Source organism: Leucoraja erinacea, chromosome 15 (genome assembly GCF_028641065.1).
Source record: "Leucoraja erinacea ecotype New England chromosome 15, Leri_hhj_1, whole genome shotgun sequence".
NCBI classification, from domain to species: domain Eukaryota; kingdom Metazoa; phylum Chordata; class Chondrichthyes; order Rajiformes; family Rajidae; genus Leucoraja; species Leucoraja erinaceus.
The window spans coordinates 42,251,950-42,540,307 of NC_073391.1; the positions used below are offsets into that span (position 1 = coordinate 42,251,950).

The 288,358-nt window shown below is 43.3% G+C and overlaps 3 protein-coding genes across 6 annotated transcripts in view; 1 reads left to right on the forward strand and 2 right to left on the reverse strand.

The window, feature by feature from the left end:
* Positions 1-26,988: 26,988 nt before the first annotated feature.
* Positions 26,989-82,897, reverse strand: atad1b (ATPase family AAA domain containing 1b). 3 transcript variants are annotated; one of them, XM_055647260.1, is made up of 10 exons: positions 82,827-82,897; positions 55,651-55,829; positions 45,730-45,828; positions 43,016-43,136; positions 39,345-39,545; positions 34,975-35,081; positions 32,942-33,031; positions 30,083-30,133; positions 28,553-28,689; positions 26,989-27,760 (listed from the first exon to the last, which is right to left on the reverse strand). In XM_055647260.1, the coding sequence occupies exons 2-10, from the start codon at positions 55,822-55,824 to the stop codon at positions 27,643-27,645; spliced, it is 1,098 nt and encodes a 365-aa protein (XP_055503235.1). In that variant the 5' UTR covers positions 55,825-55,829; positions 82,827-82,897; the 3' UTR covers positions 26,989-27,642. The 3 variants fall into 3 exon arrangements, with proteins under 3 accessions (XP_055503235.1, XP_055503233.1, XP_055503234.1); XM_055647258.1 differs by lacking the exon at positions 82,827-82,897 and adding an exon at positions 67,203-67,362; XM_055647259.1 differs by lacking the exon at positions 82,827-82,897 and adding an exon at positions 66,812-66,895.
* Positions 82,898-88,671: 5,774 nt separating this feature from the next.
* ptenb (phosphatase and tensin homolog B) lies at positions 88,672-197,695 on the forward strand. The gene is made up of 9 exons (XM_055647261.1): positions 88,672-89,222; positions 140,817-140,901; positions 159,672-159,716; positions 175,104-175,147; positions 175,749-175,987; positions 180,986-181,127; positions 183,455-183,621; positions 191,951-192,166; positions 194,033-197,695. The coding sequence occupies exons 1-9, from the start codon at positions 89,144-89,146 to the stop codon at positions 194,219-194,221; spliced, it is 1,206 nt and encodes a 401-aa protein (XP_055503236.1). The 5' UTR covers positions 88,672-89,143; the 3' UTR covers positions 194,222-197,695.
* Positions 197,696-252,470: 54,775 nt separating this feature from the next.
* rnls (renalase, FAD-dependent amine oxidase) overlaps positions 252,471-288,358 on the reverse strand; it is a 93,834-nt gene continuing 57,946 nt past the window's right edge. The window contains exons 5-7 of one of the 2 annotated variants that reach the window (XM_055647263.1): positions 257,446-257,619; positions 254,932-255,047; positions 252,471-252,723 (exon numbers count right to left, since the gene is read on the reverse strand). In XM_055647263.1, the coding sequence (XP_055503238.1) occupies positions 252,571-252,723; positions 254,932-255,047; positions 257,446-257,619 (443 nt within the window). In that variant the 3' untranslated portion in view covers positions 252,471-252,570. Of the gene's footprint in view, positions 252,724-254,871; positions 255,048-257,445; positions 257,620-288,358 lie in introns of both variants that reach the window. The other variant, XM_055647262.1, reaches the window with a different exon arrangement.

Below are 288,358 nucleotides of genomic sequence, written 5' to 3' on the forward strand. Positions count from 1 at the left end.
CAGGTCGAGACCCTTCTTCAGACTGATTTCCGAGGGGTGGGGGAGGGAAAAAGAAAGGAAGAGGCGGATACAGTAGGCTTGTTGGGAGAGCTGGGAAGGGGAGGGGAAAGAGGGGGGAAAGTAAGGACTATGTGAAATTGGAGAAGTCAATGTTCATCCCGCTGGGGTGTAAACTACCCAAGCGAAATACGAGGTGCTGCTCCTCCAATTTGCGGTGGGACTCACTCTGGCAATGGAGGGAGGCCCAGGGCTGAAAGGTTGGATACAGAATGGGAGGGGGAGTTGAAGCGCTGAGCCACCGGGAGATCAGGTTGGTTATTGCGAACTGAGCGGAGGTGTTGGGCGAAGCGATCGCCAAGCCTGCGCTTGGTCTCACCGATGTAGTGCAGCTGACACCTGGAATGAAGACTGCTTGGATCCTCGGATTGAGTCGAGGGGGGAGGTAAAGTGACAAGTGTAGCATTTCCTGCGGTTGCAAGGGAAAGTACCCGGGGAGGGGGTGGTTTGGGTGGGAAGGGACAAATTGACCAGGGAGTTACGGAGGGAACAGTCTCTGCGGAAAGCAGAAAGGGGAGGAGATGGGAAGATGTGGCCAGTGGTGGGGTCCCGTTGGAAAACCTATGATTTTTTCCAGCATCTGATTCAGATTCAATTTAATTGTCATTGTAATTGTCTGCAGTTCTTTCTTAAAGATTAAGTAATTCTGTTGCTGGTTTGTACTTCACGGAATTAGCTCAAATGCTAGCAAAGTATTGTATCACATGGTATATATTTAGCAAAATCTTGTTTTAAAGATTCTAATAGTTTACTAGGTCCTTCGTAATTGTGTATAATCTATGAATATATATTTCACTAAATAGTTTGCCTGGGTATTCATAATTGTCCATAATGTTCATAGGTTCTAGGAGCAGAATTAGGCCATTCGGCCCATCAAGTCTACTCCATCATTCCATCATTTAATCTATCTTTCTCTCTCAACCCTATTCTTCTGCCTTCTCTACATAAACGCTGACACCCGTACTAATCAAGAGTCTGTCAATGTCCGCCTTATAACTATCCATTGACTTGGCCTCTACAGCCTTCTGTGGCAATGAATTCCACAGATTCACCACCCACTGACTAAATAAATTTCATCATCTTCTCCTTTCTAAAGTTTAGTTTAGTTTAGAGTTACAGCAGAAACAGGCTCTTTGACCCATCGAGTCCGCACCGACCAATGATCCCCGCACACTCCACTTGCACGAGGGAATATTTACAAGTGTCGTACACCAAGCCAATGAACCTACAAACCTGAACGTCTTTGGAGTGTGGGAGGAAACCGAAGATCTCGTGGAAACCCACGCGGTCACGGGGAGAACGTACAAACTCCGTACAGACAGCAGCCGTAGTCGGGATCGAACCCAATCTCCGACGCTGCAAGCGCTGTAACACGGCAACTGTACCACTGCGCCACCGTGTTGCCCGCATGTTCCTTTATTCTGGGGTTATGGCCTCTGGTTCTAGACTCTCCCACTAGTGGAAAGATCCTCTCTATATCCACTCTATCCAGGCCTTTCACTATCCAGTAAATTTAATCCAGACCCGCCCCCCCTCATTCTTCTAAACTCCAGCGAGTACAGGCCCTGTGCCGTCAAACGCTCACCATATGTGAACCCACTCATGCCTGGGATCATTCTCGTAAACCTTCTCTGGACCCTCTCCAGTGCCAGCACATCCTTCCTCGGGTATGGGGGCTAAAACAGCTCACAATACTCCACACGCGGTCTGACCAGTGCCTTATAAAGCCTCAGCATTACAGCATTGTCTGCAAGTATACACAATTACAAGGACCGAGCAAACTATATCAGTAAAATCTATGTCAAGTGCAAGGTATTTCTCGGAGCAGAATTAGGCCATTTGGTCCTTCAAGTCTACTCCCACCATTCAATCATGGCTGACTTATCTAACCCTCTCAACCCCACCGTCCTGCCTTCTCATCACCCCTGATGCCCATATTATTCAAGAATCTGGAATCATCGTCCTTCTTTCACTTAGAAACATAGAAAGTAGGTGCAGGAGTTGGCCATTTGACCCTTCGAACCAGCACTGCCAATCAATATGATCATGGCTGATCATACAAAATCAGTACCCCGTTCTTGCATTCCGTTAGCCCTAAGAGCTATATTTAACTCTCTCTTGAAAACATCCAGTGAATTGGCCAATTGGCAGAGAATTCCACAGATTCACAACTCTCTGGGTGAAAACGTTTTTCCTCATCTCAGTGCTAAATGGTCTACCCCTTATTACTAAACTGTGTGACCCCTGGTTCTGGACTCCCTCCAACATGGGGAACATTTTTCCGGCATCTAGTCTGCCCAACCCCTTAAGAATTTTATATGTTTCTATAAGATCCCCTCTCATTCTTCAAAATTCCAGTGAACACAAGCCCAGTCGACCCATTCTTTCATCACATGTTAGTCCCGCCATCCCGGGAATTAGGCTGGTGAACCTATGTTGCACCCCCTCAATAGCAAGACTGTCCCTGACCTTCTCCTCTAATTGCACTATCACAGGCAAGTGTGATAATGTCTTCTTTTTAGCCAGATCAAGGCGTGAAATGGAAAGGGTTTGGGGCAATTTCAGGAAGGAAGGATAAACTTCATTAGGTGTAACTTCCATCAGTCGGCGTCTCATTTAGTTCAGTTTAATTTATTGCCACATGTACCGAGGTACAGTGAGAAGCTTTTTTGTTGCGTGCTAACCAGCCATCAAAAAGTCAATACATGGTTACAACCGAGCCATCCACAGAGTGCAGGTACACGACTTTTAGCAAGGTAAAAACCAGCAAAGTCCGATCAAGGATAGTCCGAGGGTCACCAATGAGGTTCGGGACTTTGGAGCAAAGTGGGAATTAAATGGGGCCGAGTTTTCAATTTAAAGTCATAATATTTAATATGAATAATGGCTACAGCAATATGCAAAATGGTGAATGCAGCAGAAAGCATATTTAACATAGAGAAAACTGCTTAAGCTTTAATCAACTGTATTCATTAGTGCCTTTCTAGTAAATTACCAGAAGTATATATTTATTTTCAGCAATGAGTTGGCTTCTACACTGTGCCTTGAACAATACGTGCCTTTAATGCGATTCCTGTATGTGGAATTGCTCAATCTCTATATTAATATAATCTTGTACCGTTCCGTGATTAAATGTTCAATAATCAATGTTGCCCGCATCTTGTTATATTGCTTCGTACAATCTGAACGCTCAGACTCTTTTACACAGGGTGGGTGAATCCAAAACCTGACGGCATGGGTTTAAGGCGAGCCACTGGTGTTTATTGTCACGTGTACCGAGGTACAGTGAAAAGCTTTTGTTGCGTGCTGGCCAATCAGCAGAAAGACAATACATGATTACAATCGATCCATTTACAGTGTATAGATACATGACCGGGGAATAATGTTTAGTGCAAGTTAAAGCCAGTAAAGTCCGATCAGAGATAGTCCGAGGGTCACCAGTGAGGTAGTTAGTAGTTCAGGACCGCTCTCCAGTTGTGGTGGGATGATTCAGTTGCCTGATAGCAGCTGGGAAGAAACTGTCCCTGAATCTGGAGGTGTGCGTTTTCACACTTAGAAACATAGAAACATAGAAATTAGGTGCAGGAGTAGGCCATTCGGCCCTTCGAGCCTGCACCGCCATTCAATATGAACATGGCTGATCATCCAACTCAGTATCCCGTACCTGCCTTCTCTCCATACCCCCTGATCCCCTTAGCCACAAGGGCCACATCTAACACCCTCTTAAATATAGCCAATGAACTGGCCTCAACTACCTTCTGTATCTTCTGCCTGATGGGGGAGGGTAAGGTTTAAAAGGAACCTGGGGGGCAGCTTTTTCACTCGGAGGGTGGTGGGTCGAAGGAACGAGCTGCCAGAGGAGGTGGTTGAGGCAGGTACAATAACAGCATTCAAAAGAAACTTGTCCAGGGCCGTGGACAGGGAAAGTAGAAACAAGGAACTGCAGGTGCGGGTTTACACAAAAAGACACAAAGTGCTGGAGTAACTTGTTTCCTGGACGTTCGAGTTGCCGAACCAGTCCGTGATGCGACCAGTCAACGTGCTCCCTACTGTACACCTGTAGAAGTTCACTTACAAGCCTGTCGCAGTCTGTGGCAGTTCTACTGACTTCACGTCTTTGCCAGTGTAAGGGACTATTTGGCTTCATTTCCCTCCTGCACCTCCCCCCCCCCCCCATTCCCCCCCCCCCACATTCCACCCCCACCCCCCCCCCCACCCCTTCACTCCTGTTACTGTAAGTGAACAAGTCCAGTCTTAGAGTAGAATCAAGGAATTGCAGATGTTGGTTTATGCCAAAGATAAACACAAAGTGCTGGAGTAACTAAAGGGGGTTAGGCAGCATCTCCGGAGAAAAAGGATGGGTGAAGTTTCGGGTGGGGACCCTCCTTCAGACTAGAGAAGGGTTGCGACACCCACCCATTATCTCCAGAGATGTTGCCTGACCCGCTGAGTTACCCGGAGTGTGTGTAGCACAGTGCTGGTGTACGAGGTGATCGCTGGTCGGCGCGGACACGGTGGGCCGAAGGGCCTGTCTCCGCGCGGCATCTCTGAACAAAACGCAGACAATTCAGTTCAAAATGTAAAACACCCTTTGAGGAGGTAAAGTCATGCATACGGAACATGCCTCAATTGTCAGAAATTAAGGAAAAACAATGTTACATTATTGGAAAGAGACAGGGGGAAGGAGAAGAGATGTCAGGCAGTAAAGTGTAGAATGCATGAGAGGTCACACAAAAGCAGCAGCTGATGTTTGATGTGTCACCAGTTTCACATTCATCCGTTTGTTTCCAAGAACCAATTTTATTGAACCTGCGTGATTCTCTTCCCAGAAAGATACTGATTGCATAATATTATGTGCGAACCAAATGTCAAAGCCTGGGTCCAGCACGTTAAAAATGTTTGCTATATGAGGCAAGAATCAGGGTCGGAATAGATTGGAGGTTTGTGGCATGAGTCGCTGAATCATTTTTGTGGCCGTCACCTTCGAGGGCTGGTGAAGTCTCTGAGATCATAGAGTCATACAGCGTGAAAACAGGCCCTTCGGCCCAACTCGACCATGCCAAACAAGACCCCCCCCCCCCCCCCCCCTTCCCCCATCTAGGCTAGTTCCGTTTGCCAAACATTTGGCCCCACCACCACCACCACCCCTGGAAACTCGTTCCAGGCACTCATGGCTAGACGCATAGAGTCTCGTGTCCACTGTAGGGGAATTGAGGTGAAGGGGGAAACGGATTAACAGGAGCCTGAGGGGTAACGTTTTCACACTAAGGGCGGTGGGTCTATGGAACGAGCTGCCAGAGGAGATAGTTGAGGCAGCGTTTAAGAACCAGATACATGGATAGAACATGTTTAGAGAGATATGGGCCAAATACAGGCAGGTGGGACTAATGGAGATGGGGCATGTTGGCCGGTTTGGGCAAGTTGGGCCGAAGGGCCTGTTTCTATGCTGTACGATTCTGTGACTCACCAACCCCCCCCCCCCCCCCCCCCCCCCCCCCCCCCCCATTTAAACAATGTGCCCCCATTGTTTAAACATTGCCCTCTCACCTTATAGCTATGTCTTGTAGTCTTTGACATTTCCACCCTGGAAGAAAGGTTCAGACTGTCTACCATATCTACGCCCCTCATAATTTTAAATGCTTCTCTCAGGCTTCCCCTTAGCCTCTGAAGCGCCAGAGAAAACATTGCAAGTTTGTCCAATCTCTCCTCATTGCTAACGCCCTCTCGACCCGCGTTCTCCACAGATGCTGCCTGATCTGCTGAGTTACTCCGGCACTTTGTGTCCTTGTTTGTATTAACCAGCTCATGCTGTTCCGCTTGGGCAGTCTGCACCAAAGATCCTATAGCAGAGCTATAAGATCTTTGGTCTGCACCTCAGCGGCTTGAACATTGACCTCCAATTTCTGGTAGCCCTTGCTGTCTCCTCCCCTTCTCAGCTCTCCCTCAACCCTCTGGCTCCTCCTCTTCCTTTCTTCTTCCCGCCCCCCCCCTCCCCATCCTACATCAGTCTGAAGAAGGGTTTCGACCCGAAACGTTGTCTATTTCCTTTGCTCCATAGATGCTGCCTGTCCCGCTGAGTTACTCCAGCATTTTTGTGTCTATCTTCGGTTTAAACCACCATTTGCAGTTCCTTTTCCACAGTCCCATATTACTGCTCATCACACTCCATCTGCTATTTTTTTCCCAGTCACGTAACTAAGTCATATCCATTTACAGATACACTATGGCCCAGTGGTAGAGTTGCTGCCTCACAGCACCAGAGACCCAGGATCGATCCTGACAACGGGTTCTGTCTGTACAGAGTTTGTACGTTTAGTTTTGTTTAGTGGTACAGCGTGGCATCACGCCCTTCAGCCCACCGAGTCCACGTCGACCAGCGATCTCTGCACACCAGCACTTTCCTACACACACCAGGGACAATGTTACATTCATATGAAGACACTGAACCTGCAAACCTGAACGTCTTTGGAGTGTGGGAGGAGACCGGAGCACCCTAAGAAAACCCACGTGGTCACGGGGAGAACGTGCAAACTCCGCACAGACAGCACCCGTGGTCAGGATCGAACCGAGGTCACCGGCGCAGTGAGGTTGCATCACAACCGCTGCGCCCTGTTTTAGGGATAATAGCACAAAACACAAATGTGAAAAATGGAGTGCAGCTCAATTTCTGTGATTTAAGGTGGCAACGAACCTGCCAATGAGACAAGCCAGGACAGTGAAGGGAGAGGTTTAGTTTAGTTTAGAGATACAGTGTAGAAACAGGCCCATCAGCCCACTGTGTCTCCGCCAACGAGCGATCGCTGGAACACTGCGTCTTTCCCACACGCGTTGTGGCACGATGCTGCTGTGGTAGAGTTGCTGCCTTACAGCGCCAGAGACCCGGGTTCGGTCCTGACCACGGGTGCGGTCTGTAGCGAGTTTGTACGTTCCGCCCGTGACCTGCGTGGGTTTACTCCGGTTGCGACGTTTTCCACCCACACTCCATAGACGTACCGGATTGTTGGCTAATTGGCTTTGGTAAAATTGTAAATTGCCCCGAGTGTTTGTAGGATAGTGTTAGTGTGCGGGGATCGCCGGTCGGCACGGACTCCGTGGGCCGAAGGGCCTGTTTCCGCGCTGTATCTCTAAACTAAACTAAACTAAACCAGGGTCAATTTACAGAAGCCAATTAACCAACAAACCTGCGCATCTTTGGAGTGTGGGAGGAAACCGGAGCACCAGGAGAAAACCCACACGGTCACAGGGAGAACGTGCAAACTCCGTACAGACAGGATCGAACCTGGATCTCTGGCGCTGTAAGGCAGCAACTCTACCTGGTTTAGAGATAATCACACAAAACACAAAGGTGAAAAATGGGATGTAGCTTAGTTTCTGTAATTTAAAATGGCAACTAGCTTGGTAAATGGAAAGATGGCACAAGCATAACAAAGACACACTCTGTACAAGGGAAATCAATAAAAGCATTTAACATTGGTGAGCCGTAGAAGATAAATTGAAAGCAGGTTCACCAGGCCAATTCCCGGGATGGCGGGACAGACATATGATGAAAGAATGGGTCGACTGGGCTTATATTCACTGGAATTTAGAAGGATGAGAGGGTATTTTTTGAAAAATAAAATTCTTAACGGAAGGTGCAGGAAAAATGTTCCCCATGTTGGGGAGTCCAGAACCAGGGGTCACAGTTTAAGAATAAGGGGTCGGCCATTTAGCACTGAGATGAGGAAAAACCTGCTCACCCAGAGAGTTGTGAATCTGTGGAATTCTCTGCCACAGAAGGCAGTGAAGGCCAATTCACTGGATGTTTTCAAGAGAGAGTTGGATTTAGCTCTTCGGGGATATGGGGCGAAAGCAGGAAGAGGGTACTGATCTTGGATGGTCAGCCGTGATTATATTGAATGGCCGTGCTGGCTTGAAGGACCGAATGACCTACTCCTGCACCCATTTTCTATGTTTCTATGCATTTTTCTTATGACAAATGTCAGAAGAATGACAATAGGATTACTGATAGCACAGGGCGGAAACAAGAAATACAAGTTTCAAAAACAATTATCGTAACAACTCAGTATCTTTACAGTTGGATTCAAATGCCAAAAAAAATATGGACCTGAATTATGTTTATCCGAGTGCTGACGTACATATTGGCAACTACACAATAACTACACCCATTGATTTTTAAACTGATTTTGATTTGATAATGTTCTAGAGCTAATTATACATTGAAGTGATTTTTAAACTGACCTATGATTTCTTATTTGATTTGAGATTGAAACAGGCCTTCGAGTCCATCCTCGATAGCAGTTGGGCCTTACACACCAGCAGCAGTTCTACTGAGGCCAATTAGCTAAGCCCGTCTTTGGGATTGAAGTCAATGATGGTAGGGAGAACGTGCAAACTCTGACCTATGCAATCAGTTAATATAGAAAAGTAGAGAAAATAGTTCGATACTGCAGCTGTTGAGTTAAAGTTTACGCTTTTGACAGTCAGTTTCTTGGATCTTCAGTTTCCTCCCACACCCCAAAGACACACAGGTTTGTAGGTAAATTTTGGTAATGTTCATGGAATTTTCTTGAGGGTGTTGAGTAGCCCTATACAATTGCAGAAGAAGTTGTACAAGTGACAGTGAAAGCATTATTGAACCACTGGATCTCAGACCCTTGCAATCTCTCACCCCTAGGTAATAAGCCTCTTGTTATTTTGCCTGTGATTCTGACATCTATTGATTCTCTCTCCTACTGTGCCACCAAGGAAGAGAAATACACGGCCTCTCGGCTTCACTTCCTAAAGTTGTAAGCCTAGCAGCAGCACCACGGCACAGCGATAGAGTTGCTGCCTTATAGCGCCAGAGATCCGTGGACCACCTTGACCACCGGTGCCGCCTGCACCTTTGTACGTACTCCCCGTGACCAGCGTTGGGTTTTCTCCGGAAGCTCCGGTTTCTTCTCACATTCCAAAGGCCTACAGGTTAATTGGCTTCTGTAAAATTGTAAATTGTCCCCAGTGTGTGTAGGGCAGTGTTAGTGCGCAGGGATCGCTGGTTGGCTCGGACTCGGTGGGCCGAAGGGCCTGTTCCACTGCTGGTTCGCTAAACTAAGCTAAACTAGTGGAATACTTTATGTTACAACGGTCACTTGGACTCTCTGTGCATTCTCCTCATGATTTTACACACCTGAAACAGATTTTAAAATAAATGCTCACTTTCCCATTAAGGCTTTGATTTAACTTTCTGCTGGGGAAACATGACCTAACACTGCCTCCTTCTGGCCATCTCTGCACAAGATGGCATTGGTGCAATAGCTTGTATATATTTTAGGCTAATATGCAATTTCTTAATGTATCTTTGTAATTCTTTGTACTGTTTGATGTGTATATGGATCTGTGTCTGAAATAAAGCTTTAATAATAATAAACTAATAATAATAATAATAATAATAATAATAATAATAATTTCATTCATTAATCATTCATTCATTCATTCACTCGTTCGTTCAATCATCCATTCACTCATTCATTCATTCATTCATTCATGCATCCATGCATTCATTCATTCATGCATGCATCCATTCATTCATTCAATCATTCATTCAATCATTCATTCAATCATCATTCAATCATCCATTCATTCAATCATTCATTCATTCAATCATTCATCATTCACTCATTCATTCATTCAGTAACTTGCTTCTACTATTTGAATGGCCTAAATCCACCTGTTCTACTTCTATTTTTAGTCTAGAGATACAGCGCGGAGACTAGCCCCTCGGCCCACCGCATCCACGCCGACCGGCGATCCCCGCATATTAAAGGCCCTGTCCCACAATGCGAGTTTACCCAAGAGCTCTCCCGAGTTTAAAAAAAAATCAAACTCGTGGTAAGTACATAGAATGTACGTAGCGGGTACGTCAGAGCTCGTATATGTCTCGTAGCGGCTCGTAACGCTAACGGCAGGTACTCGGGAAACGCGGTAACTCGTGAAGTTTTTTCAACGGTGTGAAAAATTTCCAAGAGTAAAAAAATACTCGTGATGAAGTGCCACGAGTTTGATTTTTTTTTTTAAACTCAGGAGAGCTCTTGGGTGAACTCACATCGTGGGACAGGGACACCGTCCAACACACACTAGGGACAATTTTTACATTTACCAAGCCAATTAACCTACAAACCTGTACGCCTTTGGAGTGTGGGAGGAAACCGAAGATCTCGGAGAAAGCCCACGCGGTCACGGGGAGAATGTAAAATTCCCTGCAGACGGCAGCCGTAGTCAGGATCGCACCCAGGTCTCCGACGCTGCAAGCACTGTAAGGCAGCAACTCTACCGCTGCACCACCACAGAGCATTGGTACTCTCTTGCCCAGAGCTAGGGAATCAAGAACCAGCGGACATAGGTTTAAGTTGAGGGGGGAAAGATTTAATAGGAACCTGAGGGGTAACGTTTTCACACAAAGGGTGGTGGGTGTATGGAACGAGCTACATAGCAGGTGGTTAAGGCAAGTACTATCATAATGCTTAAGAGACATTTGGACATGGATAGGATAGGTTTAGAAGGATACAGTCCAAACACAGGCAGGTTGGACTAGTGTAGATGGGGCATGTTGTTCAACATGGGCAAGTTGGGCCAAAGGGCAATGGCCAAGACAGCACACCAACGCCTCCACTTCCTTAGAAGACTTAGGAAGGAACTGCAGATGCTGGTTTAAACTGAAAGACCCAAAATGCTGGAGTAACTCAGCGGCTCAGGCAGCATCTCTGGAGAAAAAGGATGGGTGACACCCTTCTACAGACCCAAAGAAGGGCCTCGACCCGAAACGTCACTCATTCCTTCTATCCAGAGATAGTGCCTATCCCGCTGAGTTACTCCAACAATTAGGAAGTTCGGCATGCCCCCAACAAAAGGATGGGCGTCGTTTTAGGTCGAGACCCTCTTTACACTGAAGAAGGGTCTGAAGAAGAGTCTCGACCCGAAACATCACCCATCCTATTCCTCCAGAGATGCTGCCTGACCTGCTGAGTTACCCAAGCATTTTGTGTCTAACTTGGAAGGCTTTTCCAGGTTTAGTTTGTGACAAAACTAGAGATGGTACAGTGCATAAGAAGGAACTGCAGATGCTGGAAAATCGAAGGTAGACAAAATTGCGGGAGAAACTCAGCGGGTGCAGCAGCATCTATGGAGCGAAGGAAATAGGCAACGTTTCGTGCCGAAACGTTGCCTATTTCCTTCGCTCCACAGATGCTGCCGCACCCGCTGAGTTTCTCCAGCAATTTTGTCTACCTTATAGTTTAGTTGAGCCCAGATTGCCACCTAATGGACATCTACAAAATAGCAGTGGCCACATTTAAGATTAGATTAATGATAGACACAAAATGCTGGAGTAACTCAGTGAGACACAGAGCATCTCTGGAGAGAAGGACTGGATGACGTTTCGGGTCGAGACCCTTCTTCAGGCTTAAGAATAGATTGCTTGATGTTACAGGTGGCTCTCGGTAACATGGTAGAGCAAATTATTATGAATGAAAGTTGTGAGCGGGAACCAACCTACTTGGCATTGCCAGCTATTGCGCATCAGCATTTGGTGTATGTGGCATGGACGGTGGCACAGCTAGTAGAACCGGTGCCTCACAGCGCAGGGGACCCGGGTTCGGCCCTGACCTCGGGTGCTGTCTGTGCGGAGTTTGCACGTTCTCCCCTGTGACCGGCTTCTACCCACATCCCAAAGATGTGCGGGTTTGTAGTTTTAATTGCCCCCCTCAGTAAATTGCCCCCCTCGTGTGTAGGGAGTGGATGAGAAAGTGGGACAACATAGAACTAGTGTGAAGGGGGGTGATCGATGGTCGGCGTGGACTCGGTGGGCCGAGGGACCCGTTTCCATGCTGTATCTCCAAACTATTGATGCAGATCAGGAACAATCTTTGTTAAATATGGCCATTGTTATTAATGAAGACCATTGATTGGGATGATAGTCACAAGGTGCTGGAGTAACTCAGCGGGTCGGGCAGCATCTCTGGGGAGAAATAGGATGGGTGCAGTTTTGAGTCGAGACCCTTCTTCGGACTGAAAGGAGAGGGTTTGGGAGGAAAGAGCTGGAGGCGAGGAAAGACCAGGACCAATCAAGGCGGGGTGAGTTACGTTCATGTTTGGAGCTGTGAATTAAGGGACTGTCCCACTTGGGCGTGGTTTGCATGTCATTTACGCGAGATGATTTACGAGTCATGACGCACGACGCGCGTGTCGTGATGCGCACGTGATGCGCGCATGATGCGCTTTACGCGCGCATGGCGACGCCTGGTCGTGTGCGGTGCCACAGGATTTTGGGATGTTCAAATTCTTCGCTCGCCATCTGCGTGACGTGCAAATGGCGCCCAAGTGGGACGGGCCCTTTAATTTCCTTCTTTTGTCACCATAGATTCAGGGACAGTTTCTTTTAGAAAGTTTAAGAAACATTTAGACAGGGGCGTGGATTGGACAGGCTTGGGGGGGATATAGGTCAAACGCAGGCAGGTGGGGCCAGTGTAAATGGGCCACGTTGGTCAGTGTGAACAAGTGGGGCCGAAGGACCTGTTTCCATGTTGTATGACTCTATGAGACTGCCCGGTCCATCACGGGTTCTCACCTCCCCATCATCGAAGGCACTGCCTCAAACAGGCAGCTAGCACCATCAAAGACCCACACCACCCTGGCCATGTTCTCACGTCACTCCTGCCATTGCTTAGAAGGTATAGGAGACCGTAAATTGTAAAACGCAGCTTCAGGAACAACTTAGACACAAAAAGCTGGAGTAACTCAGCGGGACAGGAATGGGTGATGTTTTTCAGGTCAAGAACCTTCTACCCTACAGTTCGGTTCAGTTTTGTTTATTGTCACATGTACCGAGGTACAGCGAAAAGCTTTTGTTGCGTGCTAACCAGTCAGCAGAAAGACAACACATGATTACAATCAAGTCATTCACGGTGTATGGATGTATGACAAGGGAGGGTTAAGAGTGTGAGTTGGTAGATCTGCCTCTGTGGCGAGCATGCAAACAGTCGCCTGGGTTGGGCAACATCTTGGATTAAACACTGTAAACTCCAAATAAACTGAACCAGAAGCTGCTTTGATTGCACTCGGGACTTGGGGGCATTGTTTTTGTCTTTGCACTGTATGGTTTGTTTTTATATTATTTAAACTCTTTTTGTTCTATATCATGGTGTCCACTGAGTACTATTTACATATCCCTCATTTTACTACAAGTAAAAACTTTCCATTTCAGGACATGTGACAATAAAACGCTCTTGAGAAACACTCATCACATCCGCACAAAAAAATCACTGGCTGCCCACTGCCCTCCCTGAAGGACATCTTCAGCTCTCGCTGCCTTGGCAGGGCAGCCAACATCCTGAAGGACCCTTCCCACCCTGGACACAACCTGTTCCACCTGCTGCCCTCTGGCAGACGGTACAGGTCTTTCAAAACTCGCACAAACAGACTCAGAGACAGCTTCTACCCCATAGCCATACGTGAACTTAACAATGCAAAATAAGAAATAACACTCACATTCAACTGAATGGTTCTACCTCAGCTGCTATTGTTATTTATCTGTAATTTTTTAATTTTTTTATATGTATATATTTTTACCTTTTCTTATATATTTAAAATTGCTCTTGTGAATCGCACCGTGGGATTGACTTTTAAATTTCGTTGTGCCATGTGCAATGACAATAAAGAGATTCATTCAAATCATTCATTTGTTCATTCGTTCATTCGTTCATTTGTTCATTCATACATTCATACATTCATTCATTCATTCATTCATTCATTCATTGACTAACGCAGCAGCACGATGGCGCTGTGGTAGAGTTGCAATGTTACTGCGCCACAGACACAGGTTCGATCCTGACTACGGGTGCTGCGGGTACGGGCTTTGTACGTTCTCCCTGTGACCGCATGCGTTTTCTCAGGGTGTTCCGGTTTTCTTCCCGCGCTCCAAAACGTGAGTGCTTGTAGGTTAATTGGCTTTGGTAAAAATTGTAAATGGTCCCTAGTGTCCAGGATAGCGCTAGTGTACGGGGACAATCGCAGGTCGGCGCAGACTCGGTGGGCCAAAGGCCTTTTTCTGCACTGTTTCGCCAAAGTCTAAAGTAAAGACTTTGTGTTTAAGAAGGAACTGCAGATGCTGGAAAATCGAAGGTGCACAAAAATGCTGGAGAAACTCAGCGGGTGCAGCAGCATCTATGGAGCGAAGGAAATAGGCAACGTTTCGTGTCGAAACGTTGCCTATTTCCTTCGCTCCATAGATGCTGTTGCACCCGCTGAGTTTCTCCAGCATTTTTGTGTACCTTCTAAAGTAAAGACTCTTGACATCAGCCTAAAAAGTTAACTCCGTCTTTCTCAGCACCAACGCTACCTGCCCCCATGTTAAATCCTGCATCGCATGGAACAGGGTTGCCTAATCTATCTGGATCTAACTTCCTAAACACTGTAACCAGAAAAAAACATCATTATTTGAGTTTAGTTTACTATTGTTCATAAGTTTATAACTTCTCGGCACAGGTTTAGGCCATTCGGCCCATCAAGTCATTCCGCCATTCAATCATGGCTGATCTAACTTTCCCTCTCAACCCCATTCTCCTGCCTTTTCCTCATAACTCCTAACACCCCTTATTAATCAAGAATCTGTCAATTTCGGCAAAAACGGGAAAGCAGACTATTATCTAAATGGTGGCCGATTGGGAAAGGGGGAGATGCAGCGAGACCTGGGTGTCATGGTACACCAGTCATTGAAGGTAGGCATGCAAGTGCAGCAGGCGGTAAAGAAAGCGAATGGTATGTTAGCTTTCATTGCAAAAGGATTTGAGTATAGGAGCAGGGAGGTTCTACTGCAGTTGTACAGGGTCTTGGTGAGACCACACCTGGAGTATTGCGTACAGTTTTGGTCTCCAAATCTGAGGAAGGACATTATTGCCATAGAGGGAGTGCAGAGAAGGTTCACCAGACTGATTCCTGGGATGTCAGGACTGTCTTATGAAGAAAGACTGGATAGACTTGGTTTATACTCTCTAGAATTTAGGAGATTGAGAGGGGATCTTATAGAAACTTACAAAATTCTTAAGGGGTTGGACAGGCTAGATGCAGGAAGATTGTTCCCAATGTTGGGGAAGTCCAGGACAAGGGGTCACAGCTTAAGGATAAGGGGGAAATCCTTTAAAACCGAGATGAGAAGAACTTTTTTCACACAGAGAGTGGTGAATCTCTGGAACTCTCTGCCACAGAGGGTAGTTGAGGCCAGTTCATTGGCTATATTTAAGAGGGAGTTAGATGTGGCCCTTGTGGCCAAGGGGATCAGGGGGTATGGGGAGAAGGCAGGTACGGGATACTGAGTTGGATGATCAGCCATGTTCATATTGAATGGCGGTGCAGGCTCGAAGGGCCGAATGGCCTACTCCTGCACCTAATTTCTATGTTTCTATGTTTCTATGTCATTTCAGCCTTAAAAATATCCAACTTGGTGATTTTTTTTGGCGACTGCCGGCGTCATATCAGTGTCGCCAAAAGATTTTAAACATTTCAAAATCCAGCGGCGACAAAAAAAATGTTACGCCACTTGAAAAAACACCGCACGACAATACGCCTCGAATGTTTTGGCGACCTGATATGTCAATCAATGATGCCGGCAGTCGCCGAAAAAATCACCAAGTGGGCAGGCCCTTTAGCCTCCAAAGCCAGCTGTGGTAATCAATTCCACCCTCTGACTCTAGAGATTCCTCTTCATCTCCTTTCTAAAGTTACGTCCTTATATTCTGAGGCTATACCCTCTGGTCCTAGACTCCCCCACTAGTGGAAACATCCTCTCGGCCCTTCGAGCCTACATCTACATCCACTCTATCCAGACCTTTCACTATTTGGTAAGCTTCAATGAAAGTTTCAATCCCTCCTCATCGTTCTAAACTCCAGTGAGTACAGGCCCAGTGCCTTCAAACCCTTACCATATGTTAAGTCATACCTAGTGTGTAGGATAGTGCAAATGTACATGGTGATCGCTGGTCGGTACAGACTCGATGGGCCAAAGGGCCTGTTTCCGCGCGGTATCTCTAAAGTGTAAACTCAGTGAGTCAGGCAGCATCTGTGGAGGGAATGGACGGGCGATATTTTGGGCCAGGACCTTACTACACACCCCAAATAGGGTCCCGACCAAAATATGTCACCTATCCATTTCCATCCACAGATGCTGCCAGACCCGTTGAGTTCCTCCAGCACTTAGTTTAGTTTGGTTCAGAGATACAGCGTGGAAACAGACCCTGGAAGACCCAGGGGAAAACCCACACGGCCACGGGGAGGACGTACAAACTCCATACAGACAGCACCCATAGTGAGGATCGTACCCGGGCCTCTGGCGCTGTGAGGCAGCAACTCTACTGCTGCGCCACCGTGCCACACCTTGTTTTGGTCAGCTGCAGTTTTCCGTGCCTGTGTTATAACCATATAACCATATAACAATTACAGCACGGAAACAGGCCATCTCGGCCCTACAAGTCCGTGCCGAACAATTTTTTTTTCCCCTTAGTCCCACCTGCCTGGACTCATACCATAACCCTCCATTCCCTTCCCATCCATATGCCTATCCAATTTATTTTTAAATGGTACCAATGAACCTGCCTCCACCACTTCCACTGGAAGCTCATTCCCCACCGCTACCACTCTCTGAGTAAAGAAGTTCCCCCTCATATTACCCCTAAACTTCTGTCCCTTAATTCTGAAGTCATGTCCTCTTGTTTGAATCTTCCCTATTCTCAAAGGGAAAAGCTTGTCCACATCAACTGTGTTAACCGCATCTTTTACAGATGTGCAGGAAGGAAATGCAGATGCTGGTTTAAACCGAAGGTAGAAACAAAAAGCTGGAGGAACTCAGCGGGTCAGGAGAAAAGGAATAGGTGACCCGAAACACTACCTATTCTTTTACAGGTGACCTAGCTAAGATCACAACCCTGCCTCAACTAAAACAGCCCATGTGGTTATGTTATTTTGCTAATCATGAGTTCAATTTCAGAATTAAAACCTATCGCGAACATCCCTAAAAGTAATTGAATCCTGTGCAGAAATGATCTGATCTTCTGATAAATCCATCATCATATTTATGTGGTGTTGAAGAAAGGGGCTGCTACATTTTACTGCGTGTGATTATTTGGAGTATTGTGTGCAGGTCTGTTCATCCCATTATAGGAAGGATATGGAGGCTTTGGAAAGATGCAGAAGAGGTTTACCAGAATGATGCCTGGTTTAGTGGGCCGTAGCTACAGGGAGAGAGAAGTTTGACAGACTTGGATTGTTTTCCCTGGAACGCCAGAGGTTGTGGGAGAACTGATAGTTTAGTTTAGTTTAGTTTAGTTTAGTTTAGTTTAGTTTAGTCTAGAGACACAGTGCGTAAACAGCCTCTTTGGCCCACCGGGTCAATGCCGACCAGCAAAACCCCTGCACACTTAAGGCTATGTCCCACTTTCTCGAATTACTCACGAATTCTCCCGCGTTTTCCCCTTGAATCAAACTCGGAGAATGTCCGTAGCCAGTCCGTAGGAGGCCGTTGATATTTCGTAGCGGCGCGTAATGCCAGCCGTAGGTACTCGGGGCATCAGGTAAGTCGGGACGTTTTTTCAGCACGTTGGAAAATGTCCACTAGTAAAAAAAAATAGTCCCGAGTACCTACGGCTGGCTATTAACGTAATTCTCCGAGTTTGAATCAAGGGGAAAACTTGGGAGAATTCTTGAGTAACTCGGGGAAAGTGGGACAAGCCCTTTACACTATCCTACACACACTAAGCCAATCAGTTGAGGCAGTTACAATAACAACATTAAAACCTATTTTTAATTTGGACAATTTCACAATTTTTTTTAGCCGATTAATCTCCAAACCTGTACGTCTCTGGAGTGTGGGAGGAAACCGGAGAATGTCCGGAATTGGAGAAGTCCTATGCAGGTGATGGGGAGAACGTACAGACTCTGTACTGACAAGCACCCGTAGTCAGGATCGAACCAGGGCCACTGGTGCTGTAAGGCAGCAACTCCACCGTTTAGATAGAAGTATATAAAATTACGAGTGGCATGGATGGGGTAGACAGTCAGAATCTTTTTTTACCAGGATGGAAAAACAAAATAATAATAATAATATTAATAATAATAATATCTTTTATTGTCATTGCACATCAGTGCAACGAGATTTAGTATGCCGCTTCCAACCGATGTAAAATAGAAGTCAAATCAATAAATAAGCTGTGTGACGTGACCATCCGAGGGAGACAGTCCAGGGGGGGTGGGGGGCTACTCAGCAGGGCCGGTTCAGAGCTGCTATAGCTCTGGGAATAAAGCTGTTTCTGAGTCTGGAGGTTCGGGCGTAGAAACATAGAAACATAGAAATTAGGTGCAGGAGTAGCCATTCGGCCCTTCAAGCCTGCACCGCCATTCAATATGATCATGGCTGATCATCCAACTCAGTATCCCGTACCTGCCTTCTCTCCATACCCCCTGATCCCCTTAGCCACAAGGGCCACATCTAACTCCCTCTTAAATATAGCCAATGAACTGGCCTCAACTACCCTCTGTGGCAGAGAGTTCCAGAGATTCACCACTCTCTGCGTGAAAAAAGTTCTTCTCATCTCGGTTTTAAAGGATTTCCCCTTTATCCTTAAGCTGTGACCCCTTGTCCTGGACTTCCCTAACATCGGGAACAATCTTCCTGCATCTAGCCTGTCCAACCCCTTAAGAATTTTGTAAGTTCCTATAAGATCCCCTCTCAATCTTCTAAATTCTAGAGAGTATAAACCAAGTCTATCCAGTCTTTCTTCATAAGACAGTCCTGACATCCCAGGAATCAGTCTGGTGAACCGTCTCTGCACTCCCTCTATGGCAATAATAGAAAGCCTTGTAACGTCTGCCGGAGGGAAGTAGTTCAAACAATCCGTTACAAGGGTGTGAGGAGTCTTGTTGGATGCTACAGGGCATAGAGGGCATAGCTTTAAGGAGACGTGTGGGGCACGTATTTACACAGCATGGTGAGTGCATGTAATATGCGGCTGGGCTAGTGGTTGAAGATACATTCGTGGTATCTAATAGACATTTGTTTAGGCATATGTATATGCAATGGAGGGCAATGACTATGTGCGGGTAGATTTAGTGATGGTCTTGGCATCATGTTTGGCATAGACATTGAGGGTTGAGGGGCCCGTTCTCGTGCTATATTATTCTATGTGATCCACGCAGATTGTGGAATATGATGAGAAATGGGCAGCATAAAAATGGCTGAATTTGGCAACCATTGAATGGCACGACCGGTCCTAAAATGGGTGTTACGCAGCCACCGATAGAGGCTTGTACGTGCTTCAGGCTAAGTGGCGTAGGGGTAGAGTTATTGTCTTACAGTGCCAGAGACTCGCATTCAATCTTGACTACGTGTGCTGTCTGCGCGGAGTTTGCACATGCACCCTATGACGGCGTGGGTTTTCTCCGGGTGCTCCGGTTTCTTCCCGCATTCTGAAGACGTGCAGGTTTGCAGGTTAATTGGCTTCTGTATATCTTCCCCAGTGTGTAGGATAGAACTAGTGAACGGAGATTGCTGGTTGGTACGGACTCAATGGGCCGAAGGGTCTGTTTCCACACTGTATCTTTAAACCAAACTAATTGTCAAATTGGCAATAATTGCAGGGCAAGAGACAAATTGGAATAACGCAGAGGAAGCAGATCACCACGATGAGGATGTGAGGCCAAACGCAACTTGGAACAGCAGCACCTCATATTTCGCTTGAGCAGCTTACAACCCAAGCAGTATGATTATTGATTTCTGTTTCTTATTGATTTCTCCAACTTCAAGTAACTCTTGCTAACCCGCACTCTCCATCCCTCCCCTACCTTAGTTCTCCAACTAATTTCACTGTCCTCCTGATTAATTTTACTGTTTGTATGCCTCGTTGTCACCTTCCCTTCAGCCGACAATGAACCATTCTCCATTTCCTTGATCATCGTCTGCTTTGATCTGTCATTTTCACACCTTGTCCTTCCATATCTCTAGTTTCCCTCTTCCCCCGACTCTCAGTCTGAAACATAGAAACATAGAAAATAGGTGCAGGAGTACGCCATTCGGCCCTTCGAGCCTGCACCACCATTCAATATGATCATGGCTGATCATCCAACTCAGTATCCCGTACCTGCCTTCTCTCCATACCCCCTGATCCCTTTAGCCACAAGGGCCACATCTTACTCCCTCTTAAATATAGCCAATGAACTGGCCTCAACTGCCTTCTGTGGCAGAGAGTTCCAGAGATTCACCGCTCTCTGTGTGAAAAATTTTTTTTCTCATCTCGGTCCTAAAAGGATTTCCCCCTTATCCTTAAGCTGTGACCCCTTGTCCTGGTCTTCCCCAACATCGGAAACAATCTTCCTGCATCTAGCCTGTCCAACCCCTTAAGAATTTTGTAAGTTTCTATAAGATCCCCCCCTCAATCTCCTAAATTCCAGCGAAGTGTCTCAACCCGAAATGTCACCCATTCATTTTCTCCAGAGAATGCTGCCTGTCCCTCTGAGTTACTCCGGCATTTTGTGTCTACCACAATGAAGATTTGACTCCAGCTCTGCTGAATAGAACCTCAACAAAGCAACCAATTACACATTTGACTCATGTAGAGTAGATAAGATTTCTTCCCTCCCCACCGGCTCACTCCACTACAATGTCTGAAGCAGGTTCCCAAACAGAGATGTCACCTCTGCATGTTTTCCAGTGATGCTACCTGACTCCAGCATTTTGTGTGTTTTTTTCACAATCAAGAGATTGATTGAATGATACAGCATGAAAACAGGCCATTCGTCCCACCGAGTCCACACCGACCATCAATCACCCGTTCATACCGGTTCAATGTATGTGTTCCATCAACCAGAACATCAAGAGAAAACACATGCATGTCACAGGGAGAACGTGCAAACTCCACACAAACAGCACCCGAGGTCAGAATCAAACCCGGTTCTCTGACGGTGTGAGGCAGCAGTTCGATCAGCTGCACCACCATTTAAAAAGCAATATAGAATATCTCTTCTGTAGTTAGGTAATTAGGAATAGTAGAATTAGGCCATTCGGCCCATCAAGTCTACTCCGCCATTCAATCATGGCTGATCTATCTCTTTCTCCCAACCTCATTCTCCTGCCTTCTCCCCATAACCTCTTGCCACCTGTACTAACCAAGAATCTATCTATCTCTGTTGTGCTATTTTAAGAGATAATCAAATAATTGCAGCCTTGTAATAAAAAAGGGACTGCAGATGCTGGTTTATACCAAAGATAGACACAAAATGCCGGAATAACCAGCGGGTCAGACAGTATCTCTGGAGAAAAATGGGAGCTGACGTTTCGGGTACAGGCACTTCCTCGGACTGATTGGAGCATTGTTGAATTTTTTTCCCCCTGAATGCCGCCTGGATTAGAGGGTTTCAGCTACAGGCAAAGGTTGAGTAGACTTGGATTGTTTTCTCTGGAATGTCGGAAGCCGAGGGGAATCTTGATAGCAGTGTATAAAACCACGAGTATATAAAACCATGAGTATACAAAATCGGCAGGCAGAACTTGTTTTTTCCCCCAGGGTGGAAATGTCCAACAATAGAGGGCATATACTCTAGGAGGAGCATGGAGAAGTTTAATGTAGATGTGCAGGACAGGTTTTCTTTCCACACAGAGAGTGGTGGAGGCCTGCACCACATTGCCAGGGGTGGAGGTGGTGGCAGATACGATAGTGGCCTTTACAAGGCTTTTATATAGGCACGTGGAAGTGCGGGGAATAGAGGGATATGGATCAGGTACTTGTATTGTATTGTATTGTATTCAAATTTATTGTCATTGTCTCAATTAGAGACAACAAAATGAATTCCCCTTTACAGTCAGTATCATAAAAATAAATAAATAATAAATATTAAAACATATTAAAAAAAAAAAATAGAATTTAAAAAAAAGCACAAACACAGAAAGTCCACGACACAACATAACACAGTGGCACCAAGGTGAGGAAGGCACCATAGTCCAGCCAGCCTCCCCTCCGATCTTCCCAGATGTTCATCCGTGGTCGGGGCCTTCCGAGCACCCGCAGTCGCCGCCCCGGGCGGCCTGATGTTCAGGCCCTCACGCCGGGCTAGTGGAACGCCGACGCCGATCCCCGACGGTGAACATCCTCCTCCACAGCGGCCCGGACCTCCTGATCAGCTCCCGAGTCTGCAGGTCGAGCTGGGCAGAGTCGCAGGTCCCCGCGTTGTTAGTCAGCGCCGCCCGCGTTGGGAGCTCCGCAAACCGCAGCTCCATGATGTTGGTGCAGCAGGTCCAGCACTCCGGGCTCCAGACGGCGACCCCCGTTAAGGCATCGCCAGCCCCGCGATGTTCCAGCGCTGTCCCGCCGCTGCTGGAGCTCCGGTCGGTCGATACAGGCAGAGGAGATCAGTTTAACTTGGCATCATGTTCGGCACAGACATTGCGGGCCTGAAGGGTTTGTTCCTGTGCTGTACTATTCTGTGTTTATCCTTCTGATCTGCCCATTTAGATTTTATTTTTCCATCATGATCTCATTTACCCAACTAAAATAAATATTTAAATACGCACTAGAAGTAGTGGTTGCAACCACTTAAATAGAAGCATTGAAACATACAGAATAGTGGAAGGCCTGGATAGAATGGATGTGGAGAGGATGTTTCCACTAGTGGAAGAGTCTAGGACAAGAGTTCATAGCATCAGAATTAGAGGACCATCTTTTAGGAAGACGAGGAGAAATTTATTTTGCCAGAATGTGGTGAATCTGTGGAATTCGTTGCCACAGAAGGTTATGGAGGCTGTCAGTGGATAAAGCAGAGATAGATGATTCTTGATTAGTACAAGTGTCAGAGGTTATGGGGAGAAGGCAGAAGAATGGGGTTAGGAGGGAGAGATAGGTCAGCCATGATTGATTGGCCTAGTAGTTTTGATGGGCCAAATGGCCTAATTCAACTCCAATGAACCCAATGGAGGCTATCTACTGAAACAGTAATTTCATTAAGATTCTCAATGTAAAGGAGGCCACAATGGGAGCACCAATAGAGATGAGAGCGAAGCAGGTGAAAAGGTCTGAAGAAGGGTCTTGACCCGAAAAGTCACCCATTCCTTCTCTCCCGAGATGCTGCCTGTCCTGCTAAGTTACTCCAGCTTTTTGTGTCTGTCTTCTGAAGGGGGCGAGGCATCCTTTACATCAGCGAGACCAAACGTAGACTAGGTGGCCGTTTCACCAAATAACTGTGCTTGGTCCGCCAAGGTCTGCTGGATCTCCCATTTTAACTCGTCTTCCCGTTCCCATGCTGACCTTTCTGTTCCTGGGCTTCCTCCATCGCCAGAATGAAGCCACATGCAAACTGGAGGAACAGTATTTCATACTCCTTGGGTAGCTCACAGCCCTGCGGTATGAACATTGAATTCTCCCTTTTCAGGTAAAGGGCCTGTCCCACTTGGCCTCATTTACGCGACTTCCAAAAATGTTGTTGTCACGTTGTGACGCACGGGTAGCGCGGGACGGGCGCATGGAGAGGCGTGGAAGAGTATGGAGTTGCGCGTGGCATCGCGGTTAGTTAAGGATGTTTCAAAAGTTAACATTCAGGTATGGATTGCAGATTTTATATCGTAAAACACTAGTAACCAAATTAGTTTTTTTATTAACCATATAACCATATAACAATTACAGCACGGAAACAGGCCATCTCGGCCCTACAAGTCCATGCCGAACAAATTTTTTTTTTTTTTTCCCTTAGTCCCACCTGCCAATAAATAAATTAAATAACCACCAACAATTTTACTAACACCATTTAAAAAAAAATTTGCAAACTAAATCTTAAGCTGGGTTCAAAACCTCAAACTGCTATAATGGAATACAATTTTGTGTTTGTTGGGAGTAATTCAGAAAGTTTAAAAGTAAATGAATTTTTCCGGCGAACAATAATTTTATCAATGTTTCACTTAACAAATGATGTCAATAGGTTGACTAATTCTACTTGCAGAGCAGGCAAAATATTTGAAGCCACATGATGACGGTCACGCGTCAGTCACTTTACGCCTGTTGCGTAAATGACGGCCAAGTGGGACAGGCCCTTAATTAACCAACACAAACCCTGTCTCTTTGCCCCCATCCTGTCCCTTTCCATTGAAATCCCCTCCTCTGGTTTCAAATTTCACACCTCCTCTCTATGTAACAACCTTTTGTCTTCTTCCCATTTCTGGCCTTTTCAAACTTTCTCCCCACTGCAATCATTCTAAAGGCGGCTCCCGACCTGAAAAGTCACCTATCCATATTCTCCAGAGATTGCTGCTAGATCCGCTGGGTTACTCCAGAATTTTGTCAATTATTCTTAAGTGAGTTATAGAACCGAGAACAGTACAGCACAGAAACAGACCCTCCGTTCTCAATGTATGTGCCGAACATGATGCCTAGTTAAAACAGATCTCATCTTCCCGTACATGACCCATGCCCCTCTATCCCTACACTTCTGTGTGCTTCTCTAAAAGCCTTTCAAACACTACTCATCTCTTTAAAGATTTCAAAGTAGATCAAACTTTACCCTTCATACACACACCATTATATTTTTAGACCTTAGAGATGCAGCGTAGAAACTTGCCCATTCGCCCGAGTCCACACCGACCAGCGATCACTCCGTACACTAGCACTATCCCACACTTGGGACAATTTACAGAAGCAAATTAACCTATAACCTTTGTAGGTTACCCACTTAACCTTTAATATGAACCCAAAGGGCAACTTTTTCCACACAGAGTAAGATGGTTATGTGGAACGAGCTGCCAGAGGAGGTAGTTGAGGTAGGTACTATAACATCGTTTAAAAGACATTTAGACAGGTACATGGTTAGGAAGGATTTAGAGGGATATGGGCAAAACGCTGGCAGGTGGGACGAGCATAGATGGGCATCTTGATCGGCATGGACAAGTTGGACTGAAGGGCCCGTTTCCGTGCTGTAAGTCTTTGATCACATGGATTTTATTAAAATAACTAAATTAGGCAAGTGAAAGCGAAAGATCAGATCTCAATAGCGATTTGGCAAAATTCTCTGGTATCAATAACACTGAAATCGGAGAAAATTCCACATCTGTAAATGTAGCTTTAATTTTACATTGATTAGTAAAGGTACTGACAGCAATCTTTAAACATAACAATCAGATCAGTTTTGTGCTGACAGATATCCCTCAGTTGGAACTATTATGATTCGACTTCTCCATTCTACCATATTGTTTTTTTAGGATCCCACCCTTCCGCCCGAAATACACAGTAACCAAAAGAAATAAATATTTAGACAGTGCGTTGACTACCCACATGTTAAAATAAGTTCTTGCAAACATCACAAGAGGATGGTGCTAGTGTACGGGGTGATCGCTGGTCGGCGTGGACTCGGTGGGCCGAAGGGCATATTTCCACTCTGTATCTCTAAAGTCTAAAAATATAATGGTGTGCATATGGAGGGGAAAGTTTGGCTTGATCTGCTTTCAAACCTTGAACCCATGCCCTCTCTCCACCAGCCATCCCGATCAAATCAACCCATCGATTAGTCAAATTATAGAAACATAGAAAATAGGTGCAGGTGGAGGCTATTCGGCCCTTCGAGCCAGCACCGCCATTCATTGTGATCATGGCTGATCGTCCCCTATCAATAACCCGTGCCTGCCTTCTCCCCATATCCCTTGACTCCACTAGCCCCTAGAGCTCTATCTAACTCTCTCTAAAATCCATCCAGTGACTTGGCCTCCACTGGCCTCTGTGGCAGGGAATTCCATAAATTTACTCTCTGGGTGAAAAAGTTTTTTCTCACCTCAGTCTAAATAAATAACCTCCCCTTTATTCTAACTGTGGCCCCGGGTTCTGGACTCGCCCAACATTGCGAACATTTTTCCTGCATCTAGCTTGTCCAGTCCTTTTATAATTTTGTAATGTATTGTATTGTATTCGTATTGTATTGTATTCAAATTTATTGTCATTGTCTCAATTTGAGACAACGAAATGAATTTCCCTTACAGGCAGTATCATAAAAAATCACACAAAAAATCATAAAAAAATTAAAATAATAATAAATAAATAATAAAACATATTAAAAATAAAATTGAAATTGAATTAAAAAAAAAATCCATAATTTTATATGTTTCTATAAGATTCCCCCTCATCCTTCTAAACGCCAGTGAATATGCACACAATGTTTTTAATTAATTTAGTTTAGTTTAGAGATACAGAGTGCAAACAGGCTCTTAGGCCCACCAGAACCCGTGCCAACCAGCGATCACCCGTAGGATAACACTAGTTCTATCCTACATACCAGGGTCAATTTTTTTCCACGGATACCGGCTAACGTACACGTCTTTGGAGTGTGGGAGGAAACCGGAGCACCCAGATAAAACCCACCCGGTCAAAGGGAGAACGTACAAAGTCCGTGCGGACAGCACCAGTGGTCTGGATCGAATCCGGGTCTCTGGTGCAGTGAGGCAGCACGTCTACCGCTGCACCACTGTGTCGCCCCCATCTAGGCAGTGTGTTAGCTGCCCACTTATTAAAAGACGTTTTTGTAGGCGTCACTCTCATTCCTACAATTCCAAACCCATGCCCTGATTCCACCAGTCAACCAACCCCAATCATGAGTCATCAACCAGCCAAATTATGGACATTAATTTATTATTTGTAAATCTTCCGTTCCCTTTCATTTAAATTCTGTCATTCTTTTCCCGCTAGCAGAGGAACGGTTTATAATTTTGAGCCATTCTTTGTAAAAAATAAAAATGAGCACCGACTCGTAATAGTTAGTTTGATAAGACATAAAAAATTAAATGCACATATATTTTTTAAATTATTTTAAATTATTAACCAACATAGTAATCTGTACAATACTTTGCAGGTATCCATTCCAAAAAAAAAAACAAATAACAGAAAAAACTCATTTGGACTTTCAATATTTATTTACCTTGAACTGGAAAATAAAAAAAAAACATTTAAAAAGCATAACCTGCTTGGTTTCACGATTAAATTAACAAACTCGACCATGGTTCAACCAAAAGTCAGAAACTGCTTTGAATAGCTTCTTCACATTATTTCATTCCATGTTCAGGGCCCTGTAATTAATCTAATTCATCATTAATTGATGCAGATTGCAGAGTGTGAGCCAATTGGTGCTTTCACTTCATGTTAAAGATGCACTGACATTTCCTCTGGAGTTTGCATCATTCAAGCAGCACTTTTCCCATTTTACATTGTGAACAGTGATACTAAATGCAGTCACAAATCGAACCAGCTACAGAAAATCCGATTATATCTATCAACACAATCCAGTGAATAAGAATTACACAAATAGTCTGGTGTAAGTTTTTCTGTGAATATGAACCAGAGGGGTTGCTGGGTTCGGTTTAGATAATGGGTGGGTGGTGTTACGTTCACAGAAATTTGATTTTTTTTTTTTGAGGGGGGAAGAATCCCTCTTCTTCTTTCTCCGGTTGCAGCTCTTGCCGTGAGCAGAGTCAGAGCCGTCGTTTAGCAAAGTCACTAAGCAAAGGTACAACTCAACTTGACCTCCAAACTGTACACGTACACTGGACCCTCAGTCTACGCTGAGGTGCATCAAACCATTGGAAACGGTGGCTTCCTTAGACCTCCGCATCTTGTCTATTGCCTTCTGTAGATCCTGTTGTTTGATGGGACGGATCCTCTCCTTGGCGCTGTTAAAACAAGCAGAATGTGAAGTTGAATGAAGGGGTGCAAAAATCTGCCTTGATCACGTTCAAAATATTACATGCGGGGATATTGACAAAACAACAAATTTAGTGCGTGGAAAGGAACTGCACATGCTGGTTTATACCGAAGATAGACACTTTGGAGTGTGGGAGTGCTGTGGTGCAACCCAGTAGGTTGGGCAGCATCTTTGGAGAAAAAAAGATGGGTGATGTTTTGGGTTGGGACACTTCTTCAGACCAGTGGGGAGTGGGGAGAGGGGAGAAGATTGAAGAGAATAGAGAGAGAGAAAGAAAGGGGGAGGGGGATTAAGTTTTCATTTTTGCACAGAGGGTGATGGATGCCTGGAACCCACTGCCAGGGTGGTGGTGGAAGCAGATACGATTGTGGCGTGGAAAGGCCTTTTAGGCTAACATGGTAATGCAGGGAATAGGGGAACATGGATCACGTGCAGGCAGATGAGATTGGTTTAGCTTGCATCGTGTTTGGTACATTGTGGCCTGATCTTAGATACAGGGTCTGTGGAAGGGTCCCGACCCGATAGAGAATCGAGGAATATGTGGAGAAAGCAGGAACGGGGTACTGATTCTGGATGAACAGCCATCATCATATTGAATGGCGGTGCTGGCTCGAAGGGCCGAATGGCCTACTCCTGCACCTACTTTCTCTGTTTCTATGAAACATCACCCATACTTTTTCACCAGAGATGCTGCCGGACGTGTGGAGTTATTCCCACATTTTGTGTCTATCTTAGAAAAAAAACTCTGAATCTTACAAACCTTTGCTCCTCCTCAGAACCATTGACGTAATCTCGGACACAGAACATGGCAGCATCTCTGCACAGCTCTTTCAGGTCACTTCCCGAAAAGCCATGAGTTTCCTTGGCAATTTCAGTCAAGTTCACGTAATTGTCAACCTAATAAGAAACAAAATAATATATTTTAGTTCTAGAAACTCGCTACCAGAGGAGGTAGTTGTGGCAGGTCGCACAACAACATTTAAAAGACATTTGGACAGGTATATAAATAATTTAGTTTAGTTTGGAGATACAGCGCGGAAACTGGCCCTTCGGCCCACTGAGTCCGTGCCGACCAGCCATCCACGCACACTCACACTCTCCTATACACACACTAGGGACAATTTACAATTTAACCAAGCCAATTAACCTACAAGCCTGCACATCTTTGGAGTGTGGGAGGAAACCAGAGCTCCCGGAGAAAACCCACGCAGGTCACGGGGAGAACGTACAAACTGTGTGCAGACAACACAGGTAGTCAGGATGGAAACCCTGGACCATGCAAGATGACAACCGAGCCGTCCACAGTGTAGAGATACAGGATAAAGGAAATTACATATAGTGCAAAGTAAAGTCCAATTAAAGATAGTCTGATGGTCTTCAATGGGGTAAATGGTAGCTCAGGATAGGAATGGTCTAGAAGGAAACGGGTAAAATGTGTACAGGTGGGACTAGCGTAGATGGGGAATCTTGGCCAGCAACATATATATATATATATGAACAGATACACGTCAACATGCATACAACACGTACAAACATGTCAACATGCTACAACACGCAAACATATTAATATGCATACAACGTGTAAACATGTCAACCTACATACATGTTAACCCATCAACATGCATATAATACATGGACTTGTCAACACACATAACGCATCGCACATGTAACATGTCAACACACACAATATGTGAACATGTCAATATACATATAACATGTTTAATGACTCCAGAAAGTTTCTCAGATTTCTGTTTACTAGCATCAACATCAGGTACCCATGCTAATTCCAGATACAACAATAACAAAGTCTTTGCAATAGTTAGGTAGACAAAAATGCTGGAGAAACTCAGCGGGTGCAGCAGCATCTATGGAGCGAAGGAAATAGGCAACGCTTCGGGCCGAAACGTTGCCCATTTCCTTCCCTCCATAGATGCTGCTGCACCCGCTGAGATTCTCCAGCATTTTTGTGTACCTTCAATTTTCCAGCATCTGCAGTTCCTTCTTAAACCCTTTGCAATAGTTAAATGGGTTCATTTGTATTTATGTCAAATACTGGTGCCATATTATTAAAAAAATCCAAATCCTACTGTTTGCTTTTAATAAAGGGAGAACTACAACTGTAACAAAAGTAGAACATTTATAAGCAATGTTATGTGGCCTTGGAATGCATAGATTATTAAAATCAAACTGATATATTACTACAGAAGCAAATACTCAAGCCAAGTATGGAAAATATTTGGCAATCCAAGCAATAACATAATTCAATTGGCTTTTATTTCAAGCCACAAACCTTTTCATTTAGTAGAATTAGAGCCAGAATTAGTTCCCGCTGCTTGATGTTCTGTGAAACAAAGGGGAAAAAAAATCAGTTTAATAACATGTAACAGTACTACAGAAAAAACGCCAATTCGTGTAATACTTTCTGCCAAAACCCATCATGTTGGAATATACCATCATATTCATCTAGCATAGAAATTCTGAGACAATAGTGGTTACGGAAATTGACGAGCAATCTAAACATCCACATTCAATGGTCTGAAGACATCAGTTCAAACTCTACTTAGACACAAAAAGCTGGAGTAACTCAGCGGGGACAGGCAGCATCTCTTGAGATGTCACCCATTCCTTCTCTCCAGAGATGCTGCCTGACACCGCTGAGCTACTCCAGCTTTTTCTGTCTATCTTTGGTTTAAACCATCATCTGCAGTTCCTTCCTACACAGTTCAAACTCAGCCACAGCAACCGAAGAACTTAAAAAAGATTGCCTGTGATGTTGCCCATGAATCAAGGTTGGTGTAAAAAAATGTCAATTAGGAAAGGAAATCGGCCATCCTTGCATGTATGTGCCCAGACCCACAGCAGTCCAGTGGATTCTTGAATGGAAATGACCAAGCAGGTCGTTGTAGAGCAATTAAGCCAATAAATGCAGCATTCTCAGCAATGTTCACGTCACATGAAAGAACCGCATGTTTTACAACGCCCTCACCTAATATTTTTTGTTCTTAAATACATCCAAATGATATTTTCTTTACAACATTGTAAAACCACGGTGGCGCAGCGGTAGAGTTGCTGCCTTTCAGCACCAGAGACACAGGTTTTATCCTGACTACGGGTGCTTGTCTGCACAGAGTTTGTACGTTCACCCCGTGACCTCGTGGGTTTTCTCCAGGTGCTCTGGTGTCCCCCCCCCCCACACTCGAAAGATGTGCAGGTTTGTAGGTTAATTGGTTTCTATAAATTGTAAATTGTCCCTAGTGTGTAACATGTGCTAGTGTACGGGGTGATCGCTGGTAACTGTGGACTCGGTGGGCCGCAGGGCCCTTTTCCATACGGTATCTCTCAGGTCTAAACATCTAACATGGTCTTTTGCCCTATTTGCATTATTATTATTTAAGGTGCATTTATTTCCTTCTTCTAACTTCCTAAATATAATCCTTCTATTTTTTCCTACACTAACTACATCAACTAACTATGCTACTGCTAGTCTGCCCATGCCTTCATAAGATAGTGATAGGTGCAGAATTAGGCCATTCAGCCCATCAAGTCTACTCCGCCATTCAATCATGGCTGATCTATCTCTGTCCCAACTCCATTCTCCTGCCTTCTCCCCATATCCTCTGACACCCATACTAATCAAGAATCTACCTATCTCTACCTTAAATATATCCACTGACTTGGCCTCCACAGCCTTCTGTGGCAAAGAATTCCACAGATTCACCGCCCTAAGAATCTTTTACTAACCTCATCATAATCTGTACTTAGAACGATCCGTCCTATATATTTCTGTAAGGTTTAAAATTGCAAACTAGGTGATAGATCAGCCACGATTGAATGGCAGAGTAGACTTAATGGGCCGAATGGCCTAATTCCGCTCCTAGAACTTATAAACTTATCTCCTTGGCATCATGTTCTGCCCAGACATTTTGGGCCTAAGGGTCGGTTCTTGTGCTGTACTGCTCTATCTTCTAAGGTCATAATCACAAGTATTAAGCAATGATAATTTAGAAGGATGAGAGAGAACCTTAAAGAAACATATAAAATTCTTACGGGATTGGACAGGCTAGATGCAGGAAAAATGTTCCCTATGTTGGGGGAGCCCAGAACCAGGGGTCACAGTTTAAGAATAAAGGGTACGCCATTTTGGACTGAGATAAGGAAAAACATTTTAAGCCATAGAGTTGTGAATCTGTGGAATTCTCTGCCACAGAAGGCAGTGGAGGCCTGGGTGTGCTTGTACATCCGTCACTGAAAGTAAGCACGCAGGAACAGCAGGCAGTGAAGAAAGCTAATGGCCTGTTGGCCTTCATTGCAAGAGGATTTGAGTTGAGGAGCAAGGAGGTCCTACTGCATTTGAACAAGGCCCTGGTGAGATTGTACCTGGAGTATAGTGGGCAGCTTTGGTCACCTAATTTGAGGAAGGACATTATTGCTATTGAGGGAGTGCACCATAGGTTCACCAGGTTAATTCCCGGGATGGCGGGACTGACATATGATTAAAGAATGGGTCGACTGGGCTTGTATTCACTGGAATTTAGGATGAAAGGGGATCTTTAGAAACATAAACAATTCTTAAAGGATTGGACAGGCTTGATGCAGGAAAAATGGTCCCCGTGTTGGGAGAGTCCAGAACCAGGGGTCACAGTTTAACAAATAAGGGGTAGGCCATTTAGGACTGAGACGAGGAAAAACTTTTTCACCCAGAGTTGTGAATCTGTGGAATTCTCTGCCACAGAAGGCTGTCGAGGCCAATTCACTGGATGTTTTCAAGTGCAAGTTTAATTTAGCTCTTAAAGCTAAAGGAATCAAGGGATTATGGGGAAAAAGCAGGAACGGGGCACTGATTTTGGATGATCAGCCATGATCATATTGGATGGTGGTGCTGGCTTGAAGGGCCGAATGGCCTTCTCCTGCACTTATTTTCTATGTTTCTAATTCACTGGATGTATTCAAGAGAGAATTAGATATAGCTCTTGGGGCAAACGGAATCAAGGGATATGGGGAGAAAGCAGGAACAGGGTACTGATACTGAATGATCAGCCATGATCATATGCAATGGCGGTGCTGGCTCGAAGGGCTGAATGGCCTACTCCTGCAGCTATTTTTCTACGTTTCGATAATCTTAAAGCATTATTCCCACATCAATACTTACAGGCTGGTTTATATGAAATCTTGTTGGCATCCTTCGCAAAATGGCAGTGTCTAGATCTTGTGGTCGGTTGGTGGCTCCCATCACGATTACCTGGGTGCAGGGCATCAGTACAACACAAATTGTATTAAAAGAAGTGATATCCTTGGAACAGCGTCATCGACAATTTCATTATTTTGTTTCATTATTTCTCTCATCAATTAACTCCAAATTATAGTAAAATACTTTTAATTCTTCAGCAAAATAAAAGCATAATAGCTAATCATAAATACTGATCATGGCTGTAGCAAACTTAGGATCCCACACATTCAAATTAAATCGGGCGGCACGGCGGCACACCGGGTTCGATCCCGACTACGGGCGCTGTCTGTACAGAGTTTGCACGTTCTCCCCGTGACCTGCATGAGTTTTCTCCAAGATCTTTGGTTTCCTCCCACACTCCAAAGACGTAGAGGTTTGTAGGTTAATTGGCTTGGCGTAATTGTAAATTGTCCCTGGTGTGTGAAGGATAATGTTAATGTGCGGGGATTGCTGGTCGGTGCGGACTCAGTGGGCCAAAAGGCCTGTTTCCGCGTTGTATCTCTAAACTAAACTAAAAGAGAAACATGTCCACACACAGTGTAGTCTACATAAACTATCATGGAGAAACAAGCTTTTCATTGCTAAATTAAACTATTTCTGCACTCGGTATCTTTCCCTTTGCTTTGTCTATTGTTCTTGAGTTGAACCTATTGTATGTACATATTGTATATTTGAACTGTGTTGTACAGTATGTTTGGACACTATTTAAGAAGCAGTTAGACAGGTGCATGGATAGGACAGATTTGGAAGGATATGAACCAAACGTGGGTAGGTGGGACTAGTGTAGCTGGGACGTTGGCCAGTGTGGGCAACTTGGGCTGAAGGGCCTGTTTCCACACTGTATCACTCTATGACTCTAGTCTGCAAAACAAAGCTTTTCACTCTGCACACATGACAATTACAAATCTAAACCGAAAGATAACGGGATGGTTAAAAATACTCACGGGTATCTTTGATGGATAGACACAAAGTGCTGGAGTGACTCAGCTGGTCAAGCAGCATCTCTGGAAAAAAAGGATGGGTAACGTTTTGGGTCGAGACCCTTCTTCTGAAAAAGTCTGAAGTAGGGTCTCAAACCCAAAGCGTCACCCATCCTTTTTCTACAAAAATGCTGCCTGACCCGCAGTTACTCCAGCACTTTGTGTTTATGTTTGGTGCAAACCAGCATCTGCAGTTCCTTGTTTCTACTATCTTTGATGGATGATTTATTCACGCAAGGGGAAGATTCATAAGGCAAGGTTCTTGTGGGGCTAAAGACTTATCAATAATGGAACTAGTGGTGGGGTTATCAAGACCACAGGGTGACTTTAAACTAAGACGACAAGCTTTAGTTTAAATTTTAAAAATCTTTGAGATGTGGAGGCAAGCATAGAATTGTGGGAACTGTGGATCTGAGAACAAGATAGGCTATCTTATAGGATTGGGCAGGACAAGACGTGCAGGTTTGTAGATTAATTAGCCTTTGTAAAATGCCTGTAGTGTGTAGGGAGTAGTTGAGAAAGTGGGATAACTTAGAACTAGTGTGATTTGGATGATCAACGATCGACATAGACTCAGTGGTCCAAAGGAACTTGTTTCCATGTTGTGTCTCTAAACTAAACACAAAGGTAATAGTTTAGTTTAGTTTAATTGAATTTAGATACATCGCGAAAACAGGCCCTTCGGCCCACCTAGTATGCACCGACTAGTGAATCCTGTACACTAGCACCATCCTACACACCGAGGACAATTTTCTATCTTTACCAAAGCCAATTAACCTACAAACCTGTACGTCTTTGGAGCATGGGAGGAAACAGGTGAAAATGTACAAACTCCCTACAGACAGCACTCGTAGTCAGGATTGAACCCGGGTCTCTGGCGCTGTAATGCAGCAACTGTACTGCTGCGCCACCGTGCTACCACAGATAAATGAACAGACACAGAATATTAACATTGAAATCTCATAGTTCAGTCACCTGACAGTTGAAGTCTGTTTCGAGTCCATCCCAGAGGCTCATAAACTGAGCCTTCATCATCGCAGTGGCTTCATGGTCAGAGCTGGACCGATTGCGCAGAAAAGAATCTAAGGGAAGAGTATAAAAAATCGTTAGCATCAAACTCTTGACACTGGAGGATAGCACTTATGAAATGAAACCATTAACAAGATTAGTGCAGGTGAACAAGAGGATTAAAAAAAAAAAAGCTGTTTGTAAAGAAATAGTTCCACTAGGTGACAAAGGTCGAAAGCAAACAATATAAAAATTGGAAATATATATCCAATACTGGCAACATATTGGCGGCACAGTCACTGATTTACAACACCATAGACCCGGGTTTGGATCCTGACTACGGGTGCTGTCCGTACCGAGTTTGTACGTTCTCCCCGTGACCCGCGTGGGTTTTCTCCGAGATCTTCGGTTTCCTCCCACACTCCAAAGACGTACATGTTTATAGGTTAATTTGCTTGGTGTATGGATAAAATTGTCCCTAGTGTGTGAAGGATTGCGTTAATTTGCAGGGATCACTGGTCGGTGCGGACTGGGTGGGCCAAAAGACCTGTTTCTGCGTGTATCTCTTAAAAAAAAAAAAAGAACTTCTATCATCCACTTGCACAAACAAAAGCTTTTCACTGTATCTTGGCCCATGTGACAATAATAAACTACACTAAAGAACCTAAATTATACTACATCTTGTGAAAGAGAAGGTAGTCCAAAGACATGTTTGAAATTGCCAAAGCTAACCTACAACATGCACAAATGGAAACCTTGCTAACCATAAATAAAGAAAAATAAAGCAATCGGAAAGGTTAACAGAAAAATGGCAAATAAGGAACTTTATTCAAGCAAGGTTTTTTTTTAAATGTGTAACAGAAATAGATGGCGTTACTCATCAGTATTCGACATGGAAGGGAGTTCAAGTACGAATGGAAAAATGACAAATGTCCTTGTTGAAAATGTTTTCTCCAAGTATATTTAATCACTGGCACTGTAAGGCAGCAACTCTACCCGCTGCGCCACCGTGCCGCCCCAGTGTATGTAAAGATCTGAGAGGAAACGGTTGTCATGGCATATCTTCTTCAGTGAGTAATATTTCTTGAGCACAAGTTATTCATTGAACCCAAATACTCTGAGCAAACATAGATCACCACAACTCTCGGTTCAGTAGAAACTCATTCTCCCTCCACACCCAGCCACTGCAGCTGGAAACTCAACGCAAAAGAATGAGCTAAAGCTCAAACTGGAAAAAATAACATTTATCCTGAAGTGTCACAAGCCACATTTGTTGACACAGGATGGGGAAACTAAATACACGTTTCTTCTTACATTAGGACACAGAGCACCATAAATGACCTTTTGCAATTTGCTTTTTGTTACAATACCAACAGAATGTAATAGTCACTGAATAATTAGGGTTGTGAGTCATGTAATTAATATCTGCCCAAAATGTGATCCTTGAGTGATACATAATTAATTGAACAGAACACTTTAAAAGAAGGAAAATCGGTTGTTTTCTCCTTGCGAGTGTTATGAATGCAAGCAGCAGGAGCATAACTTGCTTTCCACCTCTTCTTCACCAATTAACAACATTATATTTGGTTAAGATGGACACACAAAGCTGGAGTTTCTCAGTGGGTCAGAGCATCTCTGGAGAAGAGGAATAGGTGACGTTTCGGGTTGAGACCCTTCTTCAGGCCGTCACCTTTCTCCAGAGATGCTGACTGACTTGCTGAGTTACTCCAGCTTTTTGTGTCTATCTTCGGTTTAAACCAGCATCTGCAGTTCCTTCCTACCCATGACATTTGATTAAGCAGAGCTATTGTCCATTCACACCCAAAATTCTACTGAGTTTTATGAGACGAATGATCCACAATGCATCCTGACAATATATAAGTGATTGGCAAGTTAATGTGTGGGGAGCGTTTGATGGCTCTGGGGCAGTACTTGTTGGACTTGAGAAGGATGAGGGGTGGCTCATGGAAACCTACCGAATAATGAAAGGCCTAGATAGAGTGGATGTGGAAAGGATGTTTCCAGTTGTGGAAGAGTCTAGGGCTAGAGGGCACAGCTTCAGAATAAAAGGAAGTACCTTTAGAATGGAGATGAGGAGGAATTCCTTTAGCCAGAGGGTGGTGAATCTGTGCAATTCATTGCCACAGACGGCTGTGGAGGCCAAGTCATTGGGTATTTTTAAAACAGAGATCAGTAGATTAGTCGGGGCTTCAATGGTCACAGGGAGAAGGCAGGAGAATAGGGTTGAGAAGAAAAAATGGAGAAGCTATGATTGAATTGTGAAGTAGACTCGATGGGCCGAATGGCCTAATTCTGCTTCTACGTCTTATAAAGCAATGTACATCTTCCAGTTCTGTAGAGGATTCATTCATATTTCCATGTTAAACTGAATGGGAAGGTCCCTGAATAAAATCCGGTGTCTTGGAAACAGTCCTTAAGGTTACAAACTGTTAGGACAATAAATAGATAAGTAGTTTGGAATTTGGTCAAAAAGTCAACACCGAGGAAAAATAAATAGAATTCAACAAATAAATTTAATGTAGGGACATTTGGAAATACTGGAGTCAGAAAACATGAACAAATTCCCCAACCTCAGCAGCATAAAACAAATCAGAACTAGTGTGATGAAGAGAAATGCTACAACTGAAGACCCCATCTCACAACCTGAAAAACTGAACTCATGCTGTTGTCTGATAATGTAATCAGGATGAAAAGTGTTAAGCTTTAATATGGGTGCAAATCCTGGACCCTGCGAGCTGCAGAATGTGAAAAAGATCGCAAGTTTACTCATAAACATGTGGAAACAATCTGCGGTACGACATGAACCATATTATTTAATACTAAATTTATAGAATCAAGGTGGCTGTCTGTTGCAATCATTACTGTGTATTCAGCTGGGAAAGTGGATATAGTCAGTACCAGCATTACTTAAGGGTTCTCCTTCCGAGAAATGATTGTAAGCCAGATTTGCCATGTCAGAAAAATCAATTTTCTATAGTTAGCCATATTGTATCGCAGGCTGATGAACCATCCTATCACCAACTTGAGTGCGGTCCTGACCCACCATCTACCTCATTGGAGACCCTCGGACTATCATGAATTGGATTTTACCTAGAACTGAACGTTATTGTCTTTACCCTGCATCTATACACTTGATTGTAATCATGCATAGTCTTTCCGCTGACTGATTAGCATGCAACAAAAAAGCTTTTCAGGATACCTCGGTACACTTGACAATAAACTAAACTCTACATACACTTGCTACAATCCATTAATTTCACTAAATAATCTCCATAGCTATACTCATAATTAAACCAATAGGATATATAACCTTATACCAGGCTTGTTACCAGGCTTCTGAACGATCCTACCATAAGGTGGGATACTGTTCGATTCGCCTTTATCTCATTGTGCACATTGGACTTCGTCTATGTTCTCTGCTCTACCTTGTTGAGAACTATATCCTGCACTGTGTATCTTTCCCTTTGCTCTACCTGAGTTTGGTTTGATTATGTTTATGTCTACCATAAAGTCTGAAGAAGGGTTTGACCTGAAACGTCACCCATTCCTTCTCTCCAGAGATGCTGCCTGTCCCGCTGAGTTACTCCAGCATTTTGTGTCTACCTTTGATTTATCCAGCATCTGCAGTTCTTGTATACATTATGTACACCATTATCTGACTTGATTGGATAGCATTCAAAATAAATCTTTTCACTGCACCTCAGTACACATGACAATAATAAATCTAAATCGTTATTATTGCTGTTAACATGGAAGTTTCTTTAAAAAGTATTGGACAATTTGCATGGTCAAATTTCTGCTAGACAGGTCAGCCATAACACAGGAAGCCTGGAAAATGAGATCTTATGTTTCTTCAATGTATTTTTCCCCCCCACATAAATTCTAACAGAGAGAATTTTATTCTGTATCTCAAATTTCAGTGAGGTGATTTATGGATATTGCAAGGGCGGATTTCCGTCACTTGAACAGCTGCAACGTGGGGGTGGTCTGTATATTGAAGAGTAATTAAATTATGTAACAGGACATAATTTAGCCTGAAAATAGACACAAAGTGCTGGAGTAACTCAGTGGGTCAAGCAGCATCGCTGGAGAAAAAAGGAATAGGTGACGTTTAGGGTGGAGACCCTTCCTCAGACTTCTTCAGTCTGAAGAAGGGTCTCTTGCACTATACATTAGATTGCTATATTGTAGTAAGAATTGCCTCTGTTGGAGTAGAGGTTTAAAAGGTGATCGCTGATCGGCGCGGACTCAGTGGGTCGAAGGGCCTGTTTCCGCGCTGTATCTCTAATGTCTAAAGAGGAATAATACAAGCTTACCAATTTCATCAATAAAGATGATGGCAGGTTGCAGTTTTACAGCCAGTGAGAATACAGCTGCAGCCAGTTTTTGGGATTCTCCGTACCATTTATCAGTCAAGGTGGACGGCTGCAGATTAATGAACCGACACGCAGCTTCTTTAGCAGTAGCCTTGGCGATGAGAGTTTTACCACAGCCTGGAGGTCCATATAGGAGGACACCTAAAATGAAACAAAGAGCGTTCCTGAAAGTTATTTAAGGACCTCATCATCAAATCACACATACAGGAATAGATAAGGTACACGTACAGTATTTTAGCCAGAGTAGGGGAATCAAGAACCAGAGGGCATGGGTTTAAGGTGAGGGGGGAAATATTTAATTGGAACCCGAGGGGTAACTTCTTTTGTTACCCAAAAGGTGGTAGGTACGTAGAACAGTCTGCCAGAAGTTGAGGCAGGTACTATCACAACTTTTAAAAAAATAATTGGACAGGTACATGGATAGCATAGAGGGATATGGGCCAAACGCAGGCAGATGAGGCTGGTGTAGATGGGGCATGTTGGTCGGTGTGGGCAAGTTACTCATCGGGACTTCCACGGCCGATCGGAGGCTCGAATTTGCCCCCTGCAACCGGGGCTCTGCAACCACTGCCCGGCTGCAGCCGGCATAGACGACTTGCGGGGCCGACTCAGTGGGTTGGTATCTCGGGCCCTCAGAGGACCGATCCTGCACCAGTGGACTCCTCTCGGAGGCCGTGACCTCCTCTGGTCGGGCAAAACGGATCATCCAGAAAGGCTCTGGAACCAAGGGTGCAGGAGAATCGGTGGAGGACCTGTACTAGTGCAGTATTTTGCGACACTTTATCAAAATGAATAGAGGACATCACTTTATTCCAAATTAATAACACAGAATATTGCAATCCACATCACACCGTGAATTTGTTGAATCTATTGTTAACACAGATTGGGTTATAACAGCGTTTACACAGGAGGTGGCCAGCTGCTTTCAACCCCTTGATGTACAATTCAAACAGAATATTTGTACATAATGGCTTTTAAAGAATTTATAAATTAAAAAATCCTAGAATTAAATGTTTCTAATAGTTAAAAACAACTTTATGTGGGTTAAAATAAACTCACATTTATACCCCCACATCTACACAATTTGTTCCATTATTCAACACAGCTACAAAGAGGCAAGTGTTGGTTACACTTGAATGGTGCTCAATCAACATCCACCCAAATTACTCTGTCACAGTAATGACACGGGTCGCCTTACAGTAAGCTCCGGAGCGCTGTGGCCGCCGACTCCCAACATCGCGGAGCTGGGGCTGCGGGTGTCGGGCTGCGGGCGGAGCCGGTTGTAGCTCCGACCCCGGCAACTCTACCCCTGGCTGCGCGGCGCTCCAAACCCAGCACGCCCGCGGCCGGACGCCCGCAGCCCCAGCTCCGCGATGTTGGTAGTCGGCGGCCACAGCGCTCCGGAGCTTACTGCACGGCGACCCGGTAAGGCATTGCCCGCTCCCCGCCTCTCCGACCAGGTAGGGGACTAAGAATTAAAGTTCCCCCCTTCACCCCACGCCCCACCACATAAAATCCCTCCAAACTAACTGACCAACATTTAAGCAATGATTTACAATGATTCCCCGGTCTCCGGGGAGGAGGCAGCCGCTCCAGACTTTTCAAGCAGCCTACCTACCTAATCTACGCTAAAAATCTTCCATTCCGAAATCGGAAAAATCCCGAAATCCAAGAAGTGTCTGGTCCCAAGGCTTTCGGATAAAAGGTTGTGTACCTGTACTACATTAATTGCCAGAAGATCTATTTTATTTAAATGGACTCTAATCCTCTGACCACACTCCTATGAAACGATATCATGTTTAAATTTAGAAAAAATTAGGAGTGACATTGTTGAACCCTTGGTCAAATTTGATAGGACTTGGGGAAGCTTTATTCAATATTTTCACACGATATAAATTGTTCCCTCTAATTCTCTTACCTTTATACGGTGGAACGGACTTGACGACAAACAAGGATCTAAATTATTGAAACTCTTTGCAGCCCAGATTTTATTTTGCTTATTTCAGTTTAGGGGTTTTTTGTTTTTCTCTTTTTTCTCCTCGTCTTTTTATCTATTTATTTTTATATATACAAGTTCTCTTTTAAACATTTAACTTTATGTACATAGAGACCGGGAGGTCTATACCCAATGTGTATTTTGACACTGGATTCATATTTAGATTACACTTGTTGTTAATGTAATCCTGATCCCTATGTATCAACATCACTGTTATGTTTATCATTATTTTTTTGGTTTTTGAAAAAAATTAATAAAAAGATTTTAAAAGAAAGAGAATTATACTTTTCTTCAGACCGTTTTCACTGACAGTTTAGTTTAGAGATACAGCATAGAAACAGGAGCTTCGGCCCACCGAGTCCGCGCTGACCAGCGATCACCCGTACACTAGTTCTATCCTACACACTAGGGACAATTTACAGAAGCCAATCAACCCACAAACCTGTACGTCTTTCGAATGTGGGAGGAAACCGGAGCACCTGGAAAAAAACCCACGTGGTCACATGGAGAAAGTTCAAACTCCGTACAGACAGCACCCGCAGTCAGGATCGAACCAAGGTCTCTCGCGTTGTAAGGCAGCAACTCTACCGCTGCGCCACCGTGCCACCCTTGAACCCACGCCTCCAGTTGGAGACCAGAACACCCGCTGCACTGCAGAAGGACTTTAGTCCTCGAGTCTGGCGCCTTAGACCAATCAGCCATCCTGACAAAAGCTTGGATAGAGTGGATGTGGAGAGGATGTTTCTATTAGTGGGAGAGTCTAGGACTGGAGGTCATAGCCTTAGAAATAAAGGACGTTCCTTTAGGAAGGGGATGAGGAGGAATTTCTTTAGTCAGAGAGTAGGGAATCTGTGGCCGTCAATCGATATTTTTAAAGCAGGGAGAGAACATTTTGATTAGAAGGGATGTCAGGAGTTATGGGGAGAAGCCAGGAAAATGGGGTTGGGGGTAGAGATAGATCAGCAATGATTGAATGGTGGAGTAGACTTCATGGTCCAAAGGGCCTAATTATGATCCTATCACTTTTGACATGTTATCAGCGATGTACAAATAACACCCAATAACCAAAGGATCGGGCCGTTAAGTCTACTACATCATTCAATCATTCTACACCATTCAATCATGGTGGATCTATTTTTCCCTCTCAACCCCATTCTCCTGCCTTCTCCCCACAATCCCTTATACCCGTCCTAATCACCAATCTGTCGGCCTCAGCGTTAAAAATATCCATTGACTCGGCTTCCACAGCAATGAATTCCACGGATTCACCACCCTCTGACTAGAGAAATTCCTTCTCATCTCCTTTGTGAAGGTTGGTCCTTTTATTCTGAGGCTATGGCCTCTGGTCCAAGACTCTCCCACTAATGGAAACATCCTCTCCACATTTACACTATCCAGGCCTCTCACTATTCAGTAAGTTTCATTGAGGTCCTCCATTATCCTAAACTTCAGCGAGTACAGGCCCAGTGCCATCAATTGTTGACCTAATCATTCCTGGGATCAATCCCGTAAACCCCCTCTGGATCCTCTCTAAAGCCAGCACATCCTTCCTCAGATATGAGGCTCACAAGATATGTTTCAACCCCTGCACCATCTACCCCCTCCAACTGTTTACCTTTTGGAGGCTGCAACAGCCTGGAACCTTCAAACAAGTGCCGTTTCTGAATTGGTAATATGACGGTGTCTTTGAGTTCTGCAATCACATCATCCAAGCCAGCAACGTCATCCCATGTAACCTGTTGAAAGCAGGCAGATGAAGGCGTATTAACCAGGTAATGCGTGAACAGAGCCTGAATACTGCAACAACCAGGTTCAGGAATAGCTACTTCCCCACAGCTATTAAACCTGGCTCGGACAAAACTCTGATTATTGGTGGTCCATTATCTGCTATTTGCATTTTATCAGTTTATTTGTTTATGTGTGCATATATTTATATTGTGGTATATGGACACACTGATCTGTTTTTGTAGTGAATGCCTACTATGTTCTGTGTGCTAAGCAAAGCAAGAATTTCATTGTCCTATCAGGGACACATGACAATAAACTCACTTGAACTTGAAATGCTATCTTTATGATTTGTTAATTTTTTTTGTAATGTTTGAAACAAAACCATCCAGTGAAAACAGTATATGAAATGCATATTCATGTGGATTAAAAACTGGCTTCCTCGTAGAAAACAGAGGGTTGTGGTGGAATGGTGTTTGTGATCAGTGGAGTTCCACAAGGACCTTTTGATGGGACCTCTGTTGTAAGTACAGTACATATATGCAACGAATTGGATGTCAAATGTTGAGGTTTGGTTAATAAATTTTCAGACAAAGTATACTGTGGGATATAGATCAACTACAGAACTGGGCAGAGAAATGGTGTCAAAGGTTTCGGGGGAGAAGGCACGAGAGTGGGGTTGAGTGGGAAAAACAGATCAGCCTTGATCGAATGGCGGAGCTGACTCAATGGGTCGAATGGCCTAATTCTCTGTATTCTTCTTCTTGTTGCGTACGGCGTGCACAGCCTAAAGTTGTAGGACAACTTGTTCCATTTGATCTTTTTTGATTGTGCATACCAGGTTGATTGCATTCGTCAAAACAGGGCGGACCATGTGAAGGTTGCAATCTCCCATCCCCTTCTCTGTGTTATGGTTATGTAATAAAAAGGAACTGCAGATGCTGGTTTATACCAAGCATTAACAGAAAATGCTAATTATAGCACGTCAGGCAGCAGCTCTGGAGAAAATGGGCAGATAATGTTTTGGGTTGGGATCCGTCTTCAAACTGTCTGAAGAAGGTTCACGACCAGAAATGTCATGTTCATTTTCTCCAAAAAATACTGCCTGGCCTGCTAAGTTATTTTGTGTCTAGCTTTGTTATGATCTTATAATCTTCCACCACTGGTTGACCAAACCTGGTGAAGCCTATAATGGCTTGATCCTTTAATGAAAACATTCAAATTGTGAGCTTTTGTTGGAAAGAACTGCAGATGCTGGTTTAAAACGAAGATAGACAAAAAATGCTGGTGTAACTCAGCGGGTCAGGCAGCATCTCTGGAGAAAAGGAATAGGTGACGTTTCGCGTCGAGACCCATCAGGATCCGAAATGTCACCCATTCCTTTTCTCCAGAGATGCTGTCTGACCCGCTGAGTTACTCGAGCTTTTTGTGTCAATCTTCAGCTTAAGAAAAGTGCAGGTTGTTTTATGAGAAGCCCACTATATTGCAATTGCAACATTGCACAGTTAATACAATCATTACCATCTCTACACCAACCAGTCCAAGAACAATTATACAGCTGTACCATTTCTTATCTCTAGATTTCTTATCCCAATCTGAGGAAGGGTCTTGACCCGAAATGTCGCCTATTCCTTTTCTGGGCCATTCTTTGGAAAGCGAACCAAAGTGTCACACACGTGACCAGATGTCATTACGTAAAGTAATACGTTAAAAAATTCTTGCAAGAGATTAATCTTATTTATTGCTATTTACCTATCTACAGAACTATAATTTAAAAAAAAAATAAATGCACAGAGTTTGTAAGATAATAAATACTGAGTTATGATTAAATTGCTTCCGTGTGAGGCCACACATGTGACCAGTCATATTTGACCTCTGATCCTAAACAAATATTGTCAGCATAACATAAACATTTCATTTTATAAACTTAAAAAAAAAATATATATATACAATACACAACAATATACCTGTAATGCTTTCAGAATTAGAAGAGATGTATTCCACAATTTTTCATATTTTTGGTCACACACGTGGCTAAGAATGGCCCTTCTCCAGAGAATCTTTACAAGAATGATGCCAAGAATGAGTAGGTTAACCTATGATGAGCGTTTGTCGGCACTGCGCCTGTACTCGCTGGAGTTTAGAAGAATGAGGAGGGACCTCATTGAAACACACAGAATAATGAAAGGCTCGGATAGAGTGGATGTGGAGAGGATGTTTTCACTCGTGGGAGAGTTTAGATGTCATAGCCTCAGAATTAAAGGACATTCTTTTAGGAAGGAGATGAGGAGACAGTTCTTTAGTCAGAGGGTGGTGAACCTGTAGAATTCTTTGCCTCCGAAGGCTGTGCAGGCTAAGTCAGTGGATATTTTTAAGGCAGAGATGGATACATTCATGATTAGTACGGGGGTCAGAGGTTACGGGGAGAAGGCAGAAGATTGGAGTTCGGAGGGAGAGATAGATCAGCCATGATTGAATGGCGGAGTAGACATGATGAGCCGAATGGCCTAATTAGACTCCAATCACATGACCTTACGTTGCCTGACCCACTGAGTTCCTTCAACATTTTGTGCCGACCTTAAGTATAATTGAAGCGTGCCGTACCTGCATATTCAGTGGGTCCACAAGGTGTGCTGCAATACTCATCTCGTATTCGGTTAGCTTGACGTTCTTCACACCGATCTGCTTCATTAGTCTCTCTGCCTGGAAGTCAATAATCAATCCAAATTGAAACAGAAAGCAAACTCAGCCTCATGGTCACATTGGCATGTTGATCTATTCATACATTGACAATATTAAATAGCAAGAATTGAACTCTCAGTTCATAAGCTATAAGAGCAGAATTAGGCCATTCGGCCCATCTAGTCCACTTTGCCATTCAATCATGGCTGATCTATCTTTTCGTCTCAACCCTATTCTCCTGCCTTCTTCCCATAAGCCCTGACACCTGTTCAAGTGAAAATGTTTCTTTGCGTCTAACTCCAAAGCGCACATTTATTTCTCCTCAATGAATAAAAGCAAAGCAATAAATTAGAATAAATATTACATACAAATGCAAATGCTGGTTTACAAAACAAAAGATACAAAGTGCTAGACAAACTCACCGAAATCAGGCAGCACCTCTGGGAGAACATGGATGGTCACACCCAAGGTGAAGGCAGAAAGGATATAGATGGCCACCAGGGAAGGGGAAGGGAGTGAGCGGAGAGTACAAGAATCCTCAGTGGCCATAGACAGACACAAAATGCTGGAATAACTCAGGCAGCATCTCTGGAGAGAAGGAATGAGTGACCCTTCTTTAGACTGATGGGGGGGGGGGGGGGGGGGGGGGGGGGGGGGGGGGGGGGGAGGGGGGGGGGGATAGATAGGTAAGGAAGTGTAAGGGTGTGAAAACAGGGCAAAGGGACTGGAGATCAAGGACAATGCAGAATAGATCATTGTTAGCTGGGAGAAGGTAACAACAAAGCTAACAGAGATAAAATGTAGTCGCAGACAATAAGACTGGTCGTACAAATGGGAAGGGGGAGGGATGGAGAGAAAGGGAAAGCAAGGGTTACTTGAAGTTAGAGAAACCAATGTTCATACCCCTGGAGAGTAAGCTGCCCAAGCAAAATATGAGGTGCTGTTCCTCCAATTTGCACTGGGCCACACTTTGACATTCCTCAGTGGCCATTCTGCTCAAAGACCAAGTATGCCCTTATGGATGCTGTCGCAAGTTGGGTGGGTGGGGGGGGAGGGAAGATGATTGTTCAGAGGAGAACAGTAGCAGCAGAACAAAGCCTGTCTCTGAGGCATGGCAGGGTAGGGGGAGGTCAGACAGAGGGATGATGAGAGGTGACCTGTCGATTTAAGAGGCAGACAGGAGCAAAGAACCTATAGCTCGCTATAGGATCTTTGGACAGGAGATTCCACGACAGCAAACCGGACTCCAGGATATTCCAGTGTTCATTCCAACGGAACTGCGATCGCTATTTCTGAAAATGCTGTACGACACACATTGGAATTGTGCGAATTAAGGCGCTCGCCCGCATGCATGCATGTGTGGTGGCCGAACATCGAGACCGATTTAGCTGACCATGGCAAGGACTGCACACCATGTGCCGAAACAGCGCCGAACCCGCCGGAAGAGACCTCTACATGGCTCGTCCCCGACCAACCATGGCTGCGAATCCACATAGATTTTGCCGGACCGTTCCTGGAGGACATGTGGCTGGTCGTCATGGACGCCCATTCGAAATGGCCACATGTTATCCAAATGAATAAGTATGCAACCACCGAAACAACCACTTCTGCTCTCGACGATTTGTTCGCCATTTGGGGATTGCCCTTAACAATCGTAAGCGACAATGGACCCCAATTTGCCTCGCAAATTAAATGTTCAGTAACAGGTACAAACAACACTCAATCGTGCATCTGACATTAGCACCTTTTCATCCACCCTCAAATGGTGAGGCAGAGCGGCTCGTCGGCGTTTTCAAGCAGGCCATGAAATGTGCTGTAGGAATCGAAACGATTGGCATTGCGTGGATTTCTTACAGCAATATCGAACCGACCCAAACTGCACTACCGGTCGAACTCCAGCGGAGATGATGCTCGGATGTCAAGTGCGCTCTCCCCTATCAGTTTTGAACCCGACCCGTAACTCTTATAAAGCGTGCACTCAGCCAACAAAGTCAAACAAGTCCAAATTCGACATTGGCAACTACCACGCCCCAAGGAAAGCAAATGGTGCGCTGGCAGGATCATGGCTCACATTGGAACCAAAATGTACACCGTCCAAGGCCAAGACGGACAATGCAAACAGCATGATGACCAATTAAGAAGCCGCGTTCCTCCAGCGAAGACTGCGCTTAACCTGACCAAAACCAAGCAGTCGGACACCTCAGTGTCGAATTGTGTGGATACTGGATTGCCTGACTTTAACGAAGTTCCGCCAGATGAACTCGTGGTACTCCCCCAAGGCAACTCATTCAGGAATAGAGACGTTCAATCTGGAAAGGGGGAGTGTGATGTTTTGTGGACGGTGTGGGGTGGGAGGACACGTTTCTCCTCCCGTGCAGCATGTGGTGCTGCACAGGACAAAGGGAGATGTCTTGTATATACTTTATCCTGTCGGCAGACAGTATGCGGGTAGCCATTGTGTCTTGCTGCCAGCATTGAGTGAAACATTAAAGAGTTCTGTTGTAAACTAAAGACTCTCAAATTTTGTGCAGACCTAGAAAACGAACACGAAAATTACCCTCATAATTATATCAGATTGTACTTTCCTCATTTGTAAATACAAAATAAGCTATAATTAGCTACTTCAGTCTATTGCTAATTGAATTGGCTGAGGGTGTGGTTGGTGACACTAATTATGGAGTTGCTGCGGCCTTAATGCATGGGAGTATATTAGGATAACATCTATAAAAATATGTGAAGGCTTGTACCCGATAGATCATGGTTTCATGGCAGTTTTCGAAAGTAGTAAAATCTACTGTTTTAAATGGAAAATAAACACTTAACAATTGCCTGTTCACTGGGTGCTCTGGTCTCTTCTACACTCCAAAGAAGTACAGGTCTGTAAGTTAATTGGCTTCGGTAAAAATGGTAAATTGCCCCTAGTGTAGGATACTGCTAGTGTACGGGATCGCTGGTCGGCGCGGACTCGGTGGGCTGAAGGGCCTGTTTCCGTGCTGTATCTATGAACCGAACTCATTAAATATGAGACAGACCGAGCAACATAATGATATTGAAATGCAACTAAAGCAAAATTCTGCAATCCCCATTTTTGAGAACCAGATCATAAGATCATAAGAGATAGGGGTAGAATTAGGCCATTCGGCACATCATGTCCACGCCATTCAATCATCTATCTCTCCCTCCTAACCTCATTCTCCTGCCTTTTTCCCCCACCCAGTTTTATTCCACCAGGGAGGTCTTACCTTCCACTACCTGCAACCTCCAGCAATCACCTTCAACTAGCATCGAAACCGGCTTCGAATAAAAAATAACCGATTATTAAAATGGCAACCTATTTTTAGTGGCGGCTGGTTTTGAATTTTTTTGAAATGATTGCCGGAACATAGAAGAATCAGAAACCACTTTCGACCATTAGGGAGACTGACAAAAACCTCCGGGAACCGCACGGAAACTTTGGGTGGGGCGCAAAGTCTCCAGAGGTTTCCGTTCAGGTTTCCTAAGTGGGACAGGGGCATTACACTCCAACCTCTCTCCACTGCCTCTGCTGCAAGGTTTGAATATCAAAGCTTTTTTCTTTCATAAGCCTCGTCCACAGCCTCCTCCCAGGGGACCGTCAGCTCAATGATGAAAACACGCCGAGAGGAGTTGGACCAGAGAACGAGGTCTGATCAGTATTAAACAGCAAATATAAATCTCCAAAGCTGAACTACTCTGAATAAATGGACCTTGGCTATGTTTGAACTACCTTGTTTTGCACGGAAATAGTTGTCACATAACCCAACACCACAGCATCAAACATCATCAAAATTACTCGATCCTATTACCAAATAGAGAGTGATCTGTCCTACCATCCACCTCATTTTCAGACTCCATTTTCTCCAGAGATGCTGCCTGACCCATTGAGTTACTCCAGCACTTTGTGTCTACCCATTTACTCAGAATAATTCAGCACTGGAAATATATGCTGTTTAATACTAAATCAATTGGTTTATCATTGTGCTAAGTTTTCTTCATCAGTATTGTTATGGGTTCAGATGCCATTCGAAGACTTGTGCACCTACCTAGAGGGACACTCCAATCCAATACTGAGGAGGTGCTACATTTTTCAAAGCGCTGTCTTTTGGAGGAAAGGAGAAACCAAGATGTTGTCTGCTACTCCAGATGGATGTAAATAAAACACCACAACATTATCGAGGCAACAATTGAGCTCACCCTGATTTCCAGGCCAATGCTTATTTCCCAATAACAATCTGTAACACAGATTATCCAATCACTTACTTTGGCGGTATTTGTAGTACCTTATTTTGCACAAATTGGCTGTCACATAACCCAACATAACAGCATCAAACACCCCTCAAAATTACTTAATCCTATCGATACGAGAGACAGTCCTGACCTACCATCTACCGCATTGGAAACCTTCCGACTATCTCTAATTGGACTTTATCTTGCACTAAATATTATTCCCTTCATTCTGTGAATGTGCACTGTGGACGGCTTGATTGTAATCATCAGAATCAGAATCACACTTTGTTCGCCAAGTATGTTTTGCAACATACGAGGAATTTAGTATGTTGCAAAACACAAGAAATTCCTGTATTGCCTTTTGGCCGACTGGATAGCACACAACGAAAAATCTTTTCACCACACTTCGCTACATGTGACAATAATATACCAAACTAATTGACTAAACTTCCCCCTCGTCACAAATGACATGAAGTTGATCGCTTTGACATTATATTTTACTCATTCCACAGATATAAAGTCAAGGCACTCTCCCCCTCTCTCTCCATCTCCAAATACTAAAGGCCATAGAGTGATACAGCATGGAAACAGACCCTTCGGCCCAATTTGCCCACACTGGCCAACATGTCCCAGCTACACTGGTCCCACCTGCCTGCTTTTGGCCCGTATCCCTCCAAACCTGTCCTATCCATGCACCTGTCTAACTCCAGAGATGCTGCCTGTCCCGCTGAGTTACTCCAGCATTTTGTGGTTTTATGTTATCCTCCTACAGCACAAGTATGTATAAGTAGATTAGATACTACTTTGGCATTGGGCTTGGCTTTCTTGGTTGAGCACTTATCCTGGTGTTATAGAACATAGCTTGTATGATTTAACAGTAATCACAACTCGCGTTCTGGTTACCCCATTACAGGAAGGATGTGGAGGCTTTGGAAAGGATGCCTGTCCAAAGAATCCTTTGGAAATGATTTACCAGAATGATGCCTGGATTAGAGGATATTAGCTACAGGGTTGGACAAACTTGGGATTGTTTTCTCTGCAACGCTGGAGTTAAAGGGAGACCTGATAGCAGTATATAAAATGATGAGATGCAGAGATAGGGTGGGCAGTCATAATCTTTTAACCCAGGATGGAAATATCAAATACTAGAGGGCATAAGTGAAAGGTGAGAGGGGCAAAGTTTAATAGAGATATGCAGGGCAAGTTTTTTTTTACACATGTGTGGCGAGTGCTTGGAAGGCGTTGCTAGGGATGGTGATAGAGGCAGATATGATAGTGGCATTTGAAACACTTTTGGATGGGCACATGCATGTGCAGGGAGTGGAGAGATATGGATTATATGCAGGCAGATAAGCGTTGGCTTTAGCATTGCGTTTGGCAAAGACATTGCGGGCAAAGGGCTTGTACTTGTGCTGTACCATTCTATAATCCATACACAAAACTGAATTGAAAATTGTTCAGAGCAGAGATTGAAGCTTTAAAAAAAAAATCACCATTATTTTGTATAGGAAATTACAAAGACACATCTGGAAGAAGGTAACTCACTGTTGATTGTAAATGTGATGTAGCACTCGGCAATTGGCCATAATTGGATGATCAGCCATGATCATATTGAATGGCGGTGCAGGCTCGAAGGGCCGAATGGCCTACTCCTGCACCTATTTTCTATGTTTCTATAACATGTAAAACAGAAGAACGTACTGATTCACTGCAAAATTAGTTGGCATCTTGAAACCTTCAAGTGGTTAGGATTTATTTTTTTATATATATATGAAGGAACGGCAGATGATGCTGTTTTAAACCAAAGATAGACACAAACAGCCGAAGTAACATAGAAACATAGAAAATAGGTGCAGGAGTAGGCCATTCGGCCCTTCGAGCCTGCACCGCCATTCAATATGATCATGGCTGATCATCCAACTCAGTATCCCGTACCTGCCTTCTCTCCATACCCCCTGATCCCTTTAGCCACATAGGCCACATCTAACTCCTTCTTAAATATTGCCAATGAACTGGCCTAGCTACCTTCTGTGGCAGAGAGTTCCAGAGATTCACCACTCTCTGTGTGAAAAAAGTTTTTCTCATCTCGGTCCTAAAGGATTTCCCCTCTATCCTTAAGCTGTGACCCTTGTCCTGGACTTCCCCAACATCGGGAGCAATCTTCCTGTATCTAGCCTGTCCAACCCCTTAAGAATTTTGTAAGTTTCTATAAGATCCCCCCTAACTCACGTCGCAGCGGCCTCTGCAGTCCTTCTGTCGTTTTTCTGTTGTTGTCTCGTTTGTATGTAGTTTTTATTTTTTTTAAACTGGGTATGCGTGTGGGCGGCAGGGGGTGGGGAAACTTTTTAAAATCTTTCCCCTGCACGGAGAACCCGACCTTTTCTCTGTCGGGTGTCCGTTGTCGTTGGGGCCGAGTACCGTGGAGCGGCCTCCAACCGGAACGACCTGGGGCTCCAGTCGCAGAGCTGCGGACTTACCCACCATCGTGGAGCTGGCCGAGTTCGGAGCGGGAGGAGCAGTGGTGGCGCGCTGCTGCGGCCTGACCCAGGAGATTCGGGGGCTCCAGCCGCCGGCCCAGTGGACGGTGACACCGGGAGCCCGCAGGTCCCTGCTGGGTGACCGCTTTTCGGGGCTTCCGCAACAGCAACTTCTCCCGCCCGAGTTGCGGGGTTGAAGGTGACCTGGAGCGGGGCCTTAACATCGCCAGGAGCGGCTTTAAATGGCCGCGGGACTTGTTAGTGCACGCCCGGGGCTCCAACACCAAGACCCGGAGCGCGGCCTTGCATCACCCGGCGCGGCTTTATAATTGCCGCGGGAATTATTTACCATCGCCCTCCGGGGGCTTTGACTCTGACATCGGGAGGAGAACGAGGAGTGCAGGGGAGAGATAAGACTTTGCCTTCCATCACAGCGAGGAGGAGATTCACTGTGATGGATGTTCGTGTAAATTGTGTTGTGTCTTGGTTCTACTTGTTTGTATGACTGCAGAAACCAAATTTCGTTTGAATCTCTGGGTTCAAATGACAACAAATAAATTGTATTGTATTGTAACTCAGCGGGACAGGCAGCACCTCTGGAGGGGAGGAATGGGTGATGTTTCTGGTAGAGACTCTTACACCGCTTTACACAAGACATGTCGATTTCGATATCTTGGATCAGTTACACTTTACTTTACTTTGGCATTTTGAAATACAGTACGGAAACAGGCCCTTCGGCCCATCCAGTCCACTAACACTATCCTACACACTAGGGACCTTTTACAATTTTACCGGCCATTTAACCTGCCAACCTGGAGAAAAGGAAGAGACGACGTTGCAGGTTGATACCCTTCTTCAGACTGAAGTCAGAGGAAAGGGAGAGTTCCCTCTCGATCCGAAACATCACTTACTCCTTTTCTCCAGAGATGCTGCCTGACCCGCCGAGTTACTCCAGCATTTTGTGTCTAGTTTCAGTGTAAACCAGCATCTGCAGTTCCTTCCTACCCATTTAACCTAAAGACCTGTATGTCTTTGAAGTGCGGGAGGAAACCACAGCACCAGGAGAAAACTGACGCAGTCACAGGGAGAACGTACAGACTCTGTACAGACAGCATGGGAAGTCCGGATCGAACCAGGATTTCTGGTGCTGTAAGGCAGCAACCATGCCACCCGTGATGCCCATTTTGGTCTGTGTATGTTATAGATCTTTTTTTAAGAAAGCATAGGTTCACTGACTTAAATATCCTGTATACTACCACAAATGAACAAAAAAAAAACTTGGTTTGTCAATTAATTTTAATCTAGAGATATGAGTACTTTAAGATACATCCCAGTCTTTGGTGAAAGGAAGTATCTGATCTCAATCTCATTTATTTATCTGCTGCCTGCTAACCAGTGAGCAAAATACGAGATCTCAAATCAATACCGTACGAATATAAATAAGCAGTAATGTACAGAGTCCCCATCCTCCTATTCCTGGCCTACTTGTACCAACTAAAACCTGTCAATGCCTGAAAATTGCAGTTTGTCCTTTTCAACATTTAATGAAGAAATAAAATATTGTGTGGGACAAATGCTTTGTGACTTTGAGATTTTGGTCATTTGGTGTCAACTACCCACTTTAAATAGCTTCGCCTACATTTCTCAACCATATTATTGTGTCAGTTTCTCGTAATTAGATGGCTTTGTCGTGCAGGTTTATGAATAGCTCACCCTCATTTGTGTTCTTCATTTTAATGTACAAAATATATTCAGCAACTGGCAACTTCAAGGACATCCAACAAATGACACAAGTATTTCAACTCACCAGTAGATAAATAAATACAGCATCAGTGGAGGATGTGGATAGGTGACATTTCGGCTAGGGACCCTTCTTAGGTCGAAACGTTGCCCAGCTATGTCCTCCATAGATGTTGCCGACCCATTGAGGTCCTCCAGCACTTTGTGCTTTGCTCAACATTCCAGCATTCCACAGTTTCTTGTATCTCCAAGTATTTCAACTGTTGTGTATGCTCATAGGTTATAGGAGCAAGGTGAGGCCATTCAAGGCCATTCTGAAGAAGAGATTCGGCTTGAAACGTTGCCTATTTCCTTCGCTCCATAGATGCCACTGCACCCGCTGAGTTTCTCCAGCACTTTTGTCTACCTTAGGTCATTCAATTATGGCTGATCTATCCTCTAAACCCCTTCTCCCCATAAACCCCAACACCCTTACTAATCAAGAATCTGTCAGTCTCCACCTTAAAAATATCCATTGACTTGGCCCCCGCAGCCTTCTGTGGGAATGAATTCCACAGATTCACCGCCCTCTGACTAAAGAAATTCCTCCTCATCTCCTTTCCAAAGGTATTTCCTTTTATTCGGAGGCTAGGGCCTCTGGTCCTTGCATCTCCCACTAGTAGAAACATCCTCTCCACATCCTCTAACCAAGCCTTTCATGAACATCCTGTTCATGTACGTAATATACATCTTACAGCTGACAATACCACATCCTGCAGATTATATAACTGTTGAAAAGATTGAACTGTAAAAAGATTGAAAAGACTAGGCTTGTATTCACTGGAGTTTAGAAGGGTGAGGGGAGATCTTATAGAAACATATAACATTATAAAAGGACTGGACAAGCTAGATGCAGGAAAAATGTTCCCAATGTTGGGCAGGTCCAGAATCAGGGGCCACATTAAAGGGGAGACCATTTAAGACTGAGGTGAGAAAAAACGTTTTCACCCAGAAAGTTGTGAATTTGTGGAATTCCCTGCCACAGGGGGCAGTGGAGGCCAACTCACTGGATGGATTTAAGAGAGAGTTAGATGGAGCTCTAGGGGCTAGTGGAATCAAGGGATCTGGGGAGAAGGCAGGCACGGGTTATTGATTGGGGACGATCTGCCATGATCACAATGAATGGAGGTGCTGGCTTGAAGGGCCGAATGGCCTCCTCCTGCACCTATTTTCTATGTACAAAATGAGAAAAGGCGAAAAATATTCTAAACCAATTTCATTTTCATAGAATTGTACATTAATGTATATAGATGCATGTTAATTGAGAAAAGGCTCCTTTTGGCACACTCCTCAACCATGTTGCCCGTGGTCTGTGCGTGTTATAAATTGAAACAAAACCAACCTGTTTCTGTGCTTCCACTTTCTGTTTTCTTGTGGGATCAATGGCATCTACCATCCATTTGATGGTGTAGTAAGTCACGGCACCAAATATTGTCAGGCGAAAGATTAAGCCAACGATTTCATTCCGTGACAGGGGTCGGGCCAAAGACTCCGTTGGGATTTCTTTCAAGACCATCTTTGCTGCAAGATAAATGATGGAGAGGGGGGTAAGAAAACATACAACGTTACGGTCAATTTTCCAGCTATTAGAGTCATAGCGCTGCACTGCTTGGCGATAGGACATTTTGCTTAACTTGCCCATGCCAACCATGATGCCTACTACAATTTAGTTTAGCGATACAGCGCGGAAACAGGCCCTTCAGCCCACCGAGTCTGCACTAACCAGCCACTCCCGCACACTAACACTATCCTACACACACTGCGGACAATTTACACTTGTACCAAGCCAATTAACCTACAATCCTGTACGTCTTTGGAGTGTAGGAGGAAACTGAAGATCTTGGAGAAAACCCACGCAGGTCACAGGGAGAACATACAAACTCCGTACAGACAGCAACCCGTAGTCGGTATCGAACCCGGGTCTCTGGTGCTGCAAGATCTGCAAGGCAGCAACTCTCTGTACAAAATACTCTAATCCTAGTTATTCACATTCGGCCTGTTTTAGTTTAGTTTATTGTCGCATGAACGAGGTACAATGAAACGCTTTTTTGTGCGAACTATCAAGTCAGTCGAAAGCTTATAATTGATTACAATCAACTCAACCACAGTATGCAGACACAGGATAAAGAGATAAAAGTTTAGTGCAAGATAAAATCTAGCAGAGTCCGATTAAAAATAGTCCAAGGGTTTCCAATGAGGTAGATGGTAGGTCAGGACCGTTCTCTAGATGGTGATAGGATGGTTCAGTTGTTCTTCTGCTAGCTTATTGCACATAACCACCACCCACTGTGGGAACAATGTACCCCTCAGATCTCCTTTAAACTCCTCTCCCTTGCGTCCTTTAGTTTTAGACTCCCTACCAAAGAAAAAAAAAAGACCGACTACCTACCTTATCTATGCCCTCTCGTATAATTTTATAACTTTCTGTAAGGTCACCCCTCAGCCTTCAATGTTCCAGTGAGAATAAATGCAGCCTATTCAATATCTCCTTATACATGGAGCCCTCCATTCCAAGCAACATCCAGGTGAATCTCTTCTGCACTCTCTCTTTCCCACTATTGCTATCATGTCCTTTCCGTACAGTGGCGACCAGAACACAATACTTCAAGTGCAGCCTAATCAATGTTTTATCCAGCTGCAAGAAGACATCACAATCGTGATTCTCAGATCTTCAAACATGTTCATAAGTTATAGGTGTAGAATTAGGCCATTCGGCCCATCGAGTCTACTCCGCCATTCAATCATGGCTGACTCCTGATCCCATTTTCCTGCCTTCTCCCCATAACCCTTTGACACCCGCTCTAATCAAGAATTTGTCTATCTCGGCCTTAAAGATATCCACTGACTTGGCCTCCACACCCTCTGTGGCAATGAGTTCCACAGATTAATTACCCTCTGACTAAAGAAGTTCCTCCTCACCTCATTTCTAAAGGAGCGCCCTTTAATTCTGAGGCTATGACCTTTCATTATTCTGTAACTTTCAATGACGATTCCCCTCAACTTTCCAAACTCCAGCGAGTAGAGGCGCAGTGCTGCCATCATATGCTAACCCGCTCATTGCTGGAATCATTCCTGTAAACCTCCTCTGGACCTTCTCCCGAACCAGCACATCCTTCTTCAGATATGGGGCCCAAATTTGTACTCGAAATGTGGCCTGACCAGCGCCTTATAGAGCCTCAGCACTACATCTGTTTTTGTATCCCAGTCCTCTTGATATAACTGCTAGCATTGAATTTGCCTTCCTTACTGTCAAACTTCAGCCTATGAAGGCAAGCCTACCAAATGCCTTCTTTAATAATCCTACCCAACTATGTCACCATTTTCAAAAGATTATTAACATGCACCCCAACTCTACCGCTGCGCCACTTTGCTGCCCCCAATACAATTAAGGATATTTGTCTAACAAAACATGAACTGATCTTCATGGTATTGGGAATAAGAGCCTTAGAAAATCACAAAAAGGCATATATACTTTGCTGTGATTTTAAGAGAAAATAATTTTAGACAAATCTAAAAGGTAAATTGAGGATGAAACTAGCAAACAATGGGTATATTACATCTGATTTTTAAAAAGGCATCATGCAAAAAAGAGTTACATGAATAAGGCTTGGAGGGTGGGATAAAGGAAGATAATTGTGTAAAAATTAAAACTAAAAAAACTAAACTAAAGATGCTAAAAAATATTTATGTCAACAGACTGTCGTGGATAGGGTGGGTCAGGAATCAAGATTTTCATGGACCTCAAGATTTTCATGTTCATATTAATGCCGAGATGAATAAAAGTTCATTGACTTTAGTAGGAAGAACCGATAAGCAATTATGTTTTCAAACTTGAGAAACCAGCAAATGTTGGCGCAAAGACATCTGGTGGTTCATGAGATACAACAAGATAATCAGAAGGTACAACAAACTAGAGACAATGAAATGCAGATGCTGGAAGCTTGGGTAAAACACAAAATGCTGGAGTAACTCAGCGGGTCAGGCAGCATCTCTGGAGGGAAGGGACCTGCGACGTTTATGGTCGGGACTCTTCTCCAGACTGAAAAAGAGTCCCGACCCAAAACATTTCCTGTCCACTCCCTCCAGAGATGCTGCCTGACCCACTGAATTACTCCAGCATTTTGTTTTATTTGGTTTAATTTAGAGATGCGGCATGGAAACAGGCCCCTCGGCCCACCGAGTGTGTGCCGACCAACGAGCACCCGTTCACTAGTTCTATCCTATACACTAGGGATAATTTAGAGAAGCCAATTAACCTACAAACCTGCAGCAAGTCTTTGGGATGTGGGAGGAAACCAGAGCACCCGGAGAAAATACAGGAGGAACGTGCAAACTTCGTACAGACAGCACCCGTAGTCAGGATGGAACCCGAGTCTGCGGTGCTGTAAAGCAACACTGTGCTGCCCTCGGATATAAGATACAATGATACAAGGTCATGGAGATCTATTTGTGGTCAGAATTCATCATGATTTATTCTGTGCATCCTTAATCATGCTTCAAAATGCTCTATTTGTTCTGAGAAATGCAACCCCTCTAAGAAATCACCATGCAGAAGTGTTAATGCCAGCCGTTTGTTAAATCTTGAGGCATTGACTGTGCGAACCATCCTCGATGACAAAGACAAAATAAAAGACAGTGCCCAAAATGGTTTCCTGGCTATGTGCTGCGAATGGCAGAAATTTTATTATGGGATTATGAGAACGCAAGGAGGGTTGAGCAAGTTTGAGCCGGAAGATCAGAATTAATGGTAGGAGTCTGATGATATTCTTGGAGAGAGAAGGTTCATTAAGGGAAGAGATTTTTTTTTTTTTTTTTTTTAAAAAAAGAGAGGGTGGGTGGAAAGACTTCTGAAAGTGCCCACGCATTGAAGACCAGCTGTGGCTGGTTTGACATTTCAAAAATGACTTGCCCTTCATAATATTTACCTCATGGGGAGAGGCAGAAACCATGGCAGCAGAAAACTTTCCCATGAGCCGAAATGATTCATTGAAGATAGATGCTCAAATAAGTGTTTAGGTTTAGGCTAATTATTGTCACGTGTACCAAAGTACAGTAAAAAGCTTTGTTTTGCATGCTATTCAATCAGATCAGGTATAAGGTCAGAAGGGATACGAGTAGAATTAGGCCATTCGGCCCATCAAGTCTACTCCGCCATTCGATCGTGGCTGATCTATCTCTTTCTCCTAACCCCATTCTCTTGCCTTCGCCCCATAACCTCCGACACTCGTATTAATCAAGAAGCTGTATACTACATAAATTTAATCAAGTCACACTCAAGTACAATAGATAGAGCAAAGGGGAAGGTATTACATGCAGAATATAGTTCTCGGTATTGTAGTGCATCAGTTCCATAGACAAAGTTCAATCTCCTCAATGGGGCAGAGGTGAATCGGACAATACCCTAACTCATGGATGGACTGCGCAGAGACCTGATTACAAAGGGGAAGAAGCGGTTCCTGCATTTGGTGGAGTGTGCTTTCAAGCTTTTGCTGGAAGAGAGCAAAAGGAGGGGGAATGGCTAGGGTAGTATGTCTTTGATTATGTTGGCTGCTTTTCCAAGACAGCGTGAAGTGTAGACAGGGTCAATGGCGGGATGTCTGGTCTGTTTGATGGACTGGCTACATCTACAACTCTCTGCAATTTCATGCCGTCTTGGGCTGAGCTGTTCCCAAAACCAAGCGGCATGGTGGAACTGCTGCATCACAGGGCCAAAGACCCGGGCTTGATTCTGACCTCGGGTGCTGTCTGTGTGGATTGAGCACGTTCCCCCTGTATCCATGTAGGGTACCACCAGGTGCACCGGTTTCCTCCCACATCCCAAAGACATGCAGGTTTGTAGATTAATTGGCCTCTGTAATTTGCCCCCAAGTGCGAAGGGAGTGGATGCAAAAGTGGGATAACATAAAACTAGCGTGAACGGGTCACAGAGTGATACAGTGTGGAAACAGGCCCTTCGGCCCAATGTGCCCACACTGACCAACATGTCACCCACCCACCACCAGTCCCACCTGACTGTCCTTGGTCCAAATCCCTCCAAATCAGTCCTATCCATGTACCTGTCATAACTGTTTCTTAAACTCTTGGGGTAGTCCCAGCCTCAAAGGGGAAAAACTACATCATCTGGCAGCTTGTCCCCCCATATACCCAACCACCATATGTGTGAAAAAGTAACCCCTCAGATTCCTCTGTAACCTTTTGACCCTTCACCTTGAACCTATGTCCTCTGGTCCTCAATTCCCCTTCTCTGGTCAAGAGATTCTGTGCACTACCCCATCTATTCCTCTCATGATTTTGTTCACCACTATAAGATCACCTCTCATCCTCCTTTGCTCCAAGGAATAGAGACTCAGCCTAATCAACCTCTCCCTATAGCTCACACCTTCTAGGCCTGGCAACATCCTCACAAATCTTCTCTGCACCCTTTCAAGCTTGAAAGGGTGATCGATGGTCGGCAAGGATTCATTGGGCCAATGCTATAACTCTAAACTAAAGAAGCTGTGATGCAACCCGACAGTATGCTTTCTATGGTACATCTGTAGAAGCTTGTAAGAGTTACTGGAGACATGGATAGGACAGTTTTGGAGGGATATGGAGCTAATTCAGGCAGGTGGGACTACTATAGCTGGGAAAGCAAGTGTGGAGGGTACAATGGGCACAAATAGGCGGCACAGAGCTGCTGTGTTACAGCGCTTGCAGTGCCAGAGACCCAGGTTCGACCCTGACTAGGGGTGCTGTCTGTACAGAGTTTGTATGTTCTCCCCGTGACTGCATGGGTTTTCTCTGAGATCTTCAGTTTCCTCCCACACTCCAAAGACGTACTGGTTTGTAGTTAAATTTACTTGGTATAAATGTAAAAAAATGTCCCTAATGTTAATGTGCATGGATTGCTGATCAGTGCGGACTCAGTGGGCGGAGGGGCCTGTTTCTGTGCTGTATCTCTAAACTAAACTAAAATGGGAACGTTTGCTGCAACTATATAGGATGCTAATTGTGTAAAAATTAAAACTAAAAAAACTAAACTAAAGATGCTAAAAAATATTTATGTCAACAGACTGTCGTGGATAGGGTGGGTCAGGAATCAAGATTTTCATGGACCTCAAGATTTTCATGTTCATATTAATGCCGAGATGAATAAAAGTTCATTGACTTTAGTAGGAAGAACCGATAAGCAATTATGTTTTCAAACTTGAGAAACCAGCAAATGTTGGCGCAAAGACATCTGGTGGTTCATGAGATACAACAAGATAATCAGAAGGTACAACAAACTAGAGACAATGAAAATGCAGATGCTGGAAGCTTGGGTAAAACACAAAATGCTGGAGTAACTCAGCGGGTCAGGCAGCATCTCTGGAGGGAAGGGACCTGCGACGTTTATGGTCGGGACTCTTCTCCAGACTGAAAAAGAGTCCCGACCCAAAACATTTCCTGTCCACTCCCTCCAGAGATGCTGCCTGACCCACTGAATTACTCCAGCATTTTGTTTTATTTGGTTTAATTTAGAGATGCGGCATGGAAACAGGCCCCTCGGGCCACCGAGTGTGTGCCGACCACGAGCACCCGGTTCACTAGTTCTATCCTATACACTAGGGATAATTTAGAGAAGCCAATTAACCTACAAACCTGCAGCAAGTCTTTGGGATGTGGGAGGAAACCAGAGCACCCGGAGAAAATACAGGAGGAACGTGCAAACTTCGTACAGACAGCACCCGTAGTCAGGATGGAACCCGAGTCTGCGGTGCTGTAAAGCAACACTGTGCTGCCCTCGGATATAAGATACAATGATACAAGGTCATGGAGATCTATTTGTGGTCAGAATTCATCATGATTTATTCTGTGCATCCTTAATCATGCTTCAAAATGCTCTACTTGTTCTGAGAAACGCAACCCCTCTAAGAAATCACCATGCAGAAGTGTTAATGCCAGCCGTTTGTTAAATCTTGAGGCATTGACTGTGCGAACCATCCTCGATGACAAAGACAAAATAAAAGACAGTGCCCAAAATGGTTTCCTGGCTATGTGCTGCGAATGGCAGAAATTTTATTATGGGATTATGAGAACGCAAGGAGGGTTGAGCAAGTTTGAGCCGGAAGATCGGAATTAATGGTAGGAGTCTGATGATATTCTTGGAGAGAGTGGGGTCATTAAGGCAAGAGATTTTTTTTTTTTTTTTTTTTTTTAAAAGAGAGGGTGGGTGGAAAGACTTCTGAAAGTGCCCACGCATTGAAGACCAGCTGTGGCTGGTTTGACATTTCAAAAATGACTTGCCCTTCATAATATTTACCTCATGGGGAGAGGCAGAAACCATGGCAGCAGAAAACTTTCCCATGAGCCGAAATGATTCATTGAAGATAGATGCTCAAATAAGTGTTTAGGTTTAGGCTAATTATTGTCACGTGTACCAAAGTACAGTAAAAAGCTTTGTTTTGCATGCTATTCAATCAGATCAGATATAAGGTCAGAAGGGATACGAGTAGAATTAGGCCATTCGGCCCATCAAGTCTACTCCGCCATTCGATCGTGGCTGATCTATCTCTTTCTCCTAACCCCATTCTCTTGCCTTCGCCCCATAACCTCCGACACCCGTATTAATCAAGAAGCTGTATACTACATAAATTTAATCAAGTCACACTCAAGTACAATAGATAGAGCAAAGGGGAAGGTATTACATGCAGAATATAGTTCTCGGTATTATAGTGCATCAGTTCCATAGACAAAGTTCAATCTCCTCAATGGGGCAGAGGTGAATCGGACAATACCCTAACTCATGGATGGACTGCGCAGAGACCTGATTACAAAGGGGAAGAAGCGGTTCCTGCATTTGGTGGAGTGTGCTTTCAAGCTTTTGCTGGAAGAGAGCAAAAGGAGGAGGAATGGCTAGGGTAGTACAAGTCTTTGATTAAGTTGGCTGCTTTTCCAAGACAGCGTGAAGTGTAGACAGGGTCAATGGCGGGATGTCTGGTCTGTTTGATGGACTGGCTACATCTACAACTCTCTGCAATTTCATACCGTCTTGGGCTGAGCTGTTCCCAAAACCAAGCGGCATGGTGGAACTGCTGCATCACAGAGCCAAAGACCCGGGCTTGATTCTGACCTCGGGTGCTGTCTGTGTGGATTGAGCACGTTCCCCCTGTATCCATGTAGGGTACCACCAGGTGCACCGGTTTCCTCCCACATCCCAAAGACATGCAGGTTTGTAGATTAATTGGCCTCTGTAATTTGCCCCCAAGTGCGAAGGGAGTGGATGCAAAAGTGGGATAACATAAAAACTAGCGTGAACGGGTCACAGAGTGATACAGTGTGGAAACAGGCCCTTCGGCCCAATGTGCCCACACTGACCAACATGTCCCAGCTACACCAGTCCCACCTGACTGTGCTTGGTCCAAATCCCTCCAAATCAGTCCTATCCATGTACCTGTCTAACTGTTTCTTAAACGTTGGGGTAGTCCCAGCCTCAACTACATCATCTGGCAGCTTGTCCCATATACCCACCACCCTATGTGTGAAAAAGTAACCCCTCAGATTCCTATTAAACCTTTTCCCCTTCACCTTGAACCTATGTCCTCTGGTCCTCAATTCCCCTTCTCTGGGCAATAGATTCTGTGCACTACCCCATCTATTCCTCTCATGATTTTGTTCACCACTATAAGATCACCTCTCATCCTCCTGTGCTCCAAGGAATAGAGACTCAGCCTAATCAACCTCTCCCTATAGCTCACACCTTCTAGGCCTGGTAACATCCTCACAAATCTTCTCTGCTGGGTAAACTAAAAAAAGAACCCTTTCAAGCTTGAAAGGGTGATCAATGGTCGGCAAGGATTCATTGGGCCAATGCTATAACTCTAAACTAAAGAAGCTGTGATGCAACCCGACAGTATGCTTTCTATGGTACATCTGTAGAAGCTTGTAAGAGTTACTGGAGACATGGATAGGACAGTTTTGGAGGGATATGGAGCTAATTCAGGCAGGTGGGACTACTATAGCTGGGAAAGCAAGTGTGGAGGGTACAATGGGCACAAATAGGCGGCACAGAGCTGCTGTGTTACAGCGCTTGCAGTGCCAGAGACCCAGGTTCGACCCTGACTAGGGGTGCTGTCTGTACAGAGTTTGTATGTTCTCCCCGTGACTGCATGGGTTTTCTCTGAGATCTTCAGTTTCCTCCCACACTCCAAAGACGTACTGGTTTGTAGTTAAATTTACTTGGTATAAATGTAAAAAAATGTCCCTAATGTTAATGTGCATGGATTGCTGATCAGTGCGGACTCAGTGGGCCGGAGGGCCTGTTTCTGTGCTGTATCTCTAAACTAAACTAAAATGGGAACGTTTGCTGCAACTATATAGGATGCTAGTGATATTAAACAAAGTATTTATTGCTCATTGTTTTGGTCCTTTATTTATGAGAAGACATACTACATTAGAGGAAGATCCTCTAGGCTAATTCCTGGAATGAGAGGGTTGACCTATCACGAGTAACATTACTTTGGATATGTTGAGAATTACATCTCAGTTGAACTGCAAGGATGGAAGGCAAGGTAAGTGGAACCATAAGATGCTGGTGCAAAATTAGGCCATTCGGCCCATTGAGTCTGCTCTTCCATTCAATCACGGCTGATTATTATTCTCGCCATACCCTACTCTTCTTCCTTTTCCCTATAACCTTTGACATCCTTACTAAATAAGAACTTATCAAACTCCACTTTAAAAATACCCATTGACTTGGCCTTTGCAGCCGTCTGTGGCAATGAATTCTACAGATTCACCACACCCTGCTTAAAGAAATTCCTCATCTCCATTTCAAAAGGAACATCATTTTATTCTGAGGCGGTGCCCTCTGGTTCTAGACTCTCCCACTATTGGAAACATACTCTCCACATCCACTCTATACAGGCTTTTCATCATTTGGTAGGATTCAATTTGATTCCCCCTCATCCTTCTAAACTCCAGTTGAACAGGCCCTGAGCAAATTCCTTGAATTGGGAACAAGAAGCAAGAACAAATCTAATTGAGATGTACAGGCACAAAATGGTGATGTAACTCAGGAGGTCAGGCAGTGTCTCTGGAGAAAATGTATAGGTGACTTTAAAGACACAAAGTGCTGGAGTAACTCAGCAGGTCAGGCAGCATCTCTGGTGAATATGGATAGGGTCGGAACCCTTCTTCAGATTGAGGAGAAATCACCCAATGACACATGGGATGAAATATGAAGGTGATATTGCCAGAACAGATGCATGAGAATAAACAAAAACAAATGGATTGAGTCAAAGATAAGACACAAAATGCTGGAGTAACTCATCGGGTCAGGCAGCATCTCTGGAGGAACAGGTGACTGTTCGGGTCAGAACCATTCTTCAGATTGAAAGATAGAAAAGGCCAGAACAAAGCAGGGCTGGCAACAAGATGACCTCAGGAAGGTTGGAGTCCATAACAGCTCATTGTTGGCTGGGGAAGATGTGCTTCCGATAGGGATAGAAGGTTGTGAACAGTGGAACTAATAGGATGACCTGGACAGGGGTGGGGGAGAGGAATGCGGGAGTTACTTGAAATTAGAGAAATCAATGTTCATACTGCTGGGTTGTAAGCTGTTCAAGCGAAATAGGAGGTTCTGTTCCTCCAATTTGTGTGTGGCACCACTCTGACAATGGACGAGGCCCAGGACAGAAAGGACAGTATGGGAAGGGGAGATACAATGTTTGACAATCGGGAGATCACGTCTGCCAAGATGAACTGCCTTGAATGGATGAAGCCCTTCCACACACAATCCACAAGTATTTCCTGTAATTTTTGCTTTAGTTTCAAAATCCAACATCTGCAGTGTTTTATAAGGTCATAAGGAATAGGGGTAGAATTAGAATCGTCTACTCCGCCATTCAATCATGGCTGATCTCTCTCCCTCCTAACCCCATTTTCCTGCCTTCATCCCATTACCTCTGACACCTGTACTAATCACAATTCATTCTATCTCCACCTTAAAATTATCCACTGACTTGGCCTGGCAAAGAATTCCACAGATTCATCACCCTCCAACTAAAGAAATGTCTCTTCATCTCCTTCCTAAAAGGTCCTTTTATTCTGAGGCTCTGACCTCTAGTCCTAGACTCTCCCACTGGTGGAAACATCCTCTCCACATCCAATCTATCCTTGACTTTCACTATTCTTCAAAGAGCCTCCCTTCCCCCTCATTCTTCCAAACACCTGCGAGTTCAGTTTCAGTTTCCAAATACTCCACACACCCAAATGAAATAAAACATCATAAAATAAATCACATAAACATTCTCGTTTCTGCGGCAGTCTATTCCTACCGCCAAAAGGAACATTAATTATTTTTATAATGATATAAAATATTATTAAATGGCAGAGATTGAGGGGAACAGTGTGAAGACGTGGTGACACAAGTCAAACATGCGGAAGACACTGCGTCACGCGGAAATAATAATTGGGTTTTTTTTGGTTGCATATTGTTTTGGTTTTAAAGACAACCTTTGAGGGAAAAGTGTTGATCTCCTTACACTGAAAATCGGGCCCGCAAGTGCTGAGACATCGAAGACCTTGAGTGAACCTCCAGGGTCATTTTCCCACTGACTGCCCTGGTGGGTGAGGGTGGTTGGTTTTATAAACATCTCCGGACAGGTCGCGTCGCGTCGCCCCCCCCCCCCGCCCTCTGGTTGGACACGGTGACATCAGAAACAATATATGGATGTAATTCAAATGCGTTTTTGAATTGGTTCATTCAGCTGCGGCCCCCACCTCAAGGTTAAAGCGGCGGCGAGAGGCCCTCACTCAGCGTCCGCCCGGCCCGGCGCGGCCAGGCGGTCTGACAAGCTCGCGCTCTATGCCCGGCGCAGTGATATCCCCCCCCCGGGAGAAGCGGCCCTCTGTTCCAGCCGATGCCCAACCGACCTGAGTGCTTGTATTCTGCCGACAAAGGGCGCCCGACGCGGCCGTTCTCCGGGAGGTGAAGAGAAGCAGGGATGGCGGTTCCGGCTCCTCACACTGGCTCACCTGGGCCTAAAGCGAGGGGGGGGTGGGGAATGCGCATGGTTACCCGGCCCCGGCCCGCTTCCGTGTCCTCCTCCACACAACGTACGGGCAACACCAAACCCTCTCCGTGGTTCCGACGACTCGTCAGAGAGTTGAGTGAGTCTTAAAGAAGGGTCCCGACCAAAGATCGTAGAGGGACAAGATAGACCACTCCTTCGAAATTCAATGGGCCGACGTGTAGTACGCAACGGAACGTCACGGCCGCCATTTGTTACAGCGACACTCGACTTCCGGTATTCCACCCGCTGTGATTCAAAGCAAAGATTATAGAGCTCCGCTATAATCTTTGATCCAAAGCAAAGATCCTCAAGTATCTTGTAGCGGGAACAGCCCCCTCCTTTGTGTAGTTTCCCTTGCATTGTATTGCTTTAACACACACTGCAAAAAAATAAATTTAACGTATATATATTTAATATATTTATATGAATGTGTGTCTGTGTGTGAGAGGCAAGTTAGAGATAATAGTTTATTCTCATGTATCAGAAGCTACTTTGATTTAAATAATCGCTATTAATTTATTTGTCTTGTAAGATGATATACATAAACCATAAAGGCAATTATATATATAATTATATAGTAATAATATATATATGCATATATATATTTACACACACATATATATACACATACATATATACACACACATATATGCACATACATACATACAAATACACATACATATCCACACATACAAATACACACATACATATGGATACATTTATATGCATACATACACACATATAAACATATATATACATATATATATATACACATATACATATACATGCATATATATACACATATATATATATTTATACATATGATTAACATGTAGAGGAACCAACGAGAGAGCAGGCTATTTTAGACTGGGTATTGAGTAATGAGGAAGGGTTAGTTAGCAATCTTGTTGTACTGCCCCCTTGGGCAAGAGTGACCATAATATGGTTGAGTTCTTCATTAGGCAGGCAGTGACTAGTGGGGTACCGCAAGGCTCAGTGCTGGGACCCCAGCTATTTACAATATATATTAATGATCTGGATGAGGGAATTGAAGGCAATATCTCCAAGTTTGCGGATGACACTAAGCTGGGGGACAGTGTTAGCTGTGAGGAGGATGCTAGGAGACTGCAAGGTGACTTGGATAGGCTGGGTGAGTGGTCAAATGTTTGGCAGATGCAGTATAATGTGGATAAATGTGAGGTTATCCATTTTGGTGGCAAAAACAGGAAAGCAGACTATTATCTAAATGGCGGCCGACTAGGAAAAGGGGAGATGCAGCGAGACCTGGGTGTCATGGTACACCAGTCATTGAAAGTAGGCATGCAGGTGCAGCAGGCAGTGAAGAAAGCGAATGGTATGTTAGCTTTCATAGCGAAAGGATTTGAGTATAGGAGCAGGGAGTTTCTACTGCAGTTGTACAGGGTCTTGGTGAGACCACACCTGGAGTATTGCGTACAGTTTTGGTCTCAAAATCTGAGGAAGGACATTATTGCCATAGAGGGAGTGCAGAGAAGGTTCACCAGACTGATTCCTGGGATGTCAGGACTGTCTTATGAAGAAAGACTGGATACACTTGGTTTATACTCTCTAGAATTTAGGAGATTGAGAGGGGATCTTATAGAAACTTACAAAATTCTTAAGGGGTTGGACAGACTAGATGCAGGAAGATTGCTCCCGATGTTGGGGAAGTCCAGGACAAGGGGTCACAGCTTAAGGATAAGGGGGGAATCCTTTAAAACCGAGATGAGAAGAACCTTTTTCACACAGAGAGTGGTGAATCTCTGGAACTCTCTGCCGCAGAGGGTAGTCGAGGCCAGTTCATTGGCTATATTTAAGAGGGAGTTAGATGTGGCCCTTGTGGTTAAGGGGATCAGAGGGTATGGAGAGAAGGCAGGTACGGGATACTGAGTTGGATGATCAGCCATGATCATATTGAATGGCGGTGCAGGCTCGAAGGGCCGAATGGCCTACTCCTGCACCTAATTTCTATGTTTCTATTATTTTCCAACGATCAATAGATTTACGATCAGTTCCTGTGGATTGGAGGATAGCTAATGCTATCCCACTTTTCAAGAAAGGAGCGAGAGAGAAAATGGGGAATTACAGACCAGTTAGCCTGACTTTGGTGGTGTGAAAGATGCTGGAGTCAATTATTAAAGATGTAATAATGGGGCATTTGGATAGCAGTAAAAGCATTAGTCCAAGTCAACATGGATTTATGATTTTACAATGCATTTAAGCCTCTCCCATTTTTATGAGATGAATTCCTGGAATATGCAGGAAGTTTATTGTAACCTAGTGCTACTTGCCTGAACAATGGATGATATATCACTTAAATGCAATTGTTTTCAGTTGTGTGGAGAGACCTGTATATTGAAAATGTGTTTTGCCTCTAATATGTCAATTTACCTTAAATGTAGAAGAGCTTATTAAAATCTTCTTACAAAGACAATTAAGTATTTTCTATCTATCCTCTTTTGGACCCAAGGCATAGCAGAGCTGCCAACTCTCACGAAGAGGTAAGGGAGGGAGAGATGGAAGGGTGGGAGAGAGGCAAGGGAAGGAGATCGCGAAGAGAGAGGGGAGAGAGAGAGAGAGAGAGAGAGAGAGAGAGAGAGAGAGAGAGAGATCGAGAGAAGAGAGAGAGAGCGAGAGATCGAGAGAGGAGAGAGGAGAGAGAGAGGAGAGAGGGAGAGGAAGAGAGGGGGGAGAGGGGGAGGGGGAAGGGGGGGGGGGGACAGGGACAGGGGAGAAGGGGGACAGGGGGGGGGGGAGAGGGAGAAGGGGGGAGGGAGAGTGGAACGATAGCACATTATAACGCGCAGCCGTCCCATTCCGACCAAAGATTATAGAGCAGAGCTCCACTAGTATCTTTGATTGCGGCCGCCGCCACCGAACCCCCCGACCCACCATTGCACCCAAAGATGATAGAGCAGAGTTACATAATATTTGATTGCACCCTTCTTCACGGCGGGCTTGTGATGTCTTGTATGTATGTGAGTGTTGTTTGCTATGTCCCTATGTTCGAGGAATATAATGGGTAACAGCCGCCCATTCTCGGACTCGAAAAATCTCCTGGTCACTGGACCTAATGTGTCCGCGGGCCATATTGTGCAGACTAATCCCTTACAAAACAAAACCAAAAACGTACAGAAGTGTTAAAATTGTCTTTATTATTGTGGTGAGTAAAGAACTATTAAAAATAAGTCTAATAACTTTCTAATGTACCGACTAATGTTTCCCAATGGCCGTTGATGGGAGAACAGAAAATACCATTTTCACGACAGAATATCGACTGAAAATAATAAAAATATTTTCTCACCTTTCTTTTTTATTGGGGAACCTAAAGAATGACAGGTTGGGTCGTTTAGATTTACGATTAGAATACTTGATAGCAGAGCAGTGAGATGAAATTTAGACCAGGACGCCATGACAGTGTGGGGGAAGCCCAATAAAATGCTTAACAATATGGCGTCGACGGTCACACACGTCATACTACGCGTTTTTCGAGGAGTGGTCTATCTTGTCCCTCTACGATCTTTGGTCCCGACCACCACCACCCCACACACACCCACACGCCGTCAGCCAATGTCCTCCAGAGATGCTGCCTGACCCGCTGAGTTGCTCCAGCACTTAATGTCTTTTTATGTTGTTGTAAACCAGCCTCTAAGTTAAGGAGTAAATGTAGAAACAAGGAAATACAAATGATGCCCCCCCCCCAAAAAAAAACACAAAGTGCTGGAGCAACCTGTTGAGTTGCTCCAGCACTTTGTGTCTTTTCTTTTGTAAACCAGCATCTACATTAAGAAGTAAATTGAGAAGCAAGGAACTGCAGATGTTGCTTTACCAAAAAAAAGATACAAAGTGCTGGAGTAACTCAACCTATCCATGTTCTCCAGAGATGCTGCCTGACCCGCTGAGTTACTCCAGCATTTTGAATCTTTTTTTGTAATCCAGCATCCATGTTAAGGAGTCAATGTAGAAACAAGGACATGCAAATTTAGGAAAAAACTAAATGCTAATTGATAGAAAGAAAACACAAAGAGCTGGACTAACTCAGCAGGTCAGGCAGCATCTCTGGAGAATATGGATAGGTGACACAAACTGCCTGACCTGCTAAGTTACTCCATCACTTTGTGACATTTTCTTTGTAAACCAGCATCTATTGCAGGGAGCAGATTCGGAAACAAGAAACTGCAGATGCTGGTTTACCAAAACCAAAGACATAGTGCTGGAGTAACTCAGCAGGTCAGGCAACATCTCTGGAGAACATGGATAGGTGGCATAAAGTTATCCATGTTCTCCAGAGATGCTGCCTGGCCCGCTGTGTTGCTCCTGCACTTTGTGTCCTTTTTCCTACATTTAAGACTGTTGTTACTTCAGTTCCCAAGTGATGGTTTTGATTCGTAAATAAACTAAGACCCATGGAAGAATGGTTTGCAGGAGGCCAATATCTTATTTTGTCTTTTTTTCCTTCTTTCTAGATTTGTGATAGATTATAGAAAATGTATTGCATGGAAGGTGTTCATACTTATGCAGGCATTAGCTTAACTTTGCTGTTAACAATTGCTCGTTTACTATTCATCCTGGGGCAACATCTGGGGAAGTTAAAGTCAAGCAAGATAGTATGAGGGTCTTGGGTGAGGGAGTCAAAGTCAAAGTCAATTTAATTGTCATTTGGACCCCTGGAGGTCCAAACGAAATGCCGTTTCTGCAGCCATACATTACATACAAATAGACCCCAGACACAACAATAATTACATTTAACATAAACATCCATCACATAGCTGTGATGGAAGGCCAAATAAACTTATCTCTCCACTGCACTCTCCCCCCCCCGATGTCAGAGTCAAAGTCATAGCCCCCGGCTGGCGATGGCGATTGTCCCGCGGCCATTAAAGCCACGCCGGGTGGTGCGAGGTCGCACACCGGGTCTTGGTGTTGGAGCCCCCGGTGTGCGCTCGCAGAGTCCGCGGCCATTCCAGCCGCGCGGGGCGGTGATGTTAGGCCCCGCTCCAGGAGCTCTTCGACCCCGCAACTCGGGCAGGGGAAGTCGCCGCTGCAGGAGCCCTGAGAAGCGGTCTCCCTCCAGGGAGCCGTGGGCTCCCGGCGCCGTCGTCCACAGACCCGTCGTTGGAGCCTCCAACTCTCCGGTAGCAGCAGCAGCAGCAGCAGCAGCAGCAACGACAGCAGCAGCAGCAGCGCTCCTCCACCGCTCCACCCACTCCGGACCCGGCCAGCTCCGCGACGGCAACGGTGAGTCAACACCTGAGTCCCCGGCTTCTTCCTGTTGGAGGCCGCTCCTCGTTTCGGCCTCAACGACACGTGAGACCCGACGAGAAAAGGTCGGGTCTCCAGTGCAGGGAGAGATGCAGGGAGCTCGTAGAATCATCCCTGAATCTGGAGGGATGCATTTTCACACTTCTGTACCACTTGCCTGGTGCGAGAGGAGAGAAGAGAGTGTGACTCGTCCTTGATTATGCTGGTGGCCTTGCCAGGGCAGCGCGAGCATTAGCGAAGTATAACTGGCATCTTTTAATGGTCTTTGTCTATGTTGCCTATGGGACCCCTAATCTGCCAGTCTCATCCTCCTGCGCTCTAAGGAATAAAGTCCTAGTCTGCCCAATTTCTCCCTAGAGCACAGGCCTTAAAGTATTGACAACATGCTTGTAAATCTTCTCTGTCACTCTTTCCAGTATAAACAACATCTTTCCTATAGCAGAGTGATGAAAACTGTGCTCAATACTCCAAATGGGGCCTCACCAACGTCTTGTACCACAGAAGATTTTCGGAAAATAGTTACTTTCCCTTTTTAGTTCAGGTTAGCTGATGTACAACATTTGCCAACTTGTTCAATAGTTAGTTTAGTTTATTGCTGGTAACACTGATACCAGGAAAGGATACAGTAGATGTTCCTGTTTCTACAGGTCACAGCGATGATTGTGGAATTTGTTTTGTTGAAAAAAATTGATTTTATTAAAATTTGCAAATGTACAAATCATTCACCTGTTAGTAATACAGTGTGGAAACAAGCCCTTCAGCCCAACTTGCCTACACCGACCAACATGTCCCAGCTGCACTCATCCCACCTGCTCACGTATGGTCCATATCCCTCCAAACATGTACCAGTCTAACTGTTTCTTAAAAGTTAGGATAGTCCCTGCCTCAACTACCTCCCCTGGCAGCTTGTTCCATACACCCACCACTCTTTGTGGGAAAAAGTTACCCTTCAGTTTCCTATTACATTTTTTCCCCTTTCAACTTAAAGTTCCCCCTTCATTGTACCTGACACGTTACCTTTACATTATATCTACATGGCGTATTTTCAGAAACATTCCAAGGTTGTGTTTTTAAAGAGATTATTTTCCAGCCCCTAGTGGTTGTAAAAAACATTGCCAAGACCTGGCTCATTAAATAATGGCTCAGATTTTCCAGTTGTAATTATGCTGCAAGTGCCAGCGTTCACTGTCATCTCACTATGAAACTAACACTTAGCAAGTTTTGGAGTACAATCCTGCAAATATTGAAATCTAGAAATTGCTGTCAGTGACTTCCTTTCCCTCCACAGACCATTTTCTTTTTACACGTTATCCAACACAACCAAGAAAAAAACAATAATTTGACAAAAAGGTATTCAAGCTTATTGCCAATTTTGCTGCCTGTAAAATATGCTGTACTTTTTTTTGTAATAAGTGTGAGCCAGCTTTACACGATGAACTCATACATAATTACTCCTTTGTAAATTCTCTCGCCCCAAAAATAAACGTTGTGGTTTGTACTTCTCTGACAAATAATTTCACTCTGACATAATTTCTCTTTTTATCACAAATTTCAATAAAATTAAATTGTGCATTGATTGCTTTTGTTAAGTTTGATATTTCAGTTTCTTCCATCTCATGTATATTCCAATTATTTGTACATCGTTTGTAAAATATTTACACTATTAACTGAAACCTGTAGATATATGGAACTGCAGTTCTGGTTTGCAATTAAAAAAAAAAAAACTGCTGGAGTAACTCAACAGATCTGGCAGCATCTCTGGAGAACTTGGATCTGAAACATTTCCTATTAATGTTCTCCAGAGATGCTGCATGACCTGCTGAGTTACTCCAGCACTTTTGTTCCCTTTAAAAAATATAAATGTGCCTGTTTTTCTTCCTGTAAGTCTTGTGTCATAGGTTGCTGACTCAATTGGGGGACATCACTGTTGCTTAATGCCTGGGATCCTGTAGAAATGACTCAGAACAGCTCCTGACCTTGAAAAAGAGGAACTCCACATTATGGAGTTCACCAGCTCTTTATTAAAATTATTTTTCGAAATCAGCAGAGTTTACTGACTGCAACATCTAGACTGTCGACACCTCTATCTCATGAGTTGCAGCAGATGGCTGTTTGGGAAATTAAAACTTGTGTGAACACACATTAAAGTACACCTTGAAATTTTCAAATCATTTCAACGTACATATGACAACATACTTCAACAACCAATGAGTGTGTTGAAATAGATGTATTTATTTTGTCACCAATTTGAGGTGCGAAAATGTTTGCTTTGGTCATCTGTGACAGCGCCCCCTCCCACTGGCTGACTGATCAGGATGGGCGGCGCTGTCATAAGTGACCAAAGCAAACATGTTTGCATCTCAAATTGGTGACAAGATAAATACAACATCTATTCCAACACACTCATAATTGGTTGTTGAAGTACGTTGTCGTATGTACTTTGAAATTATTTGAAAATTTCAAAGAGTACTTTAAAGTGTGTTCTCACACGTTTGAAATTCCCAAACAACCATCTGCTGCAGCTCGTGAGATAGAGGTGTCTACAGTCTAGATGTTGCAGTCAGTATAATCTGCTGATTTCAAAAAAGAATGTTCATAAAGAGCTGGTGAACTCCATATTATGGAGTTCCTCTTTTTCAAGGTCAGGAGTTGTTCTGAGTCATTTCTCCAGGATCCCAGGCATTAAGCAACATTCCCCAGCATCACTGGTAACTCGTGGATCTAAATAGCTAATATTGGTTGGCCACTTGAACCATGTCAGCCTACTCCCAATGGCATCCCAACCAGAGGGAAGAGGACCAAAGTGGGACACCTCCCTGCTAGCTGTGCTCTCCTGTCGCAGGTTCGAGGAAGACTGAGCCTCTGGGATAAATCTGAGACCACCAGCACCCCTGTGTGATCATGATTGAGCTACTGGGAAGAAGCCCTAGACAGCCAGTAACTTTATTGAGTGGCAGGAGCAACTCTGAGATGCCAGTGCTTCTTCCTGCCCACAGACAATGAGGGGCTGTACCCAAACATAGAGACAAAAACTGAGCCACCAGTACCACCTCTTCAACCACAATGCTGAGCCACCAGGATAAACCTGAGATCTCCAGGATAAGTCTGAAACAGCCAGCACCTCCTCTCGAAGCAAGGGTGAACCTCAGGGAGAAGCCTAAGATTACTACGCTTCCTCCTTCGAAGACCAGGACTGGCTGCCGGGAGCTGTCGGGACAACCCCAAGATTGCCAATGCACATGTGTGCTGCCAATGAGGGACAACGCCCCCCTTGTGGTCCTGGACTTTCTTACAACTGTAAATAAAATATATTGTATAAGTTCACCCTACTGCAAGTGTTAATGTGGTCACAGCCAAACCTTGCACCCCCACAAAATGTTTCATGTGGGTTTCTGCCATCTTCTAACCCCATCAAATTTTAGTTTTAGATGTTTTATTGAGTGAATTTACTGGCACTTTGGAAACCTTCAGACCAATAATCTTGTATGGAGAAGCTAACCACAGGAGGCTGTGGAGGCCAAGTCAGTGGATATTTTTAAGGCAGAGACAGATTGATTCTTGATTAGTACGGGTGTCAGAGGTTGTGGGGAGATGGCAAGAGAATGGGATTATGAGGGAGAGATAGATCAGCCATGATTGAATGACAGAGTAGACTTGGTGGGCCAAATGGCCTAGTCCTGCTCCTATCACTTGTGACATTTTAAGTGTGCAGTGATTTCAATGCAGCCCTGTGGCATCTGGGTTCTCTCACTGAATACAGGTGAAGACGCATAGTGTAGTTAACTTGTGAACTGAACTTTATCACAACCACCGACAAATATTTTCAATCAGCAGTGCGTTTGATCTTCACAAGAAAATAAAACTCGCCCTGGCCCTTCTCTGTATGTGTGCTTTATTCCAAATTAAAGGTAGTTAATAGGTTCTCCGAAATATTCTGAAATTTGCGGTTATCTGAAGATATTATTGAAAGATATCCTTTTTGAAACCACAAAGTATAAAGGTATTTGGAAATGATCAATTAAACAGAACCTCTGAATTGGAGCTTAATGTAGGGTCTTGCCAAAATGATCTTATTTTTCTGTTCAATATTTATTGGCAGCTTTGCTTTCCACGCATAAATTATTAACAACCTGATATTCCTCTTTCTACTTATCTCACTCACTGCTAATCCACTATTAAGGAAATCACTTAAATTGATTTGGCAATCATCAGATAAAATTCAGCATCAATTTACATATTATTCTTTTGGCCATGTCATCAATGTGCAATCAGGTATGTCTGACAGTTGTAATATTCTCATTCAAACACTGATATTAGTTATAAAGCTTGTAATTTTTATGGACCCCACAGAAAATAAGCTTTATTTATAATAGACAATATTGCTATTATTTAATGCATCAAACCTGCTGTTAATTCCTGCGTAATAACATTATATTGATGTGCAGACAACAGAAAGGCACCATAGTTTATTCGTTGTAGATTTAACATCATAGACATAGCTGTAATGAGGTGCTTGAGGAGTATAAAGAATGTAAAAAGAAACTTAAGAAACAAATTAGAAAAGTTAAAAGAAGATATGAGGTTGCTTTGGCAAGTAAGGTGAAAGTAAATCCAAAGGGTTTCTACAGCTATATTAATAGCAAAAGGATAGCGAGGGATAAAATTGGTCCATTAGAGAGTCAGAGTGGACAGCTATCTGCAGAGCCAAAAGAGATGGGGGAGATATTGAACAATTTATTTTCTTCGGTATTCACCAAGGAGAAGGATATTGAATTATGTGAGGTAAGGGAAACAAGTAGAGTACTGACACTTTTGAGAAATATAAAAGTGGATAAGTCTCCAGGTCCGGACAGGATATTCCGTAGGACATTGAGGGAAGTTAGTGTAGAAATAGCAGGGGCTATGACAGAAATATTTCAAATGTCATTAGAAACGGGAATAGTGTCGGAGGATTGGTGTTCAGCGCATGTTGTTCCATTGTTTAAAAAGGGGTCTAAGAGTAAACCTAGCAATTATAGACCTGTTAGTTTGACGTTAGTGGTGGGCAAATTAATGGAAAGGATACTTAGAGATAATATATATAAGCATCTGGATAAACAGGTTCTGATTAGGAACAGTCAACATGGATTTGTGCCTGGAAGGTCATGTTTGACTAATCTTCTTGAATTTTTTGAAGAGGTTACTCGGGAAATTGATGAGGGTAAAGCAGTGGGTGTTGTATATATGGACTTCAGTAAGGCCTTTGACAAGGTTCCTCGTGGAAGGTTGGTTAAGAAGGTTCAATGGTTGGGTATTAATGGTGGAGTAGCAAGATGGATTCAACAGTGGCTGAATGGGAGATGCCAGAGAGTAATGGTGGATGGTTGTTTGTCAGGTTGGAGGCCAGTGACTAGTGGGGTGCCACAGGGATCTGTGTTGGGTCCACTGTTGTTTGTCATGTACATCAATGATCTGGATGATGGTGTGGTAAATTGGATTAGTAAGTATGCAGATGATACTAAGATAGGTGGGGTTGTGGATAATGAAGTAGATTTTCAAAGTCTACAGAGAGATTTATGCCAGTTGGAAGAGTGGGCTGAAAGATGGCAGATGGAGTTTAATGCTGATAAGTGTGAGGTGCTACATCTTGGCAGGACAAATCAAAATAGGACGTACATGGTAAATGGTAGGGAATTGAAGAATGCAGGTGAACAGAGGGATCTGGGAATAACTGTGCACAGTTCCCTGAAAGTGGAATCTCATGTAGATAGGGTGGTAAAGAAAGCTTTTGGTGTGATGGCCTTTATAAATCAGAGCATTGAGTATAGAAGTTGGGATGTAATGTTAAAATTGTACAAGGCATTGGTGAGGCTAATTCTGGAGTATGGTGTACAATTTTGGTCGCCTAATTATAGGAAGGATGTCAACAAAATAGAGAGAGTACAAAGGCGATTTACTAGGATGTTGCCTGGGTTTCAGCAACTAAGTTACAGAGAAAGGTTGAACAAGTTAGGGCTTTATTCTTTGGAGCGCAGAAGGTTAAGTGGGGACTTGATAGAGGTATTTAAAATGATGAGAGGGATAGACAGAGTTGACGTGGATAAGCTTTTCCCACTGAGAGTAGGGAAGATTCAAACAAAGGGACATGACTTGAGAATTAAGGGACAGAAGTTTAGGGGTAACATGAGGGGGAACTTCTTTACTCAGAGAGTGGTGGCTGTGTGGAATGAGCTTCCAGTGAAGGTGGTGGAGGCAGGTTCGTTTTTATCATTTAAAAATAAATTGGATAGTTATATGGACGGGAAAGGAATGGAGTGTTATGGTCTGAGCGCAGGTATATGGGGACTAGGGGAGAATACGTGTTCGGCACGGACTAGAAGGGTCGAGATGGCCTGTTTCCGTGCTGAAATTGTTATATGGTTATATGGTAAGGTGAGAGGGACAATGTTTAAATGAAATGTACTGGGTAACTTTTCCTTACACAGAGGATGGTGGGTGCCTGGAATGTGCTGCCAGGGGTGGTGGAGGCAGATTCAATAACTGTGTTTGAGAGGCTTTTAGAAAGGCACATGGATGTGGATCATGTGCAGGCAGTTGAGATTAGTTTATCTTGGTATCATGTTCAGCACAGATTATGGACCAAATGGCCTGTTCCTGTGCTGTACTTTTCTATGTACAAGCAAGGCACTGCAGATGCTTGTTTACACAAAAAGACACAGTGCTGGAATAACTCAGCGGTTCAGTCAGCATCTTCAAGAAGTGACCCGACCCGAAACGTCACCAAAGATGCTGCCTGACCTGCTGAGTTAATTCAGCACTTTGTGTCCTGCACTTTTCTATATTCTATATTTATTGAAAGGAACACATTTTAAGTTAACTTGTGTAGTTTTGGTTCTGACAGATCAGTTATGTCGATGCCTTCTTCTATGTTTGATCAATATAATGAACTTTACTCGTGTCTTCGAGCATCTAATAATTTAAAGTATTAAGTTTATATATTAAATACGTTTGAAACCAATTTTCAATGTTTCAGGCATGTCTTTTTTTTCTAAATGTATATCAATTTTGGTTGTCTTGGAGTATTGTTGGATATTAAGGGAATAATGAAACTGAGGTAACTTAGGCAAAGATGTCTTTGAATGGCAGAGCAGAGTTGAAAAGCCAAATGCCGTATTTCTTAATTTCATATTCTTCTGATTTATATATATTACTTTTGATTTTCAATGTTTCAGACATGTCTTTTTTTTCTAAATGTATATCAATTTTGGTTAAGTCTTGGGGTATTGTTGGATATTAAGGGAAAAATGAAACTGAGGTAACTTAGGCAAAGATGTCTTTGAATGGCAGAGCAGAGTTGAAAAGCCAAATGCCGTATTGCTTAATTTCATATTATTCTGATTTATATATATTACTTTTGATTAGATGAAAGAATATAGCCTATTCTTTCAAAATCTTCACAAAGGATAAAAAGAATCAATCAAGTAAAAACATTTCTGCGGCCTTTTTTAGAGAATAATTAATTTTGGAGATTGAAATTGCGCGCGCACACGCACACAACTGTGTGTTCTCACCAAAGTCTTGTGTTGCAGTAAGACTTCCTTCCTCTAAATCCCATTCAATAAAATTTAATTTACCATTTGCTTTCCAAAGTGCTTTCTGTGTCTTCTCTAAAAAGGCTGCAGCAAAGGTTTACTTCATTGATTTTTTTGGTTGACGGGATTATTCTCTGAGGAGATTTTGAATGAATGTACCATACTCTCCGGAAGAATGAAAGGTGATATAAATGAAACATAAAAATAGTAAGAATGTGAAATTAAGACGGATTAGATGATCTTTTCCTTCAAATCTTTCAGCCATCCATTTAAATTTGCTGCTCATACACATTAAGAATTCATTCATGATCTCATTCCTCTCCATTTTTGACCTTCTTTAACCTAACAATACTCTTTAGACAGTTTCTTCAAATGAATGTGGGTCTCACAACATTTAGGCATATAAAAAAGACACAAAGTGCTGGAGTAACTCAGTGGTTCAGGCAGCAGAAGAACATGGACAGGTGACTTTTCAACTCGGGACCAATCTCTTAGGAATGCAGCCTGTCATGAGTTATTCCAGCGCTTTGTGTCTTTTTATTGTAAGCCAGCAGCTGCAGTTCCTTGTTTCTACACCTAGGCATTTATATATAGGCACAACAAACTTCACCTCTTCAAATGACAGACTTGTTACCCCAAGAATCAACGTGTTTTACTTGTGCTGAACCTCAATCATATGTTGTGTAGGAAGGAACTGCAGATGCTGGTTTAAACCAAAGATTTAAAAAAAAAGCTGTAGTAATTCAGCAGGGGACAGACAGCATCTCTAGAGAGAAGGAATGGTTGACGTTTCGGGTCGAGACCCTTCTTCAGATATTAATGCAAAATAAATAGATTATTGGATATTAAGGAAATAATGAAACTGGGTAGCTTAGGTAATGATGTCTTTGAATGGCACAGAAGAGTCTCGATCTGAAACGTCACCCATTCCTTCTCTCCAGAGATGCTGCCACTGAGTTACTCCAGATTTTTGTGCCTATCTTCGGTTTAAACCAGCATCTGCAGTTCCTTCCTGCACAACTTATGATTGAGGTTCAGTGCAAGTAAAACACATTGATTCTTGGGGTGATAAGTCAGTCATTTGACGAGGTGTAGAAACAAGGAACTGCAGCTGCTTGAGAAGCTTCAGTCTGAAGAAGGGTCTCAACCAGAAACATCACCCATTCCTTCTCTCCAGAAATACTGCCTGTCCCGCTGAGTTACACCAGCTTTTGGTGTCTATCCTCAATCATAAGTTTTTACCTTTCTTCAGTAAGGAGATCACATCTGTGCATTTTATTCCGGATGATTTTGCCAAGGCAATATATAATTTCAAAGTGCTAGAGTAATTCAGTGGATCAGGCAATCCATCTGAAGAATGGTCCAGACCAGAAATGTCACTTCTCCAGAGACATTGCTTGACCCGCTGAGTTACTCCAAGACTTTTTGTCCTTGCGTGTTAACATTTATCCATTTTAAAATGTACTTATGTTGTTAATGTTTGTTTCTCATTTTTTAATTTCTATTTTTTCAAGCTTTTGAATGTTATGAATATCCAGGAGCATTTAAACCCATAACAGCTTTGTCAGCCAGCTTTGCTTAGCAGACTGTTAATTTTCCTTCCAAAATATGTGGACGGGGTTAGTTTTGGCACGCCCACATGAATGTTATGTTCCAAAAAGATCAAATTGCTTCAGAACACGTTGATACCAGTAGATCAGGGAAAATACGTTTCTGGTCATTGTACACAGTTGTGGTGAGCATGGGTGGTTCACCATAAGCTCCAAATCCTGATCTACTAGATTAAGTAATGAGTTGGTGGTGGAACAGCACTATGTCTATTATTATAACGACCAATAAATGGCTTGAAAATGGCACTGTCTCAAAAAATGTATATTGTGTCATTACTACTACTATACACTTGTACTGTATCTGATATGCTTTTCTAGGGTATATCTAAGTGCCTATGTATAGTGATACTTGTACTGAACTTGTCACAAATGAATTTCACTGTATCTCAGTACATGTGACAAATAAAGGAACTGCAGATGCTGGTTAACAAAAAAAGATACAAAGTGCTGGAGCAGCTCAACGGGTCAGGCAGCATCTCTGGAGAACATGGCACCGTTCACAACATAACAGAAAATTTTAATAATAATCTAATAACCTTGTATCTTAATCCTCTGCGGAATTACTCATCACCAATTTAAAGGTCATGATGCTGAGTACGGGTGATGTCTGTATGGAGTTTGTACGTTTTCCTGTGACTGCGTGTTTTCCCCAGTTTCTTCCCATACTCCAAAGACGTGCAGGTTTGTAGGTTAATTGGCTTTGGTAAAAGAAAATGTAAATTATCCCTAGTGTGTAGGATAAAATTAGTGTACGGAGTGATCGTTGGTCAGCCAGGACTCAGTGGGCCGAAGGGCCTGTTTCCACACTATCTCTAAAGTCTAAATCAATTATTATGGTGTGCATACCCTGGAGACAAACTAAATTATATTACCAAAACTTTCCTCACCTCTGTCTATGTCATGAAATAATTTTGGTCTCAGAAATAATTTTTTCACATCTGATTACAATGCAATTTTTTCTTAACCAGCATTTTGTTCCACTTTAACCAGGTAGGAACAACATGATACAAAATGAACACAGACCTCGGGAAGAAATGTTCTTGTTCCAATGTGCTGGATTTTCTTTGAAAGACACAAAATCTTGCGTAACTCAGCAGATTAGGCAGGATCTCTGGAAAACATGGAAAGGTGACGTTTCAAGCCAGAACCTTTCTTCAAATAGGTGACTTTTCGGGTCTGGACTCTTCTTTGACCTGGTACATCCAGGCCAAAAACAGGGTCTTATTGCACTGACCACCTACATTAGGACCAATTAGGAAGGTTCAATGGCGAGAAAATTCATAACATTTAATTATTTCAAACCTGAGGCTTTTAAATCGTTTTTCAAAGACCTCCAACATTACAAATGATATAAAAGGTATTAAAATTGAAGCACATAATTAAAAAGATTTTTTTTTAATCTGGCATAGGCCAAGAATCCATAAATGAATTCAACGGAATGTCCAATTCTACACTGGGCCTGACCTAGTATGAGATCAGAAAGGTAATTCACATCACAATGCTGGGAAACCCTAGTAAGGCCCAAAGATACTAGCTCCTCTAATATCTTTGGTACGGCCTTACATTGAGACCAAGATAATGTTGGGGGATGTAAAGGCAATGCCAACACCTGGAGAGTCAAGAGTTTTATTGTCATATTTCCCTGATAGAACAATTAAATTCTTACTTAGCAGCACAACAGAATATGTAAACATAGTAAATTGTAAACTATATAATAAACTAGATAGAGAAAAAGTTCAGTGTGTGTGTGTATATATATACACATACTCACAAATCCCCACCTACACACACATATTATGTTGGATATCATTCTCCAGTCTAAGTCTCTATTTAAATGTAATTTCTATATTACCAACCTAACTTTTTGTACCAAATTATTAATTCTTGCATTTTATTAACCTATGGTATTAAATTTAAGCATGGAGTGTTCTTACAACAGTTTCAACTGTAACGGATAAAGCTGCCTCTTTAAGCTACCAGTAATACATATAGGGTGCTTCTTTTTTTTCCCCTTCTAATTTTATCTGGCACATTATCTCCAAGAATGGTGGAAGGCATCCATTTGGAATGAGAAAATAATTTATCATCTTATTTTACTAATCAGTTTATTAGTGACATTAATTATTGTTTAATAAGTCTCTAATAAACTAATTAGCAAAGTAAGATGATAAAAAATAATGCTCTCATTCCAAATGGATATCTTCCACCATGCTTGGATATAATGTGCCATAAACAAGTAGAAGCAAAAAAGAAGCACCCTGTATGATATAAAATGCTGGAATAACTCAGAGGGACAGGCAGCATCTCTAGACAACATTTCAGATTGTGACCCTTCTTCAGAATCAAGAAATGTCACCTATCTATGTCCTCCAGATATGCGGTCCAACCCACTGAGTTACTCCAGCACTTTGACATGCCCAAAATTCCAGCATCTGCAGTTCCTTGTGAGACCCAATATGACTCCAATCCAAGTGGATGGTCAAATGGGAGAAAATGTTGGTGACTAAGCAATTTTCAATACAATGAGATATAATAATCCTGTATGCTCTCCTCGACACAGCGGTAGTTCAAAATTGAACTGATGAATACATGTCCTGCAAGGACTCTTGAGAGCATTGATGTACAGAGGGATTTGGAGTGCAAGTCATTACTTCCTAGATATGGCAACACAAGTGAATGGGATGATCAAGAAGGTGTTTTGCATGCTTGCCTTCATTGGCCAGGGCACTGAGTATTAAAGTTTGCAGGTTCATGTGGCTACTTGCTCTGAAATGTAGCCTTTTCGGCAACATTTAGAGTATTGTATGCGATTCTGGTTGCCACACTATTGAAAGAATCTAGGGGCTGTGTATTGCATGTTCAATGGAATGTTGCCTGGATTGGAGTGTTTTAGCTACAAGGAGAGGTTGGACCAACTTGGCATGTTTTCTCTGGAGCGTCAGACCTGACAAAATTATATATTATCAGAATTACGCGAGTCATAGATAAGGTAGATCTTTGTCCCAGGATGGAAATGTCACAAACTAGAGGCCATACGTTTAAAGCAAGTGTGGGGAAAGTTGAAAGAAGTCTTTTGTTTACAGACAGTTAACAGATAGTAAATAAAGGTATATGAACCACATGCAGGCAGATGGGATTAGTTTAGATTGGCATTGTGGTGGGAGCAGACATGGTGCGCTGAAGAGCCCGTTTCATGCTCTATGTAAACTGAAAGTTTTGCACTTTAATTTTATGTTATGATTTTATTTTCAGGCGAGGAACAATGAGATTTAAGGTTGTGCAGGTCTGCAGGAAACTGTCCAGTCGCGGGCTGCGGTGTAACAGGAATGAAGACGTTTTTGTTTCAATGCTGACTTCACACCCATCCATACTGTAAACTGAGCTGTAAATTCTGGGAATGATAGGACATTTACTGCAGTTCTTTCCCTGTAGGCCATACGTTCATGACATATTCATGAAGTTGAGATGGCACAAGATTATTTTGATCTGAGGAAATGTGTTCAAATGATCCATCATCAGCATTTGGTCTTGTATTACTTCATCCACAATAAGAACAGGTAACGCTAAAAATACTCATCAAGCAGCATTTGCAGAAATAGAAACAGTTAACCTTTCAGATCAAAGACCCTCCAACAGAAAGGTGAGAAAACAAATTTGTTTCAAGTGGCAAAGGGTGCGTGGGGGAAGAAATGCTAGAACAAAGGAAATTATCCAAGGATTGCCACGGTGATGACATTTTTTTCATCAGCAATTTCAGGTAGAATGAAGAAATGCAAAATATATGGTAATATTCCTCCCATATCAAGGTTTGTCAAAAATGCAATCAAGCCTATTGCTACAACCATTATTTTCATCTTTTTCCTACTCCCTTCATTCTCTCTCCATATATTTTTGAACAAGGGCTTTTCCTTCCTATCTACAATAATCTGTCAGAGTAATGTTCCTCATGGCCATTATACCTTAAAAGGGGTGGTAATCTTTTTGACACTTTTACTTTATGTGTTGAAAACCTGCTGAGTCAGCACATATCTACCTATCACAAACCTACTAGAGAAATATAGCCTCTGCCAAAAATCAGCAAGATGCCAGGGAACTTGAATAATTATTTCAATATAATGATCAGTAATTTAAATTTTATTTTGGATCTTTAGCATCTGCAGAATTTTATTTTCCCCTGGTTTCTCCACCTATCATTCAGGTTTTCTGTTCCCCTCATCAATGAGCACAGAAATATCCCATGTACTTTTTTTACTACTTCATGGCCATTGAAGCTAGGACGAGATGGGGTGGGATGGAGGGAGGTGTTTTCCCCTGCAGTTTCATGTCTTAACCTTTTTTACTTTCCCTGCCACATAATTTTAAAATCAGCAACAAGGCAAAGTCCAAATACAGTGAGAATCATAATTTCTTCAAACTATCCTGCAAAAATCTGATGCTTTATTACCTTGCAAGCAGGAACCTGGACATCTCATTGTCATGCATTTCCAAGACCTGGTTATCTTCTTGCATTTACTGTATGAAGAACTGAGTCTAAAGAAGGGTATCAACCAGAAACAAAACTTATCCTTGTTCTACTCCAGCACTTATATCTAGTGTTTATCTGTTGTCCTTTACTGTGGGTAGAGACCCTTCTTCAGATGGAGAGAAAAACTAGAGATATGGACTGATGAGGTGTGAAAACGACAGATTAAAGTAGAATGGTTCATTACTGGCTGAGAGGAATCAATACAATCAATAAAATGTCACTAGTTTCACTGTCAGGTATAAACCAAAGATATAGACAAAAATGCTGGAGAAACACAGCGGGTGAGGCAGGATCTATGGAGCGAAGGAATAGGCGACTAGTCCACCAGTTGTAGTCTTAAGACTGTTGGAGTAACTCAGCGGGACAGGCAGCAACTCTGGAGAGAAGGAATGGGTGACGTTTCGGGTCGAGACCCTTCTTCAGACTAGTCCACTAGACAGTTGTAGTCTTAAGACTGATTGAAGAACTGAGAGTCCGGCCTGAGACTAGTTATAGTCTACAACCAGTAGACTGGTCTGAAGAAGGGTCTCGACCCGAAACTTCACCCATTCCTTCCAGAGATGCTGCCTGTCCTGCTGCGTTACTCCAGCACTTTGTGATCCTTTACCAAGATGGCGCCGCGACGTCGCCAAAACATCTATGTATAAATTAAAAAAAAAAGAAAACGCGCACCGACCACATCCTATCGTAACCTGGGGAACACGGCCACCTCTTGACACACCTGCTCTCCTCATACGGGAGAAATGGCACCATCCCGCATAAGAGCAGATCAGCAGGGGAGTGAAGGATCATCAGGGTCACAGTTTAAGGATAAAGGGGAAATCTTTTAGGACCGAGATGAGAAAAACATTTTTTCACACAGAGAGTGGTGAATCTCTGGAACTCTCTGCCACAGAGGGTAGTCGAGGCCAGTTCATTGGCTACATTTAAGAGGGAGTTAGGTGTGGCCCTTGTGGTTAGGGGGATCGGAGGGTATGGAGAGAAGGCAGGAACGGGATACTGAGTTGGATGATCAGCCATGATCATATTGAATGGCGGTGCAGGCTCGAAGGGCCGAATGGCCTACTCCTGCACCTATTTTATATGTTTCTAAGGGGGGGGGGGGGGTGTTCGGTGCGTCACCTTCTCCCACCGAGCCACGGCCCTGCCCTCCTCCTTCTACACAAGTTAATCTTCTATCTACCCAACTACTACCCCGAGCGTTCTGCATAAGAATGATTTGCTCCTCTCCGCTTTACTCCGAAGACCTACTCTTTTTTTTCCGCGTCTCCCGAGGCCGGAGCGAGGTTCCCAGCCGTCACTGACCCAGCCGCCATTGAGCCGGCGCTGCGCTGCCGCGGCCGCTTCCCCTCCTCCCCTATATATAGAAAAAATCGCAGCTGTGGCACGTGACCGCCGCAAGTAGTGCCGACCGTGTCACGCCGCGGCCGCTTCACCAATGTGGTAATACTGATTTAATTCACCTCATAACTCGCCCCTCCCCCTCCCTTCCTTCAACCGCCGCCCCCCCCCCCCCCCCCCTCTCAACCAGAAACTGGTGCAATGCACACCAACCTATACAAATCTGCAAAAATAATCAATTGATTGATGGATGGATGGAGGGAGGGGAATACAGCAGGGGAAGATTAAAAAAAACCAAAGAAGGCTCAATCGAGTTGGAGGGACTATATATTTTTTTTAATAGGCGGATGGTTACACTCTCCTCCCCCCCCTCCTCCTCTCAGCTCTCGAGGGCATTGCGCTTTTTTTTTCCCTGGGAAGCCATGATGGAAGTTTGAGAGTCCGGCGGCGGCAGCAACAGCGACAGCAGCAGCAACAGCGACAGCAGCGCCTTGGAGAAGGAAGCAGGGAGCAGGGGGTGGGGAGCTGGAGTCGGTGCCGTGGCCCTTGCTGCCCCTGAGGGGGGCCCCGAACTGGAGGCCTCGGCCATCAAGCGAGAAAACCAACCAACCATCCATCCATCCAGCCAAGAACCGTGTGAAGCGGGCCCCCGGTTTTGCTGCTGCTGCTGCTGCCGCCCCCCCCCTCTAAATTCTCCCCTCCTTCCTTCCTTCCCTCCCTCACACTCTCTCTCCCCTCCCTCCAGTTTACCCACATACCTTTAAATGATTAATTTGCGGGTTGGATCCTGGAGTGTGGATTATATCTCGCTGTTTGACCGAAGCAAAGGACCGGCTGCGGATGTATAGTTTTTTTTTTAACGTAAATATATATATATATTTTTAGGGAAAAGAAACATCTGTTTCGTTTTAACCCCCGAATATCCCCCCCCCCCCCCCCCTCTCCCTCCCTTCCCCTTCCCTTCCTCTTCCTCTTCCTTCTTCTTCCCCCCCCCCCCCCTCCCCCTTTTTCCCCCTTCCACCTTGAACCACTGGGTTTTATTTTCTCCCTCCTCCCCCCCCCCCCCCCCCCCCCGGGCGGCAGTAACGGCGGCGGTGGAGGTGATAGTGGAGGAGGAAAATTCGCAGGGAGAGACGGTGAATGTGGCGACCGCCCCCATCCTCCTCTCCTCCTCCTCCTCCTCCTCCACCACCTCGTCGTCCCGCAGCACTGCTTTCACTTTTGCCCCACCACGGATTATTTCTCTCCCTTCCCCGCGACCCTTCGTCGATGGTGATCTGAGACGAGCCGCCGGAGCAAAACCCCGGCGGAGATTATTAACGGGAGGCTGCTGCGTGGCTTGGATTCGCCGTGTAGGCCTCTGTGTGTGACAGTAGCCGTAATAAACCAGAAGCCAAGAAGGAGGAGGGGGGGGGGGAAACATTTCCACATCCTCCTCCTCTACCACCACCTATTCAGCCGGGATAGCACAGACATGGCTTCGAGAATCAAAGAACTTGTCAGCAGGAACAAGAGGAGATACCAGGAAGATGGATTCGACTTGGACTTGACATGTATCCATTTTTGTTTTTCGGGTGTTTGGGGGGGGGGGGGGTTAGAAAATACAGTTGGCAAACGGTTTCTCGTGTGCCTTAAGGATGGTTTGATTGGAGAAGTGCACATAACGCTAAATAGTGTTTAGTTTAATTTTGGATAAAAGAAGCGCAGGCCTGCCCTCGTAATTTTTTTTGCATTCCCATACTTTCCAAATTCTGATTTCGCAGTTTTAGGTAATAGGCAAGTGACCGCAAAGAGGTGTCTGGGTGAGTTCTTTAACACTTACATCTGATTAAATATTTGTCGGCCTATGCATTGTAGATTTAATGTGTAATGCCATTATAATCATTTCTTTCTGTACTGAGGTACCTATTGTGCAGATTTAGAGCTGCCATGCGTAACCTCTGCGGGAGGGGAGGTGGGTGGGGGTGGGGGCACTACCTATTGTATGAGTGCGGATAGATTTTGGCCTAGATAGGAATGACTGAAGTTCTATATCAAATATTTGATTTTTTTTGGCATGGTTTTTATGGTTGGTTTATTTTTTTTAAAGCTACTTTTCCTCATACTTTTGCATCATCTTTTGTATAATTAGAGACAGTCATATAGCAATAGCTGTTCTTTCATATCACCGTCTTGAGAGATTAAGTAATCCCTGATTTTAGTTTGATTTGAAAGCAATTCCTTTATCTAATGAAATGCTTGTATGTATAGTTTTTATTTTTTAAAAAATCAGTTCATCATGTCTTGAGTGAGATAGATGGGTTTGGATGTTTTAAATGAGTAGATTGGGTCATCAATTTATTGATCTTGCCAATATCTTTGATCTCATTTTTTTAGTAGTAGTAGTAGTTTAATGGTAATCAGAAAAGTGGGTTTGCAAGAGGAATTCTCCGATCAGTTTGTGGCTAGTGATTGCACTGTGTCACATTAAAATTACAGAATACGCTGTCTGATCTTGTTACATTAAGCTTTCTATTTCAAATCCTACTAATGGCTGACGAGTATGTATATTGTTAGATTTAAGTAGTTTTATGCCCTGCAATTTATTTGAGTTTTTCAAAAAGAAAAATGCAGTGTCCTCTTTCTAATATCATGTAGTATCTCTGACATGTGTCCAAATAAGTAAAACTTTGTTTGTATTTGTCTTGTTGATGAGATGCAAATTATCCAAACCCAATCCAAGATTCACATTTATTTTTATAGGTAACCCTTTGCACTGTGGCTGTTGGTATATTCGTACATTGGCATATTTAGATAATTTTGTTCATTTTCTGGTCTAAGTGCAAGTTATGATGGTTTTGCATCATCAAGTATGTTGAAGTATGGGTTTGATAATTTTGGTCAGTTTTGTAAATGGAAGCTGTAGAGTTCAAGGTATCCATCTCATGACTTTGATTACAATTATGCCACATGCTATTTGTCATAATTCTTGATATGTAAGAAAATATTTTCATGAATTTGTTGCATTGTCCTCGGGGAAAATTAATATATTGGTACCAAACCTTCATCTGAAATCTTATGAAATTTAAAAAGTTTGTATTTTGCATTGCAGAGTTTTTCTTGGCTTTGTACAATCATGCCTTGCTCCTTTGCCATTGTGATTGAAGCGACCTGTGAAGTAATATATGATCTCAAAAAATAAAAATTGGTACTCGAGTAGTTAATACGAAAATGAGTAACAATATGGTAGCTTACAGTAAACATTGCAAATATTGTGCAACTTGTCTTGCATTAGTAGCCTAGTTTCTCATCTATAATCCACGTCGGTAGGAAATATCTATGGCTTAACTGTCCTAGCATTGCAGTTTAAATTAAATAGTGCAATAGCATTCAAATAATTTAGTCACAGATGGCTGTCATCTGTTGGGGACTTGGTGACACTTGATGACATGGGCTGGAATAAGACTCATTGCATTCTTTATCTCTTTGATATAAGGAAGGGGCAACCTATTTTAATGGTGCTATGCAAATGTACGGTATTCTAAGAGTGAGATTAGGCTCTGTACTTTGTGCTTGTGTGTCAGCAAGGCTTAGCAGTTAACATTCCTGCCTCTGAGTTGATGTAGGTTCAAATTCTAGTCTTGTATTTAAGCACAATGTTGAGTTGCACATTGAGAATGCCATCCTTGGGATGCAGCACTAAAGAGGTGTAATGCACATCAGATCAATTGCTGCTTGCAGACTTTGACCATTCCATTATCCTCTTTGAAAATCAGCAGGGACATCATAGGCAGGATAGATATTTCTCCTGCATTGCATATAATAAATTAGTCATTTATTTCATTGCTATTACGGGAGCGTTTCCATGTTCGAGCAAGACTACTAATATCTGCCTATATAATATTTATTGAATTTCACTATACTTCATATTTGAAGCAGTTCAGCTTTTTCAGGTAAATATTTGTTTTTACGCAAATGCTTGTGTGAGATCAAAATACAAAACGTTATGGTACATTTTTTTTTGGTACATTAGATATGAACGCATTTGAAAGTAAGTAGCACAATAGAGTTGAGAGGAAGTTTAGAATATGTCAATGTTATCCAAGAATAGGTTGCCATTCATGGAAGGTAGCATTGTACATTATATATGTGATTAACTTTGTCCCTTGAGTGCTTTTTCTGTGATGACCAAGGTTTTGAAGGTGGAGTATCTGTCTAATGAAATCATAGCATAATAAAATGTATCTATCAAAAGAGTTTTGACAATAAATGCTTTTGGGTGCTGTACCTTAACATTTGCTTGAATGGATTGCAGCATGTTTTATAGTTGCTTCTAACAGTACTCTCCATGTTGCTTGGATGAATGCTATTTAGATGCAAATCTTGTAGCTCTTAGGAATTGTCTCAAACCTTAACTGAGTTCTTAGGACGATTTTCTTGAAGTCTGTTTGGTAGTGGGCCAGAAATGAGAATTGAGTTTTGAATAATTTCTCTTTGGCCTCGGTGAAACGGTTTTGTTTCCCCCTAAACTACCTAATTTCCTAGTGATTCTATCCATGCTCAATAGATTGAAGAGAATTGCTGCTGTGGATTACTTATAGCAAATGTGATTGGAAGCAAGATGGTGTATGGTCATATTATTATTTTACTTAAGTACGTTTATTTAGTCTCTGGCAAACGAGAAAGTGAATTAATAATTCTCAGTAGAAGAGATTTTTATTATCTGTGGCAAGATAGAATGCAATAAAATACTTCCAATGATTATAAAGTACGTTTTGACTCTACGTTGTATTTTTCCTGTTCACTGTGTCTAATCAGTGATGTGATTTTGAACCAACTAGATTAAAAAAAATCCTGATCAATTTTAGAACAGCTTTTGTTCATTCTTTTCTATGAACCTTCACGGCATTGTGACCTGAGACACAAAATAGTCAGTGCGTAGTGCTAATTTATCCATTAGGGGTGGATTTATTTGAAAGATACTGTAAACATTACTCAATCAGTTAAAATGTAAATAAAATGGATCTGTATGGTTGGAAACGTTTGCTTTGCATTTTGTGGTCCAATTCAATAGGTTGTTAAGGGAGATTTTCCATTGGAATAGAAAACTAATGAATCACTAATATTACTTCCAGTAACTATTCAATAGTTTTTTGGTTTTAACTGAAATATTAAAGTGTGACTGCGTTTGGAAATATCCATTGGCCAGTAATAACAGATAACATTGACTCATGCGGCAAGCAACTGCAGAATTCAAGATCAACATTGATCTGTCTGATTTGGGCAAATAAAATGAAAGTCTAATGAAAATACAATGAAAGGTTATGGGCTCCTTTCAATCTCTTTAAATTGGATATTATGCAACCCCAACACCATTCACAAAAAGGTATATTTCAAATGTAAACACAAAATGCTACCTATGAAGGAGAACATTAGAATTTGTTCTCAATCTCCAACATGGGCTCACTGCTAACAACAGCAATTGTTTTTCTCCTGCCTTCCCCAATTTCTAGACTTTCCAAACAGTTTCTAAAAATAAACGGTTCATGATATCTCGCCAACTTTTTGGTACATCCTTATGATTTTTAACTAATAGGAGCGACTGGTCCACCTGAACATGTACTTCAAAACAGTCATGGAAGACCTTTCTTCTATTCACCAAGCTCATTTGGATGCCTGAAAATGTGACATCACAGTTGCCTCTTTTGGGTTGTCTTAAGGACTCTCTAATCATGTGAGGGGGCTAAAACGGAAGAAAGGTGCTTTCAAACTTGGTATTTTTATTTTTTTAATTGGACTAACCTAGCATTGCAATGGAAACACCTGTAGCCTTGTATTCCTGGTTTCAGAGTAAGAGAATTTGTATATTTACTAAATCCCTTTTGTGACTTGATGTCCCAAAGTGCATTGAGGTTGATGAAGTACTTTTCAAAAGCAGTCAATACTGCACTGTAAGAAATCTCGCGGACAAGAAATATAGAGGAAGGGTGTGCATGTAACAGTATGGTGATGACCAGATTGTCTGTTTTCAGTTATATTGGTCAAGGGATAACATTACATTGGATACCACTGTGAATGCTGTAATTCCAAATATATATTTCCACATTTGGAGTTTAGATGAGGTCTAGATTTTGTTAGGTTCGAATCTCACTCCAAAAACGTGTTTCTGATTTGGAGTATAATCACTTATCTGATGCCTATTTTCCTTATCTGGTTTATGATCTTAAATTGGGTAATGCTGCATGATTTTAATATAAAATTAACAAAGATAATTGTAATGTTGTATTGACTGTTGGACGTTGATAGAATTATAGTTTGGTAAGCTTCCTGCAAGTTTATGGGGTAAAAATTATCTTGCTATGGAACCTAATGAGTCCAGCTCCATCAGCACAGACTAGATTTTCAACCTGTATAGTTTGCTGGATTGAGACAAAAACCAGCATGAGGGGGGAAAAAAGGTAAAGTAAGTAAATATTTTGCACACTTAATGGTAGCACCAAACTTGGTGGCGTAGCTCACCATTATGGTTTCAGAAACTTGCTGATTTGAAATATAGCCGAGCATTTTTAATCAGTTGGCATATATGGAAGTGCCATTGCGTGTAGTTCCTTTTTTAGAAGGTGGAAGTGATAAAGAATGCTAAGACTTCAGAAAATGAAGAATAAGTTAACTCTTTAGATTTCAAAAAAAAAATATGTTGAACATTAATGTGCTTATTCCTGTGCTCATACTTTTACTTTTTGAGTGTCATGTTTATTTTTCATCACGTGTACATCTTAAATTTACAGAATCCTGTAGCTTATCCACATATTTGTCTGCTTCCATGTCGATTGACCAGTGCCATATGTTTGAACTTAGTAAAGGAAAACGTGTATTCTTCAAAATATATTTTGATAGTTGGCCATGTGAATGCCATAGTTGGCATTGCTGCAAGTATATTGGAGATGACATTTTTTTCAAGTAAGGAAAGGAATATCCACTTGTATATTGGCTCGACGATCTTTCAAATTTAAGGTAGACAAAGATGCTGGAGAAACGCAGCGGGTGAGGCAGTATCTATGGAGCGAAGGAATAGGTGACATTTCGGGACGAGACCCTCCTCCACCTTTTGTAGGGGGTAGGGGTTGGTAAGCTGAGAGAGCATTGTTTTCCTGGCTGATCATGAGAGTAAAAATTAAATGGAATAAGAAAACATTACAGTTTCTAGTTGCTGTGAAGAAGCATTTTGTAGTTAAAAAGGCAAAAGTTGATCCAAGCTGTATTATTTGGGCATCCTGGACCATTTGGAATTACGGATTTTATTTACGACTGAGTCCATTGCTCTTGCAGCAAAAGCCTGGTTGTTCGTGCAAAATGTAATTCTTGTAGTTGTGCAAAGCTCTTAATGAAAGGCCTTTCCATATAAGCCATGTGTTTCTTTCAGATTTGATGATGGTCTGCCTTCGTTAAATACTAACAAATGCGAGAAAGTATTTTCTCATTCCATATTCACGTTGGTGTATAGGTGGAGGATTTCTCCAACTTAATGCTTAGCTTTTTCATTGGTATTAGTTATTACATGATTCAATTCTGATTTTGAATGCGTGCTTTTGTGAAAGGGTCTGTGCGATTTATACAATGTATGTATCAATTGTATCTGTTCTGTACATTTTACCAATTGAGTGCAATTAATATTTATTGTATTGTGAGCATGTTTAAACTCTTAATGCACAACATGGCATCAATAATTCGGCCAAACGTGACCAGTTCAAGTCAATTCTTAGTGGCTGAGGAGACAGTCTCAGAATGGGGAGAGCCATGAACGAGAGTTGTGGAGATGAGTCAGATGGTAGCAGAATAACCTGATGTATTGGGATGTGGCTGTAGTTAAGGATACGTTTTATATGTTGAGTGTCAAAGGTTCTTAGTCCATTGTAAAATTTATGGAAAGTCTATTTAGCATGTGAAATTATATCTACTTTATGGAAATTATGGTTTTATTACATTTAGATTAAGGAGAAGTGCAGTAAATGTCAGAGTTTTAGTAGTGCAGGTGTTAATTGGTTTTCATGCTTTCATACAAATGAATGTATTGATATTATTTGACAGTTATGCAATTGACTGATGGTGCATTGAATAGATTTTCCATAGAAGAATGCCTTGTGTGCTGAATGATTTGTGTTGAGGTTGAATCAGCTCTTGCATATGCAAGATTAAGGATTTAAAAAGATAGGTTATAGGGTATTGTGTATAGAAATGAATTTGAGCAATTGTAAATCAAGATTCATGGAGGCAATACTTTAAATTATACCACAATGATTTGTATCACTAAATAGTTTGAGTTTTTGTCCCCAATTCTGTATTGGGAAAATCTTCTGAAACAGAAGGGCATGTATTCTAGTTCATTGGTAATACACTATTGATTCCATAAGTTGGTGTAAAGTTCAGACAGATGTATGATGTGCATATGAAATAAAAAGAAGTGTAAAGTACAAAAGTGCTAATTACCAGAGCACATGCTCCTAATTTGCTTGCAGAGCTTTGTTGATCATTTGAGCATATTATAAATCGTGCTTTATCCGTGCTTCCCGTCACCACATATATGACCTATGTCAACCTTTCCATCATAAATTCATTTTGTTTGCATCATGCCTTAACCCTGTATAGACAATGCGGAATTGGTTTTATTAATACATCTTAGGTTTTGTAATGAAGTCAGCTTTTCATGTTAGTAATTTGTCTTTGTGAACTGACAATTACTTAAAGTGGAAAAATAGTGACCAGATCAAGAACCTACTTAAATAGATTTTTGGGGAGATTAGGAAGGCAATGAGGTATGTTGGATGGATTACAAGAGGATTAAAGTATAGGAGTAAATGTGTCTTGATGCAAGGAGCCTTTAGGAGACTGGATTTGAAATATTGTTTATAACTTTAGCCTCCTTGTCTAAAATCAAAGTGTGCCATGGAGGAACTAGAGTGAAAAATCAACTGACTGATCAAGGGTTGGTGGTTTTGCAGTACGAGACTAGGCTTGTGTTCTCAAGTTTCAAGAATGAGACGAGATCTCAGTGAAACCTGGAAAACTTTGTGTTGACATCATGGCTGAAACGTTGCAAATAAGAGGTTTTGGTCTCGGAATAAGGCCATTTAAGACTGATGAATAGAAATTTCTTCATGCAGAGAATGGTGAACCTTTGGAATTCTATCTGCCCTGAAAAGAATACGACAGCAATCATGGAGTTAATTTATAATGGAGATGGATATTTCTGCATGTTAAGGAAATTGAGGGATATAAGGATAGTACAGGAAAATAACATTGAGGTAATAGATTACACACGATGACTGGTGAACAACGCTAGAAGGGCTAACTGGCCAACTCGTTATTTATTTTAACCCATTTCAAACAGCTTAGAACCCAAATATTCACCACAATTGATTAAAATGTTTGGCCAAACTCGATTTCAGAATTCGTTCTTGCCACTTAGAATTAATAAGTCTGAAGGAAAGTTTTGGCAAACTAGACAATTTCTAGAGTGGGCCCACACGTACAAAACTTGCCTGAAGTCGGTATTAAAGAGAAAGCTGAAGCATTGGCAAGGATCCTCAGCCAAAAGCACCAGTAGTGGTTGATTCATCTCTTCCGCTTCCAGTGGACCCAGCGTGATAGATACGTATCTTCAGCCAATTCATTCCATGTGATGTCCAGAAAGGAATTGGATGAAGCAAAGAATATTGTCTCTAAAAACATTCTGCAAATAGTACTGAAGGCTTGTGTTCTAGAACCCTCCATCGTTGTCCAAGTTGTTCCAGTGGCACTGGTGTCCACCTGACAATGTTGAAAATTGCCCAGTTGTGTCCTGCCCAAGAAAAGCAGGAGAAATCTAACCAGGCAACTACTGCCCCATTAGTTTATTCTCGATCCTTAGTAAAATTAAGTAGCGACAGAGTTGGACTGTGTGGAAACTGGTCTAACTTGCCAACACCAGGGGCCACAGTTTAAGAATATGGGGTAGGCAATTTAGAACTGAGATGAGGATAAACATTTTCACACTGAGTTGTGAATTTGTGGAATTCTCTGCCTCGGAAGGCAGTGGAAGCTGATTCACCAGATGCATTTAAAAGTTCGTTCTTAGGGCTAACAGAATCGAGGGATGTGGGGGAGAAGACTGGAACGGGGTACTGATTGTGGATGATCAGCCATGATCACCTTGAAAGTCAGTGCTGGCCCAAAGGGCTGAATGGCCTACTCCTGCACCTATTGTCTATGTATCTTAAGTATGAGGGATGATCTACAAGATAACGAAAGGCCTAGATAGAATGGATATGGATAGGATGTTTCCAGTAATGGGAGAGTCTAGAAGGAGAGGGCATAGCCTCATAATAGAAAGACGTACATTTTTGAATGGAGATCGGATAAATTTCTTTAGCCAGGGGATGGTGGATCTGTGGAATTCATAGGCACAGGTGGCCGTGGAGAGCAAGACATTGGGCATTTTTAAAACTACAGCTCTCCCTGTCTGTGGAATAGTTTAGGCACGCACAAAGCCAGAGTTGAAATAATTCTCAATGCCTAGGTATAGACTAAGAAATGTCTACTGGTGCCGCTGTGAATTCTTAAATATCCTTGGATTTTTTTTTCTTCCATTTTAGTCTGCACATTTTATCACCAGCATGATTTATTTTGTTGTTGATACAGGCTAACTATTAGCTTGCTCACAAAAGTTTGGGTCATTTTTAAACTGAAGATTAGGAGTTTTAAAAAGTTAAAGTAGTTGGACTTTGAAGATCAAAATGCAGCCATGTGTTAACTTTTTTTAACTAAAGATGGATCAACTTCTGGCAAACAGTTAATTTTTTTTTTAAACAAGCAATCTACTCGATCTGAGCCGGTCAGACAGCATCTGTTGGGGATGGAGCGGGGGGATGAATTGTCAATGTTTCATGTCACTTGTTGCTCCAGATTTCAACCATTGTAGTCTTTTGTGTCCCTAGATTTTAATTTTCTGTATTTGAAATGCATAGTTTGATAACTTATGTAGTTCTGCTTTGGAATAAAATAGGTAATGGTATTTGCCTTGCTTATCAAAGCATCCTTATTGGTGATGATGACCAATACAAAGTAATTTACAATTCTGGGTGTGCCGTCTCTATGTTGAATTCAGTGATCACAGATTATAAAATATGTGCCCTACCCTGTGCCATAAATGCCTGATGATATCGCATGCTGATTTTTTGAAATAATTGGTTCGCTGTTCTATTGATTTGCAGGAAGTGGAGATATATATTAACATTTGTGAGCCTTTTCAACTTCATTAAATAATCTCGGACCCCCAACTCCTTATCACCAGAGGAGATCTTATGCACCACTGATATGGATTACCTCTTTTTCCCAACCATCCCCTTCCTCTTTGCATCTCCTTATGATTTCCATGCCTGTGCAGGTCTTTATAATTCCCTTTTTATATTAATGATCATTCTCTTCTCATAGGTAGATAAACATGGTGGTGAAACTCAGCGGGTGAGGCAGCATCTATGGAGCGAAGGAATGGGTGAAGTTTCGGGTCGAGACCCTTCAGTCTGAAGAAGGATCTTGACCCGAAACGTCACATATTCCAGCATTTTTATCTACCTTCGATTTTTCCAACATCTGCAGTTCCTCCTTAATGTTCCTCTTCTCATATGCTACATTTACTCCTACAGTTCCTCTTCTCATATGCTACATTTACTCCTCGAATTCCTTTCCTCATTTGCCTGATTTCTTGCAAGGGTCACCGAACTTTAATCTCATCCTTGTACAGCCTTTTCTCTTTTGCCTTTACTCACAGGAGCACTATTTCGTATTCCCTTACATTTTCCCCCGGAAGGAAGGTATTTAGATTTGCTCTTTAAAGATCATCCATTAATCCATTTAACTTTTAGCTACACAGAAACATAGAAAATATGTGCCTTCTAATCGGCCCTTCGAGCCTGCACCGCCATTCAATATGATCATGGCTGATCATCCAACTCAGTATCCCGTACCTGCCTTCTCTCCATACACCCTGATCCCTCTAACCACAAGGGCCACATCTAACTCCCTCTTAAATATAGCCAATGAACTGGCCTCAACTACCTTCTGTGGCAGAGAATTTCAGAGATTCACCACTCTCTGTGTGAAAAATGTTTTCCTCATCTCGGTCCTAAAATATTTCCTCCTTATCCTTAAACCGTGACACCTTGTCCTGGACTTCCCCAACATCGGGAACAATCTTCCTACATCTAGCCTGTCCAATCCCTTAATAATTTTGTAAGTTTCTATAAGATCCCTCCTCAATCTCCTAAATTCTAGCGAGTACAATCCGAGTCTATCCAGTCTTTCTTCATAAGAAAGTCCTGACATCCCAGGAATCAGTCTGGTGAACCTTCTCTGCACTCCCTCTCTGGCAATAATGTCCTTCCTCAGATCTGGAGACCAAAACTGTACACAATACTCCAGGTGTGATCTCACCAAGACCCTGTACACCTGCAGCAGAACCTCCCTGCTCCTATACTCAATCCTTTTGCTATGAATGCCAACATACCATTCGCTTTCTTTACTGCCTGCTGCACCTTCATGCCTACCTTCAATGACTGGTGTACCATGACACCCAGGTCTCGTTGCATCTCCCCTTTTCCTAATCGGCCACCATTTAGATAATAGTCAGTTTTCCATTTTTTGCCACCAAAGTGGGTAACCTCACATTTATCCACATTATACTGCATCTACCATGCATTTGCCCACTCACCCAGCCTATCCAAGTCACCTTGCAGCCTCCTAGAATACTGCACACAGCTAACACTGCCCCCCAGCTTTGAGTCATCCGCAGACTTGGAGATGTTGCATTCAATTCCCTCGTCCAAATCTTTAATATATATTGTAAATAGCTGGGGTCCCAGCATTGAGCCTTGCGGTACCCCACTAGTCACTGCCTGCCATTCTGAAAAGGACCCGTTTACTCCTACTCTTTGCTTCCTGTTTGCCAGCCAGTTCTCTATCCACATCAATACTGAACCCCAATACTGTGTGCTTTAAGTTTGTATACTAATCTCTTATGTGGGAACTTGTTGAAAGCCTTCTGAAAGTCCAGATTTAACACATCCACTGGTTCTCCCCTATCCACTCTACTAATTACATCCTCGAAAAATTCTATAAGATTCGTCAGACATGATTTACCTTTCGTAAATCCATGCTGAATTTGTCCAATGATTTCACCACTTTCCAAATGTGCTGCTATCCCACCTTTAATAACTGATTCTAGCAGTTTCCCCACTACCGATGTTGGACTAACTGGTCTGTAATTCCCCGTTTTCTCTCTCCCTCCCTTTTTAAAAAGTGGGGTTACATTAGCTACCCCCCAATCCTCAGGAACTACTCCAGAATCTAAAGAGTTTTGAAAAATTATCACTAACGCATCCACTATTTCTGGAGCTACTTCCTTAAGTACTCTGGGATGCAGCCTATCTGGCCCTGAGGATTTATCGGCCTTTAATCCATTCAATTTACCTAACACCACTTCCCGACTAACCTGGATTTCACTCAGTTCCTCCATCTCATTTGACCCGCGGTCCCCTGCCATTTCCGGCAGATTATTTATGTCTTCCTTGGTGAAGACGGAACCAAAGTAGTTATTCAATTGGTCCGCCATGTCCTTGTTCCCCATGATCAATTCACCTGTTTCTGACTGCAAGGGACCTACATTTGTTTTTACTAATCTCTTTCTCTTCACATATCTATAAAAACTTTTGCAGTCAATTTTTATGTGCCCTGCCAGTTTTCTTTTGTAATCTATTTTCCCTTTCCTAATTGAGCCCTTTGTCCTCCTCTGCTGGTCTCTGAATTTCTCCCAGTCCTCTGGTAGGCTGCTTTTTCTGGCTAATTTGTACACTTCATCTTTTGCTTCGATACTATCCCTGATATTCCTTGTTATCCACGGATGTGCTACCTTCCCTGATTTATTCTTTTGCCAAACTGGGATGAACAATTGTAGTTCATCCATGCAGTCTTTAAATGCCTTCCATTGCATATCCACCGTCAACCCTTTAAGAATTAATTGCCAGTCAATCTTGGCCAATTCACGTCTCATACCCTCAAAGTTACCTTTCTTTAAGTTCAGAACTATTGTTTTTGAATTAACAATGTCACTCTCCATCCTAATGAAGAACTCAACCATATTATGGTCGCTCTTGCCCAAGGGGCCACGCACAACAAGATTGCTAACTAACCCTTCCTCATTACTCGGTACCCAGTCTAGAATAGCCTGCTCTCTCGTTGGTTCCTCTACATGTTGGTTTAGAAAACTATCCTGCATACATTCCAAGAAATCCTCTTCCTCAGCACCCCTGCCAATTTGATTCATCCAATCTATATGTAGATTGAAGTCGCCCATTATAACTGTTTTACCTTTGTTGCAAGCATTTCTAATTTCCTGTTTGATGCCATCCCCAACTTCACTACTATTGTTAGGTGGCCTGTACACAACACCCACTAGTGTTTTCTGCCCCTTAGTGTTTCGCAGCTCTACCCATATCGATTCCACATCCTCCAAACTAACGTCCTTCCTTTCCATTGCGTTAATCTCCTCTCTAACCAACAATGCTACCCCACCTCCTTTTCCTTTCTGTCTATCCCTCCTGAATATTGAATATCCCTGGATGTTCAACTCCCAGCCTTGGTCACCCTGGTGCCATGTCTCCGTGATCCCGACTATATCATAATCATTAATAGCTATCTGCACATTCAACTCATCCACCTTAATGCTCCTTCCATTGAGACACAAAGCCGTCAGGCTTGTTTTTACAATGCTCTTACCCCTTACATTGTGGAATGAATTGCCTCTGCACGTTAAACAGGCCCCTTCTCTAGCTGTTTTTAAATCACTCCTGAAGACATATCTATTCTCCATGGCCTTTGTAGACCAGTGAGGTGTTGAATTGTTTATTAACTTTATTTGCTTGGTTTTGCTGCATTGTTCGTACTTGTGTTTTATGTTTTTTAATTTATTGTTTGGATTTTTGTATGTAATTTATGCGCCTCGTGTTAGTTGTATGTTCTGTTGTTCTGCCTGTTTTATGATGTCTTGCTTGTTTTCTTTTTTCTGTACAGCACTTTGGTCAGCTTTGGTTGTTTTTAAGGTGCTTAACAAATAAAGTTATTATTATTATTATTACATACCTTACTAGCCAGGTCCCTTCACGTACCATTTAAGTTAGATTCTGCCTGATTCGGAGTTCTTTGGATTTCCTTTTCCTCTTCCATTATGAATCAAAACCAATGGCCAACCATTTTTCTTTTATGCACCCTCTCTGAACACCTGATATGGTTTCAAGCATGTTCTCTTTATTTTAGAGCCATGTTTCATTTCTACACTCATAGTCCCACATCTTATTCGAATGACTCGCAATTCATCACCTATGTTTTGTGTGATTATACATGTTCTCAACCAATTCTACATTTTACATGCACTGATAAATAACCATATTCTGGTTTTCAACTGCAGAAGGACCTTTTTGCTCCTATACTCAATTTCTCTCGTTATGAAGGCCACGGCCAATATTTGAGATTTTTGGTGTAGTTTATAAATATCGAATAGCTAAGTAATGTATAGTCTATACTAGATATTTCTCCTCTTATGGAGTATATTTAAGTTTGGAGCCTTGTCATGCATTTATACCCTCAAAATAGTTGGCAGGTTATTTGGTAATGTAATGCAGATGTCTTTGAGGAAAATTTTGCTTTATCAGTTGTATTCCAAAAATTAATTTGCTAATTTGGATTGAACCTGTCACATGGTCTCAAATCCTCCATTGTTTGCCAACTGTAATGGTAAGCCTTGGTCAAAATAGTGCAGATTGTGTACCAAGGGAATGATCTTGGGTTTGATTTGTATTTTATGAAGGAAGGAGTCTAATTTATCAGTTTGATAGTCAATTACTTTATTTTGGCAGCAGAAATTGAGTAGAGTGCAGATGCAAGGAACTGATGGAATCTTAAGCAAAACAGTGCTGGAATAACTCGGAGGTCAGGCAACATCTGCGGAGGGAATGGATAGGCGCTTTTTGGGGTTGAGTCTCAAAAAGGATCCCAATTCGAAACGTTGCCTATCCATTCCCTCATCTGCTGCCTGACCCATTGAATTACTCCAGGGCTTTGTATTTTAATCAAATGCAGTGTGTATTTTGCTTATTTACAAAACCAACATTGACTTATTACAATGAAAATGGATTTTACAGATGTTAGATTATCAATTGGTAAATCAAAACATTGTTTTAAAACTATCAAAGTTGATAGTTAAACTGTTAATTTGCAAGTTCACTTGTCTCCAAAGAAACTATAAATCTAATCCAAACTTGAATGATTGGTAGTTAAAACTGTCAATTTATTAGCGCAGTTCCTTTTCTTTAAAAATGAAAAACAAAACAGTTTCATCAGGTCAATTGATTTGAGCTTCTGTTAATGTGTGATTATAATTTAATCTACTCCGAAGATTTAAATGAAAGTGATAGAAATAAGGATGTAGTACTTGAGGAATGGCATTTGTTCTCCAGGGAACTATTGACTTAGCATTCTTGTGGCAAATTAGACACTTTGAAAAGGTTGAAACTTAGCTGTTCTTGTGTAATTGTGAAGTGCACCCGAAGTTGACCAGCTTGATCCCAAGAGAATGTCATGGTACTACATATTCTTGGCTTAGAAAGAAATTTGCAACTTTGTGGAAAAATTGTATAAACCATACCATCTACTCATGGTTACACAAAAAAGCTGGAGAAACTCAGCGGGTGCAGCAGCATCTATGGAGCGAAGGAAATAGGCAACGTTTCGGGCCGAAACCCTTCTTCAGACTCCAGTATATTCAGTATACTCCATCTACTCGTGTCTTGGCTTAACATTTGCTCCTCTGTGCGTATATTTCCTTCAGATATAGCTACTTCAATAGACTTCTGCCAACCTCCCTTGATCACTTAAAAATATGAGGACATCTAAAACTTGCATTAAAACTTGTTCACTCATCATCCATGTACTTGCAGACCTACATTAGCTCCAGATAATACTATTCATCAAATTTAAAATGCTCATCCTTGTTTTCTTTGTCCCCATCTTATATTTTCCGAGCTTTTACCCCGCTGAGCTATCTTTGCTTTTCTAACTGGCTTTTCTGTCATCTGTGAACTTAACTATTCCACCATTCAGCCTCTGAAGTCCTCTGTTCTGGAATTTCCTATTTATACTTAGCTGCCTTTCTACCCATTTCCTCCTTTTAAAATTTGCATCAGCACCTATCACTTTGGCTAAGCATGTAGTCATCTGCCTTATTATTTCCATAGATGGCATGTGCTAATTATTTTTGTTAATGTTCATGTGAAGTTCTTTGGGTTACTCATTGCATTGGATAAAAATTGTCAACGTATAATATTTCTATTGAAGAGAATGGGGCTTGTGCGTTTGAATTAGATGTATTTAATTTATTTCCGATTCCTATTTTTCACAAGGGATTCCTGTAATGGCCCTGAGCATATAAGATAACATCTGATTGTAGCTATGTCAATGTGAATTATTTGTTGTGACGGAGGTCCAGAATCCAAATTGGACCCATGTCCCTGGAGCTGGGAGGCGGGCATCATAGACTGCTGCCCTTGGAATGGAAACGGTCACTAGAGTAGCGTTTCACCCATATATACGACTGGGGGAAAAAGCCAGAACATTGTACTGATTTTGGATGATCAGTCATGATCAAATTGAATGGCGGTTCTGGCTCGAAGTGCCGAATGGCCTACTCCTGCACCTATTTTTTTAAATGTTTCTATGTCAAGATAACGGTGGGCCACCACCAGTGTATTCTCTGGCATTACCCTGTCAAACTAAAAGTTCAATTTTCTGTGTCTAGCAGTGGATGGAGCAATTTAATAATTTTAATTGTTCAGTAAATTCATTAATTAGCAAATGTGGCACAGCGTTAGCAGCGCCGGAAACGCACGTTCGATCCCGACTATGGGTGCTGTCTGTACGGAGTTTTACGTTCTCCCCGTGAACGCATGGGTTTTCTCCGAGATCTTCGGTTTCTTCCCACACTCCAATGACGTGCAGGTTTGTAGATTAATTGGCTTAGTATAAGTGTAAATAGTCCCTAGTGTGTAGGATAGAGTCTGTGGATCGCTGGTCGGTACGGCCTCGGTGGGCCAATGGGTCTGTTTCCGTGCTGTATCTCTAAACTAAAACAAATGAGGAAAATCTTCCTGATTAATGAGCAAGTTGTCTTGGTTTATTAGGGTTATGCTTTCCTGCCGGGTTGGCCAGCTGGTAGCTAATCAGCACAGTCTGCACAATGTGGGGCTTTCTGAGCATAGGTGTCTGATTTCATCTTTTCTCTGGAGGTAGACCGAGGCCATTCACTCTATTGTGTTTATAATAACCCACACTCTTGCCAGTTTTTCTTGCAATCTAACACAGTTTTGCACCTCAGTTTCAAAGCCGGAGCATTTCACCTTTTTTCAATAAGACGCAGCCACATTAATGTTATGCCCAGCGTACTGTCCTTCGACAGCTGTTCAGTTGGCACTTTGTACTCCTTAGCTTTGACTTGTAGTCATGGAGTCCAGCAATGAAGATGGCAGCTTGGCCCTGGTGGTGTAAGAGAGACAGGATGAACTTGAATGTCATTTGTACCTTTTTTCTTAGACTCCCACCTGTGTTACTGTGAACCTGTGAATCATTCCTTCACTTCCTGCTCGGATGCACTGGGATGCAGTCACAAATAGTGGGCCAGTTATTATAATCACTGCTCACATTTAAAGGCTTGTCATATCACGAGATGGGCGTTTGTGACTACATGCAATTATCCGCAGTTACCATCTCTTGCCTTGGCCCAGGAGAGGATGCAGGAAGTGGTTTGCTCGTGTTTGGCCCTTTCCTGTTTCTGGCCAGAAGGCATTGATATACATCCCATCAATCAGCCAGAAGCATGAATGATGTTGATACTGCAGCTAGAGGAGGCATTTGCCAATAATAAGGCTGGGAGATTTCACTGGAACATGAATTCTCTGTGGAGCTCAGTATTCCTATGGAGGCCCAGTGTTTAACTGGCTGGGAGATGGGCAGCAGGTACACCAGTGCCAACTCATGATATGAAAGCTTGTTAGTGAGAGTAGTAATTACTGTAGATAGACACCAAATGCTGGAGTAACTCAATAGGACCGGCAGTATCTGGAGATACGGATTGGGTGACGTGTCGGGTCGAGACCCTTCTTCAGATCCAAAATATCCAGCATCTGCAGTTCTTTCTGACACGTAGGATGGGAGAGGGATGGAGAGAGAGAAAGGGTTGCTTGAAGTTAGAGAAGTCAATATTCATAGCACTGGGTTGTAAGCTGCCCAAGCGAAATATGAGATGCTGTTTTTCCAATTTCCGACAGTGACTGAAACTGTAACATTACTGTAACTGGCCCACTGCACATTCCTAGCCTATAGTAGCAAACTTGGTCCCAGCCAATAGCAGTACTTGCATGCGCACGCACACCCGGACACCCACTCGCGTGCCTGACTGCCAGCCACCCTGTTCATTCTACACTGGTAGCCATATCGTTATACTTAACGTCCATTAATGCCAGTGTACTTGCAATTCTTTCCATCTCTGTAACCTTTCATTAGGAAATGCCAGTTTGTGATTCGTTAACATACTGCATCTGTACCTTTTTGATCCGTGGTAACTTTCCCATCTTTCCTCGCATCTTAAAGATTTTGTTTCTGCATCTTTCCAGTGCCTTTCCAAACAATTGTCTGACCTTCCAATATATGAACCATTCTTTTATCCCCTCAGGTGTTCAAAATTATGCCTTAAGAACCAAGAAGCTCTTTAATTTTAGGTTTCTAAAGGGCCTGCCCCACTTGGCGATTTTTTTCAGCGATTGCCGGCGTCATATCAGTGTCGCCAAAAGATTTTGAACATTTCAAAATCCAGCAGTGACAAAAAAAGATATTGCGACACGTGAAAAAACACCGCGTGTCAATACACCATCACACCACATCAAGCCGCAAATTTTTCGGTGACCTGATACGTCAGTCAATGATGCTGGCAGTCGCTGAAAAAATCACCAAGTGGGACAGGCCCTTAATATTTGAGCTTGTTATCTGATCTTTAATCCCCCAGTTTTATTCTTCTAAGCCTTTGTGATGCCCTGCACAATAGGACTTAGTTTAACATTTCAAAGGCAAATCAAATCATGAAATAATTGACTAAAAATTTATTCAGTTAAGAGCACAGCACTGTAGATATCATTCCTCTAAAGTTTTTACCTTAAAATGAAAGTTTTGGTCTTGTATGAATTGCTAATTTATAACCGAAGAGTCTACATTTTGTTCATAGCATCCTAAATTGTAAAATTAAGATCATAATAAATGGTGCACTTTTTTTTTCCATGTTCGTTGAAGATTTAGTGGCTTCTGTTAGTTGTTGGAAAGATCAGTTCTATATGTGGTAGCAGCACGTTTCTAGATCTCCGAAGGGCACTTGTTCTCTGTGTATGTATATAAAGGAGCAAAATAGCAGTAAATGGAAATTGAACATGGGTGCTGTATAAAAATGAGTGGCCTTTACGTGTATATGAATGGGCTGTACTAGGCTTGATCAACATTTCTGAGAATTGGCAAAGCAAAATAAGGAATTAGGCATAAGGAAATCTTGCTTTAAAAACCTCTTGAATATGTCATACATGGAACAACATGTCGCAGAGGTTGGCACTGAGACACCATGGGGACATTTGTTCTAGTTTCAATGTTGATGAGATATTAATCCAGGGCGTCTGAGTAATTTTTGGCTTTTTAAACGTGTAAAAGATCTGATCAGAATATAATCAGTTATATTTTCTCTGCACACTAGAAATGTATTGGTGGCAGAAGTAGTGGATGCATTAGTAGTGGATCCAGAAATAGTGGATGCATTAGTAATAATCATTCAAAACTCTTTAGATTCTGGAGTAGTTCCTGAGGATTGGCGGGTAGCAAACGTAACCCCACTTTTTAAGAAGGGAGGGAGAGAGAAAACGGGGAATTACAGACCAGTTAGTCTAACATCGGTAGTGGGGAAACTGCTACAGTCAGTTATTAAAGATGGGATAGCAGCACATTTGGAAAGTGGTGAAATCATTGGACAAAGTCAGCATGGATTTACGAAAGGTAAATCATGTCTGACGAATCTTATAGAATTTTTCGAGGATGTAACTAGTAGCGTGGATAGGGGAGAACCAGTGAATGTGGTGTATCTGGACTTCCAGAAAGCTTTCAACAAGGTCCCACATAAGAGATTAGTATGCAAACTTAAAGCACACGGCATTGGGGGTTCAGTATTGATGTGAATAGAGAACTGGCTGGCAAACAGGAAGCAAAGAGTGGGAGTAAACGGGTCCTTTTCACAATGGCAGGCAGTGACTAGTGGGGTACCGCAAGGCTCAGTGCTGGGACCCCAGCTATTTACAATATATATTAATGATCTGGATGAGGGAATTGAAGGCAATATCTCCAAGTTTGCGGATGACACTAAGCTGGGGGGCAGTGTTAGCTGTGAGGAGGATGCTAGGAGACTGCAAGGTGACTTGGATAGGCTGGGTGAGTGGGCAAATGTTTGGCAGATGCAGTATAATGTGGATAAATGTGAGGTTATCCATTTTGGTGGCAAAAACAGAAAAGCAGACTATTATCTAAATGGTGGCCGACTAGGAAAAGGGGAGATGCAGCGAGACCTGGGTGTCATGGTACACCAGTCATTGAAAGTAGGCATGTAGGTGCAGCAGGCAGTAAAGAAAACGAATGGTATGTTAGCTTTCATAGCAAAAGGATTTGAGTATAGGAGCAGGGAGGTTCTACTGCAGTTGTACAGGGTCTTGGTGAGACCACACCTGGAGTATTGCGTACAGTTTTGGTCTCCAAATCTGAGGAAGGACATTATTGCCATAGAGGGAGTGCAGAGAAGGTTCACCAGACTGATTCCTGTGATGTCAGGACTGTCTTATGAAGAAAGACTGGATAGACTTGGTTTATACTCTCTAGAATTTAGGAGATTGAGAGGGGGATCTTATAGAAACTTACAAAATTCTTAAGGGGTTGGACAGGCTAGATGCAGGAAGATTGCTCCCGATGTTGGGGAAGTCCAGGACAAGGGGTCACAGCTTAAGGATAAGGGGGAAATCCTTTAAAACTGAGATGAGAAGAACTTTTTTCACACACAGAGTGGTGAGTCTCTGGAACTCTCTGCCACAGAGGGTGGTCGAGGCCAGTTCATTGGCTATATTTAAGAGGGAGTTAGATGTGGCCCTTAAGGGGATCTGAGGGTATGGAGAGAAGTCAGGTACGGGATACTGAGTTGGATGATCAGCCATGATCATATTGAATGGCGGTGCAGGCTCGAAGGGCCGAATGGCCTACTCCTGCACCTAATTTCTATGTTTCTAAGTGTAAAATATACATTCAAAATGACATGTCCATCGTTATTGTCAATTTGTAGAAACAAAGAACTGCAGATGCTGGTTAATACACAAAATGACAAACAATGTTGGAGTAACACAGCAGGTCACACAGCATTTCTGAAGGACTTGGATAGGTGACGCTTTGGGTCAAGACTCCTCTTCAGACTGATTGTTGGGGGGGGGGAGAAGGAAGCTAGAAGAGTGGAGAGGCAGGAAAAAGCATTGTCAGAGATGAGAACTAAAGTTGTAAGACTGATCAAGCCATCACTTCACTTTATATAAAATTGTCATTTTTGTGTTCCATTCAAGATTTAGGTGTTGCTAACTTGAGATAATCAAACCACTTCAAAGTTCAAAAATTATGCCCTTAATTATCTCTGTGGATCTTGTTTGCTTTCCTGTTATTCTGAAATGGTTACAGTGATCACCTATATCTGGCCTTCAAAATCAGTTGATCCTGCAGATTCTACCCTGAATCCTAAACTTGAGAAATATAATCGCTTGTGAAGTTGAAGTATGCTTTTGTAGACTTGGAAAGTCGTCATTTGATAGGATGCAAATAATAAAGATATATTAATAATATTAATATTAATAATAATCTTATTTATATAGCACATTTTCAGTCAACTTGCATTGACCCCAAAGTGCTTCACATAATTACATTACATTACACACAGGCAAAGATGGGTGAAGTGTCTTGCCCCAAGGACACAACGACAGTATGCACTCCAAGCGGGATTTGAACTGGCTACCTTCCGGTCGCCAGCCGAACTCTTAGCCCATTGTGCTATCTGTCGTCTTAGTAGCTAAAATGTGTAGGAAAGAACTGCAGATGCTGGTTTAAATCGAAGGTGGACACTAAATCCTGGAGTAATTCAGCAGGTCAGGCAGCATCTCTGGAGAGAAGGAACGGGTGACGTTTCGGGTCGAGACCCTTCAGTCTGAAGAAGGGTCTCGACCCGAAATGTCACCCATTCCTTCTCTCCAGAGATGCTGCCTGACCCGCTGAGCTGCTCCAGCGTTGTGTGTCTATACTAGTAGTCATTTGGATAGGATCTATTCCTTCTACAATGAGTGTAGTCTGGAGTCAACTCCGTTTTTAAGCAAGTTAACACTTTTTTTGTTAATTTGATTATTTTGTACAGTACTTCAACTAGTAAAGTTTATTGTTGCGTGTACCGAGGAACAGTGAAAAGCTTTTGTCGTGTGCTAACAAGCCAGTGGAAATACTATATATGATTACAATCAAGCCATCCAACATGATAAAGGGAATAACATTTAGTGCAAGGTAAAGTCTGGTCAAAGATAGTTCTGGTGTCTTCAATGAGGTAGATGGTGACTCAGGACCACTCTCTAGTATGTAGGAAGGAACTGCAGATGCTGGTTTACACCAAAGACCACTCTCAAGTAGTTCAAGAAGGAACTGCAGATGCTGGAAAATCGAAGGTACACAAAAATATTGGAGAAACTCAGCGGATGCAGCAGCATCTATGGAGCGAAGGAAATAGGTAACGTTTCGGGCCGAAAAGTTACCTATTTCCTTCGCTCCATAGATGTTGCTGCACCCGCTGAGTTTCTCCAGCATTTTTGTGTACTCTCAAATAGTTGATAGGATGATTCGGTTGCCTGATATACAGCTGAGAAGACACTGTCCCTGAATCTGGAGATGTGCGTTTTCGCACTTCTGTACCTCTTGCCCGATGGGAGACCGGAAAAGAGGGGTGACTGGGGTGAGACTCATCATTGTCTCTCACCTTGCTGAGGAAGCATGGAGTGTAAATGGAGTCAATGGAAGGGAGGTTGGTTGGTGTGATGGTCTGGGCTGTGTCAACAATTCTCTGAAATATCTTTGTCTCTTAAAGATTGGTTACTTAGAGTGACATTGTCAAAGCAACATGAACTTAAATGGGAAAATTAAGATTTCTGTTTGGAAATACTTTTTACATAAATGTATGTCATAGAAATAAATATTTATTTAAAATAATGCAGTGAATGAATGAATACGTTTATTGTCATTGCACAGTACTGTGCAACGAAATTCTATTACATCTCCTCTGGTTAAAAAAATACAAACACGACAACCATTGACACATGTACACTTATTAGTAAAATAATAAATAAGTATTTAAAAAGAATTAAAAAGAATTTGGCGGCATTTCTTGGAATTACATTTTGCTTCCCCAGTGTTCTCTGTTGGAATTAAACTCTTTTATCGCACATGGGTAGAAACTATTTTTTTAGTCTACAGAAACCTGAATCGCCTCCCAGAGGGTAGCAGAGTGAAAAGGTGGTTGGCAGGGTGGGATGTGTCCTGCTTGATATTTGTGGCCCGGCGCAAGCATCATCCAAGGAGGGCAGTTGAGCGTTTGTAATGCTCTGTGCAGTTTTTATAATTCCCTGCAGCGCCCTCTGTGCAGTTTTTATAATTCCCTGCAGCGCCCTCCCAGTGCTGAATGAACTCAGCGGGTCAGGTAGCATCTTGGGTGGGAATGGCCAGGTGAAGTTGAAACATCGTTGGTCCATTCCCTCCACAGATACTGCCTGAATGAAAGATTTCTTCCAGCATTTTGTTTTTTGCAAGATTTTAGTGTCAAGAGTGTGTTGTCTCCAATATTTTTAAATAGCTTTGAGACATTTTGGGTCTAGACCCATGTGGCTTATCCTTTTCAAACGGGATGGTGAAAATTTATTACAAGCCAAAGTGTGCTTTTGGCAAACTTGATTGTTTTATCCTTGATTTTTTTATTTTTGGTTTAATATGTTTTGTAGAAGTATAAATTTTGTATCTTTATTTTACTGGTGGCTTTTCTAAGGAATTTAGGGAAGTGAAACAAAATGCAAATTATTTATCTTTTTAATTACTTGTGATTGGAAATTGATTGCTTGTAACATGCTATGGCAGATATTTAAATGAAATGCTCTTTTAAAGACATTCCTTTGTTTTAAGTACTGGAAATTTAGATCTATGTCCACAGTGAAATGTCTGAGAAAGTAGTTGTGCTGTCATTTGAAACGGGAGCCTTTGGTAGCAGCATTCCCAACAGGTGGAGTTGGTAAGCAACTTTACCTGATTTTATTTGAGGAGAAATGTGTCTCATGACCCCACAGCCATAAGTGAACAAGAAAGTGGAACGGACCCATTGAGAAACAATATGTTTGAATAATCTGCAGTCTCACATCTAACAGGATTCAGAAATACAACAGTAGTTAAAAAAAAAAAATTAAAAATTAATTTATTGTGCTCCCTTTATATTGGTGGGGGCATGATATTTTGAATATTAATTTTGTGAAATCATATAAAAATAGTTAACTAGGATATAACTGTGCTGGATATGTTTTGCCAAGTGAGATTTCTGTTATTTGAGTTGGGTCATTTAACGTAGAAGATTCGTATGAAAAATATTCTGTGTTTTTTTTTGCCTCTGCGTTGTTTATCTATGTTCTCAAGCTGTTTGGATAGTGTTGTAATCCATATTCTTGGTCGTAAAACATTCTATCAATTTGATCTTAAATTGACTTAACAAATAGAAATAAAAGTTATTTTTGAAAATTCTATTTTGCTTTGTCTGTTCTGTTTGTGGCAAATGTATCTTTCGACACTTATTCTGCCATTTCAATAATTGTTGCGTAAAATAGGGTCCGGATTTGTTTGCTAATAGTGAACTTCTTTGGACAAATAGTTCATCGTGTTAATAATTTGATACATTTGTGCCAAGACAAAGTAATTCTGTAGATTATAAAAGTTAATTGAAGTTGTCAAAACTAGCTGAATAATGTGTACTATTTCTGGTGATCATTGCTCTTGTGTCACCATGTAATGAAATATTGTTTTGAGAAAGGGTTTTGTTTTAAGCAGATGCTATCAAAGCATATTGTGTAAAATTCTCCAAAAGTTCCTTTCCCAGGGATGTATTTAATTTGTAAATTATTTTTGTAAACCGGAGCATTTATTTTTTATCACTGATTGCAGTGCTATATTGGCTAAAATTATTCCTCTTTAAGACATACAGCTACAATTTTTTGAATGCATGTGAATAATTTAGAAATTTCTTGTTTTCGGTAAAACCCATATCTGGCTTTCTGCAAAACATTCTGCTTAAGTTATTGAAACTTCCATTTAGTAAGTACATTTTTGAAGTAGAGGTTACAGTTACTCCAATCATGGGACATCTTCTGTATCGTTCATTTTGCTAAATATTAGGTTGCCTGACTGGGTACCAGCAGCTACATGAGAATTTCAATTCTCTGAGGTAGCAATGCAACAGAAACAACTATTTCATTTTATTTTGCTTAGATGGGGTAGTAATTTTAGACTTCTAGTTCTTAACATCTTTGAGATTTATCAGATTAAGATTAGAGATCTATATTTGTTTGAGGCTAAGCTTTGTTTGGACTTATTATTAGCAGTTTAGTGTTTGATTTTAAATTTGTAAACTTAATTATTTGGCAATTTATCTTCCATGTATGAGTTTTCCCAAACCACTATTTACATATATCTCCAGTTGAAGGTCTGAAGTTTTATCTGCTACTGTTGTATCTGGTCTGGCAGGCATTGCTTTGTTAGAAGAGAAGCTTTGTCTTCATGGTATAAACGTGACTTGACAATGTTGGAACTTAAGAGCAGAAAAGTGAATTAAACAATAGGTAAGCTCAGTGCACATCTTTAATAGATGCCTGGAGCAACTTGCATTCTGTCTGTACGCTGTGTTGTGCTTGCTTGGTGTGGTGAGCTCAAGCTAGTTTACATACCTTCATCACCACAATGCAACGACTTTAATGGATTCAGTTGAAAAGTGCAAAGTATTCACCCCCCCCCCTCCTCCCAATAGTTTCCATTTGATCCTATTATTGTCTGCTTATTTTAATGTGCATTTGGTTGAGATCTGAAGATGAAGTCACATTGAGATTGAGGGCAGAGATCTGATACAAAGTTTGAAAAAAAGAAATCTGTATTGTATTTCCAATGTATTTGTTTTGTTTCATGATTTAGTAAAAACTGTTTTGTTAGCTGTTAAGGAATGTGCCAAATTAATGCTCTTAATCTCAATACCAGAAGCATAATTTTGTAGTGGTTTTGAAAATACAAGTACAGGTACAATTATAATTATGTTGCTCACAATGATAAACAAATGAGAAAGTGCACCACACCTAACTCAAGCGTTTCTCCAAAACCATTACTTAGACCTCAAAGCATCGATATGTTCAAATTATTGTCCAGTCTGTCAGTGTTCATTGTTTGATGTAAATTACACACTTCTCTGTTCAAATAAGTAAAAGATTGAAACAATACTGAAGTGCAAAATAGATGAGAGCAAACAAGGGTCAGTGGTTCCAATAATAGGAATCCGCCTTACAAAAAATGAATACGCTTTTGCAGTGAAACATCCGTAGGTGAATTTCTATGGTGGATCTAACAAGATATCTGTGCTGCACCACTGTGACTATATGGAGGTCTCAGTATTACATTTTGGAAGTAGAAGGTAGCTGACTTTGTTGCAATTTAGTCTATGCAAATCTCTGTGTTCTGTAGATAATTAAATGGTAGATCACAGATGATGGATGATTACTTTGTGTGCTCATTTAATGAGGGTTCAATTTCAATTATAAGATTACAGTGAGGCAAGCAGATGATGCTAATGTTTTTTTTCCATCTGATGAAACAACCATTCTGTGTGGCATCGTGTGTATTCACACTGGTATGCAAAATTGTACTCTTCTACATTGGGTTGTAATATAGTTGTACAATTAATTAAAATCTCTTTGGGTGCAATCTGAAGAGTCGTGTCCTTGAAGCAAGTGAGACCTTTTAGAACCACTGGCTCAGTCAGTTTGGTGACGAAAAATTAAAACTGCAACAGATTTACTTGCAACTGCTGAATGAGTTAAGTTGTACGTGATCCAGGAAACTGTTGATGATCAGCACGGCAGCTTTGTTCATATATGGCAATGCAGGGATAGAGCAGTCCCAAACCTGGTGGACGACTTTCTTGCGTTGAGAACCAGGTTCACAAGTGGAACCATTTCCGAGTGCCATGCACATGAAGGCAATGTTATTTTAACCATTTGTAAGCTGATACCAATTGCAAGGGACCCGACTGTTGAAATTAGCAATTCATCTTCAGATTGCTATCAAAGAGAAAAATGTATTTTATTTTAAATGCAGCATCTTTGTGTGCTTTTATATAATTTGTTTGAACTTCTGTTTTAAAACCCTTACCAGTGGTGCGCATTCACCCAAATACAGTCTCCCATGTTGTGGTTTTCACAAGTTGCATGCAGGTTTTCTGATTTTGATGGAGATTACCAGAGTCAAAGATGACCAAATATGCACAGGCGACCGCTCTAGTTCACCCAAATAAAACAAGATGGCTTATCCCAGTAGTGGTGATGTTCCCTCCAGTAGACCAGCTTTTTGTCTAGTCTTTCTGGCCATATCTGGGGATTGCAACTGAACTAGAGATAAACAACTGACAGGTCAAAGTTTGCCTATGGGTTATTATAAGTCACTACACAGAGAACAGGCCTTTTTCATGCACATTCTGCATGCAGTGCAGTGGGATGGTTCTGTATGTATGGTCAAATAAATGTTTATAGGTTATTTGCTGTGGTCATAAGTTATAGGAGTAGAATTAGGCCATTAGGCCCATCGAGTTTACTCTGCCATTCAATCATGACTGATCTCTCTCTCCCTCTTAATGCCATGTAGTTCTAGTTTTTGAGTATGTTGAGTGCAAGACTCGGCTTTGGGATGCTTAGTGAATGAGCCGGTGACTGTTTTGGAGCTCGGCTTTAAACAAGTGTAAATGTAACTGTTGCCTGCATGTTATAGCTCAACTACATTGGTTAGAGCAACGTTGGTCTTGGATTATTTTGCTGGAGGTAGAGCGTTTTTTTTGGTTACAGAAAAACTCCAATAAACTGTAATCGGACCGCACAGAAATTCCATATTGCAAACCGCGAGTCCATGCATTACGAGCCATACCGAAGCCCTATGTGAATAACAGAAGGAGCGCACCATCGCGTAAACCACCAATCTCTGCTGCCATGTGCTCCTGGGCCTGTCTGAGAATGGATCTGCAGTTCTCCAGTCAGTCTTGAGTCACCCCAGAATCAACAGGGAGGGAGTGAAAGCAAGTCATCCTCTGACCCAGGGACTACCGAAGAAGGTGGTTTTCACTGGATGCATTTCAGCAGTATTCTTGCAAATTGTTTGACTGTCTGCAAACTTTAAACTTTGTAAACTTAAAGTTCTGTAATTTGGGGTAGATGGAATGTGTTCGCCACGTGAGCAACCATGTTTTAGTTTTTTTCGGTTTAATCTTAAATTATGTTTTTTGTGTTTCTGATATAATTGAGCCTTTAGTTATTTGATATACCTTTTTGACTCATTTATATCCATCAACAGAAAAACAAGCTTTTAGACAAAGTATCTTCTGTGATTCAAAGGTTGCGAGCTGTCTTCAAATCACTTAATTTAGCCATTATAAATGTGCTTGGACTTGGAAAAACGTTTGTGGATCTGTTTGCAATCTATTTAATGTTCGACAATATTTCATTATCACTAGTGTAGTTGTTGGGAAAGCAGTAAGTAACCTGCTGGTTACTGCATGGAAAACTTTTAATCTGAAATTTGCTGAACAAATAGTGGGTTTAGTTCATAAACCCAGAAGTTATAGGGGCAGAATTGTGCAAAATCAGCCTATCAGGTCCACTCTGTCATTCACTGAATAGCACGCAACAAATGCTTTTCACAGTACACATAACAAACTAACCTCAAGCTCAATCATGGTTGATCTATTACTTATCAGTCGAAATGTTGCATATAAAAATAAATCGGGGAAAATTGACGTAAATGTTAGGGTCATTTTCATCAACATCGCTGCATTTGAAGTTTCAAACTGCACGTACGACCATGTCAGCTGAATGCAACAGTTGAATTTGCCAAATTTGTTGGCAGGAATTAGGCAAAGATGGCTTCAATCTTTCCCCATGGCAAACACAATGCATGTGGTTTTAGACCTGTGGCCATCTGATTCAATCCCACAAATTGAGTTCCATGTGACAGGTGATTGCAGCATATTTGTGTCATGCATCGTTTTCCGTGTCAAATAATTGCTGTAAGACTGCCACGATGTGACAAGTGTACAGAGCACTGATAATGTGGGCACGTAAATGCACACATTAATGTAATAAACAATTGGTTAGAGGCTGAGAATGATCTGGATCTGAAATGCCATTGGTCAGTCCACGTCCCTCCACAGACTCTGCTTGACCTGCTGAATTTCTCCAGCAGTTTGTTTTGTGCTCTGGATTCCAACATCTGCAGTCTCTTGTGTCCCTGATAACCAATGATTATGGGTTGGATGTAATTGCTCCTCTTCCTGACAATAAGGCTCGAACAAGAGACCAGCACATCAATGTCTTTGTGTGTGAAAATGTCACTAAAATGACTTGTACTGCACTAAACTGCATTGTGCCCAGAAATGTTCGGTTTTCCAGTGGGCCAGGAGCTCTGATGGCGAGGTCAAGTTGGTGACTTGTACTTTAAAAAAATATGCCAATGTATTCAATTTCTATGCTGTATTTCCTCCTTGAACCAGGGGCGCCGCACGATAGGCAGCCCCGTCAACGGTCTCTTTTTTTGTCTTTTTTAAATATTTTTTAGTGTGTTTTAAAATTTTGTGTAAATGTAAACAAAAGGTTTGTTTTATGTGGGGGTCGGGGGAAACTTTTTCCGGTCTCTTAACTTGCCGGGGTTGAGATTGTTTTCCGGATCTGCTCTGTGGCCTGCCATCGATGGAGCTGGGGGCCTCCTCTGACTGACTTTGAGTCCCACTGCGGGGCATGGATGTAACATCGGAGTCGATCCCTTGCCTGGGATCGCTCCAACTGTGGCCTGTGGACTTTACATCATGAGCTCGCAGTCATGGGAGAGGCTAGTCGGGAGCTCCAACGAGTCAGAGGTTCGACCAGCCCTGACACACGGTTCGATTGCCCGGCACAGGGGAGCTGACATCTCCCGATGATCTCCCCGATGCGGAGGGCCAAAATGCCGCTGGCTACTGGAGTCAAGATCGTCCCATCAACAGAGGGTTCGAGGCCCCCGACCGCGGGAGAGCAAGGAAGGGACGAGATTTGAACTTTTTTTCGCTTTCCATCCCAGTGAGGAATGTGGAAGAGTCAGTGTGGTGGATGTTTGAGTTAAAATGTTTTTTGTGTTGCGTTGCTTTTAATTTGTATGACCATCTTGGCAAATGAAATTCCTCGTAAAACATACTTGGCTAATAAAGTATTATTGTGATTGGGATTGTTAATCAAATAATTATAACAGCAGATCTTTCTGTTGCATCTTAATGTCATTTACAATAGTATTTATTACAGCAGAAACTCAAGCTTACCAGAATTTTAGGAGTCTTGAAAGTACTCCGTTGTACAATCTCTAGGTTCATTTTAAAATGCAGGGACAGTTGTGGTATGTTGTGCTTTTGTTCAGAACCAAGTATCAGTCAATTATATTTCTCTGGAAGACTACCATGGGTTGTGATTTTTAAGTTGCCAATTTTTGCCTTCTGTCTGTGTTTTTAGTTTATCAGTCTTCAAACCCAAGTTAGATCTTCTTTCTAGTTTAGAAATAGAGCGCAGAAACAGGCCCTTTGGCCCACCGAGTCCCTGCTGACCAGCGATCCCTGTATACTGCACTATCCTACATACTAGGGACTATTTATTTTTAGTGCAGAATACACTGCTGCAGTGTTAGCTACAGGGAGAGTGCAGATAAAAGAAAAGTGCAAGGGCTGCAAAGAGGAAGTTTGGAGATTGGAAACTACAACCCTCATTTTATGAAAGGTCTATTAAGCAATCTGATAACAGCTGGACAGAAACTACCTTCTGATGGGAGAAGAGGAAATGACAAGGATGCAAGCTGTCCTTGATTATGCTGGTCTTGTTCTGTGACAAGATCACAATGATAAATAGGAATCCATAATACCAACATGTCCTTCATGAAATGACCGCTGTGCTTTTGGTTTTAGTGAACCAAATAGGGGTGAACACCAATCCATTCCGTAATCAATTAAAAACCAGCTACATTCTTGATACTTGTGCAAGCAAGAACTTAAAGCTTCAAAGAACTGTTAAATTCAGCATTTGCAACTGACCCGAATGTGAACACAATATTGAGGCATTAGACTGGATTTAACAGTTGTAATGACAGTGCAAGTTTTTGCCTTCCATTATTTTGAGCAACTGAGCAAATTTGGGTTTAACGTGAAAATCCAAAGATTGCCATCAGTAGTTTGGCATTCTTCTGTCGGCTGTGCTGTGCAGGGAACCCGAAAAATTTATCAGTGTGTCTTGAGCTATTGTCAAAAAAAAACAGCAATAAAATGTCAAAACAAACATCAGATGCTCATTTACAAAATAAGACAGTGATGGAATAACTTGACGGGTCAGGCAATATTTCTGAAGAACATGGATAGGTAACTTTCCGGGCAGAGGGCCCTTCTTCAGACTGATGGGGTGGGGGGGAAAGGGGGCGAGGCAAGAGAGGAAGAAAGCTGGAAGAAGAGGGACAGGGCAAAGCAAGGCAAGTGATTAGTCGATGCAGGTGAGGGAGGGTTTTGTTAGGCAGATGGTTGGACAAAAGCCAGAGATGAAAAGACAGAAGGTGTGAGACAAAAGCATTAAAGGGTTGCAAATTGTGAAGCTAGAGGAAGAACTGTAGGCGGAGGGGAGAAATGGCTGCGAGAAATGGCTCTCCCTGCTCCTAACTTGGAGGAGCAGGGAGAGAGGAAGGGGTGGTGGAGGGAGAGGGGATTTTTTTAGTTATGTACAATTGGCATTTTAATTCCTCTGCCCATTCCCATACTGACCTTTCTATCCTGGGCCACTGTTAGTGAGGCCACACACAAACTGAATGAACAGCACATCATATTCCTCATATGTAGTGGGTGCTTACAACCCAATCATATGAAAATTGAATGCTCTCATTTTAGATAATTAAACAATTCTTCCCCCTCCATGTAAATTCCTTCCTCTAGCTTCACAATTCACATCATCAATCTTTTTGTCTCACACCTGTTTTTTCTTCTCTGGTCTTTGTCCAACAATCTGCCTATTTCCCCCTTCCCCCCCCCCCCCCTTCCTGTATCCACCAATTACCTGCCAGTCTTTGTCCAGACCCTCCTCTCTTTTCCATCTCATTTTTCCCCTTCCTCACCCCCACAATCAGTCTGAAGAAGCGCCCCATTCCGAAACATCACCTATCCATGTTTGTCACAAATGCTGCATGAACCTCTGAGTTTCTCCAGCACTTTGTTTCTTTGGTACAACAGTAAAACACGTTAAAATTTAACATTTGCTAAAGTTCTCATTGGTGCATTAATTATAATTAGTGTTTAGCAAATACTTTTGACCCTTGAACCTAATTTTATTTATGTTCTAATTCCCCGACGTATCAAGATTTTTTTTAATGAATCTTAGTTTGCACAGGTTTGATAGCTTAAATGTACATTTTGCGGTCTTACTAATGTTTAATAACATAAAAATCTGCATAAATATTTTTGCTCTCTGCTATGGTACCTGTACCTTTTAGAATTTAATGTAGTCAGATGCTATGCGAGGCATCTGCTAGAACTAATGGAATCGAGCAAAAAATTTGCACTGAGTTTGTTATAATCTACTGGGGAGTTTTGGGGTCAACATAAAGCTTCATTGTTACTCTGACCTGAAGTGTTAGTAACTATTCACAGATTAATGAAAACTGTAAATGGTACAAAGAAACTTCTGTGGCATCTTCCATCCTTGTCTACATTGCTTTTTCAAAGCAGTGTTTGTGGTTTCTTTGGTCGATAGTTTTTCTGTATATTTGTGATAAACTTTTTAGTTTTATCATTCTCAGATTACAAGTTCTATGAGTGGAATTAATAGCACTTGATAAATTAGGATGCATAGCCGAGTAAAACTATAGTACAACAAATGTTGCTTTATTAGTAGAATGTAGTTCATCTTGTTGGGTGAATCAGTGCGAGCTGATCAAAATGTGTGAAAAATCCTCTGGTCTCTAAACGTACTTTCTATATCTGTAACAACCTTATCATCAACACTTACCAATTCTGTTTCTTGTTCATTAGTGCTTCTACTCCATTAATTATGTGTGGTCTTTTATTATACCTCCATGTGATTACTTGCTGCCCTTTAGTCTTCCTTATTAAATTGTTAATGCCACCCTTTTATTGACATATTTGGCCCCTCGCTCGTTTTATGATCTCAAAACTTTGGATTCGCGTATGGTCCTCAGCAGACTATCTGTAATGAATATTTTTTACATGAACAAATATAGATAGAACTGTTAAGGGCAGCACGGTGGTACAGTGGTAGAATTGCTGCATTGCAGCGCCTGAGACCTGGGGTTCGATCCTGACTGGGGTGCCGTGCCGTCTGTACGGAGATTGTGCGTTCTCCCCGTGATCTGCGTGGGTTTTCTCTGGGAGCTCCGATTTCCTCCCGCACAACAAGAACATGAAGGTTTGTAAGTTAATTGGCTTGGTAAAATTGTCCCTAGTATGTGTAGAATAGTCGTAGTGTGTGGGGATCGCCGGTCGCAGTGGACTTGATGGGCTGTATATCTGCGCTGTATATCTAAACTAAACTAAATGCAAAACAGAAAGACTGAGAGGTTCAGAATGTTAGGGAGAGCAGTGGATTAAGAACTGATTTGAATGAGGTGAGATTATTGACTAGATGAGGTGGCAATATCTTTGTTACAATTAGTAACTTATTTTAATTTTAAAATGTAACCAGATTTGCAGAGATTATGAATTGAGAAGATGCCTGATTAATCATTGATAGATTTGTTTTTAATCTACACAATAAATGGAGCTATTTATCTGTAGTTGATAGTTAACAAATGTCATTAATTTAATGGCATGTGGTGATAAAGAATTGACATTTTTTTTCAGCATGTATGGTTGTGAAGTGCCTCAGAAGTGATTCATTCTTGAAGAACAACTTTTGTATAAGACCTAGAGCATGCAAACGGGTAGTAATTGTCGAGAATGGTAAAATTATCGAGATATTGTTTTTTGTGTGCTTTGCGTAGGAAATATAACTCGTGATTATGACTCGTGATTATAATTCACTTATGATTTCGCTAATTGTGAGTTCCAATCAGTTCCATAGACTGGAGTGTACAATCATTGCGTACAACTTGGTGCAATCTGAGGGTATGCCTTGGTTAGAATTGGTATCATTTTGCTGTGGTATTAAACTTGGGCTTTGTTCACTTCCGCAGTTGATGTGATTTATGTCATGGTCCAATTTAATGAGCATTGGGATTCTCTAGTTCCTGACTAATATTCACTTTTCAATCAACATTTGTCATTCGTTGTGAGTTTGGCAGCACATTGGTTGCCATATTACAGTTGTAACAAGTTCAAAAGTGCTTAAATGACTAGAATAATAGTATGCAAAATGGCCAGATTGACATTCCAAATCTCATCTGCGGTCTTATTGTCCACTGTGTTGTGTTTAATCGTACGCTGATATCTTTAGTTGCATGAAAACCACACAAATGCAAGTTTATTTGCAGCCTTATTTCTATTCTGATTAGTTCCAATTAGCCAGAAGCCAATAATAGTTTTCTTATTTAAATAGTGGTTTGTTTTGTGTTCGACGGTATAATTAGTTTGAGCTTGCTTCTAGTCCTTATCAGACTTGAAGTCTGAAAGCCACTTTGGATCTATAGTGACATGGCAATCATTCTTGATTTTAAAATGTTCATTACTTCAAGTAAATTAAACTTTCATCATTCAAATAATATTTATTTCATTGGTGTTTAGCGTTTCATTTTGTTTAGCGTTTTGTCCATTCTCGTGTGCGCCTCTAGCAAAACAGTTTCCCAGTCAAACGATATAAATTTCAAAATGTTGGATCTTTTTTCCCTGATTGTTCACTGCCTCCGTTTCTTAGCACCCCACCTCTACTTTGCTCTTTAGTTTCTGAAGATAATCCGGCATGTGTCCACATGGATCACTAAAAGAGTGTCTACGAACGATACATCAAGGTTCTTCTGGAATAAATCACTGGAATAAGTTCTGGAATAAATGAACCACCTAATGGAGGCGAAACATGTTGAACCCAGAACACGCAACTAAACCCCTAGATCCAGGGGGTATGTTATGCCATATACTTTGGATAATTGTGGCGTTTCTGCTTGTGGAGATGGAACACAATTAAGAAAATATATATACAAAATGCTGGAGTAACTCAGCGGGACAGGCAGCGTCTCTGGAGAGAAGGAATGGGTGATGTTTCGGGTCGAGAGCCTTCTTCAGACTAATGAGTGGAGAGCTTGTGTTTGTCACAATTCTCCCTCCCAACTCATGGAAACGTTCAACAGCAATATTGGCATTAAATCCCAGAATATTTCAACAAGCTGGATCTTCAGAATCTCCCCAGAGACCAAATATAAATGGCAATCTTTGGTAAAATGAGAAAGGATGCTACAATAAATATTCTGCCTCAATTCATTCTTTAACTTGCAATTGTCATTGATCTGCAACCATTGGTCTTCAACCACTTTTACAAATAAAAGTTTCTCCACCTTGACAAATTTACTCGAGATCTCTTAACTTCCAATTGTGCCATTTTGGAAAGAGTTACGATAAGCTGTCTACCAACGAGTGTTTTTCTTGCTGGAACACATGATAGATCTTTGCTTGACAGCAAATAGAATTGATTGCTCTTTTGCTGCTATTTTCACGTGGCTATTTGGCAATGTAGAGCAATCTGCAGACAAACAGTTCCTGAATCATTGAAAAATGAAACGCTAGATGGGCAAGAATGGTGTTGGCTTCCAACCAATGCTAACATGCTGTGGTTGCAAGCTGGAGGTGGCAGTTTTAATTATAAGATGTGCCATGCAATTGCCAAATTTCTGAAAAGAGCAGTTGTATTTTTGACAGATGCTTAGTGTTCGTCATTCAGATAGAAAGAGAGGAGCCAACCAGATGAGTTCGTAACCACCCTCCTCTATGTTGCTGGTTCTGAGGCTGCAAATGACTGTGCCCACCATTGGTGGTGAGTTTTTGGGACACTCCACACTTTCACAATACTTGAATGGACAATATAAGTGCACAAAATTGACAGCATGAATGCAGGGATTAACTATTGTAACCAAAGATTGTGTTTTGTTGGTCTCCTGTCACCTAACCTGTATTTAATAACATTTGATTATTGAATAATCAATGAATATTTACAGATGCTCAATCTGCATTATTTTCAGCAAATATTCATTTATCATCGTTTAAAACATTAGCGACACAGTGGTGCTGGTTTGCAACGGGACCGGTGGCGGACGCACCACACATCACTGTCCTCCAGTTCCTGTGGACTTCCGCTGCTGGAAGTATAGGATTTTGGTGTGTGTGTGTGCACTTTATCATAATTCATTGCAATACCATGTACGACAGTGATCGCAACTTCTACTGAAGTGAAGATGGTCTTTGGCTCGCTAAAACCTCATCCGCCCTTTGACAGGTCTTGTTTTTGGTCCTGCTGGGGGTCCACAGCCCCCTCCTCACCTGACAAACCAGGTGGAGGAGACGGTTTAGACGCCGACTATCCGACCATGGAGCAGATAGCACGGGATTGTATGTTACCCGTGGTAGAGGGAACTCCCCCCCCGGACCTGACATGAAATACCAATTGACCAGTCGACCAATGCATGAAATATCAGCAAATACCATGTTTGATGATTTCTTAAAAGTTGGTATCTGAATTGGTCTGAAATGTGAATATAATTAGGGTTATGTTGCCAATCTGAATGTAATGGTTCTATTGTAATTCCTGCAGATATATAATCCTAGCATTAAAATTCAAGCTCTTTGCTTATTACTTTGCACTTTTCATTATTAACAGGTTTGATAATGTAGATCTTATTTTCTAAAAAAGTTCAGATGTCATAAGTTTGTTAGGTGCACTGTTGCTGTAAATATGATGCATTTCATATGAAGAAATTCCAGTGTAAAAATCCAATGGCCTGAGAACTTGCAAAACTGTTTGGGTAGAAGTGGGGTGGTGCCAGAATATTGGTGAGCATTTGTTTCATGTCCTGTACCAGCTGGGACATGTGTAAAACCACAAAATAATTTAAAGACGAGAATTTTGAAGATGGACTAATTAAAGGCGTGAGTTGTGATTACTGGGGTGATGGTTATACAGGATAGATATATTAAAGGTGATTATTTTGTTTTTAGTGAGTTTTGTGTGACAAAAAACAGTCCTTTTTCTAATTGTTGAACCCATTGTTATATTACTAATTCATAATGTCTAAATGGATAGGTTAGAGCTGTGGAAAAGGCAGAGTGGTATAGGTTGCATTTTAACGAGATTAAAATTAATAATTGCTCCTTATGTTCTGAGCTTCCTGTGGTAACAGAGTAACAATATGAATTGATTATCCCAGCCGTTTACAATTATATTTTCTTGCTTTTGAGAAATTTCAAAAAACACATTTTTGACTAGAACGAAATGTGTGTACCCTTTCATGTGTTTGTTTCAAGTAGGCAACTGAATTTCTGTACTCGCTTCCTATCTTGTACTCCAAAAAGCAATTGCATTTACTCCAAAAACAAATGTTTTTTTAAGGAAATTCAATCAAAATTTACTTTCAAAATAGTTATTACTAAAACACTCAGAAATATATATAAATGGTCAAACAATAAATTGTGTTAAATAATGCAATCTAAATCTTGTAATGGATATGCTATCCATTCCTCCTATTACAAATATGGGATGTCTTGTGTCCATATGCCATCCCCAAGGTCTTTTGAGTATAATCTGACATCTCGTGAGTGATCAAGAGTTCTGGGCTTGAGCCTCTATTTACACACTCTTGCTCCACAACATGTTACAAATTTCTTCGATAGAAACTGGGTTAACAGTTCAGGTCAGTCACCTCAGGATGTTTGGGAGTGGCTCCATCCAAGGCCTCAAGAAATTGCAGAGAATTGTGGACACAGCCCAGATATCACACAAAACAAACCTCCCTTCCATTGACTCCATTTATACCTCAGGCTGCCTCGGCAAGGCCAGCAGGTTATTTCAAGGCTGAGTCGCCCACTCCGTCCTCTCTCCTTTCCCCTCTCCCCTCTCCCATCGAGCAAAAGGTATAGAAGTGTGCAAATGCACACCTCCGGATTCAGGGAAAGTTTTGTCGCAGCTGTTATCAGGCAACTGAACCATTCTACTACAATTAGAGAGCAGTCTTGAACTACTATCTACCTCATTGGAGACCTTCGGACTGCCTTTGATCGGAATTTATTGGCTTTATCTTGCACTGAACATTAACCACGTTATTCATTTTATCATGTATCTGTACACTGTGGATGGCTCGATTGTAATCATGTATTGTCTTTCCACTGACTGGTTAGTTCGCAACAAATGTTTTTCACTGTACCTTGGTACGCATGACTAAACTTTCCTCCCAGATACCCGAAAACTGCGATGTTGCACAATTCTGGTTTCAGCAGTGCTCAGCAATGTGTCCTAGTTTCTCTGTCCAGCTTCAAATTTTGAATGGAGAAGTGTGGGAAGGTTTAAACCAAAGGTAGACACAAAAAGCTGGAGTAAGGCAGCATCTCTGGAGAGAAGAAATGGGTGATGTTTCGGGTTGAGACCCTTCAGACTGGTTAGAGATAGAGGAAACAAGAGATATAGATGTAGAGAGATAAAGAACAATGAATAAAAGATATGCAAAAATGTAACGACGATAAAGGAAACAGGCCATTGTTAGCTTTTTATAGGGTGAAAACAAGAAGCTGATGCGCGAAACGTCACCCATTCCTTCTCTTTTGAATGGAGAATGTGTTTTGGGTCATTGTTTTTGGGGGGAAAAAGCTACATTATTGGAAGTCTGGTTATTTGGATTCCCCTCTTGCATGAAAACAATATCTCGGTACTATTCAAAGAGAAGTAAGAAATTCACCCAGAGACCCTGTTAACATTTTTCCTCTGGGCAGCTTCTTTTAAAACTGGCTATCTGGACATTTGCCTCCGGGATATTTTGTGCATTTTGCTGTGGCAATTAATTTATCATACTTCCTCATATTACAACAGTGACTTTTAACCAGTGCTAACTCAGATTTTTTTTGTTTTAAATATTCTGAAGATGCTTAATTTATCATTATATCTCATAATACATCTTGTACTGCTAGTAAGGATTGTGGCTACTGGCAACGCTGCTGTAGGTTTAGTTTAGAGATGCAGTGCGGAAACTGGTCCTTTGGCCCACCGAGTCCGCGCTGACCAGCAAACCCCAGATACTAGCGCTATCCTACACACACTCGGGACAATTTTTTAACATTTTTATGCCAAGCCAATTAACCTACAAACCTGTACGTCTTTGGAGTGTGGGAAGAAAACAAACTTCTCGGCACAAACCCATGCAGGTCACGGGGACAATGTACAAACTCCACACAGACAGCACTTGTAGTCAGGATCAAACCCGGGTCTCTGGCGCTGTAAGGCAGCAATTCTAGCGCTGTGCCACCGTGCTGCCCTATAGGTCTAATATATTTTGATATTTTTTTGAAATCGTGAATATATGTCTGATTTCCATGTCTTCCAGTCATGTATCCATGGAACAACATTCAACTTATTCAAGCGAGTCGGTCACATTGATTTGAGTAGCATTTTCCTTTATCAAGAATGTTAGATCAAGGCTTACGGTCTACCTTTAATTCAGTACAACTAAACAAAACCTACAATTTTTAGTCAGCAAATTTGTTTAGTTGGGTAACGCCCTTAAAATCTTTAAAATAAAATGTAAGTATTGGCAGTGCATAGTTTGGTTCCACAGATAATTCATTACTTGCAATTACAGATTATTTTGGGGCATCTGGTTGATTAGTTAAGGGCCTGTCCCACTTTGGGGGTTTTTTTTTTCCGGCAACTGTGGCCGTCAGTGACTGACGCCTGCAGTCGCCGAAAAACAGTCAAGTTGTCCGACAATCTACGACAGGCTACGACACAGTTGACGTCACGATGCGGCAGTCTACGTTGACCGATGTCCCCATTTACAGCGACAACATACGACAGCACCCATGACATCCTGCGACCGCACAGACATCAAACCGTGACAGCCAAAGTCAACACGCGTCCACCAAGCGACACGATATGGCAAGATACGACGGGCTGCGTCACTGTCTACGACATCTCAGGACAACAGGTTGACGCATGATGATGCAGGCTGTCGCAAAATGAAATAGCCAAGGTCATGACCTTGCATCGCCGGGCTTCACCTGCAGCCTACGTCAGCATGCGACAGGGCGCACGACATGAGAAGACACGCAGGTGTCGCGGAAAGATTTTGACCGTTCCAAAATCCAGCGGCGGCAAGGAGCCACTGCGCGTCATTACATGTGTCACGCCGTGACAACCTCTTTTCAGGCTGTCGCCCAAGTGGGACAGGCCCTTTACTATCTTTGTCCCTTGACTCCCATTTTACTAACTACTTTGTGCCGTTTTCAAATGTTCATTTGAAAAATTGGTGTCTTAAAACGTGGTGGGATTTTTCCTCGGCCTCTCAAGTTGATAACTCTGGGTGACGTGCCAGCAGTATGAAAATTGAGTGAGTGATGTCTCTATTATAATAGTTGTCAACAGAGGTAGTGCTGAAATCACATTTGACACCAGAGAATAAGACATCCGATGGCGAAAAGCTTGAAGCAGAGCAAGCAAACAATGGAAGAGGCAAAAGAAAATCTAAGGTCCATGGCAGCTGAAAGTACAACTGTCATGCCAGTAATAGAATCATTAAATTAGACATATATGCAGAGGCTAGATTTGGAAGGGTAAAGATGTTTGAGAGAGGTTGCGATGAGCAGATGAGGTCCTTTTCAGACTTCAAACTAAGGATGAAGATTTTAGAAATTGGGCACAGTCTGTGTGGGATCTGGTTCAGATCAGCTAGTGCAGGCATAAACAAAACTTTCTAAAAAAAAGCAAAAGTCCTGAGAACTAGCATGGAATGAAAGTACTATATTTTCATATTCACTATTGGATATGAAACCTGAATGAGAAAATGACTGCATTTCCTTGAGGATTAGCTTTTGTCAATGTTTCAGTGGGACAAAATGGCCGTAGCAGACAAAAATCTCTTCAAACAGCGTTTTTTCCCCCCCCCCCCCCCCCTCCCCCCCCCCCCCCTCTCCCCCCCCCCTTACTAGTCTGATGTGCTTTGAGATGCTTTATGTTTACTGTTATGCTTAATGCTCTAACAGTTGCTTGGAGTGTCAATAAAGGCCTTTGGCCGATGAACTAAGGGTGCATCCTGGAAAACAAAAGAAGGTCGCTGGTCTGTCTAGTTTGAATTTCACAAAGGGACAACGTGTCCTTGGCAAATTTTCTTCGTTAGTTTTAGGGTCATGATAACTTTAACCTTAACTGAGGGAGCACATACTTTAAGTTGAAGTTCATAACTGGATTTTTCAATTATTGTTAGCTTTAAGTATTGGAAAGAGAGGTTAAATAGTCGAGGTGGTTTGTTAATCCAATTCAACTGATCGTGGTCTTTAGCTACCAGTTTTACATATCCCCAAAACCCTTCTGCAGTTTACAAAGAAACATTTATCCTACTCTTGAATATACTAAATGACATTGGTCTCAGGTAGAGTATTGCCAAAACATTTGCAATGGTTTGATTGAAGACATTTCTTATTTTAAAGACTCACTATTTTAATATGAATTCTCCTTCAGTCTTAAATGGAACATAGGACAGTACAGCTTCAGCTGCAATGTTTATGCCAAATGTGATACCAAGTTAAACTGATTTCATCTGCCTGCATATGATCCATGTTTTATTGGCATCACCTTGCAATCGTCTATGACTATATATAGGCCAGAGTTACCATGTCTCTCCTCATAGAAAGTCCTTTAATCTCCAAAATTCATTTGGTGAGCTTTTGCTGCATAGCTTCTGAACAGGTATATATATTCTTTAAATAAAAGCACTTGATTGTGCGGTTCATCAAGTATGGTTTCGCCAAATTCTGCACCGCAATAGCAAGCTTAGCTTGCTTGTATATTCTGTCCTTTTTGCAATTAAGTTAATTAGGAGGAAAAGTAGAATCTTTAATTACTGTACCTGATCACACTGTGCATTCCAACAAATAGTCTATCGTCATTTGACATGCTGCTTTTCTAGTTTTCTAGCTGGCAGTCATGTATTTTCCTTTTATATATTCTATATCAGCTGTCCTTTTGTCAACCTTACCTGTGCATATCAGTGAGGCACTCCACTGGTCAGTGTCTGCCAGCTTGGAAAAGTGACCTGTTTTCCCCTCCTGGTCATGTGCAGTAAATGTTTGTGCTCCTAGTGTTTTGCCATTTATACATCCAAATATACTGCATCTATTGCCTTGTCGTAAATATGTTCAGCACAACTATTTTTAGTGGCTCTGCCGACTCGCGTTATGCTTTTCTAAGTTGTGTTAGTGCCACCTTACTCGTGAATCCAGCATTGGTCCACTACCGCTGACGTTAAGCCCACTTGTTTATAAATTCAATTATCTGTATCCCTCTATCTTAATTCAGACATGTGTAGTTTAGAAATGCAGCGTGGAAACAGGCCCTTCGGCCCACTGAGTCCTCGGTGACCAGCGATCCCCATACACTACCACCAGTCTACACGCTAGGAACAAATTATTATTTGTACCGAAACCAATCACCCTACAAACTTGTTCGTCTTTGGAATGTGGGAAAAAACCCACATGGTCACGGGGAGAAAATACAAACTCCTCATAGACAGCATCCGTGGTCGGGATTGAACCCAGGTCTCTGGCGCTGTAAGGCAGCAACTCTACCTCTGCCCAAGATGTTACATTTGCTGATTTGCATTATTTGGAACCAGATTCAATGGAGTATCCCAGTTAATTAATTTGGCTTTCTGAGTTTTGTTAACTGAGCACGTTGACTGGCTTTAAATATTCCCATTAGATAAACGTTCATGAGTTTAGCGCCAGTTTGTGTAAGTGGGTGAAAATATTGTTATGTGAAATGTCGAAGGGTAATCATAGTGTAGCATAAAAATCCTGATCTCTCATGACAGTGCTCGCTGATGCAAGTCAAAAATCATGTCCAATGTCTCAATCGCACAGGACTGAGAAGGTCCCTCTCTCCCTCACCAGTTCTGTCAGACAATGTAAGTTTTTTTTTTTTTTGATGGAGCTGCTATGATGACTAAGCAAGATGTTTGCCAAAAATAATTTTCGTATGTTTTGTGCATTTATTTTATTTTTTCATTTCATGTTTAATGGTAGCTATCTGATGCCTGATAATTTGCATATTGCTTACATCTCTTGGCCTTATTAAATCTCATGATTGCTCATTCTGAACTCGAAGTTATACTTTTTAAGGGTTTGAAGAATATTGGTCTTTTTTAGTGGAAAGCATAGGGAAAACTTCTGAGTGACCTCAATACACTAGAGGCACTGCCCCGACTTGCGTAATAGGCGACATGTAATCTCGCACTTGCCTAAACAATTCTTTAAGCCCGTTGCTTTATTTTCCAGTTGCTCGTCCCAGTAGCAGTGGGCTGCTGCCGTCATACGAGGCCGTTTCCGCAAGCCAGCCAGCTGTTGACACGAATGCTCCCATGTGGTCTACCGACTTGCGTAACATCTGACTTGCACAATAATTCGCAGGACGTAACCTTACGCAAGCCAGCGAGCGCCTGTATTTGTTAAAAAAATAAAGGGCACAAAGTGTTTGAATAACTCAGCGGGTTGGGCAACATCCCTGGAGAACATGGATAGTAGACATTTCGGTTTCGGCAATGGAACATGGCATTTCTGAAGGGCCCCGGCCCCAAACTGCGCATCACCTATTCACGTTCTCCAGGGATGTTGCCAACCCCCCTGAATTACTCTCTGCAGTCCCTTGTTTCTACACTATTTGTAAAGTTTAATGTTTTCTTTTGAAAATAATTTCTTTTATCCGATTTCCTTAAGGGTTCCAGGCCAGTAGTTGGGAAGCAGTGAAGTAGTTAAATATTGTTTCTTTCAAGTTTAATTACTTTAAATACTAATAAACATCAGGAAGGTTAATAATAATAATGTGCCTTTGATTAAGGAATAAAAGAAATCTCTATTTGCAAAGCCCAAATGTTGGTTAAGATACATAACTGAAGCATTCACAAGTAGAATGAGTCAGTTGATTTAAGATAGAATGCAAATCTTGGAATCAGTTCAGTAATTTGTGTAAAATATTGTGCACCAATAGGTATATCACAGCTGTTTGTCATTAAGTATATGAAATAAATGGTTATAAAAAAAATTTCAGCATATTTTGATATTTGTATTGTCATTTACTGCTTACTGCAGATTTCATTTAAGTCGATCTCTAATTGCTTGCAGCTTTCCACTATTTGCAGATTTTTTGATTCTCAACTTTCTCATAGTCCTCTTTGAAATGTGCAAAATATTGTCAATTAGGCCCAATTGTACCTTTGCCCAGAAATATTATCTGCCCCCATAATGCAAAGCCCGAGTGGCTAAAGGTTAAATTGCTATAAATCGCTTTGCTGATGCCAAGGTCACACTAAGCATTTCTGCACATACTTGTCTTTTTGGGGGGTGGGGGGGGGGGGGGGGGGGGGGGGGGGGTCCTGATAGGTTTTGTAATGATTAGAAAAATTATGATATGCCTTTTGAATGTGGAGAAATTCCCACAATGTTTTTTGGCATTATCAAACTAGATTGAACATATTAATTCAGGTGACCCAAATGCTTGGCCATTGGCATATTTGACAATGCTAATGATGAAAGGGAATAGAGTCAAGATTCAAGAGAGTTTATTGTCATGTGTCCCAGATAGGACAATGAAATTCTTGCTTTGCTTCAGCACAACAGAATTATAGAAGGCATGAATACAGAACAGATCAGTGTGTCCATATACCATTGTATAAATATATACAAACATGAATAAATAAAACAGATAAAGTGCAAATAAATAGATAATGGGCTTTCAATGTTCAGAGTTTAGTTTTAGTTGAGTTCAATAGCCTGATGGCTGTGGGGAAGAAACTGTTTCTGAACCTGGACGCTGCAGTCTTCAGGATCCTGTACCTTCTACCTGAAGGTAGCAGGGAGATGAGTGTGTGGCCAGGATGGTGTGGGTCCGTGAAGATGCTGCCAGCCTTTTTGAGACAGCGACTGCGGTAGATCCCCTCGAGGGCAGGGAGGTCATGAAGTGTTGCACAGGGATTTCTAGAATTTGAGGCAGAAAGCATAGCTGGCAATGAAGAAAATTTGTGTGAGGCGATAATTGGAGAAGCAGAGAGATCTTGCAGGGTATGGGTCTGGAGATTGGAAGGGTTGGGGAAGGAAAAAGTTAGGAGGGATTTGAAAAGAGCAATTAGAAATTTACAACTCGGCTCCTGATTCTGCATCATAAGTCCGAGGTGAATGGGGCTAATCATTGGGAAAAGTAGCATCAAGCATGTTTTGCATGAACTTGTATTTAAGGAATTGCAAAGTTGGAGAGAGCAGGAGAACTGTCAGATTAATTGGAAGTTACGCCAATAATGAGTTACGATCAGCAAATACTATGAGGCTAATGTTAAGCAGGTAGAAGTAGGTGATTGGGTATTAGAAGGAATGATGTCAGAAGACCATGTAATCCATGGTGTCCAGAAAAATACAGTGGAACGTGCGTGTTCATAGAAATTAATTTTGCAGTGGAACATGCTATTTTCTGTTCACATGGAGACAAAACGAATGCTTGATGTGTTGTTTTGTTCATGTCGTACTTAGAGGCAGCTAAAGTAATTATTTTCGGAGTCATAGATGCAGGCTGTGCTCTGATCTGCTCCTTTTCATACCTCTTGTTTCCCCCTCCAACTCTCAGTCGACCCGGCAGCAATCCATTTGCTGCTTGGATTTCTCTCGAGGAACATTGCTCTAAAAAGGACAGATGTCAAAATATGTGGTAGACAAAGATACTGGAGAAACTCAGTGGGTGAGTCGGCATCTATGGAGAGAAGGAATAGGTGATGTTTCGGGTCAACGCCCTTCTTCAGGCTGATTGGGGGGGGAGAAAGGAAGTCAAAATATATGTTATTTTGCAGCCAGGCTTTTGCGTTTTGTTACCAGCTATAAGGTGGGAGGAGAATGAATGGACATCTCCAAGCTCCAATTTACAGTCTAACATTTTCTGAAGGAGTCTGAAGACGGGACCAGTCCCAAAACGTCGCCCATTACTTCTCCCCAGAGATGCTGCCTGTCCTGCTGAGTTATTCCAGCATTTTGTGTCTACCTAACATTTTCCTTTACCTTTTGAAACTGACTATCCGTGTCACCTTGACGAATATGGACAACATAAAATTATCATTTTATACCAAATTAATAAATACAATTGTCTTGCATTCAACAAACTCAATGCCAATTTAGAAAAATTGCAATGGTCGAAATATGACAAAAATGGAGATGCTGCCAATATTCAGTTGGTCAAGTGGGATCTTTTTCCCCACAAATGCTGTCTGATATCGTTTCCAACATTTTTGTTTTATCGTAAGCTAAATGCCACATGAACCTGCTAATTTTCTGTGTTACCGTGCTTGAATTAGTTCTGGTTAATGAGTTGTAGTAGGGAGGCTGACAGATTCTCAAGGGACAGGTGTGAGCTTGGAAAGTTAAGACACTGGCACTGCAGGTTTGACTCACCTGAGGGGGATTTAGGAGCATGTTTTCGGGCGTGACCAATCATTGGTTTGTGATAGATCCTGGATTTATGTGGCAAAATTCTACACTGTTTTGAAAACTGATATACCCAGCTAATGATGAAAGCAATGTCCCAATGTACCAGGATTCAGCTCATCTTTCCTAACAGCCAATTGAATTTGTGTACGAAGGAACTACAGATGCTGGTTTACACTGAAGCTAGACACAAAATGCTGGAATAACAGCGGGACAGGCATCATTTGTGGAGCGAAGAAATGGGTTTCGGGTCGAGACCCTTCAGACTGAATTGAATTTGTCTAGTGTAAAGAGTGAACTTTCATTTCATCACCAGGCAAAACGGTATTTCATTGGTTTCTATTTCAGCTGCAGCTGATGTATAGGTATTTGTGTACCAGTGTCGGAAAGTGCGGATAGAGAAAAAGTGCAAGGGCCACAACAAGGCTAGGTTGGAAGATCGGGAATTCATCCCGAGCATATTGAAGGACCATTCAAAAGTCAGATAACAGCTGGGGCAGACGTTGTCACCAAATCGGTGGTACATGCTTTCAAGCTAGCGTATCCTCTCTAGTAAGAGAGGGGAGAAGAAAAAATAACCAGGGTAGGAGCGCTCCTTCATTATGTTGGCTGTCGAATATAGATGGAGTTGATGACAGTATGTGTGGAAGGCGTGGTGTGTTGGGGAGGCTGGTTTGTGTAATAGCCTGGACTGCTTTGACAAGTCTGAAGAGGGTCTCGACCTGAAACGTCACCCATTCCTTCTATCCAGAGATGCTGCCTGTCCCGCTGAGTTACTCTAACATTTTATGTCTATTTTCGGTATAAACCAGCATCTGCAGTTCCTTCTTACACTAAGTAGTTTCTTGCTGTATTTGGCAGAGCAGTTGCCAGACCAAGCTGTGATGCATCCTGACAGGATGCTTGCTATGGTATCATGGAGTTTCGACGGTGTAAAGTCACCCACCTCTGCACTCTCAATCTCTTCACTTAAAATTGGTGCCAGACGACAAACCCTATGAAAATATGGGAATGGAATACTTTATTGTCACATGTGTCGAGGCACAGTGAAATTCTTTGCTTGAGTACCCAAGGTATACCTAAGGTGTTCTGGCAAGCCTAGCGATGCACTGTTCAATTAATTTGAATATTTATTAGTCACTTGCTGTAACTTGACAACTAAAATATTCAGCTGAGTATTCTGCAGCAGAATTTGTGCAAGTTCTTCCTCTGGGAGACTGGCATCTGCCATGACCTTGTCTTGTGACTTGGATATGGACCATTTGTGGTGTTGCCCAGAGCACACTATTCTCAACGTTATACCCAGTATTAGTATTTAAACTTTTGCCTGTAAGTGTGAAATCAAGTGATTGTGCCTCTATCAATATCTGTCACCATTTTAATCTCTGGTTTAATTTTTTGGACATAAAATTAAAATGTTGCAAGGATAACATTGCTAGAAGGGGAGAGGTACATGCCACACCACCTCCAACATACAAATTAAGTAGATTTTTAATTGCTTGAAGGAGTAGTTATGAAATGCATTCACCTTCTATTACTTCAACATTTCTGTTGGTCCTGGTCTTGGCCGTAGCTGCTGTTTAGTTTAGAAATACAGCGGGGAAACAGACCCTTTGGCCCACTGAGTCTATGCTGACCAGCCACCACCCGTACACTAGAACACTAGGGACATTTACTTAATTTACTAATTAACCTACAGACCTGTATGTCTTTGGAATGTGGGAGGAAACCGGAGCACCCAGGGATAGCCCACACTGTCATGGAGAACGTACAAACTCGGTGCAGACAGCCACCGATTTCAAGATTGAATCCAAGACTCTGGCGTTTGTAAGGCAGCAACTCTACCACTGCACCACGGAGCAGCCCCTGTGCTGTTGTGGCTTTGGACCTTTTTGACTGATATGTGAATACATCCACATTTGTCCCCTGCTAGCTCGTAGCTACTGCCATCTTGACCTATGACGGGTAAATTTACTTGAGTGTTGAGCAATGTGTCTGTCAAGGGTGAGCAGCAGAAAAATGTGCACAGATTGTGGAGATGTGAGAGTTGTGGAGCAAGAAAAGTTGGATTGAACTATTATATGAAATAGATTTTGGGCAAATGAGTGGTGGGGAATTTGGTGGAATGAGCAGTTGCAGAAACCAGCTAGGAAGATATGAGAATATTAAATTTGCTGACGTTTTGTGACACAGCATCCAGCACTGACTAGTGGCATTGAACTGTCATTGTAAACTGATAACCCTGCACTCTGAATACTCTCTGGATGGTCGCCTTCCCCAATGTATTTACAGGCACTCTGGAAGCTCTGTCATTCTACATATAGACATTGGCCCCATAATTTTGTGGTTATTGTCCCAAGAGTCCAGATACTATTTTCAAAAGTAGTTCAGTGTATTGTCACGTGTACCAAGGTACAGCAAAAAGCTTTTGTTGCATGTTAACCAGTCGGCCGAAAGACAATACATGATTACAATCAATCCATTTACAGTGTATCGATACATGATAAGGGAATAACGTTCAGTGCCAGGTCTAGCCAGCAAAGTCCGATGTGAGGGTCATCAAAGAGTAGCCCATGTATCTCTTTCAGTCCTCTTGTAAACAGATGCTATAGAACAATGTTATAGGCAATTCTCTTGCTTTTGTAAGCTATTTGTTAAGATGCCTTTCATTATCTGCTGTAGATAAAAATGCTGGAGAAACTCAGTGGGTGAGGCAGCATCTATGGAGCGAAGGAATTGGTGACGTTTCGGGTTGAGACCCTTCTTCAGACTGCTTTCATGATCTGCTGATCTCTGGCTCACTGCATTCAATGTGTACAAAAACCTCAGCCTCGCGTTTGTGATCATCTGAAAATGTTCATAGTTCCTGAAAATGTTTATGGTACCTTGATTACGTACGTGGAGGCTGCGTTTATAATGCGTAAATGTTTTAATAGATTATGTTGTGTGCAATTCCTGCACCAGAAATGCAAAAGTCTGAATATTTTAAGTTCTGCACTGTTGGAAGTTCTATCCTAGGTGTTGATTGCTCCTTTCAAATTAACAATTAGATGTTTAATTTTTACAAACAAAGCTTAATTGCTACACTGTCTTGTGCCACACAGGAGGGGCAACACTTTCTATCTTGTGAAGTTTCATTCCCAATATAATGAATTTAAATTAATGCCAGTGTTTTAAAACATGGTTGATCTCCCTCTGTAAAATGTTGACTCATAGTGGAATGACGATAATTCAGTGTGGAATGACGATAATTCATAATTCTTGAACACTTTGTCTCATTTTTGTGTACCATAATTCAGTGCACTTCAGGTTATACCAAAGAAAGGCACAAAGTACATTCTGTTTTCTCTTCAGATCGTATAAATCTTTTGCCTTTTACTAAAGACACAAAGTGCTTTCAAAGACACAGGCAGCATCTCTGGGGGGGGAAAAGGATAGGTGAAGTTTCGGGTTGGGATCCTTCTTCAGTGAGTTACTCCAGTACTTCGTGTCTATCTTTGGTATAAACCAGCATCTGCAGTTCTTTGCTTCTACACTTCAGGTTAGACATCCCTCCCCTCTCTTTATATCGACCCTCTCCCTTTTACAGTTTCAGTCCTAATGCAGGGCCTCGGCCGAATGTTGACAATTTCTTATGCTGGACCCCACCTACCTTGGGAGAGAGCCCAATGAGTCATTTATCTGATGCTAGTCCTCCTGTACCAGCTCCTTAGGCATGTATTGAACTGTACTGCTTCCTATTTCTTACCTTGCGCTAGGTGGCACAGCTAGTAATCCTGCGGTTGCAATGCTGGAGGTTCTGTTTTTTAACCTATTGACAAACTCCATGAATTCTCTTTGCAGATCAAGTCATTGGTCCCAATGCGGCCCTTAACCTCTGGCTGCATGCTGGCACCTCTCAGAATGTCTTGTGCCTATTCATAAACATTGACTCCGGCACCAGGGAGGTAACACACCGTCTCTGGAGTATACAGAAGGGTTTCGGCCCAAAACGTTGCCTATTTCCTTCGCTCCATAGATGCTGCTGCACCCGCTGAGTTTCTCCAGCTTTTTTGTGTAACACCGTCTCTGGAGTTTTGCTTGCAGCCACTGAACCCTCGTCTCTGTCCTTGACCATGGAGTCCCCTATTGCTATCGCTCAGCTAGACTTGGCCCTATCTTGCTGTTCAACAGAGCATGATATGGTGCCACTGTCCTAGCTGCTGTTCTTTGTCCCTCAGAAGCCATCAACCCCAGCAGTAGAAATTTGGCCAGTGACTTTCATCTAATTAATATGGCAAATAAACTTTTAATTGTTGGAGAAAAAGAATAGGAAACATTTTGGGTCGGAACCCTTCTTCAGACTCGGTTCTGACCTGAAACGTAGCTTATTATTTTTCTTGTTAGATGCTGCCTGACCCGCTGATTTACTCCAGCTTATTGTGTCCGTCTTTGTTTAAAACCAGCATCTGCCGTTCCTTCCTGCACGACTTTTAAATGTTGCTGTTTTTATAAGTTGATTTATTTAGAAGAACTAAATATTTGTATGGTTAAAATGCATGGGGAATTACTATTCAGTATGCATCTTAAAACATGAGTTTCAAGCATTTTAGCTCTTAGTGAAATTGTATATTGCTAGGGTCCAGCAAGTGAGGAATGGACTTAACATTTTAAGTTGTAGTCATCAGTTAATATCTTGTTTACTCACCTCATTATATGAACCTGCTTTTCCAGTTAAAAGCAATTTTATTATGCATCTATGAATAGCTATTTGCAGAATTAACCATTTTTCTTCCTTAAATATATTTCTGCAGAATTTTCACTTTCATCTTGCCGTAATCTAAGGACGATTATCCAAATAAAATGTCAAATCTTTATAAATTTTCAAAATGAGTCATTTGCATTTTGATCATTTGTTCTTTACATTATTAGTTTTTTTTGACTATCTGCCACAAATGTTATTGTCCTTAATTGAAGTTGTCAGATATTTATCCAAACATCATTGCCATGGGATTTCCAGCTGAGAGACTTGAAGGCGTCTACAGAAATAACATTGACGATGTCGTGAAGTAAGTACCTGAAATCAGAAGTAGTTTTTCATCTTGATAGATTTTTAAGTTTTTCCACAAATTAAAATGGAAAATTGTTAACTGAAACCTCTAATAGCATTTTGCCGCACAAGAGGATAAAGAAATTAATGTATTTGATGGTCTTATATTTTACCCTGTGTCTCAATTTTAATTTAATTTACTCTTGGAGAGATGGGAAGAGATTGTGTGATAAAATGACTGGTTCATTTGATGATTATTTTAAAACCCTCAGCATCTGAATTTTAAATGCTCATATTTTTACTTTTTTGAGAAGGAATTTGAATTGCATTTTTTTCTTAAAGGTTCTGTGGCGATCTTGAACTACTTTATATCTCTTTACCGTAGGTTAAATGATAATTTAATGGTTTTAGATTCTTGTAAGTGCACTGCCCAGTTTTAATCCATTTTTTCCTAAAATATGCTTTGAGATGGGCTGACCAAGAATTGTTAAAAAATCTTGCGTCAGAGATTTTTTTAAGCTATTTCATTTACGTCAGACATCCTGTGCATCAACATCACAAAACAAAAACTGGAGGATGAACATTTTCCAAGCTACCGTGTGGAATTTCTCAGTGAAGTGCAATGACTTTTGATGCTTAATTTTGCTGATAAAATGTTTTTATTACTGTTCCTGTACTTAAACTTGAAAATCACTGTAAATCTAAAACTACATGAATGCAACTTAAAATTCTTGATTTAGCATGTCACTTATCTTAGAATAGATTACTTGGGTATCAATGTCATGTGAGATTTTTTTTTTTTTCTATCCTTTGTTGGAAAATAATGTACTTTGCCATTTATAATTCTAGATATGCCTGTTCAGTAGTTCTTAAACGTTTTCAAAATTATTTAGTAGTGTTGTTTTTAATAACTGGAACATTTGTTTTGGCGAGGCCAAACATTCTATCAAAGTGCATCTCAATTGATGTGGTTGATACTAAACTTGAATTTATGGCACATATGAAGTTTTGCAAATGTTTTATGTATTATCGCGTCCACATGTGTGTCTGGGCAATTTGCACATTGTCTTTGGCCTTGAAGTGCCAGCATGCGTTGTTCCTGCAGCATTTTGGAGCATTGCTGCGTGTAGCCTGAAAATGTTGCTTTGTGACTGTGGCCTGAAAGACATCGCAATGCATTAAATAGTAGTAATTTGTGCACCTCTTAAAATTAAAATTGACTTAATAAAGGAAAGGTTGAATGCCATGTCACAGAAGTTGATGTTGCTTACAGCTTGCAGTTGTTTAGGAGACAAGATAAACTCGGAGTTCTTCATTGCAAGAGGAAAATGCCTCAAGCTGATGCAACCTGATTATCGCCAAATGAGGAAGTATAACTGCAGAAACAAGGAGCTGCAGATGCCGGTTTACAAAAAAAGACAAAGCTGGAGTAATTTAGTTGGTCAGACAGCATCCCTGGAAAAACATGAATAAGAGATGTTTTAGTTCGGACCCTTTAGACAGTGTAACTGCAGGTTGTGTTATCGATCTGAACAGATGTAGTTAATTATCAGGCGATTGTATAAAATGTCTGAATTTATGCATTTCACCACAAATGACAGCTTGCCTACTTTCAATTGCTTATTAATTTTCTATAATCTTTAATCTCCATTTTTAAAATAATTTTCCAATTAGCTGCAAGATATTTTTTGACTTGCTTTAACCATATCCTGCAGCATAAAATCCTCCATTGTAGGTGTCCTCTAAGCATGTTTCTATATTTATTCCAAGCATAGCCTAAAATATTAAACTTGCTCTGGAAATGATCAGTTATCGTGTATAACATCTTTACAATCTTAAGAGCTTCATAACATATTTCCCTTATGTTCCAAATAAACTGTTTTTGCTTAACTATGAATGAATGTTTTTTTCTGCATAGAATTTCCTCCTTGAAGATCAATACACATTTTGCACTGACAAAATGCTTTCTAACATTTTTGCATGACGATGATTTTTTTTCAGTTGTTGAGCAATTTAAATGGGAAATGCAACACCTGCACCATCACACATTCACCACCCAACACAATTAAAAGGCCAGTCTGAAGAGTGCTGACCCGATCATCGCCCATCCTTTTTCTCCAGAGATGCTGCCTGACACACTGAGTTACTCCAGCATTCCAGTCCCTCCAGGGTCGGCAGAGGGGTGGCATGGTGGCGCAGTGGTAGAGTTTCTGCCTCGCAGAGCCTGCAGCGCCAGAGACACGGGTTCGATCCCAACCACAGACACTTGTCTGTGCCATGTTTGTACGTTCTCCCCATGACTGTGTGTTTTCTCCGAGATCTTTGTTTTCCTCCCATACTCCAAAGATGTACAGGTAGTAGGTTAATTGGCTTGATATAAGTGTAAACTGTCCCTCGTGTGTGTAGGATAGTGTTAATGTGTGGGGATCGCTGGTCGGTGAGAACTAGGTGTGCCGAAGAGCCCGTTTCCACGCAAAATCTAAACTAAACTAAAAACACGGTCTATATCTTCGGAATATTCAGCATCTGCAGTTCCTTTCTACACAATTAACATAATGTTGCTTTGCTTCCTGTTTGGTTTCATCTTGTCCTTTTTCCCTTCATTTTGTTCGGTTTCTCTTTTAAATGTTTAGTATGTGTTTTTGCTCTGGGAAAGCTACATAGCTGGAAATCAACGTGTTTTCCATCATAGATATTGCCAGTGATATTTCTATAAGTTTTCTCCTTACTGAGGATTTCGTATTTCGCTCACTTCTCCTAAAAGTTCCACCTTAGATTAGAAAAATGTCAATTCAAGACTGCCTTTGATTTTTTGTTTTTAACTTCCTGTCATAGTTCTTGGACGTCAAAGATCAGTTTTCTTTCTTTCTGTTCACTGCTTTCAAGGGATGATTGGTTGCCTTAATCAGATTGAACTGTATAACACTCTAACGTGGTGACCTCATCGTTGCAATTTATTGATCTGGGTACACAGTTTATCAGCCTGTGTCCTTTGTGGTGTCGCAGTTTCTGATTTAACATGGATATGTTGGGTTGGTATCATTTTCCGATATCTCTTCCTCAAATGCTTGGGTATTACTTAAAATGTGTGCCATAACTAAATTTATTTCTTCCACTGTCTTAAAGTCTTTTACATAACTAGAGATTTAATTTTCCTTTGTGCTAGCCACTTGTCAGACTAAGCTGTTTGCTAAAGATAGACACAAAACGCTGGAGTAACTCAGCGAGTCAGACGACATCTCTGGCGAAAAAGAATAGATGACATTTCGGGTAGAGTCTGAAGATGGGTCTCAACCTGAAACGTCATCTATTCCTTTTCTCCAGATATGATGCCTGACCCGCTGAATTACTCCAGCTTTTTGTGTCTATCTTCGATTTAAACCAGCATGTGCAGTTCCTTCTCACACACAAACTGTCTGCTAAGTTTGGTATGCAATTAAATTGCAAACCTATAGCCATTGTAAAATGAATGGGTTGGAAGCAGTGAAAGGAAACGCTGAAAGATTGGTACGAGTGCTTATGCCTGGGTATAGTTACTTTTAAATCAAAATGCCATTCAATGAAGCTAATACCATCTTTACTTTATTTCCACACCTGTAGTATACAGATTTGAAACATGCTAACATTTGGAGATGTGGACTTGGTAAAATAGAGAAATCTGAGACTAATTGACATTGCTTATATTGCTGATATTGTAACATGAGAATAAATGAAGAAAAGCAAAATTCAGAAAGTGAAGAATATTAATTGGGGCCGGTTCTCTGGATAATTTCAAGAGAGAGCTTGAAAGGGCTCTTAAAGATAACAGATATAGCGGAGTCTGGGGATCAGCCATGATCACATGGGGGAAAATCATGCAACTTGAATTTAGGGGTACTGCCTTTGTTTTCGCCAGTGATAACCCCACATTTATCCACATTAAACTTCATGGCGGTGCTGGCTCGAAGGTCATCCGAATGCAACCTCCTATTCACCTGCGCCTATTGATTTCTAATGTTTTTTCATCCAAATCATTTTCTATCCAAGGTCCCAGCACGAAAATGTGCAGGAGTAGGCCATTCTGAAAGGGACCCCGTTACTCTTCATCAGGCCCTTTGAGCCAGCACTCTGCCATTCACTGTGATCCATGGCTGATCATCCACAATCTGTACCCCGTTCCTGCCTTCTCCCCATAGCCCTTGATTACGCTATCTTTAAGAGCTCTATTTAACTCTCTCTTGAAAGCATCCACTGAGAATGTGCGGCTATCTCATCCTGAGGCAGAGAATTCCACAGAGGCTTTACAACTTTCTCAGATATGGTGATTTCACATGCGGCCAGATTCACATGCTGTCTCAGCGTCCATCCAGTTTTTTACAAGCCCTCTTTGAGCATTGAGTTTGTTTTCTTTACTACTGAATGGGTACTTTTTGGGAATCCTGCCTACTACCTATGATTGTCTGTACCTGCCCTAAGAAAATAGTTTAACCGTTTATTGACTCCACAGTACAATTTTTGATTCCCTCTCCCATCCTGTCCAAGTCCTTCTGGAGTTTTTTGTATTTGTAATTTTTGGTCATCCGCAAGCGAAAAGGTTATCCATTTAACCTACTAAGTAACTATTGCATCCCCTAATTGAGCATGTCTTGTATAATTTGCAACATTTGCTATGCCGCAAGAAGTTGATAGAATATGGGTGCAATTTTGGAGGCCGGTTTTACGGGACCCAAGAAACAATTAAATATCTGAGTAGGAAGGAACTGCAGATAGCTGATTTAAACGGGGAAAATATTGAATGGCGGTGCTGGCTCGAACAAAATGCTGGAATATCCACTCAGCAGGACATTAGCCAGCCATCTCTGGATATGGCTGATCATCCACAAGTACCCGCTTTGGTTTTTTTATTAGGGTTGAGGCCCTCTCTTCTTGAAAGACTGACTGTCACTGCCTTCTGGGAGAGGGAAACGAGAGATTTCATCACATGCTGCCGAACTGGGTATTGCCTACTAATGATGTTTGTGTGATAAAGAAGAGAGATCAATGAGCTGGAAGGGGATGGTCAAAGCGAAAAGGAAAATAATACTACATTAATGGGTCTTTTAATTTGCATCATGAAAGTGATAGAATTTTGATTAAAACCCATTAATGCAGATCTGAATAAACCGAAAATAACACAAAACTGGAATCTGAACTAAATAAAAACTGAGGTCAGAACTGTTGACAGAGATTTAAGGTGTGATAATGAATCAACTGTCAAGGGAAAATTACTACGGTTTAATTTTGCATCATGCACAAGTTTTGATTAAAACCCATTAATATCTGAATGAAACAAAACAGTCTGAACTAAATAAAACTGGTCAAAATTGACAGTTTAACAACTGTAGGATTATAAACTTGTAACAGTGCATGACTGCGCATTATAAGGATGATTAAGCATTTTTCTTTAAAAACACTTAGTTAATTCCTTATTGTAAACTAATGCGTTCCAAAATTTAGAAACCGCATGGCTCATAAGTTAACTTTTTTTTAATAGATTATGTAAAGAATTGGTGAGGAGTTGAGGCTGGAGGAAACAAATTGACAGATGAAGAGAAAATGTAGGCGTTATTTAAGACAATGTCACGGCATATTCAGGACGAATGTATTCCACTGCAAACGAGAGTGAGGGGCCATGGATAAGTAGTCATAGAGTCATACAATACAGAAACAGACCCTTTGGCCCAACCTGCCCATAAGGAGAAAAATCAGGTTCATATCTCAACTCTAACCCTTTTATCAGATCTGAAAAACCTGAGGTTTGTAAATACTTGTTTTCAACTCTTAATAGATTTTAAGTAACATCATTCACGATGTTAAATGTTTCTCCCTCCGATGTTGTCTGACCTGAAGAGTGTTTCCAGCGCGTTATTCTATTTTAATCGTTATCCGCTTTGAGGTGCAGATCAGTCATTCAACTATTGGAGTTTTACTGCTTTTGCCTCCTAAATGTTGAATTTGCCTTGAGCCATTCCTAAGCCATACTTTGGGCATTGTGCAGTTATGAATTCAAGACCCTGAGAAGGATTTGGAGTGCTGAAGAAATAACAAAAACTGTAGGTGGGTGTTACAAGAATTATGTATGATGCTGCTGGTGCGACTGAATAGACCATACTTTGTTTGGAAGAGGAAAAATGAAGAAACATCGCAACCCTTCATAATAATCAATAGGACATAATATGAGATAGCCACCAACAGATCAGATGAAAAATTTGGATTAAATGCCTTTTCTCACGGAGTTAGATTCTGCATTTGTGACCGGCAGTGTAATTCCGGGATTTCGGCATTTGAGAAGATTGATGTACACATGAAAGAGAATATGATGAAGAGGTGAATTAATTGGTGTTGAAAGACTTGACACTTTCCTTGCCTTGCTGGACCTCATGGCCCATTCATGAGCTGATGAATCTAGAGGTTGAATATTACAAAGAAATGGTGTTTATGCAGAAAAGCTCATTTTTAATAGTTTGGCAATGTTTTTGAATGTCTCAACGTAAAACTTTAATACAAACAAAAAAAACCCAAAGCTGAGTAATGTCGAACTATAATTGTTGCCTTGAGGTAACAAAGTACTGTGCCAAATTAAAGTTTAGTACAAAAGGATATATTTTACAAAAATATTCTTCTATGGAATTTCTAGCTAATATATTTACAGGACTTGTGGTTCAAAGTGTCCAGTTTAATATTTGTTCCGTGAGCTGCTACCCTTTCATCTAATCCTATCAACATATCCTGCCATGCTCATGCAGCTTCCATTTCAATACACCTGGTGGCTTCACCTGTTCTTTGTCCTGGCAAGTTCTATATTTTCTACACAAGAAAATGTTGTCTTCTATTTATTACCTCAAGTTCTGTCTCCCCATTAGTTATAACAACACCACCTCGGTATCTATCTTGGTCTCCGTAAATAGTGCAAGAACTCTAGGCAGTTAAATTTTTCTTGACAAGCAGAAACCCATTGAGTTTTTTTAAAAATTTTAATGGGCGGCCACAGTGGGCGCAGCAGTAGAGTTGCTGCCTTACAGCGCTTGCAGTGCTGGAGACCCGGGTTCGATCCCGATTATGGGTGCTGTCTATACCGAGTTTGTGCGTTCTCCCATGTCCCCGTGGTTTTTCTCTGATATCTTCGGTTTCCTCCCACATCGACGTATAGGTATGGAGGTTAATTGGTTTGGTGTATGTGTAAAATGGTCCCCAGTGTGTTTAGGATAGTGTTAATGTGCGGGGATTGCTAGTCGGTGCAGACTCAATGGGTCGAAGGACCTGTTTCCACGCTGTATTTGTAAAATATTTGAAGAACTAAATGGTTTTCATTGCTCCAGTTCTATGCTACTAAATTATTTCTCGTTAAAACCAAAACTTGACGCAATTTTTAAAATGGCATCATTAATCCGTCCTGTTCATTTTAGTGGTTTTATATTCCGTGACCCTAGATCTTGTTCACTCCGTGTTTCACTTGTTACTCATTTGTTTTCTGAGAATTCTGCCTCCCCATTATTCTTCCAATTAAAACATAATTAATGACTATGCTATCCAATGTATGAAATGTGTTCAAGACATTGGTTTTTGTTTCATTTTATAATAAGTGCACCTTGCTTATTCTATTCCAAGTTTGTTCTGAGTTTGTTCAAGTTCTGAGTTGCAGAACTGTCAATTGGAATCTGCTGACGGTGAAACATAGTCTAATAGTCTTGAACTTGCATTAGGAGAGTCTGTAATGTATTGAATTTTCATATTTAGTTTGGGTCAATTCACTGTCACATTGAATGATTTTTAGTTTAGTTTAGAGACACAGCGCGGAAACAGCCCCTTCGGCCCACCGAGTCCGGACTGACCAGCGATCCCTGCACATCAGCACTATCCTACACACTATTGGACAATTTGTACATTTATACCAAGCCAATGAATCTACAAACCTGTCTGTTTTTGGAGTGTGGGAGGAAGCCGAAGATCTCGGAGAAAACCAACACCGTGACGGGGAGGAATTACAAACGCCGTACAGACAGCACCCGGAGTCGGGATCGAACCCGGGTCTCTGGCACTGTAAAGAGCCAGTCCCACTGTATGAGGTAATTCAAGAGTTCTCCCGAGTTTAAAAAGAAAAAAATCAAACTCATAGTAAGCATTTAGAAAGTACGTAGTGGGTACGTCGGAGCTCGGGACGTCTCTTAGCGGCTCGTAACGCTAATGGCAGGTACTCGGGAAACGCGGTAAGCTTGTGAAGACTCGTGAAGATTTTTCAACATGTTTAGGATAGTGTTAATGTGCGGGGATTGTTGGTCGGTGCAAACTCAGTGGGTCGAAGGACCTGTTTCCACGCTGTATTTCTAAAATATTTGAAGAACTGAATGGTTTGCATTGCTCCAGTTCTATGCTACTAAATTATTTCTCGTTAAAACCAACATGTTGAAAAATGTCCACGAGAGCCCTGAGTACCTACGAGTGGCTATTACCGTAATTCTCCGAGTTCGAATCGGGAAACTTAGGAGAACTCTTGAATTACCTTGTACAGTGGGACAGGCCCTTTAGGCAGCAACTCCACTGCTGTGCCACCCACGATTCATTCATGATTGAGAAATAATAGCATCATCCATTTTCATGCTTTGCTAATTAAAAATGTAGGAAACATTAAACATTGAAAGCAAACGTGCCACATAAACTTAGACGTTACATGTCAGTCAGAAATTCAGTGGTCGGACAACACTGGTCTAATATAGACAAAAATACTGGAGAACTCAGCGGGTGAGGCAGCATCTATGGAGCGAAGGAAATGGGCTCTTATTTCCTTCGCTCCATTGATGCTGTCTCACCCGCTGAGTTTCTCCAACATTTTTGTCTACCTTCGATTTTCCAGCATCTGCAGTTCCTTAAGCACTGATCTAATAGGTTATTTGATTTTCTTTTGAGGTTACTTTTTTTCAAGTAAGCGGTTAAATAATTTGTACGTGAACTTGATCTGACCTATGCGTTGCATTGTCTCAATCATTTCCTTGTGTTTCAAAACCGGACATCTGTCATAAGAAATGATACAATAATGTACGAGCCAATAATGAATTCCATTAAATAGTAAACAATGGGCACAAATTCACTTGAACAGGGAACTACAAAAGTCACCAATTTGTTTGGTTCTTGATGCCAGCAACATAATCCTTTGAGAGTTGGAAATGAGTATAGGCAGGAGGATGGGGATGGTTAAGAAAAGGTCAGATTGAATAGATTATGGAAAATTGGTTCTATTTACTGTTAAGAACAGAGGGTTGTTTTAATGTGGTAGGCTGGTAAAAAGTTAGTGTACAAAGGGATGTGTGTATGTATGGGGGGGTACATCAGAATCAGAATCACACTTTATTCACCAAGTATCTTTTGCAACATATGAGTTATTACATTGGCCAGGTCAGTCATACAATTAAAAGCAACAGATCACTCAAAAACACATTTTAACATGAGCATCCTCCTATACATTCCTCACTGTGATGGAAGGTGAAATAAAGTTCAAGTCCTTCCCCTTAGTTCTTCCTCGGTCGTGGGCCTCGAGCCTCTGTTGACGGGATGGTCTTAACCTCCGTAGCCGGCGGCGTTCGGGCCCTCCCTGTCGAGGTGATCTGTTCCCGCATCGCGGGAGGATGTCGGGTCCCCTGCGCTGGACGATCGAATCCCGCGTTGGGGCTGGTCGAACCTTCAGCGACGTTGGAGCTCCCGACTTGGCCTCACCCGAGACTGCGAGCCCTTGATGTTGATTCCGCGGTGGGAGTGATCCCAGGCAAGGGATCAGCTCCAATGTTACGTCCGTGCCCCGCGGTGAGGCTCACGACAGTCCGAGGAGGCTCCCAGCTCCATCGATGATAGAGCCCGGGGAATGTGATCCGAAGATGATCACATCTCTGGGAAGGTAAGAACTTCAAAAAAAAATTCCCCCGATCCCCTTTTAACAAACTAAAAAATAACAAAAATAGTGAAAAGACGGACACACTGCCGGCAGAGCTGCCATCTCCCCGGCGCCCCTGGTGGTCATGAAATGCTGATACAAGATGGATTCAAGGATACACTTTGCCCATTGACAGATTTTGGAGCTAAGTTCAGTATGTTGTTGGAGTGAAGGACAAGACTGGCAGGAGTAGCGAACCCTGAATGATGAGAGAATTTGAGCCCCTGGCCGGAGGTAATAGGACTGAAGGGCAACTTTATTGCACAGAAGATAGACACAAAATGCTGCAGTAACTCGAGACTGGGGCACACATATGGAATGAGCTGTCAGTAAAAGTATATTGAGGCACTAATATTATTAGACATTTGGCCAGGTACATGGGTGGGAACGGTTTCAAGATGCCAATCAAACCTGGCATGGACAGATTGGGCTATAGGGCCTATTTCTGTACTGTATGACTCAATGACGCCATAACCACGGTTTTCATCTTCTTCAGGTCTCCATGAGACAGAGCTATTAGGGTCATTGGATGTAAAGCATTTTTTTTTCTTCAGCCTTTGAAATTTCAAACTTGTACTAAACAACAATCTTCACTGAATGTAATCTGTTTTTTTTTCCTGAGCCAATGCAGTCAAACGGATGTCAAACCAAGCCAAGTAATACCTAAACTAAAATTCCTGTTTCAAGATTGTAAGATCATTAGAATCCCCCTTGTGGATCAAAGTGACAGTTGCTATCTGCTTTATTGAGTATGTTCATAACCTAAATCAGGAAAAAGTCCATGAAGGTACTTTAAAAAAGAAAAGTAAATTCTGCCACTGTTCAGTGTTTCTAACCTTTGCCACCTGGATTATGGGGTGAGCATTTCATGATTTTATTTTGAATAATCTTGAAGGGTACATTTACTATAATTACTTCCTATTTTATATTGCTCCACACCATTTAATTTGTTTCTACTTAATCCCCTGGGTGTGATTAAAGTTCAATCTTTAAAATGTCGCCTCTAATTGCATAGACACAGCTAGTTTGAGTTTAGCCATAAACTGGGGTAGAACCTATTTGATTCAGTTCCTGCACACAGATAAAGTGAAGAGTGTGGCACCAGTAAAGAAAACTAAACAAAAAGCCCATCAGCAGAGGCAGTGAACCGGTTATAGGACTCCTTCGAATCTGTGGACTGGGCTATGTTCAAGGATTAACGAGACTAATGAGATGAGTCAGAATGTGGGCGTGAGATCGATCGACTGGCCAAATGGTGCCAGCACAACATCCTGGCTCTCAATGCCAGTAAGATCAAGGAACTGATTGTGGACTTTGGAAGAGGTAGGAAGAGAACCCATAAACCGGTTTATATCGACGGGACGATGGTGGAGAGAGTCAAAAGCTTCAAATTCCTGGGCGTGCATATTTCTGAAGATCTTTCCTGAACCCAGCACACTGATGCAATTATAAAGAAAGCACATCGACGCCTCTACTTCCTGAGAAGATTACGGAGATTTGTTATGTCAGAGGATTCTCTTGAACCTCTACAGGTATACGGTAGAGAGCATATTGACTGGTTGCATCATGGCCTGGTTCGGCAACTTGAATGCCCAGGAGCAAAGAACACAGCCCAGTCCATCAATGGTACTGACCTCCCCAGCATCAAAGGGATTTACCACAGTCGCTGCCTCAAAAAGCCAGACAGCAACGTTGGAGACCCACACCACCCTGGCCGCACATTCATTTCACCCCTGCTATCAGGAAGAAGGTAGAGAAGCCTGAAAATGGTTCAGGAAGAGCTGCTTCCCTACAGCCTATGAACTACACTGAACATTTTTCTTATTTATTATATTTATAGTGTACTATGTTTACATATTCTGTTGTGCTGCTGCACGTAAGAATTTCATTGTTCTATCTGGGACATATGACAATAAAACACTCTTGATCTGAATAAATACATCATAGTCATCACCGACTTGAAGAAATGTGTGTATCGCAAAAACATTCCAATCTTTGGATGAACCAAGTCAGGTACGGCCTCACGAAAGCCACAAGAGCAAAAAGATAATTCGGGACCAAGTTGGAGTCGGGGCTTGAATGCACCATGGTCTGTTTTGGCGACTTTAACACTCAAGAGAGAGCAGAGTGGTAGACGAAGGACACTGAGAGTGGTAGACTGCCTGGCTCATCGCAAATATCGTAAGGAATCCAGAGGAGGCAGCACCTCAAAACGGCAGCCAGTTTCATCAAAGACCCACATCACCCTGGCCACACTCCCATTTCATTCCTATCATTGGGAAGAAGAGACTGAAAACCCTGACCACCAGGTTCAGGAATAGCCTCTTCTCAACAACCACTACACAACACTATCGACAACTATAAACTTATTGGACATTTTCATTTTATTTATGTTATCTGTAAGGTGTTTGCGGGCCGTTATGCTGCTGCAAGTAAGAATTTCATCGTTCTGTTGTTGGTGCATATGACAATTAAACAACACTCTTGACAAACCTTTGACAACCAGATGAATGGAAGGAGCTTGAAGCCATGCATTTATCACTCTATTCTCACCTGTCACACAAAACTAGCTCCTGACAAAGTATAGAATATTTTAAATTCATAAAATTAATCTTTGAAATGTGCCGTGCTGATGGGAAGGATTTTAGGTTTACAGAACTCCATATTTTCATAATTGGGGAGGGGTGCAGGGGAAGGAAAAAGGTATATTTTAAATTGAAATGGGTCACATTATTGATGTCATCAGCATGCCAGTACATTTCCAGTTAAATATTTCAGGCCACATTTGGAGAATGAGCACTTTTGGACCCCAGATCTGAGGAAGGATGTGCTGGCTCTGCAGAGGGTCCAGGGGTCGTTTACAAGAATTATCCCAGGAATGAGTAGGTTAACATGATTGTTTGATGGCACTGGGCTTGTACTAGCTGCAGTTTAGAAGGATGAGGGGGGAACTCATTGAAACTTACCGAATAGTGAAAGACCCGGATAGAGTGGTTGTGGAGAGGATGTTTCCACAAGTGTGGAAGTCTAGGACCAGAGGTCATAGCCCCAGGATTCAAGGACCTTCCTTTAGGAAGGAGGAATTTCTTAGTCAAAGAGTGGTGAATCTGAGGAATTCATTGCCATAGAAGGCTGTGGAGGTCGTCAATGGATATTTTTAAGGCAGAGATAGATTCTTGATTAGTTAGGGTATCGGGGGTTATGGGGAGTAGGCAGGTGAATGGGGCTAGGAGGGTGAGATAGATCAGCTCGTATTGAATGGTGGAGTAGACATGATGGGCCGAATGGCCTAATTCTGCTCCAACCACTTATGAACTTACAAACGTATAATATGATTTTAGTTCTCGTGCACAAAGTATATCCCTGCACAACCCCATGATAGTTGTGGGACTTGTCTTGGTTTTCAGAGCTGTGCACAAGCTTTCAATACAATTTACTTGTATTTTCACTGCATCTGCAGTGTCATCAAATGGCATTTAATGGACATTATTGATAAGCCGAAGCTGGACTGGTTTTAATAACCTTAGGGACATGGTGGCAGAGGGGTTCATGACAAAATGGTGGAGCACGGAATCTAAATTTGCAAAGGCGGAGGAGCCAGTTAAGGAAAATGATTGTACTCGGCGTTTAACACAATTATCCCCTCCAAGCTGGTTACCAAACTCGCAGAACTGGGTCTCTGCGCATCCCTCTGCAATTGGATCTTCGACTTCCTCATTCACAGACCACAGTCTGTTCGTATTGGTGGAAATGTGTCAGCCTCGATAACAATCAGCACGGGAGCACCTCAAGGCTGCGTGCTCAGCCCCCTGCTATACTCACTCTATACTCATGACTGCGTAGCCGATCACAGTGCGAACTCCATCATCAAGTTCGCTGACGACACCACTGTTGTGGGACGTATCACTGATGGGGATGAGTCAGTATAGAAGAGAGATCGAGCAACTGTCCATATGGTGCCAGCACAATAACCTGGCCCTCAACACCAGCAAAACCAAGGAACTGATTGTGGACTTTGGAAGGAGTAGGATGGGGACCCACAGCCCCGTTTATATCAATGGTTCGATGGTTGCAAGGGTCAAGAGCTTCAAATTCCTGGGCGTGCACATCTCTGAAGATCTTTCCTGGTCCGAGAACACTAATGCAATTATCAAGAAAGCTCATCAGCTTTCTGAGAAGACTACGGAGAGTCGGCTTGTCAAGGAGGACTCTAACTTCTACAGGTGCACAGTAGAGAGCATGCTGAACGGTTGCATCGTGGCTAGGTTCGGCAACTTGAGCGCCCTGGAAAGGAAAAGACTACAAAAAGTGGTAAACACTGCCCAGTCCATCATCGGCTCTGACCTTCCTTCCATCGAGGAGATTTATCGCAGTCGCTGCCTCAAAAAGGCTGGCAGTATCATCAAAAGACCCACAACATCTTGGCCAAACACTCATCTCCCTGCTACCTTCAGGTAGAAGGTACAGGAGCCTGAAGACTGCAGCAACCAGGTTCAGGAATAGCTACTTCCCCACAGCCATCGGGTTATTAAACCTGGCTCGGACAAAACTTTGATTATTAATAACCAATTATCTGTTATTTGCACTTTATCATTTTATTTATTCATGTGTGTATATATTTATATTATAGTATATGGACACATTGATCTGTTTTGTAGTAAATGCCTACTATGTTCTGTGTGCTGAAGCAAAGCAAGAATTTCATTGTCCTATCAGGGACACATGAGAATAAACTCACTTGAACTTCATGGATTGTTATGTGGAGAAGAATGGAGGAAAGGAATGAAGAGATGTGAAAAGAACATGATCACTTTAGATTGAGTTATTGATGCACCAGGAGAGCAGAAGTTAGATGAATGAAACCAGATGTGGATTAGATTATTGGCAGCAGTATTTTTAAAAGTTGAAGTCTGCAGAAGATATAAGATTTGAGCTTGCCAGAATGGAGTTGAAATAGCTGAGTATTGAAATAAAGCACGGATAAGGCTGCAAAAGTTAGTGGGCATGAGTTGCATTTGTGAGGGAGAGCATTTTGGGCTGGAAGCATATCTTGGCTTGTAACCCAGAAGTTGACTTTACGTATCTGTCCTCAGAGATTAAATTCTTTAAAGTATATTCATTGATGTAATAAATTAATGTGGTAATCTGCCGCTATAAAAGCACGAAGAAAGCACAGTTGAGCTCAATCTGATTTTGCTGCTTATAATGCCAGCTGTAACGTTACTTTTATGCAAATATCTTTTCTCTGCAAGATATTCCTTCATTGCAGCTGGAATTCAAGTTTAGTTTACGTTTAGAGATGCAGCGCAGAATCGAGCCATTCGGCCCACCGGGTCCGCGCTGACCAGCGATCCCCACGTATTAACACTACCCTACACACACTGGGAATAATTTTCACATTTATCAAGCCAATTTATTTGCATACCTATACGTCTTTAGAGTGTGGGAGGAAGCTGAAGATCTCTGATGAAACTCACACAGTCACGGGGAGAACGTACAAACTCCACACAGACAGCACTTGTAGTCAGGGTCAAACCCATGTTTCCTGTGCTGCCAACACTGTTAGGCAGCAACTCGACTGCTGTGCCACTGTGCCGGCCTTGAATTTATTGAAAACTTTGCTTTAAATACTTTTGTTCATAATCCAATATGAAATACCGTTTGATATTTGGTATTTCAAATGACGAGTACACCCATACAAAATGTTACACCATACAAAATGGTACAAGTTTTGGATTTAAGGATGCTCCACGTGCTAGTGGTAAAATATAGCTTGCTCTTTTGGTGGGTAGGAGGTTGATGGTGGATAAAAATATTAGGATGCAATATAAATTATTTCTTGTCTGAACATCATTGTCTGGTGCTGTCAGATCATCAAATAAAAAATGTTTGTTTTTAATACTTTGTTACAAGTTGAATTGGAACAAAACTTTCACCATCATTCTCTCGGGTTAGATCGGAGAGTTTGTCTAGGATTTTCAATATCCAGCTGTACCCCAGTTCAAAATGTTATGTTATTGATAGCCCAAGTATTGGAAAGTCCAACTGTTGGAGGAACGTGGGCAGCATCTGCAGAGGGAAGCAGACAGACTGATGAAGGGTCTCAGCCTGGAATGTCATCTGTCCATTTTCCTCCACAGATGCTACCGGACCTGCTGAGTTTCTCTCAGTTTTACAACTCGTGATTTCAGCATCTGCAGTCTCTTGCATCTTTATTGGAAAGTCAATGTGATCAACACTCAAGAATTTACCTTCGTGCATTGTGATGTGTGGACCTGATTGATTATTATACAATGATGACTATTTATTGTTTGACTATTTACTATTGCAAGTTTTTAAAAACATTTAGACAGGTACATGGATAGGCCAGGTTTAGAGGGATATGGACCATAATGCAAGTAGGTGGGGCTAGTGTAGATGGGACATGTTGGTCAGTGTGGGCAGGTTGGGCTGAAGGGCCTGTTTCCATGCAGTGACTCTATGACTATGAAAGCCGCTTTGTTCTTGAAATTTAACCTGGAATAAGTAAAATACTGTGTAATATTTGGAGGAGTCACTATGGTGGATGTTTATGTTAAAATGTATTTTGTGTGTTCCATTGCTTTTTATTTGTGTGACTGACTTGGCAAATGAAATCAATGAATTAAGTAAAACTTGTCACTAAAAAAAAGTATGCCATGGCAAGCATGAAAATACCATGTAGCTATTTAAAAAAAAAAACCCATCTGCTTCATGGTTCCTTTTTCAGGAAGGAAATATATTGTCCTCTAGTAACTCCAGGCTTCTGGTACCTGTAGTTCACTGCTAACTTTCCACTCTGCAGAGGCGCAGTAAATGGTAGGACTAATTTAGATGATTACAAGCCATAGAATGACACAGTGTGGAAACTGGTTATTTGACCCAACTCATCCATGCCAGCCAAGTGCCCAACATGAATGAACAAAAGAAAACAGTTGTATTACCTTCGCTTGGGAATGAATGTTGACTTTGTGCTCTCCTAACTAAAAGCGTTGATACTTTTTGTATGCCAGTTTGCACTATACCTGCAAATAGTTCCTCTTGAGTTTGTGCCCATACATATAGAGCAGCCAACTATCTTCCAGTGCAGTAAAAAAAACGAATAAAGCAAGGGACTGGAGTATTACATTGTAATAAAATACATAAAGTGCTTGAGTAACTCAGCGGGTCCAGTGGCATCTCTGGAGAACATGGATAGGTGACGTAATGTTTATTTCCGTGTAGAATTTAAGTTCTCTCAGCTAAGCAGTTTTTACTCACCAAGGACTAAATGAGCAGAATGCTTTTCAAATCTGCATGTTTTCAGTCGTTGGTAAAAATTAACAATCAAGTAATATAGCATGACTTTGACTGGATAATTGGTCAGTCTCTGCAATTCGTGGCACTGAGGGATAAACTTAGGTCTGTTTTATTTAGGGCAAATTGAGATGTTCTAAATGCAGAGAAAGATTTGTTCAAAACAGGGGTCAACACGTTCATTTCATCTGGCTAGACCATGCATGACATTGCCAAATGTTCACTGGTACTAGTCCAAGCAGAGAAACTGCAAATTTGTTCTTGTGCTGAGGATTTGTCAACCGAGCATCCTATGAGCTGAAGGCAAACACAAAGGGTTCAGCTTCATTTCTACTTTGCAAACTGTTTGAGTTACCTGGGGAGGACGTGTATCGCTTTTGGAGGTTTCAAGGGGATTAATTTCTAAGAATTTTGATCAACCAAACCCTTTTCTGGGTGGTGTGTAGTGCATGTCTTCAAATGAAGCATCAAAAACTATAAAGTCTGAAGAAAGGTCTCGATCTGAAACGTCCGCATGGTAGGCTGCTCTGGAAGGTTAAATGTGATAATTCGTGTGCTCTGACAGTGGAGAAGGCCCAGGTCAGAAAGGGGACACTCAGTGGTGGATCTCTATTTTATGTTTCACTCTGAGAAGCTTGTGTAAATGAATCGGTTCTGCAGATTTGTCAATCAGGCCTACAGTAAGTGAGTTGAATGCATATCATGGATTGAATTTACTGTTAATAGTTCTCTATTCCCACTGCTGTATTGACTTCTATCATCTGTCTCTGTATCAAATAATAACCATTGTGATCAATTGTCATGCTCATTCTACAGCTGCCATTTACACCAAGATTTTATTTTGTCCTTTGTCCACTCTTAACTTGCTGCAGCTCCTTCACCATTTTAATCCATCTTGGTCATCAGAAATGTTTCAGTTTTGTTCTTCCTGTCCCTCCACTTGTTTAAATATTATCACATTCGTAACACTTTCTATTTCGGATTTAAGATTATTGAAATATCAATTTTGTTTCTCTTCATGGATGCAGCCTGACCTGGTGAATATTTATGGCTGTTTTTTTTATTCAAGATTTCTAGCATCTGCAGTAATTAATTTTCCTTGCCATTGTGTTGTTCTGACTTGAATCCAACTCGTATAGTTTTAGTGCATTCATAGTCTATGTGATTTTGCCAATATATTTCATCATTGTAATACCTTCTTTCTACAAATGGCGATTAATGGAATTGTTTTATATTTGTGTTTTATATATTTTTTTTGCAACATTAAAGAGCCATCAATCCTGGTAGTTGTCCTTTCTTGCTGTTTTCTAATCGCATATCTGTTTGAATAAATCTTTGAAAAGAAAGGTTGGCTTAAACTTGAGCAAGCGAAGACTAACTAAATTACCTAAATTGGTTAACGTGTTGTTTGTTGAGAAATGCAAAAAAGATTAAAGTTAATCCTCCAATTTGAAGTGAAATTCTGAAGAATTCAATTGTGTATTGAAAATATCATTTTGTCAAGCCTAAAAAAAATGTTTTTTGTCTTAATCCAGGTTTCTCGATGCAAAACATAAAAACCATTACAAAATATACAACCTGTAAGTATGCTTTTACTTATACCTTTTATGAGTGTTAAATGTAGAAGTCAAATTAAGGACAGTGTTTCGAGACCAAACTCTGCTTTGGAAAAATATGACGTGTTTCAACTTTTTTAATCTGTGCCTGTCTTTCAAATCTTCATTCACTGGATGTGGGCATCACTATCAAGGCCACCATTGTCTCCCTAATTGCTGTCAAAACTCACGAGAATGACTTTCTCTTTCTAGGATAATTAAATGCTATTTTTTGAAGTGCTATTGTTCGTGTGGTGAATTTTAATTCCCAGAGAATTTGAGTGTTTTGACTTTCTGCAAAGGAAAGACGGTGTTCCATTTGAAATCATGGTACATGATTTGGACTGACACTTGGTGGTAGTACCATGTGCCTGGTGACTTTGTCAAAGCCCTGTAGACAGTACAGAAACACGACTTTGAGGACCACTTCATCCATGCTGACTATCATGCTTATTTACACTAACCCTATGTGTCGACATTAACAATACTCCTTTCCTTTCTAAGTACCTGTCCAAATACCTTGTATCTGCCTCCACTATGCCGCCTCCTCTGCATGGGGAAAAATTACCCCCATGATCTAAACTCCCTTCTCACCTTACCCTCCAGCTCTGAACCTCCTTGCCCTGGGAAAAATATGTTGTCTATTTATCCTATGTGTGTCCCTCATTTTTTTTTTTTAAATTGGAGTAAAAAAATTAATTTCTCTCCCCCCCTCCTAAGTTCCATTTAGAATAAATTCAGCCGATTCACTCTTGCCATAAAACTACAGCTCTCCATTGCAGGCAACATCCAAATACCTCTCTTGTGTACTCGTTGTACAGTATTCTGTAGTTGTACAAAATGTTGGTACAGAAGTAATGTCCCAACTGTTATACTCAGTGCCTTGGCCGATGAAGGTGAGCGTACCAAACGCAATTTTTACTATTCTATACTGTGTCGTAACTGTCAAAGACCGATGGACTTGCGCCCTAAGGATTGTCTTCATAGCAATGCTCCCAAGGTCCCTGCTATACATCCTAACAGAATTGCCCTCCCATAGTGCATTACCTCACATTTGTTTGAATTCCACATGCCACCAGTTCAGCTAATCTATGTCTAATTGTAATTTTAAATAGTCACCTTTATCTACAACTCCACTCATTTTGGTTATCAGGACTTAATCATACCCACTGCATACGCTTGGTCCCAGCACCAAACCTTGCAATACACCTTTCCTTACAGATATCAGTCAGAAAAACACTGATCCACCATTACCCTCTGCTTCCAGCCGCCCAAACAATTTTGGATCTGGTTTACTGACAAGCAGCTGATCCCTTGTGTCAGACCCACCTGCTGGGTAGTACCTCGTTAAAAGCCTTGCTAAAGTCTGTATGAGTAGAAGTTGCAAGTTTAGGAAGTCTTATTGAAGAAACTTTAACACCGATCTTTTAGATAAACGCTTTGCAGCAAGGTTCAATTGATGCACAAGGAATTAGTTTATAAGGTGATGAATGGGGTGAAGTTAACTATTTTCTCTTCGTATTGGGCATCTTGAGTAAGAAGATGCTGGTTTACACTGAAGATAGACACAGAATGCTGGCTTAACGCAACAGGGTCAGGCAGCATCTCTGGAGAAAAGGAATTGGTGACATTTCGGGTCAAGACCCTTCATCAGACTGATCTCAACCCAAAACATCACCTATTCCTTTTCTCCAGAGATGCTCCCCGACCCGCTGAGTTACTCCCAACATTTTGTTTCTATCTTCTGGAGCATAATAAATGCTGTTGAAGTTGCACTCACCTGGACATGTGGAGAGTATTCTATCAGTCTTGGTGTGTGTGCACCTTGCAAATGACATTGCTTGCTGCAGAATGCACAGCCGCAGGTTTGCAGTTGTTACCTGAGGTTGGTTGATCCAAATAAGCCACAGGCCAAAGCCACAGTGATTCCCAGAATGTTGAATTTCAACAAACACGCAATATGAAATTATTTGCCTAGGGAGACAGTAATCGAGTTATTGTCTCAAGTAAATGAGTCCTGATCAGAACAGCTGATTTTTTTTTTTTTTTTTTTTTTCCCCAGCTGACTTGCTGATGAGCTTTTCCAGTATTTTCCATGTCAAATGTTTGTGTTTTGGTTAGCTTAGCATACAATGATTTCGAATTTGGATTGTTTCTTCATTCTAAGTGAATTATTATAAATTGTGCTCTAAATACCCTGTGAAGAGAGATTATGTCTGATCACCAATGCAGTTCTCGCTCTGCACGATTCACAGTTGTCATAGGAATATTATCACACCCAGCAATTATCCGGAATTTTACAGTAGACTTTAAAAATCTAGTTTTCCGAAGAATCAGCTGGACAGCACATAAATCTGGTGAAACCATCAAGGGCAGACTATTGGCAAATTCTGAGCTCGTTTAAGGAGAAGCTAAGATGACACTGGATTCTAGGGAATGTTGTAAAGCGACCTTCATATTTTGTATTTGGATGGTGTTTGTGATTATTCCATTGATTGTGCAAGCCTGCTCTTGAAAGTAGTACCCCTGGGTGTCTGGAAGATACCGTAAAGATCTGCCGATGTGAGAATTGGCAACAGCAGAGAAGTTGAGGTTTTTTTTAAAACAAGGTGACAGCCAAACTGAAGGTTCGGTGAAGAAGGAACTGCAGATGCTGGAAAATCGAAGTTTGACAAAAATGCTGGAGAAACTCAGCGGGTGAGGCAGCATCTATGGAGCGAAGGATCTCAGTCTGAAGAAGGGTTTCGACCCAAAACGATGCCTATTTCCTTCGCTCCATAAATGCTGCCTCGCCTGCTGAGTTTCTCCAGCATTTCTGTCCACGTTTGGTGAACAATGTAAGCTAACATGAGGGTGAGGAAGGGAGATTGACTAGTCAACTGCTCAGTAGAAATGTTACCATGGGTTCTTTAGGGGAAATCAAGCTTAAAAGACATGAAAGAAAATTATAAATTGATGTCAAGAGTGTTTTATTGTCATGTGTCCCATAACGGAACAATGAAATTCTTACTTGCAGCAGTACAAGAAATATGTGAACATTGTGCGCTGTAAACACCATAATAATAAAGAAAGTTTGGTACGGTAATAGTGCAAAGACAAAATCATTGTCCCCAAGTCGATGTAGTTTGGAACTTATATGGAGGTTGTGGTGTTTAACAGCTGATGGTTGTCGGGAAGAAGCTGCTCCTGAATTTGGATGTTAGTTTTCAAGCTCCTATCCAACCTTCCTGATGGCAAGAGTGAAACGAGAGTGACTAGTGTAGTGAACAGTGTAGGCTGCCTATTTGTGGCAGCGTCCTGTAGATCTCTTTGATGGTGCGGAGGACTATACTCGTGATGGACTGGGCAGTGTTCACCTCTTTGTGCAAATCATATTCATTCCTGGGTGTTTGAGTGGCTGAACCAGGCCAAAATCCATCCAATCAATATGCACCTGTATAACTTCAAGAGAGTATTCGTTGACGTACTAAATCTTCTCAATCCCCTGAGGAAGTGATGGGCTTTCTTTATGATTGCTGGGTCCTAGACAGATCTTCACTTGAGAGTTCAGGAAGGGATAAATCTGTAGACTGGTCTGGTGACGTGGAGGAAAGAAGCAGATTGTCATAAATTAGCTGTTTGGTCTCAATCCTAGCCCAGTCGTTGGAGGCGAGAGTGATGGATTGGGAGGATGACAAAATTAGTTTCAGTGGAGCAAATTAGGCAAATTTATTTTTGCAATCCAAGACAAACCTGAAATTGGCGAGAGTTTTGTCGGCAAATGCTCAGCTGTTTATCATGGCCCAGTGAAATGTTTAAATAAACTACCTGCAAATCCATTCAACTTGGTAATTTGGACTGAAGGAAATGAGATCATGGCCGAATAAGGAGAGTGGTCAGAGTGATAACTTTATTGTTAATCAAAGATCAAAGATAACATCCCCTGACAGGGTACCTTTAGTCACATTCTTTACTTAAAACTGTATGTTCTCTCTGGCAAGTAATAGATTATTTTAGTTGCTGTAGAGATTTAATCAACGTAATTGGGGTTGATGGTATGAATATTATGCGTTGTTTCATAGATTATTTTCCAGTGGAGTCGTTTATTTCTTGGAAGATTAAATAACTTGGAAGATGATTCCAATTAGGCCTTATTTTTCAGCTAAAAATAACTGTTCTTAAATGAGTGGTATTTGATTGTTGTTAAAGATTGACTGGAGTGCCACAATTTAATAACTGGGCCAGAGAGCAGAGAAACAGGCTCTCTGGCCACTATGTCTGTGACCAAGTATGTATCTATACTAAGCCAATTTACTAGCATTTAGTCCACCACATGTGTCTTGCTGATGAAATTGCGCATCCAGCTGTTTTTTAAATGTTCTGAAGTATCTGCCTCCACTGTTCCAGATTTCCCCTACCTTCTGGGTGAAAAACAACTTTCCTCAGATTCCCACTAAACCTACTATTCCTGGTGTTAAACATGCACTGTGGTCTTGGACACCTGCCATAAGGAAAGGTTTGTTCTTATTCACCCTAGCAACGACTCACTTTTACCTTTCAGGCCCCTCCTCAGGCTCCTGTACTCCAAGGAAAACTAACGTAGCCCGTTCAGTGTCTCCCAAAAATCTCTTCTCGTCCTCTCCCGTGAAACCTCGTCTTTCCTATAGTGCAGGAACCAGAACTGCACACACTATTCAAGCTTTAGATTAATAAATGTTTTGAAAGCCATACCGAGTCTTGCTTTTATATTCTGTACTCGGGCTATTGGAGGCAAGCTGAATGCTGCCTTCACCTTATCTACCTGCGCTGTCACCTTTGCTAATCTTTGGACTTGTACACCAAGGTCTTCGCCAAATTCCGTAGCAACCCCAATGTATCTCATCGAGTCCTGGTCCAAGACCTCGTTTTTAATCTTAATTTTTTCCAGAATTTCATTATTCCAAATAAAATTCCTCACTGCAATATCTACAGATAGAACATTTTCATTAAAGGCATGCTTCTGCACACATATAGATTAGCCCTTTGGTCCCTAGTCTTACCCTGGTTACCCACTTGATTCCAATATATCCTTAGCCACTTTTGGTCCTCCATTCTTCTTTTTTAATCTAACACACATGAGGTGCATGTACAAGTTGGATGCTCTTTATTCCTGATGGGCCTCTCCTGTTTTCAATGTTCTACACTTATCGTATCCTTTTTTTTAATCAAACCTTTGATATCCACAGATTCTCAGAACTTGCAGTCTTGCAAATTGGCCCTGAATTCTATCTATTTGTCTATCAATAGGCACTCAATTCCCCAATGTAGATTCACCTGTAAGTAGAAACAAAGAACTGCAGATGCTGAAGATAGCAAAGACTGGCACAGTACTGGAGTAACTCAGTGGGCCAGGCAGCATATTTGGAGATAAAGGATGGGTGACATTTTGGGCATGACTCTTCAGACTGAAAGGACTGAATTAATCGGAATGAATTTAATCCTGTGTGAACAAACACACAACCAAAAGTACACAGCACCTAAATTGGTGCTCTGACTGTGACCATAATCTTTTTAAGGCTTGAACAGAACAGTTGCCATACAAAGCTTTGCATCCGAACAAGATGCTTTCTATGGTGTTTTTGTGGACATTTATGTCATTGGAGACATGTCAAACTTCCTTTATTCTCTGAGGAAGTACTGGGATTGGTGTGCTTTCTTGGCCAGAGCTTCAATGTGGTTGAGCGAGGTCAAATTGTTTGTGCCATTTACACCTCAGAACTTAACTTCTCGTCTGTCTCCACTTCAGCATTGTTTCGGACTAAGGAGTGTACTCCGTCCCGTTTGTTGAAATTGATGACCAGCTCCTTGGTTTTGCTAACATTGTGAGAGATGTTGACTTGACAACATGGTACTAAGCTCTCTGTTTCCTTCCTGTAGTCTGTCTCGTCATTATTTGAGATCCACCACTACTTTGGCGTCATCTGCAAACTTGTAAATGGAGTAGAATTTGGCTGCACAATTGTGAGTGCATAGAGGGCTGAGGACACAGCGTTTCAGGTCACCGGTGTTGAGAATTATCCTGGAGGACGTTGTGCGCCATTCTTACTGACTGCAGTCTATGGGTCAAAAAGTCGAGGATCCATTTGCAGAGAGTGGTTCTAAGTCCAGGAGTTTTGAGATGACTATGTTTGGAAATTTGATGCTGAAGGCGGAGTTATTTTCAATAAATAAGAATCTGATGGAGGTGTCTTAGTTAACCGGATGTTTCAGGGGTAAGTGTAGGGCCAGAGACATGTCTGCAGTTGCTGTTGTGGGGGCGTAAGTTGATATGCACTCTGAACAGATTTTTGAAGCACCAAATTAGTCATTATTGTCTGAAGAAGGACCTGACGTGAAATGACTCCCATCCATATTCTCCAGAGCTGCCGCCTGGCCTGCTGAGTTACTCCAGCACTGTCGTTTTTAGTCATTGAGACATACTACTTTGTTTCTCTTTGGCCGGAATGATAGTAGTCTAAATACAAGCGGAAACCACAACCAGTTTGATTTTTGACAAAGGTCAGTGGGGTTAGTAAGTGGGTTTTACCAGTGTTTTTAATAAGCTCACATTAGTGGTGTAGCTAGAAAACTTGGTTGTTGGAATCTAAAGAAAGTAACACATTTGGCTCAGTAGTGGGAAAGGTTGTTTTTAAGCTTTTTTTTTTGCAAGGCTCAAAATAAGGTTCTTAGCTTTTACATATTGTGTATCGTGATTTGGCCTAAAATTCAAGGACCTTGAGATATCCAGGAGGTACAAAAATTGTTGTTGATGCCAAAGAAGGATGCAGGCAATGGGAAGATGTCGATGAACAAGTCAAGTGGTCAGAATGTTGGCAAATGCAATTCTATCCAAAGTGTGAGCTAATGTGCAGGGTGGACGAGAGAGGTGAATACATAATAAATGATTTATTATTGAAGTGTAGAGGAGCAGAAGGAACTTGAAGTGTATGGTGACAGATCCCTAAAGGTAGCAGAGCTAGAAGGTGGCAGTTATTCAGACAGATGGGTGAGTTTCGTTATTGTCTGAGACTTTGATCTAATCTGGCACAGTGGTTTGAGCTGATTCCCCACATGAAGTGTGTAGGGAGGAACTGCAGATGTTGGTTTCAACCAAAGACAGGTACATAAAGCTGAAGTATCCCAGTGTGTCAGGCAGCATCTCTGGAAGAGAGTAATAGTTGACGTTTCGGGTTGAGACCATTCTTCAAATTGAGAGTCGGGGGGAAAGGGGAACAAGAGATATAGCCAGGTATATTTCTTATTCCCCTTTCTCCTGACTCTGAAGTGATGGGTTATCTCACGGTTGCATTTTCTTGCTGTACCAGATGAGGTTTCCAATGTAGGAACACAACTGAAGTAATGCTGACACAGCTGTTAAGCGAGGACTTTAGGTTTGCTCATGTGCGTGGATGTTCTGAACTTTTTGGCATTGAAGTAGGGAAATGCCAGTGCTTCCTGACAATGTCTGGGCCATTAGTTCTGTTGCTCTCCAAGCCTGGTCTGATGACACTTCCAGCATTTCTTATTTGAATCTTGGCATTGTTTCAATGTTTTAATTTTGTTATGTAAAAGTTCTCTTTGTGATTGAAGCCTGTTACTTCTATGGTCTATTTGATTTAGTATTCTAGTTTAAACTCTTACCAGTGTGTAATAAAAAAAGAACTGTAGATGCTGGTTTACTCCGAAGATAGACACAAAGGCTGTAGTAACTCAGCAGGTCAGGCAGCAGCATCTCTGGAGAAAATGATAGATGACATTTTGCGTTTAGACCCTTCTTCAGACTGATTGTTGTAGGCGCGTGGAGGGGAGAGCGACTGGAAGTAAGAAACAAACCAAATTGTGGCCGGCAACAGATGACCTCAAGCAAGGAGGTTCCCTAATAGGCCTATTGTTGGCGAGAGACAGGTATCCAAGAGGGATAAATTGTTGCGAACTATGGAACTCAAAGATCCTATAGCGGAGCAAGATAGTCCACTCCTTCTAAATGCAATGGGCTGACGTGTAGTACGCAACGGAGCAGAACGTGGGTCTTTTTTTTCATCCATTTCAGTAACCCGACTCGCAGTGTAATCAACATTGCGGGGGAACAGTTTATGTTAATAAATTATCATTCTGAAAACGAGGACACTAACTGTCCTCCACACACACCAAGGACAATTTGCACCAAAGCCAATTAACCTACAAAACTGTACATCCTTGGGGAGTGGGAGTAAACCGGAGCACCCCGGAAAAATCCACGTGGGCAGGTGAAGATCGTACAAACTCCATACAGACAGTACCCGTGGTCAGAATCAAACCCGGTTCTCTGGTGCTGTAGCGCAGCAGCTCTACCAATGTGCTGCAGTAACTGCCCCACCATGTCTTGATTTTGTGAAAACACTCAGTAAATCCAAATATATTTTCACTTGTCTTGGTGTAGATAGACATCAGAATGTACCATGATTGCTAAATCGCTGAACTATATATTTTCCATTTCACCACTGCATTATTATATATTTTACTTGAATGGCGTGTATAACGTCGGTTTGCCTTGCATTTAATTTTCTATTGTTCGGACCAGTCACATATCTTAACGCACTTGCTCTATAATTCATTGTTTGCCTCTCGTATTTCTGGACTTCTGTGTTGAAACAAGCTGCTTTTTGGGTCCATCTCAGCCTCTCTAGTTCCTCATTCCCACAGGTCCTTTGGGGCATTATTTTCTTGTGCATATTGTCAAGCAGTTGTATCCAGGCCATACTCAAATTTTATCAAGCTTTAATTGCCAAGCAGAAATTGTTCTTGCGCAGCTGATAGTGGCGATATAAATATCATTGCATGAAAAGTTGTTAGCTGGTGTGTATGGCAATTCAGTAAAGTTGGGCTATTATCTATCTATCTTCTATATATTACTGACACTCTCATCTTGTTTGTTTTTATGTGTGCGTGTTTGCCCTCTCTGATTCGGTGATGTCACCAAATTACGCCAAAACGGTGGGTCAGGCAGCATCACTGGAGAAAATGGATAGGTGATGTTTCAAATCAGGGCCCTTCTGCAGACTATCTCCAGAGATGGTGCCCAACCCGTTGAGTTACTCCAGCACTTTTTTTTTGTCCTTTTTTGTAAACCAGCATCTGCTATTTCTTTTTTCTATTCTCCCCTCTAGTCTGCCACGATTCATTCTTGGAATCATTATCTTACATAAACAAATGGCAATTCCTGATTTATTTTGTTAGTCGCGTACTGTGCAGTTGTTCACCAAATAGATAAAGTGGCTAATGGGGTCAAATAAATTGTTTGCTTCTTGTAGTTCCAGAGGTCTGCGAAAACAATCTAAATTATTGAATGCTCAATGACGGGACCATAATTTAGCCTGTACACTGGTTGCATTTATTGAACAGTTATGTACCGAGTGTCTACAGTTGAGTATAACGGATAGCATTAGTCATCTGGAAGCCTGATGCAGCTTGTGTACCTTTACTAAACTTTAATCTAGATCATTTTGACTTTGAAACTGACTTGTTTAAAATGATAGCATCTATCTTCAGCCTTTGCCTGCCTAATTAGATTGCAGTAATGTTAAAGGATATATTGCGACAAACTAGTCTGAAGAAAGGTCCCGACTTGAAACGTCGCCTGTCCATGTACTTCTCAGATGCTGCCTCATCCGTTGGATTAATCCACTCTGAAAAAAGGGTCTTGACCTGAAACTGCACCTATTCCTTTTCTCCAGAGATGCTGCCTGACCCACTGAGTTACTCCAGCTTTTTGTGACTATCTTCAGTTTAAACCAGCATCTGCAATTCCTTCTTACACATCGTGAAGTTTCAAATTTCAGTTCAGTGTTACACAGCCTATCTTAAAATGAGCAGAGGCTCAATGGACAGATTTAGAGCAGAGTAATTTGGTGGGATTTCTGAGGAATCAAATTGGGCTACCTCTTGTGTAATGCAGTCATTCAGAGACATAAAGAGCCTCAGTTATACTTTTCACAGCAGGCTGCCCCACAAATAGGTCACTGGGAAAGAATGTTTGACTGGAAACCTATGCCCAGACATTAGTGCCATTGGAACTAAAATTTAAGGCAGAGTCCATCATGCTGCTGCTCCCGGTTTCATGCCTTGTATTGCTACTAATATCTTACCAGAAAAATGAATTTGCAAAGAAAATCATCTGACTTTTCCCAAGACAAAATAAACATTGGCAGGTGTACTAAGGAACTGCAGTTGGGGTGGGATTTAGACGTAGTCTGAGGCGTGTTTGCGGCTGGGATTCTCGCGCAAGAAGAATGTGGGTGTGGGCATAGCTTTCGACCATGCACGAGCATGACCACGAGTATGATTAATATGTACTTGTACAAGAAGTTTGGATGAATTATCTTACTGTTTTTACCACTACAATAAAGAAACTATTAATCAAGTGACTGTGTTTGGACGATTCATCTTTCGACGGCTTTGAATGTCTCAGTGAGAGCTCATGGGTGCATATCGATTATCTTCTGATCCCCTGTCTTCAATTAAAGTGACTAAAGGACTAAATCCTTGAAACAATATAAAAATCTGTCACCACACCAAGTTTGCATCAAGTATTCAAGAAAATATTCATGTGATAAAACCCTGTGAACCAAAATCATCGGCTTGAGACTTTGGCTACAGCCAAGTCATTGGATGGGCGTGCATGTATGACTGTGTATGCTTGGGAGCACTAAAGTTAACGACCATCATACAATGAAGACCGCTTCACCAAGATTTGGAAGGAAGCCCTCATTGTCTACAGAGGAATTGCATCTTTGTAAATCCATTGCACCAAATTCACGGCAGAATGGAAGCCATGTCACGGTTTACAGCCTTAATTCAAGGAAACAGTAGTGAGAGATTAATGTTATTTAGTTTGTTGTTGTCACGTGTACGGTTGCAGTGAAAAGAGCTCCTGTGTGCTATCTAGTCAGAGAAAAGACTATACATGATTACATCAAGATATCCACAGTGTACAGTTACACAAGGAATAACATTTAGTGAAAGATGAAGTCCAGTAAAAACTGAAGTCCAGTGATAACAAATAGTCCATGGGCTTGCGATGAGGTAGGTGGTAGATCAGGAGCACTCTCCATTTGGTGATAGGATGGTTCAGTTGCCTCAAATTGTCCCTCAATCTGGAGGTATGCTTTTTGTACCTCTTGCCTGTTGGGAGAGAGAAGAGGGAATGTCCGCGGTGAGATTGGTCCGTGATTATGCTGGTGGCCTTGTCGAGGCAGCGTGAAGCGTAGATGGAGTCAATGGAAGAGGGGTTGGTTTGAGTGATGGTTTGGGCTATGTCCACAGCTCTCTGCAATTTCTTGTGATCTTGGGTGGAGCTCATCAGTGATGGTTAATAACAAGTCTCAGTGGAACAACAGCAGCCTGAACAAAGACCTCATCACGACTGGTGGAACCATACACAAGATGGCAAGCTCTAAACTTGATATGAACCAGACAAGGAAGATCATGGCCATTCTTACTGTCAATGTAAATGCCTCGCATTGTCCAGTTCAAAAATCTCCAGCCGTGGAATACGCCATCAAAAGACTGCAATCATTTTCAGGGAGCAGTGCAAACCTTCATGCATGCACACTGTATGCCGTAATTATGGGAATAAAAATGGCATGAGTCAGAATTGCCATTGAACTTAAGACTCGGGAAACCAGTAAAGGTTTTGATATTTTGAGACGCATCAAGCCAACTGAAGTAAAAATGTTTCAGGCAAGGAGAGATATATCATCCTGCTATTGATATTATTCATGCCGTGTGATGCCATTTAATATATTGCTGTATAATATGTATAATATATACACACACACTATATATATATATATATATACACAGCAAATATATTGTGTGTGTGTGTGTGTGTGTGTGTGTGTAGAGAGAGAGAGCGCTTGATGGAATGATTGGAACGAAGAGATGTGCTGGAAATTGCAAATCCATTGCACCAAATTCACAGTACATTGCAGTCTCAGCTCAAGGAAACAATCATGTGAGAAGCTAAAAGGAATCAATGGTGGTTAATGATAGGTCTCAGTGGAACAGCAGTGACCTGAACAAAGACCTCATCACACTCTCATGGAAGCAGCAGTGAAATAAGCAGCAGCACAAAGTATGGCAAGCCCTTGACTGAATGGTGATCTTGGTCAACACAAAAAGCTGGAGAACTCAGCAGGTCAGACAGCATCTCTGAAGAATAGGAATAGGTGCCTTTTCTGGTCTGAAGAAAGGTCTTGACCCGAAACGTCATCCATTCCTTTACTCCAGAGATGCTGCCTTACCCGCTGAGTTATGCCCCTGTCCCACTTAGGAAACCGGAACGGAAACCTCTGGAGACTTTGCGCCCCACCAAAAGTTTCTGTGCGGTTCCCGGAGAGGTTTTTGTCAGTCTCCCTACCTGCTTCAACTACCTGCAACCTCCAGCAACCACCTGCAACCTCCGGGAACCGCACAGAAACCTTGGGTGGGGCGCAAAGTCTCCAGAGGTTTCCGTTCAGGTTTCCTAAGTGGGACAGGAGCATTACTATCTTTGGTTTAAAACCGCATCTGCAGTTCCTTCCTGCACATTGTGATCATGGTAATTGAGCCTGTAGTCAATTAAAGCTTTCTCTAGCAAAATTCATCCTTGTGGTGATAACTGCCAAAATGAAATTCACATGTTCTGTTTTATTTTGTGATTGCTGTTGGTAGTGAAAGAGTTTACACTTTGCAAACCGCAGGTGTGGCTTTCAAAGTGTGAAATTCCTCATTACACCAGTGTTGAATGTAGTTGTTCATGTTTCACTTATTGCTTTTATCAGCCAGGTTAAACGATCTCTTCTAGTTTGAAAAATAAAAGGTATGCGGAAAATAAAATTAAGGAAAGAATGAAAATAACAATTACTTTCTTTTGAAGTCACTTGAACATCTTTATGAAACTGATCTTAATTAATCTTTTGCCAAGCAGAAAGTAGGGGGCTCTCTGTTCACAGTTCAATGTTGGTGTGTTTATACGGTCAAGGACACTTGCAGTACAGGTAGTTCTTCTGTAACGCAATAATTGCACTCCTAAAAAGCATTGCAGTATAGAAAATCACATTATTTAAACAATGGTGTCAATGGGGAAAGGGGGCCTGAGAGGCAAGAGTGCTTAAGACTTGCAATAACAACGTTTGTATTTCCTGCAGAATTTTCAAAAGAGCTTTAAAAGCTATAAGTTTACTTCTGCTTCAAGCTAAAAATACTAAAGGCTGTATGTTACCTTGTGTAATGGAGTGTAGTTGTTCATGTGTCAATGGAAGGGAATGCTTGTCAATTTCAATGGCCACCTAGGGTGAAACTGGCAGACTCTTTGTTCTTGAGTGGTAAATGATTACTGTGGAGAGATATTATAGAGACCATAAACTGAAATATTTCCCCCCAAGGCAGCTATCTTTCTGTTTGTCAATTTCCAAAGTTCTTTTCACGGGCTCTCTAGTTCCCAATCAAAATCGCGTTATAACTAGTTTGCCCCATATAATGCAAATAGTGTTCCCTAATTCAATGATTGATTGCATTATATCCATTAGCAATATGCAAACTTCAGTTGTACCAGAACGACCTGTAAATGGGTGTCTTGTTCACATTGTCAAGTGTCGACAGCTCTTCACATTTCATTCCCTCTTCTTCTCCACTTCATTGATATACAAGGTATTAGAGAATTAGGTGCCGCAGAATTGCTATTGCAATTTCTACGTAGCAGTGAGAAGGAGCATTCTGAATGTTTGAAAACCTGACCAACATATAGAAAATATTCTGTGTACTTCAAGTACAAAAACAAGCCATTTAACCCAGCTTATTTGCCTGTGTTTGTGCTGCATGTTAATTTTCCTTATCTCGCTATTTCGCATACTCTCCTACCAATTTTGTCTTTGTAGTGTGGTACTTTGTACTGGGGAATCTTACCATTCCCTTGAATTCCTCCATGTCATTTGATTTACCTTGTCCAAGATGTAGTCAGTACCATCTTCCAACCATTTCAAGTCCCTCTTGAATTCCCTACGAGGCTTATTGGGTACTGTTTAGTATTTATACCCATTGTTTGAAATGCATATGGGAAATTTTAAGCATTTTGGATAGGTTATCTGTACTCTTCTCATTTCTAATGATAAAATATTGACTGTGTCATTAAACATTCATTAATGCTTAAATAAGCCTTGAACATCTTTGGCATGTTTGGAAAGTGTCTTCTAAGTAATCAACCATGCCAAACCAAGTATTTCAATAGACAATAGGTCCAGGAGTAGGCCATTCGGCCCTTCAAGCCAGCACCGCCATTCAATGTGATCATGGCTGATCATCCCTAATCAGTATCCCGTTCCTGCCTTCTCCCCATATCCCCTGACTCCACTGTCTTTAAGAGCCCTATCTAGCTCTCACTTAAAAGTATTCCGAGAACCGGCCTCCACCGAGGCAGAGAATTCCACCCTCACAAGTGTGTGAAAAGGTGTTTCCTCATCTCTGTTCTAAATGGCTTACCCCTTATTTCAATGTTCAGGTCCTCAAAGTCCTTGGTTATCATGGTTTCTCAAGGAACAAGGCGGTTTGGACAGCAACAGTGTAATTTCCATGTTAAGTTATAAGTATCCTGCCCAGAGAAGTTGCTGAGGTTCTCACTAATACTTCTATAAAACATGTGTCAAAATATGCAAACAGTATAGTTTATAAAAATCACTTCATTTCAATGGTGCTTGTTATGTTTGGCCATTTTTTTGCTATGAGGGCAAAATAATTAATATTTATCATATTACTCAAAGTTATTAGATCAAGTGGTGTTTACTTACTGCCGACAGTGCAAATGCAGAAGTGATACGCTGCTCAATGCATTTGAATAAAAATCATTTGGCAAGGTGTTTAGTTTAGAGATACAGCTTCAGCCCACACGAGTCTGCACCGACCAGCAATCCCTGCCCAGTAACACTATCCTACACACAAGGGATAATTTACCAAGCCAATTAGCCTACAAACCTGTGGAGGAATGCCTAGGCAGGTCAAGGGGAGAATATACAAACTCCTTACAGACAGCACCCGGAGTCAGGTTCGAACCCCTGTCTCTGGCGCTGTAACTCTACTGTTGCCTGTGTTGGTTTTTCCCCAAAGCCAATAAGAGTGGTTCATTTCCAGCAATGACTAATGATACATCTGCCTTTGCCTTATGCTTTTGTGATATTTGGTGCCTAATTGGTTATGCTGGTGTCAGCAAATATTGAGTAATATGTAGGAAGATGATCTTTGGTATGGAACATTATTACTAACCAAATACTGAAAGTATGTTTAATAAGATAAATGCATTGTTAACACAATTTTATATTCTATTTCAGATGTAATGATTAACATGTTTTTAAATTTCCCTTGCAGATGTGCAGAAAGACATTATGATGCTACTAAATTTAATTGCAGAGGTGAGTGAACTATTACTAAAAAACTTCCATTGCAGATTATTATAATGGGTAAAACCTCGTGTTTATCTTACCTTTTACCAGAGTAGAAATATGTGAAAGCGTGCATAAAAGAGTTTAAAAATTGTTGTCATTTAGCATAGATAACTGATGGTAGAAACCACAATATGTTGTACAGATTGATTTTATAGCAAGTAAAGTAGCAATAATAATGCTCCCCTTACATTATAATGATTCTAAATCTTAGTGATAGAAGATACAAGTGCAGATAGCAAAATTATCAAATATATGCATTGGATTCATCTTTCAATACTGAATACCTGTGATCCTAATTTTATTAGAGCAGTTAAATAATGGTTTTGGTACATATAAATAAAGTATGTCCTAAATTTCTGTGCAGTATTCTTGTATATTTGCATTAATGGCCATTTGTGTTATGTTGTAAATTTTTTGAAAAGATCCCAAAGTCTCTACAAAGTTGAATATTTAATTTGCGATCAAGTCGTCAATTTTTTGCTGTGAGCTCCGTGCGCATTATTTGCACAATATCATTGTTCATGCGTTAGCTTATTTTTGTAAATCACTTATCTTTTTTTCTTCTTAGTCGCACAATATCCTTTTGAAGACCACAATCCACCACAGCTAGAACTCATAAAGCCATTTTGTGAAGACCTAGATCACTGGCTGAGTGAAGATGATAATAATGTAGCAGCAATCCATTGCAAAGCTGGAAAGGGACGGACAGGAGTAATGATCTGTGCTTATTTGCTTCATCGTGGCAAATTTTTAAAAGCACAAGAAGCCCTAGAATTCTATGGCCAAGCACGGACTATAGACAAAAAGGTCAGTGGAAGTGGGTTTAGAAGAGTATGGGCCTGTCCCACTTGGCGATTTTTTTTTTTTTTTAGGCAACTGCCGGCGACTGTCATAGTCGTAGCAGGTCGGCGAAAAACCAGCGACAACCTACATCATCCCGGCGACAACCTACGACAGCACCTACGTCAGGAGAAGTCAAGCTGGACTCAATGGCGTCAATCCCACTGTTGCTGAAAATTTTTCAACATGTTAAAAATTTAGCGGCGACCAGAAAGACGCTCCAACTTTTTGCGCGATTGAGGAGGCTACTCTCGGCGGACATATGGTTGCATAAAAAATCGCTCAAGTGGGACAGGCCCATTTAGTTGTACAAATACGCAACTGTAGTACATGATTGAATAGCAAATTAATATAGAGCTAATATTTGTTCTTAGCATTGGAATATTGGAAAGGTGTATGAAAATACCGATGTAGCTGATTAATGTGAAATGTCTTCAGTTTAATGAGAAATATCAATATATTTAATTGTCTTTTGCATCGCGCATGATAAACGATATAATTGTATGAGCATTTGACTGAACTTTATTGTAGGAAAATTGGGAATGTGGTGGCGTTACTAAAAAGCGGGCACATTCTGTTCTGGAGCAAAACATGGAAGTAAACAGTAATATTTATATGATTTGAGTTTCCTAACACTGAAGAATGGTGGTCTTAAACGCTTTTATGGTTCCAAAATAAGTTGTTTAGCAAAGTAATAAACAAGTGCGATGCAATTCTTTACTCCCAACAATTTACAAACCACATTCTGGTCAATTTAAGGAGCTGCATATTTTTGTTTTAACATTTTTAATATTTAATGCTTAATTAATTTTTTTAATTGTTAATATTCTACCTGGATGTTTTTTCAACTTTATTGCAGCTTTTGGTATGTTATTCCTTTATTTATGGAAATAAGCAAGTGTTTTAAATAGTGGCCTCAGCTAGATTGGTCACCTCCGGGACTTGCATAAATAGACTCCTAGATCATGGCACACCAGCCAAGTTTATTTAGTTTGTCTCCTGTCACTTTCCAAACCAATTGCATCTCTCTTGCATCTATACATTTAAATTTTATCTGCCATCTGTCTCCCACTTTTATCAGCCTCAGCATCTTCCCTTTTTCCCATTTATTAAATTTGTGAGTTTAGTTTCTATCGTTCGTTAGTTTCTTAACCATTGTCTTATCCACATAGTTACAGTATTTTAATCTGATGGAGTTAGTACATTTTTGGCACAATTTGACAGACTATTATCAACTACTTTTATAAACCATGACATCAAATTTCCCTTCTTGAACTCTCTCTCGTTTGTTAATGAACAAAAGTTAGCTAAAAATAATTTGCTTTAAGCCGGCTTAGACTAGATGTTAGTTAGCACTTTAAAGTGCAGGTTTTTTTCCTTCCCCACTGAAAAACTTCCCACTGCTGTTTTTGGCATGCAAGCTTGAAGTTCTCCCTCCTCTTGTGAAAAAGAATCGTCAATAGCTGTCATTTTCATATCAAGGGTGTCTTGGAAAATTTTGGCCAGAGACTGCAGTTTCTACCTATGCTTCCTTTAGTAATCTAGGATGCTTCAGATGACATTCTACCTTTTAACTGACTGAGGTGTCGTGGGCCGAACTCAACAAAACACCAGTGAAGGGAGGTGCCCACTTGATAACCCCAATGATATACTAGCATCTACAAGATTAGTTTGTATGTGTTTGTTAATATGTAGTCAGATTATAATTGAATATGGAGTTAGTTATTGTCCTATAGCATAAGTGGGTATAGGAAGTTTACACACTCTGTGTAGAAAGGAACTGTAGATGCTGGTTTAAACTGAAGATAGACAAAAAAAATGCTGGAGTAACTCAGCGGGGCAGGCAGCATCTCTGGAGAGAAGGAATGGTTGGTTTGAAGAAGGGTCTCGAAAGGTCACCCATTCTCTCCAGAGAAGCTGTCTGTCCCGTTGAGTTACTCCATCATTTTGTGTCTATCTTCAGTTTAGATGCTACTTTGGCTTTGGGCTTGGTTTTCTTCGTTGAGTGCTTATCCTGGTGTTATAGCACACATACTTTGTGTTTTAAAAGTAATTTAATATGCTGCAAACCCTTGTAGAGACAGTTCATTATCCACTTTCATACTTCTGATTGGAGTATCATTAGCGGTGTCCTCTGTGCTGAGGCCAATGCAACTGCCTTCCATATGATTTATTTTATCACTAATTTCCCCATTCTTTACAAGTGTTGCCTTTTTAATCCATTTATTATTGCTAAGGTTATCATGATTATCCATGATATTAATGTTCCTTTTTTTACATTTTGGATAAGTCTCATTACCCTTTATTTTCCTTTCAATTTTTCTGTACTTCCTATATTTGGGTTGGTTCACCATGTGACCAATCATTCATTAAAATACCTTTAATCGTCAGGGATGTTTTAGTTTTGGAAACTCTTCCTTTCCTCTTCATTGTACTCAAACTATTACGCTTTGCCTATTTATTATTTGTAATTATTTAGAGCCGCACAGAATCATGGCTGGTAGTGGTGTCACCTCACCTTACTGCTCCTCGTGTGTAGGTAGTGGATTGGGATAACACAGAACTAGTGTGAACGGGTGACCCCTGGTCAGCGTGAACTCAGTGTGCCGAAGGGCCTGTTTCCATGCTGTACCTCTATACCAATCTAAACTTTCTTTCTAATCCACCTGGACTAGAACCCTAATCAAACCACTGAAGGTACCTTCTGATGAATATGTTCACATTTGAATGCTCCTTGATTTTTTTCAATATCAATTACTCCCACAATATCTGGTATTCATTTTCGTTTTGTAGTGTTTACCAATGTTGTTTGTTCTTGGTCTTTGTATTTAGTTTGGGAACTCGAGAAGCTAAATATGCTTTAGAAGTAAACTTTAGATATATACTCCAGAAGCAAAATAGATAATAGTTTAATTACAATAATGTTAATTTCGTCCTGGTTTAATAATTTTAGAGCATTTATCAGCAAGTTCCCACCCATTTAGTTAAGATTAACTTAGGCTGTTGATAGACACACAATGCTGGAGTAACTCAGTGGGTCAGGCAGATTTCTGGAGAAAAATAATACGTGGCATTTCGGGTTGAGACCCATCTGTCTCAACCCAAAATGTCACCTGTTCCTTTTTAATTTAGACCACGCATTACAAGATAGTGCCAATATATTTCCAAAAAAATCATCTGATATATCACGGCGGCACAGTGGCGTAGCGGTAAAGCTACTGCCTTACAGCGCCAGAGACCTGGAATCAATCCTGACTATGGGTGCTTGTCTGTATGAAGTTTTACGTTCTCCCTGTGGCCCGCGTGGGTTTTCTCCTAGATCTTCGATTTTCTCTCGCACTCTATAGACGTGAAGGTTTGTAGCTTAATTGACTTGGTATAAAAATGTAAATTGTCCCGAGTGTGTGTAGGATAGTGTTAGCGTTCGGGTATCGCTGGTCGGTGCTCGACTCGGTGAGCCGATTTCCGTGCTGTATCTCTGAACTAAAACTAAACTTAAAAAATCACTTCACTAGAGGTGGAAGTGCTTTCCATGCACTTGCTGCCCTCTCCTTTGCAGGTAGTATTTGTTGTGTCTTGGGAGATGCTGCAAAGCACTTAGTAGACAATACATGCTGCGGGCATCGTTTCACAGCATGAAAAGCATAAATGTTTAAAATAATGGATGAAATATCCCTACGCTGCTTAGCCGGAGTGCTATTGAAGCTGCACGTGTTCCATCAATTTCTTGACACACTTGCTCTAGATTGTGAAAGGTTTTTGTGTTATTAATAAAGACAACAGCCTCTTAATGTGTAAGAAGGAAGGAACTGCAGATGCTGGTTTAAACCGAAAAGCTGGAGGAACCCAGCGGGTCAGGCAGCATCTCCGGAGAAAATGGATTGGTGACCTTTCGGGTCGGGACCCTTCACCATTTTCGTCAGCGATGCTGCCTGACCCGTTAAGTTAATCCAGCATTTTGTGTCTATCTTTAAATATAAACTAGTATCTGCAGTTCATTTTTATTTTAGCCTCTTCTTTAATGTCAGCAAGACAAAGCAGCTTCACCGAAGCCACGGCTAAAACACGATACCAATCCCCTTTATTCCTTCAGAGATTAGGGAAGTTCAGCATCTCCCAAGACTCTTGCCAGCTTTTACAGATGCATCGTAGAAAGCGTACTATTGGGTTGCATTACACAGCTTGGTTTGTGAACAGCTCTGCCCAAGACGGCAAAGAATTACAGGGAGCGCTGTCCGTCAAGCCTTCTGTACCTTGGCATTTCAAGTGCTCATCTAAGTTATGCTTCGCGTAACCTCTGCATTCCTCTGTGAGGTCGCCATTCGTTTTCTAGATCAAAATAAACTAACCCAGCCTATCCAGTCAGTCCTTGTAACTCAAATGCTTCATCCCAGGAGCACATTCTGGTGAATTTCCTCTGCACTGCACCTTCTCTGGTGCAACAACATTCGTAAATCACTAACTTTACGCAAGAATATTTCATAAGATCATGAGTGATAGGAGCAGAATTAGGCCATTTGGCCCATCAAGTTTCCTTTGCCGTTCAATCGTGGCTGTTCTATCTCTCCCTCCTAACCCGATTCTCCTGCCTTCTCCCCATAACCTCTGACATCTGTACTAATCAAGAATCTATCTAACTCTGCCTGTAAAATATCCACTGACGGCCTCCACAATCTTCCGTGGTAAAGAATTCCACAGATTCACCACCATTTGATATTATTGTTTGTCTTGCTTTTAGTGCACTGGTCGTACACTGTCTGTCGTCTCAAATATGTTATATTACTGAGCGGAGAATTTGGTCCATGCTAATTGATGCGGTGAAACTATAGAGCATGGCGTCATCTTTTTTGCTCCTGTTGCCAGATGTAAACTCGCTGCCATTTTACTCGGGGGTCTAGACTTTGAGCTACTCAAAGCAATGATGCTGTATTATTCATTAATGCATACATTTTTGTTTTTCTTCAGGGCGTAACAATTCCTAGCCAGAGGCGCTATGTATATTATTACAGCTATCTTTTGAAGCACAGATTGGATTACAAACCAGTGGCATTACTGTTTCACAAGATGCAGTTTGAAACTGTTCCAATGTTCAGTGGTGGAACATGCAGTAAGTTTTAATTCCTTTTCAGAGATCAGAGATAATGCGAAAGGTAATATTATTACATTGCTGCTTCAGGTTTATGGTGGTCAGATTTGTTGATCAGTCAGAATTGAAATGCAGAAAATTATCGAAGCAAAGCTCTCGCATATTCTCAACAACATTTAAACTATAAGCATTTTAAACTGACCATTCCAATGCTAGTTAGCATTGTTTGCCCAATAACACATTAGACTGCTCAACTGAGAAAAATCTGAACAAAAATTATTGAATAGTCATTTATGAGGCTAAGTGGAATATACCCAGATTATAAGGTCATGAATCATAAGGTTATAAGTGATAGGAGCAGAATTAGGCCATTCGGCCCATCAAGTCTACTCCGCTGTTCTGATCTATCTCCTTCCTAACCCCTTTATCCTGCCTTCTTCCCATAACCCCTGACACCAGTACTAATCAAGAATCTATCCATCTCTGCCTTAAACATATCCATAGATTTGGCCTCCACAGCCTTCAGTGGCAAAGAATTGCACAGATTCGCCACCCTCTGACGAAAGATATTCCTCCTCATCCCCTTCCTAAAGGAATGTCCTTTAATTCTGAGGCTATGACCTCTAGTCCTAGACTCTCCCTCCAGTAGAAATATCCTCTCCACTCTATCCAAGCCTTTCACATTTTGGTACGTTTCAATGAGGTCCCCCTCATTTTTCTAACCTCCAGCGAGTACAGGCCCAGTGCCGTCAAACACTCATCATATGTTAACCCACTCAATCCTGGGATAGTTTGGGAGGGACTAAAACTAAAGTTTGAGCAGATTGCTGCTCCACATTTTACCCACAGAGCTATTGATTAATACATAAAACTTAATTCAGGTGGTCAATACCGCGTGGGGTGATGGTGGAGTGCTAACAGTTGACTGCTCCTTAAGATTGATATGTGCGTATCAAACTAAGTCCTATTAGCCGTGGTGATCTATTAACTGTATGTGCAGGATGTAAATTGGCTGGAAATTATTTGGCAATTTCATTTCCTGCTGCTCCTAAAATTTCGATTCGCAACTTGAATATTTTGGAGATAGACATAAACTGTTGGAGTAACTCAGCGGGGCAGGCAGCATCTCTGGAAAGAAGGAAAGGGTGACGTGTCGGGTCGAGACCCTTCTTCAGATTGAGTCGGGGGGGAGGGAGATATGGAGGGGTATGGTGCGAAAACGAAAGATTAAAGCAGACAATGATAAGAAATGTAGAATGGTTCTTTGTTAGCTTTGGGGAAGGTGACAAGGATGCATACGATCAGTAAAATTAATCCAAAATTAATATTTTGGAACCCCATTGCAGCTTGAATATGTCTATTTACAAACCAATTTACAAACTGGGCTTCTCTGAAACGCCAAATTATGTAAATATTTCACAATAGTATAACCTTGTGATACGAGTGATGTTGCCCTGACTTCATGTAGGATCCATTGCAAGAAAGGTTTTTATTCTCCGGACAGAGTAGATTTACACCAATATCCCACAATTACAAGGCCATGTGCTAACTCGCTCTACTATTGTTATTCTTCCTTTCCCACTCAAAATATATCTTTTAAAAAGACGATTCGCATTTAACTGGACTTTCACAAGTTTCTGACAAATGCTCAAATTGATTTGTTTCAAATCCTTTGACACAGTTGAGAAATGTTAGTTTCTATAGTTGTGAACAGTTTGACACATCCCACTCCCGTTTCACTAAAAAAGATGTGCTTTAGAACAATTCTAATGCAACAAATGAACAGAGAATGCAATAATGGAGCGATGAAGCAAAATTTCCTTTCGTTTTTCAAGATCACGCAATGCTAAGATTCCCATAATTTTTGCTTAATTGCATGCCTTTATATATAAAAGTGAAACTAAAAATTACACCACGTGAATTTCTGAATTATGAATTCACTTTTTATAGCATGCCCTTTTATATACGAGGAGCCCATGATCAACCATTATAGAGATGGTTTATTATTTGCAGCTGAGTTACTGGAAGATAAATGCTATGGCAGATTATATCTATGATATTGATTGACTTTATTGTCACATGTGACAAGTCACCGTGAAATTCTTTGCATGCACACGCAAGGTAGTTGCCGTGTAAAGGGCACTTAGAAAGTTACATAGTATCCCGCTCCGTCCTCTTCTTCTCCCTCCATCACAGCTGTCCCCCCCCCCCCCCCCCCCCCCCCCCCCGTCCCCCACCCACGCGGGGTCCTCCTTTGTTCTTCCCCCTCCCACCCCCACGCCAATCCTCAAACAAACACCTTTAAGTTTGGAAAGGACTGAAAAGCGAAATCTTTTATTTATTCTTAGATCCTATGTTTGTGGTGTCGCAACTAAAGGTGAAGATCTTCACTTCCTCTTTGGGACCGACCAGACGTGAAGAAAAGTACATGTATTTTGAGTTTCCTCAAGCTCTACCAGTATGTGGAGATATTAAAGTGGAATTCTTCCACAAACAGAACAAGATGATGAAAAAGGTTTGTTTTTATTCATTATTAAGTCATTACATGTCAACGGTGCAACTAGCTTATTGTACACCAAAGAGTGACATCTTTTTTTTTGTGAAGTTTCATGTTTCAATTTCCATGCATTCCAGTTACAAGATGAGTACAAATATAAATAATTATAACATTTTCTACTTGTTTGATTTTTTTTTTTTCATTCCTCCAATTTAATTTAATCATCATTTGAATTTGATTCCTTTATTGTCATTCAGACCTTTTAGTCTGAATGAAATTACGTTGCCTGCAGTCATACACAATAATAATAAATAACAAAACATACAATAAACACAAATTAATATCCACCACAGTGAGTTCACCAAGCACCTCCTCACTGTGATGGAGGCAAAAGTCTTAGTCTCTATCTCTTCCCTCCTTGTTCTCCCTCTGTGCTGAGGCGACCCAGGCCGAAGATGCCGCCATCCAGTCCAGCGGATCTCCGTGGTGATGTCGCCGATGCCGAAAGCCGGAACGCCGTCTCCGCTCCGAGTCGGCCCGCCACAGCCTCTCAGCTCCGAGTCCAGCTGCCTCAGTGAGTTGGGCCACCACTGCATCAGCTCCAAGTCCCGCTGCCTCAGCTCCGAGTCCCACTGCATCAGCTCCGAGTCCCGCTGCCTCAGTGAGTCGGGCCACCGCTGCATCAGCTCCGAGCCCCGGTGCATCAGCTCCGAGTCCCGCTGCATCAGCTCCAAGTCCCGCTGCATCAGCTCCGGGCCCCGCTGCCTCAGCTCCGGGCCCCGCTGCCTCAGCTCCGAGCCCCGCTGCCTCAGCTCCGGGCCCCGCTGCCTCAGCTCCGGGCCCCGCTGCCTCAGCTCCGAGCCCCGCTGCCTCAGCTCCGGGCCCCGCTGCCTCAGCTCCGGGCCGCTGCCGAAAGCTGGAACGCCGCATCAGCGAGCCGGGCCGCTGCCGCTACAGCCCTTCAAAATAATTCAAAATAAAATAGCACTTTACAAATTGAAATGTAATTTATTTGGCAATAAAAAACAAGCACAATACTAACCATTGCCAGACAACAATATAACTGTGAGGCATTGTAAAGATCCAGGGGCTTTAAACAGGAACTGTGGAAAATGTAAACAATGTCCTCTGGTCTGAGCCGTTGCAGCTCAGTTTAGTTTAGAGATATAGCACGGAAACAGGCTCTTTGCTACCGATTAGGCGGTCCCTACACATTAACACTATCCTACTCACGCACTAGGGACATTTTTTACATTATTTTACACCAAGCCAATGAACCTGCAAACCTGTACGCATTTGGAGTGTGGGAGGAAACCAAAGATCTCGGAGAAAACCCACGCAGGTCACTGGGAGAACACACAAACTCTGTACATACAGCACCCAGGATCAAATCTGGGTCTCTGGCGCTGTAAGGCGATAACTCTACCGCTGTGCCACCATGCCTCCCGCTTGGACAAGCAAGGCTAAAAATCCACTTGTGTTATCTAATCTGTCTTGATATCATCTAGTTTTACAATAGAAATTTTATTTCCATTTGTGATGCTGGACATTTAAGGAAAATTCTCTTGCTTGTAATTTTCTCCCACTCATAATAAAATCACCATTTTGAGGCAATTATTACTTGGAAATATGTTCTTTGTTTGAAATGCGAAAATACCACAACAGTGGCTGAATTTCAAGTTACCTGAGGCAAAGAACTGAAAAATTCATGTTCCCTCAAAGACAGCGTGGTCAATTTTTGGCAACATATCAGAGGAACTCTCTCTTATTGTCTTCAATTTATGTGCATTATCAGATACAGTGAACAAACAATAATCCAACAATGCATTTTAACTAGTTTTATTTAATTCCGAATATCTTTTATTGCTGTTGTTGCAACTGACACATTTTGCCATTTTATTTTTGTTTTGCATGACTGGAATTTTTCATAATTAAGGATGTGTTAGCTCACAATTGCATGTGTAATGAATCTCTGCTAGAGCATAAACTAATGCAGCGAGTCAGGCCCAGAACTCCATTCTTGGTACCTGTGTTCAGATTAATATGATTGCAATCTCTTTCAGAATTCTGCAAAAACTGCAGAATTTTATAGCACAAAAGTTATTGTTCAGTTCGTTGTGTTCGCTGACTATATATGCTGCAGAAATGTTTCCTGCTCTTTGGTAACTTTATATCTTCCTATGCAGTGGATTGCTTACCATTTTTGGTGTTCTCTACTTTAGTGGAAGCAGCTCCAATATCTACCCTGTATCAGTAAATATCAATTCTGGTGTTCCAATCCAAATCGTTAAAAATATTATGTGAAATATACCCACATTTCCAACTTCTCCTTTAACCATTTGCCTTTATGAAATGTGTATCAGTTTACAAGAACTCATTATTTGGTTATGACGCAATTGCCTCAAATTTCTAATTAATTGTTAATCCGGTGTGGCGGCGCCTTGTGGCAGCGGCTCGACTGCAGTCCGTCTGTCTTCTTTTTGTCCTGTTAGGTGTATGTTTTTGGTTTTAGTTTTACTTTATTTTTAGCTGTGTATATGTGGGGGAGATGGGGTGGGGAAAATTTTTTAATCTCTTCCCTGAACAGGGACGCGACCTTTTCCCATTGAGTCTCGGTTGTTGGTGTCTAACATCGTGGAGCTGGCTGGAATCGACCTGGGGCTCCAGTCGCAGAGCCTGCAAGCTCACCATCGCGGAGCTGGCTGACTTCGGAGCGCAGAGCACTTTGGTGGCAAGTGGCTGCTTCGGAGGCTTCGGCTGCTGGCCCTGAGGACGGTAACATCGGGAGCTCGTGGATCCCCGGTGGTAGACCGCTTTTCGGAGCTCCCGCAGCGGCAACTTCGCCCGCCCGAATCAAGGGGTTTAAATCGACCCGGAGCGGGGCCTTACATTGCCCAGCACGGCTTAAAAGGCCGTGGGACTTACCATTGCCTGCCGGGGGGCTCGATGCAGCAGTTTGACTGCTTGACTGCGGGAGAAGAATACAGAACAGGGAAGAGATAAGACTTTTGCCTTTCATCACAGTGAGGAGGTGTTTGGAGATTCACTGTGATGGATGTTTGTGTGAAATTGTGTTAATTGTGTGTTTTGGTTTTTTGCTGTTATGACTGCAGGAACGAAATTTTGTTTGAGCCTTGTTGTTTAAATGACAATAAATGGCATTCTATTCTATTCTAATCACGGAGGCAATTGGACAGCTGATTCTGGGAGAGAAAAAAGTTGGAAGGTATTCTGAGTGTGGAACTAAGATCTGTTGTTTGGATTGTGATTTAGTCTGTATTTGATTATAGATTAGGAGCCGAGTGCTTAACTAGTCTTGTGACTTCAGTGTTAACATTGATGATCTAAACTCACACATTTAAACATGCATGCAATCATATGTACAATTTTTTTGTAAGTAGATAAGTACAGATAGACAATGAACGTTACAGTACAAATTGTCATGTGTAACTGGGCTCTCTTTTTAAAAATTGGCCCGTTAGAGATTACTCGTGACTGTTGTTCTTCAACTACAGCTTGGCATTCAACGCCATTGTCTCTTCCATGCTCCGTGTAAAATCAGGGAACTGGGCCTCTGCTCCTCCCAATGCAACTGGATCCTCAACTTCCTTATTAGCAGACCTCAATCTCAGTGCCGATTGACAACGTCTAGTTGAGCATCAGGACAGGGCCACCTTGATCAGCCCCCTGACCTACTTTCTACACCCTTTACTGTAGCTAGACCTGGCTCCAAATCCACCTTTAACTTTGCCGAAGATAGACACAAAAAGCTGGAGTAATTCAGCGCGTCAGACAGCATCTCTAGAGAAAAAGAATAGGTGACGTTTCGGATTGAGTCCCTTCTTCAGTCCATCTCCAGAGATGCTGTCTGACCCGCTGAGCTTTTTGTGTCTATCTTCGGTTTAAACCAGCATCTGCAGTTCTTTCCTACACTTTAAATTTATCAATGATACCAACGTTGTTGTATGTAGAACAGATAATGCCAAGTCAGAATACTGGAAGGAGATACATAACATAGTTCAGTGATACCAGAATAACAATCTTGCCCTGAACATTCAGAAGACCCAAGAAGGTCATTTTGACTACAGATAGGATATACTGAGGGAACTGCCCCAATCCTCATCGGCCGAATGGCAGTGACAAGGATCAATAGCTTCATGTTTTTTGGGCGTTCACATCTCTGACCTGCTCTGGGCCCAGCACATTGTTGCATTCACTAAGAAAGCTCGCCAATGCCTCTCTTCTCAGAAGTTTAAGAAGATCTTCTTTAGTCAAAGGGTGGTGAATCTGTGGAAATCTTTGCCACAGAAGGCTGTGGAGGCCATCAGTGGATATTTTTAAGGCAAAGATAGATTTTTGATTACTAGTCACTTGACCTTATGAGATTCAGCATGTCACCGAATATGCAGGATTCATTGCCACAGACAACTGTGGAAGCCAAGTCAATGGATATTTTTAAGGCGGAGATTGACAGATTCTTGATCAGTAAGTGTATCATGGGTTATGGGAGAAGGCAGCAGAATGGAGAGGAGATGGAAAGATAGATCAGCCATGATTGTGTAGCGGAGTATTGTGTAGCGGAGTAGAGGCCTAATTTTGCTCCTAGAATTTATGAATACTCTTGAACTTCTACAAGTATACGGTAGAGAGAATACTGACTGGTTGCCACAAAACCTGGTTCGTAACTCGAGCGCTCAGCCAAGAGGAAATCGATAGAAAGTGGTGTAATTGCCAAGTCCATTCTAACCTCCCCAACATAGAGATCTACAGGAAGTGCTGCTTTAAAAAAGTAGCAAATATCATCAAAGGCTATTTGCACCACTCTATGCAAGGTTCTCTTCCTGTTGCTGCCATTGGGAAGAAGTGCAGGAGCATGGGAACTGTTAATCTCTCGTTCAAGAACAGCTTCTCCCCATCAACCACAAAGTTACTAAATCACCCTGCACAACCCTAACCACAATCCAAACTTGGCAGGGAACCACTGCAGACATTGCACAACTTTGGTTGCACTATGTGCTTTCCTGGTCTAATTTACAATGAATTCAGTTATTCAAAGTATATTTATTGTTGTTATGTTGCATTTAATGTGTCTGTAAAACAGCGCTGTAAGAATTTCATTGTTCCGGTTCATGGCAATTAAACACTTTAGATCAAAAGCACAAATTTATTGAAATCTTGCTACAATGAAAATGGCTGAGAAGGCCATAATTAGTTGGTACATTTTAAAGAAGTTTACTTTCGCTTTGTGTAATGAAATTGCAGTCCATATTTATGCCATTTAACCATGTGAAAGTAGTTTCAGTATGAAAGGTCTTTTTTTGGCATAAGACATTGCAGGTATTTTCAACAATCTGCAGGTAACATAGAAAATAGGTGCAGGAGTAGGCCATTCGGCCCTACGAGCCTGCACCGCCATTTAATATGATCATGGCTGATCATCCAACTCAGTATCCTGTACCTGCCTTCTCTCCATACCCCCTTATCCCTTTAGCCACAAGGGCCACATCTAACTCCCTCTTAAACATAGCCAATGAACTGGCCTCAACTACCTTCTGTGGCCGAGTTCCAGAGATTCACCACTCTCTGTGTGAAGAAAGTTTTTCTCATCGCGGTCCTAAAGGATTTCCCCCTTATCCTTAAGCTGTGACCCCTTGTCCTGGACTTCCCCAACATCGGGAACAATCTTCCTGCATCCAGCCTGTCCAACCCCTTAAGAATTTTGTAAGTTTCTATAAGATCCCCCCTTAATCTCTTAAATTCTAACGAGTACAATCCGAGTCTATCCAGTCTTTCTTCATATGAAAGTCCTGACATCCCAGGAATCAGTCTGGTGAACCTTCTCTGCACTCCCTCTTTGGCAATAATGTCCTTCCTCAGATTTGGAGACCAAAACTGTACGCAATACTCCAGGTGTGGTCTCACCAAGACCCTGTACAACTGCAGTAGAACCTCCCTGCTCCTATACTCAAATCCTTTTAGCTGTTTTACCAGCCATTAGCTGTTCCTCCAGCACTGGTGTTTGAGAGAGTTTACCCCTAGCTATTATCTACCTGCACTTGTGTACTTTGTGTGGCAGCAGTGTCAATTAAATGTGAGGTGTAATGGCAATTTCTTAACTTTCCAATGTCCAACTTTGATAGCCATTACTACTCGGGGATGTAGAAGAGATATAGCTTGCGCACTCGCAGATTGTAAAAACTAATCTTCCAGTCGTTGTTACTTGATTAATTAATCTTTTATTGGAGTGATTCATATCAAGTATTTCTTATTCCAATACAAATTGTATCTTTTCAATCTTACTAACTGTTTCATCCATGTCGTTTGAGAGTAGTAGTAAAACAACTCTCGTCTCAACCATCCCTCGAGGCTAAACTAAATCCTAATCTTTGGTTACGCCAGCCTCCTCAGATGTAGACACACCCTACTACGTATTAAATCCCACCCACAAACATACAAAAAAGATAAAACTAGCTATAGTATACTAACTTAAGCATAAATGGCTCCTACATGAGGTGTTCACTCTTGAGTAGAATCTTTTCTCCACTACTCTCAATGTCACATTCTCATGCTCGTGTGTATTTAGTTGGCAGTGCTACTTCCAAGGATCTAGTTTTTCTTCTCCAAGGATCTCCTCCAAGGATCTAGGTTCTCGTCCCCCAACCTAGATCCATGAGGGCACGAGCACATTTTGGCTGAAATCGGTAAGCTTGGCAAAAGGAAAAAAAGGAAAATGTAGTCAGGAAGTGGGAACATATTTGGATAGTTTCCTTATTTCACCCATGCTCATAAACCCCAAATTCACTAGTTAAAGTGCTGGAGAAGATGGTTGCATCGCCTCTTCTCTTGATTTTTCTCTCCTTTAGGACATGCAGAACAAAAGCCAATCTTCTACCAGGTCTGTATGAGCACCTTGTATTTATAAGTTATTAGACCAAGTGGGACCCGTTGGGTCCCGTTCCCCCAACGCAATATTCCCCCAGTAGCACTTGCCTAACTGCGCAGGTGTGGCTGGCAAGTGGTGGTGCGACTGTGACGTTTTTAAAGTTTAAAATGGCAATAACATAAAATGTAAGATCAATGTGACTGCATCTCACTCTCCCTCTTCAGTACCCTATTCCCCTCCTCCATTATTCTCCCTCTCCCCACCCTCCACAAACCCTCCTCTGCTTCCTCCCCTCACCCCCTCCCTCCCCTCCTCCATTACCTTGCCATCCCACTTCCTACCTCTATCCTCCTCCATTCCCCCTTTCCACAACACTCCCTCCCCCTCCTCTTCACCCTCCCTCTTTCCCCCCTCCTCCCCTCCCCCTCTCCCTCCCTCCCTCTCGCCCCTACTTCCCCCCCCCCCCCTCCTTTCCCCTAGCCTCGGTCACTCCCTCCCTCCATAACCCATCTACCCTCCTCTCCCTCTATCCCTCTGCTCCCCCACTCCTCATCTCCCCCCTATCTCACCCCCCCCCCCCCCCACAATGACAATCGCAATGGTTTTAAAATTGAATTCTCAATGAAAATGTTAATGAAAACGGAAGAATTTGATTAAAACGAAGTTTAAAAAAAATTAAAAAATTAAAAAAACAATTTCTGTAAATGAGATTTGGGATCCCATTATGAAGTCATTGTAACGCGGATGATAGGCAGGGCAAATGGAAAAGTGTTAAAGTGGTTTTTGTAAAGTAAAATGTCAATAACTTGTAAAATATAACATCAATCCGAACGAAACTTGTCTCTTTTACATCCCAGGACAATGGTGAGTAAGGTGGGCCAGAAATTGTAGCACTATCGTGTACCGTTTTGGCGGAGTTTTGAAAAGTCACGCACTCACACGTATAAAACAGAGAGTTTTAGTAATATAGATTTATTGCAATTTAAAAAATATATAAACAATTTAGAAACTTGCTAGTTTGTCAGATTTTAATTGTAGTATTCCTAATGGCCATATGCATTTCCCTTTGGTCTCTTTCCCAGTATAATTAGACAGATATTCAGACATCGAAAAGAGGGTAAGACTGGGTAAATTATAATGAATTAATCTTCATTTTCCTCATCTCCAGAAGCTGAAAATACTGTTGAAAACGTCATTTAATACTTTCCTAAAATGTGCTCTACAATAGATGCTTGCAGCTTATGCCGGAAAAGTTCTAAATTACTGGATACTCTCATGTTGTAACTTCAAACGTGGCTTTGCTCTCAAACCCTGGCTTCCAACTATCCAGAGGATTTGGTAGTTTGCCGAGCTGTTTCTCTATCAGCAAAGGTTTATTTTTTAATGTGAATATTGGTATCGAATTAGGGTCCCACATGCCAATTATTTCTTGCAACTGACACCAAAAATATTTTCTTTCTTCAGGATAAAATGTTCCATTTCTGGATAAATACATTCTTCATCCCACAACCAAATGAGAACTTAGATAAAGTAGAAAATGGCAGCATCGTTTCAGACAAGGATGACGGTGGTTGGCGTACAGATAATGACAAGGAATATCTGGCCCTCACATTGACTAAAAATGAACTTGACAAGGCAAATAAAGACAAGGCCAACAGATACTTCTCACCAAATTTCAAGGTTGGTGTTTCTCCTTGATATAAAATGAACAAGATGTGCTGTTGAATTGTACTTGTTGCATTTTCCCAGTTGGTGCGAAATGTATTTTGTACTTAATCTTCAAAACTTGAACCCTGTTTTGTTTAGTGCCTTGATTGATGAATTAATTGATTCATCAAAATCCTGTTTTATTTTAAATCTGCAGAGCCATGTTGGATGTTGGTAAATAGATATAATAGGTACTGATGTAAAACAAATTGACAATCAAATCGCTCAAACTATGTTTTAGCCTGCCTTGATTCAGCTGCGGGCATCCCAGGAGGATCCCAGTTTTTCAGCAGCAAGTTCCTTGAATAGAATCCTTGGAGGCTCATTGTGACTTTGAAAAATTAAATACATTTTCCTGACACTTTACCTAGATTTGAAGTTGCAAGTTCATTGAACTGAAGGGTAGAATTTTATCCTCGTTAGCTTTCATAATGTCCTGCTTGCAAAATGTTATTGCAAGGAATCTAGCAAGGACAGGTTTCTCCAACCAAGTATATTGGAGCACAAAGGAAGCCCAAAAACCTATATATTGATCCTCTCTTCTGCCCCCATTCATTACTCTCTTCCTTTGCCTATTGCATTAAAATTATTGCCAGTTTTGGTATTCCAATTATTCTGAGTTTAAGTTTATCAAACGCACTGAGAGCATGTGCAAAACTCTGCAATTCAGTAAAATTATAGGAGCAGCCAGCACTGCAAGCATTACTCCAAATGCGGCCTAAGCAAAGACCTATTCAGACTGAAGAAGGGTCCCAGCCCGAATCGTCACCTATCCATTTTCACCAGAGACGCTGCATGACTCGCTGAGTTACTCCAGCATTTTGTATCTTTCCTTGGTAAACCAGTATCTGCAGTTACAAGTTCCTGTTTCTACTAATGCAATGGGTTACAACATTTAATAAGGATTGACTACTGTCAGTTATAGAATGTATATAATATTGCATAAGGCATTTAATAAAGTAATTCAAACAGAGTAATTTTTAGAAAAATTAAGGCACATGGTTTCGAGCACATGTATCAGCAGTTTTAAAGTTGGAACACCTTGAAATTTTTTAAGGTAAATGAATGTTCGTTCCCTTAATTGGTGTCTCATGGATAAACTTCTGACACGTGTAGATATAGATAATTTGGATGCAAGTATGTGGAGCACAATCTAGACATTTTGATGACACAACAATAGTAATCTTGTCAAAATCTTGGAAAGGTCTAAAATGCTTCCAGAAGAAAGTTTAGCAGAATGTAGGAGATTGGTCTGTGTTGTGTGACTTAAAACACTTTGAGGAAATAAAAAAACAAAAGACTGCAGATGTTAAAATAAAACATAAAAGCCTTGTAAACACCTCGGCAGATCAGTCAATATCTGGATAGAAAAGCAGTTAATGCTTAAAGTCGAAGATCAAGAGATGTTTCTTAATGGTTTTGCTTTACACAGAGGCTGTCTGATGCCACCCCTCCCCCAATGTCTCCAAATGTTATTTTTAAAGCAGAGTATTTGAGCATACAAACCAGCAAGACCAACTACTTCAACTTGTGTAATATTGCCTGACTCCAGCTTATTCATTTGCTGCTGAAATATCATTTGGTTTACTGCTACATCACTTCTTAGTAAATCACAAGAGTCACGGCTTGGACTCAAATGCATTGCTTGCGTTTAAATGATAATTACGTATAATTCTCTCTGCTGGCAGAAAAGTCTTCTCTGAGCTTCTGGTCCCTCCTTGCAATAATTATTCCGGTGTGTCTAGACCCTCCCTTTTGAATTTCTGAATTTTAAAAACTCATTAAAAGTAAAAATGTATGTCATGTAACTAATGGGTGATTATTTTTTTAATATCACAGGTGAAGCTGTTATTCACAAAAACGGTAGAGGAACGACAACAACATCCCATGAGCAACAGTTCAACAACAGTAACGCCAGATGTTAGTGATAATGAACCAGAGGACTATAGATACTCGGACACCACTGACTCTGATCCAGAGAATGAACCTTTTGATGAAGATCAGCATACACAGATAACAAAAGTCTGAAATATTTTTATGGGAAAATTAAAACTGCAAGAAAAAGGAAACACACTTGAATAAACTGAAAGCAAGTACCTTTTTTAATGGCAATAGGACAATGTGTCAAGTAAAATGCTACACCAGTTATAGGAACAATGATCTTTTCCTGACCAATGTTGTTTAGCCCCATACACATACATCCACGAGGTTTTGACACTGTTGTCCAATGAAAAATGATTGCGTAGTTATATATCTATATACATTTTTTGTGTGAAATGACGCACAAAAGCGCAATCAGGATAAAAGAGGCACTTTCCCGTTTAATTCCAGTTTTATAAAAAGTGGAGACAGATCTGGTGTGTACGTAGGAAATCTTTTCCTTTTATGTTATGTTGCCAACAGTAGGTGCTCATTTACCTGTACAAAGGTTTAAGCCCTGCCCCCTTTAAATCTATATAACAGTAGATCAGTCTGTTATCAGCCAGGAGGATCTTTGAGAAGGTTTGCATAAAATGCATGTTTTTTGGTGGGGAAAAGGGATTTGAGAGAATGCACAGAAAGGAAGGAAAAAAAAAATCCATAGTCTGGTTCCAGTACCACCGGCGGCCTTTTGCACCTTTTTGCGAGCCGTTTGGCCCGGCAGGTTGTGCAATTGGCCGGTACTGCTGCTTGCTTTTTGTGCTTTCAAAGCACACTGGTGCTAGAAGAGGCAGCTGGATTGAGAAAAAAAAAATCTTTCTGGGAGGAGGCTTGAACCCTGGACAAAAAGACCCAAAATCTGCTGGTCCACAGATGGTCAGATTGTGGAGTCTGTGTAGGGCAAATTTTCAAGCTTTTTCCTTCCTTTCCTAAGGGATGTTGCAAGATGGTGTCCCTTGGTAAAAAAAAAAGGCTCAATTTTATAAATGTGGCAGCATGCCAGCTCAAAATATGACAGTTAATGTAAAAAGGAGAATTTTACGATGATTTAATAAGTTAGCTAGAATTATTTTAATTGGTGCTGCTCCACATGTCCTTTGTAACCAAGGCCAGTGCTTGAAGTTGATCACTCTTTTGTTAGTACTGTTTTGGACTATAAGTCAGTATCTATATAACTTATCTTCATTATGTTTGTGTAGTTCTAGCTGTTTTATTTCTATTGGCAAGATGCCTTCTTTCTCCACATCTCATATTGGCATTTGATACTTGGTAAGGGCGAATTTTGGATTGGGAGTATGCAGCATGTTTAGGTGGCATGTGTCAGGGACATAAATGTGTGTTGTATGGAAGTAAACAGAAGTCACAGCCAATGTTTCAACAGGGTAAACTGATTTTAGCAAGGTCGTAGTATGCACAGAATTTTAACATGAAAATTAAGAGGTTTTGTATTCATATTCTAGGAAGCTGTTTGTACCTTCCTCATCTGTAACAGCATGAAATGAAGTCTCTTGTGTTCTGTTGGTTTATGTGTTAAGCCAGTAGTTGTCGTCATTTCCTGTGTTTGTCAGAAAATAGAACTGCATACTCCCACGGGGCCTAACCAAATGAAGTGACGTAGCCATGGTGAAAGTCTGTGAGAAATCTTTCATATTCTCTTGTAAGGGACAGAATCAAGGCTGTGTTTTAGCTATGGAAACCTGTATTTTACTGGAGGGTTAACGCATTAAATTGTACCTATTATTTTCATTACTTCAGCACGAGATTTATTCTGCTTGGCCATTTGGTGATGGACAACTACAATTACAAAATTGCGTCTGGCTTGGGCTGGAAGTAACTTCCCAAAAAAACATTTAGTGTTGGTTAGTGTCTAGATGTTTCAGTTCTGGTGTCTGTTCTTGCTATAAACCACAAATCTTTTTTAAAAATCTTTCTTTGTAGTGGTGCTTTAAAACTGTCTAAAGGCTAATGTGAAGAGCATGAGTTGTGCAGTGAAAGAGAGATGGACAAATGTAGCTCAAGAGGGAAGGAATGCAGGTTTATAGATCAAATTACAAGCTTCTGTTGACAGTTTTCTTTTATTGATGGAACTTTCCTTTTAACTTTTTTTATTGATTTCCCCCACCCCACCCCCCTTCAAAATCCGTTCATTTCTGTTGCTAAATAACTGAACATTTGAGACATGCCACTTTTGAAGAGTTTCCTTATGTATATCATCTTTCATAAAGACGTTTACCACTAAATCTTATTTTTATATTGATAATAAAAAGGAAATTTTGACAACCAGGAGCAGGCAATAAACGCCCGTTTGTAAAAGGTGCACACGAAACAAGTGAAGGAAAACTTTCCTGCCTTACATGCCTTGGAAATACTTAGCTTGGCTTCAGGCAAAGTATTTATACAGCTTTATTTTCCCTTCAACATTAGGGGGCAAAGTGGCAGCCCTTTCATCTTCAAAACACTGACAATTAGATTCAGTGTCACTTGGAACGCTAAGGAGCTGGGGGTAAGAGCAGCTAATATTGTACTGGGCTTTTGCACTGTAAGAGTTTTTTTTTTTCATTTTCTGTTGAAAATCGAGGGTGTATTGGGGTCCATAAACAACTTTTCCAAACCTTCCAAAGGTTTGCATGCTGAAGCTGGAATAGGTGGCAATAGTATGTTTTCATATTCTTGTATTGATACCATCCTTGTAGAGTCAGACATACGTTACTTTGACTGAAAGTTGTCCAGTCTCTTTTTTTTATTTATGACAGTATTCATAACTGGTCTGGTAAAGACTTTCTGTAGATTATCTCTCTTGAGTTTCCAGACTATATGCTTAATAAAAAACAAATTCTTTGGATGTGCAGCAGCTTAATGTCTGAAATTGTTTGTTGACAGCATCACTGTAAAGGAATTTATTTTGGCCATCTTTAGTCATCTGTAGCCCCACTGAATTATATTTGCCACGGTAAAAACACAAAGGGCAGTTGCATGGGTAGCTTCAGGGGTCGTGCGCTGTGGCACAAGTTATGGACCGAGTGGATTTCACAGGCAACATCAAATATCCAAGTTTCAGCTTTAAACCATTCATAAGGTGCCAGTGTTGAGAGTCCATTTCATTAGTAATACCAGATTTGTGCAATATGTTTAACAAAGCCTGTGGTTGCCACGAAGTGCCTCTTGTTTACTTAAAATACTGTTCAAAAATTTGTCATCATGCATGCAGATGGAGAAAGGTGGAACTGTGCACTATAAAGGGGCTTCACTGCAGTGTAGGACAATGCTGCCTGCTGCTCTACCTGTTCAGATTTGGATTTTGTTTCATATAAAAGATGTATACAGAAATATATTTTCAGCCTGTAAAACAGCCTTTTCCATTTCAGCCTGTTAAAGATACTATTGTGCTGTGCAGCTATTTGCTCTCTGTGTAATGCCATGCACTGAGAATACACAAAAAGTAAACCAACAAATGTAAATTGTACAGGTTATCGATGCTCATAAAATCCAATGTCCATTTGTTATTGTATGTGTTGTTTGTTAACAACCCTTTATCTTACTGTTATAAACTCCACTTAAAACCAATTAAAGATTAAAGACTCATTCTTGTCATTGTGCAATAGTTATAGTATTTAACCTTAACCATTCTGTCTTCATTTTCTTTTCATTTGCTTAAGTAATGTACCATTTGTATAGGGGAAAGAATGTAAAAGATCACCTCCAGTTTTTGAAGCAGGGTTCCGACCCGAACCGTCGCCTATTCGTGCCCACCAGAAATGATGGGTGACCTGCTAAGTAACTGGAGCACTTTGTATTTGTATTATTTTTTTTTTTAAACTAGCATCTGCAATTCCTTATGTCTCCAATTTTTAAGACTGGTGCCATGTCTTCTGTGAGATGTGAGGAAACTGTTGGCACAAATACTTCAGTGATAGTCAAAGGGCTGAAAGAACTCGGCAAGTCAGGCAGCATCTGAAGAGAGAACGGACAGGTGATGTTTCGGGTTGGTACCCTTCATCAGTCTGAAGAAGGGTCTTGGCCCGAAACGTCGGCTGTCCATTCTCTCCTAAGATGCCGCCTGTCCCATTGAGTTCCTCCAGCACCCTGTGTCCTGCCCAGGATTCCAGCATCTGCAGTTCCTTTTGTCTCTACTTCAATAATATGACGGATGCAAGTAAAAATGCTACTGTCCTATTTCCACCTATTTAATGTTTTATCTTCGCCTTTCATGTCCGATCCACTCTGTTCCATTTTACATTTTTCCTATGCTCTAGTAAAACATGACTGTTTATCCACCAGCAAGGAAATGTTTTGCTCTTGAATAATTCCAGGCATTTTAGAATTATTTTCCTCCCCAGAGGTTATTTACTGTACTCATTGTTTATTAATACAAAAAGGGGCTTTCTGTTACTCCACAACCAATCTCATCTATGCCAATTTGAATTTTGTATTGTTTTTAACTTGGTACGTTCAAGTTCGTCCTGGACTAAAACTTTGAGCTTGCCTTATCTCGTCTATCTAATACTTCCATATTTGAATGTTTCTCCAGATTGCTGTTCTTCAGAGCTGAAACATCTAGGTGTTTTGGCTCTTTCCGGTAGCTCTTTGGTTCTCACACTTGACACCAGCGTCATTTCCAGAATTTGAAGCTGGACCCAAGCTCAAAACAATAATTGAGTTGGATTTTGACCACAGCATTGTAAAGTCTCAGCAAGTCATCCTCTGTCTGAAGAAGGGTCTCGACCCAAAACATCACCTGTTCCTATTACTTTTCTCCAGAGATGCTGCCTAACCCGCGGAGTTACTCCAGCATGTGTGACTAACATCCTCTGACTTGATCTGTTTCAACTAATATAGGGAATGTGAATGAACCATTTTCAGACTGGCATGCTGTAATTAGTTGTGTACAACAAGGATCAGTGTTGGAGCTTCCATTGACTCCCTTTATACCTCAGGCTGCGTTGGCAAGCCCAGGAGCATAATCAAGGTCGAGTCGTACCCTGGCCACTCCCTCTTCTCCCCTCTCCCATCAGGCAGAAGTGTGAAATCGCACACCTCCAGATTCAGGGACAGTTTCTTCCCAGCTGTTATCAGGCAACTGAATCACCCTACCACAACCAGAGAGCAGTGCCGAACTACTATCTACCTCATTGGTGAGCCTCGGACTATCCTTGATCGGACTTTGCTGGCTTTACCTTGCACTAAATGTCATTCCCTTATGTATCTATACACTGTAAATGACTTGATTGTAATCATGTATTGTCTTTCTGCTGACTGGTTGGCATGCAACCAAAGCTTTTCACTGTTACACCTGACAATAAACTAAACTGAAACGGGTAGCGTTGCGGGTCGGGGGGGGGGCTTCTTCAGAACCGACTCTGAAGTGTCCCGACCCAAAGTGTTGCCTGTTGATTCCCCTCTCAGATGCTTAGCGACCTAGATGAAGGAACACCATTGTTAGTCAAATTTGCTGATCATGCAAAGAAAGGCGGGAAAGTTAAGTTGTGTGAAGACTACAAAATCTGCAAAGAAATATATAATATGTAAGGTGAGTGAACTCAAAATTGTTAATGGAAAAAGTGAGGTTTGAAACTATCCCCTTGAGTCGGGGAAATGTAACAACGCAGCATATTTAAATGGCAAGACCACAAAATGATACTCCATGAGTGCATCCAGTTATGTGTATAGTACAGGCCTCAAGAGACTGAGCTTTAGGGAGAGGCTGAGCAGGCTAGGACTCTATTGCTTGGAGCGCAGTAGGATGAGGAATGTTCTTATAGAAGTGTACAAAATCATGAGAGGAATAGATCATGTAAATATGGTCTTTTGTCCAGAGTAGGTGAATCGAGAACCAGAGGACATAGGTGTAAGCTGAGGGGGGGGGAAGATTTATTGGGAACCCGAGGGGTAACTTTTTTTTATGCAAAGAGTGGTAGATATATGGAATGAGGTAGTTGAGGCAGGGACTATTGCAATGTTTAAGAAATAGACGGGTGCATGGATAGGATAGGTATAGAGGGCCTAATGCAGGCAAATGGGATGAGCTTAATTGGGGCATCTTGGCAAGTTAGGCCGAATGGCCTGTTTACATGCTGTATGACTCCGACTCTACTGGAAGTAATTTAAAGAGCAATATAACGTTAGCCTTGATTGCCTGAAGAATGCCCAATAGAAATAGACAACATCTTGTGTACAAAGAGCTGGCGAAACCACAATTGAAAGATGGTTTTGGTTCTTCTAAGGAAATGCCGCTGGATTGAGGCGGAGTTATTTCCAAGCCAGCGTTGTGGGTGCCGAGGTGGCGATGAGGTCAAGGTTGGAAATGCAGACTCTTCCATGGGTGGGGCAGGTTGTGGTCAATGGGGTGGTCGGGAACATCATTTGTGATGTGGAGCGATGATTCTGTCAGCCTCATAGGCTCAAAGTGTTCTGGTATGTGTTTTTGAGGTTCTTGGTATCATCCAGAATGCCCACTCCACTTTGAGTGACTGTGGGGGCCGACATTCTCGGCAGATGAAGTGGATGTGGCAACTTCTCAAGATGGTTCTATGCACATTCTTGAATCTTTCCATCTGGTGGCCTCAGGGTGGCATCTAATTCACGGGGCTGGAATGCAATGGTCTGCCCAATGTAACTGAGTACAACTAGTGCCTCTGTACTGGGTATATTGGTGCAATAGACAATGCTAACATTGGTTCCCTTGTATTTGCAGTCAATTTGTGGAAAGGACACTAACTTCGCAAGCCCTTTTGTTTCGGTACTGCTATTCATTCTTTTTGTATCTATAACCATATAACAATTACAGCACGGAAACAGGCCATCTCGGCCCTACAAGTCCGTGCCGAACAACTTTTTTTCCCTTAGTCCCACCTGCCTGCACTCATACCATAACCCTCCATTCCCTTCTCATCCATATGCCTATCCAATTTATTTTTAAATGATACCAACGAACCTGCCTCCACCACTTCCACTGGATTATAGATCTACTATAGATCCAACTTCTACTTATAGATCCAACTTCATCTTTCCACAAAATAAATCCCTTCCGACTAGAAATGGGCTGAAAAGACTTAAAATGAAAGTCCGGGTGGTCTGATATCCTCGCTCATTCCAAAGACGTGTGGGTTTGCAGGTTAATTGGCTTCTGTAAATTGTCCCTAGTGTGTAGAATAGAACTCGTGTGCCTTTGGTCGGTGTGGGCCGAAAGGCCTGTTTCCATGCTGTATCTCTAAACTAAAACTAAACTAAACCTATCCATGTTCTCCAGAGATGCTGCCTGACCCATTTCTAGTCGGGAAGGGATTTTTTTGTGGAAAGATGGTTAGATCTATAAGTAGATATAAAAAGAATGAATAGTACTGAAGTACTGAAACAAAAGGGCTTGCGAAGATGGATATTTTTCCTTGGTTTTGTGATGGTGGAGGGGGTGGTTGAATCTAGAATCAGTGGATGTAGTTCAGAATAAGGGATTGCTCATTTAAGAAGGTAAGGTCATGATGAAGAATTTGGACGTAAGTATGGAATTCTCTTAACCCGGAAAGCGTGCAGGTTATTGACTATATTAAAGACTGAGATGGACATATTTGTACAGAAAATTGGCCAACAGTTATGGAACGAAGGGATGAAGTAGAATGAAGGCCAAGGTCAAGTTAACCTTGATCATTTTCAATACTGGGTCCACATGGGCTATTCCTGCGCTAAAAATGTCCTTCAGGGTTCAAGTTGTTGCATTTACTACAACTTCAATCTATAAATATCTTAAATGTTGAGTCCAACAACACTGTCCACCGTTTTGCAGCTTTAGCCTTGGATTGTAATTCAAAATCCATATGTGGTCTGGTTTTATTTAACGTGCGATACTTGAATATACCTTTTTTAATTTATAGGTAGCCAAAAATGCTGGAGAAACTCAGCGGGTGAAACAGCATCTATGGAGCGAAGGAAATAGGCAATGTTTCGGGTTGAGATAACTTTCTGCTGGTCTCCCAGTTTGTCATCTGTGTTTCACTTGGCTTCTTGGAAATTCTTTGCTCATTTACATTAGAAGGGCAGCACACTAGTGCTGTTAGTAGAACTGCTGCCACACAGCGCCCGAGACCCGTGTTTGATCCTGACCTTGGATACTGTCTGTGTGGAATTTGCACGTTCTCCCTCTGACCGCATGGGTTTTCTCCAGTTACTTCCACACTCCAAAGATGTGCAGCATTTCAGGTTAATTGGTTTCAGTAAATTATAAAACTTTCCTTGGTGTGTAGGATAGTGCTAATCTATGGGGTTATAGCAAGCCAGCGTAGACTCAGTGGGCCAAAGGACCTGTTTCCTCACTGTATCTCTGTATAGAAAAAAAAATTACTTTGCAAGTTATTGCCTGACCAACAGTAGTTGCTTTGGTATTAACCATTTTGAATTTGGGATATTTCTTTTGACACCAAGGCATTTGTCTTGCTGCTCGCTAATATTTCATGAAATTCAGCCCGGAATAAACAGGATAAATGCAGTGGGAATAGTTTTCTGGGATTTTCATCTCAATCAGAGTAAAGCTATGACAAACTTGGATTGCCTCTTGGAATGCATGTCCTCCCATATGAATAAGCCAAGAATATAAAGGCAAAAGTGGAAAAAAAACATTTTTACATGTTGGTTCCAGTTAACAATCGGCTCAATACCTTTAAAGGTTGTGCTGGATCTTTAAATCAATTAACTTTCATAACTTTAATGAAAGTTATCACATTAAGTATATTACATTCATTTATAGGTGATGTTATGGGTCGAGACTGAGGAAGGGTCAGACCCGATGAGTATGGCTGACTGACTCCAGCATTTTGTCTACAAGGTCATAAGTGATAGGAGTAGAATTAGGCCATTCAGCCCATCAAGTCTACTCAGCCATTCAATCACGGCTCATCTATCTCTCCCTCCTAACCCAATTCTCCCGCCTTCTACCCATGACCTTTGACACCTTTACATCTTAACCAGAATCTGCAGCATCTTCATATCCATTACATTCTTTTATGATCTTTTGAGGTGTTGCCTCTATTCCCACTCGTGTCACCCATTCTCCCCATATACTGCTGTATATTCACTGTTTGCTCTATTCATTTTCTGATTCCTCTACACTCCAGGTACCTGTGTACTGAAGGCTCACAATTATCCAACTGCTATTTCTTTCTGCAGGCATTGAGTATAGTTTGATTTAACTATGGATCCTCAAGTTAGTGTTTAGTGTTGAGCCTGTGAGCAATGGGCGTGCCCTTGCAGAATCCTCAACCTCTGAACACTTAAAGGATTACAAACTTATAAGTGTTTTTAACACTCATCCCATCCTATTATTTACTTGACCACAGCCATTTTTTACAAATTGTATGTCTAACCTCTGGACCATAATCTCAAAATAACAGTGGTGGTTACAATGTGATCATTCACCTCAGGGTACCATTATTTTCATACTTTGTACATGCTTTCCATTGTCAAATTAAATGTATCGACTGTTTCAATTGTTTTAAAGTGTACTGTATTACAAGTTTTCATACCTTAACTTTGTGGAGATTAGGACATTCCTAAGGTCTTGGGCACATTTCATCCCAGCGGTATGAACATTGACTTCTCCAACTTCAAGTAACCCTTTTTCTCTCTCTCCCTCCATCCTTCCCCCTTCCCAGTTCTCCGACCAGTCTTAGTGTCTCCGACTACATTTTATCTCTGTTTGCTTTGTTGTTACCTTCTCCCAGCTAACAATGATCTATACCACATTTTCCTTGATCTCCATTACCTTTATCCTATTTTCACACCTTACACTTCCGTATCTATGCTTCTACCCTCTCCCCTGACATCAGTCTGAAGAAGGGTCTTGAACCGAAACGTCACCCATTCTCCCCAGAGATGTTGCCTGTCCCGCTGCGTTACTCCAGCATTTTGTGTCTATCTTCAGTTTAAACCAGTGTCTACAATTCCATCCTAAGTTAATGTTGGGTTGTTTAAAATATTCCTGATAATCAAACGCAGAACATTGTTTCAGACAAAAGCTGGCGTTTGTTTCGCTGAACACCTGAGCTCGGTCCACCTTGGGCTACGTGAACTCCCGGTTGCCAAACAATCTAACTACCCTCCCCATTCACACACTGACCTTTCTGTCCTGGGCTGTCTCCATTGTCGGAGCGAGGCAAAACTCAAATTGGAGGAACCTCTTATTTAATTTGGGTAGCGTACAACCCAGCGGTGTGAACATTGTTTTCACTAACATTAAGAAACCCCAACTCTTGGTCTTCTATTCGAGGTTTGTTCTGGCCTTTTCCTACCTCCAGTCTCTCTTCCCCCCCCCTCCCCCAACCCACTTTCAGTCTGAAGAAAGGTTGCACCGCGAAACATCACCCGTCCATTTTCCCCAGAGATGCTGGCTGACCTGCTGAGATACTCCAACACTTTGTGTCTATCTTTGAAAAATTCTCAGTTCTATATGCAGCATTGTGATTGCAAAGGGTTAAGAGCTTTTAAATTCCATTCTTTTCCATCATTCTGTTCTTGCTGGAGGTTGAGTAGTGAGAAATGGGTGGGTGGTGGTGGAAGTCACGACTGCACAATTATATCAGTTACAAAATCTGAATCTGAATTTTATCTGCGCTTTAACATTGAATATAGAATTAGGCCTCTATCCAAAAGTGATGACCATTGCAATATTCCTGCCAATTTTCATTCACAGCTGTATGACCTTCCCTGATGTGCATTATTAGTGAGGAGTCTATCCTTGGGTCTTTTTACCCCTCTGTCAATACTCTGAGATAGAAAATTATTTGTAGTTGCTCAAAAGCAACTATCCAGCGGTATGAACGGGCGGTAGAGTTGCTGCCTTACAGCGCCAGAGACCCGGGTTCGATCCCGACTACGGGTGCTTGCCTATTCTCCCCGTGACCATGTGGGTTTTCTCCAGGATCTCCGGTTTCCTCCGACACTCCTAAACTGTACAAGTTTGCAGGTTAATTGTCTTGGTATAATTATATATTCTCCCTAATGTGTGCAGATTGGTGCAAGGGTGCAGAGATCTCTGGTCGGCGCGGACTCGGTGGGCCGAATGGCCTGTTCTGGCACTGTATCTCGAAACTAAATCTCTAAAGCTAAAAAGCTGTTTATCTCATTTCTGGAATTACTATGATTTAATCTTCACCGCTTTTACATAGTTTGGGCAACTCCAACCCTGAAAGAAAAATTTCAACCGAGCATAGCCATGATCAGTACGTAAGGTCTTGTTGCATACTAGGAGACTGATCCTAATCACATTGAGTACTGAGATGCCAGTGGAAAATGACTAACAATATGTTGAATGCAAATACTATTTGGAATTTCATGATAATGGATGTAATCATACCTGGTGGCCTAGCTAATTACTTGTTTCCATTACAGTTTCCTGTGTTTAAGTTTAAATTAGATTATAATCACGTTGTGTCTGGAAAGGAAACCCTTGGTAAGTTAAATGAATGGAACCAGAGACCTGGATTGTTTTAGTGTTTTAAAAACAAAGAAAATAGGCAGAAAGAGGCAAATTTGTACCTTTTGCGTCGCAAATAAAAATGATGGTACACTTTACGGGATTGTAACCTGAAGAAAATGTTTGCCAGGCTATAGAATTAAATACTTTAATTGCACAGTGGTAGAGTTGCTGCCTTACAGCGCTTGCAGCAGCGGAGACCCGGGTTCGATCCCGACCACGGGTGCTGTCTGTATGGAGTTTGTACATTCGCCGCGTGGGTTTTCGCCGAGATCTTCAGTTTCCTCCCACACTCTGAAATTCGTACAGGTTTGTATGTGAATTGGTTTGGTGTGTGTACATTGTCCCTAGTGTGTGTGTAGGACAGTGTTAATATGTGGGGATTGCTGGTCGGCGCATTCGGCCCATCAAGTCTACTCCGCCATTCAATTCTAGCTGATCTATCTCTCCCTCCTAACCCCATTCTCCTGTCCTCCCCATAACCCCTGACACCCATCACCCATACTAATCAAGAATCTATCCATCTCTGCCATAAAAATATTTCCATTGACTTAGCTTCCAGATTCAGATTTCACAGATTCACCACCTTCTGACTAAATAGATTCCTCCTCATCTTCCTATGGTCCCTGCGGTCTGCGGTGCTTCTCAGATTCAGATTCAATTTTAATTGTCATTGTCAGTGTACAGTACAGAGACAACGAAATGCATTTAGCATCTCCATTGAAGAATTAAAAAAATAATAATAATAATAAGTGTCCGGGGGGGGGGGGGGGGGGGTGATTGGAAGTCACCGAGGTACGTTGTTGAGTAGAGTGACAGCCGCCGGAAAGAAGCTGTTCCTCGACCTGCTGGTTCAGCAACGGAGAGACCTGTAGCGCCTCCCGGATGGTAGGAGGGTAAACAGTCCATGGTTGGGGTGAGAGCAGTCCTTGGCGATGCTGAGCGCCCTCCGCAGACAGCGCTTGCTTTGGACAGACTCAATGGAGGGGAGCGTGGAACCGGTGATGCGTTGGGCAATTTTCACCACCCTCTGCAATGCCTTCCGGTCGGAGACAGAGCAGTTGCCATACCATACTGTGATGCAGTTGGTAAGGATGCTCTCGATGGTGCAGCAGTAGAAGTTCACCAGGATCTGAGGAGACAGATGGACCTTCTTCAGTCTCCTCAGGAAGAAGAGACGCTGATGAGCCTTCTTGATCAGAGTAGAGGTATTTTGGGTCCAAGAGAGGTCATCGGAGATGTTGACTCCCAGGAACCTGAAGCTAGAAACACGTTCCACCTCCGTCCCGTTAATGTGGATGGGGGTGATTCATTTCTGGCTGCGGCGGGGACTTTAAATCTCGACCGCTGGCCTGCGGCCTCCACCAACCTAAAGCCGCGGTCTCCGGTGAGGAAGAGCCGATCCTGGACTGACTCTGGTCCCGACCACGGGGGGAAATGGAGGAGGACTGGCCAAATTTTGTGCCTTCCACCACAGTGATGAATGCTGTGTTGGATGTTTGTGTTAAATTTTTTTATTGTGTATTGTGTATTCTTTATCATTGCACCGCTGCTGACAAATTCATTTCACTTGCACTTTATGTGCAATGTGACGAATAAAACCGTATTGTATTGTATAAAGGAACTTCCTTTAATTTTGAGACTATGACCTCTGGTCTGAGACTCTCCCACTAGTGGAAACATCCTCTCCACATCCACTCTATCCAAGCCTTTCACTATTCAGTAAGTTTCAATGAGGTGGGCTGAAGCGACCCATTTCCATCCTGAATCTCCGAAGTCTAACGCAAGAAATGTATATACGTACGTTAAACTTTTCAAATGTAATAATATTAGGGAGTTTGTTCCTATGTACGGGTCCATAAGATGAACACTAGTAATCTGTGGACAGTCTATATATTTAAACATTGTTTATCTTGTTTCCCAGTGTTGGTGTCAGCTATATGTTTTGTCTTCCTTTCACTTAAGTTAGAACAAGAGTTCCTGGTATTAAACTCAGCTGTTGATGTACATAGGATGATATGTCAAAGACTTTCAAAATACATATCCTCTGATTTCAAAGTTCAGGAGGAGAAATAGTTTCGAAATTCAACTACAATTTAAAAAAAAAAAAAAAAAAAACGATCCCCACCTAAATCACAGTCCATTTTATAATCTCCAATTATTGGCTGATTTCAAGATCCTTACATCAATGCTCTTTGCCTGCAGCCTTTTATCTGCTGATAAATATACCAGCGCACAAGTTGCTGCCTATCTCTGATCTAGGTTTACTGCTGAATGTTCACCTCACACCCTTATCTGTTATTGTTCCAGGCTATCAGTCACCTTAATCGAGAACAATTGGCACAAGTTTTTAATCATGTGAAGAAGGGTCTCAATTCGAAATGTCACCCATTCCTTCTCTCCAGAGATGCTGCCTGAGATACTCCAGCTTTTTGTGTCCATCTTCGGTTTAAGCCAGTGTCTGCAGTTTCTTCCTACACCATTTATAAAAAAAAGTGTTAAATAGGTGGCACAGCGGTAAGTTGCAGCCTCGCAGCGCCAGAGACCCGGCTTCGATCCTGACCTCGGGTGGAGTTTGTACGTTCAGTTTAGAGATACAGTGCGGAAACAGGCCCTTCGGCCTACGTGTCCATGCCGACCAGCGATCCCTGCAAACACACACAATAGGGACAATTTACAATTTTATGGAAACCAATTAACCTACAAACATGCACGTCTTTGGAGTGTGGGAGGAAATCGGGAAACCGGAGAAAACACGCAGGTCACGGGGAGAACGTACAAACTCTGTACAGACAGCGCCCGTGGTCAGGATCAAACCTGGGCCTCGGGTGCTGTAAGGCAGTAACTCTGCCGCCCCCTGTGCCTGCGTTGGTTTCCTCCAGAGTAATTGGCTTCTGTAAATCGCCCCTAGTGTGCAGGGAATCAGAGGATCAAAGACTTTCAAAATACATAGCCTGCGGTTTCAAAGTTCAGAAAAGTAATGTTGAGGAAGAATAGTTTTCGTTCAACTACAAGAAAAAATAAACCAAGTGTGCGGATGACACAAAGCTGGGTGGCGAAAAAATCAAACTGGGATGGTGGCTCAACCGTGGCTGACTGAAGTCAAGGATAGTGTTAAATCCAAGGAAGAGGCATATGAATTGGACAGAAGAAGTGACAGACCAAACTGGGAAAAATTTAGAACTCAATAGAGGAGGACAAAGGCATTAATTAGGAGGGGGGAAAAAGAGCAAGAAAGCTGGTGGGGAATATAAAAACTGACTGAAATCTTCTTTAGTTATATAAAAAGGAAAAGATTAGTGAAGACAAATGTAGGTCCCTTACAATCAGAGACAGGGGAATTTATAATGGGGAACAAGGAAATGGCAGAACAGTTAGACGAGTACTTTGGTTCTGTCTTCACTGAGGAAGACACAAAGAATCTCCCGGAAATACCAGGATCGAGGATCTAGTGGGAGGGAGGAACTGAAGGGAATCCACATTAGTCAGAAAATGGTGTTTGGTAAACATGGGACTGAAGGCAGATAAATCCCAGTTTACAATCTATATAGCTGTGGGGAGGATGCGATGAGGCTGCAGGGTGACTGGGTGGGTGAGTGGGATGAAGCATGGCAGATGCAGTATAATGTGGATAAATGTGAGGTTATCCACTTTGGTGGCAAGTACAGGAAGGCAGATTGTTATCTGAATTGTGTCAGATTAGGAGAAAGAGGTGCAATGAGACCTGAGTGTGCTTGTACATTAGTCATTGAGAGTAAGCATGCAGGTACGGCAGGCAGCGAAGAAAGCTAATGGCGTGTTGCCCTTCATAGCGAGAGGAGTTGAGTTTAAGAGCAAGGAGGTCCTACTGCAGTTGTACTGGGCCCTGGTGAGACTGCACCTGGAGTATTGTGTGCAATTTTGGTCTCCAAATTTGAGGAAGGACATTATTGCTATTGAGGGAGTGCAGAGTAGGTTCACCAGGTAGATTCCTGGGAATGCGGAACTGACGTATGATGAAATAATGGGTCGACTAGGCTTGTAATCGCTGGAATTTAGAAGGATGAGAGGGAATCTTATAGAAACAAATAAAATTCTTAGAGGATTGGGCAGGGTAGATGCAGAAAAGATGTTCCTGATGTTGGGGGAGTCCAGAACCAGGGGTCACAGTTTAAGAATAAGAGGTCGGCCATTTAGGACTGAGATGAGGAAAAACCTTTACACCCAGAGAGTTGTGAATGTGTGGAATTCTCTGCCACAGAAGGCAGTGGAGGCCAATTCATTGGATGTTTTCAAGAGAGAGTTAGATTTTGTATGGTGATCGATGCCCGCATGGACTCGGTGAGTTGAATGGCCTTTTTCCAACACTGCACCTCAAAAGTATTTCTAAAGTTTCATCCAGTATACAAAGATGAGTAAATCTCCTGACATGGGCTGTTTTAAAATAACGACATAAATCAACTCTGACATTGCTCCCTGCTTTTTAGCAGATAGCGTCCCATGAACATTCCAAAGTGGCTGCAAGCTGATGTCATCAGCATCAAAACCGAGATTTGTGTTTGACTCAATCTGGCGGGGATTCCTGGCAGGAAATGCTGACTTTGAATACTAAAAAAAAAATCAGCATTCTTTGTACATTAGGAGGTGTTTTGGAGCTTAAGTTTAGTTTAAAGATACAGCGCGGAAACAGGCTCTTCGGCCCACCGAGTCCGTGCCGACCAGCGATCCCTGCACATTAACACTACCCTACACTGGGGATAATTTACACTTTATACCAAGCCAATTAACCTACAAACTTGGACGTCTGGAGTGTGGGAGGAAACTGAAGATCTTGGAGAAAACCCACGGGTCACGGGGGGAATGTACAAACTCAGTACAGACAGCACCCGTAGTCATGAACTGTCTGTAATAATAATAATAATAAGTTTATTTATATAGCACATTTATAGTCAATTTTCATTGACCCCAAAGTGCTTTACATAATTTAAAAATCAGTTCCATACAAAGCATAAAGATGGGTTAACAAAATAATAAAATGCATAAACAGGACACAACATGTAACATAAACATCCACCACAGCATTCATCACTGTGGTGGAAGGCACAAAAACTTTTGGCCGTCCTCCTCCCCCCCCCCCCCCCCCCCCCCCCCCGTGGACAAGACCAGAGTCCAGTCCAGGATCGGTCTTTCCTCACTGGAGACCGCGGCTTCAAGATTGTATAGGCCGCAGGCCGGTGGTTGAGATTTAAAGTCCCCGGATAGTTGAGATTTAAAGTCCCCTTATAATCCAGATAGATAATAAAATAATTTATTAGATGAACAGTGCAGGGACTGGCCCTTCACCCCACATTGTCTGCACCCAACATGATGCCCAGACCATCATTTATGTACATATGCATAATCCATATCCCTCCATTCCCTGCATATCCATATGCCTATTTAAAAGATTTAAATGCCGCTATTGTATCTGTTTCAACCACCACCTCAGTCAGCCCATTCCAGGCACTCACCACCTCTTGTCTTTAAAGAAAAAAGCCCCATACATCTCCTTCAAAAACGTTGACTCCCTTAAAGCTCAGCCTTCTAATTGTAAGATTCCTGTATTAGCATCGTATAGCATGGAAACAGGCCCTGCGGTCCAACTTGGTCACACTGACCAACATAACCCGTCGACACTAGTCCCATCTGCCCAGCGCTTGGCCCATAACCTTCTAAACCTGCCCTTTCCATGGACCTGTCCAATTGTTAGATGGAGGAGAGAGTTTGTAGAGGGGAATTGGCTGGTTCTGCATTCTGGGAAGAAACGTTGGGCTTTAACCTGGTCGTAGAATTACTGGATGTCCATAGTCAAGATGGAGGAACAGGGGCCTGGAAAACTGAAGTAATTGAAGAGACGAAGGGCGCGTGATGTGTCTTGGACATTAGTCATTAACTTATCTTGGACATAACTGTTAACATCTCAGAGGTAGGGGAAAATGGTGGAGTTATAAGGAAAGATACAATGTAAGAACGCTCGGAGAACGAATGGCAGCGTCAAGCAGAGTCGCATGGAGTCATGAATGCAAAACTGTATTCGACTACTGTGGAGTCTTGAAGGGTGGAGAAACAATTTGACAAGGTTTACAGAAGGCTTTTGTTAAAGAGGTTAGAACGCGTGGACTGGAAGTGATATATTGGCACGGATTGAGTGAGAACTTGTTGGCGGACATAACGAAATGTGGTGGGGGAGGGGGGGGTAGTAACATTGCAGGTTTGTAGGGTCTGACTGACCGAGTACTGTAGAAATCGTTACTTGGTGCCCAACTATTAAACATATAACATACAATATGAGCATTTGACTCCACTGGGCCTGTACTCGCAGGAGTTTAAAAGAAAGAGAGGGGACCTCATTGAAACGTACCGAATAGCGAAAGGCCTGGATAGAGTGGCTGTGGATAGGATGTTTCCACTAGTGGGAGAGTCTCGGACCAAAGGGCGGCACAGCCTCGGAATTAAAGGAAGCACTTTTGGAAGGGAGATGAGGAGGGCTCACTTTCGTCAGAGGGGGTGAATCTGTGGAATTCATTGCCTCTGACGGCTGTGGAGGCCAAGTCAATGGATATTTTTAAGGCGGAGATTGATAGATTCTTGATGAGTGCGGTTGTGGGGAGAAGGCAGGAGAATGGGGTTGGGAGGGAAAGATAGATCAGCCCTGATTGAATGACAGAGTAGACTTGATGGGCCGAATGGCCTAATTCTGCTCCTATGACTTGTGATTTATTTGACCGAGGGGAACTAAATACCCAAGTTTGTTGTTGATACAAAACCAATCTGGATTCTGAGACTATTAAGATGCTGCAAGGCGTTATAGGCAAGCAAATTCATTGGCCAAGAATACAAAGGGGTTTTGAATGCGGAGGTTTTGAGGACATCCATTTAAGTGTCCCGAAAAGAAAATGAGTGTCTTTGATGACAAATTTGGAAACGTTGATGTTCAAAAGTACCTAGGTGCAGGTGCCTAGGCACAGGTATCTAGGTGCAGGTATTTTTGACTTGTCAGCCGCTTTAACAGAGTCGTACAGTGTGGAAACAGGCCCTTCAGTCCAACTTGTCCATGCCTACCAACATGCCCCATCTGCACTCATCCCACCTGCCTGCTTTTGGCCCATATCCCTCTAAACCTGTCCTATCCATGTAACTATCTAAATGTTTCTTAAACATTGTGACAGTACCTGTTCCATACGTCCATCAGCCTTTGTGTAAATAAACATTCCTCCTCCGATTACCATTAAATACCCCCCTCCCCCCCCCCAACCTTAAACCTACGTCCTCTGGTTTTCGAATCCCTCATTCTCCAAGGCAAAATTCACCATCTATTCCTCTCATGATTTTGTACACCTCTATGAGATCACCTCCTCATCCTCCAAGGAATAGATTCCGAGCCTGCTCGACCCCTCCCTTTAGCTCAGCCCCTCAGGTCCTGGCTACATCTTGGTAAATCTTCTCTCATCCCTTTCAAGCTTGACAACATCTTTCCTATAACTTGGTGGGCAAAACTTCACACAAGTCACCTACACGAAGCGAGCCTACAGTTGCAGCAAACAATTGGGAGGGAATATGGTACATTGGACTTTACACTTAAAACGTCTTGTAATTAAACACTGATTGTAATTATTATAGGGCGTTGGTGAGACTGCACCTGTTATATTGCATTGGTCTTCCTAACTAAATTACAATGTACCTGCTGTATATGGAATACAATAAAGATTCACTAGATTGATTCCGGGGTGGTGGATTTGCCGTATGAAGAGAAATTGAGCGGACCAGGATTGAATTCACTGAAGAATGAAGAGCTCTCGGTACAGGAATCAACGGAGTGGATACGGGAATGATATTAGCCACTGGCAGAGGAGTCTAGACTGTGGCGGTTGCAGTCTCAGAACAGGGTTTAGGGAGATTGAGGAGCAAATGAATTTTCCTCCCTCTGTGTGAAAGTTCTGATTTTTTTACAGCATGCAGGTGCAGCAGGCAGTGAAGAAAGCGAATGGTATGTTAGCATTAATTGCAAAAGGATTTGAGTATAGGAGCAGGGAGGTTCTACTGCAGTTGTACAGGGTGTTGGTGAGACCACACCTGAAGTATTGCGTACAGTTTTGGTCTCCTAATCTGAGGAAAGACATTCTTGCCATAGAGGGAGTGCAGAGAAGGTTCACCAGACTGATTCCTGGGATGTCAGGACTTTCATAAGAAGAAAGACTGGATAGACTCGGCTTGTACTCTCTAGAATTTAGTAGATTGAGGGGGGGTCTTATAGAAACTTACATGATTCTTAGGGGGTTGGACAGGCTAGATGCAGGAAGATTGTTCCCGATGTTGGGGAAGTCCAGAACAAGGGGTCACAGTTTAAGGATAAGGGGGAAATCTTTTAGGACCGAGATGAGAAAAACATTTTTCACACAGAGAGTGGTGAATCTCTGGAATTCTCTGCCACAGAAGGTAGTTGAGGCCAGTTCATTGGCTATATTTAAGAGGGAGTTAGATGTGGCCCTTGTGGCTAAAGGGATCAGGGGGTATGGAGAGAGGGCAGGTACGGGATACTGAGTTGGATGATCAGCCATGATCATATTGAATGGCGGTGCAGGCTCAAAGGGCCGAATGGCCTACTCCTGCACCTATTTTCTATGTTTCTATGTTTACACTGCGGGCATGCGGAGCTTAATTTTCGTGTTCGTTTAAAACGCAAAAACCTGCAGGATATTGCAACAGAATTGTGCCGAGATAGATGGTCGTCCATTAACGCAGAACAGTTGGGTACAGCACAAGATCAGGCCCTTCGGCCCACCATGTCTGTGCCAAACATGATGCCAAGACCATCACTTATCTGCTTGCACATAGCCCACATCCCTCCATGCCCTGCGTATCCCAAAGTCTTGTAAATGCCATTCATGTTTCTGCTTCAAACACCACCTCTGGCAGTGTATTCCAGGCACTAACCACCCTCTGTGTGAAAAAGACACTTGCCCCGTGCATCGTTTTAGACCAAAAATAGATTTATTCAAGTATTTACAATACTACTTGCAATACGAACCTATTCAAAACAAACCCCATGCTTCTCGTTTAAACTTTGCCCCTTTCACCTTTAAGCTATGCCCTCTAGTATTTCATTGCTCCATCCTGGAAAAAAAAGAATCTGACTGTCCACCCTATCTATGCCTCTCATGACACGGAACAAAAGCTTTTCACTGAACCTCGTTTCACATGAGACTAAACTAAACTAAACTAATTTTCTATAAACTTGAACAGATACAAAGAAAATAAAGGGTACAGCCTCAGAATAAAAGGACGTACCTTTACAATGGAGATGAGGAGGAATTTCGTTAGCCAGAGGATGGTGAAACTGGAATTCATTGCTGCAGACGGCAGACGGAGGCCAAGTGAATGGGTATCTTTAAAAGTGCAGACTGACAGATTCTCGATTAGTAAGGGCGTTATAGGTTACGGGGAGAAAGCAGGAGAGGGTAAAATAGATCAGTCATGATCAAATGGCAGGGCAGACCCAATGGGCCGAATGGCCTAATTCTACTCCAAAGTCTTATGATCTCTGAATTTATCTCCATTGTGCTTTAGGATTTTGAGTTTGCAAAATGTCATGGAATTTTGCAGCTTATTTAAATTGTTAAGGAAAAAAAAATCCTTAAAGCAATTCTCGTTTGTCAGGTTTCATTCATTTTTTTATTAGTAATTCCTCAGTCCAACATACTCAGAGTTGTGCAAACCTCTGTAAAAGTTTAGTTTAGAGATACAGTGCGTCCACGCCGACCAGCGATCATGCATGTACGCACACACATGTACATACACACACACACACACAAACACACACACACACAAAAACACACACACGCACAAAAACATACACACGCACACACAAACACACACACACACAAAAACACACACACACACAAAACACACACACACACAAAAACGCACACACACACACTTACAATTTTTACCTCATCCGATCAACCTACAAACCTGGACGTCTCAAGTGTAGGAGGAAAGCTGAACACCCGGAGAACGTACAAACTCCGTACAGACAGCACCTGTGGTCAGGATCGAACCTGGGTCTCTGGCGCTGTAAGACAGCAACTCTACCGCTGTGCACTATGCTGCCATCCCCGGAGGGACTCATTGGCAGCATCGGTGGAGGGGATGGAGAGGTGACATTTTGAGTGTGGTCCCTTCATCAGACACTGAGTGCCGGTGCTATTGTAAAGCTTAAATGTGTGGAAAATAGAACATAAGAGATTAATTTGTCCAATTCCTATGAGATGTGGAGAGCAGTGAACTTTATGCACCAATATATACTTTCAAGTCAAATGTAAGCTTTGTGAGCATAAATTTGCATTATAATCACTCCCCAGCAAATGTTAGTTTTACATAAATCATCCTTGTTAAAATCTTTTGAAGGGGTGGTGTGAAGGTTATTTTACCAAATAAAATTGCAAATGTCCATTTCATAAACATTCCAATGGAAAATATGAGGAAATCCTTAATTAGGGAGGAAAAATGGTCTCTCTTGTGGGTTTTATTTTCCAATGTTGGTGGTGGGTAATAATACCACAAGCTATAGGCATATCTTTTCACCTTAAAAGGGCAAGTCAGGCATTCCAGTGAAATGTGACAGTGTAAATTAGTTTGGTTTAGAGATACAGCGTGGAAACAGGCCCTTCGGCCCACTGAGACCGCACCATCCAGCGATCCCCGCACATTAACGCCATCACACACACTCACACTCACACTCACACTCACTCTGGAGTCAATTTACATTGCTACCAAGTGAATGAACCTACAAACCTGTACGTCTTTGGAGTGTGGGAGGACATTGAAAATGTCGGAAAATAATCAGCCCTAATTAACTTACTCATTTAGGCACGGTGGAGCAACGGCGAAGTGGCTACCTTACAGCGCTCGCAGCGCCTGAGTCCCGGGTTCGATCCTGACTACGGGTGCTGTCCGTACGGAGTTTGCACGTTCTCCCCGTGACCCGCGTGGGGTTTTCCCCGGCTTTCTCCCACACTCCAATGACGTTCAGGTTTGTGGGTTAATTTGGCTTCTGTACATTGCAAATTGTCCCTTGATTGCAGGCTGCCGTTAGTGCACGGGCATCGCTGGTCGGCGTAGACTTGGTGGGCCACTGGGCCTGTTTCTGTGCTGCATCTCTAAACTGTAAACTACTGTAAACTGAACTATGAAATGCAGCTAAACCTGACTGAATCAAACAACTCAACACTCCGATCATTTGTTTCTCAAAGGTACTGTAATCCTTTGATACAAAGGTGAATGATAGGCTCTCAATGAGCCATTAATAGTGTCCTATCCACAATTATAAAATGTTATTATAGCTGCACTTATCAACTGACGTCACTGAATCCCACATGAGAGAATCTTACTATCTACCTTTGACATTTAACCCCATTGCCATTACTGAGTTCTCCATCATCAACGTCCCCTGGGTTCAGTATTGACCAGAAACACAAATGAAGCAACCACTGTGTTTATGTGAGCAGGTTAGAGGCAGAATTCTACACCTTGAGTAATTCACCTCCCTAAAGATTTCCAAAGTAACATGTCAAGGGTGTGCTGGAATATTTATCCTGTGCCTGCGTGAGTTCAGATTAAACGGTGTTTAATAAACACAATGCCATCGCATTCCATCGAGATGTTGCCAAGTGTAGAAGTTGGGAGGTCATGTTCCTTGAAGGTGGAGTCCGCAGGTAGATAGGGTGGCCAAAAAAGCAGTGAGCATATTGGCCTTCATCAGTCAGAGCATTGAGTATAGAAGTCGGGAGGTCATGTTGCAGTCGTTTTAAGACATCGGTGAGACCGTATTCGAAGTATTGTGTTCAGTTCTGGGCACCATGTTACAGGAAACATGTGGCCGGGCTGGAAAGGGTGCAGAGAAAATTTACAAGGATGTTGCCCAGGGCTAGAGGGTCTGAGCTACAGGGAGCTAGTCTGATCGACACAATAAAGCTGGAGTAACTCAGCGGCTCAGGCAGCATCTCTGGAAAAAGTTATAGGTGCCATTTTGGGTCGGAGCCCTTCTTCAGATTGAAAGTAGGAGAGGGAGGGGGGGGTTGAAAAAAAGTGGAAAGGAGAAAGGTATTGACATGTGGAAGATGGGTACTTAAGTGAGTAGTGATCTGGAGATGGTGCATTGGCGAATAACTGGAATAATGGGATAAATATAAGATTTCAGGCAATGTTCATTTCAGGCAAGAAAGTTGGATTTTTCTCCTTGGAGCAGACTTATTTGGATAGCACACAAAACAAATCATGTATAAAATAATGAGGGAATAGGTAGGGTAAATACACCTAGTCCTTTACCCAGGGGAGGAGAATCAAGAACCAGCGGACATAGGTTTAAGGCGGGAGGGGGAAGGATTTAATAGGAAGCTGAGGGGCAACTTTCTTGCACATAGGGTTATGGATATATATGGAACAGGTGGCCAAAGGAGGCAGTTGTGGAGGAAACTAGAACAACTTTGAAAGACTTCAGGACAGGTACATGGAGAGGGGTTAAGAGGGATATGGGCTAAACGCTGCCAGGTGGGATCAGTGTTGATGGGGCATCTAGGCCAGCATGAAAAAGTTGGGTCGAAGGGCCTGTTTCCGTTCTGTATGACTGATTCTCTATGACTGAAGTTTTTCACTGTCCCTTGGTACACGTGACAGTAATGAGCCTAAACCAAACTGCCAGAACAAGGGGTCACAGATTAAGGATAAGGGGGAAATCTTTTAGGACTGAGATGAGAAAAACATTTTTCACACAGAGCGTGGTGAATCTGGCCACAGAATATAGTTGAGGCCAGTTCATTGGCTATATTTAAGAGGGAGTTAGATGTGGCCCTTGTGGCTAAAAGGATCAGGGGGTATGGAGAGAAGGCAGGTACAGGATACTGAGTTGGATGATCAGCCATGATCATATTGAATGGCGGTGCAGGTTCGAAGGGCCGAATGGCCTACTCCTCCACCTATTTTCTATGTTTCTATGCACACTTGGATCCATAAACATGTGACACATTGACATGGCAAATATCATGGTGTATTGTTCCAGGAACACTATGATCAAATTTACTATAATATTCATGTTCATACGTTCTTTGAGCAGAATTAAGCCATTCAGCCCATCAAGTCTGCTCTGCCATTCGATCATGGCTGCTCTATCTGTCTCTCTCAACCCCTTCTCCCCATAACCCCTGGCACCCGTACTAATCGCGAATCTGTCAGCCTCCGCCCTTTTAGTTTAGTTTAGAGATACAGCACGGAAGCAGGCCCTTCGGCCCACCGAGTCCGTACCGACCAACGATCCCCGCACACCAACACTATCCCACACACACACACACACACTTGGGACAAAGGAGAAAGGACATTTATTGTCACATACACCAATCGGTGTGGTGCAATTTGAGTTGCCATTGCTTGGCGTTCCGAAACGGCCGCTTCCTCCCGGAGACCGCTGCTCCCGAAGTCCACAGGCCGCGCTGGGCGGAGCTCCAACAATGGCGCCCTCAGCGAGGGATCTCGGCCGAGCCGCCGCGGCTGGAAACTCCGCAGACCACAGCTCCACGATGTTGAAGTCGGCAGTCTCAGCTCTCCGGAGCTCCAACACGGCAACCCGGGTAAGGCACCGCCCCGCTCCGCCATGGTACCTCAGTGCTGAAGCTGCAGCTCCAAGCTCTGGCCGGTCTCCGACAGGAAAGGCCGCTCCAATCCAAATGGTAGGCCGTGAGGAGTGGGCGAAGATGTGGCTCGGAGGAAAGACACATCCTCGCCCAGGCAAGGACTGGACCCCACCCCCCACCCCCCACATAAAAAGAATAAAAGGCCTCCAGAACAAAACTTTTTAACAAACTAAATTAAAAGAAATCAATTAAATAAATAAATTGATACATTTATCCAATTATACAGTAGCAACCAATTAACCTACAAACCTGTACATCTTTGGACTGTGGGAGGAAACCGATGATCTCGGAGAAAACCCACGCAGGGTCACGGGGAGAACGTACAAACCCCGTACGGACAGCACCCGAAGTCAGGATCGAACCCGGGTCTCAGGTGCTGCAAGCGCTGTAAGGCAGCAACTCTACCGCTGCGCCACCGTGCCTTCCCTTGACTTAGCTTCCTCCTTTCCAGTCTAGTGTTCCTATGTTTGATATAATTCAGACAATTCAACAATGAAGCCCGTGAATTCATGGCTCATTAAGACTGGAGATTAATCAGGTTCAAAGGTTGCGAATAAATGATTGAACTGCCCGAAGGAGTGGTCACTGCCTCTCCTTACGAATTCCTATCGATTTTGGTCTTGAAATTTGATCTCCTCAAGGGTTGACTATTACCCAAAGTGATTTCCATTAATGGAAGTCTATTGACGGACGAATCATCCCAAGGCAATTCACAAATGGACAAAAGAAAAATGAATCTTAGCAGTGACGCATGAGGAGAGGTGTCCTAAAATTCACCAGATAATGACCATGCATGTGTTAAGCTCCTGACTGAAGATTAGTTTAAGAAGAGAGACATTAAATGCTGGAGTAACCCAGCGGGCCAGGCAGCATCTCTGGGGACAAGGAGTGGGTGACGTTTACAGGCGAGACCCTTCTTCAGACTTCTTTTTCTACAGGCCCTTCAGCCCACCGAGTCCACGCCAACCGGCGATCCTCCTACACTAGCTCTATCCTACACTCGCTAGAGACAACTTACAATGACGCCAAGCCAAGTAGCCCATAAATCCAGATGCCTTTGGAATGTGGGAGGAAATGGGAGCACCCGGAGAAAACCCACGCGGGTCAAACGTGCAAACTTCATACAGACAACACCCGTAGTCGGGATCGAACCCAGGGTCTAACACTCTATTGCCCCTGTCCCACTTAGGAAACCTGAACGGAAACCTCTGGAGACTTTGCGCCCCACCCAAGGTTTCCGTGCGGTTCCCGGAGGTTTTTGTCAGTCTCCCTACCTGCTTCCACTACCTGCAACCTCCGGCAACTACCTGCAACCTCCAGGAACCGCACAGAAACCTTGAGTGGGGCGCAAAGTCTCCAGAGGTTTCCGTTTAGGTTTCCTAAGTGGGACAGGGGCATAAGGCAGCAACTCTTCCTCTGCGCCACCGTTTATAGTTTTCATTATATTTCTTCCCCAAAAAATTCTGCAACATTTGTTTCTGCTATGAAACAATGATTCATTTTGGGGGTGGTATTTAAGAATCACACTACAGGTAGTTTGAAAAAAAATCATAGTGATCTGATAGAGAGAAGGGCAGATAGTGAAGATGGTTGTGGAAGATTGCAGCAGGATCTGGATCGATTGGTCAGGCGGGCGGAGGAATGGTTGATGGAATTTAATTCAGAGAAGTGTGAGGTGTTGCAGTTTGGGATGTCGAACAAGGGCAGGACCTACACAGCAAATGGTAGGCCTCTGGGTAGTGTTGTAGAGCAGAGGGGTCTAGGAATGCAGGTGCATGGTTCCTTGAAGGTTGAGTCGCAGGTAGATAAGGTGGTCAAAAAGGCTTTTGGCACTTTGGCCCTCATCAGTCAGAGTATTGAGTATAGAAGTTGGGAGGTCATGTTGCAGTTGTATAAGACGTTGGTGAGACCGCATGTAGAATATTGTGTTCAGTTTTGGGCACCATGTTATTGAACTATTATCGAGCTGGAAAAGGTACAGAGAAGATTAACGAAGATATTGCCAGGACTAGAGGGTCTGAGTTATAGGGAGAGGTTGAGTAGGCTGGGACTCTATTCCCTGGAGCGCAGAAGAATGAGGGGTGATCTTATAGAGGTGTATAAAATCACGAGAGGAATAGAACGGGTAGATGCACAGAGTCTCTTGCCCAGAGTGGGGGAATCGAGGACAAGAAGGCTTTAAGGTGAAGGGGAAAAGTTTTAATAGGAATGTGAGGGGTAACCGTTTCACACAAAGGGTGGTGGGTGTCTGGAACAAGCTGCCAGAGGAGGTAGTTGAGGCAGGGACTATCCCAACGTTGAAGAAACAGACAGGTACTGTACATGGACAGGTTTGGAGGGATATGAACCAAACGCAGGCAGGTGGGGCTAGTGTAGCTGGGACATGTTGGCTGGTGTGGGCAAGTTGGGCCACAGGGCCTGTTTCCACGCTGTATCACTCTACAGCAGCACAAGGCTGTTTGAGCCTAATTGCATTTCTGTTGGATGTGCACTTTAAGGAGGAGTTTACTGACAGTAAACTAGAGCCGATACTCGGGCCAGCGTCGCTGCTCCAACCCAGGAGAGCCAAGGCCAGTTAATATTGACACAGCTTGGATCATATAACGCAGCAAAGTTCTGGATTTATAGAGGGGCTTTTTCAGTTTTTACAGCTCTTGCTATTGAGTGACTTATGCAAATATCTAATAAGTGTATTTATCAAGTGCATGTTTATATGATTACCCTCTGGTAACAAAGTCCAGTTTTGCGGTCTGCCAAATACCTTTACAGTGATATGTTCCTTAGAAACATAGAAAATAGGTGCAGGGGTAGGCCATTCGGCCCTTCGAGCCAGCACTGCCATTCAATATGATCATGGCCGATCATCCAGAATCAGTACCCCGTTCCTGCTTTCTCCCCATATCCCTTGATTCCGTTAGCCCGAAGAGCTACATCTAACTCTCTCTTGAAAACATCCAGTGAACTGGTCTCCGCAGTGAATTGGCAGAGAATTCCACAGATTCACAACTCTCGGGGTGAAAAAAGTTATTCCTCATCTCAGTCCTAGATTGCCTACCCCTTATCCTCAAACTGTGACCCCTGGTTGTGGACTCCCCCAACATGGGGAACATTTTGCACCTTGCCTTGTTCCATGTGCTCATTTTACCCATTAAATGTAGTGTATCGTGTAAAGATTTAACACCATGGGGGCGGCACAGTGACTCAGCTGCTGCCTCACGGCGCCAGAGATCCAGGTAGCATCAGACTACGGAGCAGAATTGGGCCATTCGGCCCATCGAGTCTGCTCGGCCATTCAACCATGGCTGATCTGTCACCCCCTCTCAACCCCCATTCTCCTGCCTTCTCCCCAAAACCTCACACCCGTGCTAATCAAGAATCTATCCATCTCTGCCTTGAAAATATCCACTGACTTGGCCTCCACAGCCCCCTGTGGCAAAGAATTCCGCAGATTCACCACCCTCTGACTGAAGACATTTCTCCTCATCTCTTTCCTAAAGGAACCTCCTTTAATTCTATCTTCGGTGTAAACCGGCATCTGCGACTCCTTCCTGCACTCACTTTGCTTGAAGTGGGAATCGTGTGGTGAGGATGAGGTGCATTGTCAGTGTTACTAGAACCCCATTGATGGTGAAGCTGACTGGATATTCTGCAGGGTGATCAACCAACGCTGGGAATGGGCAAACCTCCAAGTACTACAACGTGGGGCAGATGTGATATTTGCTCCATCTGACCCGGGTTAATAAGTGACAGCTAAAATGATTTGTTCCAGGAATTCTTGGGTTGTCAGGTTTGTGTTGGGGCTGTTTTTTATTGTGTATGAAGGAACTCAAGATGCTGGTTTAAACAGAATTGCTGCGGCAGACTGGTGTCAGGAGAGACCGCACACCGCCAGCTCTCAGTGCGTACAGGACCAGGCAATACACACTGTACCAGCCTATGATAGAGTTGGAGTAACTCAGCGGGACAGGTAACATTGCCAGAGAGAAGGAATGGGTGATTCCCGTACATCAGCCTCCATCCTCCCCGGCAGCATGTTCCAGGCACACACCACGCTTTGTACAAGAACTACTTGCCCTGCAAATCTCAAATCTCATTGAGTTTACCCGCTATGCTTTGTCCTGCCTCTCCCCTCTTCCACCTTTCATCCCCCGCCCCCTCCCCAATCAGTCTGTCTCAACCCGAAACATCAGAAACTCTACAGAGTGATTTAGGCCATTTGGAAAAATGGGCTGAAAGATGGCAGATGGAGTTTAATGCTGATAAATGTGAGGTGCTACACCTTGGCAGGACAAATCAAAATAGGACGTACATGGTAAATGGTAAGGAATTGAAGAATACAGTTGAACAGAGGGATCTGGGTATAACTGTGCATAGTTCCTTGAAGGTGGAATCTCATATAGATAGGGTGGTAAAGAAAGCTTTTGGTATGCTAGCCTTTATAAATCAGAGCATTGAGTATAGAAGCTGGGATGTAATGTTAAAATTGTACAAGGCATTGGTGAGACCAAATCTGGAGTATGGTGTACAATTTTGGTCGCCCAATTATAGGAAGGATGTCAACAAAATAGAGAGAGTACAGAGGAGATTTACTAGAATGTTGCCTGGGTTTCAACAACTAAGTTACAGAGATAGGTTGAATAAGTTAGGGCTTTATTCTTTGGAGCGCAGAAGGTTAAGGGGGGACTTGATAGAGGTCTTTAAAATGATGAGAGGGATAGACAGAGTTGACGTGTCTCAACCCGAAACATCAGCTATCCATGTTCTCCAGAGAATTCTGCCTGACCTGCTGAGTTACTCCAGCACTTTGTATTTCCCTTCCTTGTCATGGCATTGACTGCATCCTTCCCTCCATTGATGAGCTGTACACTGCAAGGGCCAGGAAGCGAGCGGGTAAGATCATCTCTGACCCCTCTCACCCTGGCCACAAACTCTTTGAATCACTTTCCTCTGGAAGGCGACTCCGGACTTTCAAAGCTGCCACAGCCAGACATCAAAACAGCTTTTTTTCCCACGAGTAGTAGCTATACTGAATAACCAAAATTCTATAGCCTCCTTTTGCTCTGGTATTTCATTTAATTCACATGTTTTATTATTAATGTTCAATGTTTTATGTGTCATTGCTAACTGTCACTATATGTCATGTTGTCACTTGCGGGCGGAGCACCAAGGCAAATTCCTTGTATGTGAATACTTGGCCAATAAACGTATTCATTCATTCATTCCGTTCAACTCATAACTTCATGATTTCTTAAGTGATAGGAGCAGAATTAGGCCATTCGGCCCAACAAGTCTACTTCGCCATTCAACCACGGCTGATCTATCTCTCCCTCCTAACCCCATTCTCCTGCCTTCTCCCCATAACCCCTGACACCCATACTAATCAAGAATCTCTCTCTCTTTGCCTTAAAAATATCCATTGACTTGGCCTCCACAGCCTTCTGTGGCCAAGAATTCCACAGATTCACCACTCTCTGACTAAAGAGATTTCTCCTCATTTCCTTCCTAAAAGAACAACCTTTGATTCTGAGGCTATGACCTCTGGTCCTAGACTCTCCCACTAGTGGAAACATCCTCTCCACATCCACTCTACCCGAGCCTTTCACTATTCGGCCTTAAAGGTTCATTCAAATCTGTATTTAAACTTGATAAACTATTTAATTGAGTATAGTTTATAGGGAAAGCACGGAAACAGGCCCTTCGGCCCACCGAGTCCGTGCCGACCCACACACTCGGAATAATTTTACACATACACCACGTCAATTAACCTTACAGACCTGCACGTCTTTGGAGTGTGGGAGGAAACCGAAGATCTCTGAGAAAACCCACGCGGGTCACGGGGAGAGCGTACAAACTCCGTGCAGACAGCACCCGTAGTCGGGATCGAACCCAGGTCTCTGGCGCCACAAGCGCTGTAAGGCAGCAACTCTACCGCTGCGCCACCGTGCCGCCCCAATCCAATGATAGCTTATTGTCACATGACTTTTATTAAAACCCAAACATCTACAAACATCATGTACAATGTCAGATGCGGTGAATGTTTGTAGCTTTGTCAACGGCAGAAACTTGCCGACTCCTTGTCTACAGCCTCGGTGAGGACTGCTGTGTGAAGTTACCGCCTTGTACACAAAAACAAATCATTTCACCGTACCTAGGCTTCATGTATTCAAGAGAGAGTTAAATTGAGCTCTTTAGGGCTAACGGAATCAAGGGAGATGGGGAGTAAGCAGGAACGGGGTACTGGCCCATAGATGCTGCTGCACCCGCTGAGTTTCTCCAGCATTTTTGTCTACCTTCGATTTTCCAGCATCTGCAGTTCCTTCTTGAACATTTTGTCCACTCCACTGCGAAATGTCCTCAAGGTATGACTACTTTGAAGAAGTTCTCCTCCTCCCTCCGAAGCCAGTTTAACAACCCCGTCTCTGACTGCCCCCTCCCTGTGACACCCCCTGCCCTCCAACTCTACTGCCCCCTCCCTGTGACACCCCCTGACCTCCAACTCTACGGCCACTTCCTAACCCAGATCCGGATCCACAGCCATGTTTGCTTTCTCTGGACTTGCCTGCGCCTCCATCTTGTACCTCATGGCTTCCAGCTCCAGTTCCCTACCTCCCAGTTCGGACCCAAGCCGGATATAGATACCGACCGGGAATCTGACGCCATGCACGGCTATTCTTCTTCCTTAAAGTCTGAAGAAGGGTTTCGGCCTATTTCCTTCGCTCCATAGATGCTGTCTCACCCATATAACCATATAACCATATAACAATTACAGCACGGAAACAGGCCATCTCGGCCCTACAAGTCCGTGCCGAACAAATTTTTTTCCCCCTTAGTCCCACCTGCCTGCACTCATACCATAACCCTCCATTCCCTTCTCATCCATATGCCTATCCAATTTATTTTTAAATGATACCAATGAATCTGCCTCCACCACTTCCACTGGAAGCTCATTCCACACCGCTACCATTCTCTGAGTTAAGAAGTTCCCCCTCATATTACCCCTAAACTTCTGTCCCTTAATTCTGAAGTCATGTCCTCTTGTTTGAATCCTCCCTATTCTCAAAGGGAAAAGCTTGTCAACTCTGTCTATCCCTCTCATCATTTTAAAGACCTCTATCAAGTCCCCCCTCAACCTTCTGCGCTCCAGAGAATAAAGACCTAACTTATTCAACCTATCTCTGTAACTTAGTTGTTGAAACCCAGGCAACATTCTAGTAAATCTCCCCTGTACTCTCTCTGTACGTCCACCCGCTGAGTTTCTCCAGCATTTTTGTCCACTGGTATTAGATGATCAGCCATGATCATATTGAATGGCGGTGCTGGCTCCAAGGGCCGACTCCTGCTCCCTTGTTCTATGTTTCTATGTCACATTAAAGCATCATCGAATCATTGGAAGATTGTGTGCAGTTTGCCACGGTGACTTGTAATTCCCATTTTTCACAATGAATCATATTTCATTGCTTACTAACAGTAAGCAAACACACACACAGTCATTTTATATCAAGATTAGTTGCGGGATAAATGTTACAACCTAACACCATAAATCCCACACCCAGAGTTTAATAAGTAACGTGGTCAAGAATTTTGGCTCTGGGCGGCAGTAATATACAATTGCCGAAAAGGAGATGAATCATTTTGGGCAATAAAGAAAATAAGATCATATTTTTGAATCAGTTGATGTCAAATAAATAAGCACTATGTTGATTCAGCTGATCGCTTTAGACTTTAGAGATGCAGCGTGGAAACAGGCCCTTCGGCCCACCTAGCCCGCGCCGACCAGCGATCCCCGCGCACACTAACGCTACCCTACACACACCAGGGACAATTTACAATTTTTACCAAAGCCAAATGAGCCGACAAACTTGTTTGTCTTTGGGATGTGGGAGGAAACTTGAGTACCCCACGTAGTCATGTACAAACTCTGTCCAGACAGCATGCATAGTCAGGGTCAAACCCGGGTCTTTAACGTTGTGAGGCAGCAACTCTACCGCTGCGCTGCCGTGCTGCCCATCGACAGCACTCTTTCACTTGTATTAAATATCACTTGCCTCTTCTAAATCTATTCATTAGCAAACTGTCTCTACAAACTTTGTTGTTGAAGAGCTGTGATAGAAACACGATAAGACTAAGAAGTTGAGTCAATCAGCTTCAAATGCATTTGTTTCCTGAATTTCAGAACGGGCAGAGATAGAGTCGCTGCCTTACAGCGCCAGAGACCCACGTTAGATTCCGACCGCGGATGCTGTCTGTACGGAGTTTGCACGTTCTCCCTGTGACCGCGTGGGTTTGTTCCGGGTGCTCCGGTTTCCTCCCACATTTGAAAGATGTACAGATTTGTAGGTTAATTGACTTTGGTAAAATTTATCCCTAGTGTGCAGGATAGTGTTAGTGTGCGGGGATTGCTAGTTGGCGCGGACTCGGTGGGCCGAAGGGCCGGTTTCCATGCTGTATCTCTAAACTATACTAATAGTTGAATTTAAATTCATTCAGACTTTAACCTTACATTTGCAGATTGCTTCTCTAATTCTTTGACTTGCATGTCCAGCAGAGTCTTCTTCAGAAGATAGACGTAAAATGCTGGAGTAACTCAGCGGGACAGGCAGCATCTCTGGAGAGAAGGAATGGGTGACGTTTCGGGTCAAGACCCTTCTTCAGACTGAAATCATGGGGAAGGGAAACGGGAGATGATGACGATGATGTCGAGAGATAAAGAACAAATGAATGAAAGACAGGCAGACAAAGTTACAATGATAAAGAAAACAGGTCAATGTTTGCTGTTTGTTGGGTGAAAACGAGAAGAAACATAGAAACATAGAAAATAGGTGCAGGAGTAGGCCATTCGGCCCTTCGAGCCCGCACCACCATTCAATATGATCATGGCTGATCATCCAACTCAGTATCCTGTACCTGCCCTCTCTCCATACCCCCTGATACCTTTAGCCACAAGGGCCACATCTAACTCCCTCTTAAATATAGCCAATTAACTGGCCTCAACTTCTGTGGCAGAGAATTCCAGAGATTCACCACTCTCTGTGTGACAAAAGTTTTTCTCATCTCGTCCTAAAAGATTTCCCCCTTATCCTTAAACTGTGACCCCTTGTTCTGGACTTCCCAAACATCAGGAACAATCTTCCTGCATCTAGCCTGTCCAACCCCTTACGAATTTTGTACGTTTCTATAAGATCCCCCCTCAATCTTCTAAATTCTAGCGAGTACAAGCCGAGTCTATCCAGTCTTTCTTCATATGAAGCTGATGAGACTTGGGTGGGGGTGTGATAGAGAGAGAGGGAATGCCGGGGGGGGTACTTAAAGTTAGAGAAATCAATATTCATATCACTGGATTGTAAGCTGCCCAAGCGAAATATGAGATGCTGTTCCTCCAATATGTGTTTAGCCTCACATCAGCCGGACTAGGAGCCTTGGTTGGCAGAAGATGTGCCATCAAAATTGTAAAACTTGTAAACGCTTGGGCCCAAGGTTATCATCTTGGACTTAGCGGTCGGTACTTGCTTTCCATTCGAGAGCGTTCTTGTTTAGAGTCTGCGTTCAATGCCGCATGTTTTTGCAATTCCCTCCCTGAAGGAATGTCATTAAAAAAATGACCGTGGCAGACTGATCGAAATGTAGAGAAATAAACATCTTTGCAAAATAAATTCAGTTTTTTTCTGAGGCCTTTTTGTAAAACATGAGCCGTTTTCAATGACCTCTGTGACCCAGCTACTGTGCATGTAAAACTCTGGAAAGTTTCACGGGGTAAAATCTTACACTTTGAATTTTTTTCCCCAACTTTCTCTTTATTTTTCCGCTCTCTATTTTTCTCTTTGTTTCGTTTTAATAGTTTTTATCAAAATTTCACTTGAATTTGACCCCATTTGACACGGCGGGTCGCTGTGAAGAAGGACCCAGCTGGGCCGTCCACTGCAGGCCTGACTGGCCACAGCATAGAAGGGCCCGGCTGAGCCGCCCACTTTTTTTTTAACCAAAACTGATTTATTCAACTATTTACAATATTATGTACACACTGGTCAGCGTGGGCTCTGTGGGCTGAAGGGCCTGTTTCCCACGCTGTATCTCTAAACCAAACTAAATTTCTGCATATTATGTATTCAAGAGAGAGTTAGATTTAGCTCTTAGGGCTAACGGAATCAAGGGATATGGGGAGAAAGCAGGAACGGGGAACTGATTCTGGATGATCAGCCATGATGATATTGAATGGCGGTGTTCGCTCGAAGGGCCGAATGGCCTCCTCCTGCACCTATTGTCTATGTTTCTATATCCATGTACCTATTTAAAAGCCTCTTAAAACACCACTGTCACATCTGCCTCCACCACCACCCTTGGCAGTGCATTCCAGCACCCCCCACCCTCTGTGTAAAAATACATGCCGTGCAAGCCTCTTTAATCTGCTCATTCACTCTGAGAGAACTACAGACGTGCGGAAATTATAGGAGCAGAATCAGGCCATTCGGCCCATAAAGTCTACCCCGCCGTTCAGTCGTGGCTGTGCTATCTTTCCCTCTCAATCTCCAAACTAAACTAAACTAAACTGAAGTGCCCGCCACAAATTCCATTCACATGCCATCGACAAATAAAGTTGAGCGTAGGTTGTAAAAACATAGTTTACTTTTTCTGTAAATAAGTCATTAAAACCGCTTGAAGGAACAGGAAAACAGGCAGCTGCAGGCCACATGTGGGACTAATTATTCTACATCTATTGGGCCCTTTCGAGAGATAGGCAGCTGTCTCGTCGCCAAAGAGAACAAGTGTGACGTGGTAATTTGGATTGGAATTCAGTTTGAACTATTGCACTCTCATCCTTAAATATTAGTAAATTTTAACAGATGTTTCTTTCCAGAGCGCGTTATCTGTGGCGCGGCTTCCAATCTTGGCTTGGGTTTGGAGAACGAGCTTGTTGGAGTGGTGGATCGTGTGCGGGTGGAAGGTTTGGAAAGCACCGCATCTGCGGAGGGATGTGCTGGCGTTGGGGCAGGTCCAGAGGAGGTTTACTGGAACGACCCCATGAATGAATGGGTTCACTAACGGATGAAGAGCGTTTGAAGGTGCTGGGGCCTGTCCTGGCTGGAGTCTAGAAAGACCTCGTTGAAACTTACCGGACAGAGAAAGGACTGGATAGAGTGGACGTGGAGAGGATGTTTCCACTAGATTGGATTAGATTCCTTTATTGTAATTCAGACCTGACACAGAATCAATAAAATCAGTCATACACAGAATCAATAAAATCAAAACATACAATAAACGCAAATTAAACATCCACCACAGTGAGTTCGCCAAGCACATCCTCACTGTGATGGAGGTAAAGTCTTTGTCTCCGTCTCTTCCCTCCTTGTTCTCCCTCTGCGCTGAGGCGATTGATCCAGGCCGGAGATGCCGCCTTCCAGTCCAGCGGACGTCCATAGTGATGTCACCGCCGCCGAAAGCCGGAACGCCGTCTCCGTTCCGAGACCGCCCGCCACAGCATCAGCTCCAGGCCGACACCCCAGCTCCGGGTCCCGCAGTCTCAGCTCCAAGCCCCGCTGCATCAGTTCCAGGCCGCCGCCGAAAGCCAGAACGCCGCACCAGCAAGTCGGGCCACCGCTGCCTCAGCCCCGAAGACGGCCAGCCTCTCGTTGGTGAGTCCTGGCTGGCTCTGCCTCCGGAGCCTCGGGGTCAGTCACAGGCTGGAGGCCGCCAGCTCCGCCATTAGGCCTCAGCGCAGACGGAGACAGAGAAGGGGGATACGTCACGAAAAAGTCGTGGGAGAGTCTAGGACCAGAGGCCACAGCCTGAGAATAAAAGGACGTACCTTAATGCCCCTGTCCCACTTGAGAAACCTGAACAGAAACCTCTGGAGACTTTGTGCCCCCACCCAAGGTTTCCGTGCGGTTCCCGGAGGTTGCAGGTAGTGGAAGCAGGTAGTGGAGACTGACAAAAACCTCCGGGAACCGCACGGAAACCTTGGGTGGGGCGCAAAGTCTCCAGAGGTTTCCGTTCAGGTTTCTTAAGTGGGACAGGGGCATTAGAGAGGAGATGAGGAGGAATTTCTATAGTCGGAGGGTGGTGAATCTGTGGAATTCTTTGCCACTTATGGCCGTGGAGGCCAAGTCAGTGGATATTTTTAAGGCGCAGGTTGACAGATTCTGGATTAGTATGGGTATCAGGGGTTATGGGGAGAAGGCAGGAGGACGAGGTTGAGAGGGAGAGGTAGAACAGCCATTATTGAACGGCGGAGTAGACTTGATGGGCCGAATGGCCTCATTCTGCTCCTAGAACTTATGAACTGATGAAGCATGACGAGCTCAGGTGTCAACTTGAGATCAATGGGAGGCTGTAGAATGTACAGACTGTTCCTCGGTAATCAGTCATGTCATACAGACACATGCGTGAACTAATCACCATTGTGAGTGGAGTGAACATTATATTCTAGCCAGTGAACTATACCCTCTTGACGTCACCGTTTTCTTATCACAATCGCTAGGGCGCTGCCAAGAAAAGAATCTCAGTTTAACACACAAGACTCCGAATGCAGCCTCACCAAAGCCCTACGAAGCTGCATCGTGTGAGACAGTGCGACAAGTTGGCCTCCGGCATTTGGACTTTTGCATGGTCACCCCGTTCATTACAGGGATGGTGTGGAAAGGGTTCAGGGGAGATTCACCAGAATGATCGGCACAAAATGCTGGTGGAACTCAACGGGACAGGCGGCATCTGCGGAGGGATGGAATGGGTGTGACGATTCGGTCTCAACCCGTCTGAAGAAGGGTCTCGACCCGAAACGTCACCCACTCCTTCACTCCAGAGATGCTGCCTGTCCCGCTGAGTTACTCCAGCATTTTGTGTGCATCTGCATATATACATAGACAATAGGCACTAGGTGCAGGAGTAGGCCATTCGGCCCTTCGAGCCAGCACCACCATGTGATCAAGGCTGATTATCCTCAATCAGTATCCCCGTTCCTGCCTTCTCTCCATATCCCCTGACTCCACTATCTTTAAGAGCCCTATCTAGCTCTCTCTTGCACTCTCTGAGGCAGAGAATTTAACTGACTCACAACTCTCTGTGTGAAAAAGGGTTTCCTCGTCTCCGTTCTAAATGTCTTCCCCCTTATTCTTAAACTGTGGCCCCTGGTTCTGGACACACCCAACATCGGGAACATGTTTCCTGCCTCTAGCGTGTCCAAACCCTTTATAACCTTATGTTTCAATAAGATACCCTCTCATCCTTCAATAACATACATACATACATGTGTGGATGGACTGGTTAGTAAGTTTACAGACAACGCCATGATTGCTGGAGTTGCAGACAGTGAGGGTGGCTGTCATATAATAGTAGCGGGATGTAGATCAGCTGCAGAAATGGGCAGAGAAATGGCAGATGGAGTTTAATCCGAGCGAGTGTGAGGAGTTGAATGTAGGGGTAAAGTATATAGTGAATGCCAAGAACTGGCGATGGTTAATGGTATAGTACACAGCTAGGGCGGCAAGGTGGCACAGCGGGAGAGTTGCTGCCTTACGGTGCCTACAGTGCCAGAGACCTGGGGTCGACCCCAATTACGAGTGCTTGTCTGTACGGAGTTTGTGCGTTCTCCCCGTGACCCGCGTGGGTTTTCATCTCGAGATCTTCGGTTTCCTCCCACACTTCAAAGACGTACAGGTTTGCAGGTTAATTGGCTTGGGAAATTATCCCTAGTGTGTGCAGGACAGTGTTAATGTGCGGGGATCGATGGTCAGTGCTGACTCAGTGGGCCGAAGGGCCTGTTTCCAGCACCGCCATTCAATATTATGGCCAATCATCCAAAATCAGTACCCTGTTCCTGCTTTTTCCCCATATCCCTTGATTCCGTTAGCCCTAAGAGCTAAATCTAACTCTCTCTTGAAAACATCCAGTGAATTGGCCTCCACTGCCCTCTGTGGCAGAGAATTCCACAGATTAACAACTCTCTGGATGAAAAAGTTTTTCCCCATCTCAGTCCTAAATGACCTGCCCCTTATTCTTAAACTGTGACTCCTGGTTCTGGACTCCCCCAACATTGGTAACATTTTTCCTGCAACTAGCCTTTCCAATCCCTTATGAATGTTATATGTTTCTATAAGATCCCCTCTCACCCTTCTAAATTCCAGTGAATATAAGCCCAATCGATCCATTCTTTCCTCATATGTCAGTCCCGCCATCCCGGGAATTAACCTGGTGAACCTACGCTGCACTCCCTCAATAGCAAGAATGTGCTTCCTCAAATTAGGAGGCCAAAACCGCACACAATACTCCAGGTGTGATCTCACCAGGGCCCTGTACAACTGCAGCAGGACCTCCTTGCTCCTATACTCAAATCCTCTCGCTATGAAGGCCAACATGCCATTAGCTTTCTTCACTGCCTGCTGTACCTTAGTCTGCAGTGCATCTTGCTTTAATGTTTGCTGTCTACTTGGCATCTTCTCTCCCTGGCATATCAACAGAATTCTTGAACTGTTGACAGGAAATAATACACTATTGCAGTTATGCAATGATGATGTGGGTTTGTTTAGACAGTAGTCTGTAATCCAGAATTTGATGTCAATACATGTTTTACATTACAGTCCAGTTTAGTTTAGTTTAGAGATACAGCGTGGAAACAGACACTTCAGCCTAATGAGTCCATGCCGACCATTGATCATAGAGCGATTGTCATCTAGTGTGGAAACAGGCCCAACATGCCCACGCCGACCAACATGTCCCATCTGCACTAAGTCCCACCTGACTGCATTTGGCCCATATCCCTCTATCCATGTACCTGTCTAAATGTTTCTTATACGTCCTGGCTTCAACTACCTCCCCCAGCAGCATGTTCCATACACCCACCACCCTTTGTGTGAAAAAGTTACCCCTCAGGTTCCTATAAATCTTCCCCTCCCCCCCTCACCGTGGTATGGTGCTTTATTTTTCAACTATAATTTTTGTATGCAGTTCAGTACGTATCACTACACATAAACGCTGAGATACACATTAGACCAGCATCACAGATACAGTACAAGTGTGTAGCAGTAGTACACGGTCCATCAGATCCACATCAGCCGGTCTCCTCTCCATCCACAAGTCCAACCTCCGCAGTTTTGGGGATAGAGCCTTCTCCAGGGCAGCTCCCAGGCTCTGGAACTCCCTCCCCCAACTGATCCGTAATTCCGTGTCCCTCACCATCTTCCAGTCCAGACTCAAAACCCATCTCTTCATCTCTGCCTATCCTTAGCCCCACGTCCCCCTCCCTTTTCATCTGTTTCATTGCCTCATATTGTGTTTTGTATTGAATTCTGTCTTTTCTTTGTGTACTAGTCATGTCTCTACTATTTATTTCATTCCCCTTATATGTTTTTCCTCTACCTGCTAAATGTTTGTAAGGTGTCCTTGAGACTCTTGAAAGGCGCCCATAAATAAAATTATTATTATATTACATTGAGACAATATCCAGAGTCGCCAGTTTGCCGCCATTTTCAAGTCCCAGTTGTTGGAAGCACAAGGTTCTTGACCTGACGGTGAAGGTCTGTTGTCCTGGCGGTGTGGCGGAGTTGGCTTGTAAACCTACGCTGCACTCCCTCAATAGCAAGAATGTCCTTCCTCAAATTAGGGGGCCAAGACTGCACAATGGGAAGGAGGTCGGTTTGTGTGATGGTCTGAGCTGCGTCCACAATTCGCGGCAATTTGTACTGTGGCCTTGGATGGAGCCGTTCCCAAACCGAGCTGTGAGGCATCCCGATAAAATGCTTCCGATGGTGCATCTGTAGAAGTTGGTGAGAGTTGTTGGGGACTTGCCAAACTTCCTAAGCCTGCTAAGGAAGTAGAGGCGTTGGTGAGCTTTCTTGGTCGTTGCTTCAATGTGAGTGGTCCTGGAGACGTTGTTGGTGATTTTAACTCCGACGAGCTTGAAGTTTTCAACCCTCTCCACTTCTGCGCCGTCAATGCAAACCGGGGTCTGTGTATCGTTTCACTTCCTGAAGTCGATCACAATCTCCTTTGTCTTGCTGATGTTGAGATAAAGGTTGTTGTCTCGACACCAGGACATGAGGTGTTGGCTGGGGAAAGTGTGAGAACGAGCGGATTACAAAGGATGCGAACAGTGGAACTGGCAGGACGACTAGGGTGGGGGCGGCGCCAGGGACCCGGGTTCGATCCTGACCTCAGGTACTGCCTCCGTGGAGGTTGCACGTTCTCCCTGTGACCAAATGGGTTTCCTCCTGGTGCCTTGGTTTCCTCCCACATCCCAAAGACATATCTACAGGCAGATGGGATCAGTTTAATGGCACCAGGTTCAGCACAGATATCGTGGGCACAAGGGCCTGTTCCTGTACTGTGTTGTATGTAAGCAGTGGCACGGTGGCGCAGCGGTAGAGACTCAGGTTTGTTCCCGACCACTGGCGCTGTCTGTTCGGAGTTTGCACGCTCTCCCCATGATTTTTCTCCGGGTGCTCCGGTTTCCTCCCACATTCCAAAGACGCTCAGGTTTGTCGGTGTAACTCAGTGGGGCAAGCATAGAAAATAGGTGCAGGAGTGGGCCATTCGGCCCTTTGAGCCAGCACCGCTATTCACTATGAACATGGCTGATCATCCAGAATCTGTACCCTGTTCATGCTTTCTCCCCATATTCCTTGATTCCGTGTGGCGTTTCGGGTCGAGACCCAATTTGTAGGTTAATTGTCCCTCGTGTGTGGGATAGCGCTAGTGTGTGGGGTGATCACTGGTCGGTGCCGACTCGGTGGGCCGAAGGGCCTGTTTCCGCACTGTGTCTCGTAAGCAGTGAGCTTACCCATCCGGTATTCCAATCCAATATTACAGCATCTCATGACTGCCCATTGATGGCCACTCCCAGAGCCGACAGTCTAAAGTCCCTTCGCAATCATTCCTTGCCTGACTGTCATGAACAGCACCTTGTTCAGAGATAAGCCTCCAGCAATTCTCCGTGCGGTGATGAAAGTCACACAAGAAGGCACATGGGTGTTTCCAGATATTTGGAAAGGGTGTTTCCGCTAGTGGGAGAGTCGAGGAACAAAGGTCATAGCCTCAGAATTAGAGGACGTTCTTTTAGGAAGGAGATGACGAGGAATTTCTTTGGTCAGAGGGTGGTGAATCTGTGGGAATTCTTTGCCACAGAAGGGTGTGGAGGCCAAGACGGTGGATATTTTTAAGATTCAAGATTCAAGAGAGTTTATTGTCATGTGTCCCAGATAGAACAATGGAATTCTTGCTTTGCTTTCGGCACAACAGAATATTGCAGGCATAAATAATACAGAACAGATCAGTGTGTCCATATACCATTGAATATAGATATATACACACATAAAGAAACATATAAAGTGCAGTAGGCTAATTAAAGTTCAGATTTCGTCCGAGTTGAGTTTAATAGCCTGATGACAGTGGGGAAGCAGCTATTCCTGAACCTGGACGTTGCAGTCTTCAGGCTGCTGTACCTTCCACCTGAAGGCAGCGGAGAGATGAGTGTGTGGCCAGGACGGTGTGGGTCCTTGATGATGCTGCCAGTCTTTTTGAGGCAGCGACTGCGGTAGATCCCCTCGATGGTAGGGAGGTCAGAGCCGATGATGGACTGGGCAGTGTTTACTACTTTTTGCAGTCCTTTCCGCTCCTGGGCGCACAAGTTGCCGAACCAAACCACGATGCAACCGGTCAGCATGCTCTCTACTGTGCACCTGTAGAAGTTCGAGAGAGTCCTCCTCGACATACCGACTCCCTCCGTAATCTTCTCAGGAAGTAGAGGCGCTGATGTGCTTTCTTTATGATTGCATCAGTGTTCTGGGACCAGGAGAGATCTTCGGAAATATGCACGCCGAAATAGGTAGATAGATTCTTGATTAGTACAGGTGTCAGGGGTTATGGGGAGAAGGCAGGAGAATGGGGGTTAGGAGGGGGAGATTGATCAGCCATGATTGAATGGCGGAGTAGACTCGATGGGCTGAATGGCATAATTCTACTCCTATCCCTTATGACCTTATATCCTGGTCGAGCTACTGACCCACAGCGCCAGAGGCCCCGGGTTCGATCCTGACTGAATCCACGCTGTATTCTCTAAACTAAAACATCCACAGTAAACATGCCTGGAAAGTCTTCTGGCCGGCGCTGTCTCTGTTCATTTGTAGCATTCGCTCTGCAAGTGGCGTACGTGAAGCTCGCGTCTTTGCGAAGTGTCGCATCGCGTATCCACGCACGTACATTTTTTAAATGTTTAAATTTTTTAATTAATATTTTTATTAGAAGCAATGTACAGTAGTATAATCCGTGGCATATAAAAACGTAATACATTTTGTGTACAACTTCTAGTATTAAATTTAACAATGGAGAAACAGCAGAAGCAAAAAAGAAAAGAGCAAAGAGAAGATTAAGGAAAGTAGTGATGTGTAAACCCCTGGAGTACCAGCCCAGGAGTTAACAATTGATATTTTGTGGAAGGATAGGGAGAAAGAACCCGTAAAATGTATTAAAAAAAAATAGGTACATAGAAACATAGCTGCAGGAGTAGGCCATTCGGCCCTTCGAGCCAGCACCGCCATTCAATATGACCATGGCTGATCATTTAAAATCAGTACCCCGTTCCTGCTTTCCCCCCATATCCCTTGATTCCTTTAGCCCTAAGAGCTAAATCTAACTCACCCTTGAAAACATCCAGTGAATTGGCCTCCACTGCCTTCTGTGGCAGAGAATTCCACAGATTCACAACTCTCTGGGTGAAAAAGATTTTCCTCACCTCAGTCCTAAATGGCCGACCCCTGATTCTTAAACTGTGACCCCTGGTTCTGGACTCCCCCAACATGCGGAACATTTTTCATGCATCTAGCCTGTCCAATCCTTTAAGAATTTTATATGTTTCTATAAGATCCCCTCTCATCCGTCTAAATTCCAGTGAATAGAAAAGCCCAGTCTTTCATCATACTGTATGTCAGTCATATACATGCCTGACCTCCAGTGATTTTTTAGTTTAGTTTACTTTAGAGATAGTGCCGGCTGTGTGGAGTTTGCATGTTTTCCCTGTGACAGAGGGTACCTGTGTACAGGTGTCAGAGGTTACGGGGAGAAGGCAGGAGAATGGGGGTTAGGAAGGAGAGATAGATCAGCCATGATTGAATGGCGTAGACTCGATGTGCCAAATGGCCTTATTCTACCATCCCTCATAATCTTATGATCGCGGTTGTTCCACTTTCCTCCCACATCCCAAAGACGTGCGGGTGTTGTAGGTTAATTGGCCTCTGTAAATTTCCCCCTCGTGTGTAGGGAGTGGATGAGAAAGTGGGATAACACAGAACTAGTAGTACAGAGAAGGTGCACCAGACTGATTCCTGGGATGTCAGGACTTTCAGATGAAGAAAGACTGGATAGACTCGGCTTGTACTCGCTAGAATTTAGAAGATTGAGGGGGGATCTTAGAGAAACTTACAAAATTCTTAAGGGGTTGGACAGGCTAGATGCAGGAAGATTGTTCCCGATGTTGGGGAAGTCCAGAACAAGGGGTCACAGTTTAAGGATAAGGGGGAAATCTTTTTGGACCGAGATGAGGAAAACATTTTTCACACACAGAGTGGTGAATCTCAGGAATTCTCTGCTACAGAAGGTAGTTGAGGCCAGTTCATTGGCTATATTTAAGAGGGAGTTAGATGTGGCCCTTGTGGCTAAAGGGATCAGGGGGTATGGAGAGAAGGCAGGTACTGGATACTGAGTTGGATGATCAGCCATGATCATATTGAATGGCGGTGCAGGCTCGAAGGGCTGAATGGCCTACTCCTGCACCTATTTTATATGTTTCTATGTTTCTATGTAAGTGTGAGCAGGCGATCGATGGTCGGCATGGATCCAGTAGGTCGAAGGGCCTGTTTCTTTGCTGTATCTTCCAATCCATTCCATCAATTCACGTCTTAATTTCCAAATCCTCTCTTCATTATGATCTGTGGTTTTAACATTGTACTTTATAGAAGAAAATTATCCAACAGCTTATGAATTATTGCACATTAATTCAGAAATTGCCATTAAATAGAGAAATAAAGAAGATTATCCCTTTATGAAGATCCACGCTTAGTGTCCTCTTGATTTATTTTAGTTTAGTTTGGATTAGTTTAGAGATACAGCGTGGGAAACAGGCCCTTCGGCCCACCGAGTCCGGGCCGGCCAACATTGCCCGCACATTAACACTACCCTACACACACCAGGGAAAATTTACAATTTTACCGAAGCCAATTAACCTACGTCGTTTGAGTGTGTGGGAGGAAACCGGAGCTCCCGGAGAAACCCCACACGTTCAAACCCCGTACAGCCAGCGCCCGTAGTCAGGATCGAACCCGGATCTCTGTCGCTGTAAGTCAGCAACTCCACCCTTCCTTTGCTCTTTTATTTCTTCTTTCTTTCTTTTATCGTTCTTTCAATCTTGTGTCTGGTGCGCACCCTGAACTTTGGACCTTTAGATGTTGTTTTAATTGTTTTATCTTCCTTTTGTAATCTTTTCATATTTTATTTCTGTTTGCGTTTTGATCTGTTTAATGTGTTTGGCAATATCGTTACTTCCCTACTCTGCTTCTCAGGACCAATGGGTTTGGGGAATGTATTCCCAATGCCTGACTTTAACCGCATGCCAAGACTCTGGCGGTGGGACGATGATCAGATCAAAGGCCCAGAATCTGACCATATCTGAAATATTGGTGAATGATTAAACAGGAAGATGTAGCCCAATACATGTCCCCACCTTTGCCGATAAGGACACAGCTGGCACAAGCATTAAGCTCTTGCAACCATGTTCAACCAAGGCTGCTGAGTCAATCCATTGTGATCTTCTCATGACGTTCCATCACCCCAGACCTTCAGCCCATCTAGTTTCCTCCAAGTGATCTACGGACATAATGATAACATACCAGGGTGCACGGTGGCGCAGCGGTGGAGTTACTGCCAACCAGGTCTTTTACCCAGGCCAGGGGAACCACGATTCAATGTCCCCTTTTCACACCTTGCACTTCCTTATCTATGTACCTCCCACTCCCCTGGCATCAGTCTGAAGCAGGGTCTCGACCTGAAACGTCACCCATTCCTTCTCTCTGGAGATGCTGCTTGTCCCGCTGAGTTGCTCCAGCATTTTGTGCCTATCTTCGATTTAATCCAGCATCTGCAGTTCCTTCCTCCGCACTTCAATTTTCAATGTGTTCTTTAATGTCACGTATGCACTGTACAGTGAAATCCTTGCACGCACGGTGGCGCAGCGGTAGATTTGCTGCCTTACAGCGCCAGAGATCCGTGTTCCATCCCGACCACGGGTGCTGCCCGTACGGAGTTTGTACGTTCTCCCCGTGACCTGCGTGGGTTTTCTCCGGGATCTCTGGTTTCCTCCCACACACCAAAAACGTAGTTTTGTAGGTTAATTGGCTTGGCATATTTGTAAACTGTCTCTAGTGTGTGTAGGATAGTGCTAATGTGCGGGGATCGCTGGTCGGTGCGGACTCAGTGGGCCAGTGGACCTGCTCCGCACTGTATCTCTAAACAAAACTAAAAAGCTCCAGGTCTCTGTGTGACGGAGGGTGCTGTCCTTACGGAGTTTGCACGTTCTCCCTGTGACCTGCGTGGGTTTTCTCCTGGTGCTCCGGTTTCCTCCCACACTCCAGGTTTGTAGGTTAATTGGTAAACTTGTAAACAGTGTCCCTAGTGTGGGTCGGAAAGTGCATGTGTACGGGAGGATCGCTGGCCGGCGGTCAGGGAACTGGAGCACCCGGAGGGAACCCACGCGGTCATAGGGAGAACGTGCAAACTCCGCACAAACAGCATCCAAAGTCTGGATGGAACCCGGCTCTCTGGCGCTGAGGCAGTGGCTCTACCTGCTGCACCACTGTGCGGCCCTCGGGATATTTGGGTTTTAAACCCGACAAGCTGACATGTTTGAAAGGTCACAAATGCTGGAATAATTCAGCGAGTCAGGCAGCACGTCTGGAGAAGATGGGGAGGTGGAATTTTGGATCAAGACCCTTCAATATTTGAAATCTAAGATCTTTATAACGCACGCTGTAATGTATAAAACACACTAGTTTAAACCGAGCTAAAGGCCAAATACTCACTCAGTTTAGAGATACAGCACGGAAACAGGCCCTTCGGCCCACCGAGTCCGCACCGACCAGCGATCCCCGCACATTAACACTATTCCACTCACAATTTTACAATTATACCAAGGCCAATTAACTTACAAACCTGCACGTCTTTGTAGTGTGGGCGGAAACTGAAGATCTCGGCGAAAACCCACGCTGGTCACGGGGAGAACGTACAAACACAATACAGACAGCACCTGTAGTTGGGATCGAACCCGGGTCTCTGGCGCTACAAGCGCAGTAAGGCAGCAACTCTACCGCTGCACCATCGTGGCCGGCCTGTCTCATTCGTATTTTGTTCAGGATTTTTACGTGAAACTGGCCATATAATCTGTGTAAAATTGTATAAACCCTCAATCTTTGTCAAGTACTTAGAAGGTGTATCAGCATAAGGTTTCCATCGATTAATCAGCAGCCAAGCATCCCTTGAACAAACATCTGCTGCTCCTTGTTCCTCGTCCACACCCTAATAATCAAAGATCCTATAGCGGAGCAAGATAGACCACTCCTGCTAAATGCAATGGGCTGACGTGTAGTACGCAACGGAACGCAACGGAACGTGGGCCTTTTTTTCACCCATTTCCGTAGCCCGACCCGACCCGACCCGACCCGACCCGACTCGCAGTGTAATCAACGTTGCGGGGGAACAACTAAAATTCTGAAAATGAGGAGAAGATTTTTACCAAATAACTTTTATTTTTACGAGGATGTTTCCGTAACCGGCTTCCGTCTCCTCACTAGTATCCTGTGGGATCTTTGGTGCGGAGACGGAAGCCGGTTACGGAAATGGGGCCGAAAATTACACATGAATCTTCCCACGACCGTACTACGTCTTTTTCGTGGAGTGGACTATCTTGCCCGCTATAGGATCTTTGCTAATAATCTTCAGGAGAGTTGCCAACAGGCAACACGGTGGTGCAGCTGATAGAGTTGCAGCCTTAAAGCTCGAACAACCTGGGTTCGATCCTGACTACAGGGTGTAGGAAGCAACTGCAAATGCTGGTTTGAACCAAAGATAGGCACTAAAAGCTGGAGTAACTCAGCGGGACAGGCAGCATCTCTGGGGAGAAGGAATGGGTGACGTTTCGGGTCGAGACTCTTCTTCAGACCATAGGGTGCTGACTGTCTATAAAGAGTTTGCACGTTCTCCCTGTGACGGCGTGGGTTTCCTCCGGGTGTTCCGGTTCCCGCTCACGTCCCAAAGACGTACAAGTTTGTGGGATAATTGGTTTGTGTAAAATTGGCCACTGATGCGTGTAGGATAGCGCTAGCGTGCGGGGCGATCGCTGATCGGCGCGGACTCGGTGGTCTGAAGCGCCTGTTTCCGTGCTGTATCTTTAAACGAGACTAGACTAAAATAAAACAAAAAACGGAATTAAAACTAATCTACTCACGGTGAACATAGAAACATAGAAAATAGGTGCAGGAGTAGGCCATTCGGCCCTTTGAGCCTGCACCGCCATTCAATATGATCATGGCTGATCATCCAACTCAGTATCCTGTACCTGCCTTCTCTCCATACCCCCTGATCCCTTTAGCCACAAGGGCCACATCTAACTCCCTCATAAATATAGCCAATGAACTGGCCTCAACTATATTCTGTGGCAGAGAATTCCAGAGATTCACCACTCTCTGTGTGAAAAATGTTTTTCTCATCTCGGACCTAAAAGATTTCCCCCTTATCCTTAAACTGTGACCCCTTGTTCTGGACTTCCCCAACATCGGGAACAATCTTCCTGCATCTAGCCTGTCCAACCCCTAAAGAATTTTGTAAGTTTCTATAAGATCCCCCCTCAATCTTCTGAATTCTAGCGAGTACAAGCTGAGTCTATCCAGTCTTTCTTCATATGAAAGTCCTGCCATCCTAGGAATCAGTGTGGTGAACCTTCTCTGTACTCCCTCTATGCCAAGAATGTCCTTCTTCAGATTTGGAGACCAAAACTGTAGGCAATACTCCAGGTGTGGTCTCACCAAGACCCTGTACAACTGCAGTAGAACCTCCCTGCTCCTATACTCATGCCTGCAAACTCTCCTGACTGTCTGTGAGTCTCTGTTTTTTTGTAGCCTTCGCTCTGGAAGTGTGAACATCAACCCCAGATGTTGTAAGGACGGGTAGCGTTCCTGCCTCACAGAGCCAGAGATCCGGGTTGGATCCTGACGTCTGGTGCTGTCTGTGTGTGTGTAGTTTGCACGCTCTCCCAGGTGACTGCGTGGGTTTCCTCCGGGCGCTCCGGTTTCCTCCCACGTCCCAAAGGTCCCACGTGGGGGTGGGGTTTGTAGGTTAATCGGCTTCTGGTAAAATTGGCCCTGGCGTGCCGGCAGTGGATGGGAAAGTGGTCTAACGTGGCACTAGTGGGGGAATGGGTGACTGAAGGCCGGCATGGACACGGTGGGCCGAAGGGCCTGTTTCTGCGCTGTCTCTATAACTTAAACTAAACTCTCGAGGCAATTTTATAGAGGCCAATTAACGGCTACAAACCTGCACATCTTAGGAAATTGGAGCATTTCTGATCACAACGTTCAAAATCACAGTATTTAAAAAGTATTGAACAGGTGCATGGATAGGACAGGTTTAGATGGATATGGACCACATGCAGGCAGGCGGGACCAGTGTAGATGGGGCACGTTGGTCGGCGTGGGCATGTTGGGCTGAGGAGCCTGTTTCCACGCTGTGTCACTCTACGACTCTCTGTGGGAAAGGTTTTTTTTTAAAAGACAAGACAAGTTTCTTTGGGCAGGGTTGACCAATTGCTCAGCTGCAAGTATGAACCTACTGTGAATGACGAGCGTGGAGCAGTAACTATTTACATTGCTGGCACGGGCTGCACAGAGGAATTCCAACGCTGCTTCTCAGCAACAATCTCAGCACATGTGCCAGATAAAACCTGTCTTTTGGGAAGCAGAAGGCCCAGCAGACTTCAACCATCTCTCTGTTTCCTCGCAAAGATCACTGAAGTGATGTGAAACAGTCTTATTGCCTTTACAAGCTGCGCCAATCTGGGCTGCACAAACTCCAGCGGCTGCTCCAAAAACCAAATGTATGGTCATAAAATCATTCCGCGTAGAACTTACGTCACATCATGTGCGTAACTACTGTTGTTTTAAAAGTTGATCTTCACCACTTCCAGCTTAGTTTAAGAAGGAACTGCAGATGCTGGAAAATGGAAGGTAGACAAATCTGCAGTCCCTTCTTCAACACTTTGTCCATCAGTCTGATGAAGGGTTTCGGCCCGAAACGTTGCCTATTTCCTTTGCTCCATAGATGCTGCTGCACCCGCTGAGTTTCTCCAGCACTTTTGTCTATCTCCAGTTTAGTTTAGATTAAACGGGGACTCTAACATCAAGAACCCAGTGTGCGACCTTGCATCACCCGGCGTGGCTTTATTGGCCGCGGGACAATCGCCATCGCCAGCCGGGGGCTTTGACTTTGACTCTGACATCGGGGGGGGGGGGGGGGGGGGGGGAGAGTGCAGTGGAGAGATAAGTTTTTTTGGCCTTCCATCACAGCGATATGATGGATGTTTATGGAAATTATGTTGTGTCTTGGGTCTATTTGTTTGTAATGTATGGCTGCAGAAACGGCATTTCATTTGGACCTCAAGGGGTCCAAATGACAATTAAATTGAATCTTGAATCTTGAATTAGTTTAGAGATACTGTGTGGATGCAGGCCCTCCGGCCCACCGAGTCCTCGCCGACCAGCGATCCCCGTTCACTAGCACTATCCTAGGGCTCAAGGAAAGACGCGTCTCGGCTCTGTTTCCACCAATCTTTCCACCACCACGCACAAGAAGCACAAGCAGCGACAAGACTGACACCATTATATGCGGATGCCGAGACGTGTGTTCAACTCTGGCTGCACAACTTCTAATAGAAACATGGAAACATAGAAAATAGGTGCAGGAGTAGGCCATTCGGCCCTTCGAACCTGCACCGTCATTCAATATGATCATGGCTGATCATCCAACTCAGTATCCTGTACCTGCCTTCTCTCCATACCCCCTGATCCCTTTAGCCATAAGGGCCACATCTAACTCCCTCTTAAATATAGCCAATTAACTGGCCTCAACTACCCTCTGTGGCAGAGAATTCCAGATTCACCACTCTCTGTGTGAAAAATGTTTTTCTCATCTTGGTCCTAAAAGATTTCCCCCTTATCCTTAATCTGTGACCCCTTGTTCTGGACTTCCCCAACATGTACAAGGCATTGGTGAGACCAAATCTGGAGTATGGTGTACAATTTTGGTCGCCCAATTATAGGAAGGATGTCAACAAAATAGAGAGAGTACAGAGGAGATTTACTAGAATGTTGCCTGGGTTTCAATAACTAAGTTACAGAGAAAGGTTGAACAAGTTAGGTCTTTATTCTCTGGAGCGCAGAAGGTTAAGGGGGGACTTGATAGAGGTCTTTAAAATGATGAGAGGGATAGACAGAGTTGATGTGGACAAGCTTTTCCCTTTGAGAATAGGGAAGATTCAAACAAGAGGAAATGACTTCAGAATTAAGGGACAGAAGTTTAGGGGTAACATGAGGGGGAACTTCTTTACTCAGAGAGTGGTAGCGGTGTGGAATGAGCTTCCAGTGGAAGTGGTGTCGGCAGGTTCGTTGGTATCATTTAAAAATAAATTGGATAGGCATATGGGTGAGAAGAGGATAAGGATAAAGGGGAAATCCTTAAGGATAAAGGGGAAATCCTTTGAAACCGAGATGAGAAGAACTTTTTTCACGCAGAGAGTGGGAATCTCTGGAACTCTCTGCCACAGAGGGTAGTTGAGGCCAGTTCATTGGCTATATTTAAGAGGGAGTTAGATGTGGCCCTTGTGGCTAAGGGGATCAGGGGGTATGGAGAGAAGGCAGGTACGGGATACTGAGTTGGATGATCAGCCATGATCATATTGAATGGCGGTGCAGGCTCGAAGGGCCGAATGGCCTACTCCTGCACCTAATTTCTATGTTTCTATGTTTCTAAGAGAATGGAGGGTTATGGTATGAGTGCTGGCAGGTGGGACTAAGGGGAAAAAGTTGTTCGGCACGGACTTGTAGGGCCGAGATGGCCAGTTTCCGTGCTGTAATTGTTATATGGTTATATGGTTATCAGGAACAATCTTCCTGCATCTAGCCTGTCCAACCTCTTTCCAGTCTTTCTTCATATGAAAGTCCTGACATCCCTTGTGCGTGGACTCGATAAGAAGAAGCTATCCGACACACTAGGGACACTTTTGCAATCTTTTTACCGAAGCCAAATTAACCTACAAACCTGTATGTTTTTGGAGTGTGGGCGGGGAAAACCCACGCCGGTCATGGGGAGAACGTGCAAACTCCAGACAGACAGCACCTGCAGTCAGGATCGAACCTGGGTCTCTGCTGTGCCACTGTGCCGCCCTTAGTCGCCACGTTCGATTTTCCTTTCAAAAGCACAAGAATCATAGGCATACAGCGTGGAAACAGGCCCTTCAGCCCAACTAGCAACGCCGACCAACACACCCCATCTATACTTGTCCCACCTGCCTGCGTTTGGCCCACATCTCTCTAAACCTCTCCTATCCATGTACATGTCCAAATGTTTTTAAATGTTGTGATAGTGCCCTACCTCAACCAGGATGGAGAGAGAGAGAGAGAGAGAGTTCCTATCAATGCACATGTCCAAATGTCTTTATGTCTTTCAAAACATTGTTTTTATACCTGCCTTAGTAACTTCCCCACCACTCACTGTGTGAAAAAAATTGAACCTGAGGGTTCTTATTGAATCTTTCCCCTCACACCTAAGCCCCCGAGTTCTTTTTGGTCCCAGAATTTGGTCCCAGACAACTTTCCTCCCTCCCTCCAACCCCACCTGTTCCCCTGTCCATCCTCCCTGCATCCTCCGATGACTCACCTTTACCTGGTTAGATTCATTTGGTCTCAGGACCCTAGCACGGAAACAGGCCCTTGGTTCTGGTTTGTACCCTGAGGCCTTTCCCTTCCTGTGAATAGTCCCCACCATCCGGCATGTCATCACCTCCGCCCAAACTCCGATATTGATGCCGAGAAATTGGCCCTGTCACGCACGTCTCTTGTCACACGCAGTTTGCGCACGTTAGATTGCCACGGCTGGGATTTCTGCATGGACCAGCGGAGAAGGGAGAAGGGAGAAGAAGTGTCGCTCACTCCAATAGCAATTCAACCGCGCTTGCAGCGCCGGAGACCCAGGTTCAATCCTGACTACGGATGAAACGCAGGTCCGTATACACGGAGCAGCTCAGCTGCCGAGAATGTTTATCTCGAGTGACCTATGACCTCTGGGCATGCGCAGTTGAAATACCGAACTCGCTTATTGTAAGTTGTAAAATTGTAAATTGTTCCTGGTGTGCAGGTTGACGCTACGCGTGCGGGGATCGCTGGTCGGCACGGACTCGGTGGGCCGAAGGGCCTGTTTCCGTGCTGTATCTCTAAATTAAACTAAACTAAAATCGAGAGGGAAAAAAGTGAAGTTTAGTCTAGAGATACAGCGCGGAAACAGGCCCTTCGGCCCACCGACTCTGCACTGACCAGTGATCCCCACACACTAACACTATCATACACACTCTAGGGACAATTTACACTTACACCAAGCCAATTAACTGACAAACCTGTACGTCTTTGGAGTGTGGGAAAAATCCGAAGACCTCGGAGGAAACCCAGGCGGGTCACGGGGAGAACGTACGCACTCCGTACGGATCGAACCCGGGTCTCCGGCGCTGCAAGGCCGCCACTCCCCCCAGTGTTGGGAAACAGGCAAATATTTTAACTATCTTAGCACAGGTTTTTAACACCAGTAACATCGATCTGCCACTTGCCAAGCACTGAGTGTGATGTGGAAGCCACTGTGTTCAATGTTAAGCCGCTTGCCCAGAGCATACAGTCCAAATGCTGACACGCAGGGAAAAAAAAATATTGTGTTGTGCACAAATCTAAAATTAACAAATGAATTCCCGCCCCCGACAGTTTTCTTTTTGGCAATGCAGCGTGGAAATAGGAATTTCGGGCCCACGCAGTCCAGGGCGACCCTACGTTTGCCTCCACTCCCTACACAATAGGGGCAATGAGCCTTCAAACCCGCACGTCTTTGGGATGTGGAGGGATAGTGGGGGCATTCGGTACATAGTGGCATCATCTTAGTCTAGTTTAATTTAGAGGGTCAGCATGGAAACAGGCCCTTCGGCCCACCAACTCCTTGCTGACCATCGATCACCCATTCACTCTAGTCCGGGCGGCACGGTGGCGCAGCGGTAGAGCTGCTGCCTTCCTGCGCCAGAGACCTGGGTTCAATCCTGACCTCCGGTGCTGTCTGTACGGAGTTTGCAGGTTCTCCCAGTGACCGCGTGGGCTCCGGTTTCCTCCCACATCCCAAAGACGTGCAGGCTTGTAGGTTGATGAAATTATAAATGTTTCCCCAGTGTGTGGAGGATAGTGCTGGTGTACGGGGTGGTTGCTGGTCGGCACGGACTCGATGGGCCGAGGGGCCTGTTTCCATGCTGTTCCTCTGCAGTCTAAAGACAGCATGTCCCCACCCTTCTAATTGTCGTTTGTTCGTCTAATTAATGGCGTGGCAGACGCTTTCCCTTTCAGAAATTGCTCATATTCTATGTTCGTTCTTCTAGGGAGATGCTAACCGCATTTCGTTGTCTCTGTACTGTACACTGCACAAAGACAATTAAGTTTGAATCTGAATCTGAATCTGAATCTGAGAAATAATGTAAAATGGCACCGTGTTACAGGAAAGATGTCGTCAAGCTGGAAAGGGGGGGGTACAGAGAAGATTTTCATGGATGTGCCAGGACTAGAGGGTCCGAGCTATAGGGAGAGGTTGACCAGGCTGGGCCTCTACCTCTTGGGGCGCAGGAGGATGAGGGGTGATCTTATACAGGTGTATAAAATCATGGGAGGAATAGATCGGGTAGATGCACAGAGTCATCTTGCCCAGCGTAGGGGAATTGAGAAGGGGCATAGGTTTACGGTGAGAGGGGGAAAATGTTTTAACAGAAACCTGAGCAGTAACTGTTTTACACAAAGGGCGGTGTGTGCATGGAACGAGCTGTCGGAGGAGGTAGTTGAGGCTGGTACAATCGCAACGTTTAAGAAACATTTTGGACGGGTACATGGACAGGACAGGTTTAGAGGGATATGGACCAGATGCAGGCAGCTGGGGCTAGTGTAGCTGGGGCATGTTGGTCGACGTGGGCTAGTTGGGCCGAAGGGCCTATTTTCCACACTGTGTCACTCTGCGAAATCTGATGAAAATTGCAAAGTGTGTTCCTCTTTGGAAACGGAAATTTCACTTGGGTTGGCAGTTGAGAACAAATAGTGATTGAATGTTACATTACATGGAACATACAGTGTGAAAATTGGCTGACAGATGCATGTTCTGAAGTTCTGATTAATAGCGTTAGTCACTGTGCACAGATCATTGTGTTTTTCTCCCCCTTGCATTGCCTCTGCTGGTAGTCATGTTTCTTTGGCTTGCTCCGCACATTCTCCCTGCTCTCAAATGCCTAACACATGTTCCCATTATGTTCGAGATCAAATGCAAACGTGAGCTGTGTGCCAAATTTCATCAGAGGGCCTTTTGGATCCATCCCTTCTCTGAACGCCCGTTAAAGGGGTTGGAATACTCGCCGAGTCCGGAGGCGTGGGGTCGAGGTCGGAGGTCGGAGGTCGGAGGTCGGTCGAGGACAGAGAGGGACCCGCCGTGGGGGCAGAGTTGCTGCCTTACGCCCCTGTCCCACTTAGGAAACCTGAACGGAAAACACTGGAGACTTTGCGCCCCACCCACGGTTTCCCTGCGGTTCCCGGAGGTTTTTGTCAGCCTCCACTACCCGCTTCCACTACCTGCAACCTCCGGCAACCACCTGCAACCTCCGGGAACCGCACGGGAACCTTGGGTGGGGCGCAAAGTCTCCAGAGGTTTCCGTTCAGGTTTCCCAAGTGGGACAGGGGCATTACGGTGCTTACAGCCCGGGTTCGATCCAGGCTACGGGATCTGTACGTTCTCCCCGTGACCACATGGGCTTTCTCCAAGATTTTCGTTTTTTTTAGGTTAATTGGCCGGGCATAAATGTAACAATTGTCCCCAGTGTGGGTAGGGTGGTGTTAGTGTGCGGGGATCGCTGGTCGGTGCAGACTCGGTGCAGACCCGAAGAGCCTGTTTCCGCGCTGTATCTCTAAATTAAATTAACAAAGAGGGAACTGTTGTGGGAGTTCCACAAAGAGAACCAAGAAGCCAGTGTGGTTTAGTTTAGTTTCGGGTCTGAAGAAGGAAACTGGAAACGTCAGCCATTCCTTCCCGCCAGAGATGGTGCCTGTCCCGCTGAGTTACTCCAGCGTTTTGTGTCTATCTTCGGTGTAAATCAGCATCTGCAGTTCCTTCCTACATGGTTCAGTTTAGTTTTGTTTAGTTTAGCGATACAGCGTGGAAACAGGTCCTTCGGCCCACTGAGTCTGTGCTGGCCAAAGATAAGGCAGAGGTAGATAGATTTTTGATTAGTACGTGTGTCAGAGGTTATGGGGAGAAGGCAGGAGAATGGGGTTAGGAGGGAGAGATAGATCAGCCACGATTGAATGGCGGAGTAGACTTGATGGGCTGAATGGCCTAATTCTATCCTATCCCTTATGACCTTATGATCCCCGCACGTTAACGCTATCCTATACTCACTGGGGACAATTTTACATTTTATACCAAGCTAATTAATGTACAAACCTGTACGTCTTTGGAGTTTGGGGGGGGGGGGGGGGGGGGGGGGATCCGAAAGATCTCGGAAAAAAACCCACGCAGGTCACAGGGAGAACATACCAACTCCGTACAGACAGCACCCATAGTCAGGATCGAACTCGGGTCTCTGGCGATGTGAGGCAGCAACTCTACCGCTGCGCCACTGTGTCACCCTGGTGGGGGGGGGGTGGTGGAGTCCGCCAGGAGAACAAAGAGAGACCATCGGACTGTAGTGAATACTTTTATAACTTTGTCGACGTCCTATCCGTGGCCACTCTTTGCATACCTTGTGTATTGTATCCAATACAAAGGATTTCACTGCGCCTAAAGTATTGTTCATTCATTCATTCACACTCACTCATTCACTCATTCATGTTGGCCTTTATAACAAGAGGAATTGAATATAAGAGCAAAGAGGTCCTTCTGCAGTTGTACAGAGCCCTAGTGAGACCACACCTGGAGTATTGTGTGCAGTTTTGGTCCCCTAATTTGAGGAAGGACCTTCTTGCTATTGAGGAAGTGCAGCGTAGGTTTACAAGATTAATTCCCGTGATGGCGGGACTGTCATATGCTGAGAGAATGGAGTGTCTAGGCTTGTACACTCTGGAATTTAGAAGGATGAGATGGGATCTTATTGAAACATATAAGATTATTAAGGGTCTGGACACGCTAGAGGCAGGAAACATGTTCCCGATGTTCGGGGAGTACAGAACCAGGAGCCACAGTTTAAGAATAAGGAGTAAGCCATTTAGAACGGAGACGAGGAAACACTTTTTCACACAGTGAGTTGTGAGTCTGTGGAATTCTCTGCCTCAGGGGGCGGTGGAGGCCGGTTCTCTGGATACTTTCAAGAGAGAGCTAGATGGGGCTCTTAAAAATAGAAACATAGAAAATAGGTGCAGGTGTAGGCCATTCGGCCCTTCGTGCTTGCGCCGCCATTCATCATGGCTGATCATCCAACTCAGTATCCTGTTCCTGCCTTCTCTCCATACCCCCTGATCCCTTTAGCCACAAGGGCCACATCTAACTCCCTCTTAAATATAGCCAAAGAACTGGCCTCAACTACCTTCTGCGGCAGAGAATTCCAGAGATTCACCACTCTCTGCGTGAAAAAGGTTTTCCTCATCTCGGTCCTAAAAGATTTCCCCCTTATCCTTAAACTGTGACCCCTTGTTCTGGAAGAGATAGCGGAGTCAGGGGATATGGGGAGAAGGCAAGAACGGGGTACTGATTGGGGATGATCAGCCATGATCACATTGAATGGCGATGCTGGCTCGAAGGGCCGAATGGCCGACTCCTGCACCTATTGTCTATTGTCTATTCATTCATTTATTCATACCTTCCTTCATTCAAATACTTAGATACAAGATGGATATCTGTACACTGCGAATGGCTTGATTGTAATCATGTATTGGCTTCCTGCTGACTGGTTAGCACGCAACAAAAACTTCCCACGCTACCTCGCTACACGTGACAATAAAGTAAACTGCTTAAAAATGACATTTGAATACATTCAAGACAGCCAAGGCCGACTCCACACAGCCGTCAAAATTGGAGTGGGTAAAGCTGTCTCCCCCTACCACCAGCAGTGGCTGAATGCTGAGGGTCATTTGCCCTGGCTCACTGGAGACTGCCTCAGTGACCTGCAAGAAAATTACAAATATATACATAAATATAAATATATGTGTAAGAAGGAACTGCAGGTGCTGGTTGAAACCGCAGATAGACACAAAAAGTTGGAGTGACTCAGCGGGGCGGGACGCATCTCTGAAGAGAGGGAATGGGTGACGTTTCTGGTCGAGACCCTCCTTCAGACTGAGAGTCAGGGTAAAGGGTAACGAGAGATATAGACGGTGATATAGAACAAATGAATGAATGATATATATAAAAAACAACAATGATGATGGAAGCGGGCTGTGGGCTAGGTGACAACGAGTTATATAGACAATGAAACTCAACAGGACAATAGTGAAACTAGTACGACAGCTAGGGTGGGAGAGAGACGGAGAGAGAGTAAAAGCATGGGTTACCAAGTTAGATAAATCCACGTTCATACCACTGGTAGAGACAAAAAGCTGGAGTAACTCAGTGGGTACGGGCAGCATCTCTGGAGAGAAGGAAGGGGTGACGTTTCTACCACAGAAGGTAGTTGAGGCCAGTTCATTGGCTATATTTAAGAGGGAGTTAGATGTTTCGGATCAGGGGGTATGGAGAGAAGTACAGGATACTTTGGATGATCAGCCATGGTCATATTGAATGGCGGTGCAGGCTCGAAGGGCTGAATGGCCTACTCCTGCACCTATTTTATATGTTTCTATGTTTCTATGTAAGTGTGAGCGGGCGATCGATGGTCGGCATGGACCCAATAGGTCGAAGGGCCTGTTTCCTTGCCGACCTTTCTTCAGACTGGTTAGGGATGAGAGAAACGACTAAATGAGAGTAAGTCTGAGGTCATCCTTCTCGGCCCCTCGGACTCAATCAAAATGATAGCAGGCAGCCTAACCCCACTACTCAAGCCTCACGTCAAAAACCTCAGCGTGATATTTGACTCAGCACTGAAATTTGACAAACAAGTCAAAATTTGACACCAGGGACTAACTCTACAGAACGTTTTTCCTTCCATTATTTATTATGTAAAAGAATATGTGTGTTATGATTGTGTTTATAATTTGTTTGGTTGTTTTGTTGTTTGTCTTTTGCACAAAAGTCCGCGAGCATTGCCACTTTCATTTCACTGCACATCTCGTATGTGTATGTGACAAATAAACTTGACTTGACTTGACTTGACTTGAAGTCAATGCCGTGCTAAAAGCTAGCTTCTTTCAGCTTCGGACGATAGCTAAAATAAAACGATTCCTCCACTTTGATGACCTCGAAAAGATCATCATTTATCTCCTCCCACCTATTGAACCATATATATATATATTGTACAACTGAACTCACGGCTATATATATATATATATATATATATATAGCCGTGAGTTCAATGGTACATTATTGTGCCTTCTGTGCGATGACGTTCCTATTTTTGGGATGCAGTTCAGCAAATGTCTGAAGAAGGTTCTCGACCGGAAACGTCACCTATTCCTTTTCTCCAGAGATGCCGCCTGAGTTACTCCGGGATTTTGTGTCTATCTTCGGTTTGAACCAGCACCCGGCCAAATACTCCCTCTGTCTCGTTGGCAATTTCATCACCATTTTAATGCAAAACTGTCGACATAAAGTATATAAAATTGTTTGAGCCCTCAATTTTTAGACGTACAGGTTTGTTGGCCAATTGTAAATTGTCCCTCGTGTGTGTAGGATGGTGTTGATGTGCGGAGATCGCTGGTCGGCGCGGACGTGGTGGGCCGAGGGTCGCCTTTCCTCGCTGTATCTCTAAACTAGACTAAACTAAAACGAGAAACATTGAAAATAGGTGCAGGAGGAGGACATTTGGCCCTTCGAGCCAGCACCGCCATTCATTGTGATCATGGGTGATCATCCACAATCAGTAACCTGTGCCTGCCTTCTCCCCATATCCCTTGATTCCGTTAGCCCCTAGAGATCTGTCTAACTCTCTTCTCAATTCAACCAGTGAATTGGCCTCCACCGCCCTCTGTGGCAGAGAATTCCACAAATTCACAACTCTCTGGGTGAAAACGTTTTTTCTCATCTCAGTTCTAAATGGCCTACCCCATTATTCTTAGACTGTGGCCCCTGGTTCTGGACTCCCCCATCATTGGGAACATTTTTCCTGCACAGATTTGATTTCAGATGGGAACTGGAGAGCTCGACTGAGGGCAGGTTACCTGTGAGAATCTCCACTTGTGGCACTTGATGCTGGTGGGCTTTGGAAGTGCTGGCAGTACCTTCTGCAGCTGCTCGAGGATCAGAGGTTCCACGTCTCCCTTCTCTTTATCCACATTTTCCGCTCCAAATTGAACCGTGGTGTGAACGACCACCGAGGGCCCAACTTCAGGCGACTCTACACGGCCCCAACAGAAGGAAGGGTACAAATAATTATTGTGTTTGAATAAGGGTCCCGACCCGAAACGGCACCCATCTGGGGCGGTGAAGTGGTAGAGTCGCTGCCTCACACCGCCAGAGACCCGGGTTCGATCCTGACCTTGGGTGCTGTCTGTACGGAGTTTGCACGTTCTACCCCGCGACCTGCGTGGGTTTTCTCCGGGTGCTCCACCCGCACTCCAAAGGAAACAAAATGCTGGAGTTACTCAGCGGGACAGGCAGCATCTCTGGAGTGAAGGAATGGGTGACGTTTTCAGTCGAGACCCTTCTTCAGTCTGAAGAGGTGGGGAGTGGGGGAGCGGGGGAGTTAAACGCTCCCTTTACTTGCCACAAAGAAGGGACAGATTGAGAGAGGGAGACTTGCTGCCAGGACAGGCAGCATATCCGGAGAGAAGGAATGGTTGACGTTTTGGGTCTAGCCCTGCTGAGTTACTTTTGTGTTTATCCTGATAGAAGTGTGTATGATTATGAGAGATTTAGACGGTCAGAGTGGAAATGTCAAAGTATAGGGGACATAGTTTCAAGGTGAGAGGGGCAGACTTTAAAGGAGATGTGCGGGCAAGTTTTTTAGAGAGGCGTGGAGGGTGCCTGGAAGATACTGCCAGGGGTGGTGGTGGAGGCACTTACAACAGTGACTCCGGTTTCCTCCCACACTCCAAAGACATACAGGATTGTAGGTTAATTGACTTGGTGTAATTGCAAATGGTCTCCAGTGCGTGTAGGATAGTGTAGGTGAGCGACGGTCGCTTGTCAGCATGGACTCGATGGGCCGAAGGGCCTGCTTCCACGCTCTATCTCTAAACTAAACTTGTGACAATTAAAAGGCTTTGAGATAGTCACTTAGACACATAGACCCTAGCGGGCGCCACGGTGGCACAGCGGTAGAGTTGCTGCCTTGCAGCGCCAGAGACCCGGGTTCGATCCCGACCTTGGGTGCTGTCTGTATGGAGTTTGTACGTTCTACCCTGTGACCTGCGTGGGTTTTCTCCAGGCACTCCGGTTTCCGCCCGCACTGTAAGTTGCCTCTCATATAACCATATAACAATTACAGCATGGAAACAGGCCATCTCGGCCCTACAAGTCCGTGCCGAACAACTTTTTTCCCTTAGTCCCACCTGCCTGCACTCATACCATAACCCTCCATTCCCTTCTCACCCATATGCCTATCCAATTTATTTTTAAATGATACCAACGAACCTGCCGCCACCACTTCCACTGGAAGCTCATTCCACACCGCTACCACTCTGAGTAAAGAAGTTCCCACTCATGTTACCCCTAAACTTCTGCCCCGTACACTAGTCCTCTCGTGTGTAGGACAGGACTAGTGTACGGAGCCGTCGCTGGTCGGCACAGGGCATCTCTAACACAAAAACTAAAAAATGAAAACTAAAAATGTACACGTTCTCAAGAGATGCTGCCTGACCCGCTAAGTTACTCCAGCACTTTGCCTCCTTTTGTGTAAACCAGTATCTGCAGTTCCTTGTTTTGACACAAATTCTTCAGATAGTCATGATGAAGAAAGGATAATTTGTCAGAAGAAAGATCCTGACCCAAAACATCACCTATCATTGTTCTCCACAGATGCTGCCTGACCGCTGAGTTACTCCAGCACTTTGTATCTTTTTTTTTCGGTAAACCAGCATCTGCAGTTCCTTGTTTCTACACTTTGACTTCTCTGATTTCTTTCAATACAGCCGACAGATTTGTTAGGAACCTGAGGGGTTTCGACACAAAGGGTGGTAGGTGTATGCATCGCGCTGCCGCAGGAGGTAGTTGAAGCAGGGACGATCACAGCATTTAAGAAACACAAAGACGGTGCGTGGATAGGACAGGTTTAGAGGGATATGGGCCAAACGCGGGCAGGTGGGACTGTTTTAGTTTTAGAGATAGAGCGCGGAAACCGGCCCTTCGGCCCACCAAGTCCGCGCCAACCAGCAATCAAACACTATCCTACACACTAGGGACAATTTACAATTGACTGAAGCCAATTAACCTGCAAACATGTACGGCTTTGGGTGCGGGAGGAAACCGGAGCACCCGGGGAAAACCCACGCAGGTCACGGGTGGAATATACAAACTCCGTACAGACAGCATCCATAGTCGGGATCGGACCCCGGGTCTCTGGTGCTGTGAGGCAGCAGCTCTACCACTGCGCCACCGTGCCACGCTAGATTAGATGGGACATGTTGGTCAGTATGGGTAAGTTGGGCAGTAGGGCATGTTTCCAAGCTGCATGACTCTAACTCTATGCACCATCCAGAGGCGTGGAAAACAATGGCACATCTGTGACAACGGAATACCTTTAAAATGTCCGCTCTTTACCTGTTGTTACAGGGAAGAAGAATGGCAGAACTGACCTGAACTGCGCTTCTTACTGTCGATGGAAATGAAGCGGATGCAGGGGTTGTCGACGATATACTTTGCGGCCCAGGGCTCATCAATACGAGTGCCTGCTTCGTAGAATAGGGCCAACGCAAACCGTGAGGAGAATCTTACAGCTTCTAGTCTTTGCCTTTGTGACTCGCTTATAACTGTGGAAAGAAAGATGAGAGAGGTTGTGACCCAAAATTAAATTATTTGTATACAACAGATGCAATTAATATTTTGTTTAGTTTAGAAATGCAGCGTGGAAACAGGCCCTTCGGCCCACCGAGTCCGCGCCGACCGGCGATCCCTGCATACTAGCACTACGCCGCACACCAGGGACTATTTACAGGGAAGGAAGGAACCAAACCAAACGTAGATACAAAAAGCTGGAGTAACTCAGCGGGACGGGCAGCATCTCTGGAGAGAATTCTGTCGACCTGGGTTACTCCAGCTTTTTGTGACTACCTTAGGGACTATTTACACTCATACCAAGCCAATTAACCTGCAAACCTGTATGTCGTTGGAGTGTGGGAGGAAACCGAAGATCTCGGGGAAAATCCACGTGGGTCACGGGAAGAACGTGCAGACTCCGTACAGACAGCACCCCGTGGTCTGGATCGAACCCGGGTTTGCGGCGCTGCAAGCGCTGTAAGGCAGCAATTCTACCGCTGCGCCACCGTGCCGCAGAACTAGTTTTGCCTAGTTTAGATTACATTAGAAATACAGCGTGCACCTCATATTTCGCTTGGGTAGCTTAAAACCCAGTGGTATGAACAAACGTATGAAACCTCTAATTTTAGGCAACTTACACAAACACTCCCCTCCACCCTCCCCCCTTCCTCCATTAAAAGTCGATCAACCAGTGCCACAGTTCCATAGTTCACAACGATGTATCCGTTCTGGGATCCCACTGTCCCGAGCCAACAATCGGACTATCAGGGAACCTCCCTACCTGTTGCCAGCCCTGCTTTGTCCTGGTTATTTTCTTGCTTCCAGTCCGTCCCCATCTACAATCAATCTGCAGAAGTGTCTCAGCTCGAAAACGCCACCAGTCCATTTTCTCCAGAGAAGCTGCTGGGTTACTCCAGCATTTAGTGTCTATGGAAACAGGCCCTTCGGCCCACCAAGTTCACACTAGTTCTATCTTATCCCACTTTCTCAGCCACTCATGACACGCTTTGAGGCATTTTTACAAAGGCCAATTAACCTGCAGATCCATGTAAGAAAGAACTGCAGATGCTGGTAAAGTCGAAGATAGACACAAAATGCTGGAGTAACTTAGCAGGTGAGGCAGCATCTATGGAGAGAAGGAATTGGTGACGTTTCGGGTCGAGAACGTGCACACTCCACACAGACAGCGCCTTCAGTTAGGATCAAACCCGGGTATCTGTTCACTGTTTTGAGTTGTGACCTAAAATCATTATTTATTTATAACATACCCAATTAATGTTTCTTTGACTCGTTTACATCTGGAGTATTGCGTGCAGTTTTGGTCTCCAAATCTGAGGAAGGACATTATTGCCATAGAGGGAGTGCAGAGAAGGTTCACCAGACTGATTCTTGGGATGTCAGGACTGTCTTATGAAGAAAGACTGGATAGACTTGGTTTATACTCTCTAGAATTTAGGAGATTGAGAGGGGATCTTATAGAAACTTACAAAATTCTTAAGGGGTTGGACAGGCTAGATGCAGGAAGATTGTTCCCGATGTTGGGGAAGTCCAGGACAAGGGGTCACAGCTTAAGGATAAGGGGGAAATCCTTTAAAACCGAGATGAGGAGAACTTTTTTCACACAGAGAGTGGTGAATCTCTGGAACTCTCTGCCACAGAGGGTAGTTGAGGCCAGTTCATTGGCTATATTTAAGAGGGAGTTAGATTTGGCCCTTGTGGCCAAGGGGATCAGAGGGTATGGAGAGAAGGCAGGTACGGGATACTGAGTTGATGATCAGCCATGATCATATTGAATGGCGGTGCAGGCTCGAAGGGCCGAATGGCCTACTCCTGCACCTAATTTCTATGTTTCTATGTTTAGTTTAGTTTAGAGATGCTGCATGGAAACAGGCCCTTCGGCCCATCGAGTCCACACTGGCCATCGATCTAGCGTTCACACTAATTCAATGTCATCCCACTTTCTCATTCACTCCCTACACACTAGGATTTTTTTTCTCCCTTCTTAGGCCCCATGGGTGACCATGGGTGTCTCCAGGGTGCTAATCCCTATATGGAGGATGCCTGTGCGTGACTTTGTTTAACGTGGGGAGACTGGTGCACAGACAGCCACCCAACGGTCCTTGACAGATCTCGGTCAGGATCCAGTGGCATGGAGTCCAAGACGACCGGAGACCCTTTTCTGCTGCAGCCTTCATCCGCCTTCCCAGCCGTTGTGACGCTCCACTAAGGTCAGCCATCGTCCTCCGCCTGTTCCACCGTTGAGGTCTTTGTCAGAGACCTCCCCCCTCGACCTTACTGCCATGGGTGGCCCTACCAGCTCCAGACGGCATCGCTCTCAGGATCTCAGGAGCCCACGAGCTTTTCCACCACGGCAATTTTACAGAGGCCAATTGACCTAAACCCTGCACATCTTAGGGAGGAAACCGGAGCACCCGGAAGAAACCCACGCGGTCACGGGGAGAACGTGCAAACTCCACCCGGACAGCACCCGAGGTCAGGATCGAACCGAGCTCACTGTCGCTGCGGGGAAGGGGCTCTATCAGCTGCGCCACTGTGCCATCTGAATTACGACTGCTTCACACCAATGCATTATCGAGTGTTTATTAATGAGGCTGGGGTTGAAATCCAGCAGACAGATGGGGTGGGTGAGCCGTGCCTCTGATGGGTGTTAGGGGTCAAATATAAATTGAACTTAAGTAACATCAAGCCGGTTCTCAGGAGACAAGATCTATTGTGCACAATCCACGCTGACAATCCACAATCAACACTGAACGAGCATTTAAGCCCATCAGTCCTTTAATGTATTTGAAATAGGTTAGCAACACAAATGCGCTTCTGTACCACTAGATTGACTATGAAAGCCCACAGTATTAAAATTTTATTGCCCCAATAAATATCTTGCTAATAGGAGGTGAGATCATAACAGGACAATGAGGATGGTACAGCTGACAAAATGTGTAGGAAGGAACTGCAAAACCGAAGATAGACACAAAACGCTGGAGTAACTCAGCGGGACAGGCAGCATCTCTGGAGAGAAGGAATGGGTGACATCTCAGGTTGAGACCTTGAAGAAGGGTCTCGACCCGAAACGTCGCCTATTCATTTTCTTCAAGGATAGAACAGCCGATGGAACTCAAAGAGCGAGGGAAGGGTGAAGTCTTTGGACTTTAGAGATACAGCGAGGAAACAGGCCCTTCGGCCCACTGAGTCCGTGCCGACCAGCGATCACCCCGTACACTTGCACAGTCCTACACACAAGAGGGACAATTTACACTTTTACCAAGCAGATTAACCTCACAAACCTGTACGTCTTTGGAGTGTGGGAGGAGACTGGGGCACCCGGAGAAAAAACCCGCGCAGGTCACGGGGAGAACGTACAAACTCCATACAGACAGCACCCGTGGTCAGGAACGAACCCGGGTCTCTGGCGCTGTTAAGGCAGGAACTCTACCGCTGTGCCACCGTGCCACATCCAAAGCAGTCACAGTCACAGTCAGGAAGTCTAAAGGTGGCAATTGTGACGTGAAGGAATACTGAAACACTCTGGTCCAGAATCAACTGCTAATCAAATCTACTTTAAGTGGAATGGCCAAAGGACAATTAATTCTTTTTTTTGCATACAGTTCAGTAAAGTATCGCCTTACCTGAACACAATCTCCGATTAGCACAAACTGCTTCAGAAAAGTGCATGTGCAGCACGGTGGCGCAGCGGTAGAGGTGTTGCCTTACGGCGGCAGAGACCTGGGTTCGATCCCGACTACGGGTGCTGTCTGTGCGGAGCTTGTGCGTCCCCCCCGTGACCACGTGCATTTCCTCCGGTTTCATACTCCCACACTCCAACTACGTACAGGTTTGTGGGTTGATTGGCTTCAGTACAGATTGTAAATTGTCCCTAGTGGGTGGGATAGTGCTGGTGTACGGGGATCGCTGGGCAGTGCGGACTCGGTGGGCTGAAGGGCCTGTTCCGTGCTGTATCTCTAAACTAAACTAAACTAAACTAAACTAAACTAAACTAAACTTGGTCCCTCTCACCTTAAAGCTATGCCCTTTAGTCTTTGACATTTCCGCCTTGGGAAAAAGGTTCTGAATGTCTATCCTATCTCTGCCTCTCATAATTTTATATACTTCTCTTTGCTCAGTTTAGAGATACAGCGCAGAAACTGGCCCTTCGGCCCACAGCGCCGACCAGCGATCCTCTGCACATTAACACTATCCTACACACGCTAGGGCCAATTTTACCCAAAGCAATTAACCCACAAACCTGTACATATTTGGAGTGTGGGAGCTCCTGGGGAAAATACACGCAGGTCAAGGGGAGAACAGACAAACTCCGTACAGACAAGCACCCATTGTCAGGATCGAACCCGGGTCTCTGGCGCCGTAAGGCAGCAAGTCTACCGTGCCGGCCTCAACCTGTGACATTCCAGAGAAAACCATCCCCGATTGTCCAACCTGTCCTTGCGGCCAATATGGGGCGGCACGGTGGCGCAGCGGTAGAGTTGCTGCCTTACCGCCCTTGCAGTGCTGGAGACCCGGGTTCGATCCCGACCACGGGCGCTTGCCTGTACGGAGTTTGTACGTTCTCCCTGTGACCTGCGTGGGTTTTCTCCAAGATCTTCGGTTTCCTCCCGCACTCCAAAGACGTCCAGGTTTGTAGGTTAATTAGTTCGGTACAAGTGTAAATAATTGTCCCAGGTGTGTGTGGGGTAGTGTGAGTGTGCAGGGATCGCTGGTCGACGCTGACTCGGTGGGCCGAAGGGCCTGTTTCTGCGCTGTATCTCTAAACTAAACTAATGTCCTCTTCTGCACCCTCTCCAAAGTTTCCACATCCTTCAGGTAGTCAAAGGAGGTCAGAAGCATTCAAGTAATGGTTATATAACTACTTGGCATGTGGCTGATGAAATCTGGGAGCTGTTAGATATCTATACAGTTTTGTGAGCCAAATCTAAAAGATTGGCTTCTTCACTTAAGCATAGGCTGCCAAAAATGTACAGTAGAATCTGACTCCTCTGTTGTCAATGATAGATGGCCATTTTGTTAACTTTAGCTGCGTTGAGAGATACAGCAGTGAACCAGGCCCTTATGCCCACCGAGTCCACGCCGACCATCGATCACCCGCACACACTGGTTCCATGTAATCCCACTCCCGCATCCACTCCCGGCGCACTGGGGGCAATTTTTAAAGGCCAATTAACCAACAAACCCACTGATCTTTTGCATGTGGGGTGAAACGGAACACCAGGAGGTCACTGGGATAACGTGCAAACTCCACACGGACAGCACCGGAGGTCAGGATCGATCCCGGGTCTCTAGCGCTGTGAGGCAGTGGCTCTGCCGCTGAGCCGGAGGTTGAGACAAATATTATAACAACATTTATAAGACATTTGGACAGGTACATTGATAGGAAAAGTCTAGACAGATATGGGCCAAAACGCAGGCAGGTGGGACTAATGTAGATGGGACATCTTGGTCGGCATGGGCAAGTTGGGCCGAATGGCTGTATGATGCTGTGACTCTAATAAACGGAGAAAGGGTGCAACCACAAACCTTTCCTCCAAAGTTCATTGTGTGCAGAGAACACAAACATCTTGTAAAGTGAAATCTTGTCAAAGAACCATTAAGCCATGGGTTTAAGGTGAGGGGGGAAAGATTTACTAGGAACCTGAGGGGTAACGTTTTACACATAGAGTGGTAGGTATATGAATCGAGCTGCTGGAGGAGTTAGTTGAGCAGATACATGTGGAAACAAGGTTCTGTTGATGCTGGTTTATACCAAATATAGACACAAAGTGCTGGAGTAACTCAGCGGGTTGGGCAGCATCCCTGGCGAAAAAGGATGGGCGACGTTTTGGGTCAGTCTGAGGAAGGGTCCCGGCCCGAAACGTCACCCATACCTTTTCTCCAGAGACCCGCTGATTTACTCCGGCACTTTGTGTCTCTCTATAGACTGGAACGTGGATGGGATGGGTTTGGAGGGATATGGGCACATATGCAGGCAGGTGGGACTAGTATGGATGGGGCTTGTTGGTCGTCGTGGACAAGTTGGGCCGAAGGCCTGGTTTACACACTGTAAGCCTCTATGACTGTGCAACACAGTGTAGCACAGGCCCTTCGGCCCACAATGTCCGTGCCGAACATGACGCCAGGGTAAACTAATCTCCTCTGCCTGCTCGCGATCCACATCCCTCCATTCCCTGCACATTGACGTCGGATTGTGGTGTTACAGATGTGCCGAACAACACGGAGAACTTTACCATGCCTCCCCTGCCAAGATACCTTTAAACGTTGGTTTTATACGACTTGGCAGAGTGACGTCGGACGTCGGACGTTGCTTCACAGCTTGGCTTGAGTATTACGACTTTCAATTAAATGATAAAACAGATGTTTGCATGGATGAGCACACATAAGGTGGACACAAAAAAAAGCTGGAGTAACTCAGCGGAAAAAGGCAGCATCTCTGGGGAGAAGGAATGGGTGACATTTTGGACTAGTCTGAAGAAGGGTTTAAGAAGGAACTGCAGATGCTGGAAAATCGAAGATACACAAAAATGCTGGAGAAACTCAGCGGGTGCAGCAGCATCTATGGAGCAAAGGAGATGGGCAAAGTTTCGGGCCGAAACCCTTCTTCAGACTGATGAAGAAGGGTTCTCGAACGAACCGACAGACTAGACCCGAAAGACTAGTCTGAAGAAGGGTCTCAACCCGAAACGTCACCATTCCTCTCCAGAGATGCTGGCTGTCCCACTGCGTTTTCACGTCCATCTCCGGTTTAAACCAGCATCTGCAGTTCCTTCCTACAAAAGACTGCATATATGTTGTGTGCGCATTTCCAATTTTACATTTTTGGAAAACGGAAAGCATATTCTCACATCTGAATGGCACTTTTCGTGACAGAACGCTACTGCCAATGAACGAGTCTAATTTCATTCACGTTTGTACAGTGGGGAGAGCAGCGGCCAATTTACACACAGCTAGGACCCATAAATAATAATGAGCGCATGACCTAATTATGAACATTTCTTATTTGGCTGAAGGATAAATATTAGCCAGGCCACCGGGAGAGAACTCAGGGGGGTCGCACAGAGAGCAGTGGTTCTACTGCCTCACTGCTCCAGCGATCCCTGTTCAATCCTGACCATGGGTGTGGAATTTCCAGGTGATTTAAGAGCCTGTCTCACGAGCATGCGACTGCATGCGGCAAGCGTGACCAAACCGCAAGCGGGGGCCGTACGGAGGTCGAGTGATCCCATACGAGTTGACGTGAAGTTCGAGCGAAGTCCGCGGGAAGTTCGCGCTTGGCGTACGCTGTCAAGACGCTGCGTACGGTGTCGAGACGCTGCTCATGCCCGTCGAGGCGGTTCGTACGGCCTCAAAGCGGCTGCGGGCCGGCAGGCCGTTGCCGCGCGGAATTTTTGGACTGTCAGTTTTTCGGAGCCCCGCGCGATGTCGGGACCAGCAACTCCATACGGCTCCGGCGATCGAAGTGGGACCTGCCCCGCGAGGCCGTACGGCTCAAGCGACCACGTTATGTCGCGCTTGGCGCATGCAATCGCATGCTCATGGGGCAAACCATTCAGGGATACAGCATGAAAAAGGGGGGACCCTTCGGACCACTGAGTCCGCGCCGCCCAGCAATCACGACTGGGCAGCACGCAATAAAAAAGCTTTCCACTGTAAGCATTGGACGGCCACGGTGGCGCAGAGGTAGAGTTGCTGCCTTACAGCGCTTGCAGCGCCGGAGACTCGGGTTCGATCTCAACTACAGGTGCTGCCTGTATGGAGTTTGTACGTTCTCCCCGTGGCCTGCGTGCATTTTCTCCAAGATCATTGGTTTCCCCCCACACTGCAAAGATGTACCCGCCTGTAAGTAAATTGGCTTGGTAAATGTGAAAACTGTCCCTCGTGTGTGTGTAGGATAGTGTTGATGTGCGGGCATCGCTGCTCGGTGAGGACCCGGTGGGCCGAAGGGTCTGTTTCCGCGCTCTATCTCTAAACTAAACTAAAAAACTAAACTAAACTCAGTACACATGACCATAAACTAAACTGAACAAAACTAAATTCATAAGTTAGCGGAGGTGGTGGAGGCAGGTTTTCTGGATGCTTTCATGAGAGAGCTAGATAGGGCTCATAAAAATAGCGGAGTTAGGGGATATGAGGAGATTGCAGGAACGGGGTACTGATTGGGGATGATCAGCCATGATCACAGTGAATGGCGGTGCTGGCTCGAAGGGTCAAATGGCCTACTCCTGCACCTATTGTCTATTATAGGAGTAGAATTAGCCCATTCGGCCCATCTAGTCTACTCCGTCATTCAATCGTGGCTGATCTATCTTTCCCTCTCAACCCCATTCTCCTGCCTTCTCCCCATAACCTCTGACACCCGTACTAATCAAAAATCCATCTATCTCTGCCTTAAAAATATCCACTGACTTGGCCTCCACAGCGCTCTGTGGCAAAGAATTCCGCAGATTCACCACCCTCTGACTAAATAAATTTCTCCTCATCTTCTCGCTAAAAGAACGTCCTTTAATTCTGAGACTATGACCTCTAGTCCTAGACTCACCCACCAGTGGAAACATCCTCTCCACATCCACTCTATCCAGGCTTTTCACTATTCTGTATGGTTCAATGAGGTCCCCCCTCATTCTCCTAAACTCCCTGTGCCGACAAACGCTCACCGTAGGTTAACCTACTCATTCCTGGTCACCCTTTCCTCCAGAGGTTCTGCCTGACCCGCTGAGCTGCTCCAGCACTTTGTGTCTCTCTTCGGTTCAAGATATACTGTCCATCCCATTCCCTGACAAGACTCCACATCCATTGGACTTCCTGCTTGGCAGCAAGTCTCTCTCCCAACTTGACCCTTCTCTGGGGCAAGCAATGGAGAAGTGGAGCGTTTAACTCCCTCCTCCCCACCTCACCTCTCCCCCTCCTCCCCTCCCCCACTTCCTGTTTCCTTGCCGCCTCCTATAAATATTGAATCCAACCTGTTCTGAGTTGGCCTCACAACAAACAGAATGAAATTTAGATTGAATTTCCTGTGACTGCGTTTCTTATGTATACGATCTCCGTCGGGCCTTCCAGAGTAAACAGCATTTCCACTCGAAAAACAGAAAGACGCAGTGGGCTCCAAAAGAAGCCGAAAAATTGCATTTTATTCAGCTGGAGAGAGAGAAAAAAAATCTAAATATAATGTCGTGTGGGAGGGCAAATGTTCTTCAAACTGCGCTCAAGAATTTATTTCCTACCCTGAGCTCCCTGGCAGGCCTAAAGTCAACAATGCTGCCAAATGTACAAGTTGCGTCTAGTTTTCCTATCACCTGTGATGTAAAAATCATCGGGAGCTGCCTCTTGCTGCCGCTGAACTTGAGGGAGATGCCATGCCCCACCGCAATCGTTACTGTAACTCCTTGCCTTACAAGGTCGACAAGCCGGGGCCGGCTTGCCCTGGATGTCGCACCAGTCATTGGCCAGCCTTTGCTTGTTTTAACTGCTTGCCAGAAATAAATAAAACGGAGTAAATTTGATGTCTTACCAAAGGAAACAAAACCAGAATGCTCCCTTCATCTCAGGCCAGCCGCTGGGTCCGGAATGATTTTTTAACACACACAGGTCCTTGTTCAGGTTTTATTAACATGGGTGCTACCACCTTGGTGGTTTTCAGTTCAGTTTGGTTTAGAGGTACAGCGCGCGGAAACAGGCCCTTCGGCCCACCGGGTTCGCGTCGACCAGCGGTCCCAGCACATCAATACTAACCCCACGCACACAAGGGACAATTTTTACATTTACACCAAATTCAGATTCAGATTCAGATTCAGATTCAATTTTAATTGTCATTGTCAGTGTACAGTACAGAGACAACGAAATGCATTTAGCATCTCCCTGGAAGAGTGACATAGCAAACGATTTGAATAAATAATAATAAGTCAATTACAAGACAATTAACTGCAAACCTGTACGTCTTCGGAGTGCGGGAGGAAACCGGAGATCCCGGAGAAAACCCCCGCGCAGGCCACGGGGAGAATGTACAAATTGTACAGACTGCACCCATAGTCAAGATCAAACCCGGGTCTCTGATGCTGTAGGGTGCTGCCACCCAGTTTTCTTGCCCATCTCTCTCGATTTTAATTTCCACTAGACCAGGTGCGGACCCGTTGGGTCCCCATCCACCAAGACAATATTCCACCACTCACCCATAGCCCCCAACTGCGCAGGCACGGCTGAGGAGTTCCCGTTGTGACGCCAGAGATCTGCATTGCGATGCGAGCCACGGCAACCGTCCCCCAACTGCGCCTCACCATCGCTCTTCCTACCCCTATCCTCCTCCATTCCCCCTCATCTCCCTCCCCCTGCTCTTCACCCTCCCTCTTCTTTCCCCTCTCCTCCTCCCCCTCCCACACTCCCTCCCTCACCTCTCCCTCCATCTCCTTTCCCCTACCCTCAGTCACTCCCTTCCCTCCCTCCATAACCCCGCTCCCCCGCGATAGGCAGCATTTCTGGAGAGAAGTGTCTCGACCTGAAACAACACCCATTCCTTCTCTCCAGAGATGCTGCCTGACCCGCTGAGTTACTCCAGCTTTTTGTGTGTATCTTGTTTATTCTTTACTACTAGCTTTCCGGATTATCGATGTCCATTAACGTGACAAAATAAATGTCGAAGTGCAAAAGATTTTGAGCAATATCTTTACTGAGGAGGTATTACGAGAATTATCCCGGGGGATGATTAGATAACCATATGATGAGCATTTGCCTGTGCTGGACCTGTACTCACTGGAGTTTAGAAGGTTGAGGTGGGGGGGTTTGAAAGGGGGGAACCTCATTGAAACTTACCGAATAGGGAAATGCTTGGACAGAGTGGATGTGGAGAGGATGTTTCCACTAGTGGGAGAGTCTAGGACCAGAGGGCACAGCCTCAGAATAAAAGGACATACGTTCAGAAAGGAGATGAGGAGGAATTTTTTTAGTCAGTAGGTGGTGAATCTGTGGAATTAATTGTTACAGAAGGCTGCGGAGACAGTTAATCCATATTTTTACGTTGGAGATTGATCGGTCATTGATTAGTAAGGTTATCAAAGGTTATGGGGAGAAGGCAGGGGAATGGGGTTGAGAGGGTATGATAGATCGAACGGTGGAGTAGACTTGATGGGCCGAATGGCCTAATACTGGTCCTACAACTTATGCACTTAATTTGCTTTAGTAAAATTGAAAATTGTTCCTAGTGTGTAGGATAGTGCTAGTGTACTAGTGTACAGGGTGATCGCTGGTTGGCACGGACAGGGTGGGCCGAAGGGCCTGTTTCTGCACTGTATCTCTCAAGCCTAAAGTCTAAAATTCTAAACGCTCCGAAACTTGGTTTGCGTTCCAGTTTATGTTCTTTTTGTTCCTAATGAGCAACCATTATTAACAATGTCGTACCACACATATTTCGTCTGGCTTCCTAAAGTGCACAACAGACATCAAAACATGAGAAAACCTCCAGTGTGGTAAGGATGAAAGGTCAGAAAACGCTGCAGCTATTACAGTATGATATTCTTTCAACCACAGTGCTGAGGTGTTAACCTATTTAAAGCAACTGGGTTGCCATCTGTACCAGGCAAGTTAACAAAGGCAAACATGCAAACCTGCTCTGAGGTCCCAACTTCAAAAATAGATTCTTAAGGTCATAAGGTCATAAGTAATTGGAGCAGAATTAATCCATTCGGCCCATCAAGTCTACTCTGGTCTATCTCTCCCTCCTAACCCCATTGTCATGCCTTCTCCCCATAACCCCTGACACCCGCACTAATCAAGAATCTCTCTATCTCTGCCTTAAAAATATCCATTGTCTCAGCCTCCACAGCCTTTTGCGGAAAAGAATTCCCCAGATTCACCACCCTCTGACAAAATAAATTCCTCCTCATCTCCTCCCTAGAAGAACATCCTTTAATTCTACGGCTCTGATCTCTAGTCCTAGACTCTCCATATCCACTCTATCCAGGCCTTTCACTATTGTGTACGTTTCAATGAGGTACTCCCTTCATTCTTATAAACTCCAACGAGTACAGGCCCAGTGCCGTCAAACACTCTTCCTGACTACCATCAGGCTCCTGAACACCACACAAAACCAACTGATGAATTATAGCCTGTCTTGGGTTACACTAGGACTTGGGCGGGGGTTGGGGAGGGGGTTGCATTAATATTGGGATATTAATTTACTGATTCTTTTTGTGTTTATTACATATTATCTATATGCATTGTGTTTATGGGCCTGTTGTAGACACAAGATGCTGGAGCAACTCAGCGGGACAGGCAGCATCTCTGGTGAGAAGGAATGGGTGACGTTTCGGGTCAAGAGCCTTCCTCAGACGAGAGTCAGGGGAGAGGGAAACGATAGACATAGACGGTGATGTAGAGAGATATAGAACAAATGAATGAAAGGAATGCAAAAAAGTAACGGTGATGAGGGAAACAGGTCATTGTTAGCTGTTTGTTAGGTGAGAATGAGAAGCTGGTGTGACGGGTGGGGCTGGGATAGAGAGAGAGGGACTGAGAGAAACCTTATACCACTGGGCTGTAAGCTGCCCAAGCAAAATATGAGATGCTTTTCCTGTTATGTTACTGCAAGAAACATTGCACTTATGTGCAATGACAATTAAAAAAACAAATAATAATAAAGATATTATTATTATTATTATTATTATTGTAAGAATTTCATTGTTCCATTGTCGTTACTATTGACAATTAAACACTCTTGACTATTTATTGATAGACACAAAAAGCTGGAGTAACTCAGTGGGTCAGACAGCATCTCTGGAGAAAAGGAATAGGTGACATTCAGTCTGAAGAAGGGTCTCGACCCGAAATGTCACCTGTATCTTTTCTCCAGGGATGTTGTCTGACCTACTGAGTCACTACAGCATTTTGTGTCTATCTTCGGTTTAAACCAGCATCCGCAGTTCCTTCCTACACTCTCGTCTACTGACTACTTTGACTATCTATTTGCAGCCCAGGGAATACATGGCTTTCGAAGGCCTTGATGAGGCCACATTTGGAATATTACCTTCAATTCTGATCACCCTGTTATCTGAAAGGTGTTAAGCTGGATAGGCTGCAGTTAAGATTTACGAGGATGTTGCCAGGACTCAAGGGCCTGAGCTACAGGGAGAGGTTGAGTGGGCCGGGACTCAGAGCATAGAGATTCCTTGGAGCACAGGGATGATCTTACAGAGGTGTACAAAATCATGAGGAGAATGGAAAGGATAAATGCACAAAGTCTTTTATGCAGAGTAGGGGAATAAAGAACCAGAGGACATAGGTTTAAGGTGAAAATGGGAAGATTAATAGGAACCTGAGGGGCAACACGCTACATACAGTTCTCCTATGATAGCCTGGCAGAGCCCATCAAACAAGGTATGAGTTACAGTCATAATGTCATACAGTGTAGAAACAGGCCCATCTGTCCAACTTACCCACACCAGTCAACATGTCCCATTTACACTAGTTCCATCTGCCTGCGTTTGGTCCATATCCCTCTAAACCTGTCCTATCCATGTACCTGCCGGAATGTTTCTTAAACGTTGCGATAGTACCTGCCACAACTACCTCCTCCGGCAACTCGTTCCACACACCTACCATCCTCTGTGTGAAAAAGTTACACCGAAGGTTCTTATTAAATCTTTCCTTCCCTCACTTTCAACCTATGTCCTCTGGTCCTCGATTCACCTACTCTGGGCAAGAGACTCTATCTACCCGATCTATTCCTCTCAAGATTTTGTACACCTCTATAAGATGAGATCCAGGACAGTCTTTTGTAGGAAGGAACTGCAGATGCTGGGTTAAACTGAAGATAGACACAAAAAGCTGGAGTAACCCAGCGGGACGGGCAGCATCTCTGGAGGATAGTCTCCAGAACAGACCTCGTGTGTACTGCTCAGAACCACGTCAATAAAGTGTTCACTTGGGGAAACAGAGAGCAAAGCCTCTCTATTTTCAAAACCTGTCGAAATCCAACGTATACAGAAAATTGTGAGGTGTTGCATTTTGGGGAGTCTAACCTGGGCAGGACCTACACAGTGAATGGTAGGGCTCTGGGGAGTGTTGTAGAGCAGAGGGATCTAGGAGTGCAGGTGCATGGTTCCTTGAAGGTCAAATCGCAGGTAGATAAGGTGGTCAAGAAGGCGTTTGGTCCATTGGCCTCCATCAGTCAGAGTATTGAGTATAGAAGTTGGGAGGTCATGTTGCAGATGTATAAGACGTTGGTGAGACCGCATGTAGAGGATTGGGTTCAGTTCTGAGCACCAAGTTACAGGAAAGATATTGTTTAGCTGGAAAGGGTACAGGGAAGATTTACGAGGATGTTGCCCGGGCTCGAGGGTCCGAGCTATAGGGAGAGGTTGAGTAGGCTGGGACACTATTCCCTGGAGCGCAGGAGGATAAGGGGTGATCTTATAGAGGTGCATAAAATCACGAGAGGAATAGATTGGGTAGATGCACAGAGTCTCTTGCCCAGAGAATGTGAATCGAGAACCATAGGGCATAGGTTTACGGTGAAGGGTAAAAGATTTGATAGGAAGATCTGAGGGGAACATTTTTCACACAAAGGGTGTTGGGTGTATGGAGCGAGCTGCCAGAGTAGGTAGTTGAGGCAGGGTCTATCCCAACGTTTAAGAAACAGTTAGGCAGGTACATGGATAGGACAGATTTGGAGGGATATGGACCAAATGCAGGCCGGTGGGATAGTGCAGCTGGGACATGTTGGCCATTGTGGGCAAGTTGGGCCCAAGGGCCTGTTTCCACACTGTATCACTCTGTGGCTAGAAGATGTTATGGTCATATAGTCACACAACACAGGAACAGGCCCAATGGTGCAACTGATCCATGCCGGCTACGATGCTCCATCTAAACTAATCCCATTTGCCTGTGTTTGACCCATATCCCTCTCATTCTCTCCTGTCCATATTCCTGTCCATATTCCATTGATAGTACTGGCACGGTGGCGCAGCAGCAGAGTTGCTGCCTCACAGCGCCAGAGACCCGGGTTCGATCCCGGCTACGGGTGCTATCTGTACGGTGTTTGTACGTTCTCCCCGTGCCCCGCGTGGGTTTGTAGGTCAAGCAAGAATTTCATTGTCCTATCGGAGACACATGACAATAAACTCTCTTGACTTGACTTGACTTGAGGTTACTTTGTCGTCGGTAAATACTGTAAATTATCCCGAGTGTGTAGGATTGTGCTTGTGTACAGGGATCGCTGGTCGGCGCGGACATGGCTGGGCCGAAGGGTCTGTTTTCAAGCTGTATCTCTGAACTAAACTAACTAACCAACCCTGCCTCAATTACCTCCTCTGGCAGCTCGTTCCATTTACCCACCACCCTCTGAGCGAAAACCCATGTCCTCTGTTCCTTAAATCCCCTCCCCCTCACGAAGAGATTCTGTTACATTCACTCTATTTATTCCCATCGTGATTAACATTGATGTCATGAATTCTCCTTTGGTTGCTAGTTATATCCAGGATCCTATTGGAATTACATCAATATTAATTGTAGGTTTCTTGTAATTTGGGAAAAATAGAAGAACATAGTTTCACATCTGTACGCCAGATAAGCTCATAAACTGTACGCAATTAAGTTTAAATTAAATATAGACAGCAACATCTTTAGTCTCCTTTTGACCCCTTTTATCTTATGACACTTAACCCACATGCAAAAGATCAGCATTATATTTAAACGCCTGCCGCCCACAGAAAGACTTTTATAGGGCACTGCTACAAAAGATAAGATTAACAATTTCCTGTCCAGATAGACCCCACTGCTGTTATAGAAATGAACTCTTACTCCATATTCAGACCATTTCTTCGGACCAGATGGGTTTACAAAAATCTGCATTTTAGTTTAGAGCTAGGTTAGAGATACAGCGCAGAAACAGGCCCTTCAGCCCACCGTGTCCACGCCGATCACCCGTCCACCCCCACACACGAACACTATCCCACACACACTCGGGACAATTTACAATCTTCACTGAGGCCAATTAACCTACAAACACGTTCGTTTTGGCAGCGTGGGAGGAACCCGGAGCACCCGGAGAAAACCCACGCAGGTCACGGGGAGAACGTACAAACTCGCAACTGGTAATTTCATTCATTTATTCCATGTGCCAGAGGGTACATGGAACAAGTGAATGAAATGTTTGCAAAAAGCAACGATGCTCAAGGAAAGGTGGAGTCCACAATGGTCCATTGTTGGCTGTGGGGAAGGTGATAATGAGTGAAACCCGACTCACACTCAGTGACACCAGCACGTTGTGTCTTTTCAAGTCAACTTAAAACACCAACAACATCGCCAGCCCCCCCGAAACGCAAACCCAGTGCCGCCCGCCACCAGGACAATGAGCCAAGTTATGGCCAAGTTAAGACTCTTAACATTTCTAATAACATTGGACTAATCCTGACCCAAAACATCACACGTCCATGTCCATGTCCTGACCCGATCAAGACCTGTCCATAATGCTGCCCTTCCCGCTGAGTTACTCCAGCACTTTGTGTCTTTTTGTGTGTGTGTAAATCAGCATCTGCAGTTCCTTGTTTCTGCACGTTGCGTTCTACCCAAGATTCCCGCATCTGCAGTTCCTTGTTTCGACTGTAAACAGCCACCGCCAAACATACGACCTCTATCACTGAACCAGAGTTGTGGCAGCTCCAAGTTCCCTTCAAATTACTCACCTTCCTGACTTGGAAATACATTCTCATTCTCTCGCTGTTCTTGTTTTAAGTTGCTGGAACTCCCTATTTAACCACACTAAAGTTGGAATTTAGACCGCATTTAGAGTATTGTGTTCGGTTCTGGGCAACATGTTCTAGGAAAGATGTTGTCAAGCTGGAAAGGGTACAGAGAAGATTTACGAGGATGTTGCCAGTTCTCGAGGGCCAGAGTTACAGGGAGAGGTTGAGCAGGCTGGGACTCCATTCCTTGGCGTGCAAGAGGATGAGGGGTGATCTTATAGAAGTGTATAAAATCATGAGAGGAATAAATCGGGTAGACGCACAGAGTCTCTTGCCCAGAGTAAGGAAAATCGAGAACCAGAGGACAAAGGTTTAAGGTGAAGGGGAAAGATCTAATAGGAATCTGAGGGGTAACCTATTCACACAAAGGGTGGTGGGTGTATGGAACAAGCTGCCAGAGGAGGTAGGCGAGGCAGGGACTATCACCACATTTAAGAAACAATTAGACAGGTACATGGATAGGACAGGTTTGGAAGGATATGGGCCAAATGTAGTCAGGTGGGACTAGTGTAGATGGGGCATATTGGCTGGTGTGGGCGAGTTGGGCTGAGGGGCCTGTTTCCACGCTGTGTGACTATGATGCTTAAGGACAAATTTCCCAGCCTAGACTGTGCGGGTTCCAGAGGGAGGTGGTGGACTATAGCAAGTTGGAATGTGGACAATAATACAAGACTTGACACTAAAGCCACACCTTATGAATAAACAACAGAAATCGGCACATTGGTTTTACAAAACAACATCGAAACAAAAACATAAAACAAACAAAAAGGGGCGCACGGTGGTTCAGCGGTAGAGTTGCTGCGTCACAGCACTAGAGACCTGGCTACGGGTGCTGTCTGTGAGGAGTTTGCACGTTCTCTCTGTGACCGCGTGGGTTTCATCCAGGTGCTCTGGTTCCCTCCCATTTTGCAGGGATGTCAGCGATTTGTAGGTTAATTGGCTTCTGTAAATTGGCCCCTGTGTGTAGGATGTGAAACTGGGATAATATAGAACTCGGGTTCAGGTGATCGCTGGATGGTGCGGACTTGGTGGGCCGCAAAGGGCCTGTTTCCACGCTGTATCTTTAGAAGGATGAAGGGGTACCTCATTGAAACATATGGAATAGTGAAAGGCTTGGATAGAGCGGATGTGGAGAGGGTGTGTCCACTAGTGGGAGAATCCAGGACTAGAGGTCATAGCCTCAGAATAAAAGGATGTTCTTTTAGAAAGGAGATGAGGAGGAATTTCTGGAGTCAGCGGGTGGTGAATCTGTGTAATTCTTTGCCACAGAAGGCTGTGGAGGCCAAGTCAGTGGATATTTTTAAGGCAAAGATAGATAGATTCTTGATTAGTAGGGGTGTCAGGGATTGTGGGGAGAAGGGTTAGGAGGGAGAGATAGATCAGCCATGATTGAATGGCAGAGTACACGATGGGCCGAATGGCCTAATTCTGCTCCTATAAGTTATGAACGTGTGAACTTATCTCTAAACTAAACTAAATAAAGCGCTTTCATATTTTTTTTTCTACTCACCTGCTAAATGTGACTCCTGGCTCCATAAGTTTCGCTGTGGTTTCAAGTGAGCCCGAAATACATTACTTTACTGAGAATAATATTATTGTATACATTGTCGAATAATATGCCGTGAACTATAGTCATCCTTTCATGGGTTGCAGTATCAAAGCGGGTAACAGTATATTTTTGTGGTATCAGTCAGCATTGGTTTTTACCCACTATCCAGTTGAGAACCCACTTGGGCAGCTTACAACCCTGCACGATGAATATTGATTTCTCTAACTTCAAGTAACCCTTGCGTCCCCTCTCTCTCTCTCTCTGTCCCTCCCCCATCCTAGTCGTTGAACTATAAAATTCAATATTTGCACACAGTTCAGTAAAAAATGTACCATATAAAGGCACAATCACACAAGTGTGTGGGTCGGAAAAGTAGGTTAAACTGGGATTTTACTGAATTGTAAGCAAAGCAAAGTTTCTTCACTGTACAAGCAAGGAACTACAGATGCTGGTTTACAAAACAAGACACAAACTGCGAGAATAACTCAGCGGGTCAGGCAGCATCTCTGGAGAACATGGGTAGATGACGTTCAGGGTTAGAACCCTTCTTCGGACTGAACTAGAATAGATGACTTTTCTGCGGGCCGAAGGGCCTGTTTCCACGTTGTATCTCTAAAATCAAACCAAAGTTGTTAAAAATGTGGAGTCTAAAAAAGGCTTTAAAGATGAACTAATCCCCTTGGTGCCGTTCAGCAAACCAGACTTGGGCAGACCCCTTGAAAAGACACAATGGTACAACTGGAAACATCACCTATCCATTTTCATTCTGACGAAGGTCCCCGACCGAAACACAAGCTATCTATGTTCTCCAGAGGTGCTGTCAGACTCGCTGAGTTACTCCAGCGTTTTGTGTTTAGCTTTGATCGGACTTTACTGGCTTTACCTTGCACTAAACGTTATTCCCTTATCGTGTATCCACACACTGTGAATGGCTCGATTGTAATCGTGTCTTGTCTTTCCGCTGGCTGGTTAGCAGGCAACAAAAGCTTTTCACTGTACCTCGGTGCACGTGACAATAAACTAAACTGAAGTGGATGGAAGGATGATCAAAGGTAACTGTGAAGTTAGACACAACATGCTGGAGCAACTTGATGGGACAGGCAGCATCTCTGGAGAGAAGGAATGGGTGAATGTCATTTACAGGCGGCACGGTGGCGCTGTGGTAGAGTTGCTGCCTTACAGCGCCAGAGACCCGGGTTCAATCCTGACCACGGGTGCTGTCTGTATGGAGTCTGTATGTTCTCCCCGTGACCCGCGTGTGTTTTCTCCTAGATCTTCGGTTTCCTCCCACACTCCAAAGACGTACAAGTTTATAGGTTAATTGGCTTTGTGTGAATGCAACAATTATCCCCAGTGCGTGTAGGATAGTGTTGGTAGAAGGGCCTGTTTCCGCACTGTATCGCTAAACTAAACAAAGACAAAACTATTCCTTCTCTCCAGAGATGCTGCCTGTCCCGCCGAGTTACCCCAACACATTGTGCTTGTCTTCGGTGTAAACCAGCATCTGCAGTTAATTCCTGCACATTTCATAGGCGACTGTGCAGCTCGCTATGACTGTAGAGGCTGTTCTTTTTCTTGCGTATGACGTGCACAGCCTAAAGTTGTAGGACAACTTGTTCTATTTGATCTTATTTGATTGTGCACGCCGGGTTGATTGCATTCGTCGAAACAGGGCGGACCACGTGAAGGTTGCAATCTTCCACCCCTGCAGAGGCTGTTGATACTCGCAAGGGAGGCAAACACTCGTGGAATTATACCCCGCATGCCTCAGCACCTTTGGAAGAGGGGGTGAGAGACAATTGCCAAAAATGAATAGGTACAAACGAGGAACTCCAGTTTGTCGGCACTGGGCCTGTGTTCGGCAATTTGCCTGTACTAGCAATTTTGGGCCTCGTATCCGACGAAATATGTGCTGGCTCTGAACAGGGCAAAGAGGAAGTATACAAGAATGATCCCAGGAATGAGTAGGTTAACCTACGATGACCATTTGTCGGCACTGGGCCTGTACTCGCTGGAGTTTAGCAGAATGAGGGGGGGGGGGACCTCATTGGAACCTACATAATAGTGAAAGGCTTGGATAGAGTGCACTAGTGGAGACAATGTTTCCACTAGTGGGAGAGTCTAGGACTAGAGGTCATAGCCTCAGAATTAGAGGACGTTTTGTTTAGGATAGAGATGAGGAGACATTTCTTTAGTCAGAGGGTGGTGAATCTGTGGAATTCTTCACCACTGAAAGCTGTGGAGGCCAAGTCAGTGAATATATTTTAAGGCAGAGGTAGATCGATTTTTGATTAGTGCGGGTGTCAGAGGTTTCGGGGAGAAGGCAGGAAAATGGGGTTAGATAGATCAGCCATGATTGAATGGCGGAGTAGACTTGACGGGCCGAATGGCCTAATTCTATTCCTATTACTTGTGACCTTATGACCCGTGGAATGCCTGCAGGAGGGCGATGATGGCTGCATCTCTGTATCATTGGTTTATATTTAGATCTTTTCCTTTTAGGTCCCTCCGTTACTCCCATGGCTGTGCCTCTACTTCATCTTGGAGGAATGGATGGTCTCAGCCACGGAATTCCCCCGGACACTGTTACTGTTACTATGTGATCAGAGTGCAGACAGATGCACTCTGCAGAGCACCTGATAGGGAAATCATGAGAGGAATAGATCGGGTAAATGCACAGAATCTCTTGCCCAGAGTAGGGGAACCGAGGACCAGGGGACATAGGTTCAAGGTGAAGGGGAAATTATTTAATAGGAACCTGAGGGGTAACTTTTTCACACAGAGGGTAGGGTGGTGGGTGTATGGAACAAGCTGCCAGAGGAGGTAGTTGAAGCAGGGAATGTCCCAACGTTTAAGAAAAAGTTAGACAGGTACATGGATAGGAGACATTTTGTTGGATAAAGTGCAGTTGGGAGTCTTGTTCTTAACTTCTCTACTTCGGTGAGACCTAGTGCAGGCTCGGCGATCGTTTCGCTGAACACCTCCGCTCAGTCCGTCTTAACCTACCTGATCTCCCGGTGGCTCAGCACTTCAACTCCCCCTCCCTTTCCCAATCTGACCTGTCTGGCCTGAGCCTCCTCCACTGTCAGAGTGAGGCCCGGCGCAAATTGGAGGAACAGCACCTCATATTTAGCTTGGGTAGTTTACACCCCAGCGGTATGAACATTGACGACTCTAACTTCAGATAGCCCGGGCTTTCTCTCCCCATCCGCTTCCCCTTCCCAGTTGTCCCATTAGTCTTACTGTCTCTGCCTACATTCTATCTTTGTCCCGCCCCCCTCCCCTGACATCAGTCTGAAGAAGGGTGTCGACCCGAAACGTCGCCCATTCCTTTTCTCCAGAGATGCTGCGGCACCCGCTGAGTTACTCCGGCATTGTGTTGGTAGGGACATGGATAGGACAAGTTTGGAGGGATATGGACCAGGCGCAGGCAGGTGGGACTAATGTAGCTGGGACATGTTGGGCCGGCGTGGGCAAGTTGGGCCGAAGGGCCTGTTTCCACACTGTGTCACTCTATGACTCGGTGACTCGTTAGTATACGATCGTTTTCAGTCAACAAAATATAGTGTCACAAGGGGATTGCTAGAATGTTCTGTGGCCCCTTTAAAAGTTTATTTTTTCCAAGTGTTGCTTCAGGAAACCGAAGAATATGCCTGGCATCCAGTCAGGATGATATGAAAATGCATCTTGTGGTTTTTAATGCCTTTGGAGAGGACTCACCAAAATCATTTGATGGTTTTTATTTAGAGCTGAGTGTCTCGCCCTTGCTAATGGGAACGCAGTCATTTGCTTTGCAGACACAAGGAACTGCAGATGTTGGAATCTTGCGTAGAAAACTAGAGTCTGAAAAAGGGTCCCGACCCGAAACGTTCTCTGTCTATGTCCTCAAGAGAATTTGCCTGACCCACTAAGATACTCCGGCACTTTCTAATCTATTAACTTGCTTTATTTGACTTCTATTTTTGTTTGCAGTTGCTGGTTTACACTGAAGATAGACCCAAAATGCTGGAGTAACTCAGCGGGACAGGCGGCATCTCTGGAGAGAAGGAATGGGTGACCTTTCGGGTCGAGACCTTTCTTCAGTTTAGTTTCGAGTTTAGTTTAGTTTAGTTTAGTTTAGAGATACAGCATGGAAACAGGCCCTTCGGCCCATCGAGTCCACGCCAACCATCGATCAACCGTACACACCAGTTCCATGTTATCCCACATTTGCATCCACTTCCTGCATAGTCTGGGCAATTGTAAAGAGGCCGTTTAAACAAACAAACTCCCCTGCTGCGGGAGGAAACCAGGACACCCGGAGGAAACCCACTCTGGAAAACACAGGGAGAACGTGCAGAGGGTTTACGAGAATGATCCCAGGAATGAGTGGGTTAACATATGATGAGCGTTTGACAGCACTGGGCCTGTACTCCCTGGAGTTTAGAAAGTTGAGGACCTCATTGAAATTTACCGAATAGTGAAAGGCCTGGATAGAGTGGATGTGGACAGGACATTTCCACTAGTGGGAGAGTCTTGGACCAGAGGCCACAGCCTCAGAATTAAAGGACGTCCCTTTACGAAGGAGATGAGGAGGACTTTCTTTAGTCAGAGGGTGGTGAATTTGTGGAACTCATTGCCACAGAAGGCTGTGGAGGCCAAGTCGGTATATATTTTTAAGGCAGAGATAGATCGATTCTTGATTAGTACGGGTGTCAGGGATAATGGGGAGAAGGCAGGAGAATGGGGCTAGGAGGGAGAGATAGATCAGCCATGATTGAGTGGCGGAGTAGACTCGATGGGCAGAATGGCCTAATTCTGCATCTATCCCTTCTGAACTTATGACTTACATAAATAGTAATTTACAATTTTGACTGTAAATATGTCAATAATATTTCCTGTTAAATCATGTGATGGGCCTGGTCCACTCCTCCCCCCCACTTCCCCCCCCACCCCCACCCCCCCCTTCCCTCCTCCTTCAATGTGGCCCCTTGCTCCATTCAATCTGTATGTTTAGATACTTTTATAGCAACGTATCTCAGGGGAACTAGCTTGGTCGTTCTCCTTTTCCGAGCACTTCCCCTCTGATCTCACTCTCACCCTTTCTCATTGACCTTCCTTCTGTCCCTCTGAGTTTCTACACATTCCCGAAGTTCCCCCTTCCCAATCCCTTCTATTTAAAATTAAAAAAACACAATTAAAGCTAGCTGGAACTGCAAAGTTCCTTCAGACAAACAAAAAAACACAGTAACAATTTTTTTCAAAAAGGGTTGCGCGAGACTTTAGGATTGTCATCGACTGCGGCACTCTAACTGAGAACAGATGTTGCCTCGAAAGGACACAGAGGGCTGGAGCAACTCAGCGGGTCAGGCGGGATCTCTGGAGAACGTGGATGGGCGACGCTTCGGGTCGGGTCGGGACGTTTCTTCAGAAGAAGCCTCCGAAGTAGGGTCACGGCCCGAAACGTCACCCATCCACGTTCTCCAGAAATGCAGCCTGACCCGCTGAATTACTCCAGCACTATATATATACATATATATATATATATATATATCAAGTCAAGTCAAGTCAAGTTTAATCTTACATACACATACGAGATGTGCAGTGAAATGAAAAGTGGCAATGCTCGTGGACTTTGTGCAAAAAGACAAACAAACAAACAACCAAACAAACTACAAACAGAATGGAACAGAATCACATATTATTTTACATATTAAATATTGTGGGCGGAAGAAAAAAGGGGAAAAACAGCAATTTTAAAAAAAGCAGTAGAGTGATTCAGTAAAAGTTAGTCCCTGGTGAGATAGGAGTTTACAGGCCTAATGGCCTCTGGGAAGGAACTCCTTCTCAACCTCTCCATTCCCACAGCATGGCAACGGAGGCGTTTGCCTGACCGTAGCAGCTGGAACAGTCCGTTGCAGGGGTGGAAGGGGTCTCCCATGATTTTGTTGGCTCTGGAGTTGCACCTCCTGATGTATAGTTCCTGCAGGGGGGCGAGTGAAGTTCCCATAGTGCGTTCAGCGAACGCACAACTCTCTGCAGAGCCTTCTTGTCCTGGGCAGAGCAATTCCCAAACCAGATGGTAATATTTCCAGACAAGATGCTTTCCACAGCCGCTGAGTAGAAGCACTGGAGGATCTTCGGAGACACTCTGAATTTCCTCAATTGCCTCAATATATATATTTTACAATTTTATTTTCCGGAGAGAAGGAATGGGCGACGTTTAGGGCTGAGACACTTCTTCAGACTGATGTTGGGAGGGGGCGGGACATAGATGTCGCCCATTCCTTCTCTCCAGAGATGCTGCCTCACCCGCTGAGTTCCTCCAGCATTTTGTGTCTACCTTCGATTTAAACCATCTGCAGTTCTTTCTTACAAATTATAAATTTATTTTATTGCTTAGTTTATTGTCACATGTACCGAGGTAGAGTGAAAAGCTTTTGTTGTGTGCTAACCCAGTCAGCAGAAAGATAATACGTGATTACATTCGATCCTTTTACAGTGTATAGATACATGATATATATATATATATATACACACACACACACACACGTACACACACTTGCATATCAGTTATTCATTTTATGTTGTCAGGAATATTATCAGGTAACAGTTATCGAGTTACATGGATAGGACGGGTTTGGAGGGATATTGACCAAACGCAGGCAGACGGGATTAGTGTAGCTGGGACATGTTGGCCGGTGTGGGCAAGTTGGGCTGAAGGGCCTGTTTCCACACTGTATCACTCTATGACTATAGCTGAACCAACCTATCAACAACTTGAGAGCAGTCCTGAACTACTATCTACCTCATTGGAAACCCTCTGAGTATTTTTTATCTGACTTTACTGGCTTTATATCGCACTGAAGGTTATTCCCTTTATCACGTATTTCATTCCCTTTATTACGTATCCGTACACTATAACCATATAACAATTACAGCACGGAAACAGGCCATCTCGGCCCTTCAAGTTTTTTTTTTCCCCTAGTCCCATCTACCTGCACTCAGACCATAACCCTCCATTCCCTTCCCGTCCATATACCTATCCAATTTATTTTTAAATGATAAAATTGAACCTGCCTCCACCACTTCCACTGGAAGCTCATTCCACACAGCTACCCCTCTCTGAGCGTGATTACATTCGATCTTTTTACAGTGTATAGATACATGATACATATATATATATATACACACACACACGTACACACACATATCAGTTATTCATTTTATGTTGTCAGGAAATATTATCAGGTAAAAGTTATCGAGTTACATGGATAGGACGTTCCCCCTAATGTTACCCCTAAACATCTGTCCCTTAATTCTCAAGTCATGTCCTCTTGTTTGAAACTTCCCTACTCTCAATGGGAAAAGCTTATCCACGTCAACTCTGTATCCATACACTGTGGGTGGTTTGATTGTAATCACGTCTATTGTCTTTCCGCTGACTGGTTAGTAGGTCACAAAAGCTGTTCGCTGTACCTCGGTGGGGAAGAAGCTGTTCCTAAACCTGGACGTTACAGTTTTCAGGCACTTATGCCTTATTGCCGACGGCAGGAGTGAAATGAGTGCGTGGCCAGGGTGGTGTGGGTCTCTGATGATGCCGGCTGCCTGTTTGAGGCAGCGACTCCTGAAGACCCCATCAATCCTCCTGTGTATAAGCCAGCATCTGCCGTTCTTTGTTTCGGCAGATGTTGTCTCAACGGTTTAACAAGGGTCATTTCTTTGACTTTGTATGTGTGGGCCGTGGCGAAAGGGGGGAATGGTCAGGTGTTTAAAGCAGCAGCGGCTCGTGGAACAATAAATGACACCCCTCCCACCCCACAAGGTGTTATGCTGTTGCTGTGATCGACATTAGAGTGGACCAGCGCTAGAAAAGACCATTTTTAATTTTCATCTCCACGACTTTATTCTTTGGTACCATTTTTCGAGAATTGCCTGCGTCATATACATCAATTGGCAAGGGCAACATGCACGCTCTCTCTCTCTCTTTCTCAGCAGTCTTTACTGATGAAGTCACTTCCACCCACATGTTAATGGCTCTCAGGCTTCCCACACGAGGCTTGTAATCCATGTCACTCCAGAAGGAGTCATTTAATTCCATGAAGTCCCGACTTTATTTTTGTCTTTTGCCGTTACTGCTTCAGAACCTTCCAGAAAGGGGGCCGGCTGCCAGCTGCCCCAGAGGTCGCATCTGTGCAAATTCAGCGCGGCTGGGATCCACCGTTTCTGCTGTGGGATCCCTGGTGCTGATATCTCAACCTTCATCGTTTTCTAATGCGGCTGTAAATATGTTGCGAATATGGAATCGAATGTCCCTTTGAACATGTCAGAGCTGGTACACTGTAGATAGACACAAAAAGCTGGAGTAACTCAGCGGGACAGGCAGCATCTCTGGAGAGAAGGAATGGGTGACGTCTAGGGTCGAGACCCTTCTTCAGTGTGTTAGATTGCACTCGAGATGTCCGATTTGCTGATCGTGGAACAGACTTTGCAGTTTCAGATGACTTTTTTTGTTTACTTTTAGTGTTAGCGTGGAAAGGTGGGTGAGTGAAACTAATGAAACTAGTGAAACTAGTGAAACGTCGCCTATCCATGTCCTCCACAGATAGAAACATAGAAACAGAGAAACAGAGAAATTAGGTGCAGGAGTAGGCCATTCGGCCCTTCGAGCCTGCACCGCCATTCAATATGATCATGGCTGATCATCCAACTCAGTATCCTGTACCTGCTTTCTCTTCATACCCCCTGACCCCTTTAGCCACAAGGGCCACATCTTAAATGTAGCCAATGAACTGGCCTCAACTACCTTCTGTGGAATTCCAGAGATTCACCACTCTCTGTGTAAAAAATGTTTTTCTCATCTCAGTCCTAAAAGATTTCCCCTTTATCCTTAAACTGTGACCCCTTGTTCTGGACTTCCCCAACATCGGGAACAATCTTCCTGCATCTAGCCTGTCCAACCCCTTAAGAATTTTGTAAGTTTCTATAAGATCCCCCCTCAATCTTCTAAATTCTAGTGAGTACAAGCCGAGTCTATCCAGTCTTTCTTCATATGAAAGTCCTGACATCCCAGGAATCAGTCTGGTGAACCTTCTCTGTACTCCCTCTATGGCAAGAATGTCCTTCCTCACATTAGATGTCGCCTGACTCGCTGAGTTACTCCAGCACTTTGTGTCTTTCTTTGGTGCAAAAACCAGCATCCATGTTATTACCACGCGGTTCCTCGTTATTACCATCCACAGAACAAAACCCAACAAAAGCTTTTCACTGTACCTCGGTATACGTGACAATAAAATTAACTGTATTGAAACTAACTAAATCGCAGGGTCCTGTGCCTGGGTTCGGTTGGCAAAACAGAGCAGGAGACGAACCCAAGGGCCATTGTTTTAGTTTTTTAGTTTTAGCTTTACAGCACGGAAACAGGCCCTTCGGCCCACCGGGTCCGCACTGACCAGTGATCCCCGCACATTAACACTACCCTACACACACACTAGGGACAGTTTACACTTATACCAAGCCACTTTATCTACATACCTGTAAATCTTTGGAGTGTTGGAGGAAACCGAAGATCTTGGAGAAAACCCTCGCAATTCACGGGGAGAACGTACAAACTCCGTAAAGACAGCACCCGTGGTCGGGATCCAACCCGGGTCTCTGGCGCCGTAAGCGGTGTGAGGCAGCAACTCTACCGCTGCACCACCGTGATTGCCCTTAATTGCGTTTTTTTTAAACATCGAAATAAGCATAGTGATTGGGAGTCACATAATAGTCATGTAATCATATATAGTCCTTCCGATGACTGGATAGCACGCAACAACAAAATCTTTCACTGTACCTCGGTGCACGTGGCAATAAACAAAACTAAACTAAATTGTAAATCAAAAGATCGAAAAAGAAAATGCCATGCTCATTTTTGTGTTATGCTCCTTAGCCACTTTTTAGCCACTTAAGGGCGGCACGGTGGCGCAGCAGTAGAGTTGCTGCCTTAAAGCGCCAGAGAACCAGGTTCAATCCTGACTACGGGTGCTGTCTGTATGGAGTTTGTACATTCTCCCCGTGACTGCATGGGTTTTCTCTGGGTGCTCCGGTTTCCTCCCACACTCCAAAGACGTACAGGTTTGAGAAGGAGTTTCTTCCCAGAGGCCATTCGGACTGTAAACGCCTATCTCACCAGGGACTAACTCTACTGAACATTTTTCTTCCATTATTTATTATGTAAAAGAATATGTGTGTTATGAATGTGTTTATAATTTGTTTGGTTGGTTGGTTGTTTGTCTTTTGCGCAAAAGTCCGCGAGCATTGCCACTTTCATTTCACTGCACATCTCGTCTGTGTATGTGACAAATAAACTTGACTTGACTTGACTCGTTAATTGACTTCAGTAAAGATTGTAAATTGTCCCTAGTGTGTAGGATAGTGCTAGTTGGCACGGGCTCTGTGGGTCGAAGGGCCTTTTTACGCACCGTATCTCTGAACTAAGCTAAATTAAAATAATAACCTCAATAAGTTCTCAATTTAATTAGAAGATGATTTTCTAATTTCTCACAGAGAGTTGTGAATCAGTGGAATTCTCTGCCTCAGAGGGCGGTGGAGGCCTGTTCTCTGGATGCTTTCAAGCGAGAGCTAGATAGGGTTCTTAAAGATTGCGGAGTCAGGGGATATGGGGAGAAGGCAGGAACGGGGTGCTAATTGGGGATGATCAGCCATAATCACATTGAATGGCAGTGCTGGCTCGAAGGGCCAAATGGCCTACTCCTGCACCTATTGTCTATTGTCTAACTATGCAATGACTACAAAATATTGTGTCTATGCAATAAGAAGGAACTGCAGATGCGGTTTATTCCAAAGATAAACACAAAGTGCTGGAGTAACTCATCAGGTCAGGCTGAATCTTTGGAGGAAATAGATCGGTGACGTTTCGGGTCGGGACTTTTCTTCAGACTGAACTTTGTTGACCCTTCTTCCCGACCCAAAACATCACTTAGTCTGAAGAAGGGTCCTGACCTGAAACATCACCTATCCTTGATAGTCTGAAGCAGGGTCTCTACCCGAAACGTTGCCTATCCATGTTTGCCAGAGATGCTGCCTGACTCGCTGAGTTACTCCAGCACTTTGTGTCCTCGTTTGTAAACCAGCATCTGCAGTTCCTTGTTTCTAATAACATCGCAAGCTCTGTTCATTGTGAAGAACATCGAAAACTTCTGAATTCATGAAATGTCATCTTAATTCTGTGTTCTTTCGCTGCTCTCCAAATTCCCTTTGCATACTCTTGCTACTGAAAACATTATGCTTACGCAAACATAAATGCTGGATTCATTATGAGTCTCCACAGTTCACTGCCGCATATTGACGTAATAGGTTTTCAATTAGCAAATAGTCATGGCATTTCACACACCATTAAGTAGCTGAATATAAAAGTATGGATCTCTGAAGAAAGGTCCCAATCATAACCCTTGCCTGTCGATTGGAGGCGGCATGGTGGTGCAGCGGTAGAGTTGCCGCCTTCCAGCGCCAGAGCCCCGGGTTCAATCATAACTACGGGAACTGTCTGTGCGGAGTTTGCACGTTCTCCCTGTGACCGCATGGATTTTCTCTGGTTTCCTCCCACACTCCAAAGAGCTGCAGGTTAGTAGGTTATGAGCCTGTCCCACTTGCATGCGATTGCGTGCGTTTGGCACGAGCAACCGGAAGCGGAGGTCGCACGAGGTTCGCGCGTGACATCATTTGCGTCATGCTTACAAATCAGCTGGGCAGGAGGCGGGCCAACTGAATTTGGGCGTCACACGGCGTCGTGCGGTTATGTCAACACGCAACGCCACGCGCTAGGCATACGTCATCAAGACGCTGCGTACGCGTCAAGACGCTGCCTATGACGACAAGACTGCAATGCGCCTGCGTGCGTACGCAGGCCGACTGGCCTTTGGTGCGCGAAGATTTCGGTCACTGCAGGAATTTCGGAGCCCCGCGCAATGTCGGGACCAGCCCCGCGCAACTCCATACCCCTCCGCGCTTCAAAGTAGGACCGGCCCCACGCGGCCATACGGTGCCCATAGGCCTCAAGCGACCACGAGGTCGCGTAATTTGTGAGCCAAGGTCGCGTAAGTGGGACAGGCCCTTAAATTGGCTTCTGTAAATTGTCCCTGGTGTGTAGGACAGAGCTTGTGTATTGGTGATCGGTGGTTGGCGCGGACTCGGTGGACTATAAGATCACCCCTCAAATTCCTGCTCTCCAATGAATCCCACCCTACTCAACTTGTCCCTATAGCTCAGACCCTCTAGTCCTGGCAACATCCTCGTAAATCTTCTCTGTACCTTATCCAGCTTGACAACATCTTTCCTGTAACACAGTGCCCAGAACTGGACACACCTGCTATCTTCTCATCTAGGGTCATTGTCCAACCATCTGCCTATCAAAAATAAACCCTCTCCGATGAAGAAAACCTTTCATCA

Bases quoted from the DNA above. Each gene is read 5' to 3' on its own strand.
- atad1b (XM_055647260.1), bottom strand. From the start codon at position 55,824: ATGGTCTTGAAAGAAATCCCAACGGAGTCTTTGGCCCGACCCCTGTCA. The intron at 35,082-39,344 runs GTAAGCTTGTAT...CTCTTCCCTTAG, and splicing joins CATCTTTATTGATGAAATTG to ATTCTTTTCTGCGCAATCGG. The intron at 33,032-34,974 runs GTGACTGAACTA...CCCTGCACCCAG, and splicing joins AAACAGACTTCAACTGTCAG to GTAATCGTGATGGGAGCCAC.
- ptenb (XM_055647261.1), top strand. From the start codon at position 89,144: ATGGCTTCGAGAATCAAAGAACTTGTCAGCAGGAACAAGAGGAGATAC. The intron at 159,717-175,103 runs GTAAGTATGCTT...TTTCCCTTGCAG, and splicing joins CATTACAAAATATACAACCT to ATGTGCAGAAAGACATTATG. The intron at 183,622-191,950 runs GTTTGTTTTTAT...TTCTTTCTTCAG, and splicing joins AGAACAAGATGATGAAAAAG to GATAAAATGTTCCATTTCTG.